The 247,429-nt window shown below is 33.0% G+C and overlaps 92 non-coding genes across 92 annotated transcripts; 34 read left to right on the forward strand and 58 right to left on the reverse strand.

Annotated features, from left to right (window-relative positions):
- The first annotated feature begins 10,440 nt into the window (after positions 1-10,440).
- Positions 10,441-10,522, forward strand: TRNAS-GCU (transfer RNA serine (anticodon GCU)). The gene has a single exon. It is a non-coding gene; the product is annotated as a tRNA-Ser (tRNA).
- A 27,114-nt stretch (positions 10,523-37,636) lies between these two features.
- Positions 37,637-37,718, forward strand: TRNAS-GCU (transfer RNA serine (anticodon GCU)). The gene has a single exon. It is a non-coding gene; the product is annotated as a tRNA-Ser (tRNA).
- Positions 37,719-42,992: 5,274 nt separating this feature from the next.
- On the forward strand, positions 42,993-43,074 carry TRNAS-GCU (transfer RNA serine (anticodon GCU)). The gene has a single exon. It is a non-coding gene; the product is annotated as a tRNA-Ser (tRNA).
- A 10,128-nt stretch (positions 43,075-53,202) lies between these two features.
- Positions 53,203-53,284, forward strand: TRNAS-GCU (transfer RNA serine (anticodon GCU)). The gene has a single exon. It is a non-coding gene; the product is annotated as a tRNA-Ser (tRNA).
- Positions 53,285-65,320: 12,036 nt separating this feature from the next.
- TRNAS-GCU (transfer RNA serine (anticodon GCU)) lies at positions 65,321-65,402 on the forward strand. Its single transcript has one exon. It is a non-coding gene; the product is annotated as a tRNA-Ser (tRNA).
- An 8,082-nt stretch (positions 65,403-73,484) lies between these two features.
- On the forward strand, positions 73,485-73,566 carry TRNAS-GCU (transfer RNA serine (anticodon GCU)). Its single transcript has one exon. It is a non-coding gene; the product is annotated as a tRNA-Ser (tRNA).
- A 4,090-nt stretch (positions 73,567-77,656) lies between these two features.
- Positions 77,657-77,738, forward strand: TRNAS-GCU (transfer RNA serine (anticodon GCU)). Its single transcript has one exon. It is a non-coding gene; the product is annotated as a tRNA-Ser (tRNA).
- A 1,551-nt stretch (positions 77,739-79,289) lies between these two features.
- On the forward strand, positions 79,290-79,371 carry TRNAS-GCU (transfer RNA serine (anticodon GCU)). The gene has a single exon. It is a non-coding gene; the product is annotated as a tRNA-Ser (tRNA).
- A 4,458-nt stretch (positions 79,372-83,829) lies between these two features.
- On the forward strand, positions 83,830-83,911 carry TRNAS-GCU (transfer RNA serine (anticodon GCU)). Its single transcript has one exon. It is a non-coding gene; the product is annotated as a tRNA-Ser (tRNA).
- A 3,336-nt stretch (positions 83,912-87,247) lies between these two features.
- On the forward strand, positions 87,248-87,329 carry TRNAS-ACU (transfer RNA serine (anticodon ACU)). Its single transcript has one exon. It is a non-coding gene; the product is annotated as a tRNA-Ser (tRNA).
- A 3,673-nt stretch (positions 87,330-91,002) lies between these two features.
- On the forward strand, positions 91,003-91,084 carry TRNAS-GCU (transfer RNA serine (anticodon GCU)). Its single transcript has one exon. It is a non-coding gene; the product is annotated as a tRNA-Ser (tRNA).
- Positions 91,085-93,162: 2,078 nt separating this feature from the next.
- On the forward strand, positions 93,163-93,244 carry TRNAS-GCU (transfer RNA serine (anticodon GCU)). The gene has a single exon. It is a non-coding gene; the product is annotated as a tRNA-Ser (tRNA).
- Positions 93,245-94,408: 1,164 nt separating this feature from the next.
- TRNAS-GCU (transfer RNA serine (anticodon GCU)) lies at positions 94,409-94,490 on the forward strand. The gene has a single exon. It is a non-coding gene; the product is annotated as a tRNA-Ser (tRNA).
- Positions 94,491-95,418: 928 nt separating this feature from the next.
- Positions 95,419-95,500, forward strand: TRNAS-GCU (transfer RNA serine (anticodon GCU)). Its single transcript has one exon. It is a non-coding gene; the product is annotated as a tRNA-Ser (tRNA).
- Positions 95,501-101,784: 6,284 nt separating this feature from the next.
- On the forward strand, positions 101,785-101,866 carry TRNAS-GCU (transfer RNA serine (anticodon GCU)). Its single transcript has one exon. It is a non-coding gene; the product is annotated as a tRNA-Ser (tRNA).
- Positions 101,867-103,030: 1,164 nt separating this feature from the next.
- TRNAS-GCU (transfer RNA serine (anticodon GCU)) lies at positions 103,031-103,112 on the forward strand. The gene has a single exon. It is a non-coding gene; the product is annotated as a tRNA-Ser (tRNA).
- Positions 103,113-104,040: 928 nt separating this feature from the next.
- On the forward strand, positions 104,041-104,122 carry TRNAS-GCU (transfer RNA serine (anticodon GCU)). Its single transcript has one exon. It is a non-coding gene; the product is annotated as a tRNA-Ser (tRNA).
- Positions 104,123-110,021: 5,899 nt separating this feature from the next.
- Positions 110,022-110,103, forward strand: TRNAS-GCU (transfer RNA serine (anticodon GCU)). Its single transcript has one exon. It is a non-coding gene; the product is annotated as a tRNA-Ser (tRNA).
- A 3,839-nt stretch (positions 110,104-113,942) lies between these two features.
- On the forward strand, positions 113,943-114,024 carry TRNAS-GCU (transfer RNA serine (anticodon GCU)). Its single transcript has one exon. It is a non-coding gene; the product is annotated as a tRNA-Ser (tRNA).
- Positions 114,025-117,473: 3,449 nt separating this feature from the next.
- TRNAS-GCU (transfer RNA serine (anticodon GCU)) lies at positions 117,474-117,555 on the forward strand. The gene has a single exon. It is a non-coding gene; the product is annotated as a tRNA-Ser (tRNA).
- Positions 117,556-122,959: 5,404 nt separating this feature from the next.
- On the forward strand, positions 122,960-123,041 carry TRNAS-GCU (transfer RNA serine (anticodon GCU)). Its single transcript has one exon. It is a non-coding gene; the product is annotated as a tRNA-Ser (tRNA).
- A 1,476-nt stretch (positions 123,042-124,517) lies between these two features.
- TRNAS-GCU (transfer RNA serine (anticodon GCU)) lies at positions 124,518-124,599 on the forward strand. Its single transcript has one exon. It is a non-coding gene; the product is annotated as a tRNA-Ser (tRNA).
- Positions 124,600-128,726: 4,127 nt separating this feature from the next.
- On the forward strand, positions 128,727-128,808 carry TRNAS-GCU (transfer RNA serine (anticodon GCU)). The gene has a single exon. It is a non-coding gene; the product is annotated as a tRNA-Ser (tRNA).
- Positions 128,809-132,897: 4,089 nt separating this feature from the next.
- Positions 132,898-132,979, forward strand: TRNAS-GCU (transfer RNA serine (anticodon GCU)). Its single transcript has one exon. It is a non-coding gene; the product is annotated as a tRNA-Ser (tRNA).
- A 1,689-nt stretch (positions 132,980-134,668) lies between these two features.
- Positions 134,669-134,750, forward strand: TRNAS-GCU (transfer RNA serine (anticodon GCU)). The gene has a single exon. It is a non-coding gene; the product is annotated as a tRNA-Ser (tRNA).
- Positions 134,751-140,550: 5,800 nt separating this feature from the next.
- Positions 140,551-140,632, forward strand: TRNAS-GCU (transfer RNA serine (anticodon GCU)). Its single transcript has one exon. It is a non-coding gene; the product is annotated as a tRNA-Ser (tRNA).
- A 417-nt stretch (positions 140,633-141,049) lies between these two features.
- Positions 141,050-141,131, forward strand: TRNAF-GAA (transfer RNA phenylalanine (anticodon GAA)). The gene has a single exon. It is a non-coding gene; the product is annotated as a tRNA-Phe (tRNA).
- Positions 141,132-148,680: 7,549 nt separating this feature from the next.
- On the reverse strand, positions 148,681-148,762 carry TRNAL-UAG (transfer RNA leucine (anticodon UAG)). Its single transcript has one exon. It is a non-coding gene; the product is annotated as a tRNA-Leu (tRNA).
- Positions 148,763-149,629: 867 nt separating this feature from the next.
- On the reverse strand, positions 149,630-149,711 carry TRNAL-UAG (transfer RNA leucine (anticodon UAG)). The gene has a single exon. It is a non-coding gene; the product is annotated as a tRNA-Leu (tRNA).
- An 866-nt stretch (positions 149,712-150,577) lies between these two features.
- Positions 150,578-150,659, reverse strand: TRNAL-UAG (transfer RNA leucine (anticodon UAG)). The gene has a single exon. It is a non-coding gene; the product is annotated as a tRNA-Leu (tRNA).
- Positions 150,660-151,527: 868 nt separating this feature from the next.
- On the reverse strand, positions 151,528-151,609 carry TRNAL-UAG (transfer RNA leucine (anticodon UAG)). Its single transcript has one exon. It is a non-coding gene; the product is annotated as a tRNA-Leu (tRNA).
- An 866-nt stretch (positions 151,610-152,475) lies between these two features.
- TRNAL-UAG (transfer RNA leucine (anticodon UAG)) lies at positions 152,476-152,557 on the reverse strand. The gene has a single exon. It is a non-coding gene; the product is annotated as a tRNA-Leu (tRNA).
- Positions 152,558-154,373: 1,816 nt separating this feature from the next.
- TRNAL-UAG (transfer RNA leucine (anticodon UAG)) lies at positions 154,374-154,455 on the reverse strand. The gene has a single exon. It is a non-coding gene; the product is annotated as a tRNA-Leu (tRNA).
- Positions 154,456-156,269: 1,814 nt separating this feature from the next.
- Positions 156,270-156,351, reverse strand: TRNAL-UAG (transfer RNA leucine (anticodon UAG)). Its single transcript has one exon. It is a non-coding gene; the product is annotated as a tRNA-Leu (tRNA).
- Positions 156,352-157,218: 867 nt separating this feature from the next.
- Positions 157,219-157,300, reverse strand: TRNAL-UAG (transfer RNA leucine (anticodon UAG)). Its single transcript has one exon. It is a non-coding gene; the product is annotated as a tRNA-Leu (tRNA).
- Positions 157,301-158,167: 867 nt separating this feature from the next.
- TRNAL-UAG (transfer RNA leucine (anticodon UAG)) lies at positions 158,168-158,249 on the reverse strand. Its single transcript has one exon. It is a non-coding gene; the product is annotated as a tRNA-Leu (tRNA).
- An 866-nt stretch (positions 158,250-159,115) lies between these two features.
- Positions 159,116-159,197, reverse strand: TRNAL-UAG (transfer RNA leucine (anticodon UAG)). Its single transcript has one exon. It is a non-coding gene; the product is annotated as a tRNA-Leu (tRNA).
- An 866-nt stretch (positions 159,198-160,063) lies between these two features.
- TRNAL-UAG (transfer RNA leucine (anticodon UAG)) lies at positions 160,064-160,145 on the reverse strand. The gene has a single exon. It is a non-coding gene; the product is annotated as a tRNA-Leu (tRNA).
- Positions 160,146-161,011: 866 nt separating this feature from the next.
- TRNAL-UAG (transfer RNA leucine (anticodon UAG)) lies at positions 161,012-161,093 on the reverse strand. Its single transcript has one exon. It is a non-coding gene; the product is annotated as a tRNA-Leu (tRNA).
- An 868-nt stretch (positions 161,094-161,961) lies between these two features.
- TRNAL-UAG (transfer RNA leucine (anticodon UAG)) lies at positions 161,962-162,043 on the reverse strand. The gene has a single exon. It is a non-coding gene; the product is annotated as a tRNA-Leu (tRNA).
- A 1,814-nt stretch (positions 162,044-163,857) lies between these two features.
- TRNAL-UAG (transfer RNA leucine (anticodon UAG)) lies at positions 163,858-163,939 on the reverse strand. Its single transcript has one exon. It is a non-coding gene; the product is annotated as a tRNA-Leu (tRNA).
- A 2,184-nt stretch (positions 163,940-166,123) lies between these two features.
- Positions 166,124-166,205, reverse strand: TRNAL-UAG (transfer RNA leucine (anticodon UAG)). The gene has a single exon. It is a non-coding gene; the product is annotated as a tRNA-Leu (tRNA).
- An 866-nt stretch (positions 166,206-167,071) lies between these two features.
- Positions 167,072-167,153, reverse strand: TRNAL-UAG (transfer RNA leucine (anticodon UAG)). The gene has a single exon. It is a non-coding gene; the product is annotated as a tRNA-Leu (tRNA).
- Positions 167,154-168,019: 866 nt separating this feature from the next.
- Positions 168,020-168,101, reverse strand: TRNAL-UAG (transfer RNA leucine (anticodon UAG)). The gene has a single exon. It is a non-coding gene; the product is annotated as a tRNA-Leu (tRNA).
- Positions 168,102-168,967: 866 nt separating this feature from the next.
- On the reverse strand, positions 168,968-169,049 carry TRNAL-UAG (transfer RNA leucine (anticodon UAG)). The gene has a single exon. It is a non-coding gene; the product is annotated as a tRNA-Leu (tRNA).
- An 866-nt stretch (positions 169,050-169,915) lies between these two features.
- On the reverse strand, positions 169,916-169,997 carry TRNAL-UAG (transfer RNA leucine (anticodon UAG)). The gene has a single exon. It is a non-coding gene; the product is annotated as a tRNA-Leu (tRNA).
- An 866-nt stretch (positions 169,998-170,863) lies between these two features.
- TRNAL-UAG (transfer RNA leucine (anticodon UAG)) lies at positions 170,864-170,945 on the reverse strand. Its single transcript has one exon. It is a non-coding gene; the product is annotated as a tRNA-Leu (tRNA).
- Positions 170,946-171,811: 866 nt separating this feature from the next.
- Positions 171,812-171,893, reverse strand: TRNAL-UAG (transfer RNA leucine (anticodon UAG)). The gene has a single exon. It is a non-coding gene; the product is annotated as a tRNA-Leu (tRNA).
- Positions 171,894-172,759: 866 nt separating this feature from the next.
- On the reverse strand, positions 172,760-172,841 carry TRNAL-UAG (transfer RNA leucine (anticodon UAG)). The gene has a single exon. It is a non-coding gene; the product is annotated as a tRNA-Leu (tRNA).
- An 868-nt stretch (positions 172,842-173,709) lies between these two features.
- Positions 173,710-173,791, reverse strand: TRNAL-UAG (transfer RNA leucine (anticodon UAG)). The gene has a single exon. It is a non-coding gene; the product is annotated as a tRNA-Leu (tRNA).
- An 866-nt stretch (positions 173,792-174,657) lies between these two features.
- Positions 174,658-174,739, reverse strand: TRNAL-UAG (transfer RNA leucine (anticodon UAG)). Its single transcript has one exon. It is a non-coding gene; the product is annotated as a tRNA-Leu (tRNA).
- Positions 174,740-175,605: 866 nt separating this feature from the next.
- TRNAL-UAG (transfer RNA leucine (anticodon UAG)) lies at positions 175,606-175,687 on the reverse strand. The gene has a single exon. It is a non-coding gene; the product is annotated as a tRNA-Leu (tRNA).
- Positions 175,688-176,553: 866 nt separating this feature from the next.
- Positions 176,554-176,635, reverse strand: TRNAL-UAG (transfer RNA leucine (anticodon UAG)). The gene has a single exon. It is a non-coding gene; the product is annotated as a tRNA-Leu (tRNA).
- An 866-nt stretch (positions 176,636-177,501) lies between these two features.
- Positions 177,502-177,583, reverse strand: TRNAL-UAG (transfer RNA leucine (anticodon UAG)). The gene has a single exon. It is a non-coding gene; the product is annotated as a tRNA-Leu (tRNA).
- An 866-nt stretch (positions 177,584-178,449) lies between these two features.
- Positions 178,450-178,531, reverse strand: TRNAL-UAG (transfer RNA leucine (anticodon UAG)). Its single transcript has one exon. It is a non-coding gene; the product is annotated as a tRNA-Leu (tRNA).
- Positions 178,532-179,397: 866 nt separating this feature from the next.
- On the reverse strand, positions 179,398-179,479 carry TRNAL-UAG (transfer RNA leucine (anticodon UAG)). Its single transcript has one exon. It is a non-coding gene; the product is annotated as a tRNA-Leu (tRNA).
- Positions 179,480-180,345: 866 nt separating this feature from the next.
- TRNAL-UAG (transfer RNA leucine (anticodon UAG)) lies at positions 180,346-180,427 on the reverse strand. Its single transcript has one exon. It is a non-coding gene; the product is annotated as a tRNA-Leu (tRNA).
- An 866-nt stretch (positions 180,428-181,293) lies between these two features.
- On the reverse strand, positions 181,294-181,375 carry TRNAL-UAG (transfer RNA leucine (anticodon UAG)). Its single transcript has one exon. It is a non-coding gene; the product is annotated as a tRNA-Leu (tRNA).
- An 866-nt stretch (positions 181,376-182,241) lies between these two features.
- TRNAL-UAG (transfer RNA leucine (anticodon UAG)) lies at positions 182,242-182,323 on the reverse strand. Its single transcript has one exon. It is a non-coding gene; the product is annotated as a tRNA-Leu (tRNA).
- Positions 182,324-183,189: 866 nt separating this feature from the next.
- Positions 183,190-183,271, reverse strand: TRNAL-UAG (transfer RNA leucine (anticodon UAG)). The gene has a single exon. It is a non-coding gene; the product is annotated as a tRNA-Leu (tRNA).
- Positions 183,272-184,139: 868 nt separating this feature from the next.
- TRNAL-UAG (transfer RNA leucine (anticodon UAG)) lies at positions 184,140-184,221 on the reverse strand. Its single transcript has one exon. It is a non-coding gene; the product is annotated as a tRNA-Leu (tRNA).
- Positions 184,222-185,087: 866 nt separating this feature from the next.
- TRNAL-UAG (transfer RNA leucine (anticodon UAG)) lies at positions 185,088-185,169 on the reverse strand. The gene has a single exon. It is a non-coding gene; the product is annotated as a tRNA-Leu (tRNA).
- Positions 185,170-186,037: 868 nt separating this feature from the next.
- TRNAL-UAG (transfer RNA leucine (anticodon UAG)) lies at positions 186,038-186,119 on the reverse strand. The gene has a single exon. It is a non-coding gene; the product is annotated as a tRNA-Leu (tRNA).
- Positions 186,120-186,985: 866 nt separating this feature from the next.
- On the reverse strand, positions 186,986-187,067 carry TRNAL-UAG (transfer RNA leucine (anticodon UAG)). The gene has a single exon. It is a non-coding gene; the product is annotated as a tRNA-Leu (tRNA).
- A 1,794-nt stretch (positions 187,068-188,861) lies between these two features.
- TRNAL-UAG (transfer RNA leucine (anticodon UAG)) lies at positions 188,862-188,943 on the reverse strand. The gene has a single exon. It is a non-coding gene; the product is annotated as a tRNA-Leu (tRNA).
- An 866-nt stretch (positions 188,944-189,809) lies between these two features.
- TRNAL-UAG (transfer RNA leucine (anticodon UAG)) lies at positions 189,810-189,891 on the reverse strand. The gene has a single exon. It is a non-coding gene; the product is annotated as a tRNA-Leu (tRNA).
- Positions 189,892-190,757: 866 nt separating this feature from the next.
- TRNAL-UAG (transfer RNA leucine (anticodon UAG)) lies at positions 190,758-190,839 on the reverse strand. Its single transcript has one exon. It is a non-coding gene; the product is annotated as a tRNA-Leu (tRNA).
- Positions 190,840-191,705: 866 nt separating this feature from the next.
- TRNAL-UAG (transfer RNA leucine (anticodon UAG)) lies at positions 191,706-191,787 on the reverse strand. The gene has a single exon. It is a non-coding gene; the product is annotated as a tRNA-Leu (tRNA).
- Positions 191,788-192,653: 866 nt separating this feature from the next.
- On the reverse strand, positions 192,654-192,735 carry TRNAL-UAG (transfer RNA leucine (anticodon UAG)). The gene has a single exon. It is a non-coding gene; the product is annotated as a tRNA-Leu (tRNA).
- An 866-nt stretch (positions 192,736-193,601) lies between these two features.
- On the reverse strand, positions 193,602-193,683 carry TRNAL-UAG (transfer RNA leucine (anticodon UAG)). Its single transcript has one exon. It is a non-coding gene; the product is annotated as a tRNA-Leu (tRNA).
- Positions 193,684-194,549: 866 nt separating this feature from the next.
- Positions 194,550-194,631, reverse strand: TRNAL-UAG (transfer RNA leucine (anticodon UAG)). The gene has a single exon. It is a non-coding gene; the product is annotated as a tRNA-Leu (tRNA).
- Positions 194,632-195,499: 868 nt separating this feature from the next.
- Positions 195,500-195,581, reverse strand: TRNAL-UAG (transfer RNA leucine (anticodon UAG)). Its single transcript has one exon. It is a non-coding gene; the product is annotated as a tRNA-Leu (tRNA).
- An 866-nt stretch (positions 195,582-196,447) lies between these two features.
- TRNAL-UAG (transfer RNA leucine (anticodon UAG)) lies at positions 196,448-196,529 on the reverse strand. The gene has a single exon. It is a non-coding gene; the product is annotated as a tRNA-Leu (tRNA).
- Positions 196,530-197,397: 868 nt separating this feature from the next.
- On the reverse strand, positions 197,398-197,479 carry TRNAL-UAG (transfer RNA leucine (anticodon UAG)). The gene has a single exon. It is a non-coding gene; the product is annotated as a tRNA-Leu (tRNA).
- An 866-nt stretch (positions 197,480-198,345) lies between these two features.
- TRNAL-UAG (transfer RNA leucine (anticodon UAG)) lies at positions 198,346-198,427 on the reverse strand. The gene has a single exon. It is a non-coding gene; the product is annotated as a tRNA-Leu (tRNA).
- An 868-nt stretch (positions 198,428-199,295) lies between these two features.
- On the reverse strand, positions 199,296-199,377 carry TRNAL-UAG (transfer RNA leucine (anticodon UAG)). The gene has a single exon. It is a non-coding gene; the product is annotated as a tRNA-Leu (tRNA).
- An 866-nt stretch (positions 199,378-200,243) lies between these two features.
- Positions 200,244-200,325, reverse strand: TRNAL-UAG (transfer RNA leucine (anticodon UAG)). The gene has a single exon. It is a non-coding gene; the product is annotated as a tRNA-Leu (tRNA).
- Positions 200,326-202,119: 1,794 nt separating this feature from the next.
- TRNAL-UAG (transfer RNA leucine (anticodon UAG)) lies at positions 202,120-202,201 on the reverse strand. The gene has a single exon. It is a non-coding gene; the product is annotated as a tRNA-Leu (tRNA).
- An 866-nt stretch (positions 202,202-203,067) lies between these two features.
- Positions 203,068-203,149, reverse strand: TRNAL-UAG (transfer RNA leucine (anticodon UAG)). Its single transcript has one exon. It is a non-coding gene; the product is annotated as a tRNA-Leu (tRNA).
- Positions 203,150-204,017: 868 nt separating this feature from the next.
- On the reverse strand, positions 204,018-204,099 carry TRNAL-UAG (transfer RNA leucine (anticodon UAG)). The gene has a single exon. It is a non-coding gene; the product is annotated as a tRNA-Leu (tRNA).
- An 866-nt stretch (positions 204,100-204,965) lies between these two features.
- TRNAL-UAG (transfer RNA leucine (anticodon UAG)) lies at positions 204,966-205,047 on the reverse strand. The gene has a single exon. It is a non-coding gene; the product is annotated as a tRNA-Leu (tRNA).
- An 866-nt stretch (positions 205,048-205,913) lies between these two features.
- On the reverse strand, positions 205,914-205,995 carry TRNAL-UAG (transfer RNA leucine (anticodon UAG)). Its single transcript has one exon. It is a non-coding gene; the product is annotated as a tRNA-Leu (tRNA).
- An 866-nt stretch (positions 205,996-206,861) lies between these two features.
- TRNAL-UAG (transfer RNA leucine (anticodon UAG)) lies at positions 206,862-206,943 on the reverse strand. The gene has a single exon. It is a non-coding gene; the product is annotated as a tRNA-Leu (tRNA).
- Positions 206,944-207,809: 866 nt separating this feature from the next.
- On the reverse strand, positions 207,810-207,891 carry TRNAL-UAG (transfer RNA leucine (anticodon UAG)). Its single transcript has one exon. It is a non-coding gene; the product is annotated as a tRNA-Leu (tRNA).
- Positions 207,892-208,757: 866 nt separating this feature from the next.
- On the reverse strand, positions 208,758-208,839 carry TRNAL-UAG (transfer RNA leucine (anticodon UAG)). The gene has a single exon. It is a non-coding gene; the product is annotated as a tRNA-Leu (tRNA).
- Positions 208,840-211,424: 2,585 nt separating this feature from the next.
- On the forward strand, positions 211,425-211,507 carry TRNAL-CAG (transfer RNA leucine (anticodon CAG)). Its single transcript has one exon. It is a non-coding gene; the product is annotated as a tRNA-Leu (tRNA).
- Positions 211,508-217,459: 5,952 nt separating this feature from the next.
- Positions 217,460-217,542, forward strand: TRNAL-CAG (transfer RNA leucine (anticodon CAG)). Its single transcript has one exon. It is a non-coding gene; the product is annotated as a tRNA-Leu (tRNA).
- A 7,834-nt stretch (positions 217,543-225,376) lies between these two features.
- TRNAL-CAG (transfer RNA leucine (anticodon CAG)) lies at positions 225,377-225,459 on the forward strand. The gene has a single exon. It is a non-coding gene; the product is annotated as a tRNA-Leu (tRNA).
- A 1,544-nt stretch (positions 225,460-227,003) lies between these two features.
- Positions 227,004-227,086, forward strand: TRNAL-CAG (transfer RNA leucine (anticodon CAG)). Its single transcript has one exon. It is a non-coding gene; the product is annotated as a tRNA-Leu (tRNA).
- A 4,353-nt stretch (positions 227,087-231,439) lies between these two features.
- On the forward strand, positions 231,440-231,522 carry TRNAL-CAG (transfer RNA leucine (anticodon CAG)). Its single transcript has one exon. It is a non-coding gene; the product is annotated as a tRNA-Leu (tRNA).
- A 1,627-nt stretch (positions 231,523-233,149) lies between these two features.
- TRNAL-CAG (transfer RNA leucine (anticodon CAG)) lies at positions 233,150-233,232 on the forward strand. The gene has a single exon. It is a non-coding gene; the product is annotated as a tRNA-Leu (tRNA).
- Positions 233,233-234,857: 1,625 nt separating this feature from the next.
- Positions 234,858-234,940, forward strand: TRNAL-CAG (transfer RNA leucine (anticodon CAG)). The gene has a single exon. It is a non-coding gene; the product is annotated as a tRNA-Leu (tRNA).
- The last annotated feature ends 12,489 nt before the right edge of the window (positions 234,941-247,429 follow it).

The raw sequence follows: 247,429 nt of genomic DNA on the forward strand, positions 1-247,429 counted from the left end.
TGTGGAAAAGCTACAAAGTAACTGGCACTACCAAGGATCTCAATCACTACAGATGCCTGCGGAACGTGTGCACAAGGCAAACAAGGCATGCAAAAGCACAATATTACTCTGACAATCTCCTCCAGAATACATCAAACCCAGCTAATTTCTGGAAGGTTATCAACAATATATTCCAGCCTCCTAACCATCAACAACCAAGTAATATCACTAAGGGGGATATTACTCTGACAAACCCCACTGACATTGCAAATGCATTCAATGATTACTTTGTGGGGTGTGCCACTAACCTATTAGCGAAACGCAGCACAAACCCCAAACCTGAATCTCATCCTGGGAGTACCCCTATAGTCCCACCCCCTCCCAACACTGCCCACAATTTTCAATTTAGCCCAGTATCTGAAGAGGAGATTACACAAGCGCTCCTCAAACTAAAACTAAGCAGCCAATGTGGACCCGACTTACTACAATCTAGGTTCCTACGACTTGGTGCCCCAGCCATTGCCAAACCAATTGCGTCCATAGTCAACTCTATCCTGTCTGCAGGCCATATCCCTAAGACCTGGAAAACTGCCAGAGTTGTCCCAATCTTCAAAAGTGGGGACAAAAACACTGTCTCAAACTACAGGCCAATCTCACTTCTCCCAATTCTATCCAAAGTTATGGAAAAATGTGTCCACTCCCAATTAAGCGAGTTCTACACCAAGACAAATTTCCCTAGCCAATTCCAGTCTGGGTTTCGTCCCAAACACTCCACCGTAACTACCCTGCTAAAAGTTTGCAATGAAATCCAGTGTGGAATGGAACGGGGACAACTCACTGGTGCAGTATTCCTAGATTTTGCAAAGGCTTTTGACACAGTTGATCATGCTATCCTGCTTAACAAACTCCAGAGCTCTGGAATAGGGAAACATGCTTTAAACTGGTTTCAGTCCTACCTATCAGGAAGATCCCAACATGTGTCCATCTCAGGCTCTAACTCCAACCCCCTGGATATCACCTGTGGTGTCCCGCAAGGCTCTGTTCTGGGGCCCCTACTCTTCTCAGTGTTCATTAATGATCTTCCCACAGCTTGTAAGGAAGCCTCAATACACATGTATGCAGATGACACAATCCTGTATGCACACAGCCATTGCCTCTCTGACCTTCAACACATACTTCAGTCTGACTTTTTGAGACTCGAAAACTGGATTTCCCAAAACAAACTGTTTTTAAACACTGACAAGACTGTAACAATGGTATTTGGGACCAAGACTAAATTTGTAAAGCTTCCAGTGACTGAGCTCCTGATTAGAACCAACGCTAAAACCACCCTAACACCTGTCACTAGTTTTAAATACCTGGGCTTATGGTTTGACTCCCACTTAACATTCGGGATGCACATTGATACCCTGACAACCAAGACCTATGCCAAACTAGGGGTACTTTACAGGAACAAATCCTCCCTAAGTCTCCTGGTCAGAAAGCGTATTGCACAGCAGATGCTAATGCCAATTATTGACTATGGAGACATAGTATATGGCTCGGCTCCTCAAACCCACCTTAGCAAACTTGACACCCTCTACAATTCAATTTGTCGTTTTGTTCTCCAATGCAACTACAACACACATCACTGCGAAATGCTCAACGAACTAGATTGGTCATCACTAGAGTCTAGGCGCAAAGTTCACCTTTCCTGTCTCACCCTCAAATACTTTCTGGGCAAGCTACCCAGCTACCTGAACAAGCTCCTCACCCCTACCACATGCAGTACCTATCACCTGAGATCAGACTCCAAAAGACTATTCATGGTCCCAAGACTCAACAAAGTATCCGGACGTTCCTCCTTCTCCTTCCGTGCACCCCAAAACTGGAACAACCTACCAGAGACTCTCATATCCACCACCAGCTTAAGTTCTTTCAAATCTAAGGCTGTCTCACACTTTAATCTGGTCTGTAACTGTTTCATAAGCTCATAATATATATTTTCTTTAACTGTGCATGCAATGTCTTGTATATAAATGTATACCTTGTTCATTTATGTAACTGTATTTGTAACCATGTATTATTTGTTTTACTCTGTGCCCAGGACATACTTGAAAACGAGAGGTAACTCTCAATGTATTACTTCCTGGTAAAATATTTTATAAATAAATAAATAAATAAATACCGGGACCAGGGACAAAAACCGGGACATAACCGGGATGGAGCTAAAATCGGGACAGGGCAGAAAAAAACGGGACTGTCCCGGCAAAACCGGGACGAATGGTCACCCTACTTACAGACTATTCACTTGAGTGGACCATAAAGTGTCTTATAGAGGGAACTCTAAGGTGTCTTAAGATGCATTAAGATATATTATGTATGTAAATCTTTATTTATATAGCGCTTTATAAGAGAGGCAATACAGTACAGAGAATTATAGTACAATAAGTGCAACAAACAAAATCAGACAATAGGAAAGGAAATCCCTGGCCTGCAGAGCTTACAGTCTTAATGCTAGATCCATGGAACTCTGTTGTGTTTACGCTAATAACGGGACATTCCTGAAATTGGTACCTGACCCTGTGTGGTAGGCAGAGACACAGGGGCAGTGCCTGCCAATATCATAAAGAGCAGTGCACTTCCTATTTAGTAGAAGTGTGTGTCAGAGTTAAGAGTTCAGTCCAGAGTTAGAGTCTGCTGAGTCTGTCACCTGGCTGGCCCAGGGTGACAGAGAGAGCCTATATCAATTGGCCGTTGGAGAAGGGGAGCCATCAGCCTCTGAGTAGAGCTGATGCAACCTCAGTTAGGGAGGTGGACCATTTCCTCTCACCCGGTTTAGGGGGCGAGGGAAGAGCTAGCCCCACCCTGGGTGCCCTTGACCTGGGGTGGTGGCAGGGACACAGAGACCATCCTGAGGGAGAGCAGTCCTGTGTGGAGGAAGACACCCTGTACCTGATTGACAGTCTTGTTGCTGCTATTCTGCTGCTGTGAATAAAGAGCTGCGGCTGCTTTTAAAGATATACAGTGTGAGACTGGAATCTCTCATCCCCGAGGGGGGGGGGACTCTCTGGAAGGATTCCACCCGTATTCCTGGGGCTCAGAGATGGAGGCGCTGCACCATTACATACATAGTTATATAGTTACATAGTAGATGAGGTTGAAAAAAGACGTACGTCCATCAAGTTCAACCTATGCCAAATTCAGACAACAGATACTTTATTCTATATCTATACTTATTATTGATCCAGAGGAAGGCAAACAAAAAACCCCATTAAGGGGAAAAATTAATTCCTTCCTGACTCCAAGAATTGGCAATCGGATTAATCCCTGGATCAACATCCTTCCCATATATACTTATTTGGTATATCCCTGTATACCTTTCCCATCTAAAAAGATGTCCAACCTTTTTTTGAACAAATCTATTGTATCTGCCATCACAGTCTCCATGGGTAATGAATTCCACATTTTAACTGCCCTTACTGTAAAGAACCCTATCCTTTGTTGCTGGTGAAATTTCCTTTCCTCCAACCTTAAGGGATGGCCCCGAGTCCTTTGTACTGCCCGTGGGATGAATAGTTCTTTTGAAAGCTCCTTGTATTGTCCCTGAATATATTTGTATATAGTTATCATATCCCCTCTTAGACGCCTCTTTTCTAATGTAAATAAATCCAATATAGCTAGCCTCTCCTCATAAGTTAGAATGTCCATCCCCTTTATTAATTTGGTGGCTCTTCTCTTTTCTTAGGATTGGTGCCCAAAATTGTACTCCATATTCAAGGTGTGGTCTTACTAATGCTTTGTAAAGGGGCATAATTATGTCTACTTCCCTTCCATCCATTGCCCGTTTGATGCAAGATAAGATCTTGTTTGCCTTTGCAGCTACTGCATGACATTGGGCACTATTGCTAAGCCTGCTGTCTACAAGCACTCCTAAATCCTTCTCCATCAAGGATTCCCCCAATATATCTCCATTTAATTTGTAAGTCACCTTTTTATTCTTGCATCCCAAATGCATAACCTTACATTTATCTGTATTAAACCTCATTTGCCATTTACCTGCCCACGTTTCCAGTCTCTCCAAGTCCTTCTGAAGAGAAATTTCATCCTGCTCTGATGAGACGGAGGCATTCACCCCAGAAACCTGATCCTGTCATCCCCCATACCATCGCGGGAGACTCAGGCCCCCCTGTTGCCAGCAGGTATGCACCACACTCAGACACGTAGCCAGACCCTAGAACAGAGGAGGGGGGCCCGATCTGCGATTGGCCCAGGGAAGGGGGGCTACATTGGGAATCGATGTTATTTTTCTTCATATTAATGGGTATCCTCAAAGCTAATGATATGCCAAAATGACGTCCATTAGCAAAACTACAATTGTTTCTTCACTTTTTCTGCTTGATGAATAGGGTGACCAGATTTCGAAAATGAAAAACCGGGACACCTTAAAAAATAATTTATTAAACAAATTACATCACGTGACGCCCCCCGTTGCCATGACAACAAGACACTCTGATGCCCCTGCAGTGTTAGTGTGTATAGAGGTGGGGGCTTTGCTTGGGCCCTTCAACTCTTACAGCCAGGGCATTATTGGCCAGGAATGCCCAGTTCGGAGGGGATTACTACTTCAAAATGTATTTGATTCGTAACAACATCAAAAAACTCTAATACAATACCAATAACTAACAACCACAGACAATGATAATCTAAACCGTCAAATAAAATGTCTACGGCCCTTGTTCAAGCATGTTTGCGGTACTAACCAGATAAATCAGTGCCTGCAATCCACGACTGTATCCGCCTCTCCGTGCGTCTGAAAGCAATCCAGCGTTCCTGGTGTGTGGCTGAAGAGGTGAGGGACTCCCTCCTCTCAAACGGAAAAGAAGAGCAAAAAATAGAGTTGGAACATACCTATCATACAGGGATGAGAAAGAGAGAGACAGAGAATTAGAGAGAGACAGAGAATGAGAGAGAGACAGAGAATGAGAGAGAGACAGAGAATGAGAGAGAGAGACAGAGAATAAGAGAGAGACAGAGAATGAGAGAGAGACAGAGAATGAGAGAGAGACAGAGAATGAGAGAGAGACAGAGAATGAGAGAGAGACAGAGAATGAGAGAGAGACAGAGAATGAGAGAGAGAGACAGAGAATGAGAGAGAGACACAGAGAGAGAGAGACAGAGAATGAGAGAGAGATAGAGAGAGGGACATAGGTAGAGAGAGACACAGAGAGAGAGAGACAGACACAGAGAGAGAGAGAGAGAGACAAAAGTAATGTACTGTATAACCATTATACCGTACCCCCTAGTATTCGTGTAATCATTGTCCCACACCCCCTATTACTCACGCTTTGGCAATACTGAAATGTTCTTTTGACATGCCAATCAAGCGGATTTGATTTGAGAGACACAGAGACACACACAGAGACACAGAGAGAGACAGAGATACAGAGACACACACAGAGACACACAGAGAAACAGAGACACACAGAGAGAGACAGAGACACAGAGAGAGAGACAAAGACACAGAGAGACACACAGAGAGAGACAGAGACACACAGTGAGAGACAGAGACACACAGAGAGAGACAGAGACATAGAGAGAGAGAGAGAGACACGGGCCTATTTAGTAAGCGTCGATAAGGCTGTGTCTATAGTATTTCAGACGGAGGGAAGGCACACACGCTGCAATACACTTGCTGAAGCCTGAGCTTTTTTATGGCTTTGCAGGGTATGCAGCGGGTGCGATTGGGGGCGTGGCAATAAATATGTGGAGGCGTGGCAATAACGTTCCGGCGCGGACATCACTTCCCTACCTCACATCCCGATCCACCGGCATTTTTTCAGATGCAGCATCTGAAGCACTGTGCAGACAAGAAGAAAAATGCACACAATGCGCACCAGAGATTAAAATATAGTAAATTATTTATTAATAAAACAAGAAATAACCGAGGGGGATCCAACCCCACCTCAGTACTTTCTTCTCGTTGCTATTGCCACACTATACGTCCTGACGCCGGAAGGGAAGTTGGTACGCGACCAAGACGAGACGCCGGATTTACATGTCTGCGGCCCTTGTTCAAGCATGTTTGCGTACTTACCAGATAAATCAGTGCCTGCAATCCACGCCTGTATCCGCCTCTCCGAGCGTCTGTAAGCAATCCAGCGTTCCTGGTGTGTGGCTGAAGAGGTGAGGGACTCCCTCCTCTCAAACGGAAAAGAAGAGCAAAAAATAGAGTTGGAACATACCTATCATACAGGGATGAGAGAGAGAGACAGAGAATGAGAGAGAGACAGAGAATGAGAGAGAGACAGAGAATGAGAGAGAGACAGAGAATGAGAGACACAGAGAGAGAGACAAAGAATGAGAGAGAGACAGAGAGAGGGACATAGGGAGAGAGAGACACAGAGAGAAAGAGACAGACACACAGAGAGAGAGAGAGACAAAAGTAATGTACTGTATAACCATTATACCGTACCCCCTAGTATTCGTGTAATCATTGTCCCACACCCCCTATTACTCACGCTTTGGCAATTCTGAAATGTTCTTTTGACATGCCAATCAAGCTGATTTGATTTGAGAGACACAGAGACACACACAGAGACACAGAGAGAGACAGAGATACAGAGACACACACAGAGACACACAGAGAGAAACATAGACACACAGAGAGAGACAGAGACACAGAGAGAGAGACAGAGACACAGAGAGACACACAGAGAGAGACAGAGACACACAGAGAGAGACAGAGACACACAGAGAGACAGAGACACAGAGAGAGAGAGAGAGAGAGAGACACGGGCCTATTTAGTAAGCGTCGATAAGGCTGCGTCTATAGTATTTCAGACGGAGGGAAGGCACACACGCTGCAATACACTTGCTGAAGCCTGAGCTTTTTTATGGCTTTGCAGGGTATGCAGCGGGTGTGATTGGGGGGCGTGGCAATAAATATTTGGAGGCGTGGCAATAACGTTCCGGCGCGGACGTCACTTCCCTACCTCACATCCCGATCCACCGGCATTTTTTCAGATGCAGCATCTGAAGCACTGTGCAGACAAGAAGAAAAATGCACACAATGCGCACCAGAGATTAAAATATAGTAAATTATTTATTAATAAAACAAGAAATAACCGAGGGGGATCCAACCCCACCTCAGCACTTTCTTCTCGTTGCTATTGCCACACTATACGTCCTGACGCCGGAAGGGAAGTTGGTACACGACCAAGACGAGACACCGGATTTACAGTGGAACCACAACATACCACAGATTGCTGGAGGACCACACTGCGAGGGGCGCAGCCTATCGAGTTTCCCGGTCATCGTCCAAAGTCTGGAGCTGCGGAGTGACCACCGGATTACCACGGAGCACGAGCCTGTCTCACTGTCACACTTGCCTCTGATCCGCGTGGAGACCGACTCAGGGAAGCACCACGGGGCAGAGTCATGCGCCCACGCACTGCCAGGGCAGTGCAGGCGCAGCGGCGTGATGGCGGAGCTCCGCGAGACGCATCGCGCACGCGCACGGGTTGCTCGGCAACCAGGAAGCAGGAGAACGTGAGGGAGCTGCTGGAGCCTCCCACAGGCGGAGACTTGCTGAGTAAACCATGACGTCATCACGTCGCGACCCGCATCGCGCACGCGCGCGGGTTGCCCGGCAACCAGACCTAGCATCAGGAAAGCCTAATTGCAAGCTGTTTTTGATCAGTGTCTCTCTGATACCATTGGTGGATCAGTACACACCCCTGCAAGGTATTGGACCCTTCCCACATATATACCTGCTTCTGCCTGTCCTTGATTGCTGAGCATAAACTCCTGTTTATGCATTGTGCTCACCGCTGCTGTCTAGTTTTGTCTTGAACTTTGTCTGACCTGTTTGACCCTGCCTGTTACTTGGATTTCTACACTCTCCAGCACTTTGACCCCGGCTTCGTTACTCGACTACTCTACCTTCTATTACCCAGGACCTTGGCTACGAAACTCTACCTACCCGGACTCTCCAACCCTGGAACACGGCAAGTACCCTGACTACCCTGACCTCTCCAACCCTACGACGCGGTACGACTAGGACTACGCATTCCGGACAGGACTGCGTGGTTGTGGGTTGGTGCCTATCAATCCCCACCTCAGCCCCGCGGTCTTCCGTCCTGTTTGTGGTGAGCGCAGCGTGACACTCACACAATGCTTTTACCAAACGGATGTTTGTGAGTTTGCTATTTTTATCTTGTCCAGGAAATGAAATTGTTAAACCGAATTTACACATGGAGCGGGCGCTTTCTCTTCTTTTTTTTGTTTAGATATCTATCGAGGAGGTGGTTATTTCCCTGAAGAGAGCTGCCAGGGCTCCAGAGGACGCCCGAATTGGATCCTTTTATGATTGAGTTATAACATAGCTATTAGAGCTAGGTTTCTGGACTTTTATTGTGTTTAGGCATAGTGTTTATTATTATTTTATTACAGTTACTTTTTAGTAATTGCACTGTTATTAATTCTGGCCACTAATTCTCACTGCCATTATAATCTCTCTCTAGCCACAACCAAATTGCTATATCAGCTATATTATTTATTGGTTATACCAGGGGAGCACAAACTTTTGCAGCTCGCCCCCCTGCCTTCCCTCTGCTAGTGCTCGCGCCCCCCCCCCTTGTTTTATTCATACTGTAGATGTGCAGAGGGTCTCCGGAGCTGATCCGCTGTGGTTTTAGGTCTGGGGACCCCCTGCTCCCCGAGATAAAGGCCCCTTTAGGGGGTGTCGGTATCCCTATGCTTGGGTTAGAGGCCGCGGTCACGTGATCAGGACCTTTAAACCAAGCAGAGGGATACCGGCACCTCATAAAGGGGGCTGTATCTCGGGGAGCAGGGGGTCCCCCGACCTGGAACCAGTGCGGTTCAGCTCCGGAGACCCCCTGCACATCTACACTATAAATAAAAATGTATTTCAAATGTATTTATTTATAGTAATTTATTTATTTAGATTTATTTATTTATTTTTTGGCGCCTGCTGTGTGTGAGTTTTTTTTTATTGTGGGTAGCGGGGGTGGGTGAAGGGGGTATTAGCCCCAATGGTGGCTGTTTAGGGCTTGCTGGGGGGTAGCGGGAGGGCTTAACCCCTTCATGACCGTAGCGGTATTAACTGCTACGGCCGTGAAGGGGTTAAGTGCACCCGCAACCCCCCCGCAAGCCCTAAACTCACACCAAGGACCAAATACCCCCCTCACCCACCCCCGCTACCCACAATAAAGCGGGCACGGTGAGTTAACCCCTTCATTGCCTTAGCGGCTATCCGCTATGGTAATGAAGCAGCATTTCTGTATTTTTAATAATATTGTGCAGGAGCAGGGGGGTCCCTGAGCATTAATTTCTGGCTCAGGGAACCCCCTGCTCACTGTACAATATTATTAAAATACAGAAATTCTGCTTCGTTACCATAGCACATAGCCGCTAAGGTAAAGAACGATTCTTTATTGATGTGTGTGTTTTATTTATACTGTACATGTGCAGAGGGTCTCCGGAGCTGAACCGCTGTGGTTTTAGGTCTGGGGACCCCCTGCTCCCCGAGATACAGTCCCCATTAGGGGGTGCCTATATCCCTCTGCTCTGCTTGGTTTACAGGCCGCGATCACGTGATCGACCCTTTAAACGCAGAGGGATACCGGCACTTTATAAAGGGGGCTGTATCTCGGGGAGCAGGGGGTCCCTGGACCTTAAACCAGTGCGGTTCAGCTCCCGAGACACCCTGCACATCTACACTATAAATAAAAATGTATTTAAAATCATTTTTAATGTGCTGATGTTTGCGCAGAGAGAGAGCAGCGGATCTCTCTCTGCTGCAAACACATCTCGCCCCCCCGCCGGCCCATAGTATCATTTATGTATGTGCATATACAGTACTGTATGTGTACAGTACTGTATGTTAGGGGTTATAGGGGTTGTTGTTATACAGTATATATATACAGTATATACAGTATATATACTGCATTACAATTCATTATAGGGGACGTCTTCAAAGAGAACAGCTCGCAAGCGCCCTCATGTGTTTTTACATGGCATTGCAGTATTGCAGCCAGCCGGAATAAAATGCTTCAATCCCTGCCGGGAGAATAACGCTATACACTCTGGCAGAAAACGATCACAAACCTCAATACACCCGAGTATACCCGAATTTGCAGGACTAGCCGAGCGAGAATAAAGTGTGTCGCCACTGTATATCATATCATGACATATCATGACAAATCATATCATTTCAAATCATATCATGACATATCATATCATGACATATATCATATCATAACATATATCATATCATGACATACAGTATTAGTACAAATCATATCATGACATATCATGACATATCATATCATGACATGATTTTTTGCATTCTTTTTATAATTATATTTGAATTTTTTAATCGTTACATTAATTTTCGCATTATTTTTATTTTATTTTTTGCATTGTTTTAAAAAAAATCCTTTTTTGTTCTTTTCTATAGATGAGGTGGCCGAGAGGTTAAGGCGATGGACTGCTAATCCATTGTGCTCTGCACGCATGGGTTCAAATCCCATTCTCATCGTTGGTTTTCTCTTTGTTCATTCTATTTGTCATTCATTTTGCATTATTTTATTAAATATTTTGATATGTCATATCATGACATATCATGACAAATCATATTATATCATGACATATAATCACATATCGTGACATATCATGACATAATATCATGACATATCAAATATTATCATATCATGACATATATCATATCATGACATTTATCATATCATAACATATATCTTATCATGACATATCAAATATCATATCATATCATGACATATATCATATCATGATATATCATATCATGACATTTTATATCATGACATATATCATATCATGACATATATCATTTCATGACATATCATGACAAATCATATCATGACAAATCATATCATGACATATCATATCATGACATATCATATCATGACATATATCATATCATGACATACAGTATTAGTACAAATCATATCATGACATATCATGACATATCATATCATGACATGATTTTTTGCATTCTTTTTATAATTATATTTTAATTTTTTTATCGTTACATTAATTTTCGCATTATTTTTATTTTCTTTTTTGCATTGTTTTAAAAAAAAACTTTTAAATTTTTTTCTGTAGATGAGGTGGCTGAGAGTTTAAGGCGATTGACTGCTAATCCATTGTGCTCTGCACGCATGGTTTCAAATCCCATTCTCATCGTTGGTTTTCTCTTTTTTCATTCTATTTGTCATTCATTTTGCATTATTTTGTTAAATATTTTTATATGTCATATCATGACATATAATGACATATCATGACAAATCATATTATATCATGACATATAATCACATATCGTTACATATCATGACATAATATAATGACATATCAAATATCATATCATATCATGACATATATCATATCATGACATATCATGACAAATCATATCATGACATATCATGACATATCATATCATGACATGATTTTTTGCATTATTTTTATCATTATATTTGCATTTTTATTTTGTTACATTACTTTTGCATTTTTTTTCTTTTTTGCATTGTTTTAAAAAAAATCCTTTTTTATTTTGTTCTATAGATGAGGTGGCCGAGATGTTAAGACGATGGATTGCTAATCCATTGTGCTCTGCATGCATGGGTTCAAATCCCTTTCTCATCGTTGGTATTCTCTTTGTTCATTCTATTTGTCATTCATTTTACATTATTTTGTTAAATATTTTGATATGTCATATCATTACATATCATGACAAATCATATTATATCATGACATATAATCACATATCGTGACATATCATGACATAATATCATCATATCAAATATTATCATATCATGACATATATCATATCATGACATTTATCATATCATAACATATATCATATCATGACATATCAAATATCATATCATGACATATATCATATCATGACATATCATATCATGACATATCATGACAAATCATATCATGACAAATCATATCATGACATATCATATCATTACATATATTATATCATGACATATATCATATCATGACATACAGTATTAGTACAAATCATATCATGACATATCATGACATATCATATCATGACATGATTTTTTGCATTCTTTTTATAATTATATTTGAATTTTTTTATCGTTACATTAATTTTCGCATTATTTTAATTTAATTTTTTGCATTGTTTTAAAAAAAATCCTTTTTTATTCTTTTCTATAGATGAGGTGGCCAAGAGGTTAAGGCGATGGACTGCTAATCCATTGTGCTCTGCATGCATGGGTTCAAATCCCATTCTCATCGTTGGTTTTCTCTTTGTTCATTCTATTTGTCATTCATTTTGCATTATTTTATTAAATATTTTGATATGTCATATCATGACATATCATGACAAATCGTATTATAGCATGACATATAATCACATATCGTGACATATCATGACATAATATCATGACATATCAAATATTATCATATCATGACATATATCATATCATGACATTTATCATATCATAACATATATCTTATCATGACATATCAAATATCATATCATATCATGACATATATCATATCATGATATATCATATCATGACATATTATATCATGACATATATCATATCATGACATATATCATTTCATGACATATCATGACAAATCATATCATGACAAATCATATCATGACATATCATATCATGACATATATCATATCATGACATATATCATATCATGACATATATCAAATCATGACATATATCATATCATGACATACAGTATTAGTACAAATCATATCATGACATATCATGACATATCATATCATGACATGATTTTTTACATTCTTTTTATAATTATATTTTAATTTTTTTATCGTTACATTAATTTTCGCATTATTTTTATTTTATTTTTTGCATTGTTTTAAAAAAAAACTTTAAATTTTTTTTTCTGTAGATGAGGTGGCCGAGAGGTTAAGGCGATTGACTGCTAATCCATTGTGCTCTGCACTCATGGTTTCAAATCCCATTCTCATCGTTGGTTTTCTCTTTTTTCATTCTATTTGTCATTCATTTTGCATTATTTTGTTAAATATTTTTATATGTCATATCATGACATATCATGACATATCATGACATATCATGACATATCATGACATATCATGACATATCATGACTTATCATGACTTATCATGACATATCATGACTTATCATGACTTATCATGACTTATCATGACTTATCATGACATATCATGACATATCATGACATATCATGACAAATCATATTATATCATGACATATAATCACATATCGTTACATATCATGACATAATATAATGACATATAAATATCATATCATATCATGACATATATCATATTATGACATATCATGACAAATGATATCATGACATATCATGACATATCATATCATGACATGATTTTTTGCATTATTTTTATCATTATATTTGCATTTTTATTTTGTTACATTATTTTTGCATTTTTTTTCTTTTTTGCATTGTTTTTAAAAAAATCCTTTTTTATTTTGTTCTATAGATGAGGTGGCGGAGATGTTAAGACGATGGATTGCTAATCCATTGTGCTCTGCATGCATGGGTTCAAATCCCTTTCTCATCGTTGGTATTCTCTTTGTTCATTGTATTTCTCATTCATTTTGCATTATTTTGTTAAATATTTTGATATGTCATATCATTACATATCATGACAAATCATATTATATCATGACATATAATCACATATCGTGACATATCATGACATAATATCATCATATCAAATATTATCATATCATGACATATATCATATCATGACATTTATCATATCATAACATATATCATATCATGACATATCAAATATCATATCATGACACATATCATATCATGACATATCATATCATGACATATCATGACAAATCATATCATGACAAATCATATCATGACATATCATATCATTACAAATATCATATCATGACATACAGTATTTGTACAAATCATATCATGACATATCATGACATATCATATCATGACATGATTTTTTGCATTCTTTTTATAATTATATTTGAATTTTTTTATCGTTACATTAATTTTCGCATTATTTTTATTTTCTTTTTTGCATTGTTTTTAAAATAATCCTTTTTTATTTTTTTTCTATAGATGAGGTGGCAGAGAGGTTAAGGCGATGGACTGCTAATCCATTGTGCTCTGCATGCATGGGTTCAAATCCCATTCTCATCGTTGGTTTTCTCTTTGTTCATTCTATTTGTCATTCATTTTGCATTATTTTATTAAATATTTTGATATGTCATATCATGACATATCATGACAAATCATATTATATCATGACATATCATGACAAATCATATTATATCTTGACATATTATCATGACATATCAAATATCATATCATATCATGACATATATCATATCATGACATATCATATCATGACATATATCATATCATGACATATCATATCATGACATATCATGACATATCATATCATGAGATATATCATGACATGATTTTTTGCATTATTTTTATCATTATATTTGCATTTTTATATCATTACATTATTTTTGCCTTTTTTTCTTTTTTGCATTGTTTTAAGGCGATGGACTGCTAATCCATTGTGCTCTGCATGCATGGGTTCAAATCCCATTCTCATCATTGGTATTCTCTTTGTTCATTCTATATGTCATTCATTTTGCATTATTTTGTTTAATATTTTGATATGTCATATCATAACATATCATGACAAATCATATTATTTCATTACATATAATCACATATCGTGACATATCATGACATAATATCATGACATATCAAATATTATCATATCATGACATATATCATATCATGACATATATCATATCATGACATATCATGACAAATCATATCATGACAAATCATATCATGACATATCATATCATGACATATATCATATCATGACATATATCATATCATGACATACAGTATTAGTACAAATCATATCATGACATATCATGACATATCATATCATGACATGATTTTTTGCATTATTTTTATCATTATATTTGCATTTTTATATCGTTACATTATTTTTGCATTTTATTCTTTTTTGCATTGTTTTTAAAAAAAATCCTTTTTTATTTTTTTATATAGATGAGTTGGCCGAGAGGTTAAGGTGATGGACTGCTAATCCATTGTGTTCTGCATGTATGGGTTCAAATCCCATTCTCATAGTTGGTTTTCTATTTGTTCATTCTATTTGTCATTCATTTTGCATTATTTTGTTAAATATTTTGATATGTCATATCATGACATATCATGACAAATCATATTATATCATGGCATATCATGACAAATCATATTATATCATTACATAATATCATGACATATCAAATATCATATCATATCATGACATATATCATATCATGACATATCATATCATGACATATATCATATCATGACATATCATGACATATCATATCATGACATATCATGACAATTCATATCATGACATATCATGACATATCATATCATGACATGATTTTTTGCATTATTTTTATCATTATATTTGCATTTTTATATCGTTACAGTATTTTTGCATTTTTTTCTTTTTTGCATTGTTTTTAAAAAAAATCCTTTTTTATTTTTTTCTATAGATGAGGTGGCCGAGAGGTTGAGGTGATGGACTGCTAATCCATTGTGCTCTACATGCATGGGTTCATATCCCATTCTCATAGTTGGTATTCTCTTTGTTCATTCTATTTGTCATTCATTTTGCATTATTTTGTTAAATATTTTTATATGCCATATCATGACATATCATGACAAATCATATTATATCATGACATAATATCAAAACATATCAAATATTATCATATAATGACATATATCATATCATGACATTTATCATATCATAACATATATCATATCATGACATATCAAATATCATATCATATCATGACATATATCATATCATGACATATCATATCATGACATATATCATATCATGACATACAGTATTAGTACAAATCATATCATGACATATCATGACATATCATATCATGACATGATTTTTTGCATTCTTTTTATAATTATATTTTAATTTTTTTATCGTTACATTAATTTTCGCATTATTTTTATTTTCTTTTTTGCATTGTTTTAAAAAAAAAACTTTTTAATTTTTTTCTGTAGATGAGGTGGCCGAGAGGTTAAGGCGATTGACTGCTAATCCATTGTGCTATGCACGCATGGTTTCAAATCCCATTCTCATCGTTGGTTTTCTCTTTTTTCATTCTATTTGTCATTCATTTTGCATTATTTTGTTAAATATTATTATATGTCATATCATGACATATCATGACATATCATGACATATCATGACATATCATGACATACACTGGCGACACACTTTATTCGAGCTTGGCTAGTCCCACGAATTCGGGTATACCCGGGTGTATTGAGGTTTGTGACTGTTTTCTGCCCGAGTGCATTGAGTTATTTTCCAAGCAGGGATTGAAGCATTTTATTCCCGCTGGCTGCAATACTGCACAGTATATATATATATACTGCATTACAATTCATGAATTTATGCCATCTGGTAGACACGCGAAGCATTGCAGCCTATTAAATCCTAATCATTATCATTTAACAGATCAGCCGCCCATCAGCCAGGCATGAACCCAGGCTGGGAAGGCAAATGCAACGGGGCTTGTCAGAGGTGAGGAGTGGCGCATTCCAGGTATCTGCCAGGTACATACCGGGTATTTGCTCGAATAAAGTGTGTCGGTGCAGTATCATGACATATCATGACATATCATGACATATCATGACATATCATGACATATCATGACATATCATGACAAATCAAATTATATCATGACATATAATCACATATCTTTACATATCATGACATAATATAATGACATATCAAATATCATACCATATCATGACACATATCATATCATGACATATCATGACAAATCATATCATGACATATCATGACATATCATATCATGACATGATTTTTTGCATTATTTTTATCATTATATTTGCATTTTTATTTTGTTACATTACTTTTGCATTTTTTTTCTTTTTTGCATTGTTTTTAAAAAAATCCTTTTTTATTTTGTTCTATAGATGAGGTGGCCGAGATGTTAAGACGATGGATTGCTAATCCATTGTGCTCTGCATGCATGGGTTCAAATCCCTTTCTCATCGTTGGTATTCTCTTTGTTCATTCTATTTGTCATTCATTTTGCATTATTTTGTTAAATATTTTGATATGTCATATCATTACATATCATGACAAATCATATTATATCATGACATATAATCACATATCGTGACATATCATGACATAATATCATCATATCAAATATTATCATATCATGACATTCTTAATAATTAATCCTCGACTCAGCATATGTCGGGATCATCTCCAGTACATCGGATCGAACACCTTCGAAGGATTTCCCACTGTTACAGCCCTGGAAAAGTACGAGCAGCTCGGAGGAGAAATAATTGAGTCTGACACCAGTGTGCGTCAAAAATCTCTCCTGTTTATTAGGCGATTTCAGTCAGGTTATATAGCCAAGCGAAAACAAAGATGATTACATGCCAATTTCTATTTCCCTTATTTTGTGCTTATGTTAGACATAACAAGATATTAAATCATTTATTTGGAAACTCCCGTACATCACATGATTCAAGATTAAATAGCTGAGACCGTACATAAGTTCCCGTTTGTGCCTTATTTGGTCAATACTTCCTATTTCAACACAGAAGCTCAGCCAACATTAGATACAGAAAAAGGGTAGTTGGAAAAATGTTAGTTAAATCGTGTGACTAAGCATAATGGCAGTGTTAGTATAAAAATGATTATACAGCAGACAAAATGGAGTCACCCCTGAAATATATATATTATCAGTCCCTCCTTTTGTCATCAAAATGACAACTCCTACACTTCGGGGGTCTCGTACTGGATTTGCATATTATCATAATCCACTAAAGGATAATCCACTAAAGGTATCGGGACACTAGTGGATAGTATTCTAGAGTCGTAGGTTATGGTTGCGGGACCAGGAATAGGGGCGTTAATGTTCAGTGAAGCATACGTGTGGCTAACTGACTTAACAGATGGCATCATAAGTTTACATAAAGCCGAATACATGAACTTGCAGCATGTAATAATAACAACTAATATTACAAATATGCAAACGATAATTATCAGTCCCAAAACAATTCTCTTTCCCTCATTCTGTCATGGGTCCATAACCTAACAACTACTATATTGTTTTTGATATTTTTGATATACTTTGTCGTACTGAACTAGTGGTGCAGGTTTTGGGGGTCAGAAGAAAATAAAAATATATATATGGCCACAGGAGTTCTTGTTTGTAGAGAGATATATATCGGTGTGGCTGGTATAATATCTTTTCTGTTTACCAGGTTGACTATTACTACAAAACCTATTACCAATTTCTAAATTACTATTCACACTGCTCTTCTGTAACTACTAGCACATTATGGCGGCTAAAATTTGTGAAAATTGGTGGGGGCTAATTTCTACCGGGAGCGATTGCACAAATATCCATCTTGCACGCATCTTTCATACTACATTTATTCAGAATGGCAAAACAGCAAAATGACTGCTATGGTAAAAAATGGCTGACTTATGATCCTTTCCTTGTGGCTGACACACGCCTCTGGGTGACCTCCCACTTTCCTCATAGCCTCATATCCAATCTTCTTAGTCCCCTCTTATTCTTTAGAGACAGTCTATTTAAAGAACAGTTCACCATTGCATAGTCCTGCTGGACCAGGAGATTGTCCAATTGTGCCTTGTCATTCTTTTTCGGCCATTATATCGGCACAGTTGATTTATTCTCGGTCTCTTCTTCTGGGGGACTGCTGACATCACCGAAAAGAGGCATAGCGTTGGTGGGGTGCAACGCACTTCTTGATCAAAGTTTACTGCATATGACACATACATAGAGAGTGATGAGTAGGACAGACACACACACAAAAGCATCCACTAGCTTCGCTTCCAGAGAACTAATCCAACCACCAAGTCCCAACAAATCCCATCCGTCATCTCTAACTTTAAACACTGGACTATTTTCCCCAAATAACATGACCTGTTCTAGTTGTAGGGTAATATTCTATCTGTCCTCCTATCACAGAGTCAATAACTTCCCTAGGGCAAACTCGTATTTCTACACCCTTCGTAACCAATTTCTTATAGATGGTTCTACAAATGTCTTATATCATATTGTCTTTTTCTCAAGGGGTTAAATATAACACTCATTTTTCCTGGGGTGCAACCTATTGAATATAGATAGTACATTGGGTTACATTATATATAAAATATGGGCTTTGTTTACTAGGATTCCATTGTGTGACAAAAGGTGTGCATATATGCTATACACAAATCAATAAAAACAAAATAACAATTACTAAACAAAATATACCTGTTCCTACCCTATCGTCTTTGTGTGCACACTATTTACACAAACCTAATAGACTATACATTTATAATTAAAATAACAAAACCAGTAAAGAAAAAAGATTATTAAAAAGTTCAAAGTTCATATGTTGAGGCCTGGAATTTTGGCTGTGTCTCTAGGCTTTTCCACTTTGGATACGGTGTAGATTGGAGCAACTGTGGGTGGTGCTGGGATAAGTTTCATATGCGTAACGTGGATCCAAAAAGAGACCTCTGCCATTTTATTTGCTGTAATGGTGATGAGTAGTACTTTTAATAGTAGTAGTAGCGCCTCTTCATCTGGGATGAAGAACGTTCTTGCGTAGGAAATGCTTGACCATTAACCCGTCTATCGTAGGTGCACTTTCAACTTTGACATGTGCCTAGAGAGACTCAAAAATATATTAGTTGCATACAATACTTACTAATTGTTTTACTAAACAGTCACTGTGGTCTTGACTTTGCTACAATTCATTAAAATTGGTGCCTCAGCTATTGCCAAACCAAAAGAAAAAATGACTAAAATAATTCTGTATAGAACTCCAAACTAATCACTTGTAATATAATTTCTTTGAAAAGTGCCGAGCACACTGCCAACCTTAAAAGGCACTCAGCATTATTCTTAAAAATAAAATAATAATAATTTCAGATTTCGTTCATCCCGGGCACTAAACCATCTAACTTCTGGGCATAGACAGCTATATGATAAACAGCAATAATACCCCTCCTTTGTTCACATAATTTTTTATATGTGAACAATATTACAGAAAGGATAACAGCATTCAAAAGTAACTAACTATTGTTGCTCGATCTGTAGCTAAACTAACTTGAATCCTTTGGGTATAAAATTTGCATTAAAAACACTGAAAACACTACTGAATATAAATATAATCAGCTATTGTCTTCTGACAGAAACATCCTGTAATATAAGAAATTATAGACACAGATTTAAAAACTTTTTTTTTTTTTTTTTTTCGATTGGAACAAGCTTGAAATAACTTTCTGGGCATCCTGCCAAAACCTTGGAACAAAACAGATAAGAAAAAAAAACTGTTAATTACATTGCAATATAATTTGGGACATCTTAAAAATGCAGCTCCTCACACGGCCTGATTACAGAATAAAATGTGACACATAAAAGACACAAAAATAATACAACAAAAATTACCAAGACAAGGCAATGCAAAATTGTTTGATCCTGCCCGCAAACTATATTAATAAAACAGTTAAACCTAATTTGTAGCTACAGAGCTTCGGTTAACTTTCATGTCTCAAATATATCTCCGCACATTTTTTCAACTGGAGAAGGGGGGCTGTCTGGGCTGCTATTCTGATTCTCTCTCTCCCTCGCTCTCTCTTGACATGGAAATAGAGAAGTTGGAAAAGGATGTCTTTCTGGTTTTAAGAAATCATCGTCTGGCCAGAACGAATAAATCCTCAAAATATACCAGTGACCGGGCTGAAGTATAATTTTTTTTTCTTTTTTTTCTCACATTTGCCCATTATTTGTCCTTCTCTCAATAACCAGTCAAACTCTCCCTTTCCCATTATTGATTAGTTTGCGTTATAGTGGGGATGTTTCTCACCTTTAAAATTTAAACTTAACATGAGCAATAAATTATGTTCTTATTTCAGAAACATTTGCAAGTACCTAGATAAAATTGTATATATACAATAAACCGACATTCATATTATTCAATGCACATAAAACTTTCACATAGTTAGGATTCACTCAGATTATACAAGCACACAGGGATTACTCAATCAACCTTTTTACCATATTTATAAAATTTAATAAAACATTCTGGGAAAAAACTAATTTTCCTACCTTAAATTTACACACTAAACATATTTTCCACTAAGATTTACAATACTTGAGATTCTCAATACCGGCGGGAAAGACCCGTCTGAATTTAGACAAAAATATTCTACTAAAAAAATTCTCTGGTTCCCTTCTTAGGGGCTGGTTTGCAATTACTGGCAAAATATCTTGTCTCTTTACAATTATAGCACTTCCTGTCCTTTCTTTTCCCTTGCTTTCTTAGCTTCCCTGCTCTTTTTTTTCATTCTCTACCACAGTAGCAATGTCTGACAATCTTTTATGCTTCCAACCAATACACTTCCTCTACTCTCGACCCAATTTCTGCATGTAAACCTTTAAAAAAAAAAAAAACTGCCACTATTAATGGTCTTGTGCTCATCTCTACTTCCTCAATTCTTCCATATGCCTATATTATCTCCAATAATCATTCGGCAAATATACTTGCTGTTTCCTCTTTATTCACTTACGTTATGTTAAATATAAATACAGCAGTTATAACACATTTTTTTTTCCTTCCTCTTTTTTTTTTTTTTTTAGCGTTGTTTGACAGACCTGCATATGCCTGTGCCACAGTGTCAGTATCTGATTCTGATTCATCCTGTGACTTTTCCCTGTCCCGTGAACGGTCCCTGACAGGGGTTCATTCCTGCCTAGAGTCCGTCTCTTCCCCATCCGTACCGATCTGCCTGGCAGGCATATCAATAGGGAGTGGTCTAGGGAGCCTATTGCTTCGGGTTCCCCATGAAGCCATAAGAACTTCTTTATCGGAGACAGCCTCAGAGCCTGTGACCGAGGAAAGGTTAAGGGCTCAGGGTTTTTTTTTTTTAGAACAGGGACACTGGGGTAAATTGGGGCTACCTATGGAAATGGTAATTGTCCCGATGCCATAGGGGCAGGGGGCAAATATGCATTTTGAGAGTTATATAAAAAAAAATATTCAGTTGGCAGCACTTAAAAGATGCAATTTTGACACGGGCTGCAGCACATTCCTTATCAGTTTTAACACATTTCTTGTTGTTATTATTAATCTTGTACTTTATTTTTATTTATTTTTTGTCAGGCTTACTTCCAGACAATATTTTACTTTATTACCCATAATTAGCTTATAAAGAAAACTTATCTTAATGCAATATAACCTTATCTAAATATACTGATATAGGGTCCCAAAAGACAGTCCAGTATACAGACAGAACTTTATAATTTAACCCCTTGTTTTACAGCGGGGACTTAAACATCTGCTTAGTAGACAGGATTCTATACCTGCTACTTGTTTAGAATTCCCATGGGCACGTTTACTGTTAGACTCTCCCATCTTACACACAATACAAGTTCTTGAAAATAAAATGGCGTACTAAAATGTCTTAGATATTCATGCAATAAAGCAGAGCACAGTAAAAATTTACGGCGTCCTTATGCACTTTAAAGAGATATCTTATAGATGTTAAAATACATGCACAGATACAATAAAATACACCAATATTTCCCAGAAAAATGGGTATACGTTTCCACAGTCGCTGTAAGAGTATTTCCTGATATTCACACGATATCTATTAGCAGGGACTCACCCTGGCACTATACTCAGTCAGGATTCACTCTTTATATCCTTGACTCAGCCCGGATTCACCCTTTATATCCTTGGCTGTGGTTAAACTATTAACCATATAGTCTAATTCGTCCAGTACGGAGGTAATATATAATAGGGTTCGAAATAAGGGACACCGGGAGGATAATATACAGATAAAATTGATATCTTGTACCTTACCCAGCCGTCGAGCCTTATCCCGCTTTCTGACACCAAATCTTAATAATTAATCCTCGACTCAGCATATGTCGGGATCATCTCCAGTACATCGGATCGAACACCTTCGAAGGATTTCCCACTGTTACAGCCCTGGAAAAGTACGAGCAGCTCGGAGGAGAAATAATTGAGTCTGACACCAGTGTGCGTCAAAAATCTCTCCTGTTTATTAGGCGATTTCAGTCAGGTTATATAGCCAAGCGAAAACAAAGATGATTACATGCCAATTTCTATTTCCCTTATTTTGTGCTTATGTTAGACATAACAAGATATTAAATCATTTATTTGGAAACTCCCGTACATCACATGATTCAAGATTAAATAGCTGAGACCGTACATAAGTTCCCGTTTGTGCCTTATTTGGTCAATACTTCCTATTTCAACACAGAAGCTCAGCCAACATTAGATACAGAAAAAGGGTAGTTGGAAAAATGTTAGTTAAATCGTGTGACTAAGCATAATGGCAGTGTTAGTATAAAAATGATTATACAGCAGACAAAATGGAGTAACCCCTGAAATATATATATTATCAGACATATATCATATCATGACATTTATCATATCATGACATATATCATATCATGACATATCAAATATCATATCATGACATATATCATATCATGACAAATCCTATCATGACAAATCATATCATGACATATCATATCATTACATATATCATATCATGACATATATCATATCATGACATACAGTATTAGTACAAATCATATCATGACATATCATGACATATCATATCATGACATGATTTTTTGCATTCTTTTTATAATTATATTTGAATTTTTTTATCGTTACATTAATTTTCGCATTATTTTTATTTTCTTTTTTGCATTGTTTTTAAAAAAAAACTTTTTTATTTTTTTCTATAGATGAGGTGGCAGAGAGGTTAAGGCGATGGACTGCTAATCCATTGTGCTCTGCATGCATGGGTTCAAATCCCATTCTCATTGTTGGTTTTCTCTTTGTTCATTCTATTTGTCATTCATTTTGCATTATTTTATTAAATATTTTGATATGTCATATCATGACATATCATGACAAATCATATTATATCATGACATATCATGACAAATCATATTATATCTTGACATATTATCATGACATATCAAATATCATATCATATCATGACATATATCATATCATGACATATCATATCATGACATATATCATATCATAACATATCATATCATGACATATCATGACATATCATATCATGACATATCATGACATATATCATGACATGATTTTTTGCATTATTTTTATCATTATATTTGCATTTTTATATCATTACATTATTTTTGCCTTTTTTTCTTTTTTGCATTGTTTTAAGGCGATGGACTGCTAATCCATTGTGCTCTGCATGCATGGGTTCAAATCCCATTCTCATCATTGGTATTCTCTTTGTTCATTCTATATGTCATTCATTTTGCATTATTTTGCTTAATATTTTGAAATGTCATATCATAACATATCATGACAAATCATATCATGACATATCATATCATGACATATATCATATCATGACATATATCATATCATGACATACAGTATTAGTACAAATCATATCATGACATATCATGACATATCATATCATGACATGATTTTTTGCATTATTTTTATCATTATATTTGCATTTTTATATCGTTACATTATTTTTGCATTTTATTCTTTTTTGCATTGTTTTTAAAAAAAATCCTTTTTTATTTCTTTTCTATAGGTGAGGTGGCTGAGAGGTTAAGGTGATGAACTGCTAATCCATTGTGTTCTGCATGCATGGGTTCAAATCCCATTCTCATAGTTGGTTTTCTATTTGTTCATTCTATTTGTCATTCATTTTGCATTATTTTGTTAAATATTTTGATATGTCATATCATGACATATCATGACAAATTATATTATATCATGGCATATCATGACAAATCATATTATATCATTACATAATATCATGACATATCAAATATCATATCATATCAAGACATATATCATATCATGACATATCATATCATGACATATATATCATATCATGACATATCATATTATGACATATCATGACATATCATATCATGACATGATTTTTTGCATTATTTTTATCATTATATTTGCATTTTTATATCGTTATATTATTTTTGCATTTTTTCTTTTTTGCATTGTTTTTAAAAAAAATCATTTTTTATTGTTTTCTATAGATGAGGTGGCCGAGAGGTTAAGGTGATGGACTGCTAATCCATTGGGCTCTACATGCATGGGTTCATATCCCATTCTCAAAGTTGGTATTCTCTTTGTTCATTCTATTTGTCATTCATTTTGCATTATTTTGTTAAATATTTTTATATGCCATATCATGACATATCATGACAAATCATATTATATCATGACATAATATCATGACATATCAAATATTATCATATCATGACATATATCATATCATGACATTTATCATATCATAACATATATCATATCATGACATATCAAATATCATATCATATCATGACATATATCATATCATGACATATGATATCATGACATTATCATGACATATAGCATATCATGACATATCATGACAAATCATATCATGACAAATCATATCATGACATATCATATCATGACATATATCATATCATGACATATATCATATCATGACATATATCATATCATGACATATCATGACATATCATGACAAATCATATCATGACATATCATGACATATCATATCATGACATGATTTTTTGCATTATTTTTATCATTATATTTGCATTTTTATATCGTTACATTATTTTTGCATTTTTTTCTTTTTTGCATTGTTTTTTAAATAAATCATTTTTTATTTTTTTCTAGAGATGAGGTGGCCGAGAGGTTAAGGTGATGGACTGGTAATCCATTGTGCTCTACATGCATGGGTTCATATCCCATTCTCAAAGTTGGTATTCTCTTTGTTCATTCTATTTGTCATTCATTTTGCATTATTTTGTTAAATATTTTTATATGCCATATCATGACATATCATGGCAAATCATATTATATCATGACATAATATCATGACATATCAAATATTATCATATCATGACATATATCATATCATGACATATATCATATCATGACATATATCATATCATGACATATATCATATCATGACATGCAGTATTTGTACAAATCATATCATGACATATCATGACATATCATATCATGACATGATTTTTTGCATTCTTTTTATAATTATATTTGAATTTTTTTATCGTTACATTAATTTTCGCATTATTTTTATCTTCTTTTTTTGCATTGTTTTTAAAAAAATCATTTTTTATTTTTATCTATAGATGAGGTGGCCGAGAGGTTAAGGCGGTGGACTGCTAATCCATTGTGCTCTGCACGCATGGGTTCAGAATCCCATTCTCATCGTTGGTTTTCTCTTTGTTCATTCTGTTTGTCATTCATTTGCATTATTTTGTTGAATATTTTGATATGTCATATCATGACATATCATGACAAATCATATTATATCATGACATATAATCACATATCGTTAGATATCATGACATAATATCATGACATATCAAATATCATATCATATCATGACATATATCATATCATGACATATCATATCATGACATATCATATCATGACATATATCATATCATGACATATCATATCATGACATATCATGACAAATCATATCATGACATATCATGACATATATCATGACATGATTTTTTGCATTATTTTTATCATTATATTTGCATTTTTATATCATTACATTATTTTTGCCTTTTTTTTTCTTTTTTGCATTGTTTTAAAAAAAAAAATCCTTTTTTATTTTTTTCTATAGATGAGGTGGCCGAGATGTTAAGGTGATGGACTGCTAATCCATTGTGCTCTGCATGCATGGGTTCAAATCCCATTTTCATCATTGGTATTCTCTTTGTTCATTCTATTTGTAATTCATTTTGCATTATTTTGTTAAATATTTTGATATGTCATATTATGACATATCATGACAAATCATATTATATCATGACATATAATCACATATCGTGACATATCATGATAATATCATGACATATAAAATATTATCATATCATGACATTTATCATATCATAACATAACATATATCATATCATGACATATCAAATATCATATCATATTATGACATATATCATATTATGACATATCATATCATGATATATTATATCATGACATATATCATATTATGACATATATCATATCATGACATACAGTATTAGTACAAATCATATCATGACATATCATATCATGACATATATCATATGACATATATCATATCATGACATACAGTATTAGTACAAATCATATCATGACATATCATGACATATCATATTATATCATGACATATAATCACATATCGTTACATATCATGACATAATATAATGACATATCAAATATCATATCTTATCATGACATATATCATATCATGACATATCATATCATGACATACACTGGCGACACACTTTATTCGAGCTCGGCTAGTCCCACGAATTCGGGTATACCCGGGTGTATTGAGGTTTGTGACTGTTTTCTGCCCGAGTGCATTGAGGTATTTTCCAGGCAGGGATTGAAGCATTTTATTCCCGCTGGCTGCAATACTGCACAGTATATATATATATACTGCATTACAATTCATGAATTTATGCCATCTGGTAGACACGCGAAGCATTGCAGCCTATTAAATCCTAATCATTATCATTTAACAGATCAGCCGCCCGTCAGCCAGGCATGAACCCAGGCTGGGAAGGCAAACGCAACGGGGCTTGTCAGAGGTGAGGAGCGGCGCATTCCAGGTATCTGCCAGGTACATACTGGGTATTTGCTCGAATAAAGTGTGTCGGTGCAGTATAACATATCATGACATATCATATCATGACATATCATGACAAATCATATCATGACATATCATGACAAATCATATTATATCATGACATAATATCATGACATATAAAATATCATATCATATCATGACATATATCATATCATGATATATATCATATCATGACATATATCATATCATGACATATCATATAATGACATATATATCATATCATGACATATCATATTATGACATATCATGACATATCATATCATGACATATCATATCATGACATGATTTTTTGCATTATTTTTATAATTATATTTGCATTTTTATATCGTTACATAATTTTCGCATTTTTTTTCTTTTTTGCATTGTTTTTAAAAAAATTATTTTTTATTTTTTTTCTATAGATAAGGTGGCCGATAGGTTAAGGCGATGGATTGCTAATCCATTGTGCTCTGCATGCATGGGTTCATATCCCATTCTCATCGTTGGTATTCGCTTTGTTCATTCTATTTGTCATTCATTTTGCATTATTTTGTTAAATATTTTTATATGTCATATCATGACATATCATGACAAATCATATTATATCATGACATATAATCACATATCGTGACATATCATGACATAATATCATCATATCAAATATTATCATATCATGACATTCTTAATAATTAATCCTCGACTCAGCATATGTCGGGATCATCTCCAGTACATCGGATCGAACACCTTCGAAGGATTTCCCACTGTTACAGCCCTGGAAAAGTACGAGCAGCTCGGAGGAGAAATAATTGAGTCTGACACCAGTGTGCGTCAAAAATCTCTCCTGTTTATTAGGCGATTTCAGTCAGGTTATATAGCCAAGCGAAAACAAAGATGATTACATGCCAATTTCTATTTCCCTTATTTTGTGCTTATGTTAGACATAACAAGATATTAAATCATTTATTTGGAAACTCCCGTACATCACATGATTCAAGATTAAATAGCTGAGACCGTACATAAGTTCCCGTTTGTGCCTTATTTGGTCAATACTTCCTATTTCAACACAGAAGCTCAGCCAACATTAGATACAGAAAAAGGGTAGTTGGAAAAATGTTAGTTAAATCGTGTGACTAAGCATAATGGCAGTGTTAGTATAAAAATGATTATACAGCAGACAAAATGGAGTCACCCCTGAAATATATATATTATCAGTCCCTCCTTTTGTCATCAAAATGACAACTCCTACACTTCGGGGGTCTCGTACTGGATTTGCATATTATCATAATCCACTAAAGGATAATCCACTAAAGGTATCGGGACACTAGTGGATAGTATTCTAGAGTCGTAGGTTATGGTTGCGGGACCAGGAATAGGGGCGTTAATGTTCAGTGAAGCATACGTGTGGCTAACTGACTTAACAGATGGCATCATAAGTTTACATAAAGCCGAATACATGAACTTGCAGCATGTAATAATAACAACTAATATTACAAATATGCAAACGATAATTATCAGTCCCAAAACAATTCTCTTTCCCTCATTCTGTCATGGGTCCATAACCTAACAACTACTATATTGTTTTTGATATTTTTGATATACTTTGTCGTACTGAACTAGTGGTGCAGGTTTTGGGGGTCAGAAGAAAATAAAAATATATATATGGCCACAGGAGTTCTTGTTTGTAGAGAGATATATATCGGTGTGGCTGGTATAATATCTTTTCTGTTTACCAGGTTGACTATTACTACAAAACCTATTACCAATTTCTAAATTACTATTCACACTGCTCTTCTGTAACTACTAGCACATTATGGCGGCTAAAATTTGTGAAAATTGGTGGGGGCTAATTTCTACCGGGAGCGATTGCACAAATATCCATCTTGCACGCATCTTTCATACTACATTTATTCAGAATGGCAAAACAGCAAAATGACTGCTATGGTAAAAAATGGCTGACTTATGATCCTTTCCTTGTGGCTGACACACGCCTCTGGGTGACCTCCCACTTTCCTCATAGCCTCATATCCAATCTTCTTAGTCCCCTCTTATTCTTTAGAGACAGTCTATTTAAAGAACAGTTCACCATTGCATAGTCCTGCTGGACCAGGAGATTGTCCAATTGTGCCTTGTCATTCTTTTTCGGCCATTATATCGGCACAGTTGATTTATTCTCGGTCTCTTCTTCTGGGGGACTGCTGACATCACCGAAAAGAGGCATAGCGTTGGTGGGGTGCAACGCACTTCTTGATCAAAGTTTACTGCATATGACACATACATAGAGAGTGATGAGTAGGACAGACACACACACAAAAGCATCCACTAGCTTCGCTTCCAGAGAACTAATCCAACCACCAAGTCCCAACAAATCCCATCCGTCATCTCTAACTTTAAACACTGGACTATTTTCCCCAAATAACATGACCTGTTCTAGTTGTAGGGTAATATTCTATCTGTCCTCCTATCACAGAGTCAATAACTTCCCTAGGGCAAACTCGTATTTCTACACCCTTCGTAACCAATTTCTTATAGATGGTTCTACAAATGTCTTATATCATATTGTCTTTTTCTCAAGGGGTTAAATATAACACTCATTTTTCCTGGGGTGCAACCTATTGAATATAGATAGTACATTGGGTTACATTATATATAAAATATGGGCTTTGTTTACTAGGATTCCATTGTGTGACAAAAGGTGTGCATATATGCTATACACAAATCAATAAAAACAAAATAACAATTACTAAACAAAATATACCTGTTCCTACCCTATCGTCTTTGTGTGCACACTATTTACACAAACCTAATAGACTATACATTTATAATTAAAATAACAAAACCAGTAAAGAAAAAAGATTATTAAAAAGTTCAAAGTTCATATGTTGAGGCCTGGAATTTTGGCTGTGTCTCTAGGCTTTTCCACTTTGGATACGGTGTAGATTGGAGCAACTGTGGGTGGTGCTGGGATAAGTTTCATATGCGTAACGTGGATCCAAAAAGAGACCTCTGCCATTTTATTTGCTGTAATGGTGATGAGTAGTACTTTTAATAGTAGTAGTAGCGCCTCTTCATCTGGGATGAAGAACGTTCTTGCGTAGGAAATGCTTGACCATTAACCCGTCTATCGTAGGTGCACTTTCAACTTTGACATGTGCCTAGAGAGACTCAAAAATATATTAGTTGCATACAATACTTACTAATTGTTTTACTAAACAGTCACTGTGGTCTTGACTTTGCTACAATTCATTAAAATTGGTGCCTCAGCTATTGCCAAACCAAAAGAAAAAATGACTAAAATAATTCTGTATAGAACTCCAAACTAATCACTTGTAATATAATTTCTTTGAAAAGTGCCGAGCACACTGCCAACCTTAAAAGGCACTCAGCATTATTCTTAAAAATAAAATAATAATAATTTCAGATTTCGTTCATCCCGGGCACTAAACCATCTAACTTCTGGGCATAGACAGCTATATGATAAACAGCAATAATACCCCTCCTTTGTTCACATAATTTTTTATATGTGAACAATATTACAGAAAGGATAACAGCATTCAAAAGTAACTAACTATTGTTGCTCGATCTGTAGCTAAACTAACTTGAATCCTTTGGGTATAAAATTTGCATTAAAAACACTGAAAACACTACTGAATATAAATATAATCAGCTATTGTCTTCTGACAGAAACATCCTGTAATATAAGAAATTATAGACACAGATTTAAAAACTTTTTTTTTTTTTTTTTTTCGATTGGAACAAGCTTGAAATAACTTTCTGGGCATCCTGCCAAAACCTTGGAACAAAACAGATAAGAAAAAAAAACTGTTAATTACATTGCAATATAATTTGGGACATCTTAAAAATGCAGCTCCTCACACGGCCTGATTACAGAATAAAATGTGACACATAAAAGACACAAAAATAATACAACAAAAATTACCAAGACAAGGCAATGCAAAATTGTTTGATCCTGCCCGCAAACTATATTAATAAAACAGTTAAACCTAATTTGTAGCTACAGAGCTTCGGTTAACTTTCATGTCTCAAATGTATCTCCGCACATTTTTTCAACTGGAGAAGGGGGGCTGTCTGGGCTGCTATTCTGATTCTCTCTCTCCCTCGCTCTCTCTTGACATGGAAATAGAGAAGTTGGAAAAGGATGTCTTTCTGGTTTTAAGAAATCATCGTCTGGCCAGAACGAATAAATCCTCAAAATATACCAGTGACCGGGCTGAAGTATAATTTTTTTTTCTTTTTTTTCTCACATTTGCCCATTATTTGTCCTTCTCTCAATAACCAGTCAAACTCTCCCTTTCCCATTATTGATTAGTTTGCGTTATAGTGGGGATGTTTCTCACCTTTAAAATTTAAACTTAACATGAGCAATAAATTATGTTCTTATTTCAGAAACATTTGCAAGTACCTAGATAAAATTGTATATATACAATAAACCGACATTCATATTATTCAATGCACATAAAACTTTCACATAGTTAGGATTCACTCAGATTATACAAGCACACAGGGATTACTCAATCAACCTTTTTACCATATTTATAAAATTTAATAAAACATTCTGGGAAAAAACTAATTTTCCTACCTTAAATTTACACACTAAACATATTTTCCACTAAGATTTACAATACTTGAGATTCTCAATACCGGCGGGAAAGACCCGTCTGAATTTAGACAAAAATATTCTACTAAAAAAATTCTCTGGTTCCCTTCTTAGGGGCTGGTTTGCAATTACTGGCAAAATATCTTGTCTCTTTACAATTATAGCACTTCCTGTCCTTTCTTTTCCCTTGCTTTCTTAGCTTCCCTGCTCTTTTTTTTCATTCTCTACCACAGTAGCAATGTCTGACAATCTTTTATGCTTCCAACCAATACACTTCCTCTACTCTCGACCCAATTTCTGCATGTAAACCTTTAAAAAAAAAAAAAACTGCCACTATTAATGGTCTTGTGCTCATCTCTACTTCCTCAATTCTTCCATATGCCTATATTATCTCCAATAATCATTCGGCAAATATACTTGCTGTTTCCTCTTTATTCACTTACGTTATGTTAAATATAAATACAGCAGTTATAACACATTTTTTTTTTTCCTTCCTCTTTTTTTTTTTTTTTTTAGCGTTGTTTGACAGACCTGCATATGCCTGTGCCACAGTGTCAGTATCTGATTCTGATTCATCCTGTGACTTTTCCCTGTCCCGTGAACGGTCCCTGACAGGGGTTCATTCCTGCCTAGAGTCCGTCTCTTCCCCATCCGTACCGATCTGCCTGGCAGGCATATCAATAGGGAGTGGTCTAGGGAGCCTATTGCTTCGGGTTCCCCATGAAGCCATAAGAACTTCTTTATCGGAGACAGCCTCAGAGCCTGTGACCGAGGAAAGGTTAAGGGCTCAGGGTTTTTTTTTTTTAGAACAGGGACACTGGGGTAAATTGGGGCTACCTATGGAAATGGTAATTGTCCCGATGCCATAGGGGCAGGGGGCAAATATGCATTTTGAGAGTTATATAAAAAAAAATATTCAGTTGGCAGCACTTAAAAGATGCAATTTTGACACGGGCTGCAGCACATTCCTTATCAGTTTTAACACATTTCTTGTTGTTATTATTAATCTTGTACTTTATTTTTATTTATTTTTTGTCAGGCTTACTTCCAGACAATATTTTACTTTATTACCCATAATTAGCTTATAAAGAAAACTTATCTTAATGCAATATAACCTTATCTAAATATACTGATATAGGGTCCCAAAAGACAGTCCAGTATACAGACAGAACTTTATAATTTAACCCCTTGTTTTACAGCGGGGACTTAAACATCTGCTTAGTAGACAGGATTCTATACCTGCTACTTGTTTAGAATTCCCATGGGCACGTTTACTGTTAGACTCTCCCATCTTACACACAATACAAGTTCTTGAAAATAAAATGGCGTACTAAAATGTCTTAGATATTCATGCAATAAAGCAGAGCACAGTAAAAATTTACGGCGTCCTTATGCACTTTAAAGAGATATCTTATAGATGTTAAAATACATGCACAGATACAATAAAATACACCAATATTTCCCAGAAAAATGGGTATACGTTTCCACAGTCGCTGTAAGAGTATTTCCTGATATTCACACGATATCTATTAGCAGGGACTCACCCTGGCACTATACTCAGTCAGGATTCACTCTTTATATCCTTGACTCAGCCCGGATTCACCCTTTATATCCTTGGCTGTGGTTAAACTATTAACCATATAGTCTAATTCGTCCAGTACGGAGGTAATATATAATAGGGTTCGAAATAAGGGACACCGGGAGGATAATATACAGATAAAATTGATATCTTGTACCTTACCCAGCCGTCGAGCCTTATCCCGCTTTCTGACACCAAATCTTAATAATTAATCCTCGACTCAGCATATGTCGGGATCATCTCCAGTACATCGGATCGAACACCTTCGAAGGATTTCCCACTGTTACAGCCCTGGAAAAGTACGAGCAGCTCGGAGGAGAAATAATTGAGTCTGACACCAGTGTGCGTCAAAAATCTCTCCTGTTTATTAGGCGATTTCAGTCAGGTTATATAGCCAAGCGAAAACAAAGATGATTACATGCCAATTTCTATTTCCCTTATTTTGTGCTTATGTTAGACATAACAAGATATTAAATCATTTATTTGGAAACTCCCGTACATCACATGATTCAAGATTAAATAGCTGAGACCGTACATAAGTTCCCGTTTGTGCCTTATTTGGTCAATACTTCCTATTTCAACACAGAAGCTCAGCCAACATTAGATACAGAAAAAGGGTAGTTGGAAAAATGTTAGTTAAATCGTGTGACTAAGCATAATGGCAGTGTTAGTATAAAAATGATTATACAGCAGACAAAATGGAGTAACCCCTGAAATATATATATTATCAGACATATATCATATCATGACATTTATCATATCATGACATATATCATATCATGACATATCAAATATCATATCATGACATATATCATATCATGACAAATCCTATCATGACAAATCATATCATGACATATCATATCATTACATATATCATATCATGACATATATCATATCATGACATACAGTATTAGTACAAATCATATCATGACATATCATGACATATCATATCATGACATGATTTTTTGCATTCTTTTTATAATTATATTTGAATTTTTTTATCGTTACATTAATTTTCGCATTATTTTTATTTTCTTTTTTGCATTGTTTTTAAAAAAAACCTTTTTTATTTTTTTCTATAGATGAGGTGGCAGAGAGGTTAAGGCGATGGACTGCTAATCCATTGTGCTCTGCATGCATGGGTTCAAATCCCATTCTCATTGTTGGTTTTCTCTTTGTTCATTCTATTTGTCATTCATTTTGCATTATTTTATTAAATATTTTGATATGTCATATCATGACATATCATGACAAATCATATTATATCATGACATATCATGACAAATCATATTATATCTTGACATATTATCATGACATATCAAATATCATATCATATCATGACATATATCATATCATGACATATCATATCATGACATATATCATATCATAACATATCATATCATGACATATCATGACATATCATATCATGACATATCATGACATATATCATGACATGATTTTTTGCATTATTTTTATCATTATATTTGCATTTTTATATCATTACATTATTTTTGCCTTTTTTTCTTTTTTGCATTGTTTTAAGGCGATGGACTGCTAATCCATTGTGCTCTGCATGCATGGGTTCAAATCCCATTCTCATCATTGGTATTCTCTTTGTTCATTCTATATGTCATTCATTTTGCATTATTTTGCTTAATATTTTGATATGTCATATCATAACATATCATGACAAATCATATCATGACATATCATATCATGACATATATCATATCATGACATATATCATATCATGACATACAGTATTAGTACAAATCATATCATGACATATCATGACATATCATATCATGACATGATTTTTTGCATTATTTTTATCATTATATTTGCATTTTTATATCGTTACATTATTTTTGCATTTTATTCTTTTTTGCATTGTTTTTAAAAAAAATCCTTTTTTATTTCTTTTCTATAGGTGAGGTGGCTGAGAGGTTAAGGTGATGAACTGCTAATCCATTGTGTTCTGCATGCATGGGTTCAAATCCCATTCTCATAGTTGGTTTTCTATTTGTTCATTCTATTTGTCATTCATTTTGCATTATTTTGTTAAATATTTTGATATGTCATATCATGACATATCATGACAAATTATATTATATCATGGCATATCATGACAAATCATATTATATCATTACATAATATCATGACATATCAAATATCATATCATATCAAGACATATATCATATCATGACATATCATATCATGACATATATATCATATCATGACATATCATATTATGACATATCATGACATATCATATCATGACATGATTTTTTGCATTATTTTTATCATTATATTTGCATTTTTATATCGTTATATTATTTTTGCATTTTTTCTTTTTTGCATTGTTTTTAAAAAAAATCATTTTTTATTGTTTTCTATAGATGAGGTGGCCGAGAGGTTAAGGTGATGGACTGCTAATCCATTGGGCTCTACATGCATGGGTTCATATCCCATTCTCAAAGTTGGTATTCTCTTTGTTCATTCTATTTGTCATTCATTTTGCATTATTTTGTTAAATATTTTTATATGCCATATCATGACATATCATGACAAATCATATTATATCATGACATAATATCATGACATATCAAATATTATCATATCATGACATATATCATATCATGACATTTATCATATCATAACATATATCATATCATGACATATCAAATATCATATCATATCATGACATATATCATATCATGACATATGATATCATGACATTATCATGACATATAGCATATCATGACATATCATGACAAATCATATCATGACAAATCATATCATGACATATCATATCATGACATATATCATATCATGACATATATCATATCATGACATATATCATATCATGACATATCATGACATATCATGACAAATCATATCATGACATATCATGACATATCATATCATGACATGATTTTTTGCATTATTTTTATCATTATATTTGCATTTTTATATCGTTACATTATTTTTGCATTTTTTTCTTTTTTGCATTGTTTTTTAAATAAATCATTTTTTATTTTTTTCTAGAGATGAGGTGGCCGAGAGGTTAAGGTGATGGACTGGTAATCCATTGTGCTCTACATGCATGGGTTCATATCCCATTCTCAAAGTTGGTATTCTCTTTGTTCATTCTATTTGTCATTCATTTTGCATTATTTTGTTAAATATTTTTATATGCCATATCATGACATATCATGGCAAATCATATTATATCATGACATAATATCATGACATATCAAATATTATCATATCATGACATATATCATATCATGACATATATCATATCATGACATATATCATATCATGACATATATCATATCATGACATGCAGTATTTGTACAAATCATATCATGACATATCATGACATATCATATCATGACATGATTTTTTGCATTCTTTTTATAATTATATTTGAATTTTTTTATCGTTACATTAATTTTCGCATTATTTTTATCTTCTTTTTTTGCATTGTTTTTAAAAAAATCATTTTTTATTTTTATCTATAGATGAGGTGGCCGAGAGGTTAAGGCGGTGGACTGCTAATCCATTGTGCTCTGCACGCATGGGTTCAAATCCCATTCTCATCGTTGGTTTTCTCTTTGTTCATTCTGTTTGTCATTCATTTGCATTATTTTGTTGAATATTTTGATATGTCATATCATGACATATCATGACAAATCATATTATATCATGACATATAATCACATATCGTTAGATATCATGACATAATATCATGACATATCAAATATCATATCATATCATGACATATATCATATCATGACATATCATATCATGACATATATCATATCATGACATATCATATCATGACATATCATGACAAATCATATCATGACATATCATGACATATATCATGACATGATTTTTTGCATTATTTTTATCATTATATTTGCATTTTTATATCATTACATTATTTTTGCCTTTTTTTTTCTTTTTTGCATTGTTTTAAAAAAAAAAATCCTTTTTTATTTTTTTCTATAGATGAGGTGGTTGAGATGTTAAGGTGATGGACTGCTAATCCATTGTGCTCTGCATGCATGGGTTCAAATCCCATTTTCATCATTGGTATTCTCTTTGTTCATTCTATTTGTAATTCATTTTGCATTATTTTGTTAAATATTTTGATATGTCATATTATGACATATCATGACAAATCATATTATATCATGACATATAATCACATATCGTGACATATCATGATAATATCATGACATATAAAATATTATCATATCATGACATTTATCATATCATAACATAACATATATCATATCATGACATATCAAATATCATATCATATTATGACATATATCATATTATGACATATCATATCATGATATATTATATCATGACATATATCATATTATGACATATATCATATCATGACATACAGTATTAGTACAAATCATATCATGACATATCATATCATGACATATATCATATGACATATATCATATCATGACATACAGTATTAGTACAAATCATATCATGACATATCATGACATATCATATTATATCATGACATATAATCACATATCGTTACATATCATGACATAATATAATGACATATCAAATATCATATCTTATCATGACATATATCATATCATGACATATCATATCATGACATACACTGGCGACACACTTTATTCGAGCTCGGCTAGTCCCACGAATTCGGGTATACCCGGGTGTATTGAGGTTTGTGACTGTTTTCTGCCCGAGTGCATTGAGGTATTTTCCAGGCAGGGATTGAAGCATTTTATTCCCGCTGGCTGCAATACTGCACAGTATATATATATATACTGCATTACAATTCATGAATTTATGCCATCTGGTAGACACGCGAAGCATTGCAGCCTATTAAATCCTAATCATTATCATTTAACAGATCAGCCGCCCGTCAGCCAGGCATGAACCCAGGCTGGGAAGGCAAACGCAACGGGGCTTGTCAGAGGTGAGGAGCGGCGCATTCCAGGTATCTGCCAGGTACATACTGGGTATTTGCTCGAATAAAGTGTGTCGGTGCAGTATAACATATCATGACATATCATATCATGACATATCATGACAAATCATATCATGACATATCATGACAAATCATATTATATCATGACATAATATCATGACATATAAAATATCATATCATATCATGACATATATCATATCATGATATATATCATATCATGACATATATCATATCATGACATATCATATAATGACATATATATCATATCATGACATATCATATTATGACATATCATGACATATCATATCATGACATATCATGACATATCATATCATGACATGATTTTTTGCATTATTTTTATAATTATATTTGCATTTTTATATCGTTACATAATTTTCGCATTTTTTTTCTTTTTTGCATTGTTTTTAAAAAAATTCTTTTTTATTTTTTTTCTATAGATAAGGTGGCCGATAGGTTAAGGCGATGGATTGCTAATCCATTGTGCTCTGCATGCATGGGTTCATATCCCATTCTCATCGTTGGTATTCGCTTTGTTCATTCTATTTGTCATTCATTTTGCATTATTTTGTTAAATATTTTTATATGTCATATCATGACATATCATGACAAATCATATTATATCATGACATATAATTATATATCGTGACATATAATGACATAATATCATGATATATCAAATATTATCATATCATGACATATATCATATCATGACTTTTATCATATCATCACATATATAATATCTTGACATTTCATATCATGACATGACATTTCATATCATGACATGACATTTCATATCATGACATATTATATCATGACATATATCATATCATGACATATATCATTTCATGACATATCATAACAAATCATATCATGACTAATCATATCATGACAAATCATATCATGACATACAGTATTTTGTACAAATCATATCATGACATATCAAATATAATATCATATCATGACATATATCATATCATGACATATCATATCATGACATATATCATATCATGACATACCATGACATATCATGACATATCATGACAAATCATATCATGACTTATCATGACATATCATATCATGACATGATTTTTTGCATTATTTTTTTCATTATATTTGCATTTTTATATCGTTACATTATTTTTGCATTTTTTTCTTTTTTGCATTGTATTTTAAAAAAATCCTTTTTTATTTTTTTCTATAGATGAGGTGGCCGAGAGGTTAAGGTGATGGACTGCTAATCCATTGTGCTCTACATGCATGGGTTCATATCCCATTCTCATAGTTGGTATTCTCTTTGTTCATTCTATTTGTCATTAATTTTGCATTATTTTGTTAAATATTTTTATATGCCATATCATGACATATCATGACAAATCATATTATATCATGACATAATATCATGACATATCAAATATTATCATATCATGACATATATCATATCATGATATTTATCATATCATAACATATATCATATCATGACATATCAAATATCATATCATATCATGACATATATCATATCATGACATATGATATCATGACATTATCATGACATATAGTATATCATGACATATCATGACAAATCATATCATGACAAATCATATCATGACATATCATATCATGACATATATCATATCATAACATATATCATATCATGACAAATATCATATCATGACATATATCATACCATGACATATATCATATCATGACATATATCATATCATGACATACAGTATTTGTACAAATCATATCATGACATATCATGACATATCATGACATGGTTTTTTGCATTCTTTTTATAATTATATTTGAATTTTTTTATCGTTACATTAATTTTCGCATTATTTTTATCTTCTTTTTTTTGGCATTGTTTTAAAAAAAATCCTTTTTTATTGTTATCTATAGATGAGGTGGCCGAGAGGTTAAGGCGATGGACTGCTAATCCATTGTGCTCTGCACGCATGGGTACAAATCCCATTCTCATCGTTGGTTTTCTCTTTGTTTATTCTATTTGTCATTCATTTTGCATTATTTTATTAAATATTTTGATATGTCATATCATGACATATCATGACAAATCATATTATATCATGACATATAATCACATATCGTTAGATATCATGACATAATATCATGACATATCAAATATCATATCATATCATGACATATATCATACCATGACATATCATATCATGACATATATCATATCATGACATATCATATCATGACATATAATGACAAATCATATCATGACATATCATGACATATATCATGACATGGTTTTTTGAATTATTTTTATCATTATATTTGCATTTTTATATCATTACATTATTTTTGCCTTTTTTTTTTTTTTGCATTGTTTTTAAAAAAATCCTTTTTTATTTTTTTGTATAGACAAGGTGGCCGAGATGTTAAGGCGATGGACTGCTAATCCAATGTGCTCTGCATGCATTGGTTCAAATCCCATTTTCATCATTGTTATTCTCTTTGTTCATTCTATTTGTAATTCATTTTGCATTATTTTGTTAAATATTTTGATATGTCATATCATGACATATCATGACAAATCATATTATATCATGACATATAATCACATATCGTGACATAGCATGATAATATCATGACATAAAATATTATCATATCATGACATTTATCATAACATAACATATATCATATCATGACATATCAAATATCATATCATATCATGACATATATCATATCATGACATATCATATCATGATATATTATATCATGACATATATCATATTATGACATATATCATATCATGACATACAGTATTAGTACAAATCATATCATGACATATCATGACATATCTTGACAAATCATATCATGACATATCATATCATGACATATATCATATGACATATATCATATCATGACATACAGTATTAGTACAAATCACATCATGACATATCATGACATATCATATTATATCATGACATATAATCACATATCGTTACATATCATGACATAATATAATGACATATCAAATATCATATCTTATCATGACATATATCATATCATGACATATCATATCATGACATATCATGACATATCATGACATATCATGACAAATCATATTATATCATGACATAATATCATGACATATAAAATATCATATCATGACATATATCATATCATGACATATATCATATCATGACATATCATATCATGACACATCATGACATATTATATCATGACATATCATGACATATCATATCATGACATGATTTTTTGCATTCTTTTTATAATTATATTTGCATTTTTATATCGTTACATAATTTTCGCATATTTTTTTTCTTTTTTGCATTGTTTTAAAAAAAATCCATTTTTATTTTTTTCTATAGATGAGGTGGCCGATAAGTTAAGGCGATGGACTGCTAATCCATTGTGCTCTGCACGCATGGGTTCAAACCCCATTCTGATCGTTGGTTTTCTCTTTGTTCATTCTATTTGTCATTCATTTTGCATTATTTTATTAAATATTTTGATATGTCATATCATGACATATCATGACAAATCGTATTATAGCATGACATATAATCACATATCGTGACATATCATGACATAATATCATGACATATCAAATATTATCATATCATGACATATATCATATCATGACATTTATCCTATCATAACATATACCTTATCATGACATATCATATCATGACATATCATGACATATCATGACAAATCATATCATGACATATCATGACATATCATGACATGATTTTTTGCATTATTTTTATCATTATATTTGCATTTTTATATCGTTACATTATTTTTGCATTTTTTTCTTTTTTGCATTGTTTTTAAAAAAATCCATTTTTAATTTTTTTCTATAGATGAGGTGGCCGAGAGGTTAAGGCGATGGACTGCTAATCCATTGTGCTCTGCACGCATGGGTTCAAATCCCATTCTCATCGTTGGTTTTCTCTTTTTTCATTCTATTTGTCATTCATTTTGCATTATTTTTTTAAATATTTTAATATGTCATATCATGACATATCATGACAAATCATATTATATCATGACATATCATGACAAATCATATTATATCATAACATAATATCATGACATATAAAATATCATATCATATCATGACATATATCATATCATGACATATATCATATCATGACATATATCATATCATGACATATATCATATCATGACATATATCATATCATGACATATCATATCATTACATATATCATATCATGACATATCATATCATGACATATCATGACAAATTATATCATGACATATCATGACATATCATATCATGACATGATTTTATGCATTTTTTTTATAATTATATTTGCATTTTTATATCGTTACATAATTTTTTTTTCTATAGATGAGGTGGCTGATAGGTTAAGGCGATGGACTGCTAATCCATTGTGCTCTGCATGCATGGGTTCATATTTCATTCTCATCGTTGGTATTCGCTTTGTTAATTCTATTTGTCATTCATTTTGCATTATTTTGTTAAATATTTTTATATGTCATATCATGACATATCATGACAAATCATATTATATCATGACATTTAATCACATATCGTGACATATCATGACATAATATCATGACATATCAAATATTATCATATCATGACATATATCGTATCATGACATTTATCATATCATAACATATATCTTATCCTGACATATCATTCATGACATATCATGACATATCATGACAAATCATATCATGACATATAATGACATATCATATCATGACATGATTTTTTGCATTATTTTTATCATTTTATTTGCATTTTTATATCGTTACATTATTTTTGCATTTTTTTTTCTTTTTTGCATTGTTTTTAAAAAAATCCTTTTTTATTTTTTTGTATAGACAAGGTGGCCGAGATGTTAAGGCGATGGACTGCTAATCCAATGTGCTCTGCATGCATTGGTTCAAATCCCATTTTCATCATTGTTATTCTCTTTGTTCATTCTATTTGTAATTCATTTTGCATTATTTTGTTAAATATTTTGATATGTCATATCATGACATATCATGACAAATCATATTATATCATGACATATAATCACATATCGTGACATAGCATGATAATATCATGACATAAAATATTATCATATCATGACATTTATCATAACATAACATATATCATATCATGACATATCAAATATCATATCATATCATGACATATATCATATCATGACATATCATATCATGATATATTATATCATGACATATATCATATTATGACATATATCATATCATGACATACAGTATTAGTACAAATCATATCATGACATATCATGACATATCTTGACAAATCATATCATGACATATCATATCATGACATATATCATATGACATATATCATATCATGACATACAGTATTAGTACAAATCACATCATGACATATCATGACATATCATATTATATCATGACATATAATCACATATCGTTACATATCATGACATAATATAATGACATATCAAATATCATATCTTATCATGACATATATCATATCATGACATATCATGACATATCATGACATATCATGACATATCATGACAAATCATATTATATCATGACATAATATCATGACATATAAAATATCATATCATGACATATATCATATCATGACATATATCATATCATGACATATCATATCATGACACATCATGACATATTATATCATGACATATCATGACATATCATATCATGACATGATTTTTTGCATTATTTTTATCATTATATTTGCATTTTTATATCGTTATATTATTTTTGCATTTTTTCTTTTTTGCATTGTTTTTAAAAAAAATCATTTTTTATTGTTTTCTATAGATGAGGTGGCCGAGAGGTTAAGGTGACGGACTGCTAATCCATTGGGCTCTACATGCATGGGTTCATATCCCATTCTCAAAGTTGGTATTCTCTTTGTTCATTCTATTTGTCATTCATTTTGCATTATTTTGTTAAATATTTTTATATGCCATATCATGACATATCATGACAAATCATATTATATCATGACATAATATCATGACATATCAAATATTATCATATCATGACATATATCATATCATGACATTTATCATATCATAACATATATCATATCATGACATATCAAATATCATATCATATCATGACATATATCATATCATGACAAATGATATCATGACATTATCATGACATATAGCATATCATGACATATCATGACAAATCATATCATGACAAATCATATCATGACATATCATATCATGACATATATCATATCATGACATATATCATATCATGACATATATCATATCATGACATATCATGACATATCATGACAAATCATATCATGACATATCATGACATATCATATCATGACATGATTTTTTGCATTATTTTTATCATTATATTTGCATTTTTATATCGTTACATTATTTTTGCATTTTTTTCTTTTTTGCATTGTTTTTTAAATAAATCATTTTTTATTTTTTTCTAGAGATGAGGTGGCCGAGAGGTTAAGGTGATGGACTGGTAATCCATTGTGCTCTACATGCATGGGTTCATATCCCATTCTCAAAGTTGGTATTCTCTTTGTTCATTCTATTTGTCATTCATTTTGCATTATTTTGTTAAATATTTTTATATGTCATATCATGACATATCATGACAAATCATATTATATCATGACATTTAATCACATATTGTGACATATCATGACATAATATCATGACATATAAAATATTATCATATCATGACATATATCGTATCATGACATTTATCATATCATAACATATATCTTATCATGACATATCATTTCATGACATATCATGACATATCATGACAAATCATATCATGACATATAATGACATATCATATCATGACATGATTTTTTGCATTATTTTTATCATTTTATTTGCATTTTTATATCGTTACATTATTTTTGCATTTTTTTTTCTTTTTTGCATTGTTTTTAAAAAAATCCTTTTTTATTTTTTTGTATAGACAAGGTGGCCGAGATGTTAAGGCGATGGACTGCTAATCCAATGTGCTCTGCATGCATTGGTTCAAATCCCATTTTCATCATTGTTATTCTCTTTGTTCATTCTATTTGTAATTCATTTTGCATTATTTTGTTAAATATTTTGATATGTCATATCATGACATATCATGACAAATCATATTATATCATGACATATAATCACATATCGTGACATAGCATGATAATATCATGACATAAAATATTATCATATCATGACATTTATCATAACATAACATATATCATATCATGACATATCAAATATCATATCATATCATGACATATATCATATCATGACATATCATATCATGATATATTATATCATGACATATATCATATTATGACATATATCATATCATGACATACAGTATTAGTACAAATCATATCATGACATATCATGACATATCTTGACAAATCATATCATGACATATCATATCATGACATATATCATATGACATATATCATATCATGACATACAGTATTAGTACAAATCACATCATGACATATCATGACATATCATATTATATCATGACATATAATCACATATCGTTACATATCATGACATAATATAATGACATATCAAATATCATATCTTATCATGACATATATCATATCATGACATATCATATCATGACATATCATGACATATCATGACATATCATGACAAATCATATTATATCATGACATAATATCATGACATATAAAATATCATATCATGACATATATCATATCATGACATATATCATATCATGACATATCATATCATGACACATCATGACATATTATATCATGACATATCATGACATATCATATCATGACATGATTTTTTGCATTATTTTTATCATTATATTTGCATTTTTATATCGTTATATTATTTTTGCATTTTTTCTTTTTTGCATTGTTTTTAAAAAAAATCATTTTTTATTGTTTTCTATAGATGAGGTGGCCGAGAGGTTAAGGTGACGGACTGCTAATCCATTGGGCTCTACATGCATGGGTTCATATCCCATTCTCAAAGTTGGTATTCTCTTTGTTCATTCTATTTGTCATTCATTTTGCATTATTTTGTTAAATATTTTTATATGCCATATCATGACATATCATGACAAATCATATTATATCATGACATAATATCATGACATATCAAATATTATCATATCATGACATATATCATATCATGACATTTATCATATCATAACATATATCATATCATGACATATCAAATATCATATCATATCATGACATATATCATATCATGACATATGATATCATGACATTATCATGACATATAGCATATCATGACATATCATGACAAATCATATCATGACAAATCATATCATGACATATCATATCATGACATATATCATATCATGACATATATCATATCATGACATATATCATATCATGACATATCATGACATATCATGACAAATCATATCATGACATATCATGACATATCATATCATGACATGATTTATTACATTATTTTTATCATTATATTTGCATTTTTATATCGTTACATTATTTTTGCATTTTTTTCTTTTTTGCATTGTTTTTTAAATAAATCATTTTTTATTTTTTTCTAGAGATGAGGTGGCCGAGAGGTTAAGGTGATGGACTGGTAATCCATTGTGCTCTACATGCATGGGTTCATATCCCATTCTCAAAGTTGGTATTCTCTTTGTTCATTCTATTTGTCATTCATTTTGCATTATTTTGTTAAATATTTTTATATGTCATATCATGACATATCATGACAAATCATATTATATCATGACATTTAATCACATATCGTGACATATCATGACATAATATCATGACATATCAAATATTATCATATCATGACATATATCGTATCATGACATTTATCATATCATAACATATATCTTATCATGACATATCATTTCATGACATATCATGACATATCATGACAAATCATATCATGACATATCATGACATATATCATGACATGGTTTTTTGAATTATTTTTATCATTATATTTGCATTTTTATATCATTACATTATTTTTGCCTTTTTTTTTTTTTGCATTGTTTTTAAAAAAATCCTTTTTTATTTTTTTGTATAGACAAGGTGGCCGAGATGTTAAGGCGATGGACTGCTAATCCAATGTGCTCTGCATGCATTGGTTCAAATCCCATTTTCATCATTGTTATTCTCTTTGTTCATTCTATTTGTAATTCATTTTGCATTATTTTGTTAAATATTTTGATATGTCATATCATGACATATCATGACAAATCATATTATATCATGACATATAATCACATATCGTGACATAGCATGATAATATCATGACATAAAATATTATCATATCATGACATTTATCATAACATAACATATATCATATCATGACATATCAAATATCATATCATATCATGACATATATCATATCATGACATATCATATCATGATATATTATATCATGACATATATCATATTATGACATATATCATATCATGACATACAGTATTAGTACAAATCATATCATGACATATCATGACATATCTTGACAAATCATATCATGACATATCATATCATGACATATATCATATGACATATATCATATCATGACATACAGTATTAGTACAAATCACATCATGACATATCATGACATATCATATTATATCATGACATATAATCACATATCGTTACATATCATGACATAATATAATGACATATCAAATATCATATCTTATCATGACATATATCATATCATGACATATCATATCATGACATATCATGACATATCATGACATATCATGACAAATCATATTATATCATGACATAATATCATGACATATAAAATATCATATCATGACATATATCATATCATGACATATATCATATCATGACATATCATATCATGACACATCATGACATATTATATCATGACATATCATGACATATCATATCATGACATGATTTTTTGCATTCTTTTTATAATTATATTTGCATTTTTATATCGTTACATAATTTTCGCATATTTTTTTTCTTTTTTGCATTGTTTTAAAAAAAATCCATTTTTATTTTTTTCTATAGATGAGGTGGCCGATAAGTTAAGGCGATGGACTGCTAATCCATTGTGCTCTGCACGCATGGGTTCAAACCCCATTCTGATCGTTGGTTTTCTCTTTGTTCATTCTATTTGTCATTCATTTTGCATTATTTTATTAAATATTTTGATATGTCATATCATGACATATCATGACAAATCATATTATATCATGACATATAATCACATATCGTGACATAGCATGATAATATCATGACATAAAATATTATCATATCATGACATTTATCATAACATAACATATATCATATCATGACATATCAAATATCATATCATATCATGACATATATCATATCATGACATATCATATCATGATATATTATATCATGACATATATCATATTATGACATATATCATATCATGACATACAGTATTAGTACAAATCATATCATGACATATCATGACATATCTTGACAAATCATATCATGACATATCATATCATGACATATATCATATGACATATATCATATCATGACATACAGTATTAGTACAAATCACATCATGACATATCATGACATATCATATTATATCATGACATATAATCACATATCGTTACATATCATGACATAATATAATGACATATCAAATATCATATCTTATCATGACATATATCATATCATGACATATCATATCATGACATATCATGACATATCATGACATATCATGACAAATCATATTATATCATGACATAATATCATGACATATAAAATATCATATCATGACATATATCATATCATGACATATATCATATCATGACATATCATATCATGACACATCATGACATATTATATCATGACATATCATGACATATCATATCATGACATGATTTTTTGCATTATTTTTATCATTATATTTGCATTTTTATATCGTTATATTATTTTTGCATTTTTTCTTTTTTGCATTGTTTTTAAAAAAAATCATTTTTTATTGTTTTCTATAGATGAGGTGGCCGAGAGGTTAAGGTGACGGACTGCTAATCCATTGGGCTCTACATGCATGGGTTCATATCCCATTCTCAAAGTTGGTATTCTCTTTGTTCATTCTATTTGTCATTCATTTTGCATTATTTTGTTAAATATTTTTATATGCCATATCATGACATATCATGACAAATCATATTATATCATGACATAATATCATGACATATCAAATATTATCATATCATGACATATATCATATCATGACATTTATCATATCATAACATACACTGGCGACACACTTTATTCGAGCTCGGCTAGTCCCACGAATTCGGGTATACCCGGGTGTATTGAGGTTTGTGACTGTTTTCTGCCCGAGTGCATTGAGTTATTTTCCGGCAGGGATTGAAGCATTTTATTCCCGTTGGCTGCAATACTGCACACTACATATATATATACTGCATTACAATTCATGAATTTATGCCATTTGGTAGACACGCGAAGCATTGCAGCCTATTAAATCCTAATCATTATCATTTAACAGATCAGCCGCCCATCAGCCAGGCATGAACCCAGGCTGGGAAGGCAAATGCAACGGGGCTTGTCAGAGGTGAGGAGCGGCGCATTCCAGGTATCTGCCAGGTACATACCGGGTATTTGCTCGAATAAAGTGTGTCGGTGCAGTATATCATATCATGACATATCAAATATCATATCATATCATGACATATATCATATCATGACATATGATATCATGACATTATCATGACATATAGCATATCATGACATATCATGACAAATCATATCATGACAAATCATATCATGACATATCATATCATGACATATATCATATCATGACATATATCATATCATGACATATATCATATCATGACATATCATGACATATCATGACAAATCATATCATGACATATCATGACATATCATATCATGACATGATTTTTTGCATTATTTTTATCATTATATTTGCATTTTTATATCGTTACATTATTTTTGCATTTTTTTCTTTTTTGCATTGTTTTTTAAATAAATCATTTTTTATTTTTTTCTAGAGATGAGGTGGCCGAGAGGTTAAGGTGATGGACTGGTAATCCATTGTGCTCTACATGCATGGGTTCATATCCCATTCTCAAAGTTGGTATTCTCTTTGTTCATTCTATTTGTCATTCATTTTGCATTATTTTGTTAAATATTTTTATATGTCATATCATGACATATCATGACAAATCATATTATATCATGACATTTAATCACATATCGTGACATATCATGACATAATATCATGACATATCAAATATTATCATATCATGACATATATCGTATCATGACATTTATCATATCATAACATATATCTTATCATGACATATCATTTCATGACATATCATGACATATCATGACAAATCATATCATGACATATCATGACATATATCATGACATGGTTTTTTGAATTATTTTTATCATTATATTTGCATTTTTATATCATTACATTATTTTTGCCTTTTTTTTTTTTTTGCATTGTTTTTAAAAAAATCCTTTTTTATTTTTTTGTATAGACAAGGTGGCCGAGATGTTAAGGCGATGGACTGCTAATCCAATGTGCTCTGCATGCATTGGTTCAAATCCCATTTTCATCATTGTTATTCTCTTTGTTCATTCTATTTGTAATTCATTTTGCATTATTTTGTTAAATATTTTGATATGTCATATCATGACATATCATGACAAATCATATTATATCATGACATATAATCACATATCGTGACATAGCATGATAATATCATGACATAAAATATTATCATATCATGACATTTATCATAACATAACATATATCATATCATGACATATCAAATATCATATCATATCATGACATATATCATATCATGACATATCATATCATGATATATTATATCATGACATATATCATATTATGACATATATCATATCATGACATACAGTATTAGTACAAATCATATCATGACATATCATGACATATCTTGACAAATCATATCATGACATATCATATCATGACATATATCATATGACATATATCATATCATGACATACAGTATTAGTACAAATCACATCATGACATATCATGACATATCATATTATATCATGACATATAATCACATATCGTTACATATCATGACATAATATAATGACATATCAAATATCATATCTTATCATGACATATATCATATCATGACATATCATATCATGACATATCATGACATATCATGACAAATCATATTATATCATGACATAATATCATGACATATAAAATATCATATCATGACATATATCATATCATGACATATATCATATCATGACATATCATATCATGACACATCATGACATATTATATCATGACATATCATGACATATCATATCATGACATGATTTTTTGCATTCTTTTTATAATTATATTTGCATTTTTATATCGTTACATAATTTTCGCATATTTTTTTTCTTTTTTGCATTGTTTTAAAAAAAATCCATTTTTATTTTTTTCTATAGATGAGGTGGCCGATAAGTTAAGGCGATGGACTGCTAATCCATTGTGCTCTGCACGCATGGGTTCAAACCCCATTCTGATCGTTGGTTTTCTCTTTGTTCATTCTATTTGTCATTCATTTTGCATTATTTTATTAAATATTTTGATATGTCATATCATGACATATCATGACAAATCGTATTATAGCATGACATATAATCACATATCGTGACATATCATGACATAATATCATGACATATCAAATATTATCATAACATGACATATATCATATCATGACATTTATCCTATCATAACATATACCTTATCATGACATATCATATCATGACATATCATGACATATCATGACAAATCATATCATGACATATCATGACATATCATGACATGATTTTTTGCATTATTTTTATCATTATATTTGCATTTTTATATCGTTACATTATTTTTGCATTTTTTTCTTTTTTGCATTGTTTTTAAAAAATCCATTTTTAATTTTTTTCTATAGATGAGGTGGCCGAGAGGTTAAGGCGATGGACTGCTAATCCATTGTGCTCTGCACGCATGGGTTCAAATCCCATTCTCATCGTTGGTTTTCTCTTTTTTCATTCTATTTGTCATTCATTTTGCATTATTTTTTTAAATATTTTAATATGTCATATCATGACATATCATGACAAATCATATTATATCATGACATATCATGACAAATCATATTATATCATAACATAATATCATGACATATAAAATATCATATCATATCATGACATATATCATATCATGACATATATCATATCATGACATATATCATATCATGACATATATCATATCATGACATATATCATATCATGACATATCATATCATTACATATATCATATCATGACATATCATATCATGACATATCATGACAAATTATATCATGACATATCATGACATATCATATCATGACATGATTTTATTCATTTTTTTTATAATTATATTTGCATTTTTATATCGTTACATAATTTTTTTTTCTATAGATGAGGTGGCTGATAGGTTAAGGCGATGGACTGCTAATCCATTGTGCTCTGCATGCATGGGTTCATATTTCATTCTCATCGTTGGTATTCGCTTTGTTAATTCTATTTGTCATTCATTTTGCATTATTTTGTTAAATATTTTTATATGTCATATCATGACATATCATGACAAATCATATTATATCATGACATTTAATCACATATCGTGACATATCATGACATAATATCATGACATATCAAATATTATCATATCATGACATATATCGTATCATGACATTTATCATATCATAACATATATCTTATCATGACATATCATTTCATGACATATCATGACATATCATGACAAATCATATCATGACATATAATGACATATCATATCATGACATGATTTTTTGCATTATTTTTATAATTTTATTTGCATTTTTATATCGTTACATTATTTTTGCATTTTTTTTTCTTTTTTGCATTGTTTTAAAAAAAATCCTTTTTTATTTTTTTCTATAGATGAGGTGGCCGAGAGGTTAAGGCAATGGACTGCTAATCCATTGTGCTCTGCATGCATTGGTTGAAATCCCATTCTCATCGTTGGTTTTCTCTTTGTTCATTATATTTGTCATTCATTTTGCATTATTTTTTTAAATATTTTAATATGTCATATCATGACATATCATGACAAATCATATTATATCATGACATATCATGACAAATCATATTATATCATAACATAATATCATGACATATAAAATATCATATCATATCATGACATATATCATATCATGACATATATATTATCATGACATATATCATATCATGACATATATCATATCATGACATATCATATCATGACATATCATATCATGACATATCATGACAAATTATATCATGACATATCATGGCATATCATATCATGACATGATTTTTTGCATTATTTTTATAATTATATTTGCATTTTTATATCGTTACATAATTTTCGCATTTTTTTTCTTTTTTGCATTGTTTTTAGAAAAATCCTTTTTTATTTTTTTTCTATAGATGTGGTGGCCGATAGGTAAAGGCGATGGACTGCTAATCTATTGTGCTCTGCATGCATGGGTTCATATCCCATTCTCATCGTTGGTATTCGCTTTGTTCATTCTATTTGTCATTCATTTTGCATTATTTTGTTAAATATTTTGATATGTCATATCATGACATATCATGACAAATCATATTATATCATCACATATATAATATCATGACATTTCATATCATGACATATTATATCATGACATATATCATATCATGACATATATCATTTCATGACATATCATAACAAATTATATCATGACAAATCATATAATGACAAATCATATCATGACATATATCATGACATATATCATATCATGACATATATCATATCATGACATACAGTATTTGTACAAATCATATCATATCATGACATGATTTTTTGCATTCTTTTTATAATTATATTTGAATTTTTTTATCGTTACATTAATTTTCGCATTATTTTTATCTTCTTTTTTTGCATTGTTTTTAAAAAAAATCCTTTTTTATTTTTTTCTATAGATGAGGTGGCCGAGAGGTTAAGGCGATGGACTGCTAATCCATTGTGCTCTGCATGCATTGGTTCAAGTCCCATTCTCATAGTTGGTTTTCTCTTTGTTCATTCTATTTGTCATTCATTTTGCATTATTTTATTAAATATTTTAATATGTCATATCATGACATATCATGACAAATCATATTATATCATGACATATCATGACAAATCATATTATATCATAACATAATATCATGACATATAAAATATCATATCATATCATGACATATATCATATCATGACATATATATTATCATGACATATATCATATCATGACATATATCATATCATGACATGATTTTTTGCATTATTTTTATAATTATATTTGCATTTTTATATCGTTACATAATTTTCGCAAATTTTTTCTTTTTTACATTGTTTTTAAAAAAATCCTTTTTTATTTTTTTTCTATAGATGTGGTGGCCGATAGGTTAAGGCGATGGACTGCTAATCCATTGTGCTCTGCATGCATGGGTCCATATCCCATTCTCATCGTTGGTATTCGCTTTGTTCATTCTATTTATCATTCATTTTGCATTATTTTGTTAAATATTTTTATATGTCATATCATAACATATCATGACAAATCATATTATATCATGACATATAATCACATATCGTGACATATCATGACATAATATCATGACATATCAAATATTATCATATCATGACATATATCATATCATGACTTTTATCATATCATCACATATATAATATCATGACATTTCATATCATGACATATATCATATCATGACATATATCATATCATGACATATATCATATCATGACATACAGTATTTGTACAAATCATATCATGACATATCATGACATATTATATCATGACATGATTTTTTGCATTCTTTTTATAATTATATTTGAATTTTTTTTAGCGTTACATTAATTTTCGCATTATTTTTATCTTCTTTTTTTGCATTGTTTTAAAAAAAATCCTTTTTTATTTTTATCTATAGATGAGGTGGCTGAGAGGTTAAGGCGATGGACTGCTAATCCATTGTGCTCTGCATGCATTGGTTGAAATCCCATTCTCATCGTTGGTTTTCTCTTTGTTCATTCTATTTGTCATTCATTTTGCATTATTTTATTAAATATTTTGATATGTCATATCATGACATATCATGACAAATCATATTATATCATGACATATAATCACATATCATGACATATCATGACATAATATCATGACATATCAAATATTATCATATCATGACATATATCATATCATGACATTTATCATATCATAACATATATCTTATCATGACATATCATATCATGACATATCATGACATATCATGACAAATTATATCATGACATATAATGACATATCATATCATGACATGATTTTTTGCATTATTTTTATCATTATATTTGCATTTTTATATCGTTACATTATTTTTGCATTTTTTTTCTTTTTTGCATTGTTTTTAAAAAAATACTTTTTTATTTTTTGCTATAGATGAGGTGGCCGAGAGGTTAAGGCAATGGACTGCTAATCCATTGTGCTCTGCATGCATTGGTTGAAATCCCATTCTCATCATTGGTTTTCTCTTTGTTCATTCTATTTGTCATTCATTTTGCATTATTTTTTTAAATATTTTAATATGTCATATCATGACATATCATGACAAATCATATTATATCATGACATATCATGACAAATCATATTATATCATAACATAATATCATGACATATAAAATATCATATCATATCATGACATATATCATATCTGTAAGGAATCCGCTCCGCGGTTTACTGGTTGCTTTACCGTGCAGACTTGTGCAGTCCTGGAGCACCTCTCCTGATGTTTGCTGCAGCCTGGATTCACTCACCAAAGCAATACACACTCCCTCTGGTATCTATTGCACCTGTGCAGCCTTTCATTGCAAACTATACTTGCATTCACTCATTAGGGGCAGTACCTTCACACCCCCGCCGGGGATTGGCCCGCTGGCCTTTAAGTATTGCTTGCCCATAATGCTCCTTGCCGAGCATAGTCCTAACTGGATGTCATCTGTTTTGCCACAAGCTCTCGCTTGTTCCCCTTTGCTGATACCAGGTCACGCCCTGCGTCCTTCAGCTTCCTTCAAGCCGCTTGTTCTCCCATGCTGATTCCAGGTTACGTCCTGCATCCTTCAGCTCCCTTCAAGCCGCTTGTTTCCTTGTGCTGATACGGAGGTATTCCCTGCGTCCTTCAGCTTCTGTTCCCCTGTGCTGAAGCAGAGGTTTCGTCCCTGCGTCCTTCAGCCTCCTGGATTCCTGCACTAAAGTAGAGGTTCGTCCCTGCGTTCTGCAGTCTCCTGGATTCCTGCACTGAAGCGGAGGTTTCCCTGTATCTACAGCTTCCTGGTTCCTGGGGCCTACTCTTTCCCTAATATAGAGAGGCCGTGTCCTGGTTCCTGCGCTGAAACAGTGGATTCCCTTGCCCGCTCAGGACTTTTGCGTTGTAGCACTGGTGCACCCGTACAGCAAGACGGTGTGCCATTCTGGTCTGCCTACCATCTCCTGTGACCAGCACCATGGGCCATGGTCGTCGCTCGCGCAAAGGCCAACCCCGCGCTCCTAAGCTGAAGCGGGTCTCTCCTATCTCCTTGTTGCCAAACTCCTGCATGGACAATGTTTATCCTGACGTCTCCTGTTCTGACCCTGGCTTGTACAACGACGACGCTGTCTTCTCCAATCCTGATCCTGCGACATACGACTACGAACTGCGCAACCCGGATCAGCCTGCGCGGTCTCAGGTCGGTGCTTTTACAACCCCACCTCAGCCTCGCGGTCCGGTCCTGGTTTGTGGCGAGCAGAACCCTGACAGTATGCTCGGCCTCACAAACTCGGACCCCGCTGAGGTGAGGGTTGGTACGTTTTTTTCTGAAATCCTGTCCCGACCTGTAGACCAGTCCCAGTATCAAGACTGGTATCTGTGCGATATACTACCCCTGATGGAGGATCCATGTATGTTTGATGGTTTAACTCCTTTGCAAAAGAAATGCCGTAATGATCTCATTAGTAAGGCTTCCTGCCTCAGAGACTTAAAACAGTATTTTGCCACTTGTGTCCTCTCCCCTGATTCCCCTTCTCCCTGGGATAAGGTGAATTCTGTGAAACGGGCCAACGCCTGTAGGACTCTCAATGCCCTGGCTTTGTCATTGGACATTCACGTAGTACTCCCGGACCCTTTCGTCATGGTGGCTCTCGCTCAGAGTACGCTGCATTTACTTTCCTCGGTATTGGACGTTCGCCTGTTAAAACAGGATCGCCTCCTGGCTGCCTACGCCGCCATTTGGCAGTTCCCCTCTGCTGCCAGTCCTGTCGCTAAACCGGGGGACGTATCTCCCTCTCCGGGAGATGATCAAACGGACCCATTAGCAATTTCTTCTAACGTTGTAACTGCCACGGTTCCTAGCCCTGATTGTATGCCCGGGTTCCTTGACTCCAATGATATGTCTACATTAACCCCTGCCAATCAGGTCTGTGAAGCTCCCCTGGAGTATACATGTGTTTCGCTAACCAACACTAAGGTTCGAATATCAGAGAATAAGTCCCTTAGTTCTCCTATTTCTAGCTCTGAATCCCTCTCTCTAGGTCTTGAGGGTTTTCCAGCTTTAACCTCTGCTAGGCAGTCCTGTGTACTTTCCCCGTCAGAGAAAGAATCCCTAAGTTCTGTTCCCAGGGTCATTTCTGTATTAACCCCTGAAGGGCAACTCTCTGAGTCTCCTTTGATAATTCCCTGTTCTCTGCCAGCCACGGGCACGCCCCTAGCTCCAGAGGAGAGATCCCTTGTCTCTCCTAATACAGAGAAAAAATTACCTATGTATTACTCTCAGGCAATGTCTGCATTAACCCCTGTAAATTCTTGCTGCCTCCAAGTTAATGCCTTCGTTGTAGCCTCAGAGAATGAGTCCACAAGTCAGACAGCAGAGGTTGCATTGTGGGATTCCCATAACCGTACGGAGTCTCTAGATATTCTTTGCTATAAATCCCCTGCTTCAGCTCAAGTTTCCGCAGTTTCGTCTCCGGAGACTTCGGCTAAAGTTCTGGTTCCTGTTAAATGTATTCAGGAGTCAGGTTTTTCCCTAAGCTTAGTCACAGAGTCCCTTCTCCCGGGTATTTCACTGAACCAGCCTGTCGCCCACATAGCGGTGATCCCTGCTTCAGCGCATAGTTCCCACATTATGGAGTCTGCAGTAAGTTCTGGTTTCCCAGACATCCCTTACCAAATACCTACTTCAGAGACCAGTACAGTTATGATTAACCCCCGTGTACTGTCTGAGTTCTCCTCCTCTTTAAGCTTAGGGTTAAAGGCATACTGTAGTTTGTATGTCTCTCCTGGGGTTCATATTATGTTCCCAGGAATGTTTGCTGACGCACGGTTTTCTCCCAAAAGGGACGCTTTTCCATATAGATTAGTAAAAAGCTTGCACACTCTTTCTCTTTTCACTGAATTGTGTCTTTCTAGTTTTGAGACTCTGAGAGGTAATGATTCCCCTTCTGATTCTGAAGCTCTTTCTACAAGGAGTATCCTGTCTGGGGGTCCCCCTGATTTCTCTCTCCAGGCTAATTCTCCAGGGATCAGCATATCTGTGGTCACTCCCTTAGTACTGTCTGAGGTCACCATGCATATATTACAAGTCCTGGGGTTTAACTCTGAGCTGTTTAGCTGTCCTGCCTTTGCTGAAACCCAGTCCCTCAGTACTGTGTCTAAATATGCCCCAGCAAACACGGGGTTACTCTGGGAAGAAATTAAAGCTCCTGTCTTAAAGGGTATTTTTTCTCACATGTCCAGCAAATTTAGAATCTCAGTAAGTGTTTCTATGTCACTTATCAATACATCTGATTTTTTCTCTAATCAAACCCAGATACCCTCACTATCGGTTAGGAGTCCTGTGATCAGAGATTTTGCACTAGAAAACACACCAATTCATGTTTTTGTCAGGTTAGGTACCCCTGTGGTTAGGGCCATTGCAGTTTTAGAGAAGACTCTTTGTACTCCTAAGGTGCATGTCATTAAGAGTTTTCATAGTTCATACTTGCTGCTTGTTGATTCTCAGGGCCCTGTCATTGAGGTACAGACTTCAGATTCTGATGTTAGCTTCCCTCCCACCACTACCCTGGCTCTGCCTTTTTCTCAAGCTACTGATTTGAAGATCCCAAGGACTATTCCTGATTCACTGACAATATATTCTCCCAATGAAGATTTCCCAGTATTAGAGAGCTCTACTGTTGTTCGCTTCTCTGCTCCTGCTAAACCATGGTTTTGTCCCTCGGAATTTTCGGTTGCCCCTGTTATTTCCTCTCAGTTGGAAATACTCTGTACGTATCCCAAGATTTCGGTCCCTATGCCAGGTTTACTGCTTGCCTTGTCACCTTCCATACCAATACCGGGAGATGTTTCTAACCAGCCTATACCTTTACTAACTATTACTTGGGAGCCTTCTAGAGGAAAAATTCCTCGCAAATTCCAACATGCAGTGGTCAGCCAAGACTTTTTCTGTTACAAAGTTTCTCCTGGTGTATTCGATCAACTATCAGGGCCGCTGATTCTAGATTCAGGTTTCTTTATTAAGGACTGGGCTTTCAGTGGGGGTTCTTCTACCGTTTTTGCTCTGGAACTCTCTGGTTCTTTACAGCCCTGGATTTCCAAGACATTTTGCAAGGCAAGCCATGTACCAAGGATGTTTCTTCCATCAATCTCATATCCTAGAACTGTACTCACCAAGGAACTGCTCGTTTACGGATCCCCTTTCCACCTAAAGAACTTTAGGAACAACTCGATGTCTCCGAGACCCATGGATGGCCCTGTCTGGCCGCAGTTTTCACCATGGGGTGGGGGTACACTAAGGAGTAACCACGAGTCTCTGGACCACGACTCTACCCCCAATCCTAGACGGTTCAGCAACAATTCCCGGTCCCCCAACTCTAGGTGTGCTCATGTTCGCCCGGAGGTCTCGCGTGAAGGGGGGGGTACTGTAAGGAATCCGCTCCGCGGTTTACTGGTTGCTTTACCGTGCAGACTTGTGCAGTCCTGGAGCACCTCTCCTGATGTTTGCTGCAGCCTGGATTCACTCACCAAAGCAATACACACTCCCTCTGGTATCTATTGCACCTGTGCAGCCTTTCATTGCAAACTATACTTGCATTCACTCATTAGGGGCAGTACCTTCACACCCCCGCCGGGGATTGGCCCGCTGGCCTTTAAGTATTGCTTGCCCATAATGCTCCTTGCCGAGCATAGTCCTAACTGGATGTCATCTGTTTTGCCACAAGCTCTCGCTTGTTCCCCTTTGCTGATACCAGGTCACGCCCTGCGTCCTTCAGCTTCCTTCAAGCCGCTTGTTCTCCCATGCTGATTCCAGGTTACGTCCTGCATCCTTCAGCTCCCTTCAAGCCGCTTGTTTCCTTGTGCTGATACGGAGGTATTCCCTGCGTCCTTCAGCTTCTGTTCCCCTGTGCTGAAGCAGAGGTTTCGTCCCTGCGTCCTTCAGCCTCCTGGATTCCTGCACTAAAGTAGAGGTTCGTCCCTGCGTTCTGCAGTCTCCTGGATTCCTGCACTGAAGCGGAGGTTTCCCTGTATCTACAGCTTCCTGGTTCCTGGGGCCTACTCTTTCCCTAATATAGAGAGGCCGTGTCCTGGTTCCTGCGCTGAAACAGTGGATTCCCTTGCCCGCTCAGGACTTTTGCGTTGTAGCACTGGTGCACCCGTACAGCAAGACGGTGTGCCATTCTGGTCTGCCTACCATCTCCTGTGACCAGCACCATGGGCCATGGTCGTCGCTCGCGCAAAGGCCAACCCCGCGCTCCTAAGCTGAAGCGGGTCTCTCCTATCTCCTTGTTGCCAAACTCCTGCATGGACAATGTTTATCCTGACGTCTCCTGTTCTGACCCTGGCTTGTACAACGACGACGCTGTCTTCTCCAATCCTGATCCTGCGACATACGACTACGAACTGCGCAACCCGGATCAGCCTGCGCGGTCTCAGGTCGGTGCTTTTACAACCCCACCTCAGCCTCGCGGTCCGGTCCTGGTTTGTGGCGAGCAGAACCTTGACAATATCATGACATATATCATATCATGACATATAGCATATCATGACATATCATATCATGACATATATCATATCATGACATATCATATCATGACATATTATGACAAATTATATCATGACATATCATATCATGACATGATTTTTTGCATTATTTTTATAATTATATTTGCATTTTTATATCGTTACATAATTTTCGCAATTTTTTTCTTTTTTGCATTGTTTTTAAAAAAAATCCTTTTTTATTTTTTTTCTATAGATGTGGTGGCCGATAGGTTAAGGCGATGGACTGCTAATCCATTGTGTTCTGCATGCATGGGTTCATATCCCATTCTCATCGTTGGTATTCGCTTTGTTCATTCTATTTGTCATTCATTTTGCATTATTTTGTTAAATATTTTTTTATGTCATATCATAACATATCATGACAAATCATATTATATCATGACACATAATCACATATCGTGACATATCATGACATAACATCATGACATATCAAATATTATCATATCATGACATATATCATATCATGACTTTTATCATATCATCACATATATAATATCATGACATTTCATATCATGACATATTATATCATGACATATATCATATCATGACATATCATTTCATGACATATCATAACAAATCATATCATGACAAATCATATCATGACAAATCATATCATGACATATCATATCATGACATATATCATATCATGACATATATCATATCATGACATACAGTATTTGTACAAATCATATCATGACATATCATGACATATCATATCATGACATGATTTTTTGCATTCTTTTTATAATTATATTTGAATTTTTTTATCGTTACCTTAATTTTCGCATTATTTTTATCTACTTTTTTTGCATTGTTTTAAAAAAAATCCTTTTTTATTTTTTTCTATAGATGAGGTGGCCGAGAGGTTAAGGCGATGGACTGCTAATCCATTGTGCTCTGCACGCATGGGTTCAAATCCCAAACTCATCGTTGGTTTTCTCTTTGTTCATTCTATTTGTCATTCATTTTGCATTATTTTATTAAATATTTTGATATGTCATATCATGACATACCATGACAAATCATTTTATATCATGACATATCATGACAAATCTTTTTATATCATGACATATGACAAATCATATTATATCATGACATAATATCTTGACATATCAAATATCATATCATATCATGACATATATCATATCATTACATATCATATCATGACATATATAATATCATGACATATCATATCATGACATATCATGACATATCATATCATGACATATCATGACATATCATATCATGACATGATTTTTTGCATTATTTTTATCATTATATTTGAATTTTTAGATCGTTACATTATTTTTGCATTTTTTTCTTTTTTGCATTGTTTTTAAAAAATCATTTTTTATTTTTTTCTATTTGTCATTCATTTTGCATTATTTTGTTAAATATTTTGATATGTCATATCATGACATATCATGACAAATCATATTATATCATGACATATAATCACATATCGTTACATATCATGACATAATATCATGACATATCAAATATCATATCATATCATAACATATATCTTATCATGACATATCATATCATGACATATCATGACATATCATGACAAATCATATCATGACATATCATGACATTTCATATCATGACATGATTTTTTGCATTATTTTTATCATTATATTTGCATTTTTATATCGTTACATTATTTTTGCATTTTTTTTCTTTTTTGCATTGTTTTTAAAAAAATCCATTTTTAATTTTTTTCTATAGATGAGGTGGCCGAGAGGTTAAGGCAATGGACTGCTAATCCATTGTGCTCTGCATGCATTGGTTCAAATCCCTTTCTCATCGTTGGTTTTCTTTTTGTTCATTCATTTTGCATTGTTTTTTTAAATATTTTAATATGTCATATCATGACATATCATGACAAATCATATTATATCATGACATATCATGACAAATCATATTATATCATAACATAATATCATGACATAAAATATCATATCATATCATGACATATATCATATCATGACATATATCATATCATGACATATCATATCATGACATATATCATATCATGACATATCATATCATGACATATCATGACAAATTATATCATGACATATCATGACATATCATATCATGACATGATTTTTTTGCATTATTTTTATAATTATATTTGCATTTTTATATCGTTACATAATTTTCGCATTTTTTTTCTTTTTTGCATTGTTTTTAAAAAAAATCCTTTTTTATTTTTTTTCTATAGATGTGGTGGCCGATAGGTTAAGGCAATGGACTGCTAATCCATTGTGCTCTGCATGCATGGGTTCATATCCCATTCTCATCGTTGGTATTCGCTTTGTTCATTTTTTTTGTCATTCATTTTGCATTATTTTGTTAAATATTTTGATATGTCATATCATGACATATCATGACAAATCATATTATATCATGACATATAATCACATATCGTGACATATCATGACATAATATCATGACATATCAAATATTATCATATCATGACATATATCATATCATGACTTTTATCATATCATCACATATATAATATCATGACATTTCATATCATGACATATTATATCATGACATATATCATATCATGACATATATCATTTCATGACATATCATAACAAATCATATCATGGCAAATCATATCATGACAAATCATATCATGACATATCATATCATGACATATATCATATCATGACATATATCATATCATGACATATATCATATCATGACATACAGTATTTGTACAAATCATATCATATCATGACATGATTTTTTGCATTCTTTTTATAATTATATTTGAATTTTTTTATCGTTACATTAATTTTCGCATTATTTTTATCTTCTTTTTTTGCATTGTTTTTAAAAAAATCCTTTTTTATTTTTTTCTATAGATGAGGTGGCCGAGAGGTTAAGGCGATGGACTGCTAATCCATTGTGCTCTGCACGCATGGGTTCAAATCCCATTCTCATCGTTGGTTTCCTCTTTGTTCATTCTATTTGTCATTCATTTTGCATTATTTTATAAAATATTTTGATATGTCATATCATGACATACCATGACAAATCATTTTATATCATGACATATCATGACAAATCAAATTATATCATGACAAAATATCTTGACATATCAAATATCATATCATATCATGACATATATCATATTGTCAAAGCCTAGAAATAAGATCAATAAGACAAGGGTTCAAACAAAGTAACACATGAGTTTATCTGTACCAAGGCACAATTTGGGAGACAAGAATTCAGTAAGAACTCAAGCCTCTGAAAACATATTGCTTAGTATCACATTTTTATACATTTCAAAATGAGTAATACACCCCTTAAGGGGGCTGGCTTACAGATAAGTGATGATATGATGACATGCAAAAATATATTAGTTGATACATATATATGCTTTACATTGCTATATTCTTATCGATAATTTACCATAATGTGGGCCTCCCAACCCTGTGACATAAGGGAGTTACTGTGTTCAGCCCTGTATGTATGTTGTGGCTGTCAGATAAGAAAGAACTCAGATCAGCAGGAATGTCTAATCGCTTACGAATGCTATTTCAATTCTTGCCTGCCTTGTAGGAATTAAAAAGAGTTAGTTATATCTAGGAGCGATACTCTGCAGATTCAAACATTCACAGTTCATTCATTCATTCACGAATGAGACAAATATACATTCATATAGCAAACACTCAGAAAATGGTGGTTTAGGCCAAAATGGAGGTGATGATAGCCACTCACATTATCTCAATCTTCGCAGTCCTCTCTTTTTATTCTTGAAAACATAGTCTTTTAAGGATAATTCAGATAAAACTCAGAAGCGTTGCACTGGCCTGGAGGGCCCCAATTTGCATGGCTCCGATAGTTCTGGAAACTCACAGAGCTGCTGGCTATCATCTCAGCCAGGTTGGTCTTTCTGCCATCATCTTCATCTGTATTCCATTGAGGAGGACTGACTTTTCCTTCTGAGATTGCATCTTCCGTAGTGTCTTCTGTGATCAGTGGCATGGCCTGGGTAGAGGGTGTTACACACCTTTGCAGTATAGATTTACTGCACATGACACAGTCATACAAAACAATCAGAACTGCAAACACACAGACAAATCCATCCATCAGTTTCGCTTCTAGAAAACCAACCAACATGGTAATTCCTAACGAAACTCACTTCTTATCTCCACCTTTCCTTAATCTCTCCTGTATCTCTGCGATCTTCTCTACCTCATGCTCAATCTTACCACTTTGATCTCTAAATAACATAACATTGCTCTTTAACTTGGGCACACACGCTAAAATATAGTCCAGAGCCATTCTATTCTGTAAGGCCATTTATCTAATCTGTACCTGTTCTTGATTAAGTAAATTAATGAATGTAGTTGTATGATTGAGAACATCATCCAGTACATCCGTAAGTACATTGAGCCTGTCATATAGCAACTCAACTCCTACATTAGGAAATAAGCTAGCCCATAATTGTTCTTTCCATAGACTACTTTTCAACCCCTGTGTGTTGGAAGTGGCTCTGCTATTCCTGATCCTGCCAGTGGGTCATTGTAAAGGCAGGTACAATTGTACCTAGATAGCAGGACCCTGTCCAACCACATGGTAATACTCTGTAGGCCCATTTTCCACAAAGCCAATACACTCCCCTTGGTAAACTAGAATTTGTGCAAGCACTTTTTACTATCTTAATTAAACTGAAAAATTAAGGCTACATCCTCCCTGTAAATTTTTAGTTCCAGGCTGTAAATATATGTTTACACAAGTTTCATCAGTTGGTGGAGGCACCTGGCCCATAAATTGATTATTGTTCCCAGTGTAATTTCCACCTACAGGAACCTCATTTACCAGTGGAATTCGGTTTAGAAAAGTTTCCTGTAAACAAATTCAAATTAACATTTCATCATTTTAAATTCAGCATTAGTGTAAGGTATCCCTACTCAAGAGGTTAAATGTAATTCTCTCTTACATCATTGGGGGCCACTAGAGTATGGCAGGGATTCATTGTATATATTCCCTTGTGACCCATTAACCTGTGCAGCATTGTGCAAGATTGTATGATTGTCTGCAAACTGATGTGACCATAAAACAATGAACATTACAAATATTTCAAAACGGATCATCCCTTATCATCATCTGGATGGTGTAGGCTGATCTTGCCTAGCGGGGCATACATCTTAAAAACACACTCTAAAGCATAAAAATAATATGGAGTCCTGAAAAAACAAATTGTTCATTTAAGTCCGGGCCTTGATAATATTGAGTTCAGAAAAAGCAAATTGTTTGTTTAAGACCGGGCCTTACCTGAAGTCTTAATTCCTCGGTGGTTAAATGTTCTAGGATTATTGTGCCTAGATACACTAACAGTTGGTAAAAAACGCTGGCTTGATGATTCTTTGTCTTTGTTACCTGTTTACGGTGGTGCCGGCACTTTTTTTTTGCGATGATGCTGCTTTGTATTCTCCTTGGTAGACTGTATAAGCTGCACCTAAGTTTGGAGAGACTTAAACATTTCATTAATAAAAGCACAAGGAGAGCGCTTTTAGCCACTATAATTTAGTATCAGCTCAAATTTTTTTTTGTTTTTCACCACTATCTTGGCATCCGCGTATAAAATAAACACAAAAATACCTTGCTCACCAACTTACAAAAGAAAGAAATCAACGATGCATAGGAAAGTATCGTAAGAGAACACTGATAAGTGGCAAGAGGTTGTCACTAAAAGTCCCTAAAGCTTGCACTCATTGTAAACTGTAAAATATACATAAAGTACCAGTTCAATAACTAATACCACTAATATCAAATTTATTACAGACCAAATGGGAAATATCCACATAAACTTAACTATAACACAACTAAAACGTATACAACTTTTTTACAAGCTAAAAACTTACAAAATGCATAAAATGACAACTAATAAATCATAAATAAAAGAGTCCCCATGTGAACGAAACAGACAGTATAGGGTAAACAAAAATGCTAATATGAACACAAAGCCCTATCAGAACATGAGGGGCCAGTGACCATAATATACTAACAATGCTAATTAGCTTCACCACAAAACACTGCGTAGTAGCAGCTTATCACATTAATACTTAGTTCCCAAACAGACTCAAAATAAAGCTATCCAATAGTTATGCTGGAAAATGTAAAGAGGAGGGGTATATCCCTCTCTACATGAATATTCATGAAGTAACATGTTGCTATGTGTAGCAATGAGTAGACAGCACCAAAACACAACACAATATGAATGGAGTCATTTCGGCAAGAAATGTTCAAGGATAAATAACAAAACAACACACATAAGGTAATGTTGCAATGAACAAAAAAGGCAGAGTCCGCATATAGACAGGTGTGTAATGGAAAATCATATAAATTATCCTCTCTTTTGTTCATATGCAAATCCTATGACATGTGAACAACATACGACAAAGGATGATGGTATTTAAAACATCAGCAGCTTGAGATTTAAATATATATATCATGAATTTGACAATAGCTACTGCTTTAAAAAATAAATTCTAGATAGCCTACAGTTGTATTCTTTAAAATGAGAGGCTTTAGATCAGGGTTCAAATTAAGACACCTTTTGGAGGGAAAAGAGAGGTAATGGTTAAAAGTTATAAAAATACATCACATATGCAGTTAACTTTATAGGAAAAATTATTTCATATCTGATTTTATGCTTACTCATTTATATTGTACGCTTTGTGAAGTACTGAGTATACTTTTGACACTATTCAAATACGGAAATACATATTAAATATTATTGTATTGTTAATGAAACAATTATAACAAATAGCGTTAAAAAACATCTCCTAATTAGAACAAATAGAATTGAAATGTGTTTACTGGTTTCTGCGTAGAGGTAATTTGGATACTGCATGTGGGGATTATAACCCCTTCTTGTAATAATTCCTACATAATGGGGACTATGCCATCTAAAGCATTTAATAAACTATGAGGTATTTATCCTAAAATAGATACAAAAAACAGAAAGCACAATAAAAAAGCATAATTTCACATTTCTCTGATACAGAGCAAAATGAACTTTACAAAAAAAATAAGATAAAAACCCAAAACAGACCTATTTGATCCTGCAAACTCAGTCCCAAAAATAAATACATTACAGTATCATTCTCTTTCCCCATACTATAACTTAGCTGCTTTTAAACATATTTTTTTTCCTCTCAGCTTCTAGTTAACTTTTCATGTCTGGAACGTGGTCTTTGTACATTCCTTAAGCTGGAGGAGGGGGGCCAGCCCACTTGGCTGCTTTTAACCTTCCCTCTTTTAAATAACTGCTGTTCAAAATCAGACGAGCAGTGTATTTAAGAAAACAAACCCTTAGTTTCCTAATATAAGTTTGAACAGAGAAACCTTGATAACTACAAACAAAACAAAACATCTCTGCAACCCTTCTTATAAAAACATAAATCTTATTGTTTTATTTACTATATATTTATAATTCCTTATCTTTCTTACACACACCCACACAGACACATACACACGTTCTCTGAGTTTATCTTCCATCAACATACATTCTCCTTTCTACAAAACTCCAACACGATCTTAATCTTGTGGGCCAGAGTAAAACTTAATAAAGCTTCCTTACTCCATAAGATCAGACTCTTTCTTTTTGTTTAAATAAAAAATAAACATTTACTTTTTAAAACTTTGCATTATAGATATACCTTGCTTTTAGTCCTGACTCCTCTAAATCAGCACATGCAATTTAAATTTAAAACTTCATTTAAATATTGTAACATAGTATTTCCTACGCCCAGGAACAAACATGTGCTACTGTGAAAAAAATACAAATTCATATTTGAGTCAGGGTAAAATGACTTCTTTTTACAACTGCCAAATTTTCATTCTCTTTTAAAATATTACACTAACAGACTTTAACATACAATACTTCCTAGGTTTATTTTAAATGCTACTGTCATGCCTTGTAAATGACAGCAGGCTTAATACACTTTGACAAAAGGGTTTAAACTTAAATGACCCTTTTACAAGAGATTATTTGTTATTTTTATGATTAGTACAACAAGTGACAATGTAAAGCGCTATGTACACTAATGGCGCTATATGAATAAAGACATGCATGCATACATACATACATACATTAACTATCAGTGTGACACACAAACACTTCACTCCATGACATGTATATTATTATGCCATCAAACTAGTTTCTATGAGCTTTCTAAGATAAAAACAAACAAAAAACATTTAAAGAGGATGTCCTCTTTTTCTTCCATGCAGTATTAATGCATTCATTCCTAAAAAACTACTTTAACATTCTTAAATTCAAGCCATTTCTTCCTAGATTACTAATTAACTTCCATGTCTCACAGACATGCAACTCCTATGCCTTACAGACATGCAACTCCTTTTCAGTGAAAAAGGGTGAGGGAAGGGAGATGAGGAAAAGGGGATTAGAAAAAAGGGGGGTCCAATAATGCTGCAGTTATTTTTAAAACCTAGCCTGATATGTTTCACTTTCCTTCTTATTTAATATATTCTGCATCACTAAATATCCATTTTTAAAACATTTTATTGCCATAAAGTCCACACATAATTTCAAGGGACGTACCCTGCGCCGGCGACTGAGAATGTAGGTTCCCCATAATTCTCCTGTATTACACGATCAACGCCAGTCGATCGTGTACCAATAAGGTGCCCACTACTTGGTAGAATATAGAGCTAAGGAGCAGTGGTCTTAAAAACAGTTTCCTGCTGTTCCTTAACAATAGTTCTCTCCCCAAGTTCTAGGAGACTTAACACCTTATTAATTATTATACCTTCCGGGCCCTCACTTGGCCCTGCTGTTTAGCGGCACACGGTATAACCCGAGTTTATGGCAATAATACAAAAACAACAATAACAATACCTGATCAGTATAATATTGATAAACTCACGTGGTACATGGTGTCCCGTCACTCAGGTAGGTTGCCCATAAAGAACAAGCTGTCTACAGATTACTCAAACAATTAATCTAACGGCTTTTTCTGTTAAAAAGGATAAAGCCATACCTTATTCCAAGTGCGCACGTTTGAGTAATGTAGGCAGCTGCTCCATCTGGGTTTCCTGGTCCCGAGATGTTGGGTGTCCCTGTTCGGGCTCCAACTGTCAAAGCCTAGAAATAAGATCAATAAGACAAGGGTTCAAACAAAGTAACACATGAGTTTATCTGTACCAAGGCACAATTTGGGAGACAAGAATTCAGAAAGAACTCAAGCCTCTGAAAACATATTGCTTAGTATCACATTTTTATACATTTCAAAATGAGTAATACACCCCTTAAGGGGGCTGGCTTACAGATAAGTGATGATATGATGACATGCAAAAATATATTAGTTGATACATATATATGCTTTACATTGCTATATTTTTATCGATAATTTACCATAATGTGGGCCTCCCAACCCTGTGACATAAGGGAGTTACTGTGTTCAGCCCTGTATGTATGTTGTGGCTGTCAGATAAGGAAGAACTCAGATCAGCAGGAATGTCTAATCGCTTACGAATGCTATTTCAATTCTTGCCTGCCTTGTAGGAATTAAAAAGGGTTAGTTATATCTAGGAGCGATACTCTGCAGATTCAAACATTCACAGTTCATTCATTCATTCATTCACGAATGAGACAAATATACATTCATATAGCAAACACTCAGAAAATGGTGGTTTAGGCCAAAATGGAGGTGATGATAGCCACTCACATTATCTCAATCTTCACAATATCATTACATATCATATCATGACATATATAATATCATGACAAAACCTATCATGACATATCATGACATATCATATCATGACAAATTATATCATGACATATCATGACATATCATATCATGACATGATTTTTTGCATTATTTTTATCATTATATTTGAATTTTTAGATCGTTACATTATTTTTGCATTTTTTTCTTTTTTGCATTGTTTTTAAAAAAATCCTTTTTTATTTTTTTCTATTTGTCATTCATTTTGCATTATTTTGTTAAATATTTTGATATGTCATATCATGACATATCATGACATATCATGACAAATCATATTATATCATGACATATAATCACATATCGTTACATATCATGACATAATATCATGACATATCAAATATCATATCATATCATGACATATATCATATCATGACATATCATATCATGACATATATCATAACATGACATATCATATCATGACATATCATGACATATCATATCATGACATATCATGACATATCATGACATATCATATCATGACATGATTTTTTGCATTATTTTTATCATTATATTGAATTTTTAGATCGTTACATTATTTTTGCATTTTTTTCTTTTTTGCATTGTTTTTAAAAAAATCCTTTTTTATTTTTTTCTATTTGTCATTCATTTTGCATTATTTTGTTAAATATTTTGATATGTCATATCATGACATATCATGACAAATCATATTATATCATGACATATAATCACATATCGTTACATATCATGACATAATATCATGACATATCAAATATCATATCATATCATGACATATATCATATCATGACATATCATATCATGACATATATCATATCATGAAATATATCATATCATGACATATATCATATCATGACATATATCATATCATGACATACAGTATTTGTACAAGACATATCATGACATATCATGACAAATCAAATTATATCATGACATATAATCACATATCGTTACATATCATGACATAATATCATGACATATCAAATATCATATCATATCATGACATATATCATATCATGACATATCATATCATGACATATATCATATCATGAAATATATCATATCATGACATATATCATATCATGACATATATCATATCATGACATACAGTATTTGTACAAATCATATCATGACATATCATGACATATCATATCATGACATGATTTTTTGCATTCTTTTTATAATTATATTTGAATTTTTTTATCGTTACATTAATTTTCGCATTATTTTTATCTTCTTTTTTTGCATTGTTTTAAAAAAAATCCTTTTTTATTTTTATCTATAGATGAGGTGGCCGAGAGGTTAAGGCGATGGACTGCTAATCCATTGTGCTCTGCACGCATGGGTTCAAATCCCATTCTCATCGTAGGTTTTCTCTTTGTTCATTCTATTTGTCATTCATTTTGCATTATTTTATTAAATATTTTGATATGTCATATCATGACATATCATGACAAATCATATTATATCATGACATATAATCACATATCATGACATATCATGACATAATATCATGACATATCAAATATTATCATATCATGACATATATCATATCATGACATTTATCATATCATAACATATATCTTATCATGACATATCATATCATGACATATCATGACACATCATATCATGACATATCATGACATATCATATCATGACATGATTTTTTGCATTATTTTTATCATTATATTTGCATTTTTATATCGTTACATTATTTTTGCATTTTTTTTCTTTTTTGCATTGTTTTTAAAAAAATCCTTTTTTATTTTTTTTCTATAGATGAGGTGGCCGAGAGGTTTAGGCAATGGACTGCTAATCCATTGTGCTCTGCATGCATTGGTTCAAATCCCATTCTCATCGTTGGTTTTCTCTTTGTTCATTCTATTTGTCATTCATTTTGCATTATTTTTTAAAATATTTTAATATGTCATATCATGACATATCATGACAAATCATATTATATCATGACATATCATGACAAATCATATTATATCATAACATAATATCATGACATATAAAATATCATATCATATCATGACATATATCATATCATGACATATATCATATCATGACATATATCATATCATGACATATCATATCATGACATATATCATATCATGACATATCATATCATGACATATCATGACAAATTATATCATGACATATCATGACATATCATATCATGACATGATTTTTTGCATTATTTTTATAATTATATTTGCATTTTTATATCGTTACATAATTTTCGCATTTTTTTTCTTTTTTGCATTGTTTTAGAAAAAATCCTTTTTTTTTCTATAGTTGAGGTGGCCGATAGGTTAAGGCGATGGACTGCTAATCCATTGTGCTCTGCATGCATGGGTTCATATCCCATTCTCATCATTGGTATTCGCTTTGTTAATTCTATTTGTCATTCATTTTGCATTATTTTGTTAAATATTTTTATATGTCATATCATGACATATCATGACAAATCATATTATATCATGACATTTAATCACATATCGTGACATATCATGACATAATATCATGACATATCAAATATTATCATATCATGACATATATCATATCATGACATTTATCATATCATAACATATATCTTATCATGACAAATCATATCATGACATATAATGACATATCATATCATGACATGATTTTTTGCATTATTTTTATCATTATATTTGCATTTTTATATCGTTACATTATTTTTGCATTTTTTTTCTTTTTTGCATTGTTTTTAAAAAAATCCTTTTTTATTTTTTTCTATAGATGAGGTGGCCGAGAGGTTATGGCAATGGACTGCTAATCCATTGTGCTCTGCATGCATTGGTTGAAATCCCATTCTCATCGTTGTTTTTCTCTTTGTTCATTCTATTTGTCATTCATTTTGCATTATTTTTTAAAATATTTTAATATGTCATATCATGACATATCATGACAAATCATATTATATCATGACATATCATGACAAATCATATTATATCATAACATAATATCATGACATATAAAATATCATATCATATCATGACATATATCATATCATGACATATATCATATCATGACATATATCATATCATGACATATATCATATCATGACATATATCATATCATGACATACAGTATTTGTACAAATCATATCATATCATGACATGATTTTTTGCATTCTTTTTATAATTATATTTGAATTTTTTTATCGTTACATTAATTTTCGCATTATTTTTATCTTCTTTTTTTGCATTGTTTTTAAAAAAATCCTTTTTTATTTTTTTCTATAGATGAGGTGGCCGAGAGGTTAAGGCGATGGACTGCTAATCCATTGTGCTCTGCGCGCATGGGTTCAAATCCCATTCTCATCGTTGGTTTCCTCTTTGTTCATACTATTTGTCATTCATTTTGCATTATTTTATAAAATATTTTGATATGTCATATCATGACATACCATGACAAATCATTTTATATCATGACATATCATGACAAATCAAATTATATCATGACAAAATATCTTGACATATCAAATATCATATCATATCATGACATATATCATATTGTCAAAGCCTAGAAATAAGATCAATAAGACAAGGGTTCAAACAAAGTAACACATGAGTTTATCTGTACCAAGGCACAATTTGGGAGACAAGAATTCAGAAAGAACTCAAGCCTCTGAAAACATATTGCTTAGTATCACATTTTTATACATTTCAAAATGAGTAATACACCCCTTAAGGGGGCTGGCTTACAGATAAGTGATGATATGATGACATGCAAAAATATATTAGTTGATACATATATATGCTTTACATTGCTATATTTTTATCGATAATTTACCATAATGTGGGCCTCCCAACCCTGTGACATAAGGGAGTTACTGTGTTCAGCCCTGTATGTATGTTGTGGCTGTCAGATAAGGAAGAACTCAGATCAGCAGGAATGTCTAATCGCTTACGAATGCTATTTCAATTCTTGCCTGCCTTGTAGGAATTAAAAAGGGTTAGTTATATCTAGGAGCGATACTCTGCAGATTCAAACATTCACAGTTCATTCATTCATTCATTCATTCACGAATGAGACAAATATACATTCATATAGCAAACACTCAGAAAATGGTGGTTTAGGCCAAAATGGAGGTGATGATAGCCACTCACATTATCTCAATCTTCACAATATCATTACATATCATATCATGACATATATAATATCATGACAAAACCTATCATGACATATCATGACATATCATATCATGACAAATTATATCATGACATATCATGACATATCATATCATGACATGATTTTTTGCATTATTTTTATCATTATATTTGAATTTTTAGATCGTTACATTATTTTTGCATTTTTTTCTTTTTTGCATTGTTTTTAAAAAAATCCTTTTTTATTTTTTTCTATTTGTCATTCATTTTGCATTATTTTGTTAAATATTTTGATATGTCATATCATGACATATCATGACATATCATGACAAATCATATTATATCATGACATATAATCACATATCGTTACATATCATGACATAATATCATGACATATCAAATATCATATCATATCATGACATATATCATATCATGACATATCATATCATGACATATATCATAACATGACATATCATATCATGACATATCATGACATATCATATCATGACATATCATGACATATCATGACATATCATATCATGACATGATTTTTTGCATTATTTTTATCATTATATTTGAATTTTTAGATCGTTACATTATTTTTGCATTTTTTTCTTTTTTGCATTGTTTTTAAAAAAATCCTTTTTTATTTTTTTCTATTTGTCATTCATTTTGCATTATTTTGTTAAATATTTTGATATGTCATATCATGACAAATCATATTATATCATGACATATAATCACATATCGTTACATATCATGACATAATATCATGACATATCAAATATCATATCATATCATGACATATATCATATCATGACATATCATATCATGACATATATCATATCATGAAATATATCATATCATGACATATATCATATCATGACATATATCATATCATGACATACAGTATTTGTACAAGACATATCATGACATATCATGACAAATCATATTATATCATGACATATAATCACATATCGTTACATATCATGACATAATATCATGACATATCAAATATCATATCATATCATGACATATATCATATCATGACATATCATATCATGACATATATCATATCATGAAATATATCATATCATGACATATATCATATCATGACATATATCATATCATGACATACAGTATTTGTACAAATCATATCATGACATATCATGACATATCATATCATGACATGATTTTTTGCATTCTTTTTATAATTATATTTGAATTTTTTTATCGTTACATTAATTTTCGCATTATTTTTATCTTCTTTTTTTGCATTGTTTTAAAAAAAATCCTATTTTATTTTTATCTATAGATGAGGTGGCCGAGAGGTTAAGGCGATGGACTGCTAATCCATTGTGCTCTGCACGCATGGGTTCAAATCCCATTCTCATCGTAGGTTTTCTCTTTGTTCATTCTATTTGTCATTCATTTTGCATTATTTTATTAAATATTTTGATATGTCATATCATGACATATCATGACAAATCATATTATATCATGACATATAATCACATATCATGACATATCATGACATAATATCATGACATATCAAATATTATCATATCATGACATATATCATATCATGACATTTATCATATCATAACATATATCTTATCATGACATATCATATCATGACATATCATGACATATCATGACACATCATATCATGACATATCATGACATATCATATCATGACATGATTTTTTGCATTATTTTTATCATTATATTTGCATTTTTATATCGTTACATTATTTTTGCATTTTTTTTCTTTTTTGCATTGTTTTTAAAAAAATCCTTTTTTATTTTTTTCTATAGATGAGGTGGCCGAGAGGTTATGGCAATGGACTGCTAATCCATTGTGCTCTGCATGCATTGGTTGAAATCCCATTCTCATCGTTGTTTTTCTCTTTGTTCATTCTATTTGTCATTCATTTTGCATTATTTTTTAAAATATTTTAATATGTCATATCATGACATATCATGACAAATCATATTATATCATGACATATCATGACAAATCATATTATATCATAACATAATATCATGACATATAAAATATCATATCATATCATGACATATACCATATCATGACATATATCATATCATGACATATCATATCATGACATATATCATATCATGACATATCATGACATATCATGACAAATTATATCATGACATATCATGACATATCATATCATGACATGATTTTTTGCATTATTTTTATAATTATATTTGCATTTTTATATCGTTACATAATTTTCGAATTTTTGTTCTTTTTTGCATTGTTTTTAAAAAAATCCTTTTTTATTTTTTTTCTATAGATGTGGTGGCCGATAGGTTAAGGCGATGGACTGCTAATCTATTGTGCTCTGCATGCATGCATTCTCATCGTTGGTATTCGCTTTGTTCATTCTATTTGTCATTCATTTTGCATTATTTTGTTAAATATTTTGATATGTCATATCATGACATATCATGACAAATCATATTATATCATGACATATAATCACATATCGTGACATATCATGACATAATATCATGACATATCAAATATTATCATATCATGACATATATCATATCATGACTTTTATCATATCATCACATATATAATATCATGACATTTCATATCATGACATATTATATCATGACATATATCATATCATGACATATATCATTTCATGACATATCATACCAAATTATATCATGACAAATCATATCATGATAAATCATATCATGACATATATCATGACATATATCATATCATGACATATATCATATCATGACATACAGTATTTGTACAAATCATATCATATCATGACATGATTTTTTGCATTCTTTTTATAATTATATTTGAATTTTTTATCGTTACATTAATTTTCGCATTATTTTTATCTTCTTTTTTTGCATTGTTTTTAAAAAAAATCCTTTTTCATTTTTTTCTATAGATGAGGTGGCCGAGAGGTTAAGGCGATGGACTGCTAATCCATTGTGCTCTGCACGCATGGGTTCAAATCCCATTCTCATCGTTGGTTTTCTCTTTGTTCATTCTATTTGTCATTCATTTTGCATTATTTTATTAAATATTTTGATATGTCATATCATGACATACCATGACAAATCATTTTATATCATGACATATCATGACAAATCATTTTATATCATGATATCATGACAAATCATATTATATCATGACATAATATCTTGACATATCAAATATCATATCATATCATGACATATATCATATCATTACATATCATATCATGACATATATCATATCATGACATATATCATATCATGACAAATATAATATCATGACATACAGTATTTGTACAAATCATATCATGACATATCATGACATATCATATCATGACATGATTTTTTGCATTCTTTTTATAATTATATTTGAATTTTTTTATCGTTACATTAATTTTCGCATTATTTTTATCTTCTTTTTTTGCATTGTTTTAAAAAAAATCCTTTTTTATTTTTTTCTATTTGTCATTCATTTTGCATTATTTTGTTAAATATTTTGATATGTCATATCATGACATATCATGACAAATCATATTATCTCATGACATATCATGACAAATCATATTATATCATAACATAATATCATGACATATAAAATATCATATCATATCATGACATATATCATATCATGACATATATCATATCATGACATATCATATCATGACATATATCATATCATGACATATCATATCATGACATATATATCATATCATGACATATCATGACAAATCATATTATATCATGACATATAATCACATATCGTGACATATCATGACATAATATCATGACATATCAAATATTATCATATCATGACATATTATATCATGACATATATCATATCATGACATATATCATATCATGACATACAGTATTTGTACAAATCATATCATATCATGACATGATTTTTTGCATTCTTTTTATAATTATATTTGAATTTTTTTATCGTTACATTAATTTTCGCATTATTTTTATCTTCTTTTTTTGCATTGTTTTTAAAAAAATCCTTTTTTATTTTTTTCTATAAATGAGGTGGCCGAGAGGTTAAGGCGATGGACTGCTAATCCATTGTGCTCTGCACGCATGGGTTCAAATCCCATACTCATCGTTGGTTTTCTCTTTGTTCATTCTATTTGTCATTCATTTTGCATTATTTTATTAAATATTTTGATATGTCATATCATGACATACCATGACAAATCATTTTATATCATGACATATCATGACAAATCATTTTATATCATGACATATCATGACAAATCATATTATATCATGACATAATATCTTGACATATCAAATATCATATCATATCATGACATATATCATATCATTACATATCATATCATGACATATATAATATCATGACATATCATATCATGACATATCATGACATATCATATCATGACATATCATGACATATCATATCATGACATGATTTTTTGCATTATTTTTATCATTATATTTGAATTTTTAGATCGTTACATTATTTTTGCATTTTTTTCTTTTTTGCATTGTTTTTAAAAAATCATTTTTATTTTTTTCTATTTGTCATTCATTTTGCATTATTTTGTTAAATATTTTGATATGTCATATCATGACATATCATGACATATCATGACAAATCATATTATATCATGACATATAATCAAATATCGTTACATATCATGACATAATATCATGACATATCAAATATCATATCATATCATGACATATATCATATCATGACATATCATATCATGACATATATCATATCATGACATATCATATCATGACATATCATGACATATCATATCATGACATATCATGCCATATCATGACATATCATATCATGACATGATTTTTTGCATTATTTTTATCATTACATTTGAATTTTTAGATCGTTACATTATTTTTGCATTTTTTTTTTCATTGTTTTTAAAAAAATCCTTTTTTATTTTTTTCTATTTGTCATTCATTTTGCATTATTTTGTTAAATATTTTGATATGTCATATCATGACATATCATGACAAATCATATTATATCATGACATATAATCACATATCGTTACATATCATGACATAATTTCATGACATATCAAATATCATATCATATCATGACATATATCATATCATTACATATCATATCATGACATATATAATATCATGACATATCATATCATGACATATCATGACATATCACATCATGACATATCATGACATATCATATCATGACATGATTTTTTGCATTATTTTTATCATTATATTTGAATTTTTAGATCGTTACATTATTTTTGCATTTTTTTCTTTTTTGCATTGTTTTTAAAAAATCATTTTTTATTTTTTTCTATTTGTCATTCATTTTGCATTATTTTGTTAAATATTTTGATATGTCATATCATGACATATCATGACATATCATGACAAATCATATTATATCATGACATATAATCACATATCGTTACATATCATGACATAATATCATGACATATCAAATATCATATCATATCATGACACATATCATATCATGACATATATCATATCATGACATATATCATATCATGACATATATCATATCATGACATATATCATATCATGACATACAGTATTTGTACAAATCATATCATGACATATCATGACATATCATATCATGACATGATTTTTTGCATTCTTTTTATAATTATATTTGAATTTTTTTATCGTTACATTAATTTTTGCATTATTTTTATCTTCTTTTTTTGCATTGTTTTTAAAAAATCCTTTTTTATTTTTTATCTATAGATGAGGTGGCCGAGAGGTTAAGGTGATGGACTGCTAATCCATTGTGCTCTGCATGCATTGGTTCAAATCCTATTCTCATCGTTGGTTTTCTCTTTGTTCATTCTATTTGTCATTCATTTTGCATTATTTTTTAAATATTTTAATATGTCATATCATGACATATCATGACAAATCATATTATATCATGACATATCATGACAAATCATATTATATCATAACATAATATCATGACATATAAAATATCATATCATATCATGACATATATCATATCATGACATATATCATATCATGACATACCATATCATGACATATAACATATCATGACATATTATGACAAATTATATCATGACATATCATGACATATCATATCATGACATGATTTTTTGCATTATTTTTATAATTATATTTGCATTTTTATATCGTTACATTATTTTTGCATTTTATTCTTTTTTGCATTGTTTTTAAATAAAATCCTTTTTAATTTTTTTATATAGATGAGTTGGCCGAGAGGTTAAGGTGATGGACTGCTAATCCATTGTGTTCTGCATTCATGGGTTCAAATCCCATTCTCATCGTTGGTTTTCTCTTTGTTCATTCTATTTGTCATTCATTTTGCATTATTTTGTTAAACAATTTTAATATGTCATATCATGACATATCATGACAAATCATATTATATCATAACATAATATCATGACATATAAAATATCATATCATATCATGACATATATCATATCATGACATATATCATATCATGACATATCATATCATGACATATCATGACATATCATATCATGACATATCATGACATATCATATCATGACATGATTTTTTGCATTATTTTTATCATTATATTTGAATTTTTAGATCGTTACATTATTTTTGCATTTTTTTCTTTTTTGCATTGTTTTAAAAAAATCATTTTTTATTTTTTTCTATTTGTCATTCATTTTGCATTATTTTGTTAAATATTTTGATATGTCATATCATGACATATCATGACATATCATGACAAATCATATTATATCATGACATATAATCAAATATCGTTACATATCATGACATAATATCATGACATATCAAATATCATATCATATCATGACATATATCATATCATGACATATCATATCATGACATATATCATATCATGACATATCATATCATGACATGATTTTTTGCATTATTTTTATCATTACATTTGAATTTTTAGATCGTTACATTATTTTTGCATTTTTTTTTGCATTGTTTTTAAAAAAATCCTTTTTTATTTTTTTCTATTTGTCATTCATTTTGCATTATTTTGTTAAATATTTTGATATGTCATATCATGACATATCATGACAAATCATATTATATCATGACATATAATCACATATCGTTACATATCATGACATAATATCATGACATATCAAATATCATATCATATCATGACACATATCATATCATGACATATATCATATCATGACATATATCATATCATGACATATATCATATCATGACATATATCATATCATGACATACAGTATTTGTACAAATCATATCATGACATATCATGACATATCATATCATGACATGATTTTTTGCATTCTTTTTATAATTATATTTGAATTTTTTTATCGTTACATTAATTTTCGCATTATTTTTATCTTCTTTTTTTGCATTGTTTTTAAAAAAATCCTTTTTTATTTTTATCTATAGATGAGGTGGCCGAGAGGTTAAGGCGATGGACTGCTAATCCATTGTGCTCTGCACGCATGGGTTCAAATCCCATTCTCATCGTTGGTTTTCTCTTTGTTCATTCTATTTGTCATTCATTTTGCATTATTTTATTAAATATTTTCATATGTCATATCATGACATATCATGACAAATCATATTATATCATGACATATAATCACATTTCATGACATATCATGACATAATATCATGACATATCAAATATCATATCATATCATGACATATATCATATCATTACATATCATATCATGACATATGGAGTGGGAGCCGTCCAGACGGGAGAGAGGAGAGAGGCGTGATTGCCATTTAGAAATTCTACCAGCCGCACCCGGAAGTGACGCGACGGAACTAAGCGGAAGTGACGTTCCGGCGGTGAGAGAGGCGAGATCACCCACCCGAGAGGCAGCTCCAGGCTTGAATAGCTGAAGGGGAGCTCAAACAGCCCACGGGAGAATACAGCCCAAATCACACAGTACACCGCCGAAGACGTGGAGTCGCGGAAAGAGGCTATCTGTACCGGGTCCCATTGGAAGAGGCGGGTGAGCCGGAAGCTAACACACTCTTCTCTCCTCACTAATATTGTGAACAATGCTTAATATATTCATTTTTATTGTAAGTGTTCAATTTTAAATATAAAAAGTTTAGTTTTATCATTATACTGGTCTGCACTATGGTATCATTTTTCTTTACATGCACTGGGTTGCTGAGCTGACTATTGGAGACTGCTTCATTAAGTGGAGAACAACATCCATAGCAGAGACCATTGTGTGTCTAAAACGCTTGAATACAACTTACATCTTGTAAGTAGGTACAACATACGAGCCAAGACAAGATATTGAATTTTGCACTTTAAATACTGTTTACACTTAGATTGTTTTTTTCTGTTCTATTTTCCTCCATGCTCCCCCTGGAATACAACAGGAGTGACGATTTGTGGGACTAGCGAAACCAGTCCCTACCAGCTGGGTTTGAGCAGGGGGTTTGAACCTTTTAAATATCACTATTTGCACGTTATTTAAGCACGTTTTGATTACCTGTTATAATCAATTGATTTTGTTAACAACATTCACTATATAGTTTTTTAGTGAAACATTAATAGAGCTAGCGCCGTTTTTTTCACCTTCACAAAGCATATATCATATCATGACATATATCATATCATGACAAATATAATATCATGACATACAGTATTTGTACAAATCATATCATGACATATCATTACATATCATATCATGACATATATAATATCATGACATATCATATCATGACATATCATGACATATTATATCATGACATATCATGACATATCATATCATGACATGATTTTTTGCATTATTTTTATCATTATATTTGAATTTTTAGATCGTTACATTATTTTTGCATTTTTTTCTTTTTTGCATTGTTTTTTAAAAAAATCCTTTTTTATTTTTTTCTATTTGTCATTCATTTTGCATTATTTTGTTAAATATTTTGATATGTCATATCATGACATATCATGACAAATCATATTATCTCATGACATATCATGACAAATCATATTATATCATAACATAATATCATGACATATAAAATATCATATCATATCATGGCATATATCATATCATGACATATATCATATCATGACATATCATATCATGACATATATCATATCATGACATATCATATCATGACATATATATCATATCATGACATATCATGACAAATCATATTATATCATGACATATAATCACATATCGTGACATATCATGACATAATATCATGACATATCAAATATTATCATATCATGACATATTATATCATGACATATATCATATCATGACATATATCATTTCATGACATATCATACCAAATTATATCATGACAAATCATATCATGATAAATCATATCATGACATATATCATGACATATATCATATCATGACATATATCATATCATGACATACAGTATTTGTACAAATCATATCATATCATGACATGATTTTTTGCATTATTTTTATAATTATATTTGAATTTTTTTATCGTTACATTAATTTTCGCATTATTTTTATCTTCTTTTTTTGCATTGTTTTTAAAAAAATCCTTTTTTATTTTTTTCTATAAATGAGGTGGCCAAGAGGTTAAGGCGATGGACTGCTAATCCATTGTGCTCTGCACGCATGGGTTCAAATCCCATTCTCATCGTTGGTTTTCTCTTTGTTCATTCTATTTGTCATTCATTTTGCATTATTTTATTAAATATTTTGATATGTCATATCATGACATACCATGACAAATCATTTTATATCATGACATATCATGACAAATCATTTTATATCATGACATATCATGACAAATCATATTATATCATGACATAATATCTTGACATATCAAATATCATATCATATCATGACATATATCATATCATTACATATCATATCATGACATATATAATATCATGACATATCATATCATGACATATCATGACATATCATATCATGACATATCATGACATATCATATCATGACATGATTTTTTGCATTATTTTTATCATTATATTTGAATTTTTAGATCGTTACATTATTTTTGCATTTTTTTCTTTTTTGCATTGTTTTTAAAAAATCATTTTTTATTTTTTTCTATTTGTCATTCATTTTGCATTATTTTGTTAAATATTTTGATATGTCATATCATGACATATCATGACATATCATGACAAATCATATTATATCATGACATATAATCACATATCGTTACATATCATGACATAATATCATGACATATCAAATATCATATCATATCATGACATATATCATATCATGACATATCATATCATGACATATCATGACATATCATATCATGACATATCATGACATATCATGACATATCATGACATATCATATCATGACATGATTTTTTGCATTATTTTTATCATTACATTTGAATTTTTAGATCGTTACATTATTTTTGCATTTTTTTTTGCATTGTTTTTGAAAAAATCCTTTTTTATTTTTTTTCTATTTGTCATTCATTTTGCATTATTTTGTTAAATATTTTGATATGTCATATCATGACATATCATGACAAATCATATTATATCATGACATATAATCACATATCGTTACATATCATGACATAATATCATGACATATCAAATATCATATCATATCATGACATATATCATATCATGACATATCATATCATGACATATATCATATCATGACATACAGTATTTGTACAAATCATATCATGACATATCATGACATATCATATCATGACATGATTTTTTGCATTCTTTTTATAATTATATTTTAATTTTTTTATCGTTACATTAATTTTCGCATTATTTTTATCTTCTTTTTTGCATTGTTTTTAAAAAAATCCTTTTTTATTTTTATCTATAGATGAGGTGGCCGAGAGGTTAAGGTGATGGACTACTAATCCATTGTGCTCTGCACGCATGGGTTCAAATCCCATTCTCATCGTTGGTTTTCTCTTTGTTCATTCTATTTGTCATTCATTTTGCATTATTTTATTAAATGTTTTGATATGTCATATCATGACATATCATGACAAACCATATTATATCATGACATATCATGACAAATCATATTATATCATAACATAATATCATGACATATAAAATATCATATCATATCATGACATATATCATATCATGACATATATCATATCATGACATATATCATATCATGACATATATCATATCATGACATATCATATCATGACATATATCATATCATGACATATCATGACATATCATGACAAATTATATCATGACATATCATGACATATCATATCATGACATGATTTTTTGCATTATTTTTATAATTATATTTGCATTTTATATCGTTACATAATTTTCGCATTTTTTTTCTTTTTTGCATTGTTTTTAAAAAAATCCTTTTTTTTTTTCCTATACTGTAGATGTGGTGGCCGATAGGTTAAGGCGATGGACTGCTAATCTATTGTGCTCTGCATGCATGGGTTCATATCCCATTCTCATCGTTGGTATTTGCTTTGTTCATTCTATTTGTCATTCATTTTACATTATTTTGTTAAATATTTTGATATGACATATCATGACATATCATGACAAATCATATTATATCATGACATATAATCACATATCGTGACATATCATGACATAATATCATGACATATCAAATATTATCATATCATGACATATATCATATCATGACTTTTATCATATCATCACATATATAATATCATGACATTTCATATCATGACATATGACATATATCATATATGACATATATCATATCATGACATATATCATTTCATGGCATATCATAACAAATTATATCATGACAAATCATATCATGACAAATCATATCATGACATATATCATGACATATATCATATCATGACATACAGTATTTGTACAAATCATATCATATCATGACATGATTTTTTGCATTCTTTTTATAATTATATTTGAATTTTTTTATCGTTACATTAATTTTCGCATTATTTTTATCTTCTTTTTTTGCATTGTTTTTAAAAAAATCCTTTTTTATTTTTTTCTATAGATGAGGTGGTCGAGAGGTTAAGGCGATGGACTGCTAATCCATTGTGCTCTGCACGCATGGGTTCAAATCCCATTCTCATCGTTGGTTTTCTCTTTGTTCATTCTATTTGTCATTCATTTTGCATTATTTTATTAAATATTTTGATATGTCATATCATGACATACCATGACAAATCATTTTATATCATGACATATCATGACAAATCATATTATATCATGACATAATATCTTGACATATCAAATATCATATCATATCATGACATATATCATATCATTACATATCATATCATGACATATATAATATCATGACATATCATATCATGACATATCATGACATATCATATCATGACATGATTTTTTGCAATATTTTTATCATTATATTTGAATTTTTAGATCGTTACATTATTTTTGCATTTTTTTCTTTTTTGCATTGTTTTTAAAAAAATCCTTTTTTATTTTTTTCTATTTGTCATTCATTTTGCATTATTTTGTTAAATATTTTGATATGTCATATCATGACATATCATGACATATCATGACAAATCATATTATATCATGACATATAATCACATATCGTTACATATCATGACATAATATCATGACATATCAAATATCATATCATATCATGACATATATCATATCATGACATATATCATATCATGACATATCATATCATGACATATATCATATCATGACATATATCATATCATGACATATATAATATCATGACATACAGTATTTGTACAAATCATATCATGACATATCATGACATATCATATCATGACATGATTTTTTCCATTCTTTTTATAATTATATTTGAATTTTTTTATCGTTACATTAATTTTCGCATTATTTTTATCTTCTTTTTTTGCATTGTTTTTAAAAAAATCCTTTTTTATTTTTATCTATAGATGAGGTGGCCGAGAGGTTAAGGCGATGGACTGCTAATCCATTGTGCTCTGCATGCATTGGTTCAAATCCCATTCTCATCGTTGGTTTTCTCTTTGTTCATTCTATTTGTCATTCATTTTGCATTATTTTTTTAAATATTTTATTATGTCATATCATGACATATCATGACAAATCATATTATATCATGACATATCATGACAAATCATATTATATCATAACATAATACACTGGCGACACACTTTATTCGAGCTCGGCTAGTCCCACGAATTCGGGTATACCCGGGTGTTTTGAGGTTTGTGACTGTTTTCTGCCCGAGTGCATTGAGGTATTTTCCAGGCAGGGATTGAAGCATTTTATTCCCGCTGGCTGCAATATTGCACAGTATATATATATATACTGCATTACAATTCATGAATTTATGCCATCTGGTAGACACGCGAAGCATTGCAGCCTATTAAATCCTAATCATTATCATTTAACAGATCAGCCGCCCGTCAGCCAGGCATGAACACAGGCTGGGAAGGCAAACGCAACGGGGCTTGTCAGAGGTGAGGAGCGGCGCATTCCAGGTATCTGCCAGGTACATACTGGGTATTTGCTCGAATAAAGTGTGTCGGTGCAGTATCATGACATATAAAATATCATATCATATCATGACATATAATATCATGACTTATATCATATCATGACATATCATATCATGACATATATCATATCATGACATATCATATCATGACATATTATGACAAATTATATCATGACATATCATGACATATCATATCATGACATGATTTTTTGCATTATTTTTATAATTATATTTGCATTTTTATATCGTTACATTATTTTTGCATTTTATTCTTTTTTGCATTGTTTTTAAATAAAATCCTTTTTAATTTTTTTTATATAGATGAGTTGGCCGAGAGGTTAAGGTGATGGACTGCTAATCCATTGTGTTCTGCATTCATGGGTTCAAATCCCATTCTCATCGTTGGTTTTCTCTTTGTTCATTCTATTTGTCATTCATTTTGCATTATTTTGTTAAACAATTTTAATATGTCATATCATGACATATCATGACAAATCATATTATATCATGACATATCATGACAAATCATATTATATCATAACATAATATCATGACATATAAAATATCATATCATATCATGACTTATATCATATCATGACATATATTATATCATGATATATCATATCATGACATATATCATATCATGACATATCATATCATGACATATATATCATATCATGACATATCATGACAAATCATATTATATCATGACATATAATCACATATCGTGACATATCATGACATAATATCATGACATATCAAATATTATCATATCATGACATATTATATCATGACATATATCATATCATGACATATATCATTTCATGACATATCATACCAAATTATATCATGACAAATCATATCATGATAAATCATATCATGACATATATCATGACATATATCATATCATGACATATATCATATCATGACATACAGTATTTGTTCAAATCATATCATATCATGACATGATTTTTTGCATTCTTTTTATAATTATATTTGAATTTTTTTATCGTTACATTAATTTTCGCATTATTTTTATCTTCTTTTTTTGCATTGTTTTTAAAAAAATCCTTTTTTATTTTTTTCTATAGATGAGGTGGCCGAGAGGTTAAGGCGATGGACTGCTAATCCATTGTGCTCTGCACGCATGGGTTCAAATCCCATTCTCATCGTTGGTTTTCTCTTTGTTCATTCTATTTGTCATTCATTTTGCATTATTTTATTAAATATTTTGATATGTCATATCATGACATACCATGACAAATCATTTTATATCATGACATATCATGACAAATCATATTATATCATGACATAATATCTTGACATATCAAATATCATATCATATCATGACATATATCATATCATTACATATCATATCATGACATATATAATATCATGACATATCATATCATGACATATCATGACATATCATATCATGACAGGATTTTTTGCATTATTTTTATCATTATATTTGAATTTTTAGAGCGTTACATTATTTTTGCATTTTTTTCTTTTTTGCATTGTTTTTAAAAAAATCCTTTTTTATTTTTTTCTATTTGTCATTCGTTTTGCATTATTTTGTTAAATATTTTGATATGTCATATCATGACATATCATGACATATCATGACAAATCATATTATATCATGACATATAATCACGTATCGTTACATATCATGACATAATATCATGACATATCAAATATCATATCATATCATGACATATATCATATCATGACATATCATATCATGACATATATCATATCATGACATATATCATATCATGACATATATAATATCATGACATACAGTATTTGTACAAATCATATCATGACATATCATGACATATCATATCATGACATGATTTTTTGCATTCTTTTTATAATTATATTTGAATTTTTTTATCGTTACATTAATTTTCGCATTATTTTTATCTTCTTTTTTTGCATTGTTTTTAAAAAAATCCTTTTTTATTTTTTATCTATAGATGAGGTGGCCGAGAGGTTAAGGCGATGGACTGCTAATCCATTGTGCTCTGCATGCATTGGTTCAAATCCCATTCTCATCGTTGGTTTTCTCTTTGTTCATTCTATTTGTCATTCATTTTGCATTATTTTTTAAATATTTTAATATGTCATATCATGACATATCATGACAAATCATATATGATATCATGACATATCATGACAAATCATATTATATCATAAGATAATATCATGACATATAAAATATCATATCATATCATGACATATATCATATCATGACATATATCATATCATGACATATCATATCATGACATATATCATATCATGACATATTATGACAAATTATATCATGACATATCATGACATATCATATCATGACATGATTTTTTGCATTATTTTTATAATTATATTTGCATTTTTATATCGTTACATTATTTTTGCATTTTATTCTTTTTTGCATTGTTTTTAAAAAAAATCCTTTTTAATTTTTTTATATAGATGAGTTGGCCGAGAGGTTAAGGTGATGGACTGCTAATCCATTGTGTTCTGCATTCATGGGTTCAAATCCCATTCTCATCGTTGGTTTTCTCTTTGTTCATTCTATTTGTCATTCATTTTGCATTATTTTGTTAAACAATTTTAATATGTCATATCATGACATATCATGACAAATCATATTATATCATGACATATCATGACAAATCATATTATATCATAACATAATATCATGACATATAAAATATCATATCATATCATGACATATATCATATCATGACATATATCATATCATGACATATCATATCATGACATATATCATATCATGACATATCATATCATGACATATATATCATATCATGACATATCATGACAAATCATATTATATCATGACATATAATCACATATCGTGACATATCATGACATAATATCATGACATATCAAATATTATCATATCATGACATATTATATCATGACATATATCATATCATGACATATATCATTTCATGACATATCATACCAAATTATATCATGACAAATCATATCATGATAAATCATATCATGACATATATCATGACATATATCATATCATGACATATATCATATCATGACATACAGTATTTGTACAAATCATATCATATCATGACATGATTTTTTGCATTCTTTTTATAATTATATTTGAATTTTTTTATCGTTACATTAATTTTCACATTATTTTTATCTTCTTTTTTTGCATTGTTTTTAAAAAAATCCTTTTTTATTTTTTTCTATAGATGAGGTGGCCGAGAGGTTAAGGCGATGGACTGCTAATCCATTGTGCTCTGCACGCATGGGTTCAAATCCCATTCTCATCGTTGGTTTTCTCTTTGTTCATTCTATTTGTCATTCATTTTGCATTATTTTATTAAATATTTTGATATGTCATATCATGACATACCATGACAAATCATTTTATATCATGACATATCATGACAAATCATTTTATATCATGACATATCATGACAAATCATATTATATCATGACATAATATCTTGACATATCAAATATCATATCATATCATGACATATATCATATCATTACATATCATATCATGACATATATAATATCATGACATATCATATCATATCATGACATATCATGACATATCATATCATGACATGATTTTTTGCATTATTTTTATCATTATATTTGAATTTTTAGATCGTTACATTATTTTTGCATTTTTTTCTTTTTTGCATTGTTTTTAAAAAATCATTTTTTATTTTTTTCTATTTGTCATTCATTTTGCATTATTTTATTAAATATTTTGATATGTCATATCATGACATATCATGACATATCATGACAAATCATATTATATCATGACATATAATCACATATCGTTACATATCATGACATAATATCATGACATATCAAATATCATATCATATCATGACATATATCATATCATGACATATCATATCATGACATATCATGACATATCATGACATATCATATCATGACATGATTTTTTGCATTATTTTTATCATTACATTTGAATTTTTAGATCGTTACATTATTTTTGCATTTTTTTTTTTTGCATTGTTTTTAAAAAAATCCTTTTTTATTTTTTTCTATTTGTCATTCATTTTGCATTATTTTGTTAAATATTTTGATATGTCATATCATGACATATCATGACAAATCATATTATATCATGACATATAATCACATATCGTTACATATCATGACATAATATCATGACATATCAAATATCATATCATATCATGACACATATCATATCATGACATATATCATATCATGACATATATCATATCATGACATATATCATATCATGACATACAGTATTTGTACAAATCATATCATGACATATCATGACATATCATATCATGACATGATTTTTTGCATTCTTTTTATAATTATATTTGAATTTTTTTATCGTTACATTAATTTTCGCATTATTTTTATCTTTTTTTTTGGATTGTTTTTAAAAAAATCCTTTTTTATTTTTTTCTATTGATGAGGTGGCCGAGAGGTTAAGGCGATGGACTGCTAATCCATTGTGCTCTGCACGCATGGGTTCAAATCCCATTCTCATCGTTGGTTTTCTCTTTGTTCATTCTATTTGTCATTCATGACATGATTTTTTGCATTATTTTTATAAATATATTTGCATTTTTATATCGTTACATTATTTTTGCATTTTATTCTTTTTTGCATTGTTTTTAAATAAAATCCTTTTTAATTTTTTTTATATAGATGAGTTGGCCGAGAGGTTAAGGTGATGGACTGCTAATCCATTGTGTTCTGCATTCATGGGTTCAAATCCCATTCTCATCGTTGGTTTTCTCTTTGTTCATTCTATTTGTCATTCATTTTGCATTATTTTGTTAAACAATTTTAATATGTCATATCATGACATATCATGACAAATCATATTATATCATGACATATCATGACAAATCATATTATATCATAACATAATATCATGACATATAAAATATCATATCATATCATGACTTATATCATATCATGACATATATCATATCATGATATATCATATCATGACATATATCATATCATGACATATCATATCATGACATATATATCAAATCATGACATATCATGACAAATCATATTATATCATGACATATAATCACATATCGTGACATATCATGACATAATATCATGACATATCAAATATTATCATATCATGACATATTATATCATGACATATATCATATCATGACATATATCATTTCATGACATATCATACCAAATTATATCATGACAAATCATATCATGATAAATCATATCATGACATATATCATGACATATATCATATCATGACATATATCATATCATGACATACAGTATTTGTACAAATCATATCATATCATGACATGATTTTTTGCATTCTTTTTATAATTATATTTGAATTTTTTTATCGTTACATTAATTTTCGCATTATTTTTATCTTCTTTTTTTGCATTGTTTTTAAAAAAATCCTTTTTTATTTTTTTCTATAGATGAGGTGGCCGAGAGGTTAAGGCGATGGACTGCTAATCCATTGTGCTCTGCACGCATGGGTTCAAATCCCATTCTCATCGTTGGTTTTCTCTTTGTTCATTCTATTTGTCATTCATTTTGCATTATTTTATTAAATATTTTGATATGTCATATCATGACATACCATGACAAATCATTTTATATCATGACATATCATGACAAATCATATTATATCATGACATAATATCTTGACATATCAAATATCATATCATATCATGACATATATCATATCATTACATATCATATCATGACATATATAATATCATGACATATCATATCATGACATATCATGACATATCATATCATGACATGATTTTTTGCATTATTTTTATCATTATATTTGAATTTTTAGAGCGTTACATTATTTTTGCATTTTTTTCTTTTTTGCATTGTTTTTAAAAAAATCCTTTTTTATTTTTTTCTATTTGTCATTCGTTTTGCATTATTTTGTTAAATATTTTGATATGTCAAATCATGACATATCATGACATATCATGACAAATCATATTATATCATGACATATAATCACGTATCGTTACATATCATGACATAATATCATGACATATCAAATATCATATCATATCATGACATATATCATATCATGACATATTATATCATGACATATATCATATCATGACATATATCATATCATGACATATATCATATCATGACATACAGTATTTGTACAAATCATATCATGACATATCATGACATATCATATCATGACATGATTTTTTGCATTCTTTTTATAATTATATTTGAATTTTTTTATCGTTACATTAATTTTCGCATTATTTTTATCTTCTTTTTTTGCATTGTTTTTAAAAAAATCCTTTTTTATTTTTTATCTATAGATGAGGTGGCCGAGAGGTTAAGGCGATGGACTGCTAATCCATTGTGCTCTGCATGCATTGGTTCAAATCCCATTCTCATCGTTGGTTTTCTCTTTGTTCATTCTATTTGTCATTCATTTTGCATTATTTTTTAAATATTTTAATATGTCATATCATGACATATCATGACAAATCATATTATATCATGACATATCATGACAAATCATATTATATCATAACATAATATCATGACATATAAAATATCATATCATATCATGACATATATCATATCATGACATATATCATATCATGACATATATCATATCATGACATATATCATATCATGACATATTATGACAAATTATATCATGACATATCATGACATATCATATCAAATATCATATCATATCATGACATATATCATATCATTACATATCATATCATGACATATATAATATCATGACATATCATACTGTATCATGACATATCATGACATATCATGACATGATTTTTTGCATTATTTTTATCATTATATTTAAATTTTTAGAGCGTTACATTATTTTTGCATTTTTTTCTTTTTTGCATTGTTTTTAAAAAAATCCTTTTTTATTTTTTTCTATTTGTCATTCATTTTGCATTATTTTGTTAAATATTTTGATATGTCATATCATGACATATCATGACATATCATGACATATCATGACAAATCATATTATATCATGACATATAATCACATATCGTTACATATCATGACATAATATCATGACATATCAAATATCATATCATATCATGACATATATCATATCATGACATATCATATCATGACATATATCATATCATGACATATATCATGTCATGACATATATAATATCATGACATACAGTATTTGTACAAATCATATCATGACATATCATGACATATCATATCATGACATGATTTTTTGCATTCTTTTTATAATTATATTTGAATTTTTTTATCGTTACATTAATTTTCGCATTATTTTTATCTTCTTTTTTTGCATTGTTTTTAAAAAAATCCTTTTTTATTTTTTATCTATAGATGAGGTGGCCGAGAGGTTAAGGCGATGGACTGCTAATCCATTGTGCTCTGCATGCATTGGTTCAAATCCCATTCTCATCGTTGGTTTTCTCTTTGTTCATTCTATTTGTCATTCATTTTGCATTATTTTTTAAATATTTTAATATGTCATATCATGACATATCATGACAAATCATATTATATCATGACATATCATGACAAATCATATTATATCATAACATAATATCATGACATATAAAATATCATATCATATCATGACATATATCATATCATGACATATATCATATCATGACATACCATATCATGACATATATCATATCATGACATATTATGACAAATTATATCATGACATATCATGACATATCATATCATGACATGATTTTTTGCATTATTTTTATAATTATATTTGCATTTTTATATCGTTACATTATTTTTGCATTTTATTCTTTTTTGCATTGTTTTTAAAAAAATTCTTTTTTATTTTTTTTCTATAGATGTGGTGGCCGATAGGTTAAGGCGATGGACTGCTAATCTATTGTGCTCTGCATGCATGCATTCTCATCGTTGGTATTCGCTTTGTTCATTCTATTTGTCATTCATTTTGCATTATTTTGTTAAATATTTTGATATGTCATATCATGACATATCATGACAAATCATATTATATCATGACATATCATGACAAATCATATTATCATAACATAATATCATGACATATAAAATATCATATCATATCATGACATATATCATATCATGACATATATCATATCATGACATATCATATCATGACATATATCATATCATGACATATCATATCATGACATATATATCATATCATGACATATCATGACAAATCATATTATATCATGACATATAATCACATATCGTGACATATCATGACATAATATCATGACATATCAAATATTATCATATCATGACATATTATATCATGACATATATCATATCATGACATATATCATTTCATGACATATCATACCAAATTATATCATGACAAATCATATCATGATAAATCATATCATGACATATATCATGACATATATCATATCATGACATATATCATATCATGACATACAGTATTTGTACAAATCATATCATATCATGACATGATTTTTTGCATTCTTTTTATAATTATATTTGAATTTTTTTATCGTTACATTAATTTTCGCATTATTTTTATCTTCTTTTTTTGCATTGTTTTTAAAAAAATCCTTTTTTATTTTTTTCTATAAATGAGGTGGCCGAGAGGTTAAGGCGATGGACTGCTAATGCATTGTGCTCTGCACGCATGGGTTCAAATCCCATTCTCATCGTTGGTTTTCTCTTTGTTCATTCTTTTTGTCATTCATTTTGCATTATTTTATTAAATATTTTGATATGTCATATCATGACATACCATGACAAATCATTTTATATCATGACATATCATGACAAATCATTTTATATCATGACATATCATGACAAATCATATTATATCATGACATAATATCTTGACATATCAAATATCATATCATATCATGACATATATCATATCATTACATATCATATCATGACATATATAATATCATGACATATCATATCATGACATATCATGACATATCATATCATGACATATCATGACATATCATATCATGACATGATTTTTTGCATTATTTTTATCATTACATTTGAATTTTTAGATCGTTACATTATTTTTGCATTTTTTTTTTTTGCATTGTTTTTAAAAAAATCCTTTTTTATTTTTTTCTATTTGTCATTCATTTTGCATTATTTTTTAAATATTTTAATATGTCATAACATGACATATCATGACAAATCATATTATATCATGACATATCATGACAAATCATATTATATCATAACATAATATCATGACATATAAAATATCATATCATATCATGACATATATCATATCATGACATATATCATATCATGACATATATCATATCATGACATATATCATATCATGACATATTATGACAAATTATATCATGACATATCATGACATATCATATCATGACATGATTTTTTGCATTATTTTTATAATTATATTTGCATTTTTATATCGTTACATTATTTTTGCATTTTATTCTTTTTTGCATTGTTTTTAAATAAAATCCTTTTAAATTTTTTTATATAGATGAGTTGGCCGAGAGGTTAAGGTGATGGACTGCTAATCCATTGTGTTCTGCATTCATGGGTTCAAATCCCATTCTCATCGTTGGTTTTCTCTTTGTTCATTCTATTTGTCATTCATTTTGCATTATTTTGTTAAACAATTTTAATATGTCATATCATGACATATCATGACAAATCATATTATATCATGACATATCATGACAAATCATATTATATCATAACATAATATCATGACATATAAAATATCATATCATATCATGACATATATCATATCATGACATATATCATATCATGACATATCATATCATGACATATATCATATCATGACATATCATATCATGACATATATATCATATCATGACATATCATGACAAATCATATTATATCATGACATATAATCACATATCGTGACATATCATGACATAATATCATGACATATCAAATATTATCATATCATGACATATTATATCATGACATATATCATATCATGACATATATCATTTCATGACATATCATACCAAATTATATCATGACAAATCATATCATGATAAATCATATCATGACATATATCATGACATATATCATATCATGACATATATCATATCATGACATACAGTATTTGTACAAATCATATCATATCATGACATGATTTTTTGCATTCTTTTTATAATTATATTTGAATTTTTTTATCGTTACATTAATTTTCGCATTATTTTTATCTTCTTTTTTTGCATTGTTTTTAAAAAAATCCTTTTTTATTTTTTTCTGTAAATGAGGTGGCCGAGAGGTTAAGGCGATGGACTGCTAATCCATTGTGCTCTGCACGCATGGGTTCAAATCCCATTCTCATCGTTGGTTTTCTCTTTGTTCATTCTTTTTGTCTTTCATTTTGCATTATTTTATTAAATATTTTGATATGTCATATCATGACATACCATGACAAATCATTTTATATCATGACATATCATGACAAATCATTTTATATCATGACATATCATGACAAATCATATTATATCATGACATAATATCTTGACATATCAAATATCATATCATATCATGACATATATCATATCATTACATATCATATCATGACATATATAATATCATGACATATCATATCATGACATATCATGACATATCATATCATGACATATCATGACATATCATATCATGACATGATTTTTTGCATTATTTTTATCATTACATTTGAATTTTTAGATCGTTACATTATTTTTGCATTTTTTTTTTTTGCATTGTTTTTAAAAAAATCCTTTTTTATTTTTTTCTATTTGTCATTCTTTTTGCATTATTTTGTTAAATATTTTGATATGTCATATCATGACATATCATGACAAATCATATTATATCATGACATATCATGACAAATCATATTATATCATAACATAATATCATGACATATCAAATATCATATCATATCATGACATATATCATATCATGACATATATCATATCATGACATATCATATCATGACATATATCATATCATGACATATCATGACATATATATCATATCATGACATATCATGACAAATCATATTATATCATTACATATAATCACATATCGTGACATATCATGACATAATATCATGACATATCAAATATTATCATATCATGACATATTATATCATGACATATATCATATCATGACATATCATGACAAATCATATTATATCATGACATATCATGACAAATCATATTATATCATAACATAATATCATGACATATAAAATATCATATCATATCATGACATATATCATATCATGACATATATCATATCATGACATATCATATCATGACATATATCATATCATGACATATCATATCATGACATATATATCATATCATGACATATCATGACAAATCATATTATATCATGACATATAATCACATATCGTGACATATCATGACATAATATCATGACATATCAAATATTATCATATCATGACATATTATATCATGACATATATCATATCATGACATATATCATTTCATGACATATCATACCAAATTATATCATGACAAATCATATCATGATAAATCATATCATGACATATATCATGACATATATCATATCATGACATATATCATATCATGACATACAGTATTTGTACAAATCATATCATATCATGACATGATTTTTTGCATTCTTTTTATAATTATATTTGAATTTTTTTATCGTTACATTAATTTTCACATTATTTTTATCTTCTTTTTTTGCATTGTTTTTAAAAAAATCCTTTTTTATTTTTTTCTATAGATGAGGTGGCCGAGAGGTTAAGGCGATGGACTGCTAATCCATTGTGCTCTGCACGCATGGGTTCAAATCCCATTCTCATCGTTGGTTTTCTCTTTGTTCATTCTATTTGTCATTCATTTTGCATTATTTTATTAAATATTTTGATATGTCATATCATGACATACCATGACAAATCATTTTATATCATGACATATCATGACAAATCATTTTATATCATGACATATCATGACAAATCATATTATATCATGACATAATATCTTGACATATCAAATATCATATCATATCATGACATATATCATATCATTACATATCATATCATGACATATATAATATCATGACATATCATATCATATCATGACATATCATGACATATCATATCATGACATGATTTTTTGCATTATTTTTATCATTATATTTGAATTTTTAGATCGTTACATTATTTTTGCATTTTTTTCTTTTTTGCATTGTTTTTAAAAAATCATTTTTTATTTTTTTCTATTTGTCATTCATTTTGCATTATTTTATTAAATATTTTGATATGTCATATCATGACATATCATGACATATCATGACAAATCATATTATATCATGACATATAATCACATATCGTTACATATCATGACATAATATCATGACATATCAAATATCATATCATATCATGACATATATCATATCATGACATATCATATCATGACATATCATGACATATCATGACATATCATATCATGACATGATTTTTTGCATTATTTTTATCATTACATTTGAATTTTTAGATCGTTACATTATTTTTGCATTTTTTTTTTTTGCATTGTTTTTAAAAAAATCCTTTTTTATTTTTTTCTATTTGTCATTCATTTTGCATTATTTTGTTAAATATTTTGATATGTCATATCATGACATATCATGACAAATCATATTATATCATGACATATAATCACATATCGTTACATATCATGACATAATATCATGACATATCAAATATCATATCATATCATGACACATATCATATCATGACATATATCATATCATGACATATATCATATCATGACATATATCATATCATGACATACAGTATTTGTACAAATCATATCATGACATATCATGACATATCATATCATGACATGATTTTTTGCATTCTTTTTATAATTATATTTGAATTTTTTTATCGTTACATTAATTTTCGCATTATTTTTATCTTTTTTTTTGGATTGTTTTTAAAAAAATCCTTTTTTATTTTTTTCTATTGATGAGGTGGCCGAGAGGTTAAGGCGATGGACTGCTAATCCATTGTGCTCTGCACGCATGGGTTCAAATCCCATTCTCATCGTTGGTTTTCTCTTTGTTCATTCTATTTGTCATTCATGACATGATTTTTTGCATTATTTTTATAAATATATTTGCATTTTTATATCGTTACATTATTTTTGCATTTTATTCTTTTTTGCATTGTTTTTAAATAAAATCCTTTTTAATTTTTTTTATATAGATGAGTTGGCCGAGAGGTTAAGGTGATGGACTGCTAATCCATTGTGTTCTGCATTCATGGGTTCAAATCCCATTCTCATCGTTGGTTTTCTCTTTGTTCATTCTATTTGTCATTCATTTTGCATTATTTTGTTAAACAATTTTAATATGTCATATCATGACATATCATGACAAATCATATTATATCATGACATATCATGACAAATCATATTATATCATAACATAATATCATGACATATAAAATATCATATCATATCATGACTTATATCATATCATGACATATATCATATCATGATATATCATATCATGACATATATCATATCATGACATATCATATCATGACATATATATCAAATCATGACATATCATGACAAATCATATTATATCATGACATATAATCACATATCGTGACATATCATGACATAATATCATGACATATCAAATATTATCATATCATGACATATTATATCATGACATATATCATATCATGACATATATCATTTCATGACATATCATACCAAATTATATCATGACAAATCATATCATGATAAATCATATCATGACATATATCATGACATATATCATATCATGACATATATCATATCATGACATACAGTATTTGTACAAATCATATCATATCATGACATGATTTTTTGCATTCTTTTTATAATTATATTTGAATTTTTTTATCGTTACATTAATTTTCGCATTATTTTTATCTTCTTTTTTTGCATTGTTTTTAAAAAAATCCTTTTTTATTTTTTTCTATAGATGAGGTGGCCGAGAGGTTAAGGCGATGGACTGCTAATCCATTGTGCTCTGCACGCATGGGTTCAAATCCCATTCTCATCGTTGGTTTTCTCTTTGTTCATTCTATTTGTCATTCATTTTGCATTATTTTATTAAATATTTTGATATGTCATATCATGACATACCATGACAAATCATTTTATATCATGACATATCATGACAAATCATATTATATCATGACATAATATCTTGACATATCAAATATCATATCATATCATGACATATATCATATCATTACATATCATATCATGACATATATAATATCATGACATATCATATCATGACATATCATGACATATCATATCATGACATGATTTTTTGCATTATTTTTATCATTATATTTGAATTTTTAGAGCGTTACATTATTTTTGCATTTTTTTCTTTTTTGCATTGTTTTTAAAAAAATCCTTTTTTATTTTTTTCTATTTGTCATTCGTTTTGCATTATTTTGTTAAATATTTTGATATGTCAAATCATGACATATCATGACATATCATGACAAATCATATTATATCATGACATATAATCACGTATCGTTACATATCATGACATAATATCATGACATATCAAATATCATATCATATCATGACATATATCATATCATGACATATTATATCATGACATATATCATATCATGACATATATCATATCATGACATATATCATATCATGACATACAGTATTTGTACAAATCATATCATGACATATCATGACATATCATATCATGACATGATTTTTTGCATTCTTTTTATAATTATATTTGAATTTTTTTATCGTTACATTAATTTTCGCATTATTTTTATCTTCTTTTTTTGCATTGTTTTTAAAAAAATCCTTTTTTATTTTTTATCTATAGATGAGGTGGCCGAGAGGTTAAGGCGATGGACTGCTAATCCATTGTGCTCTGCATGCATTGGTTCAAATCCCATTCTCATCGTTGGTTTTCTCTTTGTTCATTCTATTTGTCATTCATTTTGCATTATTTTTTAAATATTTTAATATGTCATATCATGACATATCATGACAAATCATATTATATCATGACATATCATGACAAATCATATTATATCATAACATAATATCATGACATATAAAATATCATATCATATCATGACATATATCATATCATGACATATATCATATCATGACATATATCATATCATGACATATATCATATCATGACATATTATGACAAATTATATCATGACAAATCATGACATATCATATCAAATATCATATCATATCATGACATATATCATATCATTACATATCATATCATGACATATATAATATCATGACATATCATACTGTATCATGACATATCATGACATATCATGACATGATTTTTTGCATTATTTTTATCATTATATTTAAATTTTTAGAGCGTTACATTATTTTTGCATTTTTTTCTTTTTTGCATTGTTTTTAAAAAAATCCTTTTTTATTTTTTTCTATTTGTCATTCATTTTGCATTATTTTGTTAAATATTTTGATATGTCATATCATGACATATCATGACATATCATGACATATCATGACAAATCATATTATATCATGACATATAATCACATATCGTTACATATCATGACATAATATCATGACATATCAAATATCATATCATATCATGACATATATCATATCATGACATATCATATCATGACATATATCATATCATGACATATATCATGTCATGACATATATAATATCATGACATACAGTATTTGTACAAATCATATCATGACATATCATGACATATCATATCATGACATGATTTTTTGCATTCTTTTTATAATTATATTTGAATTTTTTTATCGTTACATTAATTTTCGCATTATTTTTATCTTCTTTTTTTGCATTGTTTTTAAAAAAATCCTTTTTTATTTTTTATCTATAGATGAGGTGGCCGAGAGGTTAAGGCGATGGACTGCTAATCCATTGTGCTCTGCATGCATTGGTTCAAATCCCATTCTCATCGTTGGTTTTCTCTTTGTTCATTCTATTTGTCATTCATTTTGCATTATTTTTTAAATATTTTAATATGTCATATCATGACATATCATGACAAATCATATTATATCATGACATATCATGACAAATCATATTATATCATAACATAATATCATGACATATAAAATATCATATCATATCATGACATATATCATATCATGACATATATCATATCATGACATACCATATCATGACATATATCATATCATGACATATTATGACAAATTATATCATGACATATCATGACATATCATATCATGACATGATTTTTTGCATTATTTTTATAATTATATTTGCATTTTTATATCGTTACATTATTTTTGCATTTTATTCTTTTTTGCATTGTTTTTAAAAAAATTCTTTTTTATTTTTTTTCTATAGATGTGGTGGCCGATAGGTTAAGGCGATGGACTGCTAATCTATTGTGCTCTGCATGCATGCATTCTCATCGTTGGTATTCGCTTTGTTCATTCTATTTGTCATTCATTTTGCATTATTTTGTTAAATATTTTGATATGTCATATCATGACATATCATGACAAATCATATTATATCATGACATATCATGACAAATCATATTATCATAACATAATATCATGACATATAAAATATCATATCATATCATGACATATCATATCATGACATATATATCATATCATGACATATCATGACAAATCATATTATATCATGACATATAATCACATATCGTGACATATCATGACATAATATCATGACATATCAAATATTATCATATCATGACATATTATATCATGACATATATCATATCATGACATATATCATTTCATGACATATCATACCAAATTATATCATGACAAATCATATCATGATAAATCATATCATGACATATATCATGACATATATCATATCATGACATATATCATATCATGACATACAGTATTTGTACAAATCATATCATATCATGACATGATTTTTTGCATTCTTTTTATAATTATATTTGAATTTTTTTATCGTTACATTAATTTTCGCATTATTTTTATCTTCTTTTTTTGCATTGTTTTTAAAAAAATCCTTTTTTATTTTTTTCTATAAATGAGGTGGCCGAGAGGTTAAGGCGATGGACTGCTAATGCATTGTGCTCTGCACGCATGGGTTCAAATCCCATTCTCATCGTTGGTTTTCTCTTTGTTCATTCTTTTTGTCATTCATTTTGCATTATTTTATTAAATATTTTGATATGTCATATCATGACATACCATGACAAATCATTTTATATCATGACATATCATGACAAATCATTTTATATCATGACATATCATGACAAATCATATTATATCATGACATAATATCTTGACATATCAAATATCATATCATATCATGACATATATCATATCATTACATATCATATCATGACATATATAATATCATGACATATCATATCATGACATATCATGACATATCATATCATGACATATCATGACATATCATATCATGACATGATTTTTTGCATTATTTTTATCATTACATTTGAATTTTTAGATCGTTACATTATTTTTGCATTTTTTTTTTTTGCATTGTTTTTAAAAAAATCCTTTTTTATTTTTTTCTATTTGTCATTCATTTTGCATTATTTTTTAAATATTTTAATATGTCATAACATGACATATCATGACAAATCATATTATATCATGACATATCATGACAAATCATATTATATCATAACATAATATCATGACATATAAAATATCATATCATATCATGACATATATCATATCATGACATATATCATATCATGACATATCATATCATGACATATATCATATCATGACATATATCATATCATGACATATTATGACAAATTATATCATGACATATCATGACATATCATATCATGACATGATTTTTTGCATTATTTTTATAATTATATTTGCATTTTTATATCGTTACATTATTTTTGCATTTTATTCTTTTTTGCATTGTTTTTAAATAAAATCCTTTTAAAATTTTTTATATAGATGAGTTGGCCGAGAGGTTAAGGTGATGGACTGCTAATCCATTGTGTTCTGCATTCATGGGTTCAAATCCCATTCTCATCGTTGGTTTTCTCTTTGTTCATTCTATTTGTCATTCATTTTGCATTATTTTGTTAAACAATTTTAATATGTCATATCATGACATATCATGACAAATCATATTATATCATGACATATCATGACAAATCATATTATATCATAATAATATCATGACATATAAAATATCATATCATATCATGACATATATCATATCATGACATATATCATATCATGACATATCATATCATGACATATATCATATCATGACATATCATATCATGACATATATATCATATCATGACATATCATGACAAATCATATTATATCATGACATATAATCACATATCGTGACATATCATGACATAATATCATGACATATCAAATATTATCATATCATGACATATTATATCATGACATATATCATATCATGACATATATCATTTCATGACATATCATACCAAATTATATCATGACAAATCATATCATGATAAATCATATCATGACATATATCATGACATATATCATATCATGACATATATCATATCATGACATACAGTATTTGTACAAATCATATCATATCATGACATGATTTTTTGCATTCTTTTTATAATTATATTTGAATTTTTTTATCGTTACATTAATTTTCGCATTATTTTTATCTTCTTTTTTTGCATTGTTTTTAAAAAAATCCTTTTTTATTTTTTTCTGTAAATGAGGTGGCCGAGAGGTTAAGGCGATGGACTGCTAATCCATTGTGCTCTGCACGCATGGGTTCAAATCCCATTCTCATCGTTGGTTTTCTCTTTGTTCATTCTTTTTGTCTTTCATTTTGCATTATTTTATTAAATATTTTGATATGTCATATCATGACATACCATGACAAATCATTTTATATCATGACATATCATGACAAATCATTTTATATCATGACATATCATGACAAATCATATTATATCATGACATAATATCTTGACATATCAAATATCATATCATATCATGACATATATCATATCATTACATATCATATCATGACATATATAATATCATGACATATCATATCATGACATATCATGACATATCATATCATGACATATCATGACATATCATATCATGACATGATTTTTTGCATTATTTTTATCATTACATTTGAATTTTTAGATCGTTACATTATTTTTGCATTTTTTTTTTTTGCATTGTTTTTAAAAAAATCCTTTTTTATTTTTTTCTATTTGTCATTCTTTTTGCATTATTTTGTTAAATATTTTGATATGTCATATCATGACATATCATGACAAATCATATTATATCATGACATATCATGACAAATCATATTATATCATAACATAATATCATGACATATCAAATATCATATCATATCATGACATATATCATATCATGACATATATCATATCATGACATATCATATCATGACATATATCATATCATGACATATCATGACATATATATCATATCATGACATATCATGACAAATCATATTATATCATGACATATAATCACATATCGTGACATATCATGACATAATATCATGACATATCAAATATTATCATATCATGACATATTATATCATGACATATATCATATCATGACATATATCATTTCATGACATATCATACCAAATTATATCATGACAAATCATATCATGATAAATCATATCATGACATATATCATGACATATATCATATCATGACATATATCATATCATGACATACAGTATTTGTACAAATCATATCATATCATGACATGATATTTTGCATTCTTTTTATAATTATATTTGAATTTTTTTATCGTTACATTAACTTTCGCATTATTTTTATCTTTTTTTTGGATTGTTTTTAAAAAAATCCTTTTTTATTTTTTTCTATTGATGAGGTGGCCGAGAGGTTAAGGCGATGGACTGCTAATCCATTGTGCTCTGCACGCATGGGTTCAAATCCCATTCTCATCGTTGGTTTTCTCTTTGTTCATTCTTTTTGTCATTCATTTTGCATTATTTTATTAAATATTTTGATATGTCATATCATGACATACCATGACAAATCATTTTATATCATGACATATCATGACAAATCATTTTATATCATGACATATCATGACAAATCATATTATATCATGACATAATATCTTGACATATCAAATATCATATCATATCATGACATATATCATATCATTACATATCATATCATGACATATATAATATCATGACATATCATATCATGACATATCATGACATATCATATCATGACATATCATGACATATCATATCATGACATGATTTTTTGCATTATTTTTATCATTATATTTGAATTTTTAGATCGTTACATTATTTTTGCATTTTTTCCTTTTTGCATTGTTTTTAAAAAATCATTTTTTATTTTTTTCTATTTGTTATTCATTTTGCATTATTTTGTTAAATATTTTGATATGTCATATCATGACATATCATGACATATCATGACAAATCATATAATATCATGACATATAATCACATATCGTTACATATCATGACATAATATCATGACAAATCAAATATCATATCATGACATATATCATATCATGACATATCATATCATGACATATCATGACATATCATATCATGACATATCATGACATATCATGACATATCATATTATGACATGATTTTTTGCATTATTTTTATCATTACATTTGAATTTTTAGATCGTTACATTATTTTTGCATTTTTTTTTTTGCATTGTTTTTAAAAAAATCCTTTTTTATTTTTTTCTATTTGTCATTCATTTTGCATTATTTTGTTAAATATTTTGATATGTCATATCATGACATATCATGACAAATCATATTATATCATGACATATCATGACAAATCATATTATATCATAACATAATATCATGACATATCAAATATCATATCATATCATGACATATATCATATCATGACATATATCATATCATGACATATCATATCATGACATATATCATATCATGACATATCATATCATGACATATATATCATATCATGACATATCATGACAAATCATATTATATCATGACATATAATCACATATCGTGACATATCATGACATAATATCATGACATATCAAATATTATCATATCATGACATATTATATCATGACATATATCATATCATGACATATATCATATCATGACATACAGTATTTGTACAAATCATATCATATCATGACATGATTTTTTGCATTCTTTTTATAATTATATTTGAATTTTTTTATCGTTACATTAATTTTCGCATTATTTTTATCTTCTTTTTTTGCATTGTTTTTAAAAAAATCCTTTTTTATTTTTTTCTATAAATGAGGTGGCCGAGAGGTTAAGGCGATGGACTGCTAATCCATTGTGCTCTGCACGCATGGGTTCAAATCCCATTCTCATCGTTGGTTTTCTCTTTGTTCATTCTATTTGTCATTCATTTTGCATTATTTTATTAAATATTTTGATATGTCATATCATGACATATCATGACAAATCATATTATATCATGACATATAATCACATATCGTTACATATCATGACATAATATCATGACATATCAAATATCATATCATATCATGACATATATCATATCATGACATATCATATCATGACATATATCATATCATGAAATATATCATATCATGACATATATCATATCATGACATATATCATATCATGACATATATCATATCATGACATATATCATATCATGACATACAGTATTTGTACAAATCATATCATGACATATCATATCATGACATGATTTTTTGCATTCTTTTTATAATTATATTTGAATTTTTTTATCGTTACATTAATTTTCGCATTATTTTTATCTTCTTTTTTTGCATTGTTTTTAAAAAAATCCTTTTTTATTTTTTTCTATAAATGAGGTGGCCGAGAGGTTAAGGCGATGGACTGCTAATCCATTGTGCTCTGCATTCATGGGTTCAAATCCCATTATCATCGTTGGTTTTCTCTTTGTTCATTCTATTTGTCATTCATTTTGCATTATTTTATTAAATATTTTGATATGTCATATCATGACATACCATGACAAATCATTTTATATCATGACATATCATGACAAATCATTTTATATCATGACATATCATGACAAATTATATTATATCATGACATAATATCTTGACATATCAAATATCATATCATATCATGACATATATCATATCATTACATATCATATCATGACATATATAATATCATGACATATCATATCATGACATATCATGACATATCATATCATGACATATCATGACATATCATATCATGACATGATTTTTTGCATTATTTTTATCATTATATTTGAATTTTTAGATCGTTACATTATTTTTGCATTTTTTTCTTTTTTGCATTGTTTTTAAAAAATCATTTTTTATTTTTTTCTATTTGTCATTCATTTTGCATTATTTTGTTAAATATTTTGATATGTCATATCATGACATATCATGACATATCATGACAAATCATATTATATCATGACATATAATCACATATCGTTACATATCATGACATAATATCATGACAAATCAAATATCATATCATGACATATATCATATCATGACATATCATATCATGACATATCATGACATATCATATCATGACATATCATGACATATCATGACATATCATATTATGACATGATTTTTTGCATTATTTTTATCATTACATTTGAATTTTTAGATCGTTACATTATTTTTGCATTTTTTTTTTTTGCATTGTTTTTAAAAAAATACTTTTTTATTTTTTTCTATTTGTCATTCATTTTGCATTATTTTGTTAAATATTTTGATATGTCATATCATGACATATCATGACAAATCATATTATATCATGACATATCATGACAAATCATATTATATCATAACATAATATCATGACATATAAAATATCATATCATATCATGACATATATCATATCATGACATATACCATATCATGACATATCATATCATGACATATATCATATCATGACATATCATATCATGACATATATATCATATCATGACATATCATGACAAATCATATTATATCATGACATATAATCACATATCGTGACATATCATGACATAATATCATGACATATCAAATATTATCATATCATGACATATTATATCATGACATATATCATATCATGACATATATCATTTCATGACATATCATACCAAATTATATCATGACAAATCATATCATGATAAATCATATCATGACATATATCATGACATATACAGCAGCGGCAGCTCTTATTCGAGCAAAAGCCGCTGGCTGTATGTGGCTGGGAAGCGGGTAGCCGCGGCGCGTGGCGGCGCACTGTGACGTCACAGTCACAGGCGCGCCCGGCTTCCCCGTCTTCCCCGGCTTCCCCAGGCTTCCCCGACACCCCTGGAGATGAAATTAAGGTAAGCGGGGGTTCGGGGAAGCAGAGTGGCAGAGCAGATGGGGTACAGGGGTCCGGAAGGGTGTGTAAATTGCGCGCGATGGAGGAGGGGGGGTGAGTGGGGAAACGCGGCGGCGCGCGTGCATTACTGGCGGCAGCTGGGGCAGATCCCGGCATGCCGCCGGTATTTAGTGCAATAAGATATGTCGCTACTGTATCATATCATGACATATATCATATCATGACATACAGTATTTGTACAAATCATATCATAACATGACATGATATTTTGCATTCTTTTTATAATTATATTTGAATTTTTTTATCGTTACATTAACTTTTGCATTATTTTTATCTTTTTTTTTGGATTGTTTTTAAAAAAATCCTTTTTTATTTTTTTCTATTGATGAGGTGGCCGAGAGGTTAAGGCGATGGACTGCTAATCCATTGTGCTCTGCACGCATGGGTTCAAATCCCATTCTCATCGTTGGTTTTCTCTTTGTTCATTCTATTTGTCATTCATTTTGCATTATTTTTTAAATATTTTAATATGTCATATCATGACATATCATGACAAATCATATTATATCATGACATATCATGACAAATCATATTATATCATAACATAATATCATGACATATAAAATATCATATCATATCATGACATATATCATATCATGACATATATCATATCATGACATATCATATCATGACATATATCATATCATGACATATATCATATCATGACATATTATGACAAATTATATCATGACATATCATGACATATCATATCATGACATGATTTTTTGCATTATTTTTATAATTATATTTGCATTTTTATATCGTTACATTATTTTTGCATTTTATTCTTTTTTGCATTGTTTTTAAAAAAAATCCTTTTTAATTTTTTTATATAGATGAGTTGGCCGAGAGGTTAAGGTGATGGACTGCTAATCCATTGTGTTCTGCATTCAAGGGTTCAAATCCCATTCTCATCGTTGGTTTTCTCTTTGATCATTCTATTTGTCATTCATTTTGCATTATTTTGTTAAACAATTTTAATATGTCATATCATGACATATCATGACAAATCATATTATATCATGACATATCATGACAAATCATATTATATCATAACATAATATCATGACATATAAAATATCATATCATATCATGACATATATCATATCATGACATATATCATATCATGACATATCATATCATGACATATATCATATCATGACATATCATGACAAATCATATTATATCATGACATATAATCACATATCGTGACATATCATGACATAATATCATGACATATCAAATATTATCATATCATGACATATTATATCATGACATATATCATATCATGACATATATCATTTCATGACATATCATACCAAATTATATCATGACAAATCATATCATGATAAATCATATCATGACATATATCATGACATATATCATATCATGACATATATCATATCATGACATACAGTATTTGTACAAATCATATCATATCATGACATGATTTTTTGCATTCTTTTTATAATTATATTTGAATTTTTTTATCGTTACATTAATTTTCGCATTATTTTTATCTTCTTTTTTTGCATTGTTTTTAAAAAAATCCTTTTTTATTTTTTTCTATAAATGAGGTGGCCGAGAGGTTAAGGCGATGGACTGCTAATCCATTGTGCTCTGCATTCATGGGTTCAAATCCCATTATCATCGTTGGTTTTCTCTTTGTTCATTCTATTTGTCATTCATTTTGCATTATTTTATTAAATATTTTGATATGTCATATCATGACATACCATGACAAATCATTTTATATCATGACATATCATGACAAATCATTTTATATCATGACATATCATGACAAATTATATTATATCATGACATAATATCTTGACATATCAAATATCATATCATATCATGACATATATCATATCATTACATATCATATCATGACATATATAATATCATGACATATCATATCATGACATATCATGACATATCATATCATGACATATCATGACATATCATATCATGACATGATTTTTTGCATTATTTTTATCATTATATTTGAATTTTTAGATCGTTACATTATTTTTGCATTTTTTTCTTTTTTGCATTGTTTTTAAAAAATCATTTTTTATTTTTTTCTATTTGTCATTCATTTTGCATTATTTTGTTAAATATTTTGATATGTCATATCATGACATATCATGACATATCATGACAAATCATATTATATCATGACATATAATCACATATCGTTACATATCATGACATAATATCATGACATATCAAATATCATATCATGCCATATATCATATCATGACATATCATATCATGACATATCATGACATATCATATCATGACATATCATGACATATCATGACATATCATGACATATCATATCATGACATGATTTTTTGCATTATTTTTATCATTACATTTGAATTTTTAGATCGTTACATTATTTTTGCATTTTTTTTTGCATTGTTTTTAAAAAAATCCTTTTTTATTTTTTTTCTATTTGTCATTCATTTTGCATTATTTTGTTAAATATTTTGATATATCATATCATGACATATCATGACAAATCATATTATATCATGACATATAATCACATATCGTTACATATCATGACATAATATCATGACATATCAAATATCATATCATATCATGACATATATCATATAATGACATATCATATCATGACATATATCATATCATGACATACAGTATTTGTACAAATCATATCATGACATATCATGACATATCATATCATGACATGATTTTTTGCATTCTTTTTATAATTATATTTGAATTTTTTTATCGTTACATTAATTTTCGCATTATTTTTATCTTCTTTTTTGCATTGTTTTAAAAAAAATCCTTTTTTATTTTTATCTATAGATGAGGTGGCCGAGAGGTTAAGGCGATGGACTGCTAATCCATTGTGCTCTGCACGCATGGGTTCAAATTCCATTCTCATCATTGGTTTTCTCTTTGTTCATTCTGTTTGTCATTCATTTTGCATAATTTTATTAAATGTTTTGATATGTCATATCATGACATATCATGACAAACCATATTATATCATGACATATCATGACAAATCATATTATATCATAACATAATATCATGACATATAAAATATCATATCATATCATGACATATATCATATCATGACATATATCATATCATGACATATATCATATCATGACATTTATCATATCATGACATTTATCATATCATGACATATATCATATCATGACATATCATGACATGTCATGACAAATTATATCATGACATATCATGACATATCATATCATGACATGATTTTTTGCATTATTTTTATAATTATATTTGCATTTTATATCGTTACATAATTTTCGCATTTTTTTTCTTTTTTGCATTGTTTTTAAAAAAATCCTTTTTTTTTTTTTCTATACTGTAGATGTGGTGGCCGATAGGTTAAGGCGATGGACTGCTAATCTATTGTGCTCTGCATGCATGGGTTCATATCCCATTCTCATCGTTGGTATTTGCTATGTTCATTCTATTTGTCATTCATTTTACATTATTTTGTTAAATATTTTGATATGACATATCATGACATATCATGACATATCATGACAAATCATATTATATCATGACATATAATCACATATCGTGACATATCATGACATAATATCATGACATATCAAATATTATCATATCATGACATATATCATATCATGACAAACAGTATTTGTACAAATCACATCATGACATATCATGACATATCATATCATGACATGATTTTTTGCATTCTTTTTATAATTATATTTGAATTTTTTTATCGTTACATTAATTTTCGCATTATTTTTATCTTCTTTTTTGCATTGTTTTAAAAAAAATCCTTTTTTATTTTTATCTATAGATGAGGTGGCCGAGAGGTTAAGGCGATGGACTGCTAATCCATTGTGCTCTGCACGCATGGGTTCAAATCCCATTCTCATCATTGGTTTTCTCTTTGTTCATTCTGTTTGTCATTCATTTTGCATAATTTTATTAAATGTTTTGATATGTCATATCATGACATATCATGACAAACCATATTATATCATGACATATCATGACAAATCATATTATATCATAACATAATATCATGACATATAAAATATCATATCATATCATGACATATATCATATCATGACATATATCATATCATGACATATATCATATCATGACATTTATCATATCATGACATTTATCATATCATGACATATATCATATCATGACATATCATGACATGTCATGACAAATTATATCATGACATATCATGACATATCATATCATGACATGATTTTTTGCATTATTTTTATAATTATATTTGCATTTTATATCGTTACATAATTTTCGCATTTTTTTTCTTTTTTGCATTGTTTTTAAAAAAAATCCTTTTTTTTTTTTTCTATACTGTAGATGTGGTGGCCGATAGGTTAAGGCGATGGACTGCTAATCTATTGTGCTCTGCATGCATGGGTTCATATCCCATTCTCATCGTTGGTATTTGCTATGTTCATTCTATTTGTCATTCATTTTACATTATTTTGTTAAATATTTTGATATGACATATCATGACATATCATGACATATCATGACAAATCATATTATATCATGACATATAATCACATATCGTGACATATCATGACATAATATCATGACATATCAAATATTATCATATCATGACATATATCATATCATGACTTTTATCATATCATCACATATATAATATCATGACATTTCATATCATGACATATGACATATATCATATATGACATATATCATATCATGACATATATCATTTCATGGCATATCATAACAAATTATATCATGACAAATCATATCATGACAAATCATATCATGACATATATCATGACATATATCATATCATGACATATATCATATCATGACATACAGTATTTGTACAAATCATATCATATCATGACATGATTTTTTGCATTCTTTTTATAATTATATTTGAATTTTTAGATCGTTACATTATTTTAGCATTTTTTTCTTTTTTGCATTGTTTTTAAAAAAATCCTTTTTTATTTTTTTCTATTTGTCATTCATTTTGCATTATTTTGTTAAATATTTTGATATGTCATATCATGACATATCATGACATATCATGACAAATCATATTATATCATGACATATAATCACATATCGTTACATATCATGACATAATATCATGACATATCAAATATCATATCATATCATGACATATATCATATCATGACATATCATATCATGACATATATCATATCATGACATATATCATATCATGACATATATAATATCATGACATACAGTATTTGTACAAATCATATCATGACATATCATGACATATCATATCATGACATGATTTTTTGCATTCTTTTTATAATTATATTTGAATTTTTTTAACGTTACATTAATTTTCGCATTATTTTTATCTTCTTTTTTTGCATTGTTTTTAAAAAAATCCTTTTTTATTTTTATCTATAGATGAGGTGGCCGAGAGGTTAAGGCGATGGACTGCTAATCCATTGTGCTCTGCATGCATTGGTTCAAATCCCATTCTCATCGTTGGTTTTCTCTTTGTTCATTCTATTTGTCATTCATTTTGCATTATTTTTTTAAATATTTTAATATGTCATATCATGACATATCATGACAAATCATATTATATCATGACATATCATGACAAATCATATTATATCATAACATAATACACTGGCGACACACTTTATTCGAGCTCGGCTAGTCCCACGAATTCGGGTATACCCGGGTGTATTGAGGTTTGTGACTGTTTTCTGCCCGAGTGCATTGAGGTATTTTCCAGGCAGGGATTGAAGCATTGTATTCCCGCTGGCTGCAATATTGCACAGTATATATATATATACTGCATTACAATTCATGAATTTATGCCATCTGGTAGACACGCGAAGCATTGCAGCCTATTAAATCCTAATCATTATCATTTAACAGATCAGCCGCCCGTCAGCCAGGCATGAAACCAGGCTGGGAAGGCAAACGCAACGGGGCTTGTCAGAGGTGAGGAGCGGCGCATTCCAGGTATCTGCCAGGTACATACTGGGTATTTGCTCGAATAAAGTGTGTCGGTGCAGTATCATGACATATAAAATATCATATCATATCATGACATATATCATATCATGACATATATCATATCATGACATATCATATCATGACATATATCATATCATGACATATCATATCATGACATATTATGACAAATTATATCATGACATATCATGACATATCATATCATGACATGATTTTTTGCATTATTTTTATAATTATATTTGCATTTTTTATATCGTTACATTATTTTTGCATTTTATTCTTTTTTGCATTGTTTTTAAAAAAAATCCATTTTTGTTTTTTTCTATAGATGAGTTGGCCGAGAGGTTAAGGTGATGGACTGCTAATCCATTGTGTTCTGCGTGCATGGGTTCAAATCCCATTCTCATTGTTGGTTTTCTCTTTGTTCATTCTATTTGTCATTCATTTTGCATTATTTTATTAAATATTTTGATATGTCATATCATGACATACCATGACAAATCATTTTATATCATGACATATCATGACAAATCATTTTATATCATGACATATCATGACAAATAATATTATATCATGACATAATATCTTGACATATCAAATATCATATCATATCATGACATATATCATATCATTACATATCATATCATGACATATATAATATCATGACATATCATATCATGACATATCATGACATATCATATCATGACATATCATAACATATCATATCATGACATGATTTTTTGCATTATTTTTATCATTATATTTGAATTTTTAGATCGTTACATTATTTTTGCATTTTTTTCTTTTTTGCATTGTTTTAAAAAAATCGTTTTTTATTTTTTTCTATTTGTCATTCATTTTGCATTATTTTGTTAAATATTTTGATATGTCAAAACATATCATGACATATCATGACAAATCATATTATATCATGACATATAATCACATATCGTTACATATCATGACATAATATCATGACATATCAAATATCATATCATATCATGACATATATCATATCATGACATATCATATCATGACATATATCATATCATGAAATATATCATATCATGACATATATCATATCATGACATATATCATATCATGACATAACATATCATGACATATATCATATCATGACATATATCATATCATGACATATATCATATCATGACATATATCATATCATGACATATATCATATCATGACATATATCATAACATGTCCGGGATGGGAAGGGAGCGAAGATAGCAGGGATACACCATGAAAAATAAAAAATAAATGCATACAATAGTGTAATAAGTTCTTTTCAATCTGGATAAAACATGTATGTCTTGGCTCTATAGCAATGCCTACTTACAGCAGGTCAAAAGGTAAAAAGCATTGATCTACACAGCAGGTAGAAAGGTGTCAGGATCTTCAGGAACAACAGCCCAGGTTTACAGCATAAGAAATCAGCACCTCAGCTCAGACGTCAGTAGATGTGAGTGGATCAGAGACATGCAAAAGAAAGGCAGACCATAGTGTCGATCGTGCATAAAATTTATATAAACAAACAACAAATTTTAGGAATTGTACTCACATTGTGTACATAATCATAGTTCACATAAGGCTTTACTTGAGGCAAATGGAGTGCTGGTTCAGTGTGGAGCAGCTCACCGGGGATCTTCTCCTTAGACTCACAACAGACCGGGTGGGAGATGGCGTCTGACGTCACATCCGCTGTTGGGGTGACGGCATCCGGTCTTGGAGGCAAACGGTGGGGGACCTCAGCAACTCTGAAGCCTTCAGTAGAAAGAGCAGCTGCAGCAATGAAAGTGGCTCTACGCATTTCGTCGTACTAGACAACTTCCTCAGGAGCAATGATATATCATATCATGACATACAGTTTTTGTACAAATCATATCATGACATATCATGACATATCATATCATGATTTTTTGCATTCTTTTTATAATTATATTTGAATTTTTTTATCGTTACATTAATTTTCGCATTATTTTTATCTTCTTTTTTTGCATTGTTTTTAAAAAAAATCCTTTTTTATTGTTATCTATAGATGAGGTGGCCGAGAGGTTAAGGCGATGGACTGCTAATCCATTGTGCTCTGCATGCATTGGTTCAAATCCCATTCTCATCGTTGGTTTTCTCTTTGTTCATTCTATTTGTCATTCATTTTGCATTATTTTTTAAATATTTTAATATGTCATATCATGACATATCATGACAAATCATATTATATCATGACATATCATGACAAATCATATTATATCATAACATAATATCATGACATATAAAATATCATATCATATCATGACATATATCATATCATGACATATCATATCATGACATATATCATATCATGACATATATCATATCATGACATATATCATATCATGACATATCATATCATGACATATATCATATCATGACATATATCATATCATGACATATATCATATCATGACAAACAGTATTTGTACAAATCATATCATGACATATCATGACATATCATGACAAATCATATTATATCATGTCATATCATGACAAATCATATTATATCATTACATAATATCATGATATATCAAATATCATATCATATCATGACATATATCATATCTTGACATATCATATCATGACATATATCATATCATGACATATCATGACATATCATGACAAATTATATCATGACATATCATGACATATCATATCATGACATGATTTTTTGCATTATTTTTATAATTATATTTGCATTTTTATATCGTTACATAATTTTCGCATTTTTTTTCTTTTTTGCATTGTTTTTAAAAAAAACCTTTTTTATTCTTTTCTATAGATGAGGTGGCCAAGAGGTTAAGGCGATGGACTGCTAATCCATTGTGCTCTGCATGCATGGGTTCATATCCCATTCTCATCGTTGGTATTCGCTTTGTTCATTCTATTTGTCATTCATTTTGCATTATTTTGTTAAATATTTTTATATGTCATATCATGACATATCATGACAAATCATATTATATCATGACATATAATCACATATCGTGACATATCATGACATAATATCATGACATATCAAATATTATCATATCATGACATATATCATATCATGACAAACAGTATTTGTACAAATCACATCATGACATATCATGACATATCATATCATGACATGATTTTTTGCATTCTTTTTATAATTATATTTGAATTTTTTTATCGTTACATTAATTTTCGCATTATTTTTATCTTCTTTTTTTGCATTGTTTTTAAAAAAATCCTTTTTTATTTTTATCTATAGATGAGGTGGCCGAGAGGTTAAGGCGATGGACTGCTAATCCATTGTGCTCTGCACGCATGGGTTCAAATCCCATTCTCATCGTTGGTTTTCTCTTTGTTCATTCTATTTGTCATTCATTTTGCATTATTTTATTTAATATTTTGATATGTCATATCATGACATATCATGACAAATCATATTATATCATGACATATAATCACATATCATGACATATCATGACATAATATCATGACATATCAAATATTATCATATCATGACATATATCATATCATGACATTTATCATATCATAACATATATCTTATCATGACATATCATATCATGACATATCATGACATATCATGACAAATCATATCATGACATATCATGACATATCATATCATGACATGATTTTTTGCATTATTTTTATCATTATATTTGCATTTTTATATCGTTACATTATTTTTGCATTTTTTTCCTTTTTTGCATTGTTTTTAAAAAAAACCTTTTTTATTTTTTTCTATAGATGAGGTGGCCGAGAGGTTAAGGCAATGAACTGCTAATCCATTGTGCTCTGCATGCATTGGTTCAAATCCCATTCTCATCGTTGGTTTTCTCTTTGTTCATTCTATTTGTCATTCATTTTGCATTATTTTTTTAAATATTTTAATATGTCATATCATGACATATCATGACAAATCATATTATATCATGACATATCATGACAAATCATATTACATCATAACATAATATCATGACATATAAAATATCATATCATATCATGACATATATCATATCATGACATATATCATATCATGACATATCATATCATGACATATATCATATCATGACATATCATATCATGACATGATTTTTTGCATTATTTTTATAATTATATTTGCATTTTTATATCGTTACATAATTTTCGCATTTTTTTTCTTTTTTGCATTGTTTTTGAAAAAATCCTTTTTTTTTCTATAGATGAGGTGGCCGATAGGTTAAGGCGATGGACTGCTAATCCATTGTGCTCTGCACGCATGGTTTCAAATCCCATTCTCATCGTTGGTTTTCTCTTTTTTCATTCTATTTGTCATTCATTTTGCATTATTTTGTTAAACATTTTTATATGTCATATCATGACATATCATGACAAATCATATTATATCATGACATATAATCACATATCGTGACATATCATGACATAATATCATGACATATCAAATATTATCATATCATGACATATATCATATCATGACTTTTATCATATCATCACATATATAATATCATGACATTTCATATCATGACATATTATATCATGACATATATCATATCATGACATATATCATATCATGACATATCATATCATGACATATATCATATCATGACATATATCATATCATGACATACAGTATTTGTACAAATCATATCATGACATATGACATATCATATCATGACATGATTTTTTGCATTCTTTTTATAATTATATTTGAATTTTTTTATCGTTACATTAATTTTCGCTTTATTTTTATCTTCTTTTTTTGCATTGTTTTAAAAAAAATCCTTTTTTATTTTTTTCTATAGATGAGGTGGCCGAGAGGTTAAGGCGATGGACTGCTAATCCATTGTGCTCTGCACGCATGGGTTCAAATCCCATTCTCATCGTTGTTTTTCTCTTTGTTCATTCTATTTGTCATTCATTTTGCATTATTTTATTAAATATTTTGATATGTCATATCATGACATATCATGACAAATCATATTATATCATGACATATAATCACATATCATGACATATGACATAATATCATGACATATCAAATATTATCATATCATGACATGTATCATATCATAACATATATCTTATCATGACATATCATATCATGACATATCATGACATATCATGACAAATCATATCATGACATATCATGACATATCATATCATGACATGATTTTTTGCATTATTTTTATCATTATATTTGCATTTTTATATCGTTACATTATTTTTGCATTTTTTTTCTTTTTTGCATTGTTTTTAAAAAAAACCTTTTTTATTTTTTTCTATAGATGAGGTGGCCGAGAGGTTAAGGCAATGGACTGCTAATCCATTGTGCTCTGCATGCATTGGTTCAAATCCCATTCTCATCGTTGGTTTTCCCTTTGTTCATTCTATTTGTCATTCATTTTGCATTATTTTTTTTAATATTTTAATATGTCATATCATGACATATCATGACAAATCATATTATATCATGACATATCATGACAAATCATATTATATCATAACATAATATCATGACATATAAAATATCATATCATATCATGACATATATCATATCATGACATATATCATATCATGACATATATCATATCATGACATATATCATATCATGACATATATCATATCATGACATATATCATATCATGACATATATCATATCATGACATATAATGACAAATTATATCATGACATATCATGACATATCATATCATGACTTGATTTTTTGCATTATTTTTATCATTATATTTGAATTTTTAGATCGTTACATTATTTTTGCATTTTTTTTCTTTTTGCATTGTTTTTAAAAAAAACCTTTTTTATTTTTTTCTATAGATGAGGTGGCCGAGAGGTTAAGGCAATGGACTGCTAATCCATTGTGCTCTGCATGCATTGGTTCAAATCCCATTCTCATCGTTGGTTTTCCCTTTGTTCATTCTATTTGTCATTCATTTTGCATTATTTTTTTAAATATTTTAATATGTCATATCATGACATATCATGACAAATCATATTATATCATGACATATCATGACAAATCATATTATATCATAACATAATTTCATGACATATAAAATATCATATCATATCATGACATATATCATATCATGACATATATCATATCATGACATATATCATATCATGACATATATCATATCATGACATATATCATATCATGACATATCATATCATGACATATCATGACAAATTATATCATGACATATCATGACATATCATATCATGACATGATTTTTTGCATTATTTTTATCATTATATTTGAATTTTAGATCGTTACATTATTTTTGCATTTTTTTCTTTTTTGCATTATTTTTAAAAAAATCCTTTTTTATTTTTTTCTATTTGTCATTCATTTTGCATTATTTTGTTAAATATTTTGATATGTCATATCATGACATATCATGACAAATCATATTATATCATGACATATAATCACATATCGTTACATATCATGACATAATATCATGACATATCAAATATCATATCATATCATGACATATATCATATCATGACATATCATATCATGACATATATCATATCATGACATATATCATATCATGACATATATCATATCATGACATATATCATATCATGACATATCATATCATGACATATCATGACAAATTATATCATGACATATCATGACATATCATATCATGACTTGATTTTTTGCATTATTTTTATCATTATATTTGAATTTTTAGATCGTTACATTATTTTTGCATTTTTTTTCTTTTTTGCATTGTTTTTAAAAAAAACCTTTTTTATTTTTTTCTATAGATGAGGTGGCCGAGAGGTTAAGGCAATGGACTGCTAATCCATTGTGCTCTGCATGCATTGGTTCAAATCCCATTCTCATCGTTGGTTTTCCCTTTGTTCATTCTATTTGTCATTCATTTTGCATTATTTTTTTAAATATTTTAATATGTCATATCATGACATATCATGACAAATCATATTATATCATGACATATCATGACAAATCATATTATATCATAACATAATATCATGACATATAAAATATCATATCATATCATGACATATATCATATCATGACATATATCATATCATGACATATATCATATCATGACATATATCATATCATGACATATATCATATCATGACATATCATCTCATGACATATATCATATCATGACATATCATATCATGACATATCATGACAAATTATATCATGACATATCATGACATATCATATCATGACATGATTTTTTGCATTATTTTTATAATTATATTTGCATTTTTATATCGTTACATAATTTTCGCATTTTTTTTCTTTTTTGCATTGTTTTTAAAAAAATCCTTTTTTATTTTTTTTTCTATAGATGTGGTGGCCGATAGGTTAAGGCGATGGACTGCTAATCCATTGTGCTCTGCATGCATGGGTTCATATCCCATTCTCATCGTTGGTATTCGCTTTGTTCATTCTATTTGTCATTCATTTTGCATTATTTTGTTAAATATTTTTATATGTCATATCATAACATATCATGACAAATCATATTATATCATGACATATAATCACATATCGTGACATATCATGACATAATATCATGACATATCAAATATTATCATATCATGACATATATCATATCATGACATATATCATATCATGACTTTTATCATATCATCACATATATAATATCATGACATTTCATATCATGACATATTATATCATGACATATATCATATCATGACATATTTCATTTCATGACATATCATAACAAATCATATCATGACAAATCATATCATGACAAATCATATCATGACATATCATATCATGACATATATCATATCATGACATATATCATATCATGACATATATCATATCATGACATACAGTATTTGTACAAATCATATCATGACATATCATGACATATCATATCATGACATGATTTTTTGCATTCTTTTTATAATTATATTTGAATTTTTTTATCGTTACATTAATTTTCGCATTATTTTTATCTTCTTTTTTTGCATTGTTTTTAAAAAAAATCCTTTTTTATTTTTTTCTATAGATGAGGTGGTCGAGAGGTTAAGGCGATGGACTGCTAATCCATTGTGCTCTGCACGCATGGGTTCAAATCCCATTCTCATCGTTGGTTTTCTCTTTGTTCATTCTATTTGTCATTCATTTTGCATTATTTTATTAAATATTTTGATATGTCATATCATGACATACCATGACAAATCATTTTATATCATGACATAGCATGACAAATCATTTTATATCATGACATATCATGACAAATCATATTATATCATGACATAATATCATGACATATCAAATATCATATCATATCATGACATATATCATATCATTACATATCATATCATGACATATATAATATCATGACATATCATATCATGACATATCATGACATATTATATCATGACATATCATGACATATCATATCATGACATGATTTTTTGCATTATTTTTATCATTATATTTGAATTTTTAGATCGTTACATTATTTTTGCATTTTTTTCTTTTTTGCATTGTTTTTTAAAAAAATCCTTTTTTATTTTTTTCTATTTGTCATTCATTTTGCATTATTTTGTTAAATATTTTGATATGTCATATCATGACATATCATGACAATTCATATTATATCATGACATATAATCACATATCGTTACATATCATGACATAATATCATGACATATCAAATATCATATCATATCATGACATATATCATATCATGGCATATCATATCATGACATATATCATATCATGAAATATATCATATCATGACATATATCATATCATGACATATATCATATTATGACATATATCATATCATGACATATATCATATCATGACATATCATGACATATCCTATCATGACATGATTTTTTGCATTCTTTTTATAATTATATTTGAATTTTTTTATCGTTACATTAATTTTCGCATTATTTTTATCTTCTTTTTTTGCATTGTTTTTAAAAAAATCCTTTTTTATTTTTATCTATAGATGAGGTGGCCGAGAGGTTAAGGCGATGGACTGCTAATCCATTGTGCTCTGCACGCATGGGTTCAAATCCCATTCTCATCGTTGGTTTTCTCTTTGTTCATTCTCTTTGTTCATTCTATTTGTCATTCATTTTGCATTATTTTATTAAATATTTTCATATGTCATATCATGACATATCATGACAAATCATATTATATCATGACATGAAATATTATCATATCATGACATTTATCATAATATCATGACATATGAAATATTATCATATCATGACATATATCATATCATGACATTTATCATATCATAACATATATCATATAATGACATATCATGACATATCATGACATATCATGACAAATCATATCATGACATATCATGACAAATCATATCATGACATATCATGACATATCATATCATGACATGATTTTTTGCATTATTTTTATCATTATATTTGCATTTTTATATCGTTACATTATTTTTGCATTTTTTTTCTTTTTTGCATTGTTTTTAAAAAAAAACATTTTTATTTTTTTCTATAGATGAGGTGGCCGAGAGGTTAAGGCAATGGACTGCTAATCCATTGTGCTCTGCACGCATGGGTTCAAATCCCATTCTCATCGTTGGTTTTCTCTTTGTTCATTCTATTTGTCATTCATTTTGCATTATTTTATTTAATATTTTGATATGTCATATCATGACATATCATGACAAATCATATTATATCATGACATATAATCACATATCATGACATATCATGACATAATATCATGACATATCAAATATTATCATATCATGACATATATCATATCATGACATTTATCATATCATAACATATATCTTATCATGACATATCATATCATGACATATCATGACATATCATGACAAATCATATCATGACATATCATGACATATCATATCATGACATGATTTTTTGCATTATTTTTATCATTATATTTGCATTTTTATATCGTTACATTATTTTTGCATTTTTTTCCTTTTTTGCATTGTTTTTAAAAAAAACTTTTTTATTTTTTTCTATAGATGAGGTGGCCGAGAGGTTAAGGCAATGAACTGCTAATCCATTGTGCTCTGCATGCATTGGTTCAAATCCCATTCTCATCGTTGGTTTTCTCTTTGTTCATTCTATTTGTCATTCATTTTGCATTATTTTTTTAAATATTTTAATATGTCATATCATGACATATCATGACAAATCATATTATATCATGACATATCATGACAAATCATATTACATCATAACATAATATCATGACATATAAAATATCATATCATATCATGACATATATCATATCATGACATATATCATATCATGACATATCATATCATGACATATATCATATCATGACATATCATATCATGACATGATTTTTTGCATTATTTTTATAATTATATTTGCATTTTTATATCGTTACATAATTTTCGCATTTTTTTTCTTTTTTGCATTGTTTTTGAAAAAATCCTTTTTTTTTCTATAGATGAGGTGGCCGATAGGTTAAGGCGATGGACTGCTAATCCATTGTGCTCTGCACGCATGGTTTCAAATCCCATTCTCATCGTTGGTTTTCTCTTTTTTCATTCTATTTGTCATTCATTTTGCATTATTTTGTTAAACATTTTTATATGTCATATCATGACATATCATGACAAATCATATTATATCATGACATATAATCACATATCGTGACATATCATGACATAATATCATGACATATCAAATATTATCATATCATGACATATATCATATCATGACTTTTATCATATCATCACATATATAATATCATGACATTTCATATCATGACATATTATATCATGACATATATCATATCATGACATATATCATATCATGACATATCATATCATGACATATATCATATCATGACATATATCATATCATTTAAAACCAGAGACATAACATAAAACACAGACAAAGCTCAGTGCACATCCAGAAAAACTTATATACGGTACAGTGCCTAAATATACATGTATAAATAACTAATAAATAAAATGGTCTTTTAGTTTAACATTTTGGCCAAATTGTTGTAAGCCCTTGAGCCAAACTTCACGGCAGACCACGTTCAAGGGTCCCTACACTAATATAAATTCTTAATAACCTGTGCATTGCCAGGAAGAATGATTTATAATAAATCTGTCAATATAAGTTGCAAAAGTTCTAAGTCTGATTGAAGCTTTTATTAACCTGTACATTACCAGGAAAAGCACTCTGTAATAGATTTGTCACAATCACACTGCATGCAGGCAAGTTCCCCTGATAGTGGGAGATGCCATGGAGTGAGCTTTTAACCATTTAAATGTGGGAGGGAGTGAGCTTCAATTGGATAGGAGGTTGCCACCCTCCAAAACAGCCAAGACTAGCTGCACAAGAATTATAAAACATACAGAACACCTACAAGCTCAAATTGAACCCCCAAAATACCCACAACATATATATAAGCATATAAGTTTCACAGAGGAGTGCTACTGAGCATGGCAATTTATATTTAAAACCAGAGACATAACATAAAACACAGACAAAGCTCAGTGCACATCCAGAAAAACTTATATACGGTACAGTGCCTAAATATACATGTATAAATAACTAATAAATAAAATGGTCTTTTAGTTTAACATTTTGGCCAAATTGTTGTAAGCCCTTGAGCCAAACTTCACGGCAGACCACGTTCAAGGGTCCCTACACTAATATAAATTCTTAATAACCTGTGCATTGCCAGGAAGAATGATTTATAATAAATCTGTCAATATAAGTTGCAAAAGTTCTAAGTCTGATTGAAGCTTTTATTAACCTGTACATTACCAGGAAAAGCACTCTGTAATAGATTTGTCACAATCACACTGCATGCAGGCAAGTTCCCCTGATAGTGGGAGATGCCATGGAGTGAGCTTTTAACCATTTAAATGTGGGCGGGAGTGAGCTTCAATTGGATAGGAGGTTGCCACCCTCCAAAACAGCCAAGACTAGCTGCACAAGAATTATAAAACATACAGAACACCTACAAGCTCAAATTGAACCCCCAAAATACCCACAACATATATATAAGCATATAAGTTTCACAGAGGAGTGCTACTGAGCATGGCAATTTATATTTAAAACCAGAGACATAACATAAAACACAGACAAAGCTCAGTGCACATCCAGAAAAACTTATATACGGTACAGTGCCTAAATATACATGTATAAATAACTAATAAATAAAATGGTCTTTTAGTTTAACATTTTGGCCAAATTGTTGTAAGCCCTTGAGCCAAACTTCACGGCAGACCACGTTCAAGGGTCCCTACACTAATATAAATTCTTAATAACCTGTGCATTGCCAGGAAGAATGATTTATAATAAATCTGTCAATATAAGTTGCAAAAGTTCTAAGTCTGATTGAAGCTTTTATTAACCTGTACATTACCAGGAAAAGCACTCTGTAATAGATTTGTCACAATCACACTGCATGCAGGCAAGTTCCCCTGATAGTGGGAGATGCCATGGAGTGAGCTTTTAACCATTTAAATGTGGGAGGGAGTGAGCTTCAATTGGATAGGAAAGCTTCAATCAGACTTAGAACTTTTGCAACTTATATTGACAGATTTATTATAAATCATTCTTCCTGGCAATGCACAGGTTATTAAGAATTTATATTAGTGTAGGGACCCTTGAACGTGGTCTGCCGTGAAGTTTGGCTCAAGGGCTTACAACAATTTGGCCAAAATGTTAAACTAAAAGACCATTTTATTTATTAGTTATTTATACATGTATATTTAGGCACTGTACCGTATATAAGTTTTTCTGGATGTGCACTGAGCTTTGTCTGTGTTTTATGTTATGTCTCTGGTTTTAAATATAAATTGCCATGCTCAGTAGCACTCCTCTGTGAAACTTATATGCTTATATATATGTTGTGGGTATTTTGGGGGTTCAATTTGAGCTTGTAGGTGTTCTGTATGTTTTATATATCATATCATGACATACAGTATTTGTACAAATCATATCATGACATATCATGACATATTATATCATGACATGATTTTTTGCATTCTTTTTATAATTATATTTGAATTTTTTTATCGTTACATTAATTTTCGCTTTATTTTTATCTTCTTTTTTTGCATTGTTTTAAAAAAAATCCTTTTTTATTTTTTTCTATAGATGAGGTGGCCGAGAGGTTAAGGCGATGGACTGCTAATCCATTGTGCTCTGCACGCATGGGTTCAAATCCCATTCTCATCGTTGTTTTTCTCTTTGTTCATTCTATTTGTCATTCATTTTGCATTATTTTATTAAATATTTTGATATGTCATATCATGACATATCATGACAAATCATATTATATCATGACATATAATCACATATCATGACATATGACATAATATCATGACATATCAAATATTATCATATCATGACATGTATCATATCATAACATATATCTTATCATGACATATCATATCATGACATATCATGACATATCATGACAAATCATATCATGACATATCATGACATATCATATCATGACATGATTTTTTGCATTATTTTTATCATTATATTTGCATTTTTATATCGTTACATTATTTTTGCATTTTTTTTCTTTTTTGCATTGTTTTAAAAAAAACCTTTTTTATTTTTTTCTATAGATGAGGTGGCCGAGAGGTTAAGGCAATGGACTGCTAATCCATTGTGCTCTGCATGCATTGGTTCAAATCCCATTCTCATCGTTGGTTTTCCCTTTGTTCATTCTATTTGTCATTCATTTTGCATTATTTTTTTTAATATTTTAATATGTCATATCATGACATATCATGACAAATCATATTATATCATGACATATCATGACAAATCATATTATATCATAACATAATATCATGACATATAAAATATCATATCATATCATGACATATATCATATCATGACATATATCATATCATGACATATATCATATCATGACATATATCATATCATGACATATCATGACATATCCTATCATGACATGATTTTTTGCATTCTTTTTATAATTATATTTGAATTTTTTTATCGTTACATTAATTTTCGCATTATTTTTATCTTCTTTTTTTGCATTGTTTTTAAAAAAATCCTTTTTTATTTTTATCTATAGATGAGGTGGCCGAGAGGTTAAGGCGATGGACTGCTAATCCATTGTGCTCTGCACGCATATCATATCATATCATATCATATCATGACATATATCATATCATGACATATATCATATCATGACATATATCATATCATGACATATATCATATCATGACATATATCATATCATGACATATCATATCATGACATATCATGACAAATTATATCATGACATATCATGACATATCATATCATGACATGATTTTTTGCATTATTTTTATCATTATATTTGAATTTTAGATCGTTACATTATTTTTGCATTTTTTTCTTTTTTGCATTATTTTTAAAAAAATCCTTTTTTATTTTTTTCTATTTGTCATTCATTTTGCATTATTTTGTTAAATATTTTGATATGTCATATCATGACATATCATGACAAATCATATTATATCATGACATATAATCACATATCGTTACATATCATGACATAATATCATGACATATCAAATATCATATCATATCATGACATATATCATATCATGACATATCATATCATGACATATATCATATCATGAAATATATCATATCATGACATATATCATATCATGACATATATCATATCATGACATATATCATATCATGACATATATCATATCATGACATACAGTATTTGTACAAATCATATCATGACATATCATATCATGACATGATTTTTTGCATTCTTTTTATAATTATATTTGAATTTTTTTTTCGTTACATTAATTTTCGCATTATTTTTATCTTCTTTTTTTGCATTGTTTTTAAAAAAATCCTTTTTTATTTTTATCTATAGATGAGGTGGCCGAGAGGTTAAGGCGATGGACTGCTAATCCATTGTGCTCTGCACGCATGGGTTCAAATCCCATTCTCATCGTTGGTTTTCTCTTTGTTCATTCTATTTGTCATTCATTTTGCATTATTTTATTAAATATTTTGATATGTCATATCATGACATATCATGACAAATCATATTATATCATGACATATAATCACATATCATGACATATCATGACATAATATCATGACATATCAAATATTATCATATCATGACATATATCATCATATCATGACATTTATCCTATCATAACATATCATATCATGACATATCATGACATATCATGACAAATCATAACATGACATATCATGACATATCATATCATGACATGATTTTTTGCATTATTTTTATCATTATATTTGCATTTTTATATCGTTACATTATTTTTGCATTTTTTTCCTTTTTTGCATTGTTTTAAAAAAAAAACTTTTTTATTTTTTTCTATAGATGAGGTGGCCGAGAGGTTAAGGCAATGAACTGCTAATCCATTGTGCTCTGCATGCATTGGTTCAAATCCCATTCTCATCGTTGGTTTTCTCTTTGTTCATTCTATTTGTCATTCATTTTGCATTATTTTTTTAAATATTTTAATATGTCATATCATGACATATCATGACAAATCATATTATATCATGACATATCATGACAAATCATATTATATCATAACATAATATCATTGGTTTTCTCTTTGTTTATTCTATTGGAATTCATTTTAGATTATTTTGTTAAATATTTTGATATGTCATATCATGACATATCATGACAAATCATAGTGTATCATGACATATAATCACATATTGTGACATATCATGACATAATATCATGACATATCAAATATCATATCATATCATGACATATATCATATCATGACATTTCATATCATGACATATATCATATCATGACATATCATATCATGACATATCATGACATATCATATCATGACATATCATGACATATCATGACATATCATATCATGACATGATTTTTTGCATTATTTTTATCATTATATTTGAATTTTTATATCGCTACATTATTTTAGCATTTTTTTTCTTTTTTGCATTGTTTTAAAAAAAATCCTTTTTTATTTTTTTCTATAGATGAGGTGCCCAAGAGGTTAAGGCGATGGACTGCTAATCCATTGTGCTCTGCATGCATGGGTTCAAATCCCATTCTCATCATGGTATTCTCTTTGTTCATTCTATTTGTCATTCATTTTGCATTATTTTGTTAAATATTTTGATATGTCAAATATGGGGAAGGGGGGAGCATGAGCGCACCGGAACCCCCCAGACCCCCACACACACACTGACTGATCCCCTCAGACCCCCACACACACTGACTGATCCCCCCAGACCCCACACACACACTGACTGACCCCCGAGACCCCACACACACTGACTGAGCCACCAGACCCCCACACACACTGACTGACCCCCCCAGACCCCACACACACTGACTGACCCCCCCAGAACCCCGCACACACTGACTGACCCCCTCAGACCCCCACACACACTGACTGATCCCCCCAGACCCCCACACACACTGACTGACCCCCTCAGACCCCCACACACACTGACTGACCCCCCCCAGACCCCCACACACACTGACTGACCCCCCCAGACCCCCACACACACTGACTGACCCCCCCATAACCCCACACACACTGACTGACCCCCCCAGACCCCCACACACACTGACTGACCCCCCCAGACCCCCACACACACTGACTGACCCCACACACACTGACTGACCCCCCCACCAGACCCCCACACACACTGACTGACCCCCCCCAGACACTGACTGACCCTCCCCCAGACCCCCACACACACTGACTGATCCCCCCAGACCCCACACACACTGACTGACCCCCCAGACCCCACACACACTGACTGAGCCACCAGACCCCCACACACACTGACTTACCCCCCCAGACCCCACACACACTGACTGACCCCCCCAGACCCCCACACACACTGACTGACCCCCTCAGACCCCCACACACACTGACTGATCCCCCCAGGCCCCACACACACTGACTGACCCCCCCAGACCCCTCACACACTGACTGACCCCCCCAGACCCCCACACACACTGACTGACCCCCTCAGAACCCACACACACTGACTGACCCCCCCAGACCCCCACACACACTGACTGACCCCCCAGACCCCCACACACACTGACTGACCCCCCCAGAACCCCACACACACTGACTGACCCCCCCAGACCCCCACACACACTGACTGACCCCCCCAGACACTGACTGACCCCCCCAGACCCCCACACACACTGACAGACCACCCCAGACCCCCACACACACTGACTGACCACCCCAGACCCCCACACACACTGACTGACCCCCCCAGACCCCCACACACACTGACTGACCCCCCCCAGACCTCCACACACACTGACTGACCCCCCCCCAGACGCCCACACACACTGACTGACCCCCCCCAGACCCCCACAGACACTGACTGACCCCCCCCCCCCCCAGACTCCCACACACACTGACTGACCCCCCCCAGACCCCCACACACATTGACTGACCCCCCCACACACCCACCCCCCCCACACACACACACACACCACCCCCCCACACATACACCCCCCCACACATACACACACACTGACATACATACACTGACTGACTGACAGACATACACACACTGACTGATACACATACACACAAGGAATTCACACGTAGTGCAAATAGCTATGGCGATGTGTGCCGAGCATGCGCATTATAAGTCAAATTTATTTGCGTTTTGTCAATCAAATTGTATTTTGATTTTTAATTAAAACATCACCAATACAAATACAATTTCTGTGACAAAAGTCAAAGAAGTTTCATTTACTATGCGCGTGCACAGCACACACAGCTTTTTTTAACTTGTAGATCCATTCAGCTTCAATACGAAGCAGCAATTGGTCAGTATTACCCCCTCTCACAGGGCATTTAAGTTGGCACCAATGGGAGAGAGGAGGAGCAGAGAGGGAAGTGGGAGACAACATTGATAGGTCAGGAGGAGAGAAGGATTTTTTCGCATTATTTTTATTTTCTTTTTTGCATTGTTTTTAAAAAAATCCTTTTTTATTTTTTTCTATAGATGAGGTGGCCGAGACGTTAAGGCGATGGACTGCTAATTCATTGTGCTCTGCATGCGTGGGTTCAAATCCCATTCTCATCGTTGGTTTTCTCTTTGTTCATTCTATTTGTCATTCATTTTGCATTATTTTATTAAATATTTTGATATGACATATCATGACATATCATGACAAATCATATTATATCATGACATATCATGACAAATAATATTATATCATGACATAATATCATGACATATCAAATATCATATCATATCATGACATATATCATATCATGACATATCATATCATGACATATATCATATCATGACATATATCATATCATGACATATATCATATCATGACATATCATGACAAATCATATCATGACAAATCATATCATGACATATCATATCATCACATATATATCATGACATATATCTTATCATGACATATATCTTATCATGACATACAGTATTAGTACAAATCATATCATGACATATCATATCATGAAATGATTTTTTGCATTCTTTTTATAATTATATTTGAATTTTTTTATCGTTACATTAATTTTTGCATAATTTTTATTTTCTTTTTTGCATTGTTTTTAAAAAAATCCTTTTTTATTTTTTTCTATAGATGAGGTGTCCGAGACGTTAAGGCGATGGACTGCTAATCCATTGTGCTCTGCACGCATGGGTTCAAATCCCATTCTCATTGTTGGTTTTCTCTTTGTTCATTGTATTTCTCATTCATTTTGCATTATTTTGTTAAATATTTTGATATGTCATATCATTACATATCATGACAAATCATATTATATCATGACATATAATCACATATCGTGACATATCATGACATAATATCATCATATCAAATATTATCATATCATGACATATATCATATCATGACATTTATCATATCATAACATATATCATATCATGACATATCAAATATCATATCATGACACATATCATATCATGACATATCATATCATGACATATCATGACAAATCATATCATGACAAATCATATCATGACATATCATATCATTACAAATATCATATCATGACATACAGTATTTGTACAAATCATATCATGACATATCATGACATATCATATCATGACATGATTTTTTGCATTCTTTTTATAATTATATTTGAATTTTTTTATCGTTACATTAATTTTCGCATTATTTTTATTTTCTTTTTTGCATTGTTTTTAAAATAATCCTTTTTTATTTTTTTTCTATAGATGAGGTGGCAGAGAGGTTAAGGCGATGGACTGCTAATCCATTGTGCTCTGCATGCATGGGTTCAAATCCCATTCTCATCGTTGGTTTTCTCTTTGTTCATTCTATTTGTCATTCATTTTGCATTATTTTATTAAATATTTTGATATGTCATATCATGACATATCATGACAAATCATATTATATCATGACATATCATGACAAATCATATTATATCTTGACATATTATCATGACATATCAAATATCATATCATATCATGACATATATCATATCATGACATATCATATCATGACATATATCATATCATGACATATCATATCATGACATATCATGACATATCATATCATGACATATCATGACATATCATATCATGACATATCATGACATATCATATCATGACATGATGTTTTGCATTTTTTTATCATTATATTTGCATTTTTATATCGTTACATTATTTTCGCATTTTTTTTCTTTTTTGCATTGTTTTTAAAAAATCCTTTTTTATTTTTTTCTATAGATGAGGTGTCCGAGACGTTAAGGCGATGGACTGCTAATCCAATTTGCTCTGCACGCATGGGTTCAAATCCCATTCTCATTGTTGGTTTTCTCTTTGTTCATTCTATTTGTCATTCATTTTGCATTATTTTATTAAATATTTTGATATGTCATATCATGACATATCATGACAAATCATATTATATCATGACATATCATGACAAATAATATTATATCATGACATAATATCATGACATATCAAATATCATATCATATCATGACATATATCATATCATGACATATCATATCATGACATATATCATATCATGACATATCATGACATATCATATCATGACATATCATGACATATCATATCATGACATGATGTTTTGCATTATTTTTATCATTATTTTTGAATTTTTATATTGTTACATAATTTTTTTGCATTTTTTTTCTTTTTTGCATTGTTTTTAAAAAAATCCTTTTTAATTTTTTTCTATAGATGAGGAAGCCGAGAGGTTAAGGCGATGGACTGCTAATCCATTGTGCTCTGCATCAATGGGTTCAAATCCCATTCTCATCGTTGGTACTCTCTTTGTTCATTCTATTTGTCATTCATTTTGCATTATTTTGTTAAATATTTTGATATGTCATATCATGACATATCATGATAAATCATCTTATATCATGACATATAATCACATATCGTTACATATCATGACATAATATCATGACAACTCAAATATCATATCATGACATATATCATATCATGACATATCATATCATGACATATATCACATAATGACATATCATATCATGACATATCATGACATATCATGACAAATTATATCATGAGATATCATGACATATCATATCATTACATGATTTTTTGCATTATTTTTATCATTATATTTGCATTTTTATATCGTTACATTAATTTTTGCATTATTTTTATTTTCTTTTTAGCATTGTTTTTAAAAAAATCCTTTTTTATTTTTTTCTATAGATGAGGTGGCCGAGAGGTTAAGGCGATGGACTGCTAATCCATTGTGCTCTGCACGCATGGGTTCAAATCCCATTCTCATCGTTGGTTTTCTCTTTGTTCATTCTATTTGTCATTCATTTAGCATTATTTTGTTAAATATATTTATATGTTATCATGACATATCATGATAAATCATATTATATCATGACATATAATCACATATCGTTACATATCATGACATAATATCATGACATATCAAATATCATATCATATCATGACACATATCATATCATGATATATCATATCATGACATATATCATATCATGACATATCATATCATGACATATCATGACATATCATGACAAATTATATCATGACATATCATGACATATCATATTATGACATGCTTTTTTGCATTATTTTTATCATTATATTTGCATTTTTATATCGTTACATTATTTTTGCATTTTTTTTTTTTGCATTGTTTTTAAAAAAATCCATTTTTTAGTTTTTTCTATAGATGAGGTGGCCGAGAGGTTAAGGCGATGGACTGAAAATCCATTGTGCTCTGCATGCATGGGTTCTTATCCCATTCTCATCGTTGGTATTCTCTTTGTTCATTTCATTTGTCATTCATTTTGCATTATTTTGTTAAATATTTTTATATGTCATATCATGACATATCATGCCAAATCATATTATATCGTGACATATAATCACATATCGTGACATATCATGACATAATATCATGACATATCAAATATTATCATATCATGACATATATCATATCATGACATTTATCATATCATAACATATATGTTATCATGACATATCAGATCATGACATATCATGACATATCATGACAAATCATATCATGACATATCATGACATATCATATCATGACATGATTTTTTGCATTATTTTTATAATTATATTTGCATTTTTTTATCTTTATTTTTATCGCATTATTTTTTTCTTTTTTTTTTGCATTATTTAAAAAAAATCCTTTTTATTTTGTTTTTATAGATGAGGTGGTTGAGAGGTTAAGGCGATGGACTGCTAATCCTTTGTGCTCTGCACGCATGGGTTCAAATTCCATTCTCATCGTTGATTTTCTCTATGTTCATTCTACAGTGGGGGCCGACCTGAGTCTAAGTAGGCTAGATCCGCGGCTCTCAGATTATCCCAGTTAGGTGTGGTTTTGTGTTTGTTTCGGCTGGAGTGATCTGCGTTATTTTAGCGCTCGTGATTTTAGCATTGTATTCTTGCAGTCTGCAATACTGCAATGGCGTTTGCGAGCTGTTGTCTTGGAAGTATAATACCTTCGCGGTTCAACCTACGTCAGTACACAGTCTGTGTGTGCGCGCGCAGTAATTGTAAATTTGCATATTTAAAGTATACATGCATTTGGAGTGCTGTGCTGCTGTACAGTATGTCTCATTTGAAAATTGTTTAAACGCATAGGCGTGTAGAGTACTGTAACAGTGTCACATTTTGGCATATACAGCGCTCTCCCCTCCCTCAGGATAATTAACTGCAATGCAGGGTATTTCATCTTCTTATCTTCTCTAAAATGCAGTACATATGTCCCACACCATTCATTTGAATGTGTGTCTGGTTTCAATCACATTCCGGCTTCACAGCAGGTGATTACTATGCATGCGCCGGTTACTTCGCCCACCACTGCTTGCTTGCTTGAGTGAGTGACCAAAAAAAAAAAAAAAAAAAATTTATTGTAAATTTTTTATGTTTATTTTCTCAACAAGCCTGCAAAAACCATCTTACTGTATTACGATATTCAATCTGTGCTGTAGCTTTTGACTGCGACCCTGTGCGTTTGACTGCACATGGTTGATTTGTGTGCTTTTTACTGTACGTACTGTATTTGGGGGTGAATTATTATGATGAACTGTCTTTTGAAATTAAAGTATGTCTTTATCTTTGAACTTCATGCAGCTGTACCCTGTAGCCCCCTCCCCCACGAACACACACAAGGCTAGCTCAAGGATTTGAAATTCCACAGAGTCGTTAATTTTCTGAATTTTGACATTGTGTTCTTAATCCGTTTTGAGATGGGAGCTAACTGCTTACTGCACATGACTCACCCAACCCCCCCCCCCCCCATCTCCACAGAGTCATTAATTTTCTGAATCTTGACATTGTGTTCTATATCCATCCATAGCCGAGCTACAAAGCCTCGCTGCACCTGCGTGTAATCCTTTTTGAGTTGGGAGCTTACTGCTTATTGCGCATGACTCACCCAACCCCCCCCTCTCCACAGAGTCGTTCATTTTCGCAATCTTGACATTGTGTTGTTAATCCGTCAATAGCCGAGCTACAAAGCCTCACTGCGCCTGCGTGTAATTCTCTTTGAGATGGGGACTTTAAGGCTTTGTTTACGGCAACGCTTTGGAAAATCCCTTCTCGAATTTGATTTGCACAGAGCATCACCTCTCTATGCGCCTGTGTGTAATCCTCTTTCGGGTGGGAGCTAGTTGATTCCTGCTCATGCGCCTGTAACTTCACCCACCACTGCTTGCTTGAGTGCCCCCAATTTTTAATTATGATTTTTTTAACTGTTATTTTATCCACAAGCCTGCAAAAACAATCTTGATATTACGATATTCAATCTGTGCGTTTGCCTACACATGGTTGATTTGTGTGCTTCTTATGTACTGTATTTGGGGGTGTAGGGATCAAATTACAGTACTATGATGAACTGCCTTTTGAAATTACAGTACTGTACTCCACTCTACAGTATGTACAGTAATTTCTTTGAACTGCTGCACAACTAATCCTTCATCCCTCCCCGACGCACACACAAACTCTTATCGACAGACACCTCCACAGAGTCATTAATTTTCTGAATTTAGTCATTGTGTTTTTAATCCGTCCCTAGCCGAGCATCAATCGCCTCACTGCACCTGCGTGTACTCTAATCCTCTTTGCAATGGGAGCTTGCTGCTTACTGCGCATGAGTCACCCAACCCCCCTCCACAGAGTCGTGGCTTTTCTGAATATTGCTATTGTGTTCTTAATCTGTCCATAGCCGAGCTACAAAGCCTCACTGCGCCTGCGTGTAATCCTCTTTGAGATGGGAGCTAGCTGATAACTGCACACGACTCACCCCACCCCCCCCCCCCCGACCCTTTGAGGCTTTGTTTACGGTAACGCTTTGGAAAATCCCTTCTCGAATTTGAAATGTAAATCTGATTTGCACAACATTGTGAGAATTGAGAGTTAAAAAAAACATTAACTGACCCCTTATTAATTTGAATAAAGATAGAGAGTTTTTCTCTGACTAACATCTCTGTTTCTGGGCAGTGGAGCAGGGAGTCGTTTAGCTTCCACTTGTATGGGTTATTCTTTACGAAGGGCAGAGAGAGAGTGAGTTCAATGGGGGCGTGGTGAGACCAGGTGATTGGGCCTATATTTATGTGGGAGGATGCCTGGAGGATGTTGCTGGTGCCTAGAAAAAAGTCGATCCTTGAGTAGGACTGATGGGGGGAGGAGAAGAAGGTATAGTCCCTTTGACCCTGGTGCTGTACCCTCCATATGTCTGTGAGGGAGAATTCTGCCATTATGTCCCTAACTTTTTTGGCTTTCTTTTGAGCTTGTGTAGTGTGGGATGTAGCTGGAAAAGCGGGGAGAGAAATGCTAGGGGTTGTTGACCTATCCTGCATGTGGGAGGCCACCATGTTAAAGTCCCCTCCGATAATTAGGGAAAAGAGGGCCATTTGCTCCAGCGAGTCAAGTAGTTTCTGGAGGAACAAGGGTTGGCTTTCATTAGGGGCATTGATGTTGGCCAGTGTTATGGGGGAGCCCGCAAGGGTACCTTGAAGTATTAGAAATCGACCCTCTGGGTCAGATTGAGTTTTGGTGAGAACGAAGGGGACATTATTCCTTATTAGAATAGCCACCCCTCTTTTTTTGCTTGGGGAAGATGCAAAAAATGCTTGGGGGAATACTGTTTTGAATGTGTTTGGTGGCACAGGGGAGTTATAGTGGGTTTCTTGGAGAAAGATGATGTCTCCTTTTGTTTTTTTAAACTCCATAAGTGCCAGTTTTCTTTTTTCAACTGAGTTGAGACCTTTAACGTTGAGCGATATTAATTTTATAGCAGACATTTGGAGTCTAGAAGCTTTCTCGGAGCTATAAGCTCCGAGGCTCTTGGATTTCCCATGACAAGAGCGGATGGACCTGGGCACCCGAGGGGGTGTGGGGTGGAGGGGCGGAGGCTGAATAGGCCTGGCACCTTGTTCTTGGTGGCTGGTAGGAATCTGGTGAGCAGCAAAAAAGGTGTCGGAACAATCTGTCTGGGTAGGGGTAGGGGGGGGCGGACACATGAGGAAAGGTGGGGGTAAGCGGACCTTCAACAAGCCCTGAAAAGATAATCTTACTCATTGAAACAAGGAAGGTCAGGGGTTGAACACCCCGGGGGAGACTTCCGGGACACAGAACATGGAATGGGAACGGTCAGAGGGTCGAGCACCCTCTGTAAAATGTAACAGTAAAACCGCTTACAGAAAAACTTTGACAGGTGAGGTAGGACAACAATTTCAAATTAATAAGGGGTCAGTCTCGGCCCCAGCAATGCTGTGGGAGGCCCATAAGGCCTAAATCAGGGGCGACCTAATCTCAGTCACGGCCCATAGGAAAAAACAGAAACTCAAGCTTCAAAAAGACCTTACAGATAAGATTGCGCAACTTGTACAACAGCATAAGCACACAGTCTCCAAAAAAATATTCAAACAACTAAACCAAACTAGAGCAGCCCTCAAACACACCCAACTCGAAGAGGTAGAGAGAGCACTGAGATGGTCCAGACAAAAAATTTATGACAAGGGCAACAAGGCCGATAAGCTCTTGGCCACTAAACTCAGAGGCACCCGAGTCAAATCACAAATCTCTAAAATCCGCACTAAAAATGGTTAAATTTCATATATGGAGAAAGAGATAGGGCAGGAATTTGCGGATTTTTATTCGGACCTCTACAACTTACACCCCCCTAACCATGACCTGACATCCCTCGAGACAATTTCACAATACCTGGAGCACTGTAACCTCCCATCCCTCACGAACAAGGAACTAGACGATCTAAATAAAGAAATCTCCCAGGAGGAACTATCAGGAGCCATTGGTTCCCTTAAATTAGCTAAAAAGCCCGGCCCGGAGGGGTTTACCAATGCTTATTATAAAACATTCTTGCCGATTCTCTCCCCCTACCTCTTAGATATGTTCAACTCTTTCCTGCAAGGGGAACCGATCCCCTCTACAATCACCGCGGCAAACCTGGCAATTATCCACGAGGGTAGAGACCCTCACCTTTGTGGCAACTATAGGCCAATCTCCCTTCTGAATACCAATCTAAAACTCAATAGCAAGATCTTGGCAAACAGGCTCAACTCAATTCTCCCACGGCTCATTCATATAGATCAAGTAGGATTTGTGTCAGGAAGACAGGCCTCTGACAACACCGGCAAAATTGTGGATATAATAGACCATGTGCGCCTCACGGGAACCAGAGCGATAATCCTTAGTCTTGACGCAGAAAAAGCGTTTGACAGAATCAAATGGTCCTTCCTATATCAAACTATGCTGAAATTTGGATTCAGTGGCCCCTTCCTGCAGGGGGTTAGAGCCCTCTATCAAAACCCAACAGCACATGTAAAAAGTTCAGGTGGCTTCTCGGACCCCATTAAGATCAGAAATGGAACCAGGCAGGGTTGCCCCCTTTCCCCTCTGTTATTCGCCCTAACAATTGAACCATTAGCGGCAACAATTAGGGAAGATCAGAGCATTAAAGGTATTAGAATTGGCGAAACAGAATACAAAATCTCTTTATTTGCTGATGATGTGATCCTGACCCTCGCGGACCCCCACGTCTCCCTCCACAATCTCCAAAGAGTGCTATCCCAATTCGGCACAGTATCTGACTACAAAGTCAATATGGACAAGTCAGAAGCTCTAAACGTATCCCTATTAGACCAGGAATGGAGACTCCTACAAGCTAACTATAAATATCGATGGAGCACTACCCATATTAAATACCTAGGAGTCAGAATCTCAAGCACCTATAGCTCCCTATACCAATCCAACTACCCCCCTTGTTTAACCAAATCAAAAAAAGACCTGGAGAAATGGAAAAAGCTCCAAATTTCCTGGTTTGGAAGAATTATATCAATAAAAATGAACGTCCTGCCGAGACTTCTTTATTTCTTCCAAACACTCCCTGTCCCCATCCCAATCGCAGCCCTGAAACATATCCAGGCCCTTATGTTCCAATTCATTTGGAATGATAAACGGCCAAGAGTACCAAGGTCTGTGATGTTGTCCCACCTGGAGACTTAGGGAGGATTTGTTCCTGTAAAGTACTCTGTTTTAATAATATCAGAAAACACAAAATAAGAAGTAAACAAAACAGATAAAATCTTTGTGAAAACAAAACACGTAACTTCACTAAGATGTCATCTTGAAAACACAGAAATGGCAGCGGTGGGATTTAAACCCACGCTTCTTGCGAGACTGGAGCCTAAATCCAGCGCCTTAGACCGCTCGGCCACGCTACCAATAGGTGCTGTTTGAGACAAAATGAGGGGGTGAAAAAAATTATTGAGGCTCAATGGTTTTCATTATAAATGTTATTGTCGCTATTTTTTAACTATATGTACAATATATATATACATTTCAATCTTCAAGAATATCTATTTAGGAGTGACATTCAAATCTTTGGCCCACGATTGCAAACTTGGAGAAAAATGCCTTTTTTCATACACACAAAACTTTGCAAAAATGTGCTCACTGTATGGTCATTCTTCCATGAAAACTTTGGAATTTTTCAAATCTATGATTAATTTCAAAAGAATTTTGGCCATTTTATGCTTAACAAAATATTTTGCAAACAAGCAAAATGATAAAAAAAGAACTAAAACTGTTGCGACAAGATTTTCGAAAGTTTGCGCATCTTGTGCTTTTTACCAACTGCCACAAAATGTCCTGCTTTTTAAAGCAGCACTGCTTGTCACTTACATTTCAAGTGTGATTTTACCACAAAACTGTCTTTTCTATTTGCATATTGTTGATCTTTCCAAATGATTTCACATCTAATCTTCACATCCTATATCCTCATCACTCGATATTTGGTATCATCTTCTTTTTAACTTTTGATTCGTTTTTGTTTCAAAGCCTCCCTTTTTCAGTGATTACAGAGTTATAATGTAACAGTAAGTTTTGTCTTGAAAATGTGGATGTCATTCTATGTTTACTAAGGCTTTCTTACAGATGTATCTTTATCAATATAGAATGTTACCTACTCCAAAATACTCTGTTTTAATAATATCAGAAAACACAAAATAAGAAGTAAACAAAACAGATATGTGTACAATATATATATATACATTTCAATCTTCAAGAATATCTATTTAGGAGTGACATTCAAATCTTTGGCCCACGATTGCAAACTTGGAGAAAAATGCCTTTTTTCATACACACAAAACTTTGCAAAAATGTGCTCACTGTATGGTCATTCTTCCATGAAAACGTTGGAATTTTTCAAATCTATGATTAATTTCAAAAGAATTTTGACCATTTTATGCTTAACAAAATATTTTGCAAACAAGCAAAATGATAAAAAAAAGAACTAAAACTGTTGCGACAAGATTTTCGAAAGTTTGCGCATCTTGTGCTTTTTACCAACTGCCACAAAATGTCCTGCTTTTTAAAGCAGCACTGCTTGATACTAACATTTCAAGTGTGATTTTACCACAAAACTGTCTTTTTTATTTGCATACTGTTGATCATTCCAAATGATTTCCCATTTAGTCCTCACATTCTATATCCTCATCACTCGATATTTGGTATCATCTTCTTTTTAACTTTTGATTCGTTTTTGTTTCAAAGCCTCCCTTTTTCAGTGATTGCAGAGTTATAATGTAACAGTAAGTTTTGTCTTGAAAATGTGGATGTCATTCTATGTTTACTAAGACTTTCTTACAGATGTATCTTTATCAATATAGAATGTTACCTACTCCAAAATACTCTGTTTTAATAATATCAGATAACACAAAATAAGAAGTAAACAAAACAGATAAAAATCTTTGTGAAAACAAAACACGCAACTTCACTAAGATGTCATCTTGAAAACACAGAAATGGCAGCGGTGGGATTTGAACCCACACCTCTTGCGAGACTGGAGCCTAAATCCAGCGCCTTAGACCGCTCGGCCACGCTACCGATAGGTGCTGTTTGAGACAAACTGAGGGGGTGAAAAAAATTATTGAGGCTCAATGGTTTTCGTTATAAATGTTATTGTCGCTTTTTTTTAACTATGTGTACAATATATATATATACAATTCAATCTTCAAGAATATCTATTTAGGAGTGACATTCAAATCTTTGGCTCACGATTGCAAACTTGGAGAAAAATGCCTTTTTTCATACACACAAAACTTTGCAAAAATGTGCTCACTGTATGGTCATTCTTCCATGAAAACTTTGGAATTTTTCAAATCTATGATTAATTTCAAAAGAATTTTGGCCATTTTATGCTTAACAAAATATTTTGCAAACAAGCAAAATGATAAAAAAAGAACTAAAACTGTTGCGACAAGATTTTCGAAAGTTTGCGCATCTTGTGCTTTTTACCAACTGCACAAAATGTCCTGCTTTTTAAAACAGCACTGCTTGATACTAACATTTCAAGTGTGATTTTACCACAAAACTGTCTTTTCTATTTGCATACTGTTGATCATTCCAAATGATTTCCCATTTAGTCCTCACATTCTATATCCTCATCAATCTATATTTGGTATCATCTTCTTTTTAATTTTTTATTCGTTTTTGTTTCAAAGCCTCCCTTTTTCAGTGATTACAGAGTTATAATGTAACAGTAAGTTTTGTCTTGAAAATGTGGATGTCATTCTATGTTTACTAAGGCTTTCTTACAGATGTATCTTTATCAATATAGAATGTTACCTACTCCAAAATACTCTGTTTTAATAATATCAGAAAACACAAAATAAGAAGTAAACAAAACAGATAAAATCTTTGTGAAAACAAAACACGTGACTTCACTAAGATGTCATCTTGAAAACACAGAAATGGCAGCGGTGGGATTTGAACCCACGCTTCTTGCGAGACTGGAGCCTAAATCCAGCGCCTTAGACCGCTCGGCCACGCTACCAATAGGTGCTGTTTGAGACAAAATGAGGGGGTGAAAAAAATTATTGAGGCTCAATGGTTTTCATTATAAATGTTATTGTCGCTATTTTTTAACTATGTGTACAATATATATATACATTTCAATCTTCAAGAATATCTATTTAGGAGTGACATTCAAATCTTTGGCCCACGATTGCAAACTTGGAGAAAAATGCCTTTTTTCATACACACAAAACTTTGCAAAAATGTGCTCACTGTATGGTCATTCTTCCATGAAAACTTTGGAATTTTTCAAATCTATGATTAATTTCAAAAGAATTTTGGCCATTTTATGCTTAACAAAATATTTTGCAAACAAGCAAAATGATAAAAAAAGAACTAAAACTGTTGCGACAAGATTTTCGAAAGTATGCGCATCTTGTACTTTTTACCAACTGCCACAAAATGTCCTGCTTTTTAAAGCAGCACTGCTTGTCACTAACATTTCAAGTGTGATTTTACCACAAAACTGTCTTTTCTATTTGCATACTGTTGATCATTCCAAATGATTTCCCATTTAGTCCTCACATTCTATATCCTCATCACTCGATATTTGGTATCATCTTCTTTTTAACTTTTTATTCGTTTTTGTTTCAAAGCCTCCCTTTTTCAGTGATTACAGAGTTATAATGTAACAGTAAGTTTTGTCTTGAAAATGTGGATGTCATTCTATGTTTACTAAGGCTTTCTAACAGATGTATTATTTTCAATATAGAATGTTACCTACTCCAAAATACTCTGTTTTAATAATATCAGATAACACAAAATAAGAAGCAAACAAAACAGATAAAATCTTTGTGAAAACAAAACACGTAAATTAACTAAGATGTCATCTTGAAAATACAGATATGGCAGCGGTGGGATTTGAACCCACGCCTCTTGCGAGACTGGAGCCTAAATCCAGCGCCTTAGACCGCTCGGCCACGCTACCAATATGTGCTGTTTGAGACAAAATGAGGGGGTGAAAAAAATTGTTGAGGCTCAATGGTTTTCATTATAAATGTTATTGTCGCTATTTTTTAACTATGTGTACAATATATATATACATTTCAATCTTCAAGAATATCTATTTAGGAGTGACATTCAAATCTTTGGCCCACGATTGCAAACTTGGAGAAAAATGCCTTTTTTCATACACACAAAACTTTGCAAAAATGTGCTCACTGTATGGTCATTCTTCCATGAAAACTTTGGAATTTTTCAAATCTATGATAAATTTCAAAAGAATTTTGGCCATTTTATGCTTAACAAAATATTTTGCAAACAAGCAAAATGATAAAAAAAGAACTAAAACTGTTGCGACAAGATTTTCGAAAGTATGCGCATCTTGTACTTTTTACCAACTGCCACAAAATGTCCTGCTTTTTAAAGCAGCACTGCTTGTCACTAACATTTCAAGTGTGATTTTACCACAAAACTGTCTTTTCTATTTGCATACTGTTGATCATTCCAAATGATTTCCCATTTAGTCCTCACATTCTATATCCTCATCACTCGATATTTGGTATCATCTTCTTTTTAACTTTTTATTCGTTTTTGTTTCAAAGCCTCCCTTTTTCAGTGATTACAGAGTTATAATGTAACAGTAAGTTTTGTCTTGAAAATGTGGATGTCATTCTATGTTTACTAAGGCTTTCTAACAGATGTATTATTTTCAATATAGAATGTTACCTACTCCAAAATACTCTGTTTTAATAATATCAGATAACACAAAATAAGAAACAAACAAAACAGATAAAATCTTTGTGAAAACAAAACACGTAAATTACAACTAAGATGTCATCTTGAAAATACAGATACGGCAGCGGTGGGATTTGAACCCACGCCTCTTGCGAGACTGGAGCCTAAATCCAGCGCCTTAGACCGCTCGGCCACGCTACCAATAGGTGCTGTTTGAGACAAAATGAGGGGGTGAAAAAAATTATTGAGGCTCAATGGTTTTCATTATAAATGTTATTGTCGCTATTTTTTAACTATGTGTACAATATATATATACATTTCAATCTTCAAGAATATCTATTTAGGAGTGACATTCAAATCTTTGGCCCACGATTGCAAACTTGGAGAAAAATGCCTTTTTTCATACACACAAAACTTTGCAAAAATGTGCTCACTGTATGGTCATTCTTCCATGAAAACTTTGGAATTTTTCAAATCTATGATTAATTTCAAAAGAATTTTGGCCATATTATGCTTAACAAAATATTTTGCAAACAAGCAAAATGATAAAAAAAGAACTAAAACTGTTGCGACAAGATTTTTGAAAGTTTGCGCATCTTGTGCTTTTTACCAACTGCCACAAAATGTCCTGCTTTTTAAAGTAGCACTGCTTGTCACTAACATTTCAAGTGTGATTTTACCACAAAACTGTCTTTTCTATTTGCATACTGTTGATCATTCCAAATGATTTCCCATTTAGTCCTCACATTCTATATCCTCATCACTCGATATTTGGTATCATCTTCTTTTTAAATTTTGATTCGTTTTTGTTTCAAAGCCTCCCTTTTTCAGTGATTACAGAGTTATAATGTAACAGTAAGTTTTGTCTTGAAAATGTGGATGTCATTCTATGTTTACTAAGACTTTCTTACAGATGTATCTTTATCAATATAGAATGTTACCTACTCCAAAATACTCTGTTTTAATAATATCAGATAACACAAAATAAGAAGCAAACAAAACAGATAAAATCTTTGTGAAAACAAAACACGTAACTTCACTACGATGTAATCTTGAAAATACAGATATGGCAGCGGTGGGATTTGAACCCACGCCTCTTGCGAGACTGGAGCCTAAATCCAGCGCCTTAGACCGCTCGGCCACGCTACCGATAGGTGCTGTTTGAGACAAAATGAGGGGGTGAAAAAAATTATTGAGGCTCAATGGTTTTCATTATAAATGTTATTGTCGCTATTTTTTAACTATGTGTACAATATATATATACATTTCAATCTTCAAGAATATCTATTTAGGAGTGACATTCAAATATTTGGCCCACGATTGCAAACTTGGAGAAAAATGCCTTTTTTCATACACACAAAACTTTGCAAAAATGTGCTCACTGTATGGTCATTCTTCCATGAAAACTTTGGAATTTTTCAAATCTATGATTAATTTCAAAAGAATTTTGGCCATTTTATGCTTAACAAAATATTTTGCAAACAAGCAAAATGATAAAAAAAGAACTAAAACTGTTGCGACAAGATTTTTGAAAGTTTGCGCATCTTGTGCTTTTTACCAACTGCCACAAAATGTCCTGCTTTTTAAAGTAGCACTGCTTGTCACTAACATTTCAAGTGTGATTTTACCACAAAACTGTCTTTTCTATTTGAATACTGTTGATCATTCCAAATGATTTCCCATTTAGTCCTCACATTCTATATCCTCATCACTCGATATTTGGTATCATCTTCTTTTTAAATTTTGATTCGTTTTTGTTTCAAAGCCTCCCTTTTTCAGTGATTACAGAGTTATAATGTAACAGTAAGTTTTGTCTTGAAAATGTGGATGTCATTCTATGTTTACTAAGACTTTCTTACAGATGTATCTTTATCAATATAGAATGTTACCTACTCCAAAATACTCTGTTTTAATAATATCAGATAACACAAAATAAGAAACAAACAAAACAGATAAAATCTTTGTGAAAACAAAACACGTAACTTCACTACGATGTCATCTTGAAAATACAGATATGGCAGCGGTGGGATTTGAACACACGCCTCTTGCGAGACTGGAGCCTAAATCCAGCGCCTTAGACCGCTCGGCCACGCTACCAATAGGTGCTGTTTGAGACAAAATGAGGGGGTGAAAAAAATTATTGAGGCTCAATGGTTTTCATTATAAATGTTATTGTCGCTATTTTTTAACTATGTGTACAATATATATATACATTTCAATCTTCAAGAATATCTATTTAGGAGTGACATTCAAATCTTTGGCCCACGATTGCAAACTTGGAGAAAAATGCCTTTTTTCATACACACAAAACTTTGCAAAAATGTGCTCACTGTATGGTCATTCTTCCATGAAAACTTTGGAATTTTTCAAATCTATGATTAATTTCAAAAGAATTTTGGCCATTTTATGCTTAACAAAATATTTTGCAAACAAGCAAAATGATAAAAAAAGAACTAAAACTGTTGCGACAAGATTTTCGAAAGTATGCGCATCTTGTACTTTTTACCAACTGCCACAAAATGTCCTGCTTTTTAAAGCAGCACTGCTTGTCACTAACATTTCAAGTGTGATTTTACCACAAAACTGTCTTTTCTATTTGCATACTGTTGATCATTCCAAGTGATTTCCCATTTAGTCCTCACATTCTATATCCTCATCACTCGATATTTGGTATCATCTTCTTTTTAACTTTTTATTCGTTTTTGTTTCAAAGCCTCCCTTTTTCAGTGATTACAGAGTTATAATGTAACAGTAAGTTTTGTCTTGAAAATGTGGATGTCATTCTATGTTTACTAAGGCTTTCTAACAGATGTATTATTTTCAATATAGAATGTTACCTACTCCAAAATACTCTGTTTTAATAATATCAGATAACACAAAATAAGAAACAAACAAAACAGATAAAATCTTTGTGAAAACAAAACACGTAAATTACAACTAAGATGTCATCTTGAAAATACAGATACGGCAGCGGTGGGATTTGAACCCACGCCTCTTGCGAGACTGGAGCCTAAATCCAGCGCCTTAGACCGCTCGGCCACGCTACCGATAGGTGCTGTTTGAGACAAAATGAGGGGGTGAAAAAAATTATTGAGGCTCAATGGTTTTCATTATAAATGTTATTGTCGCTATTTTTTAACTATGTGTACAATATATATATACATTTCAATCTTCAAGAATATCTATTTAGGAGTGACATTCAAATCTTTGGCCCACGATTGCAAACTTGGAGAAAAATGCCTTTTTTCATACACACAAAACTTTGCAAAAATGTGCTCACTGTATGGTCATTCTTCCATGAAAACTTTGGAATTTTTCAAATCTATGATTAATTTCAAAAGAATTTTGGCCATTTTATGCTTAACAAAATATTTTGCAAACAAGCAAAATGATAAAAAAAGAACTAAAACTGTTGCGACAAGATTTTTGAAAGTTTGCGCATCTTGTGCTTTTTACCAACTGCCACAAAATGTCCTGCTTTTTAAAGTAGCACTGCTTGTCACTAACATTTCAAGTGTGATTTTACCACAAAACTGTCTTTTCTATTTGAATACTGTTGATCATTCCAAATGATTTCCCATTTAGTCCTCACATTCTATATCCTCATCACTCGATATTTGGTATCATCTTCTTTTTAAATTTTGATTCGTTTTTGTTTCAAAGCCTCCCTTTTTCAGTGATTACAGAGTTATAATGTAACAGTAAGTTTTGTCTTGAAAATGTGGATGTCATTCTATGTTTACTAAGACTTTCTTACAGATGTATCTTTATCAATATAGAATGTTACCTACTCCAAAATACTCTGTTTTAATAATATCAGATAACACAAAATAAGAAACAAACAAAACAGATAAAATCTTTGTGAAAACAAAACACGTAACTTCACTACGATGTCATCTTGAAAATACAGATATGGCAGCGGTGGGATTTGAACACACGCCTCTTGCGAGACTGGAGCCTAAATCCAGCGCCTTAGACCGCTCGGCCACGCTACCAATAGGTGCTGTTTGAGACAAAATGAGGGGGTGAAAAAAATTATTGAGGCTCAATGGTTTTCATTATAAATGTTATTGTCGCTATTTTTTAACTATGTGTACAATATATATATACATTTCAATCTTCAAGAATATCTATTTAGGAGTGACATTCAAATCTTTGGCCCACGATTGCAAACTTGGAGAAAAATGCCTTTTTTCATACACACAAAACTTTGCAAAAATGTGCTCACTGTATGGTCATTCTTCCATGAAAACTTTGGAATTTATCAAATCTATGATAAATTTCAAAAGAATTTTGGCCATTTTATGCTTAACAAAATATTTTGCAAACAAGCAAAATGATAAAAAAAGAACTAAAACTGTTGCGACAAGATTTTCGAAAGTATGCGCATCTTGTACTTTTTACCAACTGCCACAAAATGTCCTGCTTTTTAAAGCAGCACTGCTTGTCACTAACATTTCAAGTGTGATTTTACCACAAAACTGTCTTTTCTATTTGCATACTGTTGATCATTCCAAATGATTTCCCATTTAGTCCTCACATTCTATTTCCTCATCACTCGATATTTGGTATCATCTTCTTTTTAACTTTTTATTCGTTTTTGTTTCAAAGCCTCCCTTTTTCAGTGATTACAGAGTTATAATGTAACAGTAAGTTTTGTCTTGAAAATGTGGATGTCATTCTATGTTTACTAAGGCTTTCTAACAGATGTATTATTTTCAGTATAGAATGTTACCTACTCCAAAATACTCTGTTTTAATAATATCAGATAACACAAAATAAGAAGCAAACAAAACAGATAAAATCTTTGTGAAAACAAAACACGTAAATTAACTAAGATGTCATCTTGAAAATACAGATATGGCAGCGGTGGGATTTGAACCCACGTCTCTTGCGAGACTGGAGCCTAAATCCAGCGCCTTAGACCGCTCGGCCACGCTACCAATAGGTGCTGTTTGAGACAAAATGAGGGGGTGAAAAAAATTATTGAGGCTCAATGGTTTTCATTATAAATGTTATTGTCGCTATTTTTTAACTATGTGTACAATATATATATACATTTCAATCTTCAAGAATATCTATTTAGGAGTGACATTCAAATCTTTGGCCCACGATTGCAAACTTGGAGAAAAATGCCTTTTTTCATACACACAAAACTTTGCAAAAATGTGCTCACTGTGTGGTCATTCTTCCATGAAAACTTTGGAATTTTTCAAATCTATGATTAATTTCAAAAGAATTTTGGCCATATTATGCTTAACAAAATATTTTGCAAACAAGCAAAATGATAAAAAAAGAACTAAAACTGTTGCGACAAGATTTTTGAAAGTTTGCGCATCTTGTGCTTTTTACCAACTGCCACAAAATGTCCTGCTTTTTAAAGTAGCACTGCTTGTCACTAACATTTCAAGTGTGATTTTACCACAAAACTGTCTTTTCTATTTGCATACTGTTGATCATTCCAAATGATTTCCCATTTAGTCCTCACATTCTATATCCTCATCACTCGATATTTGGTATCATCTTCTTTTTAACTTTTGATTCGTTTTTGTTTCAAAGCCTCCCTTTTTCAGTGATTGCAGAGTTATAATGTAACAGTAAGTTTTGTCTTGAAAATGTGGATGTCATTCTATGTTTACTAAGACTTTCTTACAGATGTATCTTTATCAATATAGAATGTTACCTACTCCAAAATACTCTGTTTTAATAATATCAGATAACACAAAATAAGAAGTAAACAAAACAGATAAAAATCTTTGTGAAAACAAAACACACAACTTCACTAAGATGTCATCTTGAAAACACAGAAATGGCAGCGGTGGGATTTGAACCCACACCTCTTGCGAGACTGGAGCCTAAATCCAGCGCCTTAGACCGCTCGGCCACGCTACCGATAGGTGCTGTTTGAGACAAACTGAGGGGGTGAAAAAAATTATTGAGGCTCAATGGTTTTCGTTATAAATGTTATTGTCGCTTTTTTTTAACTATGTGTACAATATATATATATACAATTCAATCTTCAAGAATATCTATTTAGGAGTGACATTCAAATCTTTGGCCCACGATTGCAAACTTGGAGAAAAATGCCTTTTTTCATACACACAAAACTTTGCAAAAATGTGCTCACTGTATGGTCATTCTTCCATGAAAACTTTGGAATTTTTCAAATCTATGATTAATTTCAAAAGAATTTTGGCCATTTTATGCTTAACAAAATATTTTGCAAACAAGCAAAATGATAAAAAAAGAACTAAAACTGTTGCGACAAGATTTTCGAAAGTTTGCGCATCTTGTGCTTTTTACCAACTGCACAAAATGTCCTGCTTTTTAAAACAGCACTGCTTGATACTAACATTTCAAGTGTGATTTTACCACAAAACTGTCTTTTCTATTTGCATACTGTTGATCATTCCAAATGATTTCCCATTTAGTCCTCACATTCTATATCCTCATCACTCGATATTTGGTATCATCTTCTTTTTAAATTTTGATTCGTTTTTGTTTCAAAGCCTCCCTTTTTCAGTGATTACAGAGTTATAATGTAACAGTAAGTTTTGTCTTGAAAATGTGGATGTCATTCTATGTTTACTAAGACTTTCTTACAGATGTATCTTTATCAATATAGAATGTTACCTACTCCAAAATACTCTGTTTTAATAATATCAGATAACACAAAATAAGAAGCAAACAAAACAAATAAAATCTTTGTGAAAACAAAACACGTAACTTCACTACGATGTCATCTTGAAAATACAGATATGGCAGCGGTGGGATTTGAACCCACGCTTCTTGCGAGACTGGAGCCTAAATCCAGCGCCTTAGACCGCTCGGCCACGCTACCAATAGGTGCTGTTTGAGACAAAATGAGGGGGTGAAAAAAATTATTGAGGCTCAATGGTTTTCATTATAAATGTTATTGTCGCTATTTTTTAACTATGTGTACAATATATATATACATTTCAATCTTCAAGAATATCTATTTAGGAGTGACATTCAAATCTTTGGCCCACGATTGCAAACTTGGAGAAAAATGCCTTTTTTCATACACACAAAACTTTGCAAAAATGTGCTCACTGTATGGTCATTCTTCCATGAAAACTTTGGAATTTTTCAAATCTATGATTAATTTCAAAAGAATTTTGGCCATTTTATGCTTAACAAAATATTTTGCAAACAAGCAAAATGATAAAAAAAGAACTAAAACTGTTGCGACAAGATTTTCGAAAGTATGCGCATCTTGTACTTTTTACCAACTGCCACAAAATGTCCTGCTTTTTAAAGCAGCACTGCTTGTCACTAACATTTCAAGTGTGATTTTACCACAAAACTGTCTTTTCTATTTGCATACTGTTGATCATTCCAAATGATTTCCCATTTAGTCCTCACATTCTATATCCTCATCACTCGATATTTGGTATCATCTTCTTTTTAACTTTTTATTCGTTTTTGTTTCAAAGCCTCCCTTTTTCAGTGATTACAGAGTTATAATGTAACAGTAAGTTTTGTCTTGAAAATGTGGATGTCATTCTATGTTTACTAAGGCTTTCTAACAGATGTATTATTTTCAATATAGAATGTTACCTACTCCAAAATACTCTGTTTTAATAATATCAGATAACACAAAATAAGAAGCAAACAAAACAGATAAAATCTTTGTGAAAACAAAACACGTAAATTAACTAAGATGTCATCTTGAAAATACAGATATGGCAGCGGTGGGATTTGAACCCACGCCTCTTGCGAGACTGGAGCCTAAATCCAGCGCCTTAGACCGCTCGGCCACGCTACCAATATGTGCTGTTTGAGACAAAATGAGGGGGTGAAAAAAATTGTTGAGGCTCAATGGTTTTCATTATAAATGTTATTGTCGCTATTTTTTAACTATGTGGACAATATATATATACATTTCAATCTTCAAGAATATCTATTTAGGAGTGACATTCAAATCTTTGGCCCACGATTGCAAACTTGGAGAAAAATGCCTTTTTTCATACACACAAAACTTTGCAAAAATGTGCTCACTGTATGGTCATTCTTCCATGAAAACTTTGGAATTTTTCAAATCTATGATAAATTTCAAAAGAATTTTGGCCATTTTATGCTTAACAAAATATTTTGCAAACAAGCAAAATGATAAAAAAAGAACTAAAACTGTTGCGACAAGATTTTCGAAAGTATGCGCATCTTGTACTTTTTACCAACTGCCACAAAATGTCCTGCTTTTTAAAGCAGCACTGCTTGTCACTAACATTTCAAGTGTGATTTTACCACAAAACTGTCTTTTCTATTTGCATACTGTTGATCATTCCAAATGATTTCCCATTTAGTCCTCACATTCTATTTCCTCATCACTCGATATTTGGTATCATCTTCTTTTTAACTTTTTATTCGTTTTTGTTTCAAAGCCTCCCTTTTTCAGTGATTACAGAGTTATAATGTAACAGTAAGTTTTGTCTTGAAAATGTGGATGTCATTCTATGTTTACTAAGGCTTTCTAACAGATGTATTATTTTCAGTATAGAATGTTACCTACTCCAAAATACTCTGTTTTAATAATATCAGATAACACAAAATAAGAAGCAAACAAAACAGATAAAATCTTTGTGAAAACAAAACACGTAAATTAACTAAGATGTCATCTTGAAAATACAGATATGGCAGCGGTGGGATTTGAACCCACGTCTCTTGCGAGACTGGAGCCTAAATCCAGCGCCTTAGACCGCTCGGCCACGCTACCAATAGGTGCTGTTTGAGACAAAATGAGGGGGTGAAAAAAATTATTGAGGCTCAATGGTTTTCATTATAAATGTTATTGTCGCTATTTTTTAACTATGTGTACAATATATATATACATTTCAATCTTCAAGAATATCTATTTAGGAGTGACATTCAAATCTTTGGCCCACGATTGCAAACTTGGAGAAAAATGCCTTTTTTCATACACACAAAACTTTGCAAAAATGTGCTCACTGTGTGGTCATTCTTCCATGAAAACTTTGGAATTTTTCAAATCTATGATTAATTTCAAAAGAATTTTGGCCATTTTATGCTTAACAAAATATTTTGCAAACAAGCAAAATGATAAAAAAAGAACTAAAACTGTTGCGACAAGATTTTCGAAAGTATGCGCATCTTGTACTTTTTACCAACTGCCACAAAATGTCCTGCTTTTTAAAGCAGCACTGCTTGTCACTAACATTTCAAGTGTGATTTTACCACAAAACTGTCTTTTCTATTTGCATACTGTTGATCATTCCAAATGATTTCCCATTTAGTCCTCACATTCTATATCCTCATCACTCGATATTTGGTATCATCTTCTTTTTAACTTTTTATTCGTTTTTGTTTCAAAGCCTCCCTTTTTCAGTGATTACAGAGTTATAATGTAACAGTAAGTTTTGTCTTGAAAATGTGGATGTCATTCTATGTTTACTAAGGCTTTCTAACAGATGTATTATTTTCAATATAGAATGTTACCTACTCCAAAATACTCTGTTTTAATAATATCACATAACACAAAATAAGAAGCAAACAAAACAGATAAAATCTTTGTGAAAACAAAACACGTAAATTAACTAAGATGTCATCTTGAAAATACAGATATGGCAGCGGTGGGATTTGAACCCACGCCTCTTGCGAGACTGGAGCCTAAATCCAGCGCCTTAGACCGCTCGGCCACGCTACCAATATGTGCTGTTTGAGACAAAATGAGGGGGTGAAAAAAATTGTTGAGGCTCAATGGTTTTCATTATAAATGTTATTGTCGCTATTTTTTAACTATGTGTACAATATATATATACATTTCAATCTTCAAGAATATCTATTTAGGAGTGACATTCAAATCTTTGGCCCACGATTGCAAACTTGGAGAAAAATGCCTTTTTTCATACACACAAAACTTTGCAAAAATGTGCTCACTGTATGGTCATTCTTCCATGAAAACTTTGGAATTTTTCAAATCTATGATAAATTTCAAAAGAATTTTGGCCATTTTATGCTTAACAAAATATTTTGCAAACAAGCAAAATGATAAAAAAAGAACTAAAACTGTTGCGACAAGATTTTCGAAAGTATGCGCATCTTGTACTTTTTACCAACTGCCACAAAATGTCCTGCTTTTTAAAGCAGCACTGCTTGTCACTAACATTTCAAGTGGGATTTTACCACAAAACTGTCTTTTCTATTTGCATACTGTTGATCATTCCAAATGATTTCCCATTTAGTCCTCACATTCTATATCCTCATCACTCGATATTTGGTATCATCTTCTTTTTAACTTTTTATTCGTTTTTGTTTCAAAGCCTCCCTTTTTCAGTGATTACAGAGTTATAATGTAACAGTAAGTTTTGTCTTGAAAATGTGGATGTCATTCTATGTTTACTAAGGCTTTCTAACAGATGTATTATTTTCAATATAGAATGTTACCTACTCCAAAATACTCTGTTTTAATAATATCAGATAACACAAAATAAGAAACAAACAAAACAGATAAAATCTTTGTGAAAACAAAACACGTAAATTACAACTAAGATGTCATCTTGAAAATACAGATACGGCAGCGGTGGGATTTGAACCCACGCCTCTTGCGAGACTGGAGCCTAAATCCAGCGCCTTAGACCGCTCGGCCACGCTACCAATAGGTGCTGTTTGAGACAAAATGAGGGGGTGAAAAAAATTATTGAGGCTCAATGGTTTTCATTATAAATGTTATTGTCGCTATTTTTTAACTATGTGTACAATATATATATACATTTCAATCTTCAAGAATATCTATTTAGGAGTGACATTCAAATCTTTGGCCCACGATTGCAAACTTGGAGAAAAATGCCTTTTTTCATACACACAAAACTTTGCAAAAATGTGCTCACTGTATGGTCATTCTTCCATGAAAACTTTGGAATTTTTCAAATCTATGATTAATTTCAAAAGAATTTTGGCCATTTTATGCTTAACAAAATATTTTGCAAACAAGCAAAATGATAAAAAAAGAACTAAAACTGTTGCGACAAGATTTTTGAAAGTTTGCGCATCTTGTGCTTTTTACCAACTGCCACAAAATGTCCTGCTTTTTAAAGTAGCACTGCTTGTCACTAACATTTCAAGTGTGATTTTACCACAAAACTGTCTTTTCTATTTGAATACTGTTGATCATTCCAAATGATTTCCCATTTAGTCCTCACATTCTATATCCTCATCACTCGATATTTGGTATCATCTTCTTTTTAAATTTTGATTCGTTTTTGTTTCAAAGCCTCCCTTTTTCAGTGATTACAGAGTTATAATGTAACAGTAAGTTTTGTCTTGAAAATGTGGATGTCATTCTATGTTTACTAAGACTTTCTTACAGATGTATCTTTATCAATATAGAATGTTACCTACTCCAAAATACTCTGTTTTAATAATATCAGATAACACAAAATAAGAAACAAACAAAACAGATAAAATCTTTGTGAAAACAAAACACGTAACTTCACTACGATGTCATCTTGAAAATACAGATATGGCAGCGGTGGGATTTGAACACACGCCTCTTGCGAGACTGGAGCCTAAATCCAGCGCCTTAGACTGCTCGGCCACGCTACCAATAGGTGCTGTTTGAGACAAAATGAGGGGGTGAAAAAAATTATTGAGGCTCAATGGTTTTCATTATAAATGTTATTGTCGCTATTTTTTAACTATGTGTACAATATATATATACATTTCAATCTTCAAGAATATCTATTTAGGAGTGACATTCAAATCTTTGGCCCACGATTGCAAACTTGGAGAAAAATGCCTTTTTTCATACACACAAAACTTTGCAAAAATGTGCTCACTGTATGGTCATTCTTCCATGAAAACTTTGGAATTTATCAAATCTATGATAAATTTCAAAAGAATTTTGGCCATTTTATGCTTAACAAAATATTTTGCAAACAAGCAAAATGATAAAAAAAGAACTAAAACTGTTGCGACAAGATTTTCGAAAGTATGCGCATCTTGTACTTTTTACCAACTGCCACAAAATGTCCTGCTTTTTAAAGCAGCACTGCTTGTCACTAACATTTCAAGTGTGATTTTACCACAAAACTGTCTTTTCTATTTGCATACTGTTGATCATTCCAAATGATTTCCCATTTAGTCCTCACATTCTATTTCCTCATCACTCGATATTTGGTATCATCTTCTTTTTAACTTTTTATTCGTTTTTGTTTCAAAGCCTCCCTTTTTCAGTGATTACAGAGTTATAATGTAACAGTAAGTTTTGTCTTGAAAATGTGGATGTCATTCTATGTTTACTAAGGCTTTCTAACAGATGTATTATTTTCAGTATAGAATGTTACCTACTCCAAAATACTCTGTTTTAATAATATCAGATAACACAAAATAAGAAGCAAACAAAACAGATAAAATCTTTGTGAAAACAAAACACGTAAATTAACTAAGATGTCATCTTGAAAATACAGATATGGCAGCGGTGGGATTTGAACCCACGCCTCTTGCGAGACTGGAGCCTAAATCCAGCGCCTTAGACCGCTCGGCCACGCTACCAATAGGTGCTGTTTGAGACAAAATGAGGGGGTGAAAAAAATTATTGAGGCTCAATGGTTTTCATTATAAATGTTATTGTCGCTATTTTTTAACTATGTGTACAATATATATATACATTTCAATCTTCAAGAATATCTATTTAGGAGTGACATTCAAATCTTTGGCCCACGATTGCAAACTTGGAGAAAAATGCCTTTTTTCATACACACAAAACTTTGCAAAAATGTGCTCACTGTGTGGTCATTCTTCCATGAAAACTTTGGAATTTTTCAAATCTATGATTAATTTCAAAAGAATTTTGGCCATATTATGCTTAACAAAATATTTTGCAAACAAGCAAAATGATAAAAAAAGAACTAAAACTGTTGCGACAAGATTTTTGAAAGTTTGCGCATCTTGTGCTTTTTACCAACTGCCACAAAATGTCCTGCTTTTTAAAGTAGCAATGCTTGTCACTAACATTTCAAGTGTGATTTTACCACAAAACTGTCTTTTCTATTTGCATACTGTTGATCATTCCAAATGATTTCCCATTTAGTCCTCACATTCTATATCCTCATCACTCGATATTTGGTATCATCTTCTTTTTAAATTTTGATTCGTTTTTGTTTCAAAGCCTCCCTTTTTCAGTGATTACAGAGATATAATGTATTTTTTAACTATGTGTACAATATATATATACATTTCAATCTTCAAGAATATCTATTTAGGAGTGACATTCAAATCTTTGGCCCACGATTGCAAACTTGGAGAAAAATGCCTTTTTTCATACACACAAAACTTTGCAAAAATGTGCTCACTGTATGGTCATTCTTCCATGAAAACATTGGAATTTTTCAAATCTATGATTAATTTCAAAAGAATTTTGGCCATTTTATGCTTAACAAAATATTTTGCAAACAAGCAAAATGATAAAAAAAGAACTAAAACTGTTGCGACGAGATTTTCGAAAGTTTGCGCATCTTGTGCTTTTTACCAACTGCCACAAAATGTCCTGCTTTTTAAAGCAGCACTGCTTGTAACAGTAAGTTTTGTCTTGAAAATGTGGATGTCATTCTATGTTTACTAAGGCTTTCTAACAGATGTATTATTTTCAGTATAGAATGTTACCTACTCCAAAATACTCTGTTTTAATAATATCAGATAACACAAAATAAGAAGCAAACAAAACAGATAAAATCTTTGTGAAAACAAAACACGTAAATTAACTAAGATGTCATCTTGAAAATACAGATATGGCAGTGGTGGGATTTGAACCTACGCCTCTTGCGAGACTGGAGCCTAAATCCAGCGCCTTAGACCGCTCGGCCACGCTACCAATAGGTGCTGTTTGAGACAAAATGAGGGGGTGAAAAAAATTATTGAGGCTCAATGGTTTTCATTATAAATGTTATTGTCGCTATTTTTTAACTATGTGTACAATATATATATACATTTCAATCTTCAAGAATATCTATTTAGGAGTGACATTCAAATCTTTGGCCCACGATTGCAAACTTGGAGAAAAATGCCTTTTTTCATACACACAAAACTTTGCAAAAATGTGCTCACTGTATGGTCATTCTTCCATGAAAACTTTGGAATTTTTCAAATCTATGATAAATTTCAAAAGAATTTTGGCCATTTTATGCTTAACAAAATATTTTGCAAACAAGCAAAATGATAAAAAAAGAACTAAAACTGTTGCGACAAGATTTTCGAAAGTATGCGCATCTTGTACTTTTTACCAACTGCCACAAAATGTCCTGCTTTTTAAAGCAGCACTGCTTGTCACTAACATTTCAAGTGTGATTTTACCACAAAACTGTCTTTTCTATTTGCATACTGTTGATCATTCCAAATGATTTCCCATTTAGTCCTCACATTCTATTTCCTCATCACTCGATATTTGGTATCATCTTCTTTTTAACTTTTTATTCGTTTTTGTTTCAAAGCCTCCCTTTTTCAGTGATTACAGAGTTATAATGTAACAGTAAGTTTTGTCTTGAAAATGTGGATGTCATTCTATGTTTACTAAGGCTTTCTAACAGATGTATTATTTTCAGTATAGAATGTTACCTACTCCAAAATACTCTGTTTTAATAATATCAGATAACACAAAATAAGAAGCAAACAAAACAGATAAAATCTTTGTGAAAACAAAACACGTAAATTAACTAAGATGTCATCTTGAAAATACAGATATGGCAGCGGTGGGATTTGAACCCACGCCTCTTGCGAGACTGGAGCCTAAATCCAGCGCCTTAGACCGCTCGGCCACGCTACCAATAGGTGCTGTTTGAGACAAAATGAGGGGGTGAAAAAAATTATTGAGGCTCAATGGTTTTCATTATAAATGTTATTGTCGCTATTTTTTAACTATGTGTACAATATATATATACATTTCAATCTTCAAGAATATCTATTTAGGAGTGACATTCAAATCTTTGGCCCACGATTGCAAACTTGGAGAAAAATGCCTTTTTTCATACACACAAAACTTTGCAAAAATGTGCTCACTGTATGGTCATTCTTCCATGAAAACTTTGGAATTTTTCAAATCTATGATAAATTTCAAAAGAATTTTGGCCATTTTATGCTTAACAAAATATTTTGCAAACAAGCAAAATGATAAAAAAAGAACTAAAACTGTTGCGACAAGATTTTCGAAAGTATGCGCATCTTGTACTTTTTACCAACTGCCACAAAATGTCCTGCTTTTTAAAGCAGCACTGCTTGTCACTAACATTTCAAGTGTGATTTTACCACAAAACTGTCTTTTCTATTTGCATACTGTTGATCATTCCAAATGATTTCCCATTTAGTCCTCACATTCTATATCCTCATCACTCGATATTTGGTATCATCTTCTTTTTAACTTTTTATTCGTTTTTGTTTCAAAGCCTCCCTTTTTCAGTGATTACAGAGTTATAATGTAACAGTAAGTTTTGTCTTGAAAATGTGGATGTCATTCTATGTTTACTAAGGCTTTCTAACAGATGTATTATTTTCAGTATAGAATGTTACCTACTCCAAAATACTCTGTTTTAATAATATCAGATAACACAAAATAAGAAGCAAACAAAACAGATAAAATCTTTGTGAAAACAAAACACGTAAATTAACTAAGATGTCATCTTGAAAATACAGATATGGCAGCGGTGGGATTTGAACCCACGCCTCTTGCGAGACTGGAGCCTAAATCCAGCGCCTTAGACCGCTCGGCCACGCTACCAATAGGTGCTGTTTGAGACAAAATGAGGGGGTGAAAAAAATTATTGAGGCTCAATGGTTTTCATTATAAATGTTATTGTCGCTATTTTTTAATTATGTGTACAATATATATATACATTTCAATCTTCAAGAATATCTATTTAGGAGTGACATTCAAATCTTTGGCCCACGATTGCAAACTTGGAGAAAAATGCCTTTTTTCATACACACAAAACTTTGCAAAAATGTGCTCACTGTATGGTCATTCTTCCATGAAAACTTTGGAATTTTTCAAATCTATGATTAATTTCAAAAGAATTTTGGCCATTTTATGCTTAACAAAATATTTTGCAAACAAGCAAAATGATAAAAAAAGAACTAAAACTGTTGCGACAAGATTTTTGAAAGTTTGCGCATCTTGTGCTTTTTACCAACTGCCACAAAATGTCCTGCTTTTTAAAGTAGCACTGCTTGTCACTAACATTTCAAGTGTGATTTTACCACAAAACTGTCTTTTCTATTTGCATACTGTTGATCATTCCAAATGATTTCCCATTTAGTCCTCACATTCTATATCCTCATCACTCGATATTTGGTATCATCTTCTTTTTAAATTTTGATTCGTTTTTGTTTCAAAGCCTCCCTTTTTCAGTGATTACAGAGTTATAATGTAACAGTAAGTTTTGTCTTGAAAATGTGGATGTCATTCTATGTTTACTAAGACTTTCTTACAGATGTATCTTTATCAATATAGAATGTTACCTACTCCAAAATACTCTGTTTTAATAATATCAGATAACACAAAATAAGAAGCAAACAAAACAGATAAAATCTTTGTGAAAACAAAACACGTAACTTCACTACAATGTCATCTTGAAAATACAGATATGGCAGCGGTGGGATTTGAACCCACGCCTCTTGCGAGACTGGAGCCTAAATCCAGCGCCTTAGACCGCTCGGCCACGCTACCGATAGGTGCGGTTTGAGACAAAATGAGGGGGTGAAAAAAATTATTGAGGCTCAATGGTTTTCATTATAAATGTTATTGTCGCTATTTTTTAACTATGTGTACAATATATATATACATTTCAATCTTCAAGAATATCTATTTAGGAGTGACATTCAAATCTTTGGCCCACGATTGCAAACTTGGAGAAAAATGCCTTTTTTCATACACACAAAACTTTGCAAAAATGTGCTCACTGTATGGTCATTCTTCCATGAAAACTTTGGAATTTTTCAAATCTATGATTAATTTCAAAAGAATTTTGGCCATTTTATGCTTAACAAAATATTTTGCAAACAAGCAAAATGATAAAAAAAGAACTAAAACTGTTGCGACGAGATTTTCGAAAGTTTGCGCATCTTGTGCTTTTTACCAACTGCCACAAAATGTCCTGCTTTTTAAAGCAGCACTGCTTGTCACTAACATTTCAAGTGGGATTTTACCACAAAACTGTCTTTTCTATTTGCATACTGTTGATCATTCCAAATGATTTCCCATTTAGTCCTCACATTCTATATCCTCATCACTCGATATTTGGTATCATCTTCTTTTCAACTTTTTATTCGTTTTTGTTTCAAAGCCTCCCTTTTTCAGTGATTACAGAGTTATAATGTAACAGTAAGTTTTGTCTTGAAAATGTGGATGTCATTCTATGTTTACTAAGGCTTTCTAACAGATGTATTATTTTCAATATAGAATGTTACCTACTCCAAAATACTCTGTTTTAATAATATCAGATAACACAAAATAAGAAGCAAACAAAACAGATAAAATCTTTGTGAAAACAAAACACGTAAATTAACTAAGATGTCATCTTGAAAATACAGATATGGCAGCGGTGGGATTTGAACCCACGGCTCTTGCGAGACTGGAGCCTAAATCCAGCGCCTTAGACCGCTCGGCCACGCTACCAATAGGTGCTGTTTGAGATAAAATGAGGGGGTGAAAAAAATTATTGAGGCTCAATGGTTTTCATTATAAATGTTATTGTCGCTATTTTTTAACTATGTGTACAATATATATATACATTTCAATCTTCAAGAATATCTATTTAGGAGTGACATTCAAATCTTTGGCCCACGATTGCAAACTTGGAGAAAAATGCCTTTTTTCATACACACAAAACTTTGCAAAAATGTGCTCACTGTATGGTCATTCTTCCATGAAAACTTTGGAATTTTTCAAATCTATGATTAATTTCAAAAGAATTTTGGCCATTTTATGCTTAACAAAATATTTTGCAAACAAGCAAAATGATAAAAAAAGAACTAAAACTGTTGCGACAAGATTTTTGAAAGTTTGCGCATCTTGTGCTTTTTACCAACTGCCACAAAATGTCCTGCTTTTTAAAGTAGCACTGCTTGTCACTAACATTTCAAGTGTGATTTTACCACAAAACTGTCTTTTCTATTTGCATACTGTTGATCATTCCAAATGATTTCCCATTTAGTCCTCACATTCTATATCCTCATCACTCTATATTTGGTATCATCTTCTTTTTAAATTTTGATTCGTTTTTGTTTCAAAGCCTCCCTTTTTCAGTGATTACAGAGTTATAATGTAACAGTAAGTTTTGTCTTGAAAATGTGGATGTCATTCTATGTTTACTAAGACTTTCTTACAGATGTATCTTTATCAATATAGAATGTTACCTACTCCAAAATACTCTGTTTTAATAATATCAGATAACACAAAATAAGAAGCAAACAAAACAGATAAAATCTTTGTGAAAACAAAACACGTAACTTCACTACAATGTCATCTTGAAAATACAGATATGGCAGCGGTGGGATTTGAACCCACGGCTCTTGCGAGACTGGAGCCTAAATCCAGCGCCTTAGACCGCTCGGCCACGCTACCAATAGGTGCTGTTTGAGATAAAATGAGGGGGTGAAAAAAATTATTGAGGCTCAATGGTTTTCATTATAAATGTTATTGTCGCTATTTTTTAACTATGTGTACAATATATATATACATTTCAATCTTCAAGAATATCTATTTAGGAGTGACATTCAAATCTTTGGCCCACGATTGCAAACTTGGAGAAAAATGCCTTTTTTCATACACACAAAACTTTGCAAAAATGTGCTCACTGTATGGTCATTCTTCCATGAAAACTTTGGAATTTTTCAAATCTATGATAAATTTCAAAAGAATTTTGGCCATTTTATGCTTAACAAAATATTTTGCAAACAAGCAAAATGATAAAAAAAGAACTAAAACTGTTGCGACAAGATTTTCGAAAGTATGCGCATCTTGTACTTTTTACCAACTGCCACAAAATGTCCTGCTTTTTAAAGCAGCACTGCTTGTCACTAACATTTCAAGTGTGATTTTACCACAAAACTGTCTTTTCTATTTGCATACTGTTGATCATTCCAAATGATTTCCCATTTAGTCCTCACATTCTATTTCCTCATCACTCGATATTTGGTATCATCTTCTTTTTAACTTTTTATTCGTTTTTGTTTCAAAGCCTCCCTTTTTCAGTGATTACAGAGTTATAATGTAACAGTAAGTTTTGTCTTGAAAATGTGGATGTCATTCTATGTTTACTAAGGCTTTCTAACAGATGTATTATTTTCAGTATAGAATGTTACCTACTCCAAAATACTCTGTTTTAATAATATCAGATAACACAAAATAAGAAGCAAACAAAACAGATAAAATCTTTGTGAAAACAAAACACGTAAATTAACTAAGATGTCATCTTGAAAATACAGATATGGCAGCGGTGGGATTTGAACCCACGCCTCTTGCGAGACTGGAGCCTAAATCCAGCGCCTTAGACCGCTCGGCCACGCTACCAATAGGTGCTGTTTGAGACAAAATGAGGGGGTGAAAAAAATTATTGAGGCTCAATGGTTTTCATTATAAATGTTATTGTCGCTATTTTTTAACTATGTGTACAATATATATATACATTTCAATCTTCAAGAATATCTATTTAGGAGTGACATTCAAATCTTTGGCCCACGATTGCAAACTTGGAGAAAAATGCCTTTTTTCATACACACAAAACTTTGCAAAAATGTGCTCACTGTATGGTCATTCTTCCATGAAAACTTTGGAATTTTTCAAATCTATGATTAATTTCAAAAGAATTTTGGCCATTTTATGCTTAACAAAATATTTTGCAAACAAGCAAAATGATAAAAAAAGAACTAAAACTGTTGCGACAAGATTTTTGAAAGTTTGCGCATCTTGTGCTTTTTACCAACTGCCACAAAATGTCCTGCTTTTTAAAGTAGCACTGCTTGTCACTAACATTTCAAGAGTGATTTTACCACAAAACTGTCTTTTCTATTTGCATACTGTTGATCATTCCAAATGATTTCCCATTTAGTCCTCACATTCTATATCCTCATCACTCGATATTTGGTATCATCTTCTTTTTAAATTTTTTTTCTTTTTTGTTTCAAAGCCTCCCTTTTTCAGTGATTACAGAGTTATAATGTAACAGTAAGTAATGTCTTGAAAATGTGGATGTCATTCTATGTTTACTAAGACTTTCTTACAGATGTATCTTTATCAATATAGAATGTTACCTACTCCAAAATACTCTGTTTTAATAATATCAGATAAGACAAAATAAGAAGCAAACAAAACAGATAAAATCTTTGTGAAAACAAAATACGTAACTTCACTACGATGTCATCTTGAAAATACAGATATGGCAGCGGTGGGATTTGAACCCACGCCTCTTGCGAGACTGGAGCCTAAATCCAGCGCCTTAGACCGCTCGGCCACGCTACCGATAGGTGCTGTTTGAGACAAAATGAGGGGGTGAAAAAAATTATTGAGGCTCAATGGTTTTCATTATAAATGTTATTGTCGCTATTTTTTAACTATGTGTACAATATATATATACATTTCAATCTTCAAGAATATCTATTTAGGAGTGACATTCAAATCTTTGGCCCACGATTGCAAACTTGGAGAAAAATGCCTTTTTTCATACACACAAAACTTTGCAAAAATGTGCTCACTGTATGGTCATTCTTCCATGAAAACTTTGGAATTTTTCAAATCTATGATTAATTTCAAAAGAATTTTGGCCATATTATGCTTAACAAAATATTTTGCAAACAAGCAAAATGATAAAAAAAGAACTAAAACTGTTGCGACAAGATTTTCGAAAGTATGCGCATCTTGTACTTTTTTCCAACTGCCACAAAATGTCCTGCTTTTTAAAGCAGCACTGCTTGTCACTAACATTTCAAGTGTGATTTTACCACAAAACTGTCTTTTCTATTTGCATACTGTTGATCATTCCAAATGATTTCCCATTTAGTCCTCACATTCTATATCCTCATCACTCGATATTTGGTATCATCTTCTTTTTAAATTTTTATTCGTTTTTGTTTCAAAGCCTCCCTTTTTCAGTGATTACAGAGTTATAATGTAACAGTAAGTAATGTCTTGAAAATGTGGATGTCATTCTATGTTTACTAAGACTTTCTTACAGATGTATCTTTATCAATATAGAATGTTACCTACTCCAAAATACTCTGTTTTAATAATATCAGATAAGACAAAATAAGAAGCAAACAAAACAGATAAAATCTTTGTGAAAACAAAATACGTAACTTCACTACGATGTCATCTTGAAAATACAGATATGGCAGCGGTGGGATTTGAACCCACGCCTCTTGCGAGACTGGAGCCTAAATCCAGCGCCTTAGACCGCTCGGCCACGCTACCGATAGGTGCTGTTTGAGACAAAATGAGGGGGTGAAAAAAATTATTGAGGCTCAATGGTTTTCATTATAAATGTTATTGTCGCTATTTTTTAACTATGTGTACAATATATATATACATTTCAATCTTCAAGAATATCTATTTAGGAGTGACATTCAAATCTTTGGCCCACGATTGCAAACTTGGAGAAAAATGCCTTTTTTCATACACACAAAACTTTGCAAAAATGTGCTCACTGTATGGTCATTCTTCCATGAAAACTTTGGAATTTTTCAAATCTATGATTAATTTCAAAAGAATTTTGGCCATATTATGCTTAACAAAATATTTTGCAAACAAGCAAAATGATAAAAAAAGAACTAAAACTGTTGCGACAAGATTTTCGAAAGTATGCGCATCTTGTGCTTTTTACCAACTGCCACAAAATGTCCTGCTTTTTAAAGCAGCACTGCTTGTCACTAACATTTCAAGTGTGATTTTACCACAAAACTGTCTTTTCTATTTGCATACTGTTGATCATTCCAAATGATTTCCCATTTAGTCCTCACATTCTATATCCTCATCACTCGATATTTGGTATCATCTTCTTTTTAAATTTTGATTCGTTTTTGTTTCAAAGCCTCCCTTTTTCAGTGATTACAGAGTTATAATGTAACAGTAAGTTTTGTCTTGAAAATGTGGATGTCATTCTATGTTTACTAAGGCTTTCTAACAGATGTATTATTTTCAATATAGAATGTTACCTACTCCAAAATACTCTGTTTTAATAATATCAGATAACACAAAATAAGAAACAAACAAAACAGATAAAATCTTTGTGAAAACAAAACACGTAAATTACAACTAAGATGTCATCTTGAAAATACAGATACGGCAGCGGTGGGATTTGAACCCACGCCTCTTGCGAGACTGGAGCCTAAATCCAGCGCCTTAGACCGCTCGGCCACGCTACCAATAGGTGCTGTTTGAGACAAAATGAGGGGGTGAAAAAAATTATTGAGGCTCAATGGTTTTCATTATAAATGTTATTGTCGCTATTTTTTAACTATGTGTACAATATATATATACATTTCAATCTTCAAGAATATCTATTTAGGAGTGACATTCAAATCTTTGGCCCACGATTGCAAACTTGGAGAAAAATGCCTTTTTTCATACACACAAAACTTTGCAAAAATGTGCTCACTGTATGGTCATTCTTCCATGAAAACTTTGGAATTTTTCAAATCTATGATTAATTTCAAAAGAATTTTGGCCATATTATGCTTAACAAAATATTTTGCAAACAAGCAAAATGATAAAAAAAGAACTAAAACTGTTGCGACAAGATTTTCGAAAGTATGCGCATCTTGTACTTTTTTCCAACTGCCACAAAATGTCCTGCTTTTTAAAGCAGCACTGCTTGTCACTAACATTTCAAGTGTGATTTTACCACAAAACTGTCTTTTCTATTTGCATACTGTTGATCATTCCAAATGATTTCCCATTTAGTCCTCACTTTCTATATCCTCATCACTCGATATTTGGTATCATCTTCTTTTTAAATTTTTATTCGTTTTTGTTTCAAAGCCTCCCTTTTTCAGTGATTACAGAGTTATAATGTAACAGTAAGTAATGTCTTGAAAATGTGGATGTCATTCTATGTTTACTAAGACTTTCTTACAGATGTATCTTTATCAATATAGAATGTTACCTACTCCAAAATACTCTTTTTTAATAATATCAGATAAGACAAAATAAGAAGCAAACAAAACAGATAAAATCTTTGTGAAAACAAAATACGTAACTTCACTACGATGTCATCTTGAAAATACAGATATGGCAGCGGTGGGATTTGAACCCACGCCTCTTGCGAGACTGGAGCCTAAATCCAGCGCCTTAGACCGCTCGGCCACGCTACCGATAGGTGCTGTTTGAGACAAAATGAGGGGGTGAAAAAAATTATTGAGGCTCAATGGTTTTCATTATAAATGTTATTGTCGCTATTTTTTAACTATGTGTACAATATATATATACATTTCAATCTTCAAGAATATCTATTTAGGAGTGACATTCAAATCTTTGGCCCACGATTGCAAACTTGGAGAAAAATGCCTTTTTTCATACACACAAAACTTTGCAAAAATGTGCTCACTGTATGGTCATTCTTCCATGAAAACTTTGGAATTTTTCAAATCTATGATAAATTTCAAAAGAATTTTGGCCATTTTATGCTTAACAAAATATTTTGCAAACAAGCAAAATGATAAAAAAAGAACTAAAACTGTTGCGACAAGATTTTCGAAAGTATGCGCATCTTGTACTTTTTACCAACTGCCACAAAATGTCCTGCTTTTTAAAGCAGCACTGCTTGTCACTAACATTTCAAGTGTGATTTTACCACAAAACTGTCTTTTCTATTTGCATACTGTTGATCATTCCAAATGATTTCCCATTTAGTCCTCACATTCTATATCCTCATCACTCGATATTTGGTATCATCTTCTTTTTAACTTTTTATTCGTTTTTGTTTCAAAGCCTCCCTTTTTCAGTGATTACAGAGTTATAATGTAACAGTAAGTTTTGTCTTGAAAATGTGGATGTCATTCTATGTTTACTAAGGCTTTCTAACAGATGTATTATTTTCAGTATAGAATGTTACCTACTCCAAAATACTCTGTTTTAATAATATCAGATAACACAAAATAAGAAGCAAACAAAACAGATAAAATCTTTGTGAAAACAAAACACGTAAATTAACTAAGATGTCATCTTGAAAATACAGATATGGCAGCGGTGGGATTTGAACCCACGCCTCTTGCGAGACTGGAGCCTAAATCCAGCGCCTTAGACCGCTCGGCCACGCTACCAATAGGTGCTGTTTGAGACAAAATGAGGGGGTGAAAAAAATTATTGAGGCTCAATGGTTTTCATTATAAATGTTATTGTCGCTATTTTTTAATTATGTGTACAATATATATATACATTTCAATCTTCAAGAATATCTATTTAGGAGTGACATTCAAATCTTTGGCCCACGATTGCAAACTTGGAGAAAAATGCCTTTTTTCATACACACAAAACTTTGCAAAAATGTGCTCACTGTATGGTCATTCTTCCATGAAAACTTTGGAATTTTTCAAATCTATGATTAATTTCAAAAGAATTTTGGCCATTTTATGCTTAACAAAATATTTTGCAAACAAGCAAAATGATAAAAAAAGAACTAAAACTGTTGCGACAAGATTTTTGAAAGTTTGCGCATCTTGTGCTTTTTACCAACTGCCACAAAATGTCCTGCTTTTTAAAGTAGCACTGCTTGTCACTAACATTTCAAGTGTGATTTTACCACAAAACTGTCTTTTCTATTTGCATACTGTTGATCATTCCAAATGATTTCCCATTTAGTCCTCACATTCTATATCCTCATCACTCGATATTTGGTATCATCTTCTTTTTAAATTTTGATTCGTTTTTGTTTCAAAGCCTCCCTTTTTCAGTGATTACAGAGTTATAATGTAACAGTAAGTTTTGTCTTGAAAATGTGGATGTCATTCTATGTTTACTAAGACTTTCTTACAGATGTATCTTTATCAATATAGAATGTTACCTACTCCAAAATACTCTGTTTTAATAATATCAGATAACACAAAATAAGAAGCAAACAAAACAGATAAAATCTTTGTGAAAACAAAACACGTAACTTCACTACAATGTCATCTTGAAAATACAGATATGGCAGCGGTGGGATTTGAACCCACGCCTCTTGCGAGACTGGAGCCTAAATCCAGCGCCTTAGACCGCTCGGCCACGCTACCGATAGGTGCGGTTTGAGACAAAATGAGGGGGTGAAAAAAATTATTGAGGCTCAATGGTTTTCATTATAAATGTTATTGTCGCTATTTTTTAACTATGTGTACAATATATATATACATTTCAATCTTCAAGAATATCTATTTAGGAGTGACATTCAAATCTTTGGCCCACGATTGCAAACTTGGAGAAAAATGCCTTTTTTCATACACACAAAACTTTGCAAAAATGTGCTCACTGTATGGTCATTCTTCCATGAAAACTTTGGAATTTTTCAAATCTATGATTAATTTCAAAAGAATTTTGGCCATTTTATGCTTAACAAAATATTTTGCAAACAAGCAAAATGATAAAAAAAGAACTAAAACTGTTGCGACGAGATTTTCGAAAGTTTGCGCATCTTGTGCTTTTTACCAACTGCCACAAAATGTCCTGCTTTTTAAAGCAGCACTGCTTGTCACTAACATTTCAAGTGTGATTTTACCACAAAACTGTCTTTTCTATTTGCATACTGTTGATCATTCCAAATGATTTCCCATTTAGTCCTCACATTCTATATCCTCATCACTCGATATTTGGTATCATCTTCTTTTCAACTTTTTATTCGTTTTTGTTTCAAAGCCTCCCTTTTTCAGTGATTACAGAGTTATAATGTAACAGTAAGTTTTGTCTTGAAAATGTGGATGTCATTCTATGTTTACTAAGGCTTTCTAACAGATGTATTATTTTCAATATAGAATGTTACCTACTCCAAAATACTCTGTTTTAATAATATCAGATAACACAAAATAAGAAGCAAACAAAACAGATAAAATCTTTGTGAAAACAAAACACGTAAATTAACTAAGATGTCATCTTGAAAATACAGATATGGCAGCGGTGGGATTTGAACCCACGGCTCTTGCGAGACTGGAGCCTAAATCCAGCGCCTTAGACCGCTCGGCCACGCTACCAATAGGTGCTGTTTGAGATAAAATGAGGGGGTGAAAAAAATTATTGAGGCTCAATGGTTTTCATTATAAATGTTATTGTCGCTATTTTTTAACTATGTGTACAATATATATATACATTTCAATCTTCAAGAATATCTATTTAGGAGTGACATTCAAATCTTTGGCCCACGATTGCAAACTTGGAGAAAAATGCCTTTTTTCATACACACAAAACTTTGCAAAAATGTGCTCACTGTATGGTCATTCTTCCATGAAAACTTTGGAATTTTTCAAATCTATGATTAATTTCAAAAGAATTTTGGCCATTTTATGCTTAACAAAATATTTTGCAAACAAGCAAAATGATAAAAAAAGAACTAAAACTGTTGCGACAAGATTTTTGAAAGTTTGCGCATCTTGTGCTTTTTACCAACTGCCACAAAATGTCCTGCTTTTTAAAGTAGCACTGCTTGTCACTAACATTTCAAGTGTGATTTTACCACAAAACTGTCTTTTCTATTTGCATACTGTTGATCATTCCAAATGATTTCCCATTTAGTCCTCACATTCTATATCCTCATCACTCTATATTTGGTATCATCTTCTTTTTAAATTTTGATTCGTTTTTGTTTCAAAGCCTCCCTTTTTCAGTGATTACAGAGTTATAATGTAACAGTAAGTTTTGTCTTGAAAATGTGGATGTCATTCTATGTTTACTAAGACTTTCTTACAGATGTATCTTTATCAATATAGAATGTTACCTACTCCAAAATACTCTGTTTTAATAATATCAGATAACACAAAATAAGAAGCAAACAAAACAGATAAAATCTTTGTGAAAACAAAACACGTAACTTCACTACAATGTCATCTTGAAAATACAGATATGGCAGCGGTGGGATTTGAACCCACGGCTCTTGCGAGACTGGAGCCTAAATCCAGCGCCTTAGACCGCTCGGCCACGCTACCAATAGGTGCTGTTTGAGATAAAATGAGGGGGTGAAAAAAATTATTGAGGCTCAATGGTTTTCATTATAAATGTTATTGTCGCTATTTTTTAACTATGTGTACAATATATATATACATTTCAATCTTCAAGAATATCTATTTAGGAGTGACATTCAAATCTTTGGCCCACGATTGCAAACTTGGAGAAAAATGCCTTTTTTCATACACACAAAACTTTGCAAAAATGTGCTCACTGTATGGTCATTCTTCCATGAAAACTTTGGAATTTTTCAAATCTATGATTAATTTCAAAAGAATTTTGGCCATTTTATGCTTAACAAAATATTTTGCAAACAAGCAAAATGATAAAAAAAGAACTAAAACTGTTGCGACGAGATTTTCGAAAGTTTGCGCATCTTGTGCTTTTTACCAACTGCCACAAAATGTCCTGCTTTTTAAAGCAGCACTGCTTGTCACTAACATTTCAAGTGTGATTTTACCACAAAACTGTCTTTTCTATTTGCATACTGTTGATCATTCCAAATGATTTCCCATTTAGTCCTCACATTCTATATCCTCATCACTCGATATTTGGTATCATCTTCTTTTCAACTTTTTATTCGTTTTTGTTTCAAAGCCTCCCTTTTTCAGTGATTACAGAGTTATAATGTAACAGTAAGTTTTGTCTTGAAAATGTGGATGTCATTCTATGTTTACTAAGGCTTTCTAACAGATGTATTATTTTCAATATAGAATGTTACCTACTCCAAAATACTCTGTTTTAATAATATCAGATAACACAAAATAAGAAGCAAACAAAACAGATAAAATCTTTGTGAAAACAAAACACGTAAATTAACTAAGATGTCATCTTGAAAATACAGATATGGCAGCGGTGGGATTTGAACCCACGGCTCTTGCGAGACTGGAGCCTAAATCCAGCGCCTTAGACCGCTCGGCCACGCTACCAATAGGTGCTGTTTGAGATAAAATGAGGGGGTGAAAAAAATTATTGAGGCTCAATGGTTTTCATTATAAATGTTATTGTCGCTATTTTTTAACTATGTGTACAATATATATATACATTTCAATCTTCAAGAATATCTATTTAGGAGTGACATTCAAATCTTTGGCCCACGATTGCAAACTTGGAGAAAAATGCCTTTTTTCATACACACAAAACTTTGCAAAAATGTGCTCACTGTATGGTCATTCTTCCATGAAAACTTTGGAATTTTTCAAATCTATGATTAATTTCAAAAGAATTTTGGCCATTTTATGCTTAACAAAATATTTTGCAAACAAGCAAAATGATAAAAAAAGAACTAAAACTGTTGCGACAAGATTTTTGAAAGTTTGCGCATCTTGTGCTTTTTACCAACTGCCACAAAATGTCCTGCTTTTTAAAGTAGCACTGCTTGTCACTAACATTTCAAGTGTGATTTTACCACAAAACTGTCTTTTCTATTTGCATACTGTTGATCATTCCAAATGATTTCCCATTTAGTCCTCACATTCTATATCCTCATCACTCTATATTTGGTATCATCTTCTTTTTAAATTTTGATTCGTTTTTGTTTCAAAGCCTCCCTTTTTCAGTGATTACAGAGTTATAATGTAACAGTAAGTTTTGTCTTGAAAATGTGGATGTCATTCTATGTTTACTAAGACTTTCTTACAGATGTATCTTTATCAATATAGAATGTTACCTACTCCAAAATACTCTGTTTTAATAATATCAGATAACACAAAATAAGAAGCAAACAAAACAGATAAAATCTTTGTGAAAACAAAACACGTAACTTCACTACAATGTCATCTTGAAAATACAGATATGGCAGCGGTGGGATTTGAACCCACGGCTCTTGCGAGACTGGAGCCTAAATCCAGCGCCTTAGACCGCTCGGCCACGCTACCAATAGGTGCTGTTTGAGATAAAATGAGGGGGTGAAAAAAATTATTGAGGCTCAATGGTTTTCATTATAAATGTTATTGTCGCTATTTTTTAACTATGTGTACAATATATATATACATTTCAATCTTCAAGAATATCTATTTAGGAGTGACATTCAAATCTTTGGCCCACGATTGCAAACTTGGAGAAAAATGCCTTTTTTCATACACACAAAACTTTGCAAAAATGTGCTCACTGTATGGTCATTCTTCCATGAAAACTTTGGAATTTTTCAAATCTATGATAAATTTCAAAAGAATTTTGGCCATTTTATGCTTAACAAAATATTTTGCAAACAAGCAAAATGATAAAAAAAGAACTAAAACTGTTGCGACAAGATTTTCGAAAGTATGCGCATCTTGTACTTTTTACCAACTGCCACAAAATGTCCTGCTTTTTAAAGCAGCACTGCTTGTCACTAACATTTCAAGTGTGATTTTACCACAAAACTGTCTTTTCTATTTGCATACTGTTGATCATTCCAAATGATTTCCCATTTAGTCCTCACATTCTATTTCCTCATCACTCGATATTTGGTATCATCTTCTTTTTAACTTTTTATTCGTTTTTGTTTCAAAGCCTCCCTTTTTCAGTGATTACAGAGTTATAATGTAACAGTAAGTTTTGTCTTGAAAATGTGGATGTCATTCTATGTTTACTAAGGCTTTCTAACAGATGTATTATTTTCAGTATAGAATGTTACCTACTCCAAAATACTCTGTTTTAATAATATCAGATAACACAAAATAAGAAGCAAACAAAACAGATAAAATCTTTGTGAAAACAAAACACGTAAATTAACTAAGATGTCATCTTGAAAATACAGATATGGCAGCGGTGGGATTTGAACCCACGCCTCTTGCGAGACTGGAGCCTAAATCCAGCGCCTTAGACCGCTCGGCCACGCTACCAATAGGTGCTGTTTGAGACAAAATGAGGGGGTGAAAAAAATTATTGAGGCTCAATGGTTTTCATTATAAATGTTATTGTCGCTATTTTTTAACTATGTGTACAATATATATATACATTTCAATCTTCAAGAATATCTATTTAGGAGTGACATTCAAATCTTTGGCCCACGATTGCAAACTTGGAGAAAAATGCCTTTTTTCATACACACAAAACTTTGCAAAAATGTGCTCACTGTATGGTCATTCTTCCATGAAAACTTTGGAATTTTTCAAATCTATGATTAATTTCAAAAGAATTTTGGCCATTTTATGCTTAACAAAATATTTTGCAAACAAGCAAAATGATAAAAAAAGAACTAAAACTGTTGCGACAAGATTTTTGAAAGTTTGCGCATCTTGTGCTTTTTACCAACTGCCACAAAATGTCCTGCTTTTTAAAGTAGCACTGCTTGTCACTAACATTTCAAGAGTGATTTTACCACAAAACTGTCTTTTCTATTTGCATACTGTTGATCATTCCAAATGATTTCCCATTTAGTCCTCACATTCTATATCCTCATCACTCGATATTTGGTATCATCTTCTTTTTAAATTTTTTTTCTTTTTTGTTTCAAAGCCTCCCTTTTTCAGTGATTACAGAGTTATAATGTAACAGTAAGTAATGTCTTGAAAATGTGGATGTCATTCTATGTTTACTAAGACTTTCTTACAGATGTATCTTTATCAATATAGAATGTTACCTACTCCAAAATACTCTGTTTTAATAATATCAGATAAGACAAAATAAGAAGCAAACAAAACAGATAAAATCTTTGTGAAAACAAAATACGTAACTTCACTACGATGTCATCTTGAAAATACAGATATGGCAGCGGTGGGATTTGAACCCACGCCTCTTGCGAGACTGGAGCCTAAATCCAGCGCCTTAGACCGCTCGGCCACGCTACCGATAGGTGCTGTTTGAGACAAAATGAGGGGGTGAAAAAAATTATTGAGGCTCAATGGTTTTCATTATAAATGTTATTGTCGCTATTTTTTAACTATGTGTACAATATATATATACATTTCAATCTTCAAGAATATCTATTTAGGAGTGACATTCAAATCTTTGGCCCACGATTGCAAACTTGGAGAAAAATGCCTTTTTTCATACACACAAAACTTTGCAAAAATGTGCTCACTGTATGGTCATTCTTCCATGAAAACTTTGGAATTTTTCAAATCTATGATTAATTTCAAAAGAATTTTGGCCATATTATGCTTAACAAAATATTTTGCAAACAAGCAAAATGATAAAAAAAGAACTAAAACTGTTGCGACAAGATTTTCGAAAGTATGCGCATCTTGTACTTTTTTCCAACTGCCACAAAATGTCCTGCTTTTTAAAGCAGCACTGCTTGTCACTAACATTTCAAGTGTGATTTTACCACAAAACTGTCTTTTCTATTTGCATACTGTTGATCATTCCAAATGATTTCCCATTTAGTCCTCACATTCTATATCCTCATCACTCGATATTTGGTATCATCTTCTTTTTAAATTTTTATTCGTTTTTGTTTCAAAGCCTCCCTTTTTCAGTGATTACAGAGTTATAATGTAACAGTAAGTAATGTCTTGAAAATGTGGATGTCATTCTATGTTTACTAAGACTTTCTTACAGATGTATCTTTATCAATATAGAATGTTACCTACTCCAAAATACTCTGTTTTAATAATATCAGATAAGACAAAATAAGAAGCAAACAAAACAGATAAAATCTTTGTGAAAACAAAATACGTAACTTCACTACGATGTCATCTTGAAAATACAGATATGGCAGCGGTGGGATTTGAACCCACGCCTCTTGCGAGACTGGAGCCTAAATCCAGCGCCTTAGACCGCTCGGCCACGCTACCGATAGGTGCTGTTTGAGACAAAATGAGGGGGTGAAAAAAATTATTGAGGCTCAATGGTTTTCATTATAAATGTTATTGTCGCTATTTTTTAACTATGTGTACAATATATATATACATTTCAATCTTCAAGAATATCTATTTAGGAGTGACATTCAAATCTTTGGCCCACGATTGCAAACTTGGAGAAAAATGCCTTTTTTCATACACACAAAACTTTGCAAAAATGTGCTCACTGTATGGTCATTCTTCCATGAAAACTTTGGAATTTTTCAAATCTATGATTAATTTCAAAAGAATTTTGGCCATATTATGCTTAACAAAATATTTTGCAAACAAGCAAAATGATAAAAAAAGAACTAAAACTGTTGCGACAAGATTTTCGAAAGTATGCGCATCTTGTGCTTTTTACCAACTGCCACAAAATGTCCTGCTTTTTAAAGCAGCACTGCTTGTCACTAACATTTCAAGTGTGATTTTACCACAAAACTGTCTTTTCTATTTGCATACTGTTGATCATTCCAAATGATTTCCCATTTAGTCCTCACATTCTATATCCTCATCACTCGATATTTGGTATCATCTTCTTTTTAAATTTTGATTCGTTTTTGTTTCAAAGCCTCCCTTTTTCAGTGATTACAGAGTTATAATGTAACAGTAAGTTTTGTCTTGAAAATGTGGATGTCATTCTATGTTTACTAAGGCTTTCTAACAGATGTATTATTTTCAATATAGAATGTTACCTACTCCAAAATACTCTGTTTTAATAATATCAGATAACACAAAATAAGAAACAAACAAAACAGATAAAATCTTTGTGAAAACAAAACACGTAAATTACAACTAAGATGTCATCTTGAAAATACAGATACGGCAGCGGTGGGATTTGAACCCACGCCTCTTGCGAGACTGGAGCCTAAATCCAGCGCCTTAGACCGCTCGGCCACGCTACCAATAGGTGCTGTTTGAGACAAAATGAGGGGGTGAAAAAAATTATTGAGGCTCAATGGTTTTCATTATAAATGTTATTGTCGCTATTTTTTAACTATGTGTACAATATATATATACATTTCAATCTTCAAGAATATCTATTTAGGAGTGACATTCAAATCTTTGGCCCACGATTGCAAACTTGGAGAAAAATGCCTTTTTTCATACACACAAAACTTTGCAAAAATGTGCTCACTGTATGGTCATTCTTCCATGAAAACTTTGGAATTTTTCAAATCTATGATTAATTTCAAAAGAATTTTGGCCATATTATGCTTAACAAAATATTTTGCAAACAAGCAAAATGATAAAAAAAGAACTAAAACTGTTGCGACAAGATTTTCGAAAGTATGCGCATCTTGTACTTTTTTCCAACTGCCACAAAATGTCCTGCTTTTTAAAGCAGCACTGCTTGTCACTAACATTTCAAGTGTGATTTTACCACAAAACTGTCTTTTCTATTTGCATACTGTTGATCATTCCAAATGATTTCCCATTTAGTCCTCACTTTCTATATCCTCATCACTCGATATTTGGTATCATCTTCTTTTTAAATTTTTATTCGTTTTTGTTTCAAAGCCTCCCTTTTTCAGTGATTACAGAGTTATAATGTAACAGTAAGTAATGTCTTGAAAATGTGGATGTCATTCTATGTTTACTAAGACTTTCTTACAGATGTATCTTTATCAATATAGAATGTTACCTACTCCAAAATACTCTTTTTTAATAATATCAGATAAGACAAAATAAGAAGCAAACAAAACAGATAAAATCTTTGTGAAAACAAAATACGTAACTTCACTACGATGTCATCTTGAAAATACAGATATGGCAGCGGTGGGATTTGAACCCACGCCTCTTGCGAGACTGGAGCCTAAATCCAGCGCCTTAGACCGCTCGGCCACGCTACCGATAGGTGCTGTTTGAGACAAAATGAGGGGGTGAAAAAAATTATTGAGGCTCAATGGTTTTCATTATAAATGTTATTGTCGCTATTTTTTAACTATGTGTACAATATATATATACATTTCAATCTTCAAGAATATCTATTTAGGAGTGACATTCAAATCTTTGGCCCACGATTGCAAACTTGGAGAAAAATGCCTTTTTTCATACACACAAAACTTTGCAAAAATGTGCTCACTGTATGGTCATTCTTCCATGAAAACTTTGGAATTTTTCAAATCTATGATAAATTTCAAAAGAATTTTGGCCATTTTATGCTTAACAAAATATTTTGCAAACAAGCAAAATGATAAAAAAAGAACTAAAACTGTTGCGACAAGATTTTCGAAAGTATGCGCATCTTGTACTTTTTACCAACTGCCACAAAATGTCCTGCTTTTTAAAGCAGCACTGCTTGTCACTAACATTTCAAGTGTGATTTTACCACAAAACTGTCTTTTCTATTTGCATACTGTTGATCATTCCAAATGATTTCCCATTTAGTCCTCACATTCTATATCCTCATCACTCGATATTTGGTATCATCTTCTTTTTAAATTTTGATTCGTTTTTGTTTCAAAGCCTCCCTTTTTCAGTGATTACAGAGTTATAATGTAACAGTAAGTTTTGTCTTGAAAATGTGGATGTCATTCTATGTTTACTAAGGCTTTCTAACAGATGTATTATTTTCAATATAGAATGTTACCTACTCCAAAATACTCTGTTTTAATAATATCAGATAACACAAAATAAGAAACAAACAAAACAGATAAAATCTTTGTGAAAACAAAACACGTAAATTACAACTAAGATGTCATCTTGAAAATACAGATACGGCAGCGGTGGGATTTGAACCCACGCCTCTTGCGAGACTGGAGCCTAAATCCAGCGCCTTAGACCGCTCGGCCACGCTACCAATAGGTGCTGTTTGAGACAAAATGAGGGGGTGAAAAAAATTATTGAGGCTCAATGGTTTTCATTATAAATGTTATTGTCGCTATTTTTTAACTATGTGTACAATATATATATACATTTCAATCTTCAAGAATATCTATTTAGGAGTGACATTCAAATCTTTGGCCCACGATTGCAAACTTGGAGAAAAATGCCTTTTTTCATACACACAAAACTTTGCAAAAATGTGCTCACTGTATGGTCATTCTTCCATGAAAACTTTGGAATTTTTCAAATCTATGATTAATTTCAAAAGAATTTTGGCCATATTATGCTTAACAAAATATTTTGCAAACAAGCAAAATGATAAAAAAAGAACTAAAACTGTTGCGACAAGATTTTCGAAAGTATGCGCATCTTGTACTTTTTTCCAACTGCCACAAAATGTCCTGCTTTTTAAAGCAGCACTGCTTGTCACTAACATTTCAAGTGTGATTTTACCACAAAACTGTCTTTTCTATTTGCATACTGTTGATCATTCCAAATGATTTCCCATTTAGTCCTCACTTTCTATATCCTCATCACTCGATATTTGGTATCATCTTCTTTTTAAATTTTTATTCGTTTTTGTTTCAAAGCCTCCCTTTTTCAGTGATTACAGAGTTATAATGTAACAGTAAGTAATGTCTTGAAAATGTGGATGTCATTCTATGTTTACTAAGACTTTCTTACAGATGTATCTTTATCAATATAGAATGTTACCTACTCCAAAATACTCTTTTTTAATAATATCAGATAAGACAAAATAAGAAGCAAACAAAACAGATAAAATCTTTGTGAAAACAAAATACGTAACTTCACTACGATGTCATCTTGAAAATACAGATATGGCAGCGGTGGGATTTGAACCCACGCCTCTTGCGAGACTGGAGCCTAAATCCAGCGCCTTAGACCGCTCGGCCACGCTACCGATAGGTGCTGTTTGAGACAAAATGAGGGGGTGAAAAAAATTATTGAGGCTCAATGGTTTTCATTATAAATGTTATTGTCGCTATTTTTTAACTATGTGTACAATATATATATACATTTCAATCTTCAAGAATATCTATTTAGGAGTGACATTCAAATCTTTGGCCCACGATTGCAAACTTGGAGAAAAATGCCTTTTTTCATACACACAAAACTTTGCAAAAATGTGCTCACTGTATGGTCATTCTTCCATGAAAACTTTGGAATTTTTCAAATCTATGATAAATTTCAAAAGAATTTTGGCCATTTTATGCTTAACAAAATATTTTGCAAACAAGCAAAATGATAAAAAAAGAACTAAAACTGTTGCGACAAGATTTTCGAAAGTATGCGCATCTTGTACTTTTTACCAACTGCCACAAAATGTCCTGCTTTTTAAAGCAGCACTGCTTGTCACTAACATTTCAAGTGTGATTTTACCACAAAACTGTCTTTTCTATTTGCATACTGTTGATCATTCCAAATGATTTCCCATTTAGTCCTCACATTCTATATCCTCATCACTCGATATTTGGTATCATCTTCTTTTTAACTTTTTATTCGTTTTTGTTTCAAAGCCTCCCTTTTTCAGTGATTACAGAGTTATAATGTAACAGTAAGTTTTGTCTTGAAAATGTGGATGTCATTCTATGTTTACTAAGGCTTTCTTACAGATGTATCTTTATCAATATAGAATGTTACCTACTCCAAAATACTCTGTTTTAATAATATCAGAAAACACAAAATAAGAAGTACACAAAACAGATCAAATCTATGTGAAAACACAACACGTAACCTCACTAAAATGTAATCTTGAAAATATGCCTCTTGCAAGACTGGAGACCAAAATCAAGCACCTTTGACCGCTCGGCCACGCTACCTATAGCTGCTATCTAAGACAAACTGAGGAGTGGAAAAGAATTATTGAGGCTCAATGGTTTTCATTATAAATGATATTGCCGATATATTTCATCTATGTGTACAATATATATATATATATATACATTTAAATATTCAAGAATATCTATTTAGAAGTGACATTCAAATCTTTGGCCCATGATTGCAAACTTGGAGATAAATGCCTTTTATCATGCACACAAAACTTTGCAAAAATGTGCTCACTGTATGTTCATTCTTCCATGAAAACTTTGGAATTTTTCAAATCTATGATTATTTTCAAAAGAATTTGGGCCATTTTATGCTTAACAAAATATTTTTCAAGCAAGCAAAATGATAAAAAAAGAACTCAAACTGTTGCGACACGATTTTCGAAACTTTGCGCATCTTTGTGCTTTTTACAAACTGCCACAAAATGTCCTGCTTTTTAAAACAGCACTGCTTGTCACTTACATTTCAAGTGTGATTTTACCACAAAACTGTCTTTTCTATTTGCATACTGTTGATCTTTCCAAATGATTTCACATCTAATCTTCACATACTATATCCTCATCACTCGATATTTGGTATCATCTTCTTTTTAACTTTTGATTCGTTTTTGTTTCAAAGCCTCCCTTTTTCAGTGATTACAGAGTTATAATGTAACAGTAAGTTTTGTCTTGAAAATGTGGATGTCATTCTATGTTTACTAAGACTTTCTTACAAATGTATCTTTATCAATATAGAATGTTACCTACTCCAAAATACTCTGTTTTAATAATATCAGATAACACAAAATAAGAAGCAAACAAAACAGATAAAATCTTTGTGAAAACAAAACACGTAACTTCACTACAATGTCATCTTGAAAATACAGATATGGCAGCGGTGGGATTTGAACCCACACCTCTTGCGAGACTGGAGCCTAAATCCAGCGCCTTAGACCGCTCGGCCACGCTACCGATAGGTGCTGTTTGAGACAAAATGAGGGGGTGAAAAAAATTATTGAGGCTCAATGGTTTTCATTATAAATGTTATTGTCGCTATTTTTTAACTATGTGTACAATATATATATACATTTCAATCTTCAAGAATATCTATTTAGGAGTGACATTCAAATCTTTGGCCCACGATTGCAAACTTGGAGAAAAATGCCTTTTTTCATACACACAAAACTTTGCAAAAATGTGCTCACTGTATGGTCATTCTTCCATGAAAACTTTGGAATTTTTCAAATCTATGATTAATTTCAAAAGAATTTTGGCCATTTTATGCTTAACAAAATATTTTGCAAACAAGCAAAATGATAAAAAAAGAACTAAAACTGTTGCGACAAGATTTTTGAAAGTTTGCGCATCTTGTGCTTTTTACCAACTGCCACAAAATGTCCTGCTTTTTAAAGTAGCACTGCTTGTCACTAACATTTCAAGTGTGATTTTACCACAAAACTGTCTTTTCTATTTGCATACTGTTGATCATTCCAAATGATTTCCCATTTAGTCCTCACATTCTATATCCTCATCACTCGATATTTGGTATCATCTTCTTTTTAAATTTTGATTCGTTTTTGTTTCAAAGCCTCCCTTTTTCAGTGATTACAGAGTTATAATGTAACAGTAAGTTTTGTCTTGAAAATGTGGATGTCATTCTATGTTTACTAAGACTTTCTTACAGATGTATCTTTATCAATATAGAATGTTACCTACTCCAAAATACTCTGTTTTAATAATATCAGATAACACAAAATAAGAAGCAAACAAAACAGATAAAATCTTTGTGAAAACAAAACACGTAACTTCACTACAATGTCATCTTGAAAATACAGATATGGCAGCGGTGGGATTTGAACCCACGCCTCTTGCGAGACTGGAGCCTAAATCCAGCGCCTTAGACCGCTCGGCCACGCTACCGATAGGTGCGGTTTGAGACAAAATGAGGGGGTGAAAAAAATTATTGAGGCTCAATGGTTTTCATTATAAATGTTATTGTCGCTATTTTTTAACTATGTGTACAATATATATATACATTTCAATCTTCAAGAATATCTATTTAGGAGTGACATTCAAATCTTTGGCCCACGATTGCAAACTTGGAGAAAAATGCCTTTTTTCATACACACAAAACTTTGCAAAAATGTGCTCACTGTATGGTCATTCTTCCATGAAAACTTTGGAATTTTTCAAATCTATGATTAATTTCAAAAGAATTTTGGCCATTTTATGCTTAACAAAATATTTTGCAAACAAGCAAAATGATAAAAAAAGAACTAAAACTGTTGCGACGAGATTTTCGAAAGTTTGCGCATCTTGTGCTTTTTACCAACTGCCACAAAATGTCCTGCTTTTTAAAGCAGCACTGCTTGTCACTAACATTTCAAGTGTGATTTTACCACAAAACTGTCTTTTCTATTTGCATACTGTTGATCATTCCAAATGATTTCCCATTTAGTCCTCACATTCTATATCCTCATCACTCGATATTTGGTATCATCTTCTTTTCAACTTTTTATTCGTTTTTGTTTCAAAGCCTCCCTTTTTCAGTGATTACAGAGTTATAATGTAACAGTAAGTTTTGTCTTGAAAATGTGGATGTCATTCTATGTTTACTAAGGCTTTCTAACAGATGTATTATTTTCAATATAGAATGTTACCTACTCCAAAATACTCTGTTTTAATAATATCAGATAACACAAAATAAGAAGCAAACAAAACAGATAAAATCTTTGTGAAAACAAAACACGTAAATTAACTAAGATGTCATCTTGAAAATACAGATATGGCAGCGGTGGGATTTGAACCCACGGCTCTTGCGAGACTGGAGCCTAAATCCAGCGCCTTAGACCGCTCGGCCACGCTACCAATAGGTGCTGTTTGAGATAAAATGAGGGGGTGAAAAAAATTATTGAGGCTCAATGGTTTTCATTATAAATGTTATTGTCGCTATTTTTTAACTATGTGTACAATATATATATACATTTCAATCTTCAAGAATATCTATTTAGGAGTGACATTCAAATCTTTGGCCCACGATTGCAAACTTGGAGAAAAATGCCTTTTTTCATACACACAAAACTTTGCAAAAATGTGCTCACTGTATGGTCATTCTTCCATGAAAACTTTGGAATTTTTCAAATCTATGATTAATTTCAAAAGAATTTTGGCCATTTTATGCTTAACAAAATATTTTGCAAACAAGCAAAATGATAAAAAAAGAACTAAAACTGTTGCGACAAGATTTTTGAAAGTTTGCGCATCTTGTGCTTTTTACCAACTGCCACAAAATGTCCTGCTTTTTAAAGTAGCACTGCTTGTCACTAACATTTCAAGTGTGATTTTACCACAAAACTGTCTTTTCTATTTGCATACTGTTGATCATTCCAAATGATTTCCCATTTAGTCCTCACATTCTATATCCTCATCACTCTATATTTGGTATCATCTTCTTTTTAAATTTTGATTCGTTTTTGTTTCAAAGCCTCCCTTTTTCAGTGATTACAGAGTTATAATGTAACAGTAAGTTTTGTCTTGAAAATGTGGATGTCATTCTATGTTTACTAAGACTTTCTTACAGATGTATCTTTATCAATATAGAATGTTACCTACTCCAAAATACTCTGTTTTAATAATATCAGATAACACAAAATAAGAAGCAAACAAAACAGATAAAATCTTTGTGAAAACAAAACACGTAACTTCACTACAATGTCATCTTGAAAATACAGATATGGCAGCGGTGGGATTTGAACCCACGGCTCTTGCGAGACTGGAGCCTAAATCCAGCGCCTTAGACCGCTCGGCCACGCTACCAATAGGTGCTGTTTGAGATAAAATGAGGGGGTGAAAAAAATTATTGAGGCTCAATGGTTTTCATTATAAATGTTATTGTCGCTATTTTTTAACTATGTGTACAATATATATATACATTTCAATCTTCAAGAATATCTATTTAGGAGTGACATTCAAATCTTTGGCCCACGATTGCAAACTTGGAGAAAAATGCCTTTTTTCATACACACAAAACTTTGCAAAAATGTGCTCACTGTATGGTCATTCTTCCATGAAAACTTTGGAATTTTTCAAATCTATGATAAATTTCAAAAGAATTTTGGCCATTTTATGCTTAACAAAATATTTTGCAAACAAGCAAAATGATAAAAAAAGAACTAAAACTGTTGCGACAAGATTTTCGAAAGTATGCGCATCTTGTACTTTTTACCAACTGCCACAAAATGTCCTGCTTTTTAAAGCAGCACTGCTTGTCACTAACATTTCAAGTGTGATTTTACCACAAAACTGTCTTTTCTATTTGCATACTGTTGATCATTCCAAATGATTTCCCATTTAGTCCTCACATTCTATTTCCTCATCACTCGATATTTGGTATCATCTTCTTTTTAACTTTTTATTCGTTTTTGTTTCAAAGCCTCCCTTTTTCAGTGATTACAGAGTTATAATGTAACAGTAAGTTTTGTCTTGAAAATGTGGATGTCATTCTATGTTTACTAAGGCTTTCTAACAGATGTATTATTTTCAGTATAGAATGTTACCTACTCCAAAATACTCTGTTTTAATAATATCAGATAACACAAAATAAGAAGCAAACAAAACAGATAAAATCTTTGTGAAAACAAAACACGTAAATTAACTAAGATGTCATCTTGAAAATACAGATATGGCAGCGGTGGGATTTGAACCCACGCCTCTTGCGAGACTGGAGCCTAAATCCAGCGCCTTAGACCGCTCGGCCACGCTACCAATAGGTGCTGTTTGAGACAAAATGAGGGGGTGAAAAAAATTATTGAGGCTCAATGGTTTTCATTATAAATGTTATTGTCGCTATTTTTTAACTATGTGTACAATATATATATACATTTCAATCTTCAAGAATATCTATTTAGGAGTGACATTCAAATCTTTGGCCCACGATTGCAAACTTGGAGAAAAATGCCTTTTTTCATACACACAAAACTTTGCAAAAATGTGCTCACTGTATGGTCATTCTTCCATGAAAACTTTGGAATTTTTCAAATCTATGATTAATTTCAAAAGAATTTTGGCCATTTTATGCTTAACAAAATATTTTGCAAACAAGCAAAATGATAAAAAAAGAACTAAAACTGTTGCGACAAGATTTTTGAAAGTTTGCGCATCTTGTGCTTTTTACCAACTGCCACAAAATGTCCTGCTTTTTAAAGTAGCACTGCTTGTCACTAACATTTCAAGAGTGATTTTACCACAAAACTGTCTTTTCTATTTGCATACTGTTGATCATTCCAAATGATTTCCCATTTAGTCCTCACATTCTATATCCTCATCACTCGATATTTGGTATCATCTTCTTTTTAAATTTTTTTTCTTTTTTGTTTCAAAGCCTCCCTTTTTCAGTGATTACAGAGTTATAATGTAACAGTAAGTAATGTCTTGAAAATGTGGATGTCATTCTATGTTTACTAAGACTTTCTTACAGATGTATCTTTATCAATATAGAATGTTACCTACTCCAAAATACTCTGTTTTAATAATATCAGATAAGACAAAATAAGAAGCAAACAAAACAGATAAAATCTTTGTGAAAACAAAATACGTAACTTCACTACGATGTCATCTTGAAAATACAGATATGGCAGCGGTGGGATTTGAACCCACGCCTCTTGCGAGACTGGAGCCTAAATCCAGCGCCTTAGACCGCTCGGCCACGCTACCGATAGGTGCTGTTTGAGACAAAATGAGGGGGTGAAAAAAATTATTGAGGCTCAATGGTTTTCATTATAAATGTTATTGTCGCTATTTTTTAACTATGTGTACAATATATATATACATTTCAATCTTCAAGAATATCTATTTAGGAGTGACATTCAAATCTTTGGCCCACGATTGCAAACTTGGAGAAAAATGCCTTTTTTCATACACACAAAACTTTGCAAAAATGTGCTCACTGTATGGTCATTCTTCCATGAAAACTTTGGAATTTTTCAAATCTATGATTAATTTCAAAAGAATTTTGGCCATATTATGCTTAACAAAATATTTTGCAAACAAGCAAAATGATAAAAAAAGAACTAAAACTGTTGCGACAAGATTTTCGAAAGTATGCGCATCTTGTACTTTTTTCCAACTGCCACAAAATGTCCTGCTTTTTAAAGCAGCACTGCTTGTCACTAACATTTCAAGTGTGATTTTACCACAAAACTGTCTTTTCTATTTGCATACTGTTGATCATTCCAAATGATTTCCCATTTAGTCCTCACATTCTATATCCTCATCACTCGATATTTGGTATCATCTTCTTTTTAAATTTTTATTCGTTTTTGTTTCAAAGCCTCCCTTTTTCAGTGATTACAGAGTTATAATGTAACAGTAAGTAATGTCTTGAAAATGTGGATGTCATTCTATGTTTACTAAGACTTTCTTACAGATGTATCTTTATCAATATAGAATGTTACCTACTCCAAAATACTCTGTTTTAATAATATCAGATAAGACAAAATAAGAAGCAAACAAAACAGATAAAATCTTTGTGAAAACAAAATACGTAACTTCACTACGATGTCATCTTGAAAATACAGATATGGCAGCGGTGGGATTTGAACCCACGCCTCTTGCGAGACTGGAGCCTAAATCCAGCGCCTTAGACCGCTCGGCCACGCTACCGATAGGTGCTGTTTGAGACAAAATGAGGGGGTGAAAAAAATTATTGAGGCTCAATGGTTTTCATTATAAATGTTATTGTCGCTATTTTTTAACTATGTGTACAATATATATATACATTTCAATCTTCAAGAATATCTATTTAGGAGTGACATTCAAATCTTTGGCCCACGATTGCAAACTTGGAGAAAAATGCCTTTTTTCATACACACAAAACTTTGCAAAAATGTGCTCACTGTATGGTCATTCTTCCATGAAAACTTTGGAATTTTTCAAATCTATGATTAATTTCAAAAGAATTTTGGCCATATTATGCTTAACAAAATATTTTGCAAACAAGCAAAATGATAAAAAAAGAACTAAAACTGTTGCGACAAGATTTTCGAAAGTATGCGCATCTTGTGCTTTTTACCAACTGCCACAAAATGTCCTGCTTTTTAAAGCAGCACTGCTTGTCACTAACATTTCAAGTGTGATTTTACCACAAAACTGTCTTTTCTATTTGCATACTGTTGATCATTCCAAATGATTTCCCATTTAGTCCTCACATTCTATATCCTCATCACTCGATATTTGGTATCATCTTCTTTTTAAATTTTGATTCGTTTTTGTTTCAAAGCCTCCCTTTTTCAGTGATTACAGAGTTATAATGTAACAGTAAGTTTTGTCTTGAAAATGTGGATGTCATTCTATGTTTACTAAGGCTTTCTAACAGATGTATTATTTTCAATATAGAATGTTACCTACTCCAAAATACTCTGTTTTAATAATATCAGATAACACAAAATAAGAAACAAACAAAACAGATAAAATCTTTGTGAAAACAAAACACGTAAATTACAACTAAGATGTCATCTTGAAAATACAGATACGGCAGCGGTGGGATTTGAACCCACGCCTCTTGCGAGACTGGAGCCTAAATCCAGCGCCTTAGACCGCTCGGCCACGCTACCAATAGGTGCTGTTTGAGACAAAATGAGGGGGTGAAAAAAATTATTGAGGCTCAATGGTTTTCATTATAAATGTTATTGTCGCTATTTTTTAACTATGTGTACAATATATATATACATTTCAATCTTCAAGAATATCTATTTAGGAGTGACATTCAAATCTTTGGCCCACGATTGCAAACTTGGAGAAAAATGCCTTTTTTCATACACACAAAACTTTGCAAAAATGTGCTCACTGTATGGTCATTCTTCCATGAAAACTTTGGAATTTTTCAAATCTATGATTAATTTCAAAAGAATTTTGGCCATATTATGCTTAACAAAATATTTTGCAAACAAGCAAAATGATAAAAAAAGAACTAAAACTGTTGCGACAAGATTTTCGAAAGTATGCGCATCTTGTACTTTTTTCCAACTGCCACAAAATGTCCTGCTTTTTAAAGCAGCACTGCTTGTCACTAACATTTCAAGTGTGATTTTACCACAAAACTGTCTTTTCTATTTGCATACTGTTGATCATTCCAAATGATTTCCCATTTAGTCCTCACTTTCTATATCCTCATCACTCGATATTTGGTATCATCTTCTTTTTAAATTTTTATTCGTTTTTGTTTCAAAGCCTCCCTTTTTCAGTGATTACAGAGTTATAATGTAACAGTAAGTAATGTCTTGAAAATGTGGATGTCATTCTATGTTTACTAAGACTTTCTTACAGATGTATCTTTATCAATATAGAATGTTACCTACTCCAAAATACTCTTTTTTAATAATATCAGATAAGACAAAATAAGAAGCAAACAAAACAGATAAAATCTTTGTGAAAACAAAATACGTAACTTCACTACGATGTCATCTTGAAAATACAGATATGGCAGCGGTGGGATTTGAACCCACGCCTCTTGCGAGACTGGAGCCTAAATCCAGCGCCTTAGACCGCTCGGCCACGCTACCGATAGGTGCTGTTTGAGACAAAATGAGGGGGTGAAAAAAATTATTGAGGCTCAATGGTTTTCATTATAAATGTTATTGTCGCTATTTTTTAACTATGTGTACAATATATATATACATTTCAATCTTCAAGAATATCTATTTAGGAGTGACATTCAAATCTTTGGCCCACGATTGCAAACTTGGAGAAAAATGCCTTTTTTCATACACACAAAACTTTGCAAAAATGTGCTCACTGTATGGTCATTCTTCCATGAAAACTTTGGAATTTTTCAAATCTATGATAAATTTCAAAAGAATTTTGGCCATTTTATGCTTAACAAAATATTTTGCAAACAAGCAAAATGATAAAAAAAGAACTAAAACTGTTGCGACAAGATTTTCGAAAGTATGCGCATCTTGTACTTTTTACCAACTGCCACAAAATGTCCTGCTTTTTAAAGCAGCACTGCTTGTCACTAACATTTCAAGTGTGATTTTACCACAAAACTGTCTTTTCTATTTGCATACTGTTGATCATTCCAAATGATTTCCCATTTAGTCCTCACATTCTATATCCTCATCACTCGATATTTGGTATCATCTTCTTTTTAAATTTTGATTCGTTTTTGTTTCAAAGCCTCCCTTTTTCAGTGATTACAGAGTTATAATGTAACAGTAAGTTTTGTCTTGAAAATGTGGATGTCATTCTATGTTTACTAAGGCTTTCTAACAGATGTATTATTTTCAATATAGAATGTTACCTACTCCAAAATACTCTGTTTTAATAATATCAGATAACACAAAATAAGAAACAAACAAAACAGATAAAATCTTTGTGAAAACAAAACACGTAAATTACAACTAAGATGTCATCTTGAAAATACAGATACGGCAGCGGTGGGATTTGAACCCACGCCTCTTGCGAGACTGGAGCCTAAATCCAGCGCCTTAGACCGCTCGGCCACGCTACCAATAGGTGCTGTTTGAGACAAAATGAGGGGGTGAAAAAAATTATTGAGGCTCAATGGTTTTCATTATAAATGTTATTGTCGCTATTTTTTAACTATGTGTACAATATATATATACATTTCAATCTTCAAGAATATCTATTTAGGAGTGACATTCAAATCTTTGGCCCACGATTGCAAACTTGGAGAAAAATGCCTTTTTTCATACACACAAAACTTTGCAAAAATGTGCTCACTGTATGGTCATTCTTCCATGAAAACTTTGGAATTTTTCAAATCTATGATTAATTTCAAAAGAATTTTGGCCATATTATGCTTAACAAAATATTTTGCAAACAAGCAAAATGATAAAAAAAGAACTAAAACTGTTGCGACAAGATTTTCGAAAGTATGCGCATCTTGTACTTTTTTCCAACTGCCACAAAATGTCCTGCTTTTTAAAGCAGCACTGCTTGTCACTAACATTTCAAGTGTGATTTTACCACAAAACTGTCTTTTCTATTTGCATACTGTTGATCATTCCAAATGATTTCCCATTTAGTCCTCACATTCTATATCCTCATCACTCGATATTTGGTATCATCTTCTTTTTAAATTTTTATTCGTTTTTGTTTCAAAGCCTCCCTTTTTCAGTGATTACAGAGTTATAATGTAACAGTAAGTAATGTCTTGAAAATGTGGATGTCATTCTATGTTTACTAAGACTTTCTTACAGATGTATCTTTATCAATATAGAATGTTACCTACTCCAAAATACTCTGTTTTAATAATATCAGATAAGACAAAATAAGAAGCAAACAAAACAGATAAAATCTTTGTGAAAACAAAATACGTAACTTCACTACGATGTCATCTTGAAAATACAGATATGGCAGCGGTGGGATTTGAACCCACGCCTCTTGCGAGACTGGAGCCTAAATCCAGCGCCTTAGACCGCTCGGCCACGCTACCGATAGGTGCTGTTTGAGACAAAATGAGGGGGTGAAAAAAATTATTGAGGCTCAATGGTTTTCATTATAAATGTTATTGTCGCTATTTTTTAACTATGTGTACAATATATATATACATTTCAATCTTCAAGAATATCTATTTAGGAGTGACATTCAAATCTTTGGCCCACGATTGCAAACTTGGAGAAAAATGCCTTTTTTCATACACACAAAACTTTGCAAAAATGTGCTCACTGTATGGTCATTCTTCCATGAAAACTTTGGAATTTTTCAAATCTATGATTAATTTCAAAAGAATTTTGGCCATATTATGCTTAACAAAATATTTTGCAAACAAGCAAAATGATAAAAAAAGAACTAAAACTGTTGCGACAAGATTTTCGAAAGTATGCGCATCTTGTGCTTTTTACCAACTGCCACAAAATGTCCTGCTTTTTAAAGCAGCACTGCTTGTCACTAACATTTCAAGTGTGATTTTACCACAAAACTGTCTTTTCTATTTGCATACTGTTGATCATTCCAAATGATTTCCCATTTAGTCCTCACATTCTATATCCTCATCACTCGATATTTGGTATCATCTTCTTTTTAAATTTTGATTCGTTTTTGTTTCAAAGCCTCCCTTTTTCAGTGATTACAGAGTTATAATGTAACAGTAAGTTTTGTCTTGAAAATGTGGATGTCATTCTATGTTTACTAAGGCTTTCTAACAGATGTATTATTTTCAATATAGAATGTTACCTACTCCAAAATACTCTGTTTTAATAATATCAGATAACACAAAATAAGAAACAAACAAAACAGATAAAATCTTTGTGAAAACAAAACACGTAAATTACAACTAAGATGTCATCTTGAAAATACAGATACGGCAGCGGTGGGATTTGAACCCACGCCTCTTGCGAGACTGGAGCCTAAATCCAGCGCCTTAGACCGCTCGGCCACGCTACCAATAGGTGCTGTTTGAGACAAAATGAGGGGGTGAAAAAAATTATTGAGGCTCAATGGTTTTCATTATAAATGTTATTGTCGCTATTTTTTAACTATGTGTACAATATATATATACATTTCAATCTTCAAGAATATCTATTTAGGAGTGACATTCAAATCTTTGGCCCACGATTGCAAACTTGGAGAAAAATGCCTTTTTTCATACACACAAAACTTTGCAAAAATGTGCTCACTGTATGGTCATTCTTCCATGAAAACTTTGGAATTTTTCAAATCTATGATTAATTTCAAAAGAATTTTGGCCATATTATGCTTAACAAAATATTTTGCAAACAAGCAAAATGATAAAAAAAGAACTAAAACTGTTGCGACAAGATTTTCGAAAGTATGCGCATCTTGTACTTTTTTCCAACTGCCACAAAATGTCCTGCTTTTTAAAGCAGCACTGCTTGTCACTAACATTTCAAGTGTGATTTTACCACAAAACTGTCTTTTCTATTTGCATACTGTTGATCATTCCAAATGATTTCCCATTTAGTCCTCACTTTCTATATCCTCATCACTCGATATTTGGTATCATCTTCTTTTTAAATTTTTATTCGTTTTTGTTTCAAAGCCTCCCTTTTTCAGTGATTACAGAGTTATAATGTAACAGTAAGTAATGTCTTGAAAATGTGGATGTCATTCTATGTTTACTAAGACTTTCTTACAGATGTATCTTTATCAATATAGAATGTTACCTACTCCAAAATACTCTTTTTTAATAATATCAGATAAGACAAAATAAGAAGCAAACAAAACAGATAAAATCTTTGTGAAAACAAAATACGTAACTTCACTACAATGTCATCTTGAAAATACAGATATGGCAGCGGTGGGATTTGAACCCACGCCTCTTGCGAGACTGGAGCCTAAATCCAGCGCCTTAGACCGCTCGGCCACGCTACCGATAGGTGCTGTTTGAGACAAAATGAGGGGGTGAAAAAAATTATTGAGGCTCAATGGTTTTCATTATAAATGTTATTGTCGCTATTTTTTAACTATGTGTACAATATATATATACATTTCAATCTTCAAGAATATCTATTTAGGAGTGACATTCAAATCTTTGGCCCACGATTGCAAACTTGGAGAAAAATGCCTTTTTTCATACACACAAAACTTTGCAAAAATGTGCTCACTGTATGGTCATTCTTCCATGAAAACTTTGGAATTTTTCAAATCTATGATAAATTTCAAAAGAATTTTGGCCATTTTATGCTTAACAAAATATTTTGCAAACAAGCAAAATGATAAAAAAAGAACTAAAACTGTTGCGACAAGATTTTCGAAAGTATGCGCATCTTGTACTTTTTACCAACTGCCACAAAATGTCCTGCTTTTTAAAGCAGCACTGCTTGTCACTAACATTTCAAGTGTGATTTTACCACAAAACTGTCTTTTCTATTTGCATACTGTTGATCATTCCAAATGATTTCCCATTTAGTCCTCACATTCTATATCCTCATCACTCGATATTTGGTATCATCTTCTTTTTAACTTTTTATTCGTTTTTGTTTCAAAGCCTCCCTTTTTCAGTGATTACAGAGTTATAATGTAACAGTAAGTTTTGTCTTGAAAATGTGGATGTCATTCTATGTTTACTAAGGCTTTCTTACAGATGTATCTTTATCAATATAGAATGTTACCTACTCCAAAATACTCTGTTTTAATAATATCAGAAAACACAAAATAAGAAGTACACAAAACAGATCAAATCTATGTGAAAACACAACACGTAACCTCACTAAAATGTAATCTTGAAAATATGCCTCTTGCAAGACTGGAGACCAAAATCAAGCACCTTTGACCGCTCGGCCACGCTACCTATAGCTGCTATCTAAGACAAACTGAGGAGTGGAAAAGAATTATTGAGGCTCAATGGTTTTCATTATAAATGATATTGCCGATATATTTCATCTATGTGTACAATATATATATATATATATACATTTAAATATTCAAGAATATCTATTTAGAAGTGACATTCAAATCTTTGGCCCATGATTGCAAACTTGGAGATAAATGCCTTTTATCATGCACACAAAACTTTGCAAAAATGTGCTCACTGTATGTTCATTCTTCCATGAAAACTTTGGAATTTTTCAAATCTATGATTATTTTCAAAAGAATTTGGGCCATTTTATGCTTAACAAAATATTTTTCAAGCAAGCAAAATGATAAAAAAAGAACTCAAACTGTTGCGACACGATTTTCGAAACTTTGCGCATCTTTGTGCTTTTTACAAACTGCCACAAAATGTCCTGCTTTTTAAAACAGCACTGCTTGTCACTTACATTTCAAGTGTGATTTTACCACAAAACTGTCTTTTCTATTTGCATACTGTTGATCTTTCCAAATGATTTCACATCTAATCTTCACATACTATATCCTCATCACTCGATATTTGGTATCATCTTCTTTTTAACTTTTGATTCGTTTTTGTTTCAAAGCCTCCCTTTTTCAGTGATTACAGAGTTATAATGTAACAGTAAGTTTTGTCTTGAAAATGTGGATGTCATTCTATGTTTACTAAGACTTTCTTACAAATGTATCTTTATCAATATAGAATGTTACCTACTCCAAAATACTCTGTTTTAATAATATCAGATAACACAAAATAAGAAGCAAACAAAACAGATAAAATCTTTGTGAAAACAAAACACGTAACTTCACTACAATGTCATCTTGAAAATACAGATATGGCAGCGGTGGGATTTGAACCCACACCTCTTGCGAGACTGGAGCCTAAATCCAGCGCCTTAGACCGCTCGGCCACGCTACCGATAGGTGCTGTTTGAGACAAAATGAGGGGGTGAAAAAAATTATTGAGGCTCAATGGTTTTCATTATAAATGTTATTGTCGCTATTTTTTAACTATGTGTACAATATATATATACATTTCAATCTTCAAGAATATCTATTTAGGAGTGACATTCAAATCTTTGGCCCACGATTGCAAACTTGGAGAAAAATGCCTTTTTTCATACACACAAAACTTTGCAAAAATGTGCTCACTGTATGGTCATTCTTCCATGAAAACTTTGGAATTTTTCAAATCTATGATTAATTTCAAAAGAATTTTGGCCATTTTATGCTTAACAAAATATTTTGCAAACAAGCAAAATGATAAAAAAAGAACTAAAACTGTTGCGACAAGATTTTCGAAAGTATGCGCATCTTGTGCTTTTTACCAACTGCCACAAAATGTCCTGCTTTTTAAAGCAGCACTGCTTGTCACTAACATTTCAAGTGTGATTTTACCACAAAACTGTCTTTTCTATTTGCATACTGTTGATCATTCCAAATGATTTCCCATTTAGTCCTCACATTCTATATCCTCATCACTCGATATTTGGTATCATCTTCTTTTCAACTTTTTATTCGTTTTTGTTTCAAAGCCTCCCTTTTTCAGTGATTACAGAGTTATAATGTAACAGTAAGTTTTGTCTTGAAAATGTGGATGTCATTCTATGTTTACTAAGGCTTTCTAACAGATGTATTATTTTCAATATAGAATGTTACCTACTCCAAAATACTCTGTTTTAATAATATCAGATAACACAAAATAAGAAGCAAACAAAACAGATAAAATCTTTGTGAAAACAAAACACGTAAATTAACTAAGATGTCATCTTGAAAATACAGATATGGCAGCGGTGGGATTTGAACCCACGCCTCTTGCGAGACTGGAGCCTAAATCCAGCGCCTTAGACCGCTCGGCCACGCTACCAATAGGTGCTGTTTGAGACAAAATGAGGGGGTGAAAAAAATTATTGAGGCTCAATGGTTTTCATTATAAATGTTATTGTCGCTATTTTTTAACTATGTGTACAATATATATATATACATTTCAATCTTCAAGAATATCTATTTAGGAGTGACATTCAAATCTTTGGCCCACGATTGCAAACTTGGAGAAAAATGCCTTTTTTCATACACACAAAACTTTGCAAAAATGTGCTCACTGTATGGTCATTCTTCCATGAAAACTTTGGAATTTTTCAAATCTATGATTAATTTCAAAAGAATTTTGGCCATATTATGCTTAACAAAATATTTTGCAAACAAGCAAAATGATAAAAAAAGAACTAAAACTGTTGCGACAAGATTTTTGAAAGTTTGCGCATCTTGTGCTTTTTACCAACTGCCACAAAATGTCCTGCTTTTTAAAGTAGCACTGCTTGTCACTAACATTTCAAGTGTGATTTTACCACAAAACTGTCTTTTCTATTTGCATACTGTTGATCATTCCAAATGATTTCCCATTTAGTCCTCACATTCTATATCCTCATCACTCGATATTTGGTATCATCTTCTTTTTAACTTTTGATTCGTTTTTGTTTCAAAGCCTCCCTTTTTCAGTGATTACAGAGTTATAATGTAACAGTAAGTTTTGTCTTGAAAATGTGGATGTCATTCTATGTTTACTAAGACTTTCTTACAAATGTATCTTTATCAATATAGAATGTTACCTACTCCAAAATACTCTGTTTTAATAATATCAGATAACACAAAATAAGAAGCAAACAAAACAGATAAAATCTTTGTGAAAACAAAACACGTAACTTCACTACAATGTCATCTTGAAAATACAGATATGGCAGCGGTGGGATTTGAACCCACACCTCTTGCGAGACTGGAGCCTAAATCCAGCGCCTTAGACCGCTCGGCCACGCTACCGATAGGTGCTGTTTGAGACAAAATGAGGGGGTGAAAAAAATTATTGAGGCTCAATGGTTTTCATTATAAATGTTATTGTCGCTATTTTTTAACTATGTGTACAATATATATATACATTTCAATCTTCAAGAATATCTATTTAGGAGTGACATTCAAATCTTTGGCCCACGATTGCAAACTTGGAGAAAAATGCCTTTTTTCATACACACAAAACTTTGCAAAAATGTGCTCACTGTATGGTCATTCTTCCATGAAAACTTTGGAATTTTTCAAATCTATGATTAATTTCAAAAGAATTTTGGCCATTTTATGCTTAACAAAATATTTTGCAAACAAGCAAAATGATAAAAAAAGAACTAAAACTGTTGCGACAAGATTTTCGAAAGTATGCGCATCTTGTGCTTTTTACCAACTGCCACAAAATGTCCTGCTTTTTAAAGCAGCACTGCTTGTCACTTACATTTCAAGTGTGATTTTACCACAAAACTGTCTTTTCTATTTGCATACTGTTGATCATTCCAAATGATTTCCCATTTAGTCCTCACATTCTATATCCTCATCACTCGATATTTGGTATCATCTTCTTTTCAACTTTTTATTCGTTTTTGTTTCAAAGCCTCCCTTTTTCAGTGATTACAGAGTTATAATGTAACAGTAAGTTTTGTCTTGAAAATGTGGATGTCATTCTATGTTTACTAAGGCTTTCTAACAGATGTATTATTTTCAATATAGAATGTTACCTACTCCAAAATACTCTGTTTTAATAATATCAGATAACACAAAATAAGAAGCAAACAAAACAGATAAAATCTTTGTGAAAACAAAACACGTAAATTAACTAAGATGTCATCTTGAAAATACAGATATGGCAGCGGTGGGATTTGAACCCACGCCTCTTGCGAGACTGGAGCCTAAATCCAGCGCCTTAGACCGCTCGGCCACGCTACCAATAGGTGCTGTTTGCGACAAAATGAGGGGGTGAAAAAAATTATTGAGGCTCAATGGTTTTCATTATAAATGTTATTGTCGCTATTTTTTAACTATGTGTACAATATATATATACATTTCAATCTTCAAGAATATCTATTTAGGAGTGACATTCAAATCTTTGGCCCACGATTGCAAACTTGGAGAAAAATGCCTTTTTTCATACACACAAAACTTTGCAAAAATGTGCTCACTGTATGGTCATTCTTCCATGAAAACTTTGGAATTTTTCAAATCTATGATTAATTTCAAAAGAATTTTGGCCATATTATGCTTAACAAAATATTTTGCAAACAAGCAAAATGATAAAAAAAGAACTAAAACTGTTGCGACAAGATTTTCGAAAGTATGCGCATCTTGTACTTTTTTCCAACTGCCACAAAATGTCCTGCTTTTTAAAGCAGCACTGCTTGTCACTAACATTTCAAGTGTGATTTTACCACAAAACTGTCTTTTCTATTTGCATACTGTTGATCATTCCAAATGATTTCCCATTTAGTCCTCACATTCTATATCCTCATCACTCGATATTTGGTATCATCTTCTTTTTAAATTTTTATTCGTTTTTGTTTCAAAGCCTCCCTTTTTCAGTGATTACAGAGTTATAATGTAACAGTAAGTAATGTCTTGAAAATGTGGATGTCATTCTATGTTTACTAAGACTTTCTTACAGATGTATCTTTATCAATATAGAATGTTACCTACTCCAAAATACTCTGTTTTAATAATATCAGATAAGACAAAATAAGAAGCAAACAAAACAGATAAAATCTTTGTGAAAACAAAATACGTAACTTCACTACGATGTCATCTTGAAAATACAGATATGGCAGCGGTGGGATTTGAACCCACGCCTCTTGCGAGACTGGAGCCTAAATCCAGCGCCTTAGACCGCTCGGCCACGCTACCGATAGGTGCTGTTTGAGACAAAATGAGGGGGTGAAAAAAATTATTGAGGCTCAATGGTTTTCATTATAAATGTTATTGTCGCTATTTTTTAACTATGTGTACAATATATATATACATTTCAATCTTCAAGAATATCTATTTAGGAGTGACATTCAAATCTTTGGCCCACGATTGCAAACTTGGAGAAAAATGCCTTTTTTCATACACACAAAACTTTGCAAAAATGTGCTCACTGTATGGTCATTCTTCCATGAAAACTTTGGAATTTTTCAAATCTATGATTAATTTCAAAAGAATTTTGGCCATATTATGCTTAACAAAATATTTTGCAAACAAGCAAAATGATAAAAAAAGAACTAAAACTGTTGCGACAAGATTTTCGAAAGTATGCGCATCTTGTACTTTTTTCCAACTGCCACAAAATGTCCTGCTTTTTAAAGCAGCACTGCTTGTCACTAACATTTCAAGTGTGATTTTACCACAAAACTGTCTTTTCTATTTGCATACTGTTGATCATTCCAAATGATTTCCCATTTAGTCCTCACATTCTATATCCTCATCACTCGATATTTGGTATCATCTTCTTTTTAAATTTTTATTCGTTTTTGTTTCAAAGCCTCCCTTTTTCAGTGATTACAGAGTTATAATGTAACAGTAAGTAATGTCTTGAAAATGTGGATGTCATTCTATGTTTACTAAGACTTTCTTACAGATGTATCTTTATCAATATAGAATGTTACCTACTCCAAAATACTCTGTTTTAATAATATCAGATAAGACAAAATAAGAAGCAAACAAAACAGATAAAATCTTTGTGAAAACAAAATACGTAACTTCACTACGATGTCATCTTGAAAATACAGATATGGCAGCGGTGGGATTTGAACCCACGCCTCTTGCGAGACTGGAGCCTAAATCCAGCGCCTTAGACCGCTCGGCCACGCTACCGATAGGTGCTGTTTGAGACAAAATGAGGGGGTGAAAAAAATTATTGAGGCTCAATGGTTTTCATTATAAATGTTATTGTCGCTATTTTTTAACTATGTGTACAATATATATATACATTTCAATCTTCAAGAATATCTATTTAGGAGTGACATTCAAATCTTTGGCCCACGATTGCAAACTTGGAGAAAAATGCCTTTTTTCATACACACAAAACTTTGCAAAAATGTGCTCACTGTATGGTCATTCTTCCATGAAAACTTTGGAATTTTTCAAATCTATGATTAATTTCAAAAGAATTTTGGCCATATTATGCTTAACAAAATATTTTGCAAACAAGCAAAATGATAAAAAAAGAACTAAAACTGTTGCGACAAGATTTTCGAAAGTATGCGCATCTTGTGCTTTTTACCAACTGCCACAAAATGTCCTGCTTTTTAAAGCAGCACTGCTTGTCACTAACATTTCAAGTGTGATTTTACCACAAAACTGTCTTTTCTATTTGCATACTGTTGATCATTCCAAATGATTTCCCATTTAGTCCTCACATTCTATATCCTCATCACTCGATATTTGGTATCATCTTCTTTTTAAATTTTTATTCGTTTTTGTTTCAAAGCCTCCCTTTTTCAGTGATTACAGAGTTATAATGTAACAGTAAGTAATGTCTTGAAAATGTGGATGTCATTCTATGTTTACTAAGACTTTCTTACAGATGTATCTTTATCAATATAGAATGTTACCTACTCCAAAATACTCTGTTTTAATAATATCAGATAAGACAAAATAAGAAGCAAACAAAACAGATAAAATCTTTGTGAAAACAAAATACGTAACTTCACTACGATGTCATCTTGAAAATACAGATATGGCAGCGGTGGGATTTGAACCCACGCCTCTTGCGAGACTGGAGCCTAAATCCAGCGCCTTAGACCGCTCGGCCACGCTACCGATAGGTGCTGTTTGAGACAAAATGAGGGGGTGAAAAAAATTATTGAGGCTCAATGGTTTTCATTATAAATGTTATTGTCGCTATTTTTTAACTATGTGTACAATATATATATACATTTCAATCTTCAAGAATATCTATTTAGGAGTGACATTCAAATCTTTGGCCCACGATTGCAAACTTGGAGAAAAATGCCTTTTTTCATACACACAAAACTTTGCAAAAATGTGCTCACTGTATGGTCATTCTTCCATGAAAACTTTGGAATTTTTCAAATCTATGATTAATTTCAAAAGAATTTTGGCCATTTTATGCTTAACAAAATATTTTGCAAACAAGCAAAATGATAAAAAAAGAACTAAAACTGTTGCGACAAGATTTTCGAAAGTATGCGCATCTTGTGCTTTTTACCAACTGCCACAAAATGTCCTGCTTTTTAAAGCAGCACTGCTTGTCACTAACATTTCAAGTGTGATTTTACCACAAAACTGTCTTTTCTATTTGCATACTGTTGATCATTCCAAATGATTTCCCATTTAGTCCTCACATTCTATATCCTCATCACTCGATATTTGGTATCATCTTCTTTTTAACTTTTTATTCGTTTTTGTTTCAAAGCCTCCCTTTTTCAGTGATTACAGAGTTATAATGTAACAGTAAGTTTTGTCTTGAAAATGTGGATGTCATTCTATGTTTACTAAGGCTTTCTAACAGATGTATTATTTTCAATATAGAATGTTACCTACTCCAAAATACTCTGTTTTAATAATATCAGATAACACAAAATAAGAAACAAACAAAACAGATAAAATCTTTGTGAAAACAAAACACGTAAATTAACTAAGATGTCATCTTGAAAATACAGATATGGCAGCGGTGGGATTTGAACCCACGGCTCTTGCGAGACTGGAGCCTAAATCCAGCACCTTAGACCGCTCGGCCACGCTACCAATAGGTGCTGTTTGAGACAAAATGAGGGGGTGAAAAAAATTATTGAGGCTCAATGGTTTTCATTATAAATGTTATTGTCGCTATTTTTTAACTATGTGTACAATATATATATATATATTTCAATCTTCAAGAATATCTATTTAGGAGTGACATTCAAATCTTTGGCCCACGATTGCAAACTTGGAGAAAAATGCCTTTTTTCATAAACACAAAACTTTGCAAAAATGTGCTCACTGTATGGTCATTCTTCCATGAAAACTTTGGAATTTTTCAAATCTATAATTAATTTCAAAAGAATTTTGGCCATATTATGCTTAACAAAATATTTTGCAAACAAGCAAAATGATAAAAAAAGAACTAAAACTGTTGCGACAAGATTTTCGAAAGTATGCGCATCTTGTACTTTTTTCCAACTGCCACAAAATGTCCTGCTTTTTAAAGTAGCACTGCTTGTCACTTACATTTCAAGTGTGATTTTACCACAAAACTGTCTTTTCTATTTGCATACTGTTGATCATTCCAAATGATTTCCCATTTAGTCCTCACATTCTATATCCTCATCACTCGATATTTGGTATCATCTTCTTTTTAAATTTTGATTCGTTTTTGTTTCAAAGCCTCCCTTTTTCAGTGATTACAGAGTTATAATGTAACAGTAAGTTTTGTCTTGAAAATGTGGATGTCATTCTATGTTTACTAAGACTTTCTTACAGATGTATCTTTATCAATATAGAATGTTACCTACTCCAAAATACTCTGTTTTAATAATATCAGATAACATAAAATAAGAAGCAAACAAAACAGATAAAATCTTTGTGAAAACAAAACACGTAACTTCACTACGATGTCATCTTGAAAATACAGATATGGCAGCGGTGGGATTTGAACCCACGCCTCTTGCGAGAACTGGAGTTTAAATCCAGCGCCCTTTTTCAGTGATTACAGAGTTATAATGTAACAGTAAGTTTTGTCTTGAAAATGTGGATGTACTATAATATCAATAATCTATTTCTATCTAGATTTTATCGTTTACAATAATTAACATGAAATTGTTTCCAATATAGTAACATGAACTGTCACAATTTGAACACATTAACTGCCAGAATACCCTGCAATGCAATAGAGCAAAGTGGTAAAGGACCAATCTAGGTGTCTCCCTTTTGGAAAATATGTTGTGTTACATTTTTTATACAGTATACACTAAATTTTATTTTATTTTGCAACATAGATTTCCTATGTGAAAGAAAGAGATTTGCAAATCCAATGTGTTTTCAACATTGAAAATCAAACTTTTAGTTTTAATATTCAAAATTATACATATTATCATGTTAAGTCTGTTTATGGATATTACATTTTCCTAGCCCCATTCAAAGCAGAAATTCAGAAACAGGACATCAGTGGCTGAAGTGTGTTTCGAATAACTACATAATGTTAGACCATAAATATAACTTCCCAATTCCCTGTGATATTATTTGACCTTGTGCTTCATCAGTATTGAAATGCACATGTAATTAAACAGAAAACAGGCTCCCAGTAGAAAATAAAGTTATCTACAATTTTCTATTTTCAGTAATACAGTTACTTTTTTCTTTTTTTACTCCAAAGCCATTCCTACGGATTTTTTTTATATTACAGTTTAATGTTAAAATAAATGTGAGGTAAGAAACAGCTAAAGTTAAGAAATCTCAATAGGTTTTTTTCATTTTAAAGTCAGGGAGAATGGTTTTCTTTTGTATAAAACATAGAAATGACAAGGTAGTTTGAGCTTTATTTTCAGGAGTATTTAGATAGCTTTTTTTCTGCAAGTGGCTAAAACAATCTGGGACAGAGAAAATGGAATAATTGTAAATAACCACATGGAAACATCAACTTAGTGCTGAGAAGCTGTCCAAAGGGCAAATTAAATGTTAGGGATAATATTCAAAAATAAATCAGAAAAGATAAATATAATAATGACATTGTAGAAAAACATGGATCATTTAGTGGAAGTCTGTATATATGAGTATTAGCATCATGGGCATTTTTAGAGGCAGGGAGTGAACGATTCTCTATACTTCAGTACCCAGAAAGTCCCAGTACATTACACTATGGAGACATAATACTGGGCTTCATGAACCGTTTGGTATGACACAGATTGGCCGTTTTCTCTTCTTATGTTCTATTTCCTAAAACATTTTCCCATAAATATATTCCATATTCTCATCTTCGCCTCTTATCTCCTCTCCTGAACTTTCTATTTTCTACAATCACTTTGTCTAGCGCTAACACAGATGTGCAAAATGTTGTGAAACTGGGTATATTCGACTCTCATACCCCAACCCCTAACTTCCTTGAATTTTCCTCTCTTCGATATCCACAGGAGTATAAACATTTTTATTAAGCTATGCTTAGGGAGGACAGAAATATACAAAGTGTTGTTGCCAAGTAGACACTTTCTCAGAGTACCATGCACATTCTGTGCCAAGAACTACTATATCTATTGCATAAATATTTATCAAATTATCACCACTATTTATACTTATCTGCCAATGCCTCATTGTGTTGTAAGCTGTGTGTGGTGTGTTAGAAATATTATGTACCAGTTGTCAGGATGGCCGAGCGGTCTAAGGCGCTGCGTTCAGGTCGCAGTCTCCTCTGGAGGCGTGGGTTCGAATCCCACTTCTGACAAGGTTTTTCTTTTACTACAGTACCAAAACTTACTATCATATCAATAATCTATTTCTATCTAGATTTTATCGTTTACAATAATTAACATGAAATTGTTTCCAATATAGTAACATGAACTGTCACAATTTTAACACATTAACTGCCAGAATACCCTGCAATGCAATAGAGTAAAGTGGTAAGGGACCAATCTAGGTGTCTCCCTTGTGGAAAATATGTTGTGTTACATTTTTTTATACAGTATACACTAAATGTTATTTTATTTTACAACATAGATTTCCTGTGTGAAAGAAAGAGATTTGCAAATCCAATCTGTTTTCAAAATTGAAAATCAAACTTTTAGTTTTAATATTCAAAATTATACATATTATCATGTTAAGTCTGTTTATGGATATTACATTTTCCTAGCCCCATTCAAAGCAGAAATTCAGAAACAGGACATCAGTGGCTGAAGTGTGTTTCGAATAACTACATAATGTTAGACCATAAATATAACTTCCCAATTTCCTGTGATATTATTTGACCTTGTGCTTCATCAGTATTTGAATGCACATGTAATTAAACAGAAAACAGGCTCCCAGTAGAAAATAAAGTTATCTACAATTTTCTATTTTCAGTAATACAGTTATTTTTTCCTTTTTTTACTCCAAAGCCATTCCTACGGATTTTTTTATATTACAGTTTAATGTTAAAATAAATGTGAGGTAAGAAACAGCTAAAGTTAATAAATCTCAATACGTTTTTTCATTTTAAAGTCAGGGAGAATGGTTTTCTTTTGTATAAAACATAGAAATGACAAGGTAGTTTGAGCTTTATTTTCAGGAGTATTTAGATAGCTTTTTTTCTGCAAGTGGCTAAAACAATTTGGGACAGAGATAATGGAATAATTGTAAATAACCACATGGAAACATCAACTTAGTGCTGAGAAGCTGTCCAAAGGGCAAATTAAATGTTAGGGATAATATACAAAAATAAAACAGAAAAGATAAAAATAATAATGACATTCTAGAAAACCATGGATCATTTAATGGAAGTCTGTATATATGAATATTAGCATCATGGGCATTTTTAGAGGCAGGGAGCGAGCGATTCTCTATACTTCAGTACCCAGAAAGTCCCAGTACGTTACACTATGGAGACATAATACTGGGCTTCATGAACCATTGGTGTGACACAGATTGGCCATTTTCTCTTCTTATGTTCTATTTCCTATAGCATTTTACCATACATATATTCCATATTCTCATCTTCCCCTCTTATCTCCTCTCCTGAACTTTCTATTTTCTACAATCACTTTGTCTAGCGCTAACACAGATGTGCAAAATGTTGTGAAACTGGTTATATTCGACTCTCATACCCCAACTCCTAACTTCCTTGAATTTTCCTCTCTTCGTTATCCACAGGAGTATAAACATTTTTATTAAGCTATGCTTAGGGAGGACAGAAATATACAAAGTGTTGTTGCCAAGTAGACACTTTCTCAGAGAACCATCCACATTCTCTATCAGGCACAAATATGTCTATTGCATATATATTTATCAAATTATCACCACTATTTATACTTATCTGCCAATGCCGCGTTGTGTTATAAGCTTTGTGTGGTGTGTTAGACACATTATGCTGCGTTCAGTTCGCAGTCTCCTCTGTAGGCGTGGGTTCGAATCCCACTTCTGACAAGGTTTCTTTCTTTTACTAGAGCACCAGAACTTACTATAATATCAATAATCTATTTCTATCTAGATTTTATCGTTTACAATAATTAACATGAAATTGTTTCCAATATAGTAACATGAACTGTCACAATTTTAACACATTAACTGCCAGAATACCCTGCAATGCAATAGAGCAAAGTGGTAAAGGACCAATCTAGGTGTCTCCCTTTTGGAAAATATGTTGATAAAGGGTTCCAAAAGAGAAATGTGAAAAGCGGAAGGAATCTTCATGGTTGCCGGCAATTTAAGCCGGTATGTGACAGGATTGATCCTCTCTGTAATGACGAATGGGTCAATGAATCTGGGTGCCAATTTGGATGAAGAGACCTTGAGACGAATATTCTTCGTTGAAAGCCAGACCTTTTGTCCAGGAGTAAAAGATGGAACCTCCAGACGGTGATGATCAGCTTGTTTCTTCTGCATACTGATGGCTTGTTTCAAGTTCCCCTGAATCTTCTCCCAAGAGTCCTGGAGGCACTGGATTCTGACCTCGGCGGCGGGAACTCCCGAATTGGAGACTGTGGAAGGAAAGGCCGAGGGATGAAATCCATAATTTGTGAAAAAGGGGGACTGTTGAGTGAACTCATTTCTAAGGTTATTATGAGAAAATTCTCCCCATGGGAGGAGATCAGACCAATTGTCCTGTGAATCCGAGACAAAACAGCGAATGAACTGTTCTAAGGACTGATTGGTCCTTTTCGTTTGTCCATTCGTTTGTGGATGGTACCCAGAGGAGAAATGAAGTGAAATGCCCAGACGTTGGCAGAAGGCTCTCCAGAATCTGGAGATAAAGTGCGAGCCTCGATCCGAGACTATGACTTGTGGAGTACCGTGGAGTCTGAAAATCTCCTTGACGAAGACTTCTGAGAGTTTAGGCGCGCTGGGCAAACCTTTAAGTGGGATGAAATGCGCCTGTTTAGAAAAGCGATCCACAACCACCAGTATGGTGTTCATCCCTTTAGAGCTGGGTAACTCCACGATCAAATCCATGGAGAGATGTGTCCATGGAAGATCTGGAATTGGTAGTGGTTGAAGAAGGCCTGCCGGCCTATTGCGAGGCGTTTTATTGTAGAGTAAATTCTTGTGGTCAGTCAGGATAGTGACTGGTGTCTCAGTACCCTCGAGAAGGTGTCGCCATTCTTCTAAGGCCATCTTTATTGCGAGGAGTTCGCGGTTTCCTACATCGTAGTTTCTCTCCGCAGAAGAAATTTTTTTGGAAAAAAATGCACAAGGATGCAGACGGGCCTGTGGATTTTTCCTCTGAGACAGTATTGCCCCAACTCCTACGTCAGAGGCGTCCACTTCCAGCGTAAAAGGTAACCCTGGATCTGGGTGTACCAAGATGGGAGCAGAAGAAAAAGCTTTCTTTAATCTTTCAAATGCTCTGGAGGTTTCGGGAGACCAGTGTGTTGGATCCGCCCCTTTTTGGGTTAAAGCCGTAATGGGTGCCACTATAGAGGAGAAGTTTTGAATAAACCGCTGATAGTAATTTGCGAACCCAAGAAACCTTTGCACGGCTTTAAGAGATAATGGACATGGCCAGTCCGTAACTGCTTTGACCTTGTCGGGATCCATGACGAGTCCGGTGTCCGAAACAATGTAACCGAGGAAGGAGGTTGAAGACTGATGAAAGTGGCATTTCTCCAGTTTGGCAAAGAGCTTATTCTCCCGTAGCCTTTGAAGAACGTGTTTAACATGTACTGGATGTTCCTGAATGTCTTTGGAGTAGATCAAAATGTCATCCAGGTACACGATTACATGTTGGTCTAACAGGTCCCTGAAGATTTCATTAACGAAGTCTTGAAACACAGCTGGTGCATTGCAGAGACCAAACGGCATCACTAGGTACTCGTAGTGCCCATCACGAGTATTGAAGGCCGTCTTCCACTCATCTCCCTGACGAATCCTTACCAAGTTGTAGGCCCCTCGTAGATCCAACTTGGTAAAGATGTTGGCGCCTTGTAGCCTATCGAACAGTTCAGAGATTAACAGGAGAGGATAACGATTCTTTACGGTAATCTTGTTGAGGCCGCGATAGTCAATACAAGGGCGGAGCGAGCCATCCTTCTTTTTTACAAAAAAGAAGCCTGCGCCAGCAGGTGAGAAAGATTTTCGAATAAAACCCCTTTGAAGATTCTCCTGAATGTAGTCTTTCATAGCTTTAGTCTCAGGCAGAGACAGTGGATAGGAGCAACCTCTAGGTGGAATGGCACCGGGCAGCAAATCGATGGGGCAGTCATACGGCGATGCGGTGGAAGTTCTTCTGCTTGCTGTTTGTTGAACACATCCCGGAAGTCTTCGTATTCTACTGGAAGTTGTACTCTGTCTGGATCAGGTACAGATACTCCCGCCAAAGTCTTTGAAGGATGTAAGCAATGCTTCTGACATTGAGGGCTCCAACGGATAGACAAAGGCTCCGTCCAGTCGATTAGGGGGTTGTGTGTCCGCAGCCACGGAAGCCCCAGTATGACGTCTGCCGAGCGGGCATGAATGGCGTCCAATTGTATAGTCTCGGAGTGAGACTCCCCGGTCAAAATCTGGATGGGTACAGTCTGAAGGGAGATGAACGTGGGTTGCAGCGGATGGCCATCTATCACTTCAAGAGCCATGGGATGATCCTTAAGTACCAAGGGTATTCGGTGTCTCTCCGTGAATTCTTGGTCAATAAAGTTTCCCCCCGACCCGGAGTCCAGAAAGCCCTGTGTTATGACTCGGAAGGTCTCTCTGGAAATGGTGATGGGGAGGTTGATCCTAGTGGAAGGTTGCACGGGTGGTGACGATGCGGTGCCCGGCATGATCCTCCCAACTTTTACTGGGTTGTGGAGTTTTCCCGGTCTCAGCGGGCAGGTAACCAGTAGGTGCCCATTGTTCCCGCAGTATAGGCATAGACCTGCGCGTCCCTTCTGTCCACTGTCCCGTCCCCTCCTGTCCACTGTCCCGTCCCCCTCCTGTCCACTGTCCCGTCCCCCTCCTGTCCACTGTCCCATCCCCCTCCTGTCCTCTGTCCCCTTCTGTCCACTGTCCCGTCCCCTCCTGTCCACTGTCCCGTCCCCTCCTGTCCACTGTCTCCCCCCCCTCCTGTCCACTGTCTCCCCCCCTCCTGTCCACTGCCCCCCCACCCTCCTGTCCACTGTCCCATCCCCCTCCTGTCCACTGTCCCATCCCCCTCCTGTCCACTGTCCCGTCCCCCTCCTGTCCACTGTCCCGTCCCCCTCCAGTCCACTGTCCCGTCCCCTCCTGTCCACTGTCCCGTCTCCTCCTGTCCTCTGTCCCCTTCTGTCCACTGTCCCGTCCCCTCCTGTCCACTGTCCCGTCCCCTCCTGTCCACTGTCTCCCCCCCCCTCCTGTCCACTGTCTCCCCCCCTCCTGTCCACTGCCCCCCCACCCTCCTGTCCACTGTCCCCCCACCCTCCACTCTTCCCCCCTCCCCTCCACTGTTCCCCCCTCCTGTCCACTCTCCCCCCCCCCCCTCCCCTCCTCCTGTCCACTGTCCCCCACCCTTTCCCCCCCCTCCCCCCCCCTTTCCTAGTGGGAAATTTAACTCACGGGCAATGCCGGTTCTCTCAGCTAATACAAAAATAAAACAGAAAAGAAAAATATAATAATGACATTGTAGAAAACCATGGATCATTTAGTGGAAGTCTGTATATATGAATATTAGCATCGTGGGCATTTTTAGAGACAGGGAGTGAGCGATTCTCTATACTTCAGTACCCAGAAAGCCCCAGTACATTACACTATGGAGACATAATACTGGGCTTCATGAACCGTTTGGTATTACACAGATTGGCCGTTTTCTCTTCTTATGTTCTATTTCCTAAAACATTTTCCCATACATATATTCCATATTCTCATATTCTCATCTTCCCCTCTTATCTCCTCTCCTGAACTTTCTATTTTCTACAATCACTTTGTCTAGCCCTAACACAGATGTGCAAAATGTTGTGAAACTGGTTATATTCGACTCTCATAACTAAACCCTTAACTTCCTTGAATTTTCCTCTCTTCGATATCCACAGGAGTATAAACATTTTTATTAAGCTATGCTTAGGGAGGACAGAAATATACAAAGTGTTGTTGCCAAGTAGACACTTTCTAGAGAACCATCCACATTCTGTGTCAGGCACCAATATGTCAATTGCAAATATATTTATCAAATTATCACCACTATTTATACTTATCTGCCAATGCCTCGTTGTGTTGTAAGCTTTGTGTGGTGTATTAGAAACATTATGCGCCAGTTGTCAGGAAGGCCGAGCGGTCTAAGGCGCTGCGTTCAGGTCGCAGTCTCCTCTGGAGGCGTGGGTTTGAATCCCACTTCTGACAAAGTTTCTTTCTTTTACTACAGCACCAGAACTTACTATAATATCAATAATCTATTTCTATCTAGATTTTATCGTTTACAATAATTAACATGAAATTGTTTCCAATATAGTAACATGAACTGTCACAATTTTAACACATTAACTGCCAGAATACCATGCAATAGAGCAAAGTGGTAAAGGACCAATCTAGGTGTCTCCCTTTTGGAAAATATGTTGTGTTACATTTTTTATACAGCATACACTAAATGTTATTTTATTTTGCAACATAGATTTCCTGTGTGAAAAAAAGAGATTTGCAAATCCAATGTGTTTTCAACATTGAAAATCAAACTTTTAGTTTTAATATTCAAAATTATACATATTATCATGTTAAGTCTGTTTATGGATATTACATTTTCCTAGCCCCATTCAAAGCAGAAATTCAGAAACAGGACATCAGTGGCTGAAGTGAGTTTTGAATAACTACATAATGTTAGACCATTAATATAACTTCCCATTTCCTGTGATATTATTTGACCTTGTGCTTCATCAGTATTGAAATGCACATGTAATTAAACAGAAAACAGGCTCCCAGTAGAAAATAAAGTTATCTACAATTTTCTATTTTCAGTAATACAGTTACTTTTTTTTTTTTTTTATATAACTTTTATTTTATTGGGTGAAACAGTACAGACATGTTAACACAATCCATTAGCTTACAACGATTCACCTTATTTCCGATGTTCTCCTCCAATCAACATGTATTACGTGACATGACATACAGGACGGACACAGGAACCGGTGATAGGAAGAGGAGGGGGTGGAGGGGAGGGGGGGGGTGGGCGACTCTGGCAGCATTTGTTCTTTTTCTGATTAATCTTCCATGTTTATGTCCGGGACCCCAGCTGTTGGAGTGACTTTATCCTAACTCTCCCTCTCTGTAGTGAGTTATGATTCGGTTAAATATGCACTTTTAAGACAATTAACCTAGGGCCTAACGTCTAGGATCCATTTCACTACCGGAGAGCGCCTTTTCTTAATATCATTGCAATATGTTGGTAACATCTATCCCCGGGATGTCTGTCTGTGCCAACCAAGGCGACCAAACTTTTAGGAAATTTGTGCCGGTGTCGTTGACCAGACTTGTCAACTGTTCCATCCGGCAGACGAACCAAATTCTGATTCTGATTTTGGGTATAATTGGAATCTCCGGTTGCTTCCACAGTGCTGAGATCTCACACCTGGTGGCTGTGGCGAAGTGTGCAATTAGTTTGTGCGTTGCGTTCGAGAACCCCTGAACCCGCCGACCCAACAGGAACAGCCACGGGTCCAAGGGGATCTCGATCTCAGTTAGCCGTTGCAGCCACTCCTGCACCTCACCCCAAATCGGGGCCACCTTAGTGCATGACCACAGCATGTGGTGCAAGTCTGCTCTTTCCCCACACTGCTTGGGGCAGAGCGGGGAATAGCCTTTGACAAATTTAGAGAGTTTTGTTGGGGTATAGTACCAACGCATCAGGACCATATAGGCATTCTCCTTTAGTGTGGTACAGATAGAGCTCTTCGCTGCTGCCTGTAGGATCCTGTCCCATTCGTCGTCCTCTAGTGTATCTCCCAAGTCTGTCTCCCATTGCCTCATGTAATTAAGTCTGGGCGCGTCAGCTGTCTCCGGACAGATCACTTCCCTGTACATTCGAGAGGTTAGTCCCCGTGCGTCCGTTTGTCTGGCACACATCTGCTCAAAATTTGTTCTCCGCGGCCGGATAGGGGTCTTATTATAGAAAGCCCTGATCTGTAAGTATCTAAACAATTCGGAGTTCGGAATGTTTTTTTCCTCTTTTACATGAGCAAAGGATTTAACTACATCCCTGCCCTCCAGATCATATAATCGGAGATAGCCTGCCTGAATCCAATTTGCAAAATGAGCGCTATCTAGGCCTGGAGCGAAATCTGGGTTACCCCAAATGGGGGTCATCAATGACTGCTGTGTTGTGAGAGAACATCTAAATTTAGTGGCCTCCCATATTTTCAGGGAATTTCTCATGGCCTGCAGTGGTGTTTGCATCCATATATGGCTACTCCTGGGCAGCCATATCAGGTTTTTCAAATCCACCGGAGCGCAGCACTCCCTCTCCAGTGCCACCCATCTCCTAAGGGTCGGGTCTGTGTGCCACTGCAGAATCTGCGTCAGTTGAGCTGCTTCGTAGTAAGCGAACAAGCAGGGCATCCCCAGCCCTCCTCTCGAGGTCGGCCTCCTCAAAACATCTTTCTTAATTCTGGGGCTTTTTTTGTTCCAAATTAATTTCGTTATTGCAGACTGTAAAGAGAGGATCTCTTCTCTTGGCAGGGGAATCGGGAGGGTCTGAAAAAGATATAGCACCCGTGGGAGAAGGTTCATTTTGACGCTTTGAATCCTGCCTATCCACGAGATGCCATATTCTGCCCATCGCCGTAGGTCCTCTTTTAGTGTCCTAAACAATTGTGGGTAATTTGCCTTATATAAGGTTTTATAATCTTTGGTGAGATTAACCCCTAAATATTTGACCATGGAGGGCTGCCATTTGAAGTTAAAATTGAGTCCAATTAGTTTTTCTGTTGATTTGGGCAGATTTAGATTGAGAGCTTCTGATTTGGCCTGATTAATTTTGAAACCCGAAATTTGATTAAATCTCCCTAGGATTGAGAACACATTGGGTAGAGAGGTAAGAGGCTGGGACAATGTCAGGATCACATCATCTGCGTACAGGGCCACTTTGTGTGACTGCTCTTTGAATGTTATGCCTGTGACATCCGGGCTGTTCCTAATATGTGCCGCCAAGGGTTCAATACAGAGGGCAAACAGCAAGGGGGACAGCGGGCATCCTTGTCTCGTGCCACTATGGATCTGGAAGAGCTCTGAAGGGAACCCCTGATGTCTCACCCTCGCTGCCGGCCCCTCGTACAGTGCCAGAATGGCCCCCAATAAGCTTCCTCCGAAGCCAAATGCCCCCAGCGTCTCTTTCAGGTAGGGCCAGTCAATCCGGTCAAACGCTTTTTTGGCGTCTAGACTAAGCACCATCGAAGGGATATTTTGCTTTTGTGCCAGATCAATTACATCAATTATTCATCTGGTGTTGTCTGCCGCCTGCCTGCCACTGATGAACCCCACCTGATCTGGATGTATCAGCCTGGGAAGGACGATACCCACTCTTTTGGCTATGAGTTTTGAAAAAAAATTATGTCTGTGTTGATTAAAGAGATGGGCCGGTAGCTCTTACAGGCTGCTGGGTCCTTTCCTGCTTTATAGATCAAAGATATAGACGGCTGGAGCATCTGTGCTGGGAACAAAGCTCCCTGTAGTACCGAATTAAAGAGTTTCAATAAATGTGGGGCTAGAAGTTTTAAGTATTTTTTATAGTAGAGGTTTGAGTAGCCATCTGGTCCGGGCGCCTTGGCTGGCTTAAGAGACTTTACAACATCTGTCAACTCTTCTAAAGAGAAGTCCTCCTGTAGTGCCTCTCTTTCCACTCGACTCAATGTGGGCAAATTTGCCTCTTTCAGAAATTCTCGGAGATTATTGTTCATTTTCTGATTATGGATAACTTTACCCCCATCGTAGAGCGACTCGTAGTAACTCTTGAATTCTTCTACGATTCGCTTAGGATTAGAGGTAAGCTCCCCTCCCTGCGTGCGTATTGATTGAATTTGAAAATGTGGTTTCTTATTTCTAAGTCTAGTCGCTAGAAGAGTGTCCGGCTTGTTCGCCTTCTCGAAGAATCGGCGTTTAGTCCAGCTCATTTCTTTTTCAGCTTGAGATGTCAGTTTTAGATTTAGTTGCTTTTTGGTATCTTGAATCTGTTCCAAGATTGCCTCCTTTTTGGAGCTTTTGTGCATTGCGGTCAGGGATGCCAATTTCCCCTTCAGATCCTTTATCTGACTCTCTTGTTCTCTTTTGCGTCTAGCAGCTAGGCACATAAGAGATCCTCGGAGGGTAGCCTTATGGGCCTCCCACAGTGTGGCAGGTGAAGATACACTCCCCTCATTCTCTTCGAAATATTCTCTGATTTTGTCTGCAATCTCTGAGTCAAATTTAGGGATTTTTAACAGTAGTTCATTTAATCTCCAGTTCGCTCCCGGTCTATCTAGCAAATTTAGCTCGCACCGCAGCTCTATAGGTGCGTGGTCTGACCACGAAATATTGTGTATGCCCGTATGGGAGACCATTGGAACCAGTCTGTTGGACACAAGGAAGTAATCTATCCGGCTATATCAGTTATGAGGATGGGAGTAAAAAGTATAGTCCTTGGTCTGTGGATGTTGCTCCCTCCAAATGTCCACTAGCTGACAGTCTCGGAGTCCGTGTAAGATTGTTAGTATGTCTCGTCTGTTGGGTGGATTAGGGGACGTACATCCACCTAGCTTTGGGTTTAACGTCCTATTTAGGTCTCCTGCCAGAATTATTTGGCCCTTTGCCTCCCGCTGCAAGCGCCGGAAGAAAAGGGCAAAGAAATCTGCTGCCTGTTCACAAGGGGCATATAGCGAAACCAGTGTGAGGGCTTGACCTTGTATGGATCCCACAAAAATGATGTATCTGCCTTCGGCATCTATCACCTTTTTTTCTAGCTCGAATAGTAAATTTTTGTGGAATACAATGGCCACCCCTCGTTTCTTCACTGCAGCAGAGGCTAGGTAAATTGTGTTAAAATCTTTGTCAATGTATTTGGGGAAGCTTTTTTTAGAAAAGTGGGTCTCTTGAAGGAAGAGGATGTCTGCTTTGTGTCTTTTATATCCAAAGCCAGGGTGTGCAGCGCACAGCAGTAATGAAGGAGCAGGTCTTGCAGAAAAATAAGTCCTTTATTTAACAATTCATGGTGTGGGACAGCAGCAAACCTTCAACGCGTTTCGTTCAAAGGAACTTTATCAAGAAGTGCTGTGTGAGTTAAAACTGACAATTTAAATACAGCTGACTGCCTAATTTCGCGCCAAATGGTGACGTCATTAGGTGTGTTTTAGCCAATGAGGATCGTAGTCTTCGCGCATGCGCGCGGCGCCAGAGTACTCTCTGCTCATATTTATGGTATACCTGATCTCCGTGCATGCGCGCGGCGCCAGAGTGCTAGGGATCCCCTGCCACTATCAGCCGTATCCATACAAGAGATGCACGCCACTCTTGGCAGTTCTAATCATGCAGGCACGCCTCTGACTGCTGCAGGGGAACACCCCCCCCTCTCTCCGCTCAGCGCTTGCGCTGAGACTTCCCCATAATAACAAATTGTATCCCTACCCCACAACAGGGTACAGAGGGTGTAATTAATGTAAAGAAAAACTTATAATAATTATGCTGGGGGATATAAGGTAGTCAGCTGTATTATTCAAGAAAAATACATATAAGCAAAATATGAATACACAAATATATACAAAAACATATATCAATACTTGTAGTGAACAAAAAAATTATGTAATTACACTTAAAGAAATACATATAACAAGACAATTTATTGATTAAAAATTATGTTAAGCAAGAAAAATAAAAAGAATGTAACAAAGCAATAAAAACATATTAAAAATGCAAATGTGTCTTGTGCCTTAAAATAAGCGACAGCAAATTGCATGCCCCAATAGATGGAAAATAGTGATCATATAGATTTAACATACAATACATTTCTATTTAATGTGGAGTGCCGTACAGAATATACATTGTATCTCAATTAACTTTGTTTAGATAATTCTAAACAACTTAACTATGTGTCTTTTATAGTCTTTAAAGGCCAACTTACGCTTAGCTGGGTTATTCAGTCCCTTTACATTATGGGAAAGGCAACGTATCTCTCTACCCATTAGGATCGTCTTCTGGTGACTTCTGTGCGGTAACAGCTATCACCGGACTGGGTTCGCTCTTTGGAGTCCTTCTCCATATTCGATCTGGTAAGGCTGTGACTGCTGCGGTGTTGGTGACCTCAGTCGCCGGAGGGACAGGTGGGAGGGGGGGGTGTAAGACACAAGAGGATAAGTACAAAAATGACATAAAAGAAAAAACACCATGTAAATAAACATGTGTAAACAATATGTTCTCCTTTTCAGTACTCCCCTTTTGGAAAATATGTTGTGTTACATTTTTTTATACAGTATACACTAAATGTTATTTTATTTTGCAACATAGATTTCCTATGTGAAAAAAAGAGATTTGCAAATTCAATGTGTTTTCAACATTGAAAATCAAACTTTTAGATTTAATATTCAAAATTATACATACTGCTGCGGCCGAGTTTATTCGAGCATTTGCCCGTTCTCGGCCGCAGCAGTTACCTGGCGCGCGCCGGAGGGTGCCTGGCGCGCGCCGAAGCAGCGGAGGAGGCCCGACGATCGCGGCTTCCCTCTCTCCTCTCCGGGTCCGCCGGGTCCCCCGGAACCCCCTGCCGCCGTCCCCCACATCGCGGGACACCAGGGCTCCCTCGGGAAGCCCTGGACGTGCGTGCAGGGGGCGCAGGCACCCGATGACGCGTGACCGTGCATCGGAGACGCGCGGCACGCCGAGGGGCTGCCACTTGCAAGCCGGGAAATCTCCCGGCTTGCGGTACTGGCCACACTGCAATAAAGTGTGTCGCCAGTGTATTATCATGTTAAGTCTGTTTATGGATATTACATTTTCCTAGCTCCATGCAAAGCAGAAATTCAGAAGCAGGACATCAGTGGCTGAAGTGTGTTTCGAATAACTACATAATGTTAGACCATAAATATAACTTCCCAATTCCCTGTGATATTATTTGACCTTGTGCTTCATCAGTATTGAAATGCACATGTAATTAAACAGAAAACAGGCTCCCAGTAGAAAATAAAGTTATCTACAATTTTCTATTTTCAGTAATACAGTTACTTTTTTCTTTTTTTACTCCAAAGCCATTCCTACGGATTTTTTTTATATTACAGTTTAATGTTATAATAAATGTGAGGTAAGAAACAGCTAAAGTTAAGAAATCTCAATAGGTTTTTTTCATTTTAAAGCCAGGGAGAATGGTTTTCTTTTGTATAAAACATAGAAATGACAAGGTAGTTTGAGCTTTATTTTCAGGAGTATTTAGATAGCTTTTTTTCTGCAAGTGGCTAAAACAATCTGGGACAGAGAAAATGGAATAATTGTAAATAACCACATGGAAACATCAACTTAGTGCTGAGAAGCTGTCCAAAGGGCAAATTAAATGTTAGGGATAATATTCAAAAATAAATCAGAAAAGATAAATATAATAATTACATTGTAGAAAACCATGGATCATTTAGTGGAAGTCTGTATATATGAATATTAGCATCATGGGCATTTTTAGAGGCAGGGAGTGAACGATTCTCTATACTTCAGTACCCAGAAAGTCCCAGTACATTACACCATGGAGACATAATACTGGGCTTCATGAACCGTTTGGTATGACACAGATTGGCCGTATTCTCTTCTTATGTTCTATTTCCTAAAACATTTTCCCATACATATATTCCATATTCTCATCTTCCCCTCTTATCTCCTCTCCTGAACTTTCTATTTTCTACAATCACTTTGTCTAGCGCTAACACAGATGTGCAAAATGTTGTGAAACTGGGTATATTCGACTCTCTATACCCCAACCCCTAACTTCCTTGAATTTTCCTCTCTTCGATATCCACAGGAGTATAAACATTTTTATTAAGCTATGCTTAGGGAGGACAGAAATATACAAAGTGTTGTTGCCAAGTAGACACTTTCTCAGAGAACCATCCACATTCTGTGTCAGGCACCAATATGTCTATTGCATATATATTTATCAAATTATCACCACTATTTATACTTATCTGCCAATGCCTCATTGTGTTGTAAGCTTTGTGTGGTGTGTTAGAAACAATATGCACCAGTTGTCAGGATGGCCGAGCGGTCTAAGGCGCTGCGTTCAGGTCGCAGTCTCCTCTGGAGGCGTGGATTCGAATCCCACTTCTGACAAGGTTTCTTTCTTTTACTACAGTACCAGAACTTACTATAATATCAATAATCTATTTCTATCTAGATTTTATCGTTTACAATAATTAACATGAAATTGTTTCCAATATAGTAACAAGAACTGTCACAATTTGAACACATTAACTGCCAGAATACCCTGCAATGCAATAGAGCAAAGTGGTAAAGGACCAATCTAGGTGTCTCCCTTTTGGAAAATATGTTGTGTTACATTTTTTATACAGTATACACTAAATGTTATTTTATTTTGCAACATAGATTTCCTATGTGAAAGAAAGAGATTTGCAAATTCAATGTGTTTTCAACATTGAAAATCAAACTTTTAGATTTAATATTCAAAATTATACATATTATCATGTTAAGTCTGTTTATGTTAGACCATAAATATAACTTCCCAATTCCCTGTGATATTATTTGACCTTGTGCTTCATCAGTATTGAAATGCACATGTAATTACAGTAAACAGAAAACAGGCTCCCAGTAGAAAATAAAGTTATCTACAATTTTCTATTTTCAGTAATACAGTTACTTTTTTCTTTTTTTACTCCAAAGCCATTCCTACGGATTTTTTTTATATTACAGTTTAATGTTAAAATAAATGTGAGGTAAGAAACAGCTAAAGTTAATAAATCTCAATACGTTTTTTCATTTTAAAGTCAGGGAGAATGGTTTTCTTTTGTATAAAACATAGAAATGACAAGGTAGTTTGAGCTTTATTTTCAGGAGTATTTAGATAGCTTTTTTTCTGCAAGTGGCTAAAACAATTTGGGACAGAGATAATGGAATAATTGTAAATAACCACATGGAAACATCAACTTAGTGCTGAGAAGCTGTCCAAAGGGCAAATTAAATGTTAGGGATAATATACAAAAATAAAACAGAAAAGATAAAAATAATAATGACATTCTAGAAAACCATGGATCATTTAATGGAAGTCTGTATATATGAATATTAGCATCATGGGCATTTTTAGAGGCAGGGAGCGAGCGATTCTCTATACTTCAGTACCCAGAAAGTCCCAGTACGTTACACTATGGAGACATAATACTGGGCTTCATGAACCGTTTGGTATGACACAGATTGGCCGTTTTCTCTTCTTATGTTCTATTTCCTTTAACATTTTCCCATACATATATTCATATTCTCATCTTCCCCTCTTATCTCCTCTCCTGAACTTTCTATTTTCTACAATCACTTTGTCTAGCGCTAACACAGATGTGCAAAATGTTGTGAAACTGGGTATATTCGACTCTCATACCCCAACCCCTAACTTCCTTGAATTTTCCTCTCTTCGACATCCACAGGAGTATAAACCTTTTTATTAAGCTATGCTTAGGGAGGACAGAAATATACAAAGTGTTGTTGCCAAGTAGACACTTTCTCAGAGTACCATGCACATTCTGTGCCAAGAACTACTATATCTATTGCATAAATATTTATCAAATTATCACCACTATTTATACTTATCTGCCAATGCCTCATTGTGTTGTAAGCTGTGTGTGGTGTGTTAGAAACATTATGCACCAGTTGTCAGGATGGCCGAGCGGTCTAAGGCGCTGCGTTCAGGTCGCAGTCTCCTCTGGAGGCGTGGGTTCGAATCCCACTTCTGACTTGTTTTTCTTTTACTACAGTACCAAAACTTACTATAATATCAATAATCTATCTCTATCTAGATTTAACGTTTACAATAGTTAACATGAAATTGTTTCCAATATAGTAACATGAACTGTCACAATTTTAACACATTAACTGCCAGAATACCCTGCAATGCAATAGAGCAAAGTGGTAAGGGACAAATCTAGGTGTCTCCCTTGTGGAAAATATGTTGTGTTACATTTTTTTATACAGTATACACTAAATGTTATTTTATTTTCCAACATAGATTTCCTGTGTGAAAGAAAGAGATTTGCAAATCCAATGTGTTTTCAACATTGAAAATCAAACTTTTAGTTTTAATATTCAAAATTATACATATTATCATGTTAAGTCTGTTTATGGATATTACATTTTCCTAGCCCCATTCAAAGCAGAAATTCAGAAACAGGACATCAGTGGCTGAAGTGTGTTTCGAATAACTACATAATGTTAGACCATAAATATAACTTCCCAATTCCCTGTGATATTATTTGACCTTGTGCTTCATCAGTATTGAAATGCACATGTAATTAAACAGAAAACAGGCTCCCAGTAGAAAATAAAGTTATCTACAATTTTCTATTTTCAGTAATACAGTTACTTTTTTCTTTTTTTACTCCAAAGCCATTCCTACGGATTTTTTTTATATTACAGTTTAATGTTAAAATAAATGTGAGGTAAGAAACAGCTAAAGTTAAGAAATCTCAATAGGTTTTTTTCATTTTAAAGTCAGGGAGAATGGTTTTCTTTTGTATAAAACATAGAAATGACAAGGTAGTTTGAGCTTTATTTTCAGGAGTATTTAGATAGCTTTTTTTCTGCAAGTGGCTAAAACAATCTGGGACAGAGAAAATGGAATAATTGTAAATAACCACATGGAAACATCAACTTAGTGCTGAGAAGCTGTCCAAAGGGCAAATTAAATGTTAGGGATAATATTCAAAAATAAATCAGAAAAGATAAATATAATAATGACATTGTAGAAAACCATGGATCATTTAGTGGAAGTCTGTATATATGAATATTAGCATCATGGGCATTTTTAGAGGCAGGGAGTGAACGATTCTCTATACTTCAGTACCAATAAGTCCCAGTACATTACACCATGGAGACATAATACTGGGCTTCATGAACCGTTTGGTATGACACAGATTGGCCGTTTTCTCTTCTTATGTTCTATTTCCTATAGCATTTTCCCATACATATATTCCATATTCTCATCTTCCCCTCTTATCTACTTTCCTGAACTTTCTATTTTCTACAAATTATCACCATTTTTATACTTATCTGCCAATGCCTCATTGTGTTGTAAGCTTTGTGTGGTGTGTTAGAAACATCAAGCAGACAGTGGTCAGGATGGCCGAGCGGTCTAAGGTGCTGCGTTCAGGTCGCAGTCTCCTCTGGAGGTGTAGGTTCGAAAAGTTCTGAAAAGGGTTCTTTCTAATACTACAGTACCAGAACTTACTGTACAATAATATCAATAATCTATTTCTATCTAGATTTTATCGTTTACAATAATTAACATGAAATTGTTTCCAATATAGAAACATGAACTGTCACAATTTGAACACATTAACTGCCAGAATACCCTGCAATGCAACAGAGCAAAGTGGTAAAGGACCAATCTAGGTGTCTCCCTTTTGGAAAATATGTTGTGTTACATTTTTTATACAGTATACACCAAGCATGTCAAAATCAAATGCTAACAAGGGCCAAATACACAAGGTTTAAGTCTAGGTGGGCCGCAAAAAAAAACAAACTTACATTTTCATAGAAACGTAGGTTTATTTCGAAAAGTACTGTGTGTGTGTGTGTGTGTGTGTGTGTGTGTGTGTGTGTGTGTGTGTGTGTGTGTGTGTGTGTGTGTGTGTGTGTGTGTGTGTGTGTGTGTGTGTGTGTGTGTGTGTGTGTGTGTGTGTGTGTGTGTGTGTGTGTGTGTGTGTGCCAGACGTGAATGACTTCTGAACCCATTAACCAGTGTCAAGTTGCCCCCTCGTAACAATTTCCAAAGCAGCAATCCTGCCTGGGATCTTACCTGATCCGCAGTCCCTCAAGGTACTATATTGGAGGGGAGGTGTTCCCTACCTGTCTTCCGACATCTCCCATTTGAAACTTGAGTCAGATCTGGAAGAAAGCAGAATAGGTTATTTCGGTGTAGGTATAGTGCAGTTAAGATAAAACAGAGAGAGTGGGTGAGGGTGACAGACAGAGAGTGGGAGAGAGAGAGCATGGGAGAGAGAGAGAGGGTGGGAGAGAGAGAGAGAAAGAGAGAGAGAGAGAGAGAGAGAGAGAGAGAGAGAGAGAGGAGAGAGAGAGAGAGAGAGAGAGAGAGAGAGAGAGAGAGGGTGGGAGAGAGAGAGGGTGGGAGAGAGAGAGAGAGGGTTGGGAGAGAGAGATAGAGGGTGGGAGAGAGAGAGGGTGGAGAGAGAGGGTTGGAGAGAGAGAGAGAGAGGGTGGGGGAGAGAGAGAGGGGGGGGAGAGAGAGACTGTGGGGGAGAGAGAGAGAGAGAGGGTGGGGGAGAGAGAGAGAGTGGGAGAGAGAGAGAGAGTGGGAGAGAGAGAGAGTGGGAGAGAGAGGGAGAGTGGGAGAGAGAGAGAGAGAGAGAGAGAGAGAAGGTGGGGGAGAGAGAGAGAAGATGGGGAGAGGGAGAGAGAGAGTGTGGGAGAGAGAGAGTGTGGGAGAGAGAGAGAGTGTGGGAGAGAGAGAGGGTGGGGAGAGAGAGAGAGGGTGGGGGAGAGAGAGGGGTGGGCGGGGAGAGAGAGAGAGAGGGTGGGGGAGAGAGAGAGAGGGTGGGGAGAGAGAGAGAGGGTGGGGGGAGAGAGAGAGAGAGGGTGGGGGAGAGAGGAGAGAGGGTGGGGGAGAGAGAGAGAGAGAGAGAGAGGGGTGGGGGGAGAGAGAGAGGGTGGGGAGAGAGAGAGAGAGGGTGGGGAGAGAGAGAGAGATAGAGGGTGGGGGAGAGAGAGGGTGGTTGACTGACTCACCGGGCCTGTTGGCGGCCCTGTCCTCATTCTCTCTCTACTTCCCCCCATTTTCCCTCACCCTCTCCTATTGTCTCCCCCTATTCTCTCTCCCTTCCCTCCCCACCCCCATTCACTCAATCCCCTCTATTCTCTGTCTCCCCACCCATCTCCCTTCTCCCCCCCCCCATTCGCTCAATCCCCTCTTCTCTCTCCCCCCTCTCTTCTCTCCCCCCCCCCCATTCTCTCTCTGTCCTGCACAGACGTACACAGCCACTGACCTACAGACACACACACAGACAGACCAACAAAGACACTGACCACACCACAGACACCCACACAGTTTCTGCTGGCCTGCACAGACACACACACACACACACACACACCACTGATACACACTCCCCCCACACACACACTCCCCCCACACACACACACCTCCCCCCACACACACTCCCCACCCCCCCACATACACAACTCTCCCCCCCACATACACACACTCCCCACCCCCCACATACACACACTCCCCCCCCACATACACAAACTCCCCCCACACATACTCACACTCCCCCCCACATACACACACTCCACCCCCACATACACCCCCCCACATACACACACTCCACCCCCACATACACACACTCCCCCCCACATACACACACTCCCCCCCCACATACACACACTCCCCCACCCCCCACATACACACACTCCCCCCCCACATACACACACTCCCCCCCCCACATACACACACTCCCCCCCCCACATACACACACTCCCCCCCACATACACACTCCCCCCACATACACACACTCCCCCCCACATACACACACTCCCCCCCACATACACACACTCCCCCCCCCACATACACACACTCCCCCCCCCACATACACACACTCCCCCCCACATACACACACTCCCCCCCCACATACACTACCCCACCCCCACTCCCCCCCACATACACCCACACTCCCCCACCCCCACTCCCCCCCACATACACTCCCCCCCCCCCACATACACACACTCCCCCCCACATACACACACTCCCCTAGCGCTAACACAGATGTGCAAAATGTTGTGAAACTGGGTATATTCGACTCTCTATACCCCAACACCTAACTTCCTTTAATTTTCCTCTCTTCGATATCCACAGGAGTATAAACATTTTTATTAAGCTATGCTTAGGGAGGACAGAAATATACAAAGTGTTGTTGCCAAGTAGACACTTTCTCAGAGAACCATCCACATTCTGTGTCAGGCACCAATATGTCTATTGCATATATATTTATCAAAAAATCACCACTATTTTTACTTATCTGCCAATGACTCATTGTGTTGTAAGCTTTGTGTGGTGTGTTAGAAACAATATGCACCAGTTGTCAGGATGGCCGAGCGGTCTAAGGCGCTGCGTTCAGGTCGCAGTCTCCTCTGGAGGCGTGGGTTCAAATCCCACTTCTGACAAGGTTTCTTTCTTTTACTACAGTACCAGAACTTACTATAATATCAATAATCTATTTCTATCTAGATTTTATCGTTTACAATAATTAACATGAAATTGTTTCCAATATAGTAACATGAACTGTCACAATTTTAACACATTAACTGCCAGAATACCCTGCAATGCAATAGAGCAAAGTGGTAAGGGACCAATCTAGGTGTCTCCCTTTTGGAAAATATGTTGTGTTACATTTTTTTATACAGTATACACTAAATGTTATTTTATTTTACAACATAGATTTCCTGTGTGAAAGAAAGAGATTTGCAAATCCAATCTGTTTTCAAAATTGAAAATCAAACTTTTAGTTTTAATATTCAAAATTATACATATTATCATGTTAAGTCTGTTTATGGATATTACATTTTCCTAGCCCCATTCAAAGCAGAAATTCAGAAACAGGACATCAGTGGCTGAAGTGTGTTTCGAATAACTACATAATGTTAGACCATAAATATAACTTCCCAATTTCCTGTGATATTATTTGACCTTGTGCTTCATCAGTATTTGAATGCACATGTAATTAAACAGAAAACAGGCTCCCAGTAGAAAATAAAGTTATCTACAATTTTCTATTTTCAGTAATACAGTTACTTTTTTCTTTTTTTACTCCAAAGCCATTCCTACGGATTTTTTTATATTACAGTTTAATGTTAAAATAAATGTGAGGTAAGAAACAGCTAAAGTTAAGAAATCTCAAGACGTTTTTTCATTTTAAAGTCAGGGAGAATGGTTTTCTTTTGTATAAAACATAGAAATGACAAGGTAGTTTGAGCTTTATTTTCAGGAGTATTTAGATAGCTTTTTTTCTGCAAGTGGCTAAAACAATTTGGGACAGAGATAATGGAATAATTGTAAATAACCACATGGAAACATCAACTTAGTGCTGAGAAGCTGTCCAAAGGGCAAATTAAATGTTAGGGATAATATACAAAAATAAAACAGAAAAGATAATAATAATAATGACATTCTAGAAAACCATGGATCATTTAGTGGAAGTCTGTATATATGAATATTAGCATCATGGGCATTTTTAGAGGCAGGGAGTGAGCGATTCTCTATACTTCAGTACCCAGAAAGTCCCAGTACATTACACTATGGAGACATAATACTGGGCTTCATGAACCGTTTGGTATGACACAGATTGGCCGTTTTCTCTTCTTATGTTCTATTTCCTTTAACATTTTCCCATATATATATTCATATTCTCATCTTCCCCTCTTATCTCCTCTCCTGAACTTTCTATTTTCTACAATCACTTTGTCTAGCGCTAACACAGATGTGCAAAATGTTGTGAAACTGGGTATATTCGACTCTCATACCCCAACCCCTAACTTCCTTGAATTTTCCTCTCTTCGATATCCACAGGAGTATAAACCTTTTTATTAAGCTATGCTTAGGGAGGACAGAAATATACAAAGTGTTGTTGCCAAGTAGACACTTTCTCAGAGTACCATGCACATTCTGTGCCAAGAACTACTATATCTATTGCATAAATATTTATCAAATTATCACCACTATTTATACTTATCTGCCAATGCCTCATTGTGTTGTAAGCTGTGTGTGGTGTGTTAGAAATATTATGCACCAGTTGTCAGGATGGCCGAGCGGTCTAAGGCGCTGCGTTCAGGTCGCAGTCTCCTCTGGAGGCGTGGGTTCGAATCCCACTTCTGACAAGGTTTTTCTTTTACTACAGTACCAAAACTTACTATAATATCAATAATCTATTTCTATCTAGATTTTATCGTTTACAATAATTAACATGAAATTGTTTCCAATATAGTAACATGAACTGTCACAATTTTAACACATTAACTGCCAGAATACCCTGCAATGCAATAGAGCAAAGTGGTAAGGGACCAATTTAGGTGTCTCCCTTTTGGAAAATATGTTGTGTTACATTTTTTTATACAGTATACACTAAATGTTATTTTATTTTACAACATAGATTTCCTGTGTGAAAGAAAGAGATTTGCAAATCCAATCTGTTTTCAAAATTGAAAATCAAACTTTTAGTTTTAATATTCAAAATTATACATATTATCATGTTAAGTCTGTTTATGGATATTACATTTTCCTAGCCCCATTCAAAGCAGAAATTCAGAAACAGGACATCAGTGGCTGAAGTGTGTTTCGAATAACTACATAATGTTAGACCATAAATATAACTTCCCAATTTCCTGTGATATTATTTGACCTTGTGCTTCATCAGTATTTGAATGCACATGTAATTAAACAGAAAACAGGCTCCCAGTAGAAAATAAAGTTATCTACAATTTTCTATTTTCAGTAATACAGTTACTTTTTTCTTTTTTTACTCCAAAGCCATTCCTACGGATTTTTTTATATTACAGTTTAATGTTAAAATAAATGTGAGGTAAGAAACAGCTAAAGTTAAGAAATCTCAAGACGTTTTTTCATTTTAAAGTCAGGGAGAATGGTTTTCTTTTGTATAAAACATAGAAATGACAAGGTAGTTTGAGCTTTATTTTCAGGAGTATTTAGATAGCTTTTTTTCTGCAAGTGGCTAAAACAATTTGGGACAGAGATAATGGAATAATTGTAAATAACCACATGGAAACATCAACTTAGTGCTGAGAAGCTGTCCAAAGGGCAAATTAAATGTTAGGGATAATATACAAAAATAAAACAGAAAAGATAATAATAATAATGACATTCTAGAAAACCATGGATCATTTAGTGGAAGTCTGTATATATGAATATTAGCATCATGGGCATTTTTAGAGGCAGGGAGTGAGCGATTCTCTATACTTCAGTACCCAGAAAGTCCCAGTACATTACACTATGGAGACATAATACTGGGCTTCATGAACCGTTTGGTATGACACAGATTGGCCGTTTTCTCTTCTTATGTTCTATTTCCTTTAACATTTTCCCATATATATATTCATATTCTCATCTTCCCCTCTTATCTCCTCTCCTGAACTTTCTATTTTCTACAATCACTTTGTCTAGCGCTAACACAGATGTGCAAAATGTTGTGAAACTGGGTATATTCGACTCTCATACCCCAACCCCTAACTTCCTTGAATTTTCCTCTCTTCGATATCCACAGGAGTATAAACCTTTTTATTAAGCTATGCTTAGGGAGGACAGAAATATACAAAGTGTTGTTGCCAAGTAGACACTTTCTCAGAGTACCATGCACATTCTGTGCCAAGAACTACTATATCTATTGCATAAATATTTATCAAATTATCACCACTATTTATACTTATCTGCCAATGCCTCATTGTGTTGTAAGCTGTGTGTGGTGTGTTAGAAATATTATGCACCAGTTGTCAGGATGGCCGAGCGGTCTAAGGCGCTGCGTTCAGGTCGCAGTCTCCTCTGGAGGCGTGGGTTCGAATCCCACTTCTGACAAGGTTTTTCTTTTACTACAGTACCAAAACTTACTATAATATCAATAATCTATTTCTATCTAGATTTTATCGTTTACAATAATTAACATGAAATTGTTTCCAATATAGTAACATGAACTGTCACAATTTTAACACATTAACTGCCAGAATACCCTGCAATGCAATAGAGCAAAGTGGTAAGGGACCAATTTAGGTGTCTCCCTTTTGGAAAATATGTTGTGTTACATTTTTTTATACAGTATACACTAAATGTTATTTTATTTTACAACATAGATTTCCTGTGTGAAAGAAAGAGATTTGCAAATCCAATGTGTTTTCAACATTGAAAATCAAACTTTTAGTTTTAATATTCAAAATTATACATATTATCATGTTAAGTCTGTTTATGGATATTACATTTTCCTAGCCCCATTCAAAGCAGAAATTCAGAAACAGGACATCAGTGGCTGAAGTGTGTTTCGAATAACTACATAATGTTAGACCATAAATATAACTTCCCAATTTCCTGTGATATTATTTGACCTTGTGCTTCATCAGTATTTGAATGCACATGTAATTAAACAGAAAACAGGCTCCCAGTAGAAAATAAAGTTATCTACAATTTTCTATTTTCAGTAATACAGTTACTTTTTTCTTTTTTTACTCCAAAGCCATTCCTACGGATTTTTTTATATTACAGTTTAATGTTAAAATAAATGTGAGGTAAGAAACAGCTAAAGTTAAGAAATCTCAATACGTTTTTTCATTTTAAAGTCAGGGAGAATGGTTTTCTTTTGTATAAAACATATAAATGACAAGGTAGTTTGAGCTTTATTTTCAGGAGTATTTAGATAGCTTTTTTTCTGCAAGTGGCTAAAACAATTTGGGACAGAGATAATGGAATAATTGTAAATAACCACATGGAAACATCAACTTAGTGCTGAGAAGCTGTCCAAAGGGCAAATTAAATGTTAGGGATAATATACAAAAATAAAACAGAAAAGATAAAAATAATAATGACATTCTAGAAAACCATGGATCATTTAGTGGAAGTCTGTATATATGAATATTAGCATCATGGGCATTTTTAGAGGCAGGGAGTGAACGATTCTCTATACTTCAGTACCCAGAAAGTCCCAGTACATTACACTATGGAGACATAATACTGGGCTTCATGAACCGTTTGGTATGACACAGATTGGCCGTTTTCTCTTCTTATGTTCTATTTCTTTTAACATTTTCCCATACATATATTCATATTCTCATCTTCCCCTCTTATCTCCTCTCCTGAACTTTCTATTTTCTACAATCACTTTGTCTAGCGCTAACACAGATGTGCAAAATGTTGTGAAACTGGGTATATTCGACTCTCTATACCCCAACCCCTAACTTCCCTACCCATCAGTCCTACCCTACCTCCCTGGCCATACTTAGCTTTCAGAACAAGAAAACAGGGGGGGGGGGGGATTGCCACAGAGAGAGGGGAAGAGATCATGCAGGGAACAACGAAGAAAACCAGCTTTATCCATGTTCCACCAGCAGCAAGAACATAGGAACTAATTTCTATCCTGTCCATAATCCCCCCTCCCTACCCCTCCTTTTTCCTTCTCTCGCTCCCTTTATTCTTCTTCCTATCTAGCCCCCCTCAACCTATCCCTTTTTCCCCCCCCTCCTCCTCCTCTCTCCCCTCCCCCCAACCCCTCTCCCCTCCCCCCCACCTGGCCCCTCTCCCCTTCCCCCTGCCATCCCTTAATATAAGATAGATCAGAAACAAAGATTGAAAGGCGATGCAGGGTTATATTTAAATTGTGGAAATTACATTTCAAACTTAATGATTAAGTGTTATAGATTGTATGGAGCAAATTGATGTATAATTCAAAAGCAATGTGATGTTTTTAACCTAGGCTCTTCCACAGACTTCCCCCTTCTTTTTTTCATCCTGCCCCCTCCCCCAAGTTTCCCCATCCTCATCCCTCCCATTTCTTGCCAGCCTCCCCCTTCACCACTGTCATATCTCTGTAGGTTTCTACCTATTTCAGAGGGAAAGGCGGATGTAACACCTAAATCTAGAGAAAATACAGTAAGAAAACATGCGAAAAAGTGTTGGAAAAGTACCCAACCGGGGGATAAGGTTCTACTTTAGTTCCTGTATTAGAAAATGTTTTAATTTAAAGTTAAGAATTGGTTTATTTGTTAAAAAAATTGGAGGATGGCGGGCAGACTCTCGGTACAAAAGCCTTGCAGGGTATGCGGGGAGGTCTCCCTAGGGCAATAAGCCCAAACTCCTGGTCACAAAAGGTGATTAAGGATACAAATTTAGGGGCCTCAAATAAGCCACTCTTTTTCTCTCTCCCACTTCTATCCATTCATGCCCCCCCCCCATACCTTTGTCGTGTCTGACCGCCATTTATACGAGATGCTATCCCTGGTGCCTAAATCCAAAAACCCAAGAAATATACTGGGCCCTCCGACTAAAAATAAAAGTCTACCACCTTGGGAAAGTGGCTAGACCCAGGGCTAAGTATAAGGAAACAAAAAAAATGTAAAGTAGTACCTCAATAAAAATTGTATCAATGAACATTAAATGTCTAAATTCAAACAAGAAAAGGAGACTAGCACTGCAGGAACTGAAGAAAACCAAAAAGGAGATATTCTGTTCCTGCAGGAAACCCACTTTAATACAAACACCCCTCCCCCACCCCCAAATACATTTAGACATATCTTCCCTCAAGCATATTTTGCGTCCTTTTCAGTGTGTAAAAACAAAAACAACAACAACAAAAAAAGGAGGCGTAGCCATTTTATTTAAAAACAGTATTCCATTTATAGCCAGTAACATCATAACTGACCCGAAAAGCAGATTTCTAATCCTTTGAGGATCCCTTTCAGGGGCCCCGATAACTTTACTCAATGTATATGCCCCCCAACGAAAAACAATCAGAGTTCTTAAAAAATGTACTAGAATCATTAGATGAGGAAGGTTTAAATTCTATGATTGTTGCAAGGGATATAAATATGATAAGTGCCCCCGATATAGATAAAACCACAACTCCAGGTGTTAACCATTCAAAAATAACTCCGAAGAATGTGAAAGCATTCAAGGATATAATGAGTTTCTCACTCATGGGATATCTGGAGAGCTCAGCACCGGGAGGGACGATACGTTTTTCTCAGCTCCCCATCAGTCTTACTCGAGGGTTGATTTGTGAGGATTACGGAAGCACGCCTAACCCACGCTCCTCTCGCGCAGCTCTGCGCACGCGTGGGGCACCTTCAGCCCGTACTCCTCTTTTGACATGCACAGCGGACATGCGTGCAGCAGTGACATCACCTGATGCCGCAAACTCGGGCTCCGCCTCCAGTTCGCGCCGCACGCTCCCAGTGCGCAGCACACGCACATGACATGTGCACCACGCCCCCAAGCTCCATGGCAACTACATCATCAGCTGATACTACAGCTGTACCTGCTAATAGGCTGGAACCTATCACAGGCTTCTGTGGAGGCCGCGCCTCTGCTCCACCCCCCATGGGGATTGGCTAATCAAGCCTATATATGCTCAGCTGTGCCACTGGCACTTTGGCTGAGCATAGCTTGTGTTACTCTGTGTTTGCCTCTGCTGATCCTGTCTTGTCCTTGTCCTGCTGCCGTGCTTCCTAGATTAACCCCTCGTGTACCGACCTGGCTTGCCTTTGACCACCCGCTTATCTGGAATCCTGAACTCGGCTTTGAACTTCAACTACCCTGCTCTCTCCAACTCTGACCTTGGCATGGTACCTTCCACGCTCCGGATCTCTCCTGCACTGAACCTGGCAAGTATACAACTACCCTGGCCTCTCCACTCCAGACCCTGCTGCCAAGACTATCCTGCACTCCGGACGTGGCCCTCGTGTCTGTGGCTGGTGTTTACCTATTCCCATCTCAGTACCGGGGTCTCGTCCTTTTTGTAGTGAGCACCGCGTAACAGTATGCTCAGCAGCATAAGCATAGACCCCGCTAAGGTGGGGAATATGGTGGCATCTCATGCCGCTATGTTCCTCAAACTCGAGAAGTACTTAGAGCAGTCTGATCGTCGCATAGACTCCCTACAGAAGGACCTTCAGACCCTCTCTACACAAGTACTAGAGGCTAACATACCTACCTTCTCTCCATTCCTCTCTACTCCTCCGGCTAACCCCATTTCTTCCGAACCACGACTCCCCACTCCTAACCAGTACTCCGGAGATCCCTTAGAATGTCGTGGGTTCCTCAACCAGTGCTTTATACAGTTCGAGATGTCACCCTCCCGGTTCCTTACACCAAGATCTAAGGTAGCCTATATTGTTTCACTGCTCACAGGTGACGCATTGGCCTGGGCCTCTCCCATCTGGGAACAGAGAGGGGATCTCACACAAGATATCGGGCAATTCTCCAAAGAGTTCAGACGTGTCTTCGACACCCTGGGTCGTAAAATTACTGCTGCTTCCTCCCTTTTTCACATCACGCAGGGGAACCGTCCTGTGGCCAGGTATGCCTTGGAGTTCCGGACAATCGCTTCGGAGACAGGGTGGAACAGTGAGGCTCTTTCTTCAGCCTTTTGGCAGGGACTTTCAGAACAACTGAAGGATGAACTCGCCGTGCAGGAGCGCCCAGCTGACCTGGAGGAGCTTATAGCGGTCTGCATTCATGTGGATCAGTGTCTGCAGAAGAGGAGATCCGAGCGTTCACGTCTTCATCAGGTATCCGTCAAGTCACCGCTTGTTCACTCCTCTTTTCCAGAGATTCCCACTTCTGATGTTCCGGAACCCATGCAATTAGGCGGCAACAAGCTATCCCTCTCTGAGAAACAGCGTCGTCGAGCGTCCGTCCTTTGTCTTTACTGCGGTAATCCGGGCCATCTGGCTCTTCGCTGCCCTCTCAAGTCAAGAACACTCTCCAACTCCTCTATTACCAAGGAATCCTTACCAAACAGGATTTTGATCACAGTGTCGCTCCATATTCCGGGTCTTTCGGTTGCTGCATCTGCATTCATCGATTCTGGTTCCGGAGGTAATTTCATTAATCAAGAATTCGCTAGAAGGAATAACATCCCTCTGGAGAGGAAGAAAGCCCCAGTGGGCCTAGAGGCCATTGATGGACGTCCGCTACAACCGGCCTTCATTATTCTACAGACCAGAAAATTGTCGCTTCTGATCGAGCAAACCCACCTGGAGGAAATCTCCCTGGACGTCATTCCCTCTCCGTCTGTTGAAATCATATTGGGCCTTCCCTGGCTCCAACGTCATAACCCGCATATTGATTGGGCCAAACAAAATCCCATCTCTTGGAACCAGCGGTGCTCCACGACCTGCGCTGTACTGCGGCAGACGATTTGCAGTGTGAAGAACCCCGAGGAGGTACAGTGTACTTTACCGGACTGTTACTCAGACTTCAGAGATGTCTTTGATAAGATCAAATCTGAGATTCTTCCCCCCCATCGGTCTTTCGACTGTCCTATAGATCTTCTGCCAGGTTTCGTACTCCCCAGAGGGCGATCATATCCTCTCTCTCTTCCTGAGACTAAGGCTATGTCAGATTATATTCAGGAGAATCTTCAGAAAGGCTTTATCAGAAGATCTTCTTCCCCAGCTGGGGCAGGGTTTTTCTTTGTCAAGAAAAAGGATGGCACACTTCGTCCGTGCATTGACTATTGAGGGTTAAACAAGATTACCATTAAAAACAGATACCCCTTACCTTTAATATCCGAGCTGTTTGACCGTCTCCAAGGAGTAACCATTTTTTCTAAATTGGATCTACGTGGCGCATATAATCTTGTGAGGATTCGACAAGGCGACGAGTGGAAAACGGCCTTCAACACAAGAGATGGCCACTACAAGTACCTGGTCATGCCGTTTGGCCTGTGCAACGCTCCTGCGGTCTTCCAGGATTTCGTAAACGAAATATTCAGAGATCTCCTCAATAACTTTCTTATCGTTTACCTCGACGACATTTTGATTTTCTCTAAATCTCTCCCAGAACACATTAAACAAGTCAAGCAGGTACTACTACGCCTCCGTCAGAACCATCTCTACGCCAAATTAGAAAAATGTCATTTTCATCAAACCTCTACTACGTTCTTAGGGTACATCATCTCTGACTCTGGGTTTTCCATGGACCCCTCCAAATTGAAAGCCGTCGTGGATTGGCCGCTCCCCACTTCCCTCAAGGGTATTCAAAGGTTCCTAGGTTTTGCCAATTATTACAGAAGATTTATTCACAACTTCTCATCAATTGTCGCTCCAATTACGGCTCTCACTAAGAAAGGAGCCGACGTCACGTCTTGGCCACTTGCAGCTACTCAGGCCTTTGACTTCTTGAAGAAATCCTTTGTTTCAGCACCGGTCCTGATCAACCCCAATCCCAAACTCCCGTTCACATTAGAGGTGGATGCATCTGACATCGGAGCCGGCGCCATTCTGTCTCAAAGAACGTCGCCTTCAGCTAATCTACACCCTTGTGCATTCTTTTCAAAGAAATTTTCAAAAATTACGATGTGGGTAACAGAGAATTACTAGCCATCTAGCTCGCTTTGGAGGAGTGGAGGCATCTGTTAAAGGGTACGGAGAGTCCAATCACGATTTTAACGGATCACAAAAATCTTATGTATTTGGAGAGTGCTCAACACCTGGGAGCTCGTCAGGCCCGCTGGTCTCTTTTTTTTCCCGCTTTAACTATATTATTTCTTTTATACCTGGCTCCAAGAACTTGAAAGCAGATGCTCTTTCTCGTCAATTTCTAACCGTGGACAGAACCGAGGCCAGAACAGAGACCATACTTCCTTCCAAATACATCATATCCGCCAATACTTTCGATGTCCTAGACGAAATTCTTCTGGACCAGTCCAACATTCTGGAGGGTCTGGAGGTTCCGGACGGTTGTCTCTTTGCAGCACCATCTCACCGCAGGAAAATTGTGGAGTGGGGACACTCATCTAAAACTGCGGGTCATCCGGGTACCAAGAGAACTACAGACCTTATTGAACGGACATTCTGGTGGTCCAACATGTGAGGAGATATCAGCGAATTTGTCAAAGCTTGCACCACATGCGCCCGGAACAAGGTTCCCCGCAGTAAACCTCAGGGATTTTTGCTTCCTCTTCCCATTCCTGATCGCCCATGGAACCATTTGTCAATGGACTTCATCGTTGAGCTGCCAATTTCCAGGGGCATGAACACTATTTTGGTAATCATTGACCGCTTCTCTAAGCAGGCGCATTTCGTTCCCCTCAAGGGCCTACCGGACTCTCCTACTTTGGCGGACATCTTTACTAAAGAAATCTTCCGTCTCCATGGAATCCCCTTGACAATCGTCTCCGACCGGGGGTCCCAGTTCATCTCCAAATTTTGGCGGGCGTTCTCAAAAAGGTTGGGTATAGTCTGCAATTCTCTTCCGGGTATCACCCCCAGACTAACGGACAAACAGAGAGGACCAACCAGTCCTTGGACCAGTACCTGTGCTGCTTCGTTACCGACACCCAAGACAATTGTACAGAGCTCCTTCCCTGGGCGGAGTTTGCCCACAATTCCTTACGGAGTGAATCTACCCAAGAGTCGCCCTTCTTCGTGAACTATGGATTTCACCCTGCACGACTACCCATCACGCTTTCTTCTTCTGGGGTTCCAGCAGCGGACAACCAGATTCAAGCCCTACAGTCCTCATGGACCAGGATTCAGGAGAACCTTAGGAAGGCTTCATCAAGACAGAAGGTTCAAGCAGACCGCCACCGCTGAGGGATACCTGACTTAAGACCAGGAGACAAGGTATGGCTGTCCTCTAGGAACATATGCTTAAAAGTCCCCACACTCAAGCTGGCCCCAAGATTCTTGGGCCCTTTTTCAATTCTGGAGAAGATTAACCCAGTGGCATATCGATTACAACTCCCAGCATCTATGAGGATCCCATCCGTTTTCCATGTGTCTTTGTTGAAACCCGCATTTCGCAGTCCCCGTTTCTCGGATCCCTCTCCTACACCACCGCCCCCCAACTCGTACAGGGGCACCAGGAGTACGAGATACAGGCGATCATAGACTCCAGGGTATCAAGGAGAACCATCCAATATCTGGTTCATTGGAAGGGATACGGACCCGAGGAACGCTCTTGGATTTCACATCATCAGGTCCATGCGCCCGAGCTGGTAAGGAAATTCCACCTGAAATACCCCATAAAACCTCGCAAGGATCGCCCGGAGGTCTCTCTTGAAGGGGCGGGGGGGGTACTGTGAGGATTACGGAAGCACGCCTAACCCACGCTTCCTCTCGCGCAGCTCTGCGCACGCGTGGGGCACCTTCAGCCCGTACTCCTCTCCTGACACGCACAGCGGACATGCATGCAGCAGTGACATCACCTAACTCCTCAAACTCAGGCTCTGCCTCCAGATCGCGCCGCACGCTCCCAGTGCGCAGCGCATGCACATGACATGTGCACCACGCCCCCAAGCTCCATGGCAACTACATCATCAGCTGATACTACAGCTGTACCTGCTCATAGGCTGGAACCTATCACAGGCTTCTGTGGAGGCCGCGCCTCTGCTCCATCCCCCATGGGGATTGGCTAATCAAGCCTATATATGCTCAGCTGTGCCACTGGCACTTTGGCTGAGCATAGATTGTGTTACTCTGTGTTTGCCTCTGCTGATCCTGTCTTGTCCTTGTCCTGCTGCCGTGCTTCCTAGATTAACCCCTTGTGTACCGACCTGGCTTGCCTTTGACCACCCGCTTATCTGGAATCCTGAACTCGGCTTTGAACTTCAACTACCCTGCTCTCTCCAACTCTGACCTTGGCATGGTACCTTCCACGCTCCGGACCTCTCCTGCACTGAACCTGGCAAGTATACAACTACCCTGGCCTCTCCACTCCAGACTCTGCTGCCAAGACTATCCTGCACTCCGGACGTGGCCCCGTGTCTGTGGCTGATGTTTACCTATTCCCATCTCAGTACCGGGGTCTCGTCCTGTTTGTGGTGAGCACAGCATTACATGATTGTTTTCTGGGTACCAAATATATTCTACAGGCATCCGCCCAGTCGAACATTGGTACAATAACTTGGTCGGACCATGCTCCTATTAAATTAGTGCTCTCTCTTCCCTTTCATAAAAATAATCGATATCCATGGAAATTAAATGACACTATTAAATTCGCCCGACAGAGAAATCAAACAAAAACTCATAGAATATTTCTCAATAAACAAGGGCACAGTGTCCTCTCCAGCAATGCTGTGGGAGGCCCATAAGGCAACTATTAGAGGAGATCTTCTCTATAGCGGCATACGAGAAAAAAGATACAAAAACAATACAAAGAAATATCGAATAAATTAACCGAAGAACAGCACAAAAAGATCCCCTCAAAAAAATGAATTAGTAGATAAAACAAAACAAGAAAAAACACAAAAGCGCACCAAGATGAGAGATAGATAATATATTAGCAACAAATAATAAAATTAGTAACTTACATATAAAATTTCTTTAATAATCCCCGATTCTGGTGTCTATCACAGGAGTAGGGCATCACATAGGAAGTATGAAGGGTAATCTCAGTTCTGAGAGATCAGACCCGCGCGCTGGGGCTGTCTCTGTTCACTCTCCTGTCCTCCACGTGTGGTAGCGTGGTGCAGAGTGTAGCACACATGTGCAGGAACCGGGGCCTTCAATAGGTGTCCTTAGGATGCCTGTCCGTTTTTGATAGCATAGAAACGATCGGAAATAAGCAGGAACGGTACATTTGAGTGTGTGCTGGTGGTGGGTAGTAAAACCGCCAGCCACAACAGTCGCGGCCCCGGTTCCTGCACATGTGTGCTACACTCTGCACCACGCTACCACACGTGGAGGACAGGAGAGTGAACAGAGACAGCCCCAGCGCGCGGGTCTGATCTCTCAGAACTGAGATTACCCTTCATACTTCCTATGTGATGCCCTACTCCTGTGATAGACACCAGAATCGGGGATTATTAAAGAAATTTTATATGTAAGTTACTAATTTTATTATTTGTTGCTAATACATTATCTATCTCTCATCTTGGTGCGCTTTTGTGTTTTTTCTTGTTTTGCTGATATTGGTATCACCATCGGGGTTCCGGTGGAGACCACATTTGGAGGTGGGGGAGACACCTCATAAACACAGAAGCAGCAAGAGAACTGAGAGGGACCAACACTCCAAGTTTAAAGAGCCAGAGCGCGGACTGAACTTTTCATTACTGGTAGATAAAACAAGATTAGATCTTAAGAAAATTCAGCTAGACGAAGTAAAGAGAGAACAAAGATGGACAAACCAACGTTATTATGATAAGGGCAACAAAGCGGACAGATTATTAGCTAACAAACTCAGGAGGTCTGAGAGTTAAATCTCAAATCCCAGCAACTCAGACCAAAACAGGAATAATATACAACGAAAAAGACATAGCCCAGGAATTTACAAACTTCTATGCAAAATTATACAATTTAGAGTCGGCCGGGGGGTGGGGGATGGTGGAGGACTTACGGGTCCGAGGCAACATCTGAATATCTTTAAAAATGTAACCTCCCTTCATTACCTTAGGAAGACACCCAAACACTTGATGCAAAATTTTGCAGAAAGAACTTGATGAAGCTATAAAATCACTCAAAATAAATAAAACTCCAGGCCCGGACGTTTTTTTCCAACCTGTATTATAAAAAGTTTAAAGCGGTGCTGTTCTCGTTTATTCTCGAGATGTTAAATTTTTTCCTGGAGGGAACAGACATCCCTGCCTCGATGTCAATGGCCAATCTAGCAATTATACACAAGGAAGGAAGATATCCAATTATAGACCCATAGCTATCTCTTTAGAATTCAGATTTTAAAATTTATAGCAAAATTCTAGCAAACAAACTAACCCCGATCCTCCCAAAACTAATTCATATAGATCAAGTAGGTTGTCACAAGTCTCGGACAACACCAGAAAAATCATATAGATATTATGGACCATGTGCATCTGACCGATAAGAAGGCAATTCTATTAAGTCTGGACGCAGAAAAAGAGTTTAATATATCAAAGTGGGCATTTTTAAATCAAACATTGTTAAAATTCAGGTTCTCAGGCCCTTTCCTGGGGGGCACTAGAGCTCTTTACAAGACGCCCACAGCATATACTGTATCAAACTTCTGTGAGGAGATTCAGATCCCATCAAAATAAAAAAAAGGCACCAGACAGGGATGCCCCCTATCTCCGCTTCTCTTTGCATTGACAATTGAACCACTAGCGTCCACAATTAGAGAGGATATAAATATCCAAGGAATCCAGATAGGTGGGACAGACTACAAGATCTCGCTTTTCTCAGACTATATAGTTCTGACACTAGCCAATCCACTGATTTCCTTGTCGAACTTTCAATAGCAACTATACCAATTCGGGAAAATTTCAGGCTACAAAATTAATAATGATAAATCGGAAGCCCTAAATTTAACTATATCAGCCTCAGAAATTAAACTGCTACAAACAAATTTCAACTATAAAATGGAGCCAGACGTATATCAAATACCTGGGAATTAATATAGCAAATTCATCACCAAAAACTATACCAAAAGTAATTTTCCATCCCTCTTTGGATAAATAAATAAAAAATCTCAGACCTGGAACAGTTTTCAGATATCATGGTTAGGCAGGATAGCGTCTGTAAAAATGAATATATTACCTAGGCTCCTATATTTTTTTCCCCCAGATGCTCCTGATAAAGGTCCCTCTTTATCAACTGAAAAATATTCAGAATAGAATCTTTCAGTTTATATGGAAAGATAAAAGACAGAGTAGCGAGATCGATAAGGTTTAATACGGGATAATATTCAGGAATACCTAATGGAAAACAAAATTATTAGTAATAGTCAGCATGGATTTATGAAGGATAGATCTTGCCAAACTAACCTTATTTGTTTCTTTGAAGAGGTAAGTAGGAATTTAGACCAGGGTAATGCAGTTGATGTGGTCTACTTAGATTTTGCAAAGGCTTTTGATATGGTTTCACACAAGAGGTTGATGTACAAAATAAAGAAAGTAGTACTCAGTAATAATGTATGCACCTGGATTGAAAACTGGTTAAAGGACAGACAACAGAGGGTTGTCATAAATGGAACTTTATCAGGTTGGGCTAAAGTCGTGAGTGGAGTACCTCAGGGATCGGTACTGGGACCCCTGCTTTTAACTTGTTTATTAATGACCTTGAGGTTGGGATCGAGAGTAAAGTCTCCATCTTTGCTGATGATACTAAATCAAGCATGTCAAACTCAAATGCTAACAAGGGCCACATAAACAAGGTTTAAGTCTAGGAGGGCCGCAAAAAAAAAAAACTTACATTTTCATAGAAACGTAGGTTTATTTCGAAAAGTACTGCGTGTGTGTGTGTGTGTGTGTGTGTGTGTGTGTGTGTGTGTGTGTGTGTGTGTGTGTGTGTGTGATGACCTCACTAACCGAACCAAAAAAAAAGCCAGACGTGAATGACTTCTGAACCCATTAACCAGTGTCAGGATGCCCCCTCTTAACAATTTCCA

This window comes from Ascaphus truei, assembly GCF_040206685.1.
Source record: "Ascaphus truei isolate aAscTru1 chromosome 23 unlocalized genomic scaffold, aAscTru1.hap1 SUPER_23_unloc_1, whole genome shotgun sequence".
Lineage (NCBI taxonomy): Eukaryota > Metazoa > Chordata > Amphibia > Anura > Ascaphidae > Ascaphus > Ascaphus truei.